General features: G+C 41.0%; 2 protein-coding genes, 3 non-coding genes and 1 pseudogene across 5 annotated transcripts; 4 read left to right on the top strand and 2 right to left on the bottom strand.

Moving 5' to 3' along the window:
- The first annotated feature begins 8,509 nt into the window (after positions 1-8,509).
- Positions 8,510-8,634, top strand: LOC129403982 (small Cajal body-specific RNA 8). Its single transcript, XR_008629600.1, has one exon. It is a non-coding gene; the product is annotated as a small Cajal body-specific RNA 8 (non-coding RNA).
- Positions 8,635-66,490: 57,856 nt separating this feature from the next.
- MCU (mitochondrial calcium uniporter) lies at positions 66,491-240,603 on the top strand. The gene is made up of 8 exons (XM_055132933.1): positions 66,491-66,661; positions 199,149-199,218; positions 220,563-220,733; positions 223,163-223,267; positions 227,420-227,580; positions 230,011-230,214; positions 237,463-237,579; positions 238,643-240,603. The coding sequence occupies exons 1-8, from the start codon at positions 66,515-66,517 to the stop codon at positions 238,718-238,720; spliced, it is 1,053 nt and encodes a 350-aa protein (XP_054988908.1). The 5' UTR covers positions 66,491-66,514; the 3' UTR covers positions 238,721-240,603.
- Positions 222,119-222,322, bottom strand: LOC129403761 (small nucleolar RNA U3). The gene has a single exon (XR_008629434.1). It is a non-coding gene; the product is annotated as a small nucleolar RNA U3 (small nucleolar RNA).
- An 11,526-nt stretch (positions 240,604-252,129) lies between the features above and the next one.
- Positions 252,130-285,979, top strand: OIT3 (oncoprotein induced transcript 3). The gene is made up of 9 exons (XM_004615471.1): positions 252,130-252,190; positions 257,901-258,275; positions 259,172-259,282; positions 264,671-264,793; positions 272,434-272,556; positions 275,503-275,663; positions 277,748-278,163; positions 284,143-284,242; positions 285,806-285,979. Exons 1-9 carry the CDS (start codon positions 252,130-252,132, stop codon positions 285,977-285,979), a joined length of 1,644 nt encoding a protein of 547 aa, XP_004615528.1.
- LOC129403831 (U6 spliceosomal RNA) lies at positions 266,777-266,882 on the bottom strand. The gene has a single exon (XR_008629491.1). It is a non-coding gene; the product is annotated as a U6 spliceosomal RNA (small nuclear RNA).
- On the top strand, positions 272,924-273,668 carry LOC101537134 (ubiquitin-conjugating enzyme E2 K-like; annotated as a pseudogene).
- Positions 285,980-288,358: the final 2,379 nt, after the last annotated feature.

The raw sequence follows: 288,358 nt of genomic DNA, 5'->3' as shown, positions 1-288,358 counted from the left end.
GAGGAACTTCTGTTGAATACATAGAGTTTCTTCTTTTTCTATGAATCATGATTCTAGCTAGTCAAAGAATACACATCCTTTGCCAATTTCTATGTTCTCTTAAAGTCTACCTTTTACAGAATAAAATTTGCACTCAGGAATGTAATTAAAGTTCAAAAGTTTTGAACATTTTTTTCCCAGATATTTCTAGGTCAGTATGTATGCTCATACTATATATGCTCATCAGCAAAGCAATTTTTTTTTCTATGCTGAGAATTGAACTTAGAGTCTCACACATATAAAACAAGTGCTCTATTGCTAAGTGACATTCATGGCCCAAGAAATCCAAATTTTCCCACCAATTTTAGGAGCAAGGACTAGTTATCCCAGTTAATTAGCTCTCCACGTTATTCTTAAACACTTTAAGGTGTGTAAGAACCAGCTTACTTGCAGTTGCTGGAGCCTTCTGATAAACTACACTCACTCTTGCATAGCACTTAGATTCAATCACCCCACCAGGAGACTCAGCGTCAGTACCAGCTATGGCACATGGGGAGTGGGATGTTGGAGGAAAGCCGTAGATTTTTCTGGCACTAGGGACAAACACAGGGTTTTCATCAAAACTCTCCTATGTTTTCTGAAAATGTTAATATACATACACATTAAGAGGTTATCAAAACAAGTGAAGAAGCATTGCATGCTTATTTTCCCCTCCGTTATCAGAAATCTCTTCATCTTCAGATTAAACAATGTTTTTTTTATCAAATGAAATTTTCTTTCCAGATCAAATGAAATTTTTAGCCATCCATGCAGTTCAATATTATGAAAATATGTTAAAACAAAGGTGATGTTTAGAATACAAGAACATTTAAAAATAATATTTTTAATAGAGGCTTACTTTGGATGTATATAAGCTATTCAAATCATATGACAATGTTTATTTGGCAAAAAAACCCTATCACTAGTCATTCATGAACAACTTCTAATATGTCAGCTCATTCCATTTGGTGCAATATAAAAAGGAGCCGTGATGCCAAAGCATCTCCCCTCCCCCTCATAGTTCCTTGAAAACCAATTGCTTCTTGGGTACAATAGCATCATTTCCCCCAGAAAAGACTGCAGGGGCTACTTCTGCTGAGCATAACCAGCAATGTCTATGATGATCTTTGTAAACACTATGTATGTGAATATTTGTAGTTAGTTACCAAATGTTTGCTTTGTACTTCACAGTTGTTTCCATTCTCTCTCTGTGCAGCACACTCAGCACCTCCAAATTGTTTCACAATTGCAGCTAACTGTTAGCTACTATATTTCCATTAGAGATTTGTCTATTACTGGTGACAGACTCATTGCCAAGGGCCCAGAGTAATTGCAAAAAGTACAAAAATAGGATATTTTGAACCTGTAGCTATAGCTATGTAGTCTCTTTTGTAAATTAGGAAAATGAATTGGGTAATTCTGAAGAGCCTGGGTTTTGGAATAAGACGGGACCAGGTTTCAGATCAATGACTTCGTACTACTTTGAGCAAAAGTGGTGTTACTACTTTTATCAGGACTCTGCTTCTTTCGTCTGGAAGTTGGGAATAATTAGATTCTTGCAAGGTTTACAAGAAATAATGCATATAAGGCACTAATCGTGCTTGGCATGAAATCATGCTCACTAATTGTTATCTGTTCTTACTATTATTAGCGATAACATTATTTCTCATGCCACAGTGACTTATTCATGGAGAGGACTAAATGTTTATTTATCTCAAAATAAAAACCATCTGCTTCCAGATATAGAAATGCTTTATTCATCTTCATTCTCCTTTGGCTGTATTTTCCATTTGCAAGCAACTCGTGCTTCATAATAGTTACAACCATGTAGTAGTATCAACAAAGGATCTTTGGTTTTAGAAATTCCTGGTTTATGCTATAGATAAGGCTTGCCCTCTTCGAAACTGTTAGCTTTGAATTTGTTGTTGGCAGGAATATAGTAAATTTACACTTTTTAAGATATTCTCCTGCTGTTTTCTTCTTGATACTGACTTTAATTCAAAGCAGTTCTTTTTGGTTGAGGAGATAGATTAAAGGCGATATCTTGCAGCACATGCTTTGCACACAGGAATCTTAGGTTTGATCCCTGGTATCACATGATCCTCCATCATTCCAGGACCTCTAGGAAGTAATGCACAATCACCAAACCCAGAGTAGACAAAATAAATAAATAAATAAATAAATAAAACCTGTCTTCCACCCCAAGTTTTTTCTTGGTGTAAGGTTGTTGCACTACAGTATCATCTATGGCATAGTGACTGAGTCTGCTCTATTTCTACACTATAAATATGTGTAACTGCTTCAATAATATGATGTGCCAGAATTTTCAGGAGGAATCCAGCAGCCCCAGTTTGGATTTGGCTGGCACCTAGCCTCAGCCAGAAAAATGTGGCTTTTTAAAAAAAAATTTAACCAGCTGCTGAATTGTGACTTGGAGCTTAAAAGGAGAAAAAAATTCACATGAGTAGTCCAGTGATTAGGCCTGTTTACCTTTAAGTAATGTAATGTTCTGCTTCATCTACAGAGTAACTTGATTTAGAAAGTGTTTAGGAGGAACAGGAGAGATGGTACACGGGGTTAAGTTGCTTGCTCTAACCATAGCTGACTCCAATTCAATTCTAGGCAATGCATATGGTCCCCCAAACTTCATCAGGAAAATAGAATATGAATGGTCCTTAGCCCAGAATAAGTCTGGACCCTACCAGGAATGACCCAAACCAAACTCCCACCCCCCAAAAATTGCATAAGAGCTAAAGATCAAGCCACAATACTAACCCAATGGGTGGGATTTGGGGTATATTAGAAAACAGAATTTCACCCCAGGAATCCCAAAGACAGCTGAAATAATTCATAATTTCAGTGATAATATTTATTACTGTTTTCTTATCTGGGACCTAATGAAATATTGTCATTACCTCCTTTCATTCAGCACAGGGAAGATGGAAAATCACTCTGTGGCAGATGGGTAGCTTACTATGATTCATGGAGAGCACAATAGGTCAGGAATGTTGATGTTTGCCTCACAAAATTCAAGCTTCAACACATTTTTTTACAATATAAATCAAATGAGGGGAAAGATTGGTGTGTATTTCTGTAGCTATTTTTAAATATTGAACTTTACTTGAGAAGCTCAGTATGACTAATTTATATGCACTATCTTATTAATACTACAGTACTTGAATGAAAAAAGAAAAACAGAAATTAGATAAAGGAAGACAGGTGAAATTATATAGAATTCTTTCTTTCTTTGGTGTATGGGTTTGTTTGGTCACATACTGTTGTGCTCAGGAACTATTCCCAACTCTGTTCTCAGGGGTCACTCCTGGTGGTGCTCAGGGGATTATAAGTGGTGCTGGGCATCAAATTTAGGTGGGTTTACTTGCAAGGCAAACTCCTTAATCCATATACTCATATCTCTGGCCCTCTCTCTCCCTTTATAAAAGGTGGATATGGGTTCAATGATAAGAACTAAAGTGTGTGGATAGTAAAGTGTGGGGTGTGGTTTGGTGCTTGCTGTGTATGTGTGAGGTCTGGTGTTCAATATCCAGTACCCAACCCATCACCATGTACAACCCCTGGCACCTCAACAAGTGTGACCCCTGATACTAAAACAACAAAAGTTAATTGATTCACTGATGACAGACTGTCAATAAAATAAATGTACACACCCAAATGTTCTCAATTAAAAATATATGATTTTTTTCTCTCTAGATATCTTAGTATTTTATGATTATCAAATGTGGTAATACACAAAATAATCTACAATTCTTTTTATAGAATATCAATGCCCAGTCCTATCTCTTTGTGTTTTTTTTCCTTTGTTTTCTTTTTGGTTTGGGATCACACCTGGTGATACTCAGGAGCTATTTTTGGCTTTATCTTCAGAGGTCACTCTTAAAGATGCATAGGGAGACCATACACTGCTGAGGATTGACCTTGGACCTCTTTTTTTCTTTTATTTTGGCTTTTTGGGTCACACCCAGCGATGCTCAGAGATTACTCCTGGCTCTGCACTCAGGAATCACTCCAGGCGGTGGTAGGGGACCATATGGGATCCCAAGGATGGAACCTGGGTTGGCCGCGTGCAAAGCAAACGCCCTACCCGCTGTACTATCACTCTGGCTCCGACCTTGAGCCTTTTTTATGCAAAATGTGCACTTCGTCCATTTAACTATCTCTCCGGCCCTTCTCCCAACATTTTAAAAAAGGTATTTCTACAGTTTACCTCAAGTAGAGAATCATTGCATTAGGGAATGAGTGATATGTACTATACAGTTAAAAAAAACCCTAACGATATGCCAAAACTTGCTTGTGTTTGCCTTTCAAAAATTCCTTTAATGATTTGCTAGTGTAATTCCTGAGTGCAGAGCCAGGAGTAACCTGAGCATTGCTGGGTGTGACCAAAAAAAGCAAAACAAAACAAAAATGAGCCTACTAAATGCATTGCTAGTTTTGTGCTCTTCTCAGGAGTATGTCTTCAGGCAAGTGAGATAGTACAGGACTCAGGCACTGACCCAGATTCAATCCAGGCACCACATGGGCTCCTGAGCATCATGAGGGTGACCCTGGAGGCCTCAAACATACCAGGGTGGCTTTCGTGGTTCCCAGTATTACGGAGCCTGAGTCGCACTAAGTCTTAGGGCCCTAGCACTGAGGTTGGCCAAGAATTGCTGGGAGTGCTCTCAGGCCTCCTGAGCACTGTTTGGGAGGCCTCTCCTGATACTCCCCAAATATCATGTCTTACTTCTTTGGGGATGTTCTAACAGAGTATCATGGGTGGTTTAAACAGCAGAATTTATTTCTCATAATTCTGGAGGATTGAATGCACAAGGTGAAGACACTAGTAGATTTATTGTCTACAGAGAGCTACTGCCTGATCGTTGGCAGTCACATTTTTGCTGTGTTCCTACATGGCTGAAGGAGCAAGGAAGCACTATGGGGTCTCTTTTTTATATTTCTGGACCAATCCTGGTGGTGCTCAGATCTTACTCCTGGCTCTGCAGTTAGGAATCACTTCCGGCAGGCTCAGGGGACCATATGTGATGCTGGTGATCGAACCTGGGTTGGTCACAGGCAAGGCAAGCTGTGCTGTCGCTTTGGCCATCGAGGGGTCTCTTTTATAAGGACATTAATCTCATTAATGGGAGCTTCGTTTTTATACCTAATCACCTCTCAAAGGCCACACATTGATATACGACACATTGGGAATTAGATTTCATTATGAGAATTGATAGGAATGGGGTGTGTCTGGTGTGTGGGGTAATGGTACAAACATTCAGACTACAGCAGATAATGGCAACATGACACAAAATTGTTGTAATCCTTCTCTTGTTGACTTTCAAAAGGAATTTTTCTCATTGCTTTCTGAGTCAACTATAAAAACAGTTTTTCTTGGGGCTGGAGAGATAGTACAGGAGAAAGCTGGTTTACCTTGCACATCCAGGTTTGATCCTTAGCACCTCATATGGTTTCCTGAGCATAAAGCCAGGAGTAACTCCTGTGTACTGTCAGGTGTGGCCCAGAAACAAAAATATAACCATTTTTTCTTGATTAAATATGCACAGCATTGTTTTATTCAGAAATTAAAGCTCAAGGATGCTGCATAATATATTTGGGTGTGTCTAGATGATTCCAGTTTCCACCAATACCAAAGCATAAAAGCCAGTAACTGTCTTACTTGCTGGTCAGTCACATGAATCAGCTCCTTTCCCTTCAAGGATGGATCTTGTTTGTATCTTGAAAACACAGAGGTGTTTTCAACAAGGGGAAAAACAGTAAAATGAAAGCCAGATTGCATTTTCTATTAGCTCAATAACTGTAATAAAATTTCTAGCCAGAGACCAATTTCAGACTAATTAAATAAAAATTTAACTTTTTAGAGTTATTGATGAGAATGTAAGCCCCATATTTTGTTTTCGCAGGGATCATGCACATCAATGTTGGGGAGTCCCAAGGTCACTTCTGACTGTGCTGGTTGGGGTACATGCATTGCTGGGCATCAAACTCATGATAATTATCTGATCTGCCACTTGAACCATTTCACCAGACCCTATTTTTTTGTTTTTCAGTGTTGAGCATCAAACCTGGGCATTGCAAGTTCTCTACCACGAAGCTAGAGTCTCAGTCCTGTTTTGTTTTGTTTTACTACTGAGCCCACAGGATACAGTCTACAGTGTACATAACAGATATTTGATGATTATTTATCGAATGAATAGGAATTGTGGTTTAAGTATTGAATGGTGATTTCCATTTCTCAAACTATGGGAACTCCTTTAAGAACTCCATTATTATGATGAGATCTTTAAATGAATATTGTAATGGATGTCATTCTTTTAGTCTCTTCAGTAACCCTCCCTTGATTATTCTGATAATAAAACTCTTTATGGGCTAGAGCAATAATCTAGCAGGTAGAGCACTTGCTTTGCATGCAGCTAACTTGGGTTTGATCCTCGGCACCCCACATGGTCCTTAAGCATGGCTGGGAGCAATACCTGAGCATCACTGGGTGTGGCCACCAAACAAAAACAAAAACCAAAAATACTCGTTCCAACTAGGAACCGATTCAATGTAGAGTCCCCTTCCTTTTTGGACAAAGCAGATGCTGTGGGACCAAAACCTATTCCATGAGAAAATTATATCATCTACTCACCCCCACTTATTCCTGTACACATTTTGGTTCAGAGTCCAAAGAATTCAGTCGACCCTGTGCTGGAGGAAAAAAGATATATTGTCTATTTTTTAAATTTAATTTTATTTTTGTGAAGTTGTTCACATTAGTTCATTACAGATAATATTCAAATACCAATTCCACCATAGTGCACCTTCCCACTACCATCATGGAAAGTGTGTGAAGATTGTTGTATTTCATCCTGGAGCCATTTAAGACCTTGTATAAGAGATTAGAAACATATATGTTAAACCCAAACAAATGTGTGCTTCTTTTGGTACATCAGTGCGTAAGAATTTGTGTGGCCACAAATGTGGACACATGCCCCAGGATGTTTTGTGTCTCTCTCTTCTGGAAGCTTTATTTCATAATCTCTGGGTCTTGGCCTTTGATGAGATTACATGGCGCTAGAGGCAATTTGTGGGTGTGACTGCCAAGCTACTGGAAAACTGGGGAGCTGGGTGGAGCAGTCCCAGTTCCATTCCAAGGGAGCTGGGAGATCTCAGTCATGGGTCCCGCATACCAGGGTTTTTCTGCAGATTCCCTCATAGGTGAGGGTCATCTGAGCCTGTGGAGAGCGGCCTTGATCATGGCTGTGTGGTTGAATTCTGGAGGTTTTTGGCTGCTGGGGATCTGCTGAGGTGGGAAGGGAAACTCAACTCTTCCCCCTCTGAGTTCCCCGCTGAAGACAGCCTTCCGAAGACAGAAGGCACAGGGTTAAGACCTTCTGTGTCGCTCTCTTGTGGGAGCTTTAGGAAATACTGTCTTTTTCTGCTGGAGTTAATGTGAATGCTTTTGATGCTTGAAGCCAGCAGCAACCAAATTTCTCACTATTACCCATTGTAAGCTAATCAGAAGCAAGAAAAAGCTGAAATGAGAGAGAGATAGGAGGGGGGAGGAAAGGAGGGAGGGAGATTAGGTATTGAAAGAGAGGAAGGTTTAGAGGTTTGGGCATGTCCAAAATGAAGTACTCCAAGTAACTTTGGGAGGCTAAATGTACACAGGGTCTTTTTCACACTGCTGCAGCCTGTCCATTTTGTGCAGTCTTCACTACGACTCCAGCACTGGTGCCCTCCTAATTCTCAGCCATACTGCACGTTGCCCCTTCCTGTCAATTATCTGCGGGTGGTGGTGAGGGCATGGGATCTTGCGTTGGGTGGCAGGATGGCTCTTTATCAGATTATTCGTTTGTTTGTCTTGGGACCACATCTAGCAGTGCTTAGGGCTGACTCCTGGCTCCCCTAAGTCCCAAAGCTGGTCCCGAGGACCACTGTTCAGCTCCAGCCCCTCCTCCCGCCCCCTCACGTGCACGATCAGAGCCGGGTAATCACCCCTGTTCTTGCAGATAATTCTTAAAGAGCACTTGTTTGGGGGGAGGGGACATGAAATCTTAACACAGACTCTATTCTCAGAACCCCCTCTCCTAACTTTTCTGGCAAAGTTAAAAAGCTATAATTGTAATAAAGGACAAAACCATGCAGTTTGTTGCCAACATAGATGGAACGGGAGGGTATTATGCTGAGTGAAGTCTGTTGGCAGGAAAGGGGTAGACACAGAATGATCTCACTCTCATGGCCTGTACGACTTAAGGCACACAGTAGGGGTTGGAGTGATAGCATAGCAGTAGGGCATTTGCCTTGCACGCGGCTGACCCGGGTTCGATTTCCAGCATCCCGTATAGTCTCCCCAGCACTCACCACCTGAGTGCATGAGCCAGGAGTGCATCGCTGAGTGTGACCCCAAAACAAAATAAAACAAAACAAAATAAAAAGATACACAGTAGAAGAGCAGCAAATGGCTAAATGATCAAAAGGCAACAGAACTTGGGAGGCTGATACACAAACTGGGCTGAAGCAGTGCTCTGATTGTCATCACTCTACCTCTCTAGAACACTGACTTTCAGTGACTGGCATGAATTGAGTAAAATCTTAATGGATGGGCAGGTTTTTTTAAAAAATTGCAACAGAAGTGAGAGTTGGTCTACAGAATTTAGCTGAGGGCGGGGGATGGGAGGTAGAACAGGAAGGAAGTGGGTACCCTAAAGATACAAATGATGTGCCATGAAACTAACATTAACAGTATTGTAAGTCACAAATGCATCATTCATAAAAAAAAAGCTGCAGGTTATTGACTGGGGTGAAGGAAAAAGCAGCAGACATTTTTGAGGTGTTGGAAGCATAGGAAGTAGTGCTTTTTGAAAGCATGACGTCTTTTTTTTTTTTTGAGACCAAATTTCAGGTTTATTGATTTCATAGAGCAGGCTCCATCTAGCTTTGAGTAAATCTCTTGACTAGTTTCCATATTCATTCAAAAATAGGACGTTAGTGCCGCTGGCATAATATTTCCATGCTGACTGTACCACTCTCTGAGGACAACCAAATCTCTAATTACAAGGGTGTGGTTATTCAAAGACATGAGTCAACCAAATTCTACAGAAAACACAACCTATGTTTTATTAAGATAACAAATCAGAACTTAGCAACCGGAAACCAAGTAACTATAGAGATCTAGAAAATGGAAAAAATTCAATTTAAAGAAATATGACCAATTAAAAAAAATGAGACCAGAAAGATATTATGGAAGTTAAAGTGTTTGACTTGCACGTGGCCTACCCTGGTTCAAATCCCAATACCATATATGGTCTCCTGAGCACTGCCAGGAGAGATTCTTGAGCACAGAGCCAGGAATAATCCCTGAACACAGTAGAATGTGTCTCTAAAACCAAAACAAAACAAAAGAAAGGTAAACTATGTTTCATAAGAAAGAATTTTAAAAAACAAAATAAGAAAAAAATATCTCATGACTTGAATTTTCTTGACTTCATTTCCAACATGACTGACTTCTTTTGAAATGGGAGCCAATTATGATAAAAAAAAAACCCCAACATTATAATAAAATATCTTTGGTACAAAAATTTGATAATGAGATGTAGGGCATATGAATCTGCTTTTCGTGAGTCTACATGACACCTTGTGTTCCCTGTAGCACTGTGGCACTGTCATCTCATGGTTCATCGATTTGCTTGAGCAGGCACCAGTAACGTCTTCATTGTGAGACTTGTTACTGTTTGTTTGTTTGTTTGTTTGCTTTTTGGGTCACACCCGGTGATGCACAGGGGTTACTCCTGGGTCTGCACTCAGGAATTACCCCTGGCCGTGCTCAGGGGACCATATGGGATGCTGGGATTAGAACCCGGGTAGGCCGCATGCAAGGCAAACGCCTACCTGCTGTGCTATCCCTCCAGCTTCCTTGTTACTGTTTTTGTCATATCAAATACACCATAGGTAGCTTGCCAGGCTCTGCTGTGCCAGCGGGATACTCTCGGTAGCTTGCGGGGCTCTCCCAGAGGTACGGAGGAATTGAACCCAGGTCAGCTACGTGCAAGGCAAACACCCTACCTGCTGTGCTGTCGCTCCAGTCCCCAAGCTCAAGATTTAAAAAAAAATTGGGGGGGGGCCATACACAGGGTTCCTCCTGGCTCTGCACCCACTACTCCTGGAAGGGCTCAGGGGACCATATGGTATGCCAGGGATCAATCTTGGATGAACCACGTGTAAGGCACACACTTTTCCTGTTGTACTATTGCTCCAGCCCCCAGGCTCAAGATTTGGTAGCTATCAGTAGAGATATTTGCTGTTGCCTTGTGCTCCCTATCTACAAAAAATGACTTTTTTCTATTGGACAAGTTCAGTTTCCTGGTTGTTTTAATAGAGTTACTGTCTTTTTCACATACCAATAAATTTAAGCAATTTTAGAAACTGTGGATAAGACTCTAAAGTGTTGCCATAGACTCAAGAGATTTGAATGCTTTTATAGCTGCTTTCATCTGAGTTATCCTTCAGTGGTATTCAAGAGAAGAGGACAGTGGAGTCCTATAGAAGTCTATCCAAAAGCATAAAAGTTAATTAGTTCAGGCCAAGTGATATTACAGCAGATAGGGCTCTTCTCTTGTACGTGGCTGGCCCATGTTTGATCATTTGATCTCTGGTACCTCATATGGCCCTGGTAGGAATGATCCCTGAGAGCAGAACCAGGAGTGAACCTTGAGCATTTTGGGTGTGGCCCAAACAAAATAAACAAAACAAAAAGTTTACCAGTTCAAGTTAGGACAATGGAATTTAAGTTTTACTCTCCACTCCCCCTGTCTTTATTCAGGACAATTGACAATACTGGGAGAGAGATTCACACCTGGCTGCGCTCAAGGCTTAGTCCTTGCTCTGTGCTCAGGGATCTTTCCCTGAAGTGCTTGGGAAACCTATGTGGTGACAGGGATCAAACTAGGGTTGTCTAATGCAAGGCAAGCTCCTTAACACCTGCACTATATCTCCAGCCCCATTATTGATCTTCTAAAGGTTGTATATAATTAAGATATTTCATTTGATAATTTGATGTATTAATACTTAGTGAAATCACCAACATAACCAACATAATTAACATATGCATTACCTCACCTTTGTGTGTGGTGACAACATTTAAAATTTATAGTCTTAGCAAATTCAAAATATAAAATACAATATTATAAACTATGTTACATTGTTGTACATCAGCTCCTCATAAGTTACTCATCTTGCAGAAGTGAAAGGAAGTAGCCATTGTCTGATATCTTTCAGATTTTTCTCCTGCTGTTTTTAGTAGCAGCTACAGGGCCCTCAATTTATATAATTTTATTATTTTTAAATAATAAATTTGAGAAAGAAAAAACTTTTCTTAACTTTCAGGCATCTCTCTAAGTGATACATAAACCAGCAAATTTGTGTGAAAAAAAACCTCTTGAATTAGAATAAAGAGTAGCTTTGACTTAAATTGTTCAGAAAGCTTTGACTTAAGTTTTAGAAACATTATGAAAGATTTATTTCAGAATATAAAAAATATACTTGAAGGTATATAAATTTATATTCATATACATTCTTCTTTCAACTCATAATAATGCTTTCCAGGGAAAACTCTGCATTGATATTTTTGTCATATTGAAGTCTTTTTTTTTATTTCTAAGATACGTCTCTAGAACAGTGGTCTTTAATCACTGTCCATTCACAAACCGATGCTGGTTAGCAGGTGTAGAAAGGTTGAAAACCACTGGTAACTGCTTAGGTTATAACTACTAGACTATGACCAGTGTGCAGACAGAGTGCTGGTTCATGGTGTGCAAAGGCTGAAGACCATCACTCTGTAGAATCAGTTAGCTTTATATACCTTTTCCCTTATTGTTAACCTTAGTAGAAATTTTTAATAGAATCACATCATTGGTGGAATAGCTATTCCACTATTAAATAATGAAGAACTTTTGTTACTTTGATAGTCATTACTATTTTTTAAGAGAGATTGGGGTGTTGGGGCCACATCTTGTGGTGCTCAGCAGTTATTCCTGACTCTGTGCTCAGGAGTGAGCCCTAGAGGTGCTCAGGAGGCATATGCAATGCAGGGGATTTGAACCAGGATCCAGTGGATGCAAGGCTAGTGCCTTAACCCCTGCACTATCTCTTTGGCCCACTGCCAACATATTTTTTATTTTGCTTTTTGGGTCACACCTGTCAATGCACAGGGGCTACTCCTGTATTATGCACTCAGGAATTACTCCTGGAGGTGCTTGGGGAACCATATGGGATGCTGGGACTCGAACCTGGGTCGGCCACGTGCAAGGCAAACACCCTACCTGCTGTGCTATTGCTCCAGCCCCTGCCAACATATTTGCAACAGGCACAATGATGATAATACTGGACTTGGAGAATAAAAATGTAAATAATGAAATAAAGATTATGGAAATGCATAATTCTTCTGGCATGAAACCCTGCCATTATCAATATTGTAAATAATAATGCCTAAATTAAAAGTTAAAAAGTATTAAAAATTATAAATAAACAGTGAGATAATGATGGAGGGTGTGGACCTGGAATGCCTCATGTATGGAATCCTATTAAAAATGATTTGTAAACCATGGAATCCAAAATGAGAAAAAAATTAATGAGGAAAAATAGTGAAAATGAATAAATCAATTAAACAATGTTTTTAATTCACTATTTTTTAATTGGGAGGTTGAAAAATAGCTTGATAGAGAAATAGACCCATTCTATGCTTGCATTTAATGTTTGATACAGGGGAGTTAATAAATCAGTGGAAAGAAGAAACCATTAGTGGTAACCATGGCAATGGTTACCAATTTAGAAAAAATGGGTTAGGCAACCTCTCATACTATGTTTCAAAATAAATTCCAGATGAATTAAAGAGTAGGTATAAAATATTTAATGGAAAATCAGAACAGAGCAAATTATGTTAAAAGACTGCAATATGACTACTTCTTATACTTAGAAAATAATTTAAAAAAGAAACCATGGGGTATGGGAAGTGGCCAAATGGTTGAGAGTGTGTCGTGGATGATTGAGGCCCTAGCTTCTATCCCTAGAACTGCACCTCCACTCCCAGCACATCCAATTATGAACCTGGAGAGCCATAAATACCACTGCAGTGGCTCTAAGCCCTGTGGGCGTGGTACACAGCAATCAAAATAAGTGTAAAGTAGAAAACTGAAAGGAAAATTTGAAGAGATTTTAAGTAGTCAAAATGAATAGGTAGCAACAGAATGAGAAGTATCTACAAAGCTACTAAGCACATTGTCTTTATTTTGTAAAAGGCCTAGATAGGGACTGGAGTGATAGCATAGCAGGTAGGGCATTTGCCTTACACACAGCAGACCGGGTTCAAATCTCAGCATCCGATATTATCCACTGAGCACTGCCAAGAGTAATTCCTGAGTGCAGAGCCAGGAGTAACTCCTGTACATGGCCGGTGTGACCCAAAAAGAAGAAAATAAAAGCCCAGATAGATTGATGAAAGTACATCAAATAAATAAGAAATAAATAATTAATTAGAGCTACATTATTTTATATGCATAACGTATTATTATACTAGTAATCAAAGAAAAAAATTAAAATTAAATTCATTTTTATTAGAAAGAGTAGCTATTTTAAGCAATCATGTTGAAATTCATGGAGTTATGAACCGGTAATTTCATACATCACAAAAATCTTCTATTGTTATTATTTTTTTAAATTTTTTTACAGACTTACAACTTTTCGTGTTTGTGTTTCAATCATACAATGCTTGAGTATCCATCCCTCCACCAGTGCCCATTCTCCACCACTGATGATCCCAGTATCCTTCCCACCCCCCCACCCCATCCCATCCCACCCAACCTCTGTGGCAAGGCATTCCCTTTTGTTCTCTCTATCCTTTTGGATGCTGTGGTTTGCAATTGAGGCACTGAGTGGCATTGTGTTTGGTCTATAGTCTATTTTCAGCATGCATCTCCCATCCCCAGCAGGTCCTCAAACCACACATTACCTGGTGTTCCCTTCTCTATCTGAGCTGCCCCTTCCTCCAGCATGTGAGGCCAGCTTCCAAGCTGTGGAGCCAACCTCCTGGTACTTTTCTCTACTATTCTTGGGTGCCAGTCTCCCATCTTGTTACTTTATATTCCACAGATGAGTGCAATCTTTCTATGTCTGTCTCTCTCTTTCTGACTCATTTCACTTAGCATGATACTTTCCATGTTGAACAACTTATATGCAAAGGTCATGAGTTCATCTTTTATAACTGCAGCATAGTATTCCATTGCATCACAGAAATCTTGATAAACTTTTATCTATCAAATATTCTTGTTCTTTGAGCTAGTAATTACGCAACCCTGTGTTCATAAATATTGCAGAGGGAATAAGCCTCCGCTCAAACCAAGTGGTTCTGCTTTATAAGAAGGTCTTATGAAAACAACTTTGTAAAACTTTGTAAAACATAATAAAAAGGCTATAAAAAGACTAGAGAAGAGGATAAGAGATGGAGAATGAAAATATTTATGGAAGAGGAAATAGAACCAGTTGGAGACATTTAGAAGCAATGAATTTTAAAGAGTTGGAGGAAATTGAGTATTGAAGATGTATTTTTTCAGTCTTTGTTATTTTCAAGTATTGATCTCTTTGCTGCTATACTTTTAATTCAAATATGGTTCTTAATTCCTGTTTTCCCTGAAAAATGAACCAGTAGGTGCTATTTTTATTATTTTTCATCATAGTTTCTTTATATATTTCTTACTCCCAATTGTCTCATTCACGATGAGACAATCCTTAATAGCTCATTTATGTTCCCTTGATTCCAGCTTTCATTTCTGTAAATGAAACAAAAACAATCTTATTTAACTGTGCTGTTTTCTAGCTAATTTAGGAATAGACAGTGTCTTTACATCCTCATTCTTTCTTTTATATTTTTAAAAAATATTATTTATTTATTTATTTATTTATTTATTGGTGTTCGAGCTACACCCGGTGCTGTTCAAGGGGTTGCTCCTGGCTCTGTGCTCAGGGATCACTGCTGGCAGGCTCAGGGGACCTTATGAGCTGCAGGTGATCAAACCTCTGCAGGCTTCGAGCAAGGCAAACGACCTTCCCACTGTACTATCACTCCAGCACCATCTTTCTTTTTTTTTACAAGGCTTTACAACACAGTATAAAATTCTTGGTACAGGAAAGTCTCACAAAAATTGCAGCCATTCCTCATGGCATTGACCAGTCCCCAATTTCTCCTCATTCCTACAATTAATTTTCCCTGCAAAAGAGTAACCCCAAACTGTTCATTTTTCTCTGTAACAGTTAGTAATTTGTTCCAGGTTTAATTCTATTAAGGAATTGATTGAATGTAGACATCAATCTTTTTAAGCAATTTGTAAGATTGGTCAATAATTAAGTCCTTTATTTCTCTGTGTAGAACCTCTGTGTCTGTTCGCTACTATAATTTCCTTTCTCCAAATTTCTCTTGCCTAAACAGGGAAGCCCTCCCACATAATTGCACTAGAATACTCTGCTTACAGTACTTGTGCATATTTATAAAAAACAGAACAGTTTATTCACCATTATTCTTGTAGAAATGGCACCATTCAATTCCCACTTAAAGATTTAACTACTTGTAAGAGTTAATGCCTTGCATGTATGAGGCTCACCAGCCCCTCCACATCTCAGATAAAAAATGTAAGCATTCTGAGAAGGGCAGGGACAGAGAAAAGAAGATGGAGGGTAGGAAGAGGAACACTTAATTAGAGCCCTTTCAATGTTTGTAATTGTAATTATTCTCACCTTTAAGGCAGCCAATAGACCACCACTGAACACAGAGATCCAAGGGGCTGGAGAGCTTTATGATGTACTTCTCTCATAGGGCTACAATAAACACCAATAGCCTTGAGCATAGAGAGGAAATAAAACATTAAGGAAGTTAGGAGTTTTAAGTATTTTTAAAATACTATTTAGTAACTAAGTGTATCACTTGTATCACTTGTAGTCCCGTTGATCTTCGATTTGCTCGAGCAGGTGCCAGTAACATCTCCATTTGTCCCTGTCTCGAGATAGTGTAGCCCAATGATACCTGCTCATTCCAGGAACAAAAAGAGCCTCAAATCATTCACTCAGAGATTTGACGAAGAAATCTGACCATCTAGTTGGTGGGTGGCCACGAGGTCTTCTGACGTCCCATGGAATCCAGTCTGTAACAGCTCTAGTCCAACGGTCATCTTTGAATCGCATTACATGACCGGCCCATCTGATTTTTGATGCCTTGGCAAACAAGACAGCATCCCTGATTTTTGACTGTCAATGGAGGTCAGAACTCCGGATTCCTTCTCTCACTTGAGTGAGACATGATATTCCCAGCATAGCTCTTTGGATTCCTCTTTGGCATTTCCCCTAATAGCATTCTCATCCTGCTTGCGTAGGGCCCAGGTCTCTGAGGCATATGTTAGTGCAGGAAGAACGGTGGAATCGAAAAGATGTGCCTGGAGTCAGAGGTTCTTCGTTCTCTTAACCACCTCTTCGACGCTCTTGAAGGCATTCCACTCTGCTCTCTTCCTTCTGCGCAGTTCTGGCACCAAGTCATTACTCATGTTGATTTCTCGACCCAGGTACACATAGCTGCTGCATTCGGAGATGTTCGTTCCATTGAGAGCAAATGGAGCTTCAGGGACCAGTTCGTTTTTCATGAACATCGTCTTGTTGAGATTCAACTGCAATCTGACCTTTCCACACTCGTGGTCGAAGTCGGCCAGCATTTGTGCCGCTTGACTAATGTTTGGCATTATGAGAACGATGTCATCAGTGAAGAGGAAGTGGTGTAATTGCCGACCGTCTATCTTCACTCCCATTCCTTCCCATTCCAGTCGTCACATGATGTTCTCAAGGGCGGCACTGAAGAGTTTCGGTGAAATGGAATACCAGCAAAACTATAAATGTACCACACCACTACAAAGATATACCACACCCTCTCCTGCAGTGTCTCTCCACTGCAGTCCATTGAACATCCTCCCACCCTCTCAGCCCAGTCTATTCTGTTATCAGAGAGGGAGTGACTGAAGAAGACCTACAAATTCACCCTCAGTGTTCTTCTAAATGGAGGGAATGGAGGGAAAGGGGCTGGCTCTACAGAGAAGGTAGAATTTCAGCTGTTACAACCTGAAGTGGACTGGAGTGATAGCACAATGGGTAGGGTGTTTGCTTTGCATGTGGTTGATCTGGGTTCAATTCCTCCATCCCTCTCAGAGAGCCTGGAAAGTTATCAATAGTATCCCGCCCACACGGCAGAGCCTGGGAAGCTACCCATGGCATATTCGATATGCCAAAAACAGTAATAAGATTTGCCCACTCGAGCAAATTGATGAACAACTGGATGACCTGAAGTGTCCACTGAGATAGAACCTGCCACATGAAGAAGGCGGGTACTTTGACTTGGAGTCAATAATTTTTTTTTAACTTACTTTTTAACTGAGACACCACTGGTTAACAAGAGCCTAAGTGTTCATGTGCTTTAGGCTCACAGTGCTTCTATGCCCCACCCGCAAAGGGCCACTATCTTCCCCACACAGTCCACTAGACCTTTCCAATCCACCACTCCCTTCTTGGTCACCAATGTTCCAGGTCAGAGTCTAAGGGTGTTCCTTGAACATTGCTTCTTGCCTTGCTTTGTGTCTTCACAGACCACACATGAATGAGTGTATTAAGCATCTAATCTCATTCTTATTTAAGAACCACACCCCTCAATCCCACACGGCCCAACCAGGTCCATTCATGTTGTAGCAAAAGGCAAGAATTGATTTCTTCTAATAATTGAGTAGTAGTCCATTATATGTATATATCACAATTTCTTATTTTTGGAGGGGGACATACTAGGTGGTGCTTGGATATTACTTCCAGCAATGCCCAAGAAACCATGTGGTAACAGAGATCAAACCCAGGTCCTCTGCATCAAAGCATGTGTAAAGCCCTTGAGCTGTCACTCCAGTCCTTACCATAATTCCTTTATCCTAACTCAACAGGCCGTGTGGGCTGTTTTAAGATCTTGGTAATTGTTAGTAGTGCTACAGAGATCATAGGTATTCACATATCTTTTTGAATTAGGGTGCTCATTGAAAGAAGTCAAAGAGTAGAATTCCTAGATAATACAGTAGCTCTGGTTTTAATTTTTTGAGGTCCTGGGAATTGAATCCAGGGTGTTATATAGACAAAGCATGAACCCTACCTCTGTCACAATCCCAGCCTCTTTTCTTTTTTTTCCTTTTCTTTCCTTTCCCTTCCTTTCTCTTCCTTCCTTCCTTCCTTCCTTCCTTCCTTCCTTCCTTCCTTCCTTCCTTCCTTCCTTCCTTCCTTCCTTCCTTCCTTCCTTCCTTCCTTCCTTCCTTCCTTCCTTCCTCCCTCCTTTCTTTCTTTTCAGAAGCTGTCCATTTAGATTCCTGACAATGATAAATGAGGGTTCTGTTTTCTCTACAGTCCCACCTGCACTTGTTTTGTTTTGACTTTGGGGTCACATCTGACTGAGGTCAGGGCTTACTCCTGGCACTTAGGAAGGACTCCTGGTGCTTCCCATTTGTGGTGCTGGGAATTGAACCTGTGTCGGCTGTATGTAATGCAAGTGCTCTAACCTCTGCACTATGTCTTCAACCTAGCACTTGGGTTTGTGTGTGTGTGTGTGTGTGTGTGTGTGTGTTGGTCTTTTGAAAATATAGAGATCATTGCAGAACTACTTATTGTCGTTTTAATTTTCATTTCACTGATAACCAGGATAATGAAGGATTAAAAAAAAATTGGAGGAATCTCCTAAACAGTGCTTAGGCTAGGGAAGAGGGACACTGGAGCATTTCTTTGCCAATAGCATTTCTTTGCAAGGGCCAGAGTATGTAATGCTGCTTGAACCCTGGAGTTCCAGAGATGACCTGGGCTACCATGAAGTGCTTGGGGCCTCCAGGGCCACAGTCAGTGGTGCTTGGAGCACTGCATGGTGCCTCAGATAGAGCTGAGGTTGACCACATGCAAGGCATGTTCCTTTAACCCCTGAACTTCATCTTAATCCAATGAGTGTTTGGGGGAGTGAATAGATAGTACAGCAGGTAGTGGGCTTGACTTGAGTGCAGCTGACTTGCATGCAGGTTCAATCCCTAGCACCCAACATGGACCCCTGAGTCCACTAGGAGTAACTCCTGAGTGCAGAGCCAGAAGTAACACCTGTGCACTGCTGGATATGGTCCCAAAGCAAAAACAAATGGGTGTTTTTCTTGTGTAAAATGTTGGTGATTGTGTATCTTCCTTGGTAAAGTTTTGCCTTCACTTTGGATGAGATTGCTTGTTTTCTTGATATTGTTGAGATATTTAGTTTTCAGTTTTTTATTGTTTTGCCACACCCAGTAGTGCTCAGGGACTCCTAACTTTGTATGCCAGAAGCATTCCTAGCAGTTCCTGGGGTTCTGGCCTGCAAACCATGAGCTCCAGGCTGTTAGTATATCTCGTGTGTAAAAACACAAAAAAGAAAAAAAAAGGGCGAGGAAGGGAGCACACGGAGCACCTCACCGCACTGGGCACAGGGCAGCGGTGCTGTCTCTCCTGCCACCCGAATTCGGTAGTCTCCAGCCGCTTCCCCACCCCGGGGAGGTTGATGGCGATGGAAGGAAAGGAGCCAAGCTGGTTGGTCTCAATTGCAGTTTATTCCAATCTCCTCTCTATACACTCCAGTCTCTCTCTCTACTTCTTCCTCCCCCATCCTACTTCATTCTCCTTCTGGATCTGGATCTCAATCTAGCTTCTCTACATCTGGCCTTGGGACTCGCACTGGAACTGGCCCCCACCCAACTCTTACAGCCTAATTAAATCCCTAAGAATGAGGGGTTGGGGCTTACACATAGGTGTGGTCACCATCAATAGGGGTAAAGTTCTTTCCCTCAGGGGATGCTTCTTCTAGGACAGATTCTCTTTCAGCAGGACACCCGCCGAAGAGTGGAATCCCAAAGGTGTGTTTCTCCTCTCCTCGTCCAACTAACATATAAGCATTCATATTATTAATCATTTTGTATGGACATAGCAAGAGATGCATTAAGCTTATAGAATTGCTCTCCTGGGGTCATCTCAATTTCAGACTACAGTGCTCAGGCCAGATTAGTCTTTCCTATCCCTAGCAGGGTCCTAGTCTTGTCGTTGCTTTTGGATCATGACATGACATGTCCATGACCAAGCTCTTAACATATAGTTAAGCATTAGGCGCTTTGGCCAGGCCCATCTCGATGCCAGGGTAGCACATAACTCACCGCTTGCCCTGGGTCCGTCCCATCCCTTGTCGGGACCCTGCTTTTGGGGGTGCTAGGAAGTATGGGCAGCTGAGGCTTAAGTCGAGAAAGCAGATGCCTGGGAGTGAATAATATTCGAAGCCAATTAAATCCCATGTTACCAAAGCATATTAACAACTGTCTTTCTTTTTTTTTTTTTTTTTTTTTTTTTTTTTGCTTTTTGGGTCACACCCAGCAATGCACAGGGGTTACTCCTGGTTCTACACTCAGGAATTACCCCTGGCGGTGCTCAGGGGACCATATGGGATGCTGGGATTCGAACCTGGGTCAGCCTGGGTTGGCCGCGTGCAAGGCAAGCGCCCTACCCGCTGTGCTATTGCTCCAGCCCCAACAACTGTCTTTCTTTGTCCATACAAAAAGGACATTGCTTTAAAGTAAACAATTCAAAAGACATAAGGAGAGGAGAAAGGCAATAATAACTTATAATACAAGTTCACTGTCCTAGCAAGGTCTGACCTTACAAATTAACAGAGTCTGATTAGGGGAAGAGCTGATTGACTAGTTGGGGAAGGGAGCATAGAAGTGATTACATATAGACAAAGGAGTGGGAGTGACTCGGGAGCACCTTGATGAGCGTGACTGATATAACTAAGCTCCTAGTGGCAAGGGGAGCAGGACATACCAATGTAGTCTAGAATTGTTTAGAGATTATTACCAGATAAGCCCAAACTCTGTGGCAAGGGAGAAAGGACAAACCAATGATATCCTACAATCTCGCAAACCCTTTTGTTGAATTCCGTGAATTCCTGTATTTCTTGGATTTATCTCTCTTGCCCTTTATCAATCATCTTCTCCTCTGACCCTTTTTCACTCTGAAACAAATATGCTGCCACCTTATTTTTTTCTCAAACAACCAAAAAAATAAAAAGGGGGGGTGGGAAGGGGCTTGTTTCTGCCTCCAGGGTGTTGCATTTCATGTTCTCTACCTCCTCTTTCTTGGCTTTCAGCAGAACTCCTGCTTTCTTATTTACTGAACTCTGTGCTGACATGCTGTCTCCTCAGGGAAGCCTTCATCTTTCACCTGTTAGAATTGCAACCCCACAGTCCACTCCCAGAATTCCCCTCTTTAATTTTCTTCATAGATGTAATTCTATTGACATACTTTCACTTACATGTTTACTTGCTTCTTTATTGTCTTCTTCCCAGCACCCCCACCACAATACAATCTACACAACTCCGTCTGTTTTATTTACTGTTGACACCCCAAAGTGATAGCACAGCGGGTAGGGCGTTTGCCTTGCACTCGGCTGACCCAGGTTCGATTCCTCTGTCCCTCTCGGAGAGGCCAGCAAGCTACCTGTGGCATATTCTATATGCCAAAGACAGTAACAACAAGTCTTACAATGGAGACGTTACTGCTCGAGCAAATTGATGAACAATGGGACAATAATATGACTACAGTGCTAGCCCGAAGTTAAAAAGTGTCCGGCAAAGGGACTGCTTAATATTTACTTATTGAATACATGAATATTGTTTTCAAGGAACTTGTAAGTTTTATATGTGTCTCTTGTAATCATTAAATTTTCTGCCTAGGACTTCAGTTTCCTGTGACTAATCCCCAGTTCTTACTGATAGGCATCTACAGTTCAGACTTGCTTACAAGGATCTCCATCACTTGTCAGCTCAAACCTGGGTCCTCATAGACTGGGATTGTTTTTCTTTTTTTTTTTCTTCCGCTTTTTGGGTCACACCCGGCAATGCACAGGGCTTACTCCTGGCTCTGCACTCAGGAATTACTCCTGGCGGTGCTCGGGAGACCATACAGGATGCTGGGAATCGAACCCGGGTTGGCCGAGTGGGAGGCAAACATCCTACCCGCTGTGCTATCGCTCCAGCCCCAGACTGGGATTTTTATGTTGGATTATTTTATCCCTTTATCCCATTAATTGATTTTTAAAAAACATCCACCTTTGAATTAAAACCATTTAGTATATTGTTTTGAGAGCTTTCCCCTTTATTATCTTTTCCCTTTGGGATCTGGTAATATTCTGACATGACAGCTTGCATAACAAAGTCCACAGTCACAAGCACAATTTTCAAGTTAAAATGAACATGGTAAGAATAATAACTCTTTGAGCAATTAGAATATTATTTATTTTCTACCAGTCTTCCTATTACCCACAGGAAATAGGTGATTATCTTTGTAAAATTCTTAGGTTTGACATTTAGAAAAACCAAAACATATTAGATGCTGTCAACTATTGTTAGATTTTTAAGATCTTTCACAACCTACACACTTTTCTCAGGAACTTCACAAAAATTTCTGAAATAATTAGGATCAACTGAGTAAGTGATACAGCTTCATTTTTAAACTGGCATTTTCTACTTAGGCAATATAGATATAGACAGCTCTGAATTAGTAAACTGCCTCTCTCATGATAAGAAGATTGGAAGCTGGAGGGGCCCAGGGATGTGGTAGAGAAATATCAGTGGTAGAGCATATTGCATGTGGGAGGCCGTGGCTTCAACTCCTGACCCTACTCCCTCAAAATAAATAAATAAATAAAAAGATGATTAAGGGTATTAGTGTGAATCAAAATAATATTTGTTAACAATAAAAAATGTGAATTTTTTTTTTTGCCACATATGGTCATACTCTGGGCTTTACTCCTAGCTCTCCTCAGGAATCACTCCTGGCATATGGGGTGCTGGGGATTGAGTGCTGGGTTGGTTGCATGCAAAGCAAGCACCCTTCTCACTGTTCTATCACTTGGGCCCCATGATTTTGTTTTCTCAAAAGCCAATTCTCTGTAGACGATTTTATTTTCAAAGGTACTGCAAAGAATATCATAATAAATTGTAATCTTTTACTGATATAGCTCAAACCCAGGGAGCCCTAAGTACCTAAATATGTGAGCAGAATTAATTAAAAAAAAGGGCATTTACTTATATTTAGCAACAGTTTGCACTGTACTGCACTTTACTGCACTGTCATCCCGTTGTTCATCGATTTGCTCCAGCAGGCAGCAGTAACGTCTCCATTGTGAGACTTGTTGTTATTGTTTTTGACATATCCAATACGCCATGGTATCTTGCCAGGCTCTGCCCTGCAGGCGGGATACTCTCTGTAGCTTGCCGGGCTCTCAGAGAGGGGCAGAAGAATTGAACCCAGGTCGGCCGCATGCAACACCCTACCCGCTGTTCTATCACTCCGGCCCAAGGATCAAAAGTCTTTTTATGGCACAAATACTATCTTCATAACTGCATTCTGTGAAAAAACTGGTAAGAAAGAGAAGGTAATTTGTCACGTTTTCACAGATAAAAAACTGAGGCATTATTAGACTGGTTCCTGCCTGAGAACACAGTGGTACATCAGGGCCAGCAACTGGAGAAAAAAGACTGCCACGTCCACTTGATTATTAACTTACTGGATGATTTTTCAGATTATTCTGCATTGCCAACATAATTGAGATTATATTACTCAATTATTAAGTAATAATGGAATATGGTCAGGGCAAAGTGATGATAATGAGCCAGAGTGGAATTGAAAATAGAATCTAAATCTTCTAACTCTCTGTCCATTGATCCCGCCATTAAGTTATATGACTAAATTGGTGAAACTCATTAAAAAAAAGTAGCAGTCTAGTGCTATTAAAGATGAGCCAGCATTAGTTAAATTACCTTTCATTATATATGAAAGACAGTTTACAGTTTGACTTATCTAAAAGAGACAAATCTTAGAAATTCTCTATGGATATTGTCATTTCTTCCATCATTTAAGTACTTGTTTGTGTGATATAAAAAGGATCTTGGTCAATTAAAGCTTATTAGCAGTCAGGGAAAAAAGGTCATCACAAGTAAAAAACAATCATCTTCATCATTTTAACCAATTATTTATAACAAGTAATATAAAATAAGTTATTGAGAACCTGTTATGGGGACAGGTTTAAGGGGTGGCTGGGAAAATTGGAGATAATGGCGGTGGGAAGATGCATTGGTGGTGGGATTGGTGTTGAAATATTTAATGTCTGTAACTAAACTTATGGCAGAGAGTCTCTTGCCCCCACGCCTGGCTGTCTTCCCCGGGGCCCCTCAGAGGGGATGGGCTCCAGCTTCCCTCCCCGTCCCGAGCAGAGCTCCCAGCGGCCAAAGACCACCGGAACCTAGCCATAGCCATGCTTGAGGCCCCTCTCCACACGTTCGGACAGGCCTCACACATGAAGGTACCAGCAGAGGAACCCAGGTGTGTGTAATCCCATCAACGGCCAACATCCAGAGACTTAAAAGCAAGCTCGCCAAAAGTAGGTTATATCTTATAATCTACTTTTCCTTCTGGGAGAAAGCTACTGAGAGCTTCTTGCCCACATGGGACAGCCTTGCAAGCTTCCCATGGTGTTATCTATATGCCAAAGCCAGTAGCCAGCTGAATCTCATTCCCCTAACCCTGAAAGAACCTCCAAAGTGGCATCGTTGGGAAGGCTGAGAAGAGAGAGGCTTCTAAAATCTCAGGGATAGGACGAATGTAGAGGTTACTGAGACCGCTGGAGCAACTGACGAACAACGGGATTTCGTGATCGTGATTGTGAACTAAATTTATGACTTAATAAAGTTTAAAATCAAAATAAGATAAAAATAATCATCTTTTGTCCAGAGAAATAGTACAGGGGTTAAGATGCTTGCTGTGCATCCTGTTCACCCTTGTTTGAACTCCTGGCACCACATAAGGTCTCCTGAACATAGGCAGGGATCACTTCTGGGCCAGTACCAAGAATAGTCTCTGAACACTACTGGGTACATCCCAAACACCAACATAATAATCATTGTGCTGAAAGAAAGTGTGAACCAGGAGCTGGGTAACTCAGTTTCTCAGTGGGTGGCTATTCCATTGTATCAGCCTCAGGAACGATGGAATCTATTCCATACTCAGAGAATAGGTCATACAGGAAAGGAGAAAATTAAAGAAAAGGAGTGGAACCAATTTTTTGCTAAACATTTAAGACATCTTTTTGCATAACCTTGTAAATTCAGGTGCATGAGACTAATTATAACTGAGAACTTAGAACGCATTTTACCCAATGGAAAAGATTTTGAGAGATGAGAATGTATAAGCTGACAGAGGATACTCGTCTGTATATTTCAAGGGCATCCACATTTTGCCTTGCTGGAGGGGATATAAATCTCACAACAGAGAACTCTTGTAAGTCAGAACTTCAGAAAATAGGGACCAAATGAACAAAGATTTTACTTCTTCATAATTCTTTTCTTAGTTTTTTTTTAAAAAACAACTTGCAGATGAATAAGCAACTTTCATATAATGTTTCTGTTTCAATTAACCTGACTTTCTCTGATATCACAAAATTTTAATAAATTATTAAAGAGTCATAATTACAAAGTTACTGATAGCTGCATTTTAGACACACAAAAATACCGCTTCCTCCACCAGTGTCAACTTCCTCCTCCAGTAGTATTCCCAGATTCCCTCCCCATCCCAACCCCCACTCCACCCCACTTGATATCACAAAACTTTACATGTAGTGTATTGTCTTTTTTAGCCTTTACAACAAGCCAGAGGGAAGAATATTATTTTGCAGATGAAAATCTGGGGTTAAGTGTTTTCCTCAAGGTCACTCAGATGGTACGATAATTAGACCAGGGTTTAGAATCTAAATATACATTCTCCAAAACAAAAATAATACTGTTTTCATTTTGTTACAGAAAATTAATGCAATATTTCAATTTTAATCTTTGGGGAAATTTCCCTATAAACTGTAGACTATTTGACTGCTTTTTTTTTTTTTTTTTTTTTTGCTTTTTGGGTCACACCCGGTGATGCACAGGGGTTACTCCTGGCTCTGCACTCAGGAATTACTCCTAGAAGTGCTTGGGGGACCATATGGGATGCAGGGAACGAACCCAGGTTGGCTGCGTGCAAGGCAAACGCCCTACCCGCTGTACTATCTCTCCAGCCCCCGATTTGACTGCATTTTGAGAAATAAAAGTAAGGATATTTATTTAGTATCTGTTTTTCCTGGTATATTTCCTTAGGAAAGTATAAGCATTCAACATCAGTATGAGTGTTTTTGTTGCAATAAAGTAGAAATGTATTTCCTCAAAAGTGCACATACTTTGGGCACCATATGCCTGTTTGTTTTGCATTCACCAAGGGTACTGTAAGTCAAACTGTGGTTGCAGACAGAGTCCTGCAGTGAGCACTGTGAACTGACTTACTATAAATAAAGTAATTCCCCAACGTTCCTCAACTAGTGAGTAAGTTGAGCTACAAACTTTGGATATTAGTCTTAGGCTTGAATAGACACTAAAGAGTCTTTAAAATGTTGAAGCAAAAAAAGCACTAGTTTCAATTTACTTGCTGTGTAGACAAGGTATAATTACTGAGTATTTGCTCACTATCATTTTGCAAGTTGTTAAACTGAACATAGATCCTAATTCAACCTTTTTTTTTTTGAAGTAAAATAGATTTTATTTGGAGGTTTTTAGGGAGGGGAAGAGTGAGAGAGAATGGGAGAGAGTGGAGAGTAACGCACTCAAGAGAGAACCTGGGCTTCTCCAAGGGCAAAGAGAGCCTCTACACCACACCCCAGCATTAGATACAGAAACATGAAAGTACACATTTCAAGAGAAGAGATGCAGGCTGACACATGTGTCGGCCACGTGGGCACAAGCAGCACATGGACTCGCGTAGCATATGTGCCTCAACCTTTATCCCATGGAATATTGTCTTTGTAATTTGATAAAATTATCACTTTATTTTCATTCCTATGGGATCATACTTAGACATCTTTAGGTAAATGTACTCTTTTCTAACCAATCTTTCAATAACTGAGTGTTCTCCATTATGCACCAGCCCAGTGTTAGATACCATAGAAAAGCTCAAAATTGTACAGTAATGATCTAGGAGTGAAGGAAAAAGCAGAAGTTACAGGTATGGCATTTATCTAAATAGTGCTGACTCTTTAATACACTAAAATGTACTGAATAAATTAATGACTCAGAAAATAGTTACAAACACAAAATTGGGGCCATGAGATAGCGCAAAGGGCTGGTCCACATGATTTGCATAAAGAAGCCTGGCACTACTGAGAGTGACCCTACATCACCATACTGGGAGTAACCCCAAGTACTACCAGATGTGTCACCACAAGCTCCCCCAAAAACCTATTCCAGATGCTGGAACTATAGCACAGCACGTAGGGCGTTTGCGTTGTACGTGGCCTACCCGGGTTCGATTCTCAGCATCCCATATGGTCCTCTGAGCACCGCCAGGAGTAATTCCTGAGTGCATGAGCCAGGAGTAACCCCTGAGCATCGCCGGGTGTGACCCCCCCCAAAATAAACTATTCCAAATATGTATTTTATTTATTTATTTATTTATTTTGCTTTTTGGGTCACACCCAGCTATGCTCAGGGGTTACTCCTAGCTCTGCACTCAGGAATTACTCCTGGTGGTGCTTGGGGGACCATGTGGGATGCCGCAGGTTGAATATGGGTCAGCAGAATGCAAGGCAAACACCCTACCCCTGTACTATCTCTCTAGCTCTTTATTTATTTATTTTTGTGGTGAGGTGCTAGGAATCAAACCTACCCTTTGTGAATCCAAAACAAACAGACATATGGTGCCCAGAGAGCAAGGCCGAGTCTCTTGCCCTTGCGCCTGGCTGTCTTCACCGGACCCGGGGCTGAAATGTCGAAGCCTGCTCGGATCGGGACTGGGCTTCCTCCACCCAGATCCCCCATTTTCCAGTAGCTTGTTGGCAGCCAAACCCACAAACTGTCCCCAAAGCTTGTGTAATCCCATCAACGGCCAAGATTTAGAGACTGTAAAACAAAGCTCCCAGATACATAGCCTAGTTCTCCCTCTCGGAGAACATGGCAAGGTACCGAGAGCATCCTGCCCTCATGGCAGAGCCTGGCAAGCTCTCCATGGTGTATTCGATATGCCAAATACAGTAACAATGATGGGTCTCATTCCCCTGACCTGAAAGAGCCTCTTATGTGGCACCGCTGAAAAGAACGAGTAAAGAGAGGATGCTAAAATCTCAGGGCTAGGATGAATGGAGCCGTTACTGGTGTCCGCTTGAGCAAATCAATGACCAACAGGATGACAGTGATACAGTGATACAGGGATCAAACCCAAGACTTCACATATGCAGGGCATATGCTTTACTGCTAAACCACAATCCTGTCCCCAAATATCCTTCCTACCTGCTATGTCTCAGAGTGATTATTTCTTGTTTCTTTGCTTGCTTTGGGGGTTAACACCAGGAGGTACTCATGGGCCGCTACAGGCGTGTTGCTCACGGGTCACTCTTGGCAGTGCTTGGGAGACCATGTAGTATGGCAGTTGAACCCAGGCCTCCAACATGCAAAGCATATACTCAGCCTTTTGAACTCTCTTCCTGTGCCTCAGAGTGATTACTATGAGTTTAAGGTTCTATAGAACTTAATTTGATATCTGGTTCATGTCCTAAAGTGTTTCACCCTGAGAAGTAATCTGGTTTCAGATTATCTTGGATTCGTAAAATGAAGCCATGATTTACCAGCCAGGGAACCTTTAGTAATTTACTTCTCGATGTCATATTTTTCTTACCTAAAAGATGGGACCAGACTAGTATCTCCTTCATAGGGATATTGTGAGGATTAAGCAAGCTGTTGTGTAATTTTAATACTGCACATAGCACAGCACCTTGCTCACAGTTCTCGACATTATCACAAATAGCATTTCTTTTAGAGTTTAGAAACATACATTGAAATCTAGGCTTCATTAACCTTCCTTTGACCTTGTTTAAGGGTCTGCTTCCATATGCTGCTGCCATATGGCTCCTTTACAAGTGCCTGTGTGCTTACCTATGATAAATTAGGCCACTGAAGGTCAGTGCAATGTAGTAATGAACAGGATAGGCCTAACTGTGAATGTCCAATGTCTAAAGGCCTCGGAAGCAGTAGATTGTGAAAGGGTGTGGTAGAGTACAGCAGATGAGCATGAGTCAGTCAGACCTCAGTCCTGCATACAGTACTTAGCCTCTTTGAAAGAGATCTTAATTATGTGCCTTGAGGAAATTACACAAGCTCTTGGGCCATTCTTTTTCTGATCTGAAAAGTTGAGAAAATAATATATAATTCACTGAGTGGTTTTTGTTGTTTTCTTTTTCTTTTTTTTTTTATGAATACAGTTAAGGCCCAGAGAAGGGGCCCAGGGAATTCTCTGAGAGCTATCTATGGTCAGGCACTGAGATGCTAATTCTCTTTTTCTGTGACTGTCTTGTGCAGATTAGCTACAGCAGCACTGATGAGCAGTGTAGCCATTAGCAACATGATATGACGTCCACAAGACTATCACAAAAAGCATGGACAAATAGCCAGATGGGATTAGATCTGACCAATGCTCTAAGATATGCAGATATAGCCAGATGGGATTAGATCTGATCAACGCTCTAAGATATGTAGAAAGGGGCCTAACCATTTCCTGATTCTCAGTTCCTTCCACTTTCCCTAGGGCTAATGACTTCCGAGAGGCCTGAGCTCTTGCTGCAGTTCAACTATAACCTCCCTCACACCTTTAGGTTAGCAAATTCAATCCTGTCATGACCGTCTAACTCTCTGGAAGAGTATGTAGCTCAGTGGTGGAAAATATGCTTTGCATGCAGGAGGACCTGGGTTCTATCCCTGGAACTAAAAGAGGAAGAAAAAAAAATATTCCATCAAGACTTTCCTAAGAGATGAATGTACAATTGCATGAACTAAGTCCAACTAAGGAATGGATAAGACGTCCTTTGATCTTACTGTCCATTAGCATTTTAACAAAGAGTTCCAATGTCTCAATCCAAAGAAGCAAACCAATATGAGGACCTGAAATATCAAGACAAAACTGATTTAGAGGAGCTGTTTAAAAAGGAGAGTTTCAGCATGTTACTGAGTAGCCGCCTACTATGGCAAGATACAGAACTGGAGACAACATTGAATACAGACCAGAAGGTAGACACTGTGTACATTTGATGACCAATCCTTCCTGCCTCATATCAACCAGTTCATTGAATGAGTCAACAAGAACTTTGGAGCCTATGCCCATCTCTGAAGGAAGAGGTGTGGGAAGGACGGGTTTTGTGGTAGAGAGAATAGAGTAACCTTGGGAGTTAGGCAACTTGTGTTATAGTCCTCCTCCACCACTAAATAGCTTTGTGGCTTTGAGAAAGGCAGTTTCATGCTGAGACTTCAGTGTCTTTGTTGTGGATTGAAAGACTGAATTGGCTTCTCCTGCTTCCACCACTCCCCACTCCACCGCCCCCCGCAGGTTTAGCCTGTTTCTCCCCCCCCTCCCCGTTGGAAACTGAATGAATGGCTTGTAGAGAATGAAGTCAGGCTCAACTGCATTTAGACATTACCAGATGAGACTGGAGAGAATGCTTAAGTAGTAGAGCCCATACCTGACATGTTTGAAGCCAAATTCAACCTCTGAGTACCACCAACACCCCAGCACTGCCTGGTATAGCCCCAATAGCACTCATCGATGGGCACCACTGGGCAAGCCTGAGAACTGAACTGTCAGGCTCACACTGGGAGTGACCCCAGAGTTGTGTGGTGCAAATCCTATTTTAAAAAGCAAAAGGAGGCCTGGAGAGATAGTAGAGTATGGAGGACATCTGCCTTGCACTTGGCCACCCCAGGTTCATCCTGGGCATCCCATATGATCCCCAAGCCCACCAAAAGTGATCCTTGAGTGCAGAACCAGGAGTAAGCCCTGAACACAGTCAGATATGCCCCCAAATTAAAAACAAACAACAAAAAGCAAAGGAATGCTATACTGAAATGCATATGAGTGGTGTCTGAGTGCTGGCTTTGGAGAGGCAGATTGTGTTAGCACTTGAAAGTGTAGGTACTGGAGTTATTGATTCTTGGGCTGCAGTACTGAATCTGCACGAATTAAACCTCAGTTTCCTCACCTGTAGAAGAGGACTGCTCATCCCAAAGTCATTTGTTAGAGGATTACATGAGTTAATACCTGTAAATGCTCTCAGTGTCTGATACCTCAAAAGTCTTCAGTTCTTTTAATGATGTTATTTTTCCTATTTTAATTAGTTTTGTAGTTAAATTGCTCGACTAAGCCATCCACCTATCTGAATCTGCTTTTTAAAAAGGTTGTTTGGTTTTTTTTTTTTTTGGTCCCATCACATTTGATTATTTTCAAACATGTGTGTGTGTGTGTGTGTGTGTGTGTGTGTGTGTGTGTGTGGTGTGCTGGGGATGGAACCCAATATATTATATATTTTTTTCTTTCTCTTTCTAAATGTTTAATAGATCATTGTGAATTACCAAGTTACAAAGTTACTCGTGACTGAATTTCAGGTGTACGATATTCCAAAACCAATCAGTGTTCCCAGTTTCTCTCCCACCCCCCGAAGCCACCTCTATGGCAGACACTTTCCCCTTTTTCCTTTTTCCTTTAGGGCACTGTGATTTGCAGTACAGTTGTTGAAGGTATATCAGACATTTGAGTCATGTGCTATAATACTGAGCTACATCCTTAGTCCCCCAAGGTTGTAAATACAGATGTACAGGAGGAAGACTTGCACAGATAGTTTGATGGTTTGATCCCCGACACCTCATTTGGTTCACTGAACACCACAAAGAGTCACTCCTGAGCACAGAACCAGGAGTAAGCCCAGAGTATTTCTGGGTGTGGCAAAACAAAACACCTCTTTTATTTATTTCTTTTTAAGATTTGTTTGGGGGTGTGGGGTTGGCCCACACACCGCTGAGCTCAGGGCTTACTCCGGGCTCTATATTTATGGATCACTCCCGGCAGGGCTTGGATTCCAAACAGGGTGCCAGGGTCCCAAACACAGACCCAGGCTAATCCAGAATCAACCATGTGCAAGACAAGTGCCCTACTACCTATACTCTCTCCCCAGGTCCCCTTTTTATGTTTTTCTTTTTATCTCTATATTTCTATTTTTGTAATAGAAACACTTGTTTAAGAAATTTGGCCAGTTTTGAATTTAGTAGCTCAAACTAATCCTCTCCTATGCCCAGAGCAGTTTTCTAAGAACATCTCCAAATTTGACCTACCCCCACAGTGTATAGGAAAATGTTGCTGGCTAAAAGAATATGAAAGTTGTATAATTTTTATTTGTTTAGGGGCCACACCTGATGATGCTCAGAGCTTACTCCTGGCTCTGCACCCAGGGGTCACTCATGGCAGGTTTGGGGCACCATATCACTCCTGCACGCAGGGCTTACTCCTGGTTCTGTGCTCAGGGACAGGGACCAAACCCAGATTGGTCACATGCAAGGCAAGTCCCTCCCCACTGTACTATTGCTTCAGCACCTGGGTATGAAAGTTGTATAATTTTAATAAAAAAAAACCCAACCCTGAAACCCTGGTGCTGCATCTCTGCTGCCAGCCTACATTTTCAGAATAGTCCTACAAGAATCTACATTTTCAGAACAGTCCTTGAAGTCATCACTATCGATGACATCACCACATGATCAAGGGTTGTACTGGTTGGGGTCCTTGTCTTTTTTTTTTTCTTTTTGGGTCACACCTGGAAATGCACAGGTGCATTTTCTGGCTCTGCACTCAGGAATTACCCCTGGCGGTGCTCAGGGGACCATATAGGATGCTGGGAATTGAACCCGGGTTGGCCACGTGCAAGGCAAACACCCTACCCACTGTGCTATCGCTCCAGTCCCTGAGTTCCTTGTCTTAGTGGGCGTGACCTATTTTGGAGGCCAGTCTCTGGCAGGTGTGTGTGTGCTGAGAAAGCCCTGCTCAGACCATGCAGGGTGCTGATTCCGTAGAGGAAAGGCTTAGTCTGATGGCTACAAACCCTAATATGCCATAGATGAGAGACCAGCTTCTTATTTTTTTTAATTTTTATTAGTGAATCACTGTGAGGTACAGTTACAAACTTATGAACTTTCATGTTTGCATTTGGTTTACATCCCTCCACCAGTACCCATTCTTCTCCATCAATGTTCCCAGTATCCCTCCCACCACCCCCACCCCATCCTCCACCACCCCACCCTGCCTCTGCGGCAGGGCATTCCCTTTTGTTCTCTCTCCTGTTGGATGTTGTAGTTTGCAATAGAGGTATTGAGTGGCCATCATGTTCGGTCTATAGTCTATTTTCAGCATGCAGCTTTCAACCCAGTGGGTCCTCCCAACATTCTCTACTAGGTGTTCCCTTCTCTATCTCAGCTGCCTTTCCCCCAGCATGTGAGGCCAATTTCCAAACTGTAGGGCAGACCTCCTGGTTCTTATCTCTACTACTCTTGGGTGTTAGTCACCCATTCTGCTACTTTATATTCCACAGATGAGTGCGATCTTTCTATGTCTGTGAGAGACCAGCTTCTTAAACTGTGCATTAATATGTTGGTCTTTAAAAATAATTGGCAATGGTAAAAGATTTCTAAATGCACTATGACCAAAAATTAATTAAAAATCAAATATGTAACGAGTGCAAGCTGTTTCTGGCAGCACTTGCCCATGCTGCATTTCACCAGCAAAACAGGATTGCACTGGAAAACTTTTCAGTAGCCCTGGACTAGAAGTCCCTACGACCTTCTCAGATCTCAGGCACCCAATGTAAAGTCAGATTACTATCTGTCCCTGTGACTGACTGGCTTCCCAGATAGCCTCAGGTGTGATTAATTTGCTTTAACAGCCCACAGTTCAGGAAACCCTTTTACTCACTAGGTCATGAATTTATTGCAAAGGATAGTAAAGGATATGAATCACCAGCCAGATGAAAGAGATGCATTGGGCAAGGGAAGGGACAGGCAGGGAACTTCCATTCCTGCTCTAGGGCCCCCGCTCTCCACATCTCCATGAGTTCACCAACCAGGAAGCTCTGGAGACCTCAGTCCTTTGGACTTTTATGGAGACTATTATGTAGGCATGAATCATTCATCTATAGGTCACTGGCACTTGAACTCAACCTCCAGCTACCCTGGGGATCAGAGGTGGAGCTAGACATCCCTTTTTTTAAACTAATTTTTTCTGTGTTTGGTCTATACACAGAAATACATATTCTGTGTTTGGCTCTGCACTCGTAAATTACTCCTGGCGGGCTCACACCATGTTTGTCAGAAGTCACACACACAGGCTGTGGTTCTGAAACCATGCTCTTGCAATTCTGTGGCTCCCAGATAACAGTTGCTAGAACCCAGTTCAGCACATGTGCACAGCACATGAGATTAAAGTCCTGGCCTCCCAAATGGAAGGCAGGCACTTGTAGCCCCTGTCCTTTCTCTCTCTCTCTCTCTCTCTCTCTCTCTCTCTCTCTCACTTTATTTAAACACTGTGACTTACAGACTTGTTCATAATACAGTTGTTTTTGGTCTCCAGTGTTCCAACACCAATGTCATCACCCGTGTGAACTTCCCTCCACTATTGTCCCCCATTTCCCACCCACACTCCAAGCCTGCCCCCTTGGCATAAATAATTTATTTTATATTGCTTGTTACAACAAAATGGCAAATGAAATTATCAAAAACTAGTTCAGTAAAAGAAAAATCTTGTGAACATTTGTTATATCTCAAAATGGTGCTGTTAAAGTCATTATTTGAGGATTGACTGAGCTGTTTGCTGCTAGTTGAGCCTTCTATGAACTATCTGCTCACATCTTTTGCCTGTTTTTCTATCCTTTAACCATTTAAAAAATATTTTTATTAATTCACTGTGAGATACAGTAACAAAAATTTCATGTTTGAACTTTGATCATATAGTCATCCAACACCCATCCCTTCACCAGCACACATTTTCCACCACCCAAATCCCCAGAATTTCCACCCTCCTCTTTTCATACCTCCCCCTACTTGTGTGGCAGACAATTTTCAAGGTATCCTTTCTCTACTTTAGTTACCTTCGATATTTCGAGACCAGTCCTACCTCTCCTTAAACCTGCTGAAAATACAATTGCTAGACAATGTGTTTTCTATTCCTTGTTATGGATATAATATAAAGTTGTTTGGCTGTGAAAGCAGCCGTGCACTTTAGGAATTCTAAGATTTTAATAATTAGGGTCTGAAGAAATTGCTGCTGTAGGTTGCTCATATCCGAGATTCCTGTGTGTGTCTCTGGATCGTGACCATGTGGGAGCTGGTGCTTCTTGTTGTCTTCTAAAAAATGGTGCCCACTGGAGCTCTTAGAGAGCAGGCGGGGGGACAGCACCTGCCCCCGTCTGGAGCGGCCCAGCAAAGAAGACCTATTGCAAAGTCCCAGCCATCTCTGCCTCAAGTTGCTCGGGTCCGAGATTTCTGTGTGTGTCCTTATGACCAATTTTTTGGTATCAATTGTAAGACTTCTCTTTGTTATATTTTTTGGGGGTCATTTTTTGGGCATGTGTTCTTCATTAACTATACCACCCAACTCTGCCAATATGCTCAGGCAGCCTTACTAGTTAGGATGCTTCGTTTGATTAAAATACCCACAAGGATTGAATTATTATGTTTTTCTTATTGTAGTAGGCCCACAATCATAGGAGTATGCTTGCACTATAACATTCACTGTGTAAGAAAGACAGGGAGAGGTATTTAATTCATGCATTTTTTCATTCACTCCACAAATCTCTTTGAATACATGATTACCAAGCATGAATTATTTGCAAGGGCAATGTCAGGTATGTAAAGTTGCTTTTTTCTAAAATATTAGAACTCATTTCAGAATGTTATACTTATTGTCTCTGTGATAAAGTAAGACTTTACAGTAAATTAAAAACATTATTCATGAACTCAGAACACTTTTGAAAATTGAACAACTCATAGACACCAACTATCTGAGGCCAGTGAATTTTAAATACTTGAAAAGTCCTGGGAGATGTTTCAAATGCCTTCTACATGTTAATGACTAATGTTTTTACTTATTTATTTGCTTATTTAAATCAAATATTTAAATACATATTATGGGTAAAGTGCAGGGCCTCACACAGCAAGACAAATGCTACTACTGAGCTTCTGAGCTTACTCCCTCCTTACTGAAATCTTCCACATCTGTTTCTAGCCCAGATGATCTTCCCAGGTTTCAGTCTCGAGTAATCAACTGTCTGATGAATAATGTCCTTGGATATCCCAAAGAACCTGAAACACAACATTTTCAAAAACAACTCATCATCTTTCCATCACAAATTTCTTCTTGCATTTACTCCTTTAGTGCATGATGCCAGCATCTACTCACCTGGCCAAACAAGACTCCTAGAAATCTCTCTTGATAACTAATCCTCATTCATTTAACCCCCTCATGTGCTATCAATCACCGTTATCTTTTGATCTAGCTTCTTCTGTGCCATTTCACTCACTTTCTCCCCCATGACCAATACTATAACCCATACCATTGGTGTCCTGCCCTGTTCTCCAAATTAGTTTCCCTTACTTCAGTGAAGAAACTCATCAAATTTTCTCTCTAATTCTTCTCTCTGACTTTTCCAATTTCTAAAATATTTCATTACTTCCTTTCAGGGCAGATAGATAGTACATAGACTGAGGCACTTGTCTTGAATACACTTGACCCTAGTTCAGTCCCTGATTGAGGCACTTGTCTTGAATGCACTTGACCCTGGTTCTGTCCCTGATTATCACCTGATGTGATCCCTGAGAACAGAGCCAGATCCAGCCCCTGAGGACCAATGAGTGTTGTCTAACCCCAAAGACTTCCTTTTGCTCTTTGGGTAAAGTCCAATTGTGTTTGCTGGGCCACACCAGCATGTTTGTAGGCTGCTCAGGGGTCACCCCTGGTGGTGCTCAGGAGTCCAAGAAGTACTAGAAATGGTGGCAAGCTATCTCTCTGGCTCAAGTCCAAGTTTCTGTTTCTTTGGTGGGTGCTCTCAAGCAGTTCTCAGGAGATCTGGAGACCCTTCAGGCCCATTTGGGTCAGTGCTTATATGTGAGGTTTGAGGACATGGTACTGGTTGGACTTTGTGGTGCCACGGGTTACCTAGGACAACATTCATGGTGAGAACCTCCTGTGAATGCCCAGTGATTCACTATGCAGTGATGGATTATGCAGCGTTGGGAATGAAAGAGGGTTGGACACCTACAAGGCAAGTGCACCTTAGCCCCTGTACGATCTCTCCAGCCTCCAAGTCCAAATTTCTTAATATGATTTTTAGATTCTGTGTCATTGGCTCCTGTTGCTTTTCTGGGTGTCATCTTACTCTTTTCTCTTTGTCACTTATTTCTATAAATCTTTATAGTCTCGTCAAATATGACTCCCCACCCTGATAAGTCTACTCAGATCATTAAAATTGTGTAAGGGTACTCTCCAATAAAACTCTTATGATTCTCTTTGTCATACCATCATATGGAAGCATTCCTGGGGCCAAAGGCTAAACCATAGAATTCAAAACACTTTATTGAAATTGACAAAATATTGAAATAGGATTCAGGACTAGCCATGCTAGAGTTAGAGAAGAGGCTCTTCTCTTAAACCCAAGCAATATATGGTGCTGAATGGGATTCAGTGGGAGAGCACATGCCTAGCATGGGTGAGGCCCTGGATTCTATACCAGCACTGAAAAAAATGGTTAAAAGAAATATTTCAGATTCTTTAATACCTGGATATTTGGAAACAATGTATTTGGAAGTTTGTATAAACCAGTCTTTCTTACTTATTCAAATGTTTGTTTGTTTGTTTGGGGACCATACTAGGCATTGCTCAGGGCTTACTCTTGGCTCTGCATTCAGGGATCACTCCTAGTGAGGCTCAGGGAACCATATGATATGCCAGGGATTGAATCCAGGTCTGCTGTGTGCAAGGTAAGCACCCTACATGCTGTACTGTCATTCCAGTGCCTTAGATGCTTATTGTGAGTTATTATTGATAATGAGCACATGCCCCGTGCCAAGCTGTCTTCACTGGGGCTCCTCAGAGGAGGCAGGTTGAGTTTCCTTCCCTGCCCCAAGCAGAACCCCAGCAGCTGAAAACCTCCAGAACCCAGTCATAGCCACGCTCAAGGCCACTCTTCATATACTCAGATGAGCCTCACCCATGAAGGAACTGACAGGTAGGCTGGACCCGTGGCTGAGATCTCCAAGCCTGATTGGATTGGGACTGGGCCTCCTCCACCCAGATCCCCCATTATCCAGTAGTTTGGCAGTCACACCCACAAACTGCCCCCAGCGCCATGTAATCTCATCAATGGCCAAGATCCAGAGACTATAAAACAAGGGTCTTGGAAGAGAGTGGCGCAGTATTTTCTCTGTTCCTCGTGGAGAGCCCAGCACGCTACCGAGAGTATCCTGTCCGCACGGCTGAGCCTGGCAAGCTACCCGTGGCATACTGGATATGCCAAAAACAGTAACAAATGAGATCCTCATTCCCCTGACCCTGAAAGAGCCCCCAATACTCCATTGGGCTACCCTAGCATGCGACAGGGATGAATGGAGACATTACCGGTGCCCTTTGAGCAAATTGATGAACAACAGGATGACAGTGATACAGTGATACAGTGAATCAACACATGATAAACTTATATCTGCCAAAATTAAGCAAAATTTGAGAATTACTCTTCTAAGGGTTGCATTTCAGAAATGGAGCAAGATTTTACTTTTTCAAATTGTCCTGTGTTATATTAATCTATTTGTGAAAATTGACTTAAGATTTATTTTTTTCCCCAGGACACTTTCTGGGAGAAATATTCATGTTGGCACACAAAAAGTTATATTATGTGTCTGTTTTCACCTTCCAAAACACATATTTAAAAGCAATGGATGAGAAAGCAGCAAGAAGCTAATTTTAAAAGAACCATCAAATTTTACAACCTTTCTCAATCATCTTATGTAAATTTTTATATTATGGAAGGTAATGATAGAATTTTCAAATTAAAGATCCTGAGTTAGGAGCTTTTCACATGCTATACTGACCTTATGATCTACTAGTATGTGAAATTTCCTTTTTGATAATAAACAATGTTTTGATTGAATACTTAATCAGCTTACTTGCTTTGGGGCCTTCAAGTAATAACATCTATACTGTAAACCTTGCTTAAATTTTAACAAGTATATTAAATGAGTTGTTTTCTTTGATGCCAAAGAAACCAAAGGGCCTTGTTTTAACCTAATCTATACATCTTGACAAAGAAAGGAATGGAAAAAGAAATACAATATCTTTGTGTACTTATCTGTGACAGAAATGTTCTTTACATAAAAGAGTAAGAAGCTACATCATAAAGTAACAAAAAACTACAATTTTTTCATATGTCATCTTGTATGTTTGCCGGGTTAAGTGATGACTATATTGATAGTATGCTTTAGGCATATATTCAGCAATTCTTTTTCATTTGGGGGGCTCTTTTTGTCTTGTTTTGGTTTGGGGGGGTCACCCCTTGGTAGTATTTGGGGCACAATGTAGTGTCAGGGATTGAATCTAGGCCTCTTTCATGTAAAACATGCACACTGGCCCTTTGAGCTATTTTCCTTGCCCCTCAGCAATTTTTTTGGCCACACTCAGTGGTACTCAAGGTTTATTCCTGACCCTGTGCTTAGAATTCACTCCTGACATAGTTCAGTGAACCATATGAAGCCTCAGGGACCAAACCTAGGTCGACCACATGCAAGACAAGTGCCCTCCCTGCTATACTATTGTTCTAGCCTCTAGGCAATTCTCTCTTCTTTTTTTTTCTTTTTGGGTCACACCCAGCAATGCATAGGGGTTACTCCTGGCTTTGCACTCAGGAATTACTCCTGGCGGTGCTCAGGGGACCATATGGGATGCTGGGAATCAAACCCGGGTTGGCCACGTGCAAGGCAAACACCCTACTCGCTGTGCTATTGCTCCAGCCCCTAGGCAATTCTCTAGAGTGAAAAGTAAGTACAGGACTTCAAAGTTAAGAAAAGAATTAATTATTCCTTTTTCAAGGTCATGGTTAGGATATGATTTTCAGCAGGAAAAGTGCATGAGAGAAAATATATAAAGTTTGGAAAACTTCTGGCATAGATTTTCTGGCATATTGTAGGCATTACATATAAATATCTTGACTGGCTGAATGTAAAAAGAAAAGGGAAATGGAAAAAATAATTGCTTGTTTAAGAGCAATTTGTTAATGAGTATAATTTTGAATAAATTTTCCCCCTTTACTCTTTTAACTTGTTTATACATTGCAGGTTTCGTGGTGCTGTTTTACCCTTTAAGCTAGTTTTTACTAAATAAAAGAGACTAAAACTCTCTTTCTCTTTGGCCATTAATAAATGTTATTCTTTCTGTCATCCTTCTAAATAAGCAGCAATTACCATAAGTGATGGCTGAGAGACAGAGTAACAAGTGCAATGGCTAAAATTAAAGAGTAACATTCCCACCTGTTGTCAGCTGACGTTGACCAGTCCTCCACCCACGCTTTCCACCACCCTCTGCTCCCTCTAAGACAGGAGAATGACGGTATAGGTGTGGTTTACAACTGACCTAGCTGGTAGAGATCAGAAAACTTGGCCTCTCGTGGAAAAACTGGGAAGCTTAACAACTACAACATTCAGTTATTGCCGTAAGCAAACACCCATGTGTTTATGTAAAAGCTAGTAACTATTGTGCCTTGTCTTGTAACATGTCAACATCACCTCCCCTTCCCATCTTTGATCAGGTTTTTCTTGTAAGACTGCATACAAGACCCGGGAGCTCAATATCTTTTTGCCAAAAAAATTAATGTGTCACAGATACTGGATACGTCAGTGAGAGGTAAGGTCCTAGTGAGACGGCTAAGTTCAACACCACCTAGAGCCTAAGAACATTTGGAACTAAGTCATTCATGATGTAGGATCCATTGACCATTGGACAACTTCTAGCTTTATAGCTTTATTATATTTTTATTATAGTAAATTTCCTTTTCTTTTTTGCTTTTTGGGTCACACCTGGCAATGCTCAGGGGTTACTCCTGGCTCTGCACTCAGAAATCACTCCTGGCCATGCTGGGGGACCATATGGGATGCCAGGGATCGAACCCGAGTCAGTGCCCTACCCACTGTACTATCACTCCAGTTCCTATAATACTTTTCTATTTTTTTAAAAAGCGAATCCACTCATGCCATGCAATTTTACAATTGCCATAGCAATTTCAGAAAGTGACCAGATACAGTTAGAATCTAGGTGATACCTTGACTCTGGAAAATTGTCACCCCACAATTCTCCTTCTTCTCTAAATTTCCATGCATTTTCAATTTACTCTGTTTCAATACTGTATAACCTAGAAAGAAATCTAGGTAGAAATGTTGCTGCTACTCTCTGTGGAGTATGCTCGCTCTCTGAGAGTTCACTCTTGCTTTTAAATAAACGATTGGACTTAGGAACAGTGCCATGCTATTATGCCTGTACTCCGATTCAAAATATATGCTTTGTTTTAATACTACTCTCTGTATTTTATTTCTTGGACTCTCTCTTGAGCTTTTTCCTAGTGTGAAGCCTGAGGAAGGGCTAACAGCTTTAGTCCTGACTGGGCCTTCCCCACAATATCTTTCCTGGAGAGCCAGCCAGGAGTCTGTCTTGTACCTGACGTAGCCAGCTTCTCTCTGCTGCAGCAGCGCACTGGGGTAACCCAGCTAAGCTCCCGGGGACAGCATTGGTTGCTGTTCCAGCTGCTCTAGTCCAACCCTGTCTCATTCCCTGCAAGTGACCAGTGACAGGCTGAAACCACACTCATTCTCTTGTCTCTCAGTTTTGTGCTCTTGGAGACCTTGTGTGGGACACAGCCTCATTCTTGCTTGTAGAAGGATGGTGCTAGCATCCAGGTGGGTGGATTCAAGCAAAAGCAGGTGCTGTTTGAAAACAGTATCTGAAGGACAAGCTGGAGGCAATTCCCTGAGTTTTTCAGGGATCCCCAACGTGGTCCTTCTTTCTTTCCTATCAACTCTGTTCATAGCCTCTCCCTATATATTCTCGCTAGACTTGACAAAAGCAAAGTGCAGTGCACCGCTCAGAGGGCCTGTGTTTGAGGAGTTATGTCAGGAATTTCCCCCACCCTCTTTCCCGTCAGGGAATCCATATCTGTGCACTTTGATCACATGACTCAGCCAGGGAATTCCCATGTGCTGGAACAGCCTCAGGAGTGCCTGTGCCCGATGGTAAATATTAGGAACCTTTCTGGCTAATTGGGTCCTGTACTTGGCCTCCCATCCAGGGAGGAGATCAAGACTAGTAACCTCAGTGGGTTTGATGTAGGCAGGTAGACAGGGAAAGGCCCTTGGCAATAAAACTTAGGTCAACAGAACTTCTGGGAGGAAAATCCTAAGTCTGATCCACCCTGTGGATACAGAAAATAGACCTGATAAGACCTTCAGCCGACCTGAGGAGGTTGGACCCCTCCCCATGAAGTTCCTCAAACTCTCAAACCTCTCCCTTAATCTAATTAAAACATGATCCAGCCCTGAGAAGACTCCACAACTTCCTGATCAAGACAACCCAAGAAGAGCCTATAGAAGCCACCTTGAACAAAGGAAGGGCGCACATATGCTGCCCAAGCCCGTGTGCTGCTTGCGCCTGCGTAGCTGAGCACATGCAGTGCCTGAGCATATGTGTCGCACACATCTCCCCTCTTGAGATGTGGACTTTTATGCTTTCCAATAGAATGCTAGGATGTGTATAGGCACTCTCTTGCAGAAGGCCATATTCTCTCTCTCTCTCTCTCTCTCTCTCTCTCTCTCTCTCTCTCTCTCTCTCTCTCTCTCCCCCCCCCTCAAAAAAACCCTCCAAATAAAATCTATTTGCTTCACTCCTTGTCTACTCCTGAAATTCCTTTCTGCGAGGGGACACAAGAACCCAGTAACCCTGGTCCCAGATAGCAGAGGCGGATGGGGAGAAAGTGACCGTCTTTCTCCTCCCCACTTCACATAAGTCACCCGTGAGGCCCACCAACAATTAGCAATATTCATTGCCCATTCAGAATAATCAAAATTCTTCCTGATATGAGCTTTCATTTTGCTTTTGGTGAAAATGGTCTGTTTATGACTTTTCCTCACTTTTGAAATCATTATCTCTACTGTCATGCTGCTTTTCCTAAGAAAATTCTTAGTGGCTTTCATATTCGGTTTCAACATTGGAGTCTATTGGGCTTTACAATTTTTGCTCCTGTCCTCTGCACTTAGGACTCAAGACCTCCTCAATGAACCTCTGACTTCCTTTATCCCTGCATTCAAGAGACAATTAAGACCACCACTTGGATTCTTCTTTACCATGTCAAGTCTCTAGCACCAACTAAATCCAGACATGTTATTCTTTATGTCCCCTTTTACCTTCTTCTTCCTCTTCCTCTTCTGTGTAAACACACAAAAAGGGAAGGGGCACCACACCAGGCACAGGGCAGTGGCACTCTATCTCTCCTGCAGCCCGAATCCGGTAGTCTCCAGCTGCTTCCCCCACTCCGGGGAAGTTGATGGCGATGACAAGGCAGGCATGAGTGCCAGGCTGGTAAGTATCAGTTGCAGTTTATTCCAATTTCCGTTCCAATTCCCGTTCTGCTTCTCTCTCTCTCTCTCTCTCTCTCTCTCTCTCTCTCTCCTGTGTGTTCCCCCTCTTCTGTCTCTTCCCTCTACTTCTGTGTCATCCCATTTCTCTCATGTCCTCTTGTGTGTCTCCTTCTCTGTCTCTTCTGTCTTCTTCTGTCTTCCCTGTCTTCTTTTTCTTCTGTCTCTTCCTCTGTCTCCTCTGGCTTCTTCCTCTGTCTCCCTCAGTGCCCCTGTCTTCTCCTTCATTCTCAGTTTATATAGCAAATTATATAGGGCAGTAACACAAAGGTGTGTTGAACATTAACAAATCAACAAAGAAGGGTAAGACCATTTCTTGAGGAGACTAACAAAATCTCATCTAAGGAAATCTCATTTAAGGAGATCCACTCAAGGGTGGGGGTCCAAACAAGGGTGTGTCAGGGTGTGAGCTAATAATCTGCTTAAATAGTTATAGTGAATCTATTTCTAATATTTCTAGCAATGTCATTCTGTATAAGCACAGTAAGAGATATAAAGTTTGGTTCTTCCTGAGGACATCTCACTATACATTCCAGACCACAGTCCTCAAGCCAGGTTAATCTTCCTAACCCTAGCAGGGTCCTAATCTCATCGTTACCTTTGGATCATGACAGCGCCAACTTCAACTTATAGTTGAGTATTGTGGCGCTTTGGCCTGGCCCATTTCGATGCCAGGGTAGCTCACAGCTTGCCCTGGGTCCGTTCCATCCCTCATCGGGACCCTGCTTTTGGGGTGCTAGGAACTAAGGGCAACTGAGTTGAGGAAGCAGATGCCCAGGAATAAATGTTATTGGAGTCAGTCAGCTCCCAAGTTACAAAGCATATTATTAACTGTCTTCCTATGTCCATACAGAAAGGCCATTTCTCTAAGGTAAACTAAGTTCTCTGCAGCAAAGCTAAAAGGACAAACCCCATGTTATCCTACTCTTCTTCCTCTTCCTCTTCCTCTTCCTCTTCCTCTTCCTCTCCTCCTCCTCCTCCTCCTCCTCCTCCTTGTCCTCCTAGTCCTCCTTGTCCTCGTCCTCCTCCTTCTCCTCCTCCTTCTCCTCCTCCTCCTCCTCCTCCTTCTCTTCCTCCTCCTCCTCCTCCTCTTCCTCCTCCTCCTCCTCTTCCTCCTCCTCCTCCTCTTCCTCCTCCTCTTCTTCTTCTTCTTCTTCTTCTTCTTCTTCTTCTTCTTCTTCTTCTTCTTCTTCTTCTTCTTCTTCTTCTTCTTCTTCTTCTTCTTCTTCTTCTTCTTCTTCTTCTCCTTCTCCTTCTCCTTCTCCTTCTCCTTCTCCTTCTTCTTCGCCTTCTTCTTCTTCTTCTTCTTCTTCTTCTTCTTCTTCTTCTTCTTCTTCTTCTTCTTCTTCTTCTTCTTCTTCTTCTTCTTCTCCTTCTCCTTCTCCTTCTCCTTCTCCTTCTCCTTCTCCTTCTCCTTCTCCTTCTCCTTCTCCTTCTCCTTCTCCTTCTCCTTCTCCTTCTTCTTCTTCTTCTTCTTCTTCTTCTTCTTCTTCTTCTTCTTCTTCTTCTTCTTCTTCTTCTTTTCTGCTTCTCTGTCTTTCTTCTTCTTCTTTCTTCTTCTCCTTCTCCTCCTTCTCCTCTTTCTCCTTCTCCTTCTTTCGTCACTATCTTCACAAGGAGGACATAGCTTCTTTTAAATTTTATTATTTTTACTTTGTATTGACTATCTGGATAGTATATAAGACTGAATATTTAAAATTTTTTTTACAAAAAATTAAATTTGGGGGCTGGAGCAATAGTACAGTGGGTAGGGTGTTTGCCCTGCACGCAGCTAACCCGGGTTCAATTCCCTGCATTCCATATGGTCCTCTGAGCACTGCCAGGAGTAATTTCTGAGTGCAAAGCCAGGAGTAACCCCTGTGCATTGCTGAGTGTGATCTGAAAGGAAAAAAAAACCAAACAAACAAGAAAAAATATAACATTAAATTTTGTTAGAAAATAATATAAAAACTGCTTACTTAGAGAAGCTACGCAAGACAAAGCCCATAAATTTCCCTGACTGACTGCCTCCAAGGCATGACCTTAATTGTGGGCAATTTGACAGACCATGAATTCCCAGTTAGAGATGGAAGGAGAAAAAAATGAGAAGAGTCATTTTAAAATAAATTGCTAGAAAATCTGCCTTGACTCTTAATGCTTATTGGAAGCTAAGGATTCAAAAGAAAACTTCCTATACAGAAAATACATGAAAAAGGCTGGAGGTTGCAGCCAATCAGAGTCTATCCCTGGCACCCCATATGATCTCCTGAAACGGCCTAGAGTGATCCCTGAGTCCAGAGTCAAAAGTAAGCCCTGATTGCCACTGGGTATGGCCCCACCCAAAAAATAAAAAACAACAGCAACAACAATACAAGAAGAAAATATGAGAGGGTGGGGGGTGGGCAGGGATGAATGCTATCTGAATGAGGAAAAGAAAGGGGAAATTAAAACTGTTTTAAGGGGGGAAAAAGTCTATGAACCCAGTAAATAGAAAATTTGCTAGTAAAATTACCTAGTAATAGTCCAATCTGTGGCAAGAAAATCTGGGGGATGGGACCAGGGAGACCACTAAGGGGCTAGGGGGTACCCACTTTACATGCACAAGGCCTTGAGTTTGACCCCAGTACTGCTTGGTGCTCCTAGCTAGGACCACCAGACATAACCCTGGTAACCCTCAACACTTCTGGGCCCGAGCAATGCTACCTTCTGGGTCCTGGCCTTGAATACTGCAACCTTGTGAACTATCTTCTTTTTACTTCTTATTTTTCTTTTTGACTTTTGCATCACAGCCATGGTACTCATGATTTACTTCAGATTCTGCACTCAGGGATAAGTCCTGGCAAGGACCCACGGGACCATATGGGTTGTCAAGGATTGAACTGGTTTGGCTGCATGCAAGCAAACACCCTAGCCACTGTCCTATCACTCTGGCCCAGTTGGTTGAGCATCTTTAACAACCCTAGACTTCCTTGATCACTACATGAGAAGACCATGACACTCACCTCCCCCCCGAAAAAAAAAATTAAAATGAGGGCCCAGGACATTACTGTTGACCTTGGTAGAGGAGACCTTCAAAGTCTTTGGTAACTATAACAAAGTAGAGTAAAATGAGAAGAATAAAGGAGTAAGTGATGAGAAATGATTCCTAAGTACAGAACCAGAAGTAACTCCTGAACACTTGGTGTGGCCCCCAAACAAACCAATAAAAAAATGGAAATGAAGTATTGAATGTCCAAACTGGGCCCCGACCTCTGGGTAAAACCCACAATTTAGCATTAAAAAACCTTTAGGTCTAAAGCTGGAGCAGTGGAGTCTCTTCCAGGGCCAATGTGCACATTGCCAGAATGAGGGGCACTGGAAAAGGGATTGTGACAACCATCCCAAAGGGTGGCGAGCAGCCCCTTCACCTAGGCTGCCTCTTGGAGGAGAGCATTCAACTCTGTCGCAGAGCTGCCACCACCATTTGGACCCATTGTCATTAAGCTAGCAGTGTCTCAGGTGATCCTTTTCAGGGCAGGTAGGAAAACTAAATGTTTACTTGCTCCAGGAGCATCCTGCTCTGCTCTGAATCAGTCTGTGAATCTGTCTCCAATTTCAGTATTTACTAATGGGATTTGATGGCCAACCTAAAGTCTGGTGCTTTACCTTTCCCCTAATCTCTGAGGTAGACTAAAATAGCCCTATCTACTCCCTTTAAAATACACCAGAATTCCCGGTTTCTCTTCTGGGAAGAGATCTAAGAAGCTAGGAACAACCATCTCCTTAGAAAAGGATCAAGTCTTTGTAGAGACACACTCAGTACTGGGAATCCATCTGTTTGAAATCATCTGAATCTAAGAGCATTAGTATTTTGGCCCAAACTACAGAAGGGAAAAGCAGTTGGAGCTCGCAGAGTCCAGAATTTTCTGCCAGAATTGTGATGGATAACTGTACAGTACTTGACTATGTGGCTGGAACAGCTGGAGTATGGTGCTGCAGCCAACTCAGTGGATCAGGTTAATACTTTTGATGAGGCCGAAAAACCCCACAGGTAATGTAACTGGTCCTTTCTTACCAGTGCCACCTTTTCCAAGAGACTCTTTAATTGGTTTAGGTCTTCTATTCTTTACCAGGCTCCTCCTTGATATTTATTCCTTTGTGGCGAGTCTAAAACCATATTTCATGAGCAAGTAATTCACAACCACCTTCTATATCCCCTAGCCTTAGTATACCCCTGCATGAATAATGTTCAGTTCTGAAGGAAATGGACCCTTGGGAAACTAGGGCCCTAATAGAATGGATATAACTATCCATAATAGAACTAAGTCCAAATAGCAAAACAAAAAGGGCAATTGTATTAATCCTGGCAGGTGTAGGGAAAGCCCTTGGCCTGCCTAACCCCTGTGAAGGTTTGCTATTATGAAGCCATGATTAGAAATATCACCTTGGCAACAGAGGCCTAACACATTCATTCAATGTATCTAATAGTTGGCCAAAAGGAAAGAAAATTCCCACTGCATAAAATCGTTCCCTTTTCTAATACAATAGACTCCCAAGAAACGGAAAGAAGAAATATAGGCACTCACTGGCCCTACCCCACCACCTGCTGGGAATTATATAATCTATGGATTTTTTTTGGTGGGTGAACTTAAGAAAATAAATGATTAATTATTATAGCAATCATCATGGGACTTTCTTTTACTTATGCTGTTTATTGATGTTTTAAATTTTGTTTCCCTATTCTTTCTTTATTCTCTTTATTTCTCTCCTTCCTTCCTTCCTTCCTTCCTTCCTTCCTTCCTTCCTTCCTTCCTTCCTTCCTCTCTTTCTCTCTCTCTCTTTCTCTCTTCTTTCTCTCTTTCTTTCTTTCTTTCTTTCTTTCTTTCTTTCTTTCTTTCTTTCTTTCTTTCTCTCTCTTTCTTTCTCTCTCTTTCTTTCTCTCTTTCTTTCTTTCTTTCTTTCTTTCTTTCTTTCTTGCTTTCTTTCTTTCTCTCTCTCTCTCTCTTTCTTTCTTTCTTTCTTTCTTTCTTTCTTTCTTTCTTTCTTTCTTCCTTCCTTCCTTCCTTCCTTCCTTCCTTCCTTCCTTCCTTCCTTCCTTCCTTCCTTCCTTCCTTCCTTTCTTTCTTTCTTTCTTTCTTTCTTTCTTTCTTTCTTTCTTTCTTTCTTTCTTTCTTTCTTTCTTTCTTCCTTCCTATTCTTTTTTGGGGTGAGATGTGTTTGGGCTACATTAGTGGTGCTTAAAGCTTATTCCTGACTTTGTGCTCAGGGATTACTCTCAGTAGTTCCCTGGGAACCATATATATAAGGCACTAGGGATCAAACCAGGGTTGTCCACATGCAAGGCAAGTACCTTCACCCTGCACTATCTCTCTGGCCTGTTTTGCTCTTCCTGAAAAAAAAAATTATTCTCTAGAAAACATGGATCCTCTTACATTCAATTAGCCCAGACCATTTTCCCTATTCTTGTCAAATAAAAATATCTTTGTTCTTGGGGTCACAGAGATAGTACTTTGATTAAGGCTCTTGCTTTGCACGCAGCCAACAGGGCCTTGATCCCTGGTATCCTACGTGATCCCTCAGCACCACCAGGAATGATTTCTGAGTAAACAGCCAGGAGTAACCCTTGAGCACCTCTGGGAGTGATACAAAAATCAAAATAAGATAAACATTTTAAAAACAATTTTTATTCTTCTGAGATTAAAATTTGTATGACTTATCTTTTCCATAATCATAAATTTCCTACTATCTCCTCTATGTAATGTGCACTTATTTACTTATAAATTTCTATTTCTAGGTAACTATTACTCAATGATTCCATCAATTCTTGCATGTATGTCACAACTCTGCTCTTGGGATCCTTAAGTCATATATTCAGAAAAAATTTATCTCACAATAGGCAGGACCTAAACCCCTAAATTAGCAGGAAGTAGTCATGAAAGATTGACCTCCATCTTTCTTAACAACTACACCATTCTGTCACTCCATAAAATGAGCATCTCTATGCTTCTATAAGGATTGCTATTGTATCTTGTCCTTTAACCACCCACCTTCTCCTTTCCATCTTTGATTAGATTTTTATTTTTCCTTGAAAATCTGCACACAAAGCATGGAAGCTTGGTAGTTTCTTCCAAAAAGTTAGTGAGGTGCAAATGCTGGCCAACCAATAAAGTGAAAATGTAAACTTTTTTGGATAATTTTTAGCGGATTGTTCATAACAGGCAATACAAAATAAATTATTTCGGTTCTGCTTTGGGGCAGAATTTGGGGTTCGGGATGAAACATCCAAAACATGGTGGTGGGAAGGTGTTATGGTGGTGAGATTGGTGTTCAAATATTAAATGTAATCAAATATTGTGAGCAACTTCGCAAAAATAAAATTAATTTTTTTAAAAAAGAAGTAAAGGGGCTGGAGCAATAGCACAGCAGGTAGAGTGTTTGCCTTGCATGCGGCCAAACTGGCTTCAATTCCCAGCATCCTATGTCGTCTTCCAAGCACCACCAGGAGTAATTCCTGAGTGCAGAGCCAGCAAGAACCCCTGTGCATCACTGGGTGTGACCTAAAAGCAAAAAAAAAAAAAAAGAGGAAGTTAAAAGGAGGCTGGAGAGATAGTACGAGGGTTGAAGCATGAAGCTAACTCTAATTCAGTCTCCAGCATCACCACTACCTCAGGTTTCTGGGTGTAGCCCTGGAGGTGCCTGAGAACCACAAACTGTGGCTCTGGAGGCCTCCTCTGACTGTTCTTGGGTAGCCTGGGTAATTCCTGGTACCCCAGAGCCTAAGTAGCACCGCATTCTTGGCCCTTGCATTGAAACATCTTTTGGGTTAATAGATTGTAGGAGACCCCTCTGCATTTGTTTAAAAAATGAAAACAGGAGGTATGGTGCTTCCAGAAGGTCAACCTGTACCTGTGGGGCGAGTGCATCAGCATCTTGATGGTGGCTTCAGGCTTCCTGACACCCCAAAATTGCTGCTGTGACTTTGACCTTATCCCAACAACTTGGGGCCAAGTTTACCAAGAAATTAAATGGCCAAAAGTTAGGTGTGTGGGAGACATACCCACAAATCGTCTCTGGCTCTGCTATATAATTTCATTTATTGGCCTTATTTCAGAGACCCATAAATCTCAAAAGAGATCAAAAGACGCAGTTAGGTCCTGTAGCGTGGAGGTAAGCAGGGAAACCCGTGACTGAGATCTCCAGGCCCACTCGGATTGGGACTGGGCTTTCTCCCCCAGGTCCTCAGTTTTCTAGTAGCTTGACAGTCACACCCACAAACTGCCCCTGGCGCCATATAATCTCATCAATGGCCAAGACCCAGAGACTATAAACTAAAGCTCCTGGAAGAGAGCGCTGCAGAATGTCCTAACCCCGCACCAGGATGTCTTCACCGGGGCACCTTGGAGGGGGGTGGGTTGAGTTTCCCTCTCTGCCCCAAGCAGAACCCTGGCAGCTGAAAACCTCCAGAACCCAACCGCTGCCATGCCCAAGGTCACTCTCCACACACTCGGACGAGCCTCACCCAAAAGAGGACAAGCCTCACCCAAGACGGGATGAACCTCGCCAGAGAGTGGACCAGCAGGAAAACCCAGGTATGCGGGAACCCGTGACTGAGATCTCTAAGTCCGCTTGGACGAGGAATGGGCCTCCTCCCCCCAGGTCCCCAGTTTTCCAGAAACTTGGCAGTCACATCCACAAACTGCCCCCAGCACCCTGTAATCTCATCAATAGCCAAGACCCAGAGACTATAAACTAAAGTTCCTAGAAGAGAATGGCACAGAATTTCCTGGACATTATATTCTATCCATAACAAGCAATAAAAAACAAATTGTCTAGCGCTGCCTTTTTGGCAGGTTTGAATGGTCGAAATTTCAAATATAAGCAAATTAGAGAGAGAGTATGGGGGAAATTGTCACACAGGCAGGGGAAGGGCTGGAAGGGGGTTGGGTTGGGGGGATACTGAGGATTTTAGTGGTGGAAAATGTGCACTGGTGAAGGGATGGGTGTTTGATGATTGTATGACTGAAGCTCAAACAAGAAAGCTTTGTAACTATCTCACAGTGAATCAAAAAAAAGGGGGGAATAATGATAAAATAATAAAATAAAATGAACATTCTGAATAAAAAAAGGTAATGTGGAGTTCATGCCCAATTCAATCAGCTTATTAATGGCTGAATGAACAGCAGTACTCCTGGAGCAATAGCACAGCAGGTAGGGCATTTGCTTTGCATTAGGCCGACCCAGGTTTGATTCCTCCGTCCCTCTTGAAGAGCCAGGAAAAATACTGAGAGTATTTCGCCCGCATGGCAGAGCCTGGCAAGCTGCCCGTGGTGTATTCAATATGCCAAAAACAGTAAAAACAAGTCTCTTAATGGAGATGTTACTGGTGCCCGCTTGAGCAAATCGATTAACAACGGGACGACAGTGCTACAGTGCTACTCCTACATTATTACAATAAATAAATAAAAATAAAAATGAAAACATTTACCCAATTAAAACCACACCTCTTTGCACCATGACAATTTTGTAAATCGTCATGACACCCCTTAGAAGTGATCAACTAAGCTTGTAATCTGAGTGTTTGGGGTTTTTTTTCTCTTTAAGGACTGGGAGTTGAAGTCAGAACCTTACACATGCAAGGCAAGTGCCCAGCATCTGAGCTATGTTCCAGTGACTCTGAGAAGTCACCACTTCACAAACTTCTTCCTTCTCTAAAACCCATGCGTATGCTACCCCTTATATATTTCATCCAGTTCTATACCTATAGAACCTAGAAATTCATGCGGAAATAGGGACTCTATCTCTGGAGTATGTTTTCACCTCAACTCTTTTTTTTTAAATTTTTATTGAATCACCATGTGGAAAGTTGCAAAGTTCTCAGGTTTATGTCTCAGTTATACAATATTCAAACACCCATCCCTTCACCAGTGCCCATATTCCACCACCAAAAACTCCAGTATACCCCCCGCCCCCGCGCCCCGCCCCCAACTGTATAACTGATGAATTTCACTTCATTTTCTCTTTACCTTGATTACGTTCCATATTTCAACACAGAACTCACTATTGTTGTTGGAGTTTCCCCCCAAGAAAGACAGCCCTACTGCCAAGGAAGCATTTGATAATTAGTTTTCCATTGCTGAGAATGAAGAGATATGTAGCCCCACTGCTCCAAGTACATAACTCTTTTTTTTCCTTTTTCCTTTTCCTTTTTTTTCCCTCTCATCCCCCTTCCCGCGCCTCATAGTATGGTGGACGCCACGCCGCATTTCTCCCTGAAAATGGGAAACAACTGGGAAAGAGGGATATTTCCTCTTCTCGGCCGGCATGGGGCTGTTGCTTAGTTCACAGTCCAGAGAAGTGGCTGCTACTTTAATAACCTTCAATATTCCAACAAAAACTCATTGTTATTATTTGGAGATTCCCCCCAAGTCAGACCTGTTAAAAAGGAACCGTTTCACATTGCTGACAATTATAGATGTTAAGTTTTGGATTTCTGTATAAAGTCCAGGGAAAATTTTGCCAGAAATTGCATAGCCCAGCTCACAGTCCCAGTGCATTGCTGTAAGAAGTCTCTGGAATCAAAGTCTTTAGGCGCAGAGGGTCCATTTCACTCTCAGAAGCTCCAAATTTATCTGGGCCAAGGCCATGCCGGTTACACCCACTTCCCATGATTCCTTAGGAGCCCCAAGTGTAAAAATCGAATACCTCTGGGTTAGGAGTCTTAGAAGATGGCTCCTGCCATGTGGATGCTGCTGCCGCTGCCATTTTCCATGCAGGAAGACAGGATGGGGAGGAAAGATCCACCCCCAGGCAGTACGGAGTTGTAGCCCAGTTCACAGTCCCAGTGCATTGCTATTAGAAGCTGCGCTGGATGCCTGAATGTGTTAGGTCTCTGGAATCAAAGTCTTTAGGCACAGAGGCATCACCTCAACTCTTGGCATGCTCCTGCTTTTGTTAAACGACTTGTCTTTCTCAGAAATAAGGCTACAGTCTCTGGAGCAGTCTTTTCCAAAGTGTGTAATATTATGCTCAGCCTGGTGCTCTGGACAGATCCTTGGGTGCACTTGGGAAACACTGCCTCTTTGCTTCTGAAGGTAGATCTCTGGAGGCATGAAGTAATTTTTCCTCTGAAAAGGGAGTGGTAGGCCAAATAACTGTGTTCTGTTCTGGAGTATCTTTTTGAATGTGTCTTCTTGGACCACACCTGGTGATGCTTAGAGGCAACGCCTGGTTTTGTGCTTGAAGGTTCCTCCTGGAAGTGTTCAGGGGACCATACACAGGATGGGGCTTTAACTGGGGTGGGCCACATGTAAGGCAAGTGACTTAATCTCTATACTTCTGGTCATGAGTGAGTATGTACTCTTCATTTTAGTAAGCTCCTGTCTTAGCAGCAATGCTCATCTCTTACACCTGCATTCTGATTCTAAGTGTGTACTTTAATAAGCTGCTTCTTTACTTATTTCTCTGACTCACTCCGGAATTCTTTTCTTTTCTTCTTTTATTTCTTTTTTTTCCCTCTCTTTTTGGGTCCCACCCAGCAACGCTCAGGGGCCACTCTTTTTTTTTTTTAAATTTTTTATTGAGTCACCATGTGGAAAGTTACAAAGTTTTCAGGTTTAAATCTCAGTTATACAATGCTCGAATACCCATCCCTTCACCAGTGCTCATATTCCACCACTAAGAATCCCAGTATAGCTCCACCCCACCCCCTCACACCCCAAACCCCCCCACGCCCCTAGCCCCCCACCCTAAGCCCCCCCCGCCTGTGTAACTAATAAATTTCACTTTACTTTCATTTTGATTGCATACAATATTTCAACAAAACTCACTATTATTGTTTGGAGAGTCTCTCCCCTAAAGTCAGACCTGCTGAAAAGGAAGCATTAGATAATTTGTTTTCCATTGCTGAGGATGAAGAGGTATGAGGTCGAGTGACCACACTTAGCGGCCTCTCAGTTTTGGGTTTCTGTAATTTAGTATTTTAGTAACTAAGTCCAGAGAGATATCTGCCAGAAGTTGCATCGTTGCCAACTTGTACTTCTCAGTTACATTATATTCCACATATGAGTGCAATCTTTCTATGTCTGTCTCTTTCTTTCTGACTCATTTCACTCAACATGATGCTTTCCATGTTGATCCACTTATATGCAAATTTCATGACTTCATGTTTCCTGACAGCTACATAGTATTCCATTGTGTAAATATACCAGAGTTTCTTTAGCCAATCATCTGTTTTTGGGCACTCTGTTTTTTTCCATATTGTGGCTATTGAGAACAGAGCGGCAATGAACATGGAAATGCAGATGTCATCTCTACTATACCTTTTTGCCTCTCCGGGATATATTCCCAGGAGTGGTATTGCTGGGTCAAATGGGAGCTCAATTTCTAACTTTTTGAGAATCGTCCATATTGTTTTCCAAAAGGGCTGAACCAGTCGGCATTCCCACCAGCAGTGAAGGAGAGTCCCTTTCTCCCCACATCCACTCCAACACCGGTTGCTTTTATTTTTGGGGATGTGGGCCAGTCTCTGTGGTGTGAGATGATATCTCATTGTTGTTTTGATCTGCATCTCCCTGATGATTAGTGATGAACATTTTCTCATGTGCCTCTTAGCCATTCGGATTTCTTCTTTGGAAAAGTTTCTGTTCATTTCATCAGCCCATTTTTTGATCGGGTTGGCAGTTTTCTTCTTGTGGAGTTCAACCAGTGCATTGTATATCCTTGTTATCAACCCTTTATCGGATGGGTACTGCATAAATATCCTTTCCCATTCTGTAGATTGTCTTTGTATTTTGGTCACTGTTTCTTTTGAGTTGCAGAAGCTTCTTAGTTTGAGATAGTCCCATTTATTTATCTTTGTTTTCACTAGCTTAGCCAGTGGCGTGTCAGCTTTGAAGATACCTTTGGCTTCAATGTCGTGGAGGGTTTTGCCGACCTTATCTTCAATGTACCTTAGGGATTCTGGTCTGATGTTGAGGTCTTTAATCCATTTTGATCTGATTTTTGTACATGGTGATAGATGGAGGTCTAAGCCCATTTTTTTGCATGTAGCCGTCCAGTTTTGCCAGCACAATTTGTTAAACATGCTTTCTTTGCTCCACTTCACATTTCTTGCTCCCTTATCAAAGATTAGATGATCATATATTTGGGGGTGTATGTCAGAGTATTCAACCCTGTTCCATTGGTCTGCCGCTCTGCCTTTGTTCCAGTACCATGCTGTTTTAATGACTACCGCTTTGTAGTAGAGTTGGAAGTTGGGGAGGTTGATTCCTCCCATTTTCTTTTTCCCAAGGATTGCTTTAGCTATTCGTGGGGGCTTATTGTTCCATATGAATTTCAGGAGCGCTTGCTCCATTTCTTTGAAGAATGTCAAGGGTATCCCTATAGGGATCGCATTGAATTTGTACAATGCTTTGGGGAGAATTGCCATTTTGACAATATTAATTCTTCCAATCCATGAGCAGGGGATGTCTTTTCATTTCCTCGTGTCCTCTTTTATTTCCTGAAGTAGTGTTTTATAGTTTTCATTATACAAGTCCTTTACCTCCTTTGTTAAGCTGATTCCGAGGTATTTGATTTTTTGAGGCGCAATTGTGAACGGGATTGCTTTTCTCAGGTCACTTTCTTCTCTCTCATTATTTGCATATAGGAAAGCCATGGACTTTTGGGTATTGATTCTATAGCCTGCAACTTTGCTGTACGAGTCTATTATTTCTAGGAGTTTCTTGGTAGAGGTTTTAGGTTTCTCTAAGTATAGTATCATATCATCTGCAAATAGTGAGAGCTTGATTTCTTCCTTTCCTACCTGAATGCCCTTAATGTCTTTTTCTTGCCTAATCGCTATTGCAAGTACTTCCAGTACTATATTGAACAGAAGTGGAGAGAGTGGGCATCCTTGTCTCGTCCCTGTTCTCAGAGGGAAGGCTCTTAGTTTTTCCCCATTGAGGACAATGCTTGCCGTAGGCTTGTGATAAATGGCTTTGACTATATTGAGGAAGGTCCCTTCTATACCCATTTTGGCTAATGTTTTCATCATAAATGGATGCTGGATCTTGTCAAATGCTTTCTCTGCATCTATTGATATGATTATATGATTTTTATCTTTTCTTTTGTTGATATGGTGGATTATGTTGATTGATTTCCGGATGTTAAACCATCCTTGCATCCCCGGGATGAATCCCACTTGGTCGTGGTGTATGATCTTTTTGATGAGTTGTTGAATTCTATTTGCTAATATTTTGTTGAGAATTTTTGAATCTGTGTTCATCAGGGATATTGGCCTGTAGTTTTCTTTTTTTGTGGTGTCTTTGTTTGCTTTTGGTATTAGGGAGATATGAGCCTCATAGAAACTGTTTGGGAGCGTTTCTGTTTCTTCAGTTTCCTGGAAAAGCTTGAGAAGGACTGGCAAAAGGTCCTCTTTAAATGTTTGGAAGAACTCGCTAGTGAATCCGTCTGGACCAGGGCTTTTGTTTTTGGGAAGACTTTTGATTACCATTTCAATTTCCTTGATGTTAATTGGACTATTCAGGTACTCCAGGTCTTCTTGGTTCAGCCTTGGGAGATTATAGGAGTCGAGGAATTTATCCATTTCTTCTAGGTTCTCTTGTTTCATGGCATAGAGATTTTCAAAGTAGTCTCTGATGATCTTTTGAATTTCATTGGTTTCTGTTGTGATGTCCTCAGGGGCCACTCTTGGCTCTGCACTCAGGCATTACTCTTGGCGGTGCTGGGGGGGGAGAGGGGACCATACAGGATGCCAGGGATCGAACCCAGGTCGGTAGAGTCAAGGGAAATGCCTTCCTTGCTGTAATATCATTGTGGCCCCAGAATTATTTTCTGTGGCAGTTAAAAGCTGACACCCCAGGGCATGGCTAATAGCTTTAGTCCTGTCCTGGCTTTTCTACAATACTGCCCCGTGCAATCCTTAGCCCTGATTCTTTGTGTGTTCATGTATTGCAGAAGATGAATACATTATTTCAAAATTGAGATGAGATAGTACACTTGACTTTAAATTACTTCCCTTTCAGAGCAGCCAAATTTTGAACAATGCCTCGCATAGTATAAATATATATCTGATCCTGCAGTAGACACGTTATCATGGTTCGGTCCATGATGAATTTTTGGAGACTAGGAAGGGGATATCTTCCCCCAAATACTTTTTTAAAACCTGTCATACTTTGAAAAATTCCTTTGGCTTATCGTCAGAGGGAGGTGCCTGCAAATGTTCCATATGAGAGGCAATTTTAGAAGTACTGTTCTCATCTAAAAACAAATTAATTTGGCCGAATGGCAGTTCTAATCTGAAGGACCTCTGTAGGAAAACGATAATAACAAATTATTTTGAGATATAATTCACTTAGAATGGTGAGAGAAGAGGGAAACTCTCAACCTGAGAGGCAGAGTAGTATAATCAAATAGGCCTGATAATCAAGGGGTGTGACAGACGTCACATCAAGCACTAAAGTACTATATGATTGACAGTTCAACTGCAGCTTATAAAGATTTATTTTCACCTGTACATTTAATTCCAGCAGAAGATGAGCTGGCCATCAGAGGAGCAAAGAATGGAGTGAAAGGTCAAGGCATGGTTGGTGTATGAGTGGCAGACAGCTGTAGAGAGTTGGGGAGGGCTCCTTACCTGTCTGGAACTGGGCTGTGTAGCCTTGTCAGAGAATGCTCTTGAGATTTCTGGACCTCTGGAATGGGTGGCATTGGGTCATAGGAATGTGTACTGAATTTCTATGTACTTTTAGAAGGTGTGGTTTGTTTGAGCACAAATTTAGTATCCTGCCCTGTGAATCACTCCAGATAGAGATAAGATTCCTGATTCCAAAGGTTCATTAAAGAGCAAAGGCTGTAGGAGGCTACAGGCAATTCAACACACAGAAAAGGGACCATAGTCAAGTTTTTGGTTAACATCTCAGACCCTGAAAAGTGAACAAGCATCACACTTAGAGCTCAGGATGGTCCTAGTGTCTGGCTCTAGTCATAAAAAAAAAAAACCCAAAAACCTGCAAATAGAATTTTCTTGAATGGAAAGAATGCTGATATAGGATCACTACATACTAAAATAAGGTCAGGGCCTGAGACTCCAGACAGTTAATTTTTAAGAGGGTGAGAAGTTTGAAGGCTCATGGTCCATGTTTTCAGCCAGCTACTGTGTGGGCCCAAGGACAGGTCAGATCTGGGGAGTGGTAGGGACGCTAGGTCCTGTCCGTTACTGGGAAAGTTTCTTTCTTTCTTTTTTTGTTTTTGCTTTTTGGATCATACCCAGCGATGCACAGGGGTTACTCCTGGCTCTGCACTCAGGAATTAGTCCTGGTGGTGCTCAGGGACCATATGGGATGCTGGGAATCAAACCTGGGTTGGCCGCATGCAAGGCAAAAGCCCTACCTGCTGTGCTATCACTCCAGTCCCTACTGGAAAAATTTTTTTACTGAAAAAAAAAAAGCTTTCGGGGACCATATGTAAGTGTATCTATTAAAACAATGTATACATAGTATACCATGATCCAACACAAAGTATGCAAATGATCCAGTGTGATGTTGAAGGAGATGGGAATGTTTGGGGAAGGAAAGGAGAGAAATAAGAATAAGAAAGGAAAAAAAGGGGTGTGTGTGTGTGTGTGTGTGTGTGTGTGTATGTATGAGAGAGCAAGAGTGAGAGCGAGCGAGCGAGAGAGAGAGAGAGAGAGAGAGGAAGGGAGGGATGGAGGGAGAGAGATGAAGTAAGATTTTACAGATATGTAGTAGACTTTAGGAATATGTAGTTGAGGGCTGGGGATGTGGCTAAGCAGTAGAGCATGTGCCTCACATTTCTGAGAGCTTGGGTTCCCTGCACAGCAGAAAGAAAGAAAGAAAGAAAGAAAGAAAGAAAGAAAGAAAAGAAAGAAAGAAAGAAAGAAAGAAAGAAAGAAAGAAAAGAAAGAAAGAAAGAAAGAAAGAAAGAAAGAAAGGAAAGGAAGGAAGGAAGGAAGGAAAGAAGAAAGGAAGGAAGGAAGGAAGGAAGGAAGGGAGAAAGGAAGGAAGGAAGGAAGGAAGGAAGGAAGGAAGGAAGGAAGGAAGGAAGGAAGGAAGGAAGGAAGGAAGGAAGAATGAAAGATAAAACATCCCAAATGCAGTTTAATCCTTCTTAGCGACATTCACCAAAAATATTTGTGACTCTAAGAAGCTGACAGGAAAAGGACAAAAACGATCACAGAGATCAGCAGCCCGGGAAACAGGGGTAGAGATGAGAAGATGACTGCAAGTGGTTTGTTGCAGAGACATGAGAACTCTGCCATCCGGTAAATGAATGAAGGCTAAGGGTCAGAAAACAGACCTAGGCTGTGGTTGGTGATGAGCATCTGAAAGCTAAACCCATTTCCTCTTCTTCTCCTTCTTCATATACTTCTTTTGGATCTTTAGGAATTCCTCATCTCACCTGAGTAATAATAATTCACATCAGAGAACCAGGTAATGCAGCTCCAGATCTCCAGGCCGACCCTTTTTGTGTTTTCCTGCTCTTGTATGTGAATTGTAGGCATCACCTACTCATTCTATTCTGGAATGCTTAGGCAAATATTTCATTGAGTTGAGTCATATTTAGGAGCTGGCTTCATGCTACAATTTACTAGGGAAACTTGTTCAAGTTTTAGCCTTCGGGAAATGTTCTCCTTAGTTATAGTTAGAGGAAAAATGAACCTGTTTTAGGGGTTAGTATCTAAACAATTTTGTAGTGACCATGTTTTTATAACTATCTGAAGTTATAAAAACGACAGTTTAGAAGGGTAGTTGTCCGGGGCCAAAGCGATAGTACAGTGGGTAGGGCCACCTGGCTTGGGTTTGATTTTTGGCATCCCATATGGTCCCCTAAGCACTGCCAGGAGTAATTTCTGAGTGCAGAGCTAGGACTAAGCCCTGAACACACCAGGTATGTCCCCAAAACTCCTCCTGCCCCCCCACCCCTATCAAAAAACTACCCAGAGGCAACATATTTTCTTATTTTTTTCAAAATTCACCATTGTATGTAAACACGTCTATGTTTTCTGTTGCACTGTTGCACTGTTGTCCCATTGCTCGTCGATTTGCTCGAGTGGGCACCAGTAACTTCTCCATTGTGAGACTCGTTACTGTTTTTGGCATATCGAATATGCCACGGGTAGCTTGCCAGGCTCTGCCATACGGGTGGGACACTGTGAATAGTTTGCTGGGCTCTCAGAGAGGGACGGAGGAATTGGACCTGGGTCGGCCGCGTGCAAGGCAAAAGTCCTACCCGCTGTGCTATCACTCCAGTCCTATGTTTTCTATGACATATATATCTATAAATTTATATATCTTATATCTATAACTTTTATTTTTTTTCCTATAACTTTTAAAGGAACAATTTATATTGCAGTACCACTATTTTCAGTTTTAAACTGTGCTTTATTTTCTGCACATGTTTCTTTCATTATTACTGCTATTTAGAGAGATCTATGATCATTTTTTGACAAACAGAGGATTTAACATAGGGCCACACATTTGCAAAGCAAATGCTCTACTGCTGAGATAAATCCCCAGTTCTGTATTATTCTTTTGTTTTCAAAAAAAGTGTAGATGGGATCATTAATTTTTAGTAGTTGAATAATATTGTGGGCTGGAGCGATAGCACAGCGGTTGGGCGTTCGCCTTTTACGGGGCCGACCCAAGTTCGATTCCTCCGCCCCTCTCAGAGAGTCCGGCAATCTACCAAGAGTATGGAGCCTGCACGGCAGAGCCTGGCAAGCTACCCGTGGAGTATTGGATATGCCAAAAATGGTAACAATAAGTCTCTCAATGAGAGATGTTACTGGTGCCCGCGCTGGAACAAATCGATGAGCAACGGGATGACAGTGACGGTGAATAATATTGTTATGGGATTAATCTCTAATTAGTCAACTCCCTAAGGAAGCATTTAGTTTAGTTTTTTTTCTCTTTTTGGGTTACACCCAGCAATGCTCAGGGGTTACTCCTGGTTCTGCACTCAGGAATTAGTCCTGGTGGTGTTCGGGGATGCTGGGAATCGAACCAGGATAGGCCACGTGCAAGGCAAACACCCTACCCAATGTATTATCACTCCAGCCCCCACTTAGGTTTTTTCCCAACATTTTTCTCTCAAAAGTGACAAGTTCTTACTTAATTCTAATTTATTTTTGCCTCCCAAGCAGTTTTCAGAGGTCCTTGGGCCACTGTCTGGGATTCTCCCCTAACAAGGACAGTGGTTGAGTGGGAAGGCCAGAGGGCGTGGTGCCAGCTTCCTAGACTTGCAGGGGGACCTGGAGGCCTCCAGGATCGCACCCAGTGGTGCTGTACAGGGCCTTCTAGGGCTGTAACAATGATGCTCCGGGGACCATGTGGTACTGGGGGCTGAAATGAGGTTGGTCATGTGCATTAACACCCTGCATTAATGCCTCTCTGCTCCTTACACGTTACAATATAAAATTTTTTTTCTACTGTAGTTACTTTGCCATGCTTTAAAATGTGATATCTGTAGAGTGATTAGCACAGTCTGGGATAGCAGGTATTCAATGAATAATTATTTCAAATATATATATATATATATTTGAAATAATTATATATATATCCCAGATGTGCGGGACCTAGAGCCGAGATCTCCATGGCTGCTTGGATCAGGACTGGGCCTCTTCCACTAAGATTTCCCATTTTCCAGTATCTAGGCAGTCACACCCAGAGACTGCCCCTGGCACCGTGTAATCCCATCAATAGCCAACATCCAGAGACTATAAAACCAAGCTCCTGAAGCACGTGGCTGCAATGCCGCCGAGAGACATCTAATAGCCTAGCTCTCCCTCTTGGAGAACCTGACAAGTTACCAAGAGTCTATTGCCAACTTGGGGAGAGCCTGGCAAGCTCCCCCTGGCATATTCATATCCAAAATACAGTAACAGATATATACATACCTCTCGGACAGCCCGGCAAGCTACAGAGAGTATCCCGACCCCGCCTGCGCGCAGAGTCTGGCAAGCTACTCATGGCGTATTCGATATGCCAAAAACAGTAATGATAGGTCTCATTCCCCTGACCTTGAAAGAGCCTCCAATCATTGGGAAAGACTAGTAAGGAGAGGCTGCTAAAATCTCAGGGATGAGTGTAATAGAGATGTTACTGGTGCCTGCTTGAGTAAATTGACGAACAATAGGATGACAGTGATACAGTGATATATATGTATATATAATGGTTTGAAGATGATTTTCATTTCTTCTCCTTCTAGTTTTTGGGCCATACTCAGCAGAGCTGAGGGCTTGCTCCTGACTGCTCAAGGGGCACTCCTTGGGGACACCATAGGCAAATACCCTTCCCACTGTACTATTGCTTCAAGCCCCAAAGATGATTTTTATTGTTCTAGCTGCACTTTCTTCTTGGGCACTAAGAACCAACTGATTTAAGATATGTCCTTTATCTAGGGAAAAGTCTTTTTTTCTGTGAAGGGATAAATGACATTGGTATAAATTAATTGAATTAGAACTCAGTTTTGTCGATGGAGTCTCAAATCACATAGCCTATGCACCAATGTTTTACCAATCTTGGTAAAGAATTTGACAGACTTTGGTTAAAAAATGTACAAGATGAAAACCTTTGGTAATCTCCCCAATTACATGCTTATATACTTAAATGATTAGGGCTAGAGGCCCTGAGGATGCAGCTCAGCAGTAGATGCGCTTGCCTTGCATGTGTGAAGCCCTGTGCTACTGCTTGTGTGGCCCCAGGGCTGGAGCAGCACCAGTGATCAGGCTCAAGGACAGGAATATCAGATCCCCAAAGCTAAGCTGAGTGTCTTCACCCCGCTGAGCCCCTCTGAGCACTGCTTGGAGGTAACAAAAGGAACAAACAAACAAAAAATCCCAACCAAAGATTTTATTGTATTTTTGTGCAAATGGACAAAATGAAATCTTATAACTTCAGGATGCACAGCTAATTTTCATAATTTGGAAAATATGGGAAAGGTGATTCAAGTGAAACTCAAAGTGTAAGATGGGGATGAAGGACACTATTGTGATTCTTAGCAAGACTTGGTGAGGACACAGAAAATAAAAACAAAACTGAAATCCACTGTAATCTAGTAAGAAGCTGTGAAGGGACAAAGGAGAAAAGGAGATAGGCTGGGGAAATACATGAAATGCTATGGGATAAACATAGATGGTTGGAACATGATTGTGAGGGAGGTTGCTCCAAGAATGTTCGTGGCAGAGTGGGGTGGTGGGGGTTGGGGTGGGAGTGGTGGGAGGGATACTGGGAACATTGGTGGAGGAGACTGAGTACTGGTAGAGGGATGTAAACCAAATGCAAACATGAAAGTTCATAAATTTGTAACTGTACCTCATGGAGATTCACTAATAAATTTTTTTAAAAAAGTTAAAAAAATGTTCATGGTTTGGGGCTGGAGTGATAGCACAGCAGGTAGAGCGTTTGCCTTGCACCCGGCCAACTCAACATCACATATGGTCCTCCGAGCACCGTCAGAAGTAATTCCTAAGTGTATGAGCCAGGAATAACCTCTGTGCATTGACGGGTGTGACCCAAAAAGAGAAAAAAAAAGAATGTTCATGGGTTTTTGACTAGAGATCAGTGTGTGCAGCTGTTGAATGGGGGACTCTTCATTCTTGAGGTTTCAGGTTCCACTTCTGGGAAATGTGTGTCTTTGGTGACCAGAATCAATGATATCTCACCCAGGGATGCCAGCCCTCTTCTTGTTCTGGGGTGGAGTGGAAAGATTAAATAACCCCGAAGCTCCACTTCATTATTTAGTTATTCTGGGCCAAGAAGAGATTCACCAAACTAAAGAACATTATTAGGGCCAGGAAATTGGTTTAGTGGAAGAACACTGGCGTGAGGATCTGAGTTCAATTTCCTGGGAATCTGCCACATCTCAGAGTGAGATCCCCGGTGGCTCCACTGCTGTGATCCCCAACAAATGTGTGTGGGCACTAGGTGAGAACCCTGTGCTTGGCAGTCTCCTATAGGAACACAGGAGAGAAAATTAAAGCAATATTGTAACAAGTGATGCAGTGACATTGTTTTTGTTTTTAACTTAAAAAAGATTGAGGCTTTTGGAGATACTTCTGGTACCTGTCTCAGCACTGTGGTGCTGATGCCAGGTGGCCCGATGGCCATCAAGTCTACACTGCAGTGGGGGATGGCAGCTGGTGCCAGCGATCAAACTCAACCTTACACATGCTAGGCCTGTGTTCTACTGTTTAATCTATTTTCCTTTAAGTTTTGCTAAACTATACTACAAAGATATGTTACAAAGTTTAGCATAATAGGAGCTGGAGCTATCTTACAGCCATTTGGGTATTTGCCTTGAATGTGGCCCACCCAAATTCTATTCCTGGTATCCTATACTGTCCCGTGAGCACTGCCAGGAGAAATTTCTGAGTGCAGAGCCAGGAATAACCCATGAACATCACTGGATGTGGCTCCCCTAGCATAAAATTATCATTTTCCCCCACCAAGTTAAAATTAGAAAAAAAAATTCTCTCCCTTCCTTCTCTCTGTTGTGATGAGCTAGGCCCATGCACGTGGTTGTGATGCTCCCACTCTTGGGGTTTCTGAATCAAAGACCCCATCCTTGTGGCGGGGGGGTGGGGTGGGGAGGGGGGTCGGCTCCCAAGGACAGTGCTGCTGTCAGAATTGCACTCAGCCTTTTAGGCAGTGCTGGTTAAAATTTGCAGATTGACATGTACATAATTGACTTTATTTTATTTTTTTTGCCTTTGAATTCATATCCAGTGGTGCTCAGGGCTTACTCCTGGCTCTATGCTCAGGGATCACTCCTGGCGGGGCTTGGGGGAACCATCATCGGCTGCATGCAAGGCAAGTGCCCTGCCCAAGGTACTAGCTCTGGCCAGGAATGGTGACTTTAATAAACTGATAGCAAGGAAATCCTCTTCTTGGGAAATTTAGAGATTTCAACTGCTCTTTGTCAATAGTCTCTACTAAGCTCTACAAAAAAATTTTTTGGAAAGAATTTTTTTCCAAGAGAAAATGGTTAAGAGTTATTTCAAAATATACTCTTGGCTCACTTCGCTGAATTGTGAAAATTCATTAAAGTAATGACCTCTACATTATTTTTATTACACTGCAAACTGTTCTGTTTTTATAGCTTAAAAAGTGCATACAAGAGCAAAGATGGAAAATAGTATTGCTTCTGGAAAGTATAAAAATATCAATGTAAGGAAGCTCTAAACATGAACTGAGCATGTGGAATGTATGTAGGTTTATTATTTGCTCTGATGGCATGTTCTGGGGCTTCGATATCATAATCATCACACCTGTCCTATATCATACCACATAGCATAATCATTAGAGCACCCCAAGATATAGGAATAATTTTAGTATATACGAATACCATTAGCGGTGAATGACAACGCTGGGCATTTCGTTGGGAGTTCCAGGAGACCTAGTTAACGATTTATTAATTTGGTGCCAATCTTGTTAACTTAGAACACTCCCGAAGTACGAGGCTCTGCACGGAACCCATTTCCCCTGACTTATCGTAGCTTCTCCGAGCACTACCCATGGTGAAGATGAGCAGAACTGAACATGCCATCTCGACTGCTGCTATTCCGGGGGGCTTTCTGTGCCAATTACCGGCTGCCTAGAATTTGCCCGTAATTGACTAGGTCCCACAATAGGTAACTCTGGAAGTGACAGGCGGTCTCCAGTGGGGTCCTCCCGCCCGCCCATTGGGCCTTCGGCGAAGCCCCGCCTCGGCAGCTCGGCCGCGGGCCGCCGTTGGCCAGGCGCCGCTGAGTGGCGGGCCTCGGCCCCGCCCCCGCCGTCCGCCGCGCCGCCGGGCCGGGCGCCGTTTCCAGTTGAGAGATGGCGGCCGCCGCAGGTAGATCGCTCCTGCTGCTGCTCTGCTCCCGGGGCGGCGGCGGGGCGGCCAGCGGCTGCGGGGCGCTCGCCGCCGGCTGCTTCCCCGGGCTGGGCGTCGGCCGCCCCCGGCAGCAGCAGCACCACCGGACGGTGAGCGAGCGCGCCGGGCGGCGCGGGGAGGGCGGGGCGGCGCGGGCGTGCGAGCCGCGGGCGGGCAGGCCGGGCAGCGGCCACTTCCCCCAACTCCCGGCCGCGGACCGCGCTGCCCGGCCCCGGAGCCGCCGTGCCCTTCAGGCGCCTGCGGCGGCGGCGGGCGGGCGGGCGGGCGGAGGCAGCGGCGGGGAGGGGCGGAGGAGGAGGGGCGACGGCGGGGATGTTCCCGCAGGACCGGGGACACCGGGGCGGGGAAGGGACGGGACTGGAACCCTCGCTGACCCGCCCCCGCCCGCGGCTCCCTCCCTCCGCCTTTCCCCTCGGCGCTGCCCGGTGCCCCGGGACGGAGCCCTCGCCGTGCGGGTCGCGCCCCTGCCTCCGCCCTCGGGCCGCTGGACCTGCGGCGGCTGCCCGGCAGCGGGGTCGGGAGAGTGGCAGAGCCACGCGCCGGGACCTGGCCCCGAGTGCGGCCCGGACCCCCGCGTCCCGCCGGAGCCGGCTGGACGGACAGCCAAACTTTCTCCTCTGTCCGGCTCCTTCCGGCGCCGGTGGCCCGGTCCCCCCCCCCCCCCCCCCCGCCCCCGGGCTCGGGATGCTGCATTGCTCGGGGAGAGCAGCCCCGTGCTCCCTCGGGTCCCGCTTCGGAAGGCACGTTCCTGGGCTTGTGCTCGCGTCCCCGGTGGAAGGAGGGTGGGCAGCGGGCACAGAGGAAACGAATATGACAAGTTCGCAGAGGCTGGGATGTGGTGTTTGGATAAACCAGTTATTACTGGACCCCATTGGCTGGCAATGAAAGAGAGTTTTCAGTGTGGACGCGCGCGCGCGCGCGCGTGTGTGTGTGTGTGTGTGTGTGTGTGTGTGTGTGTGTGTGTGTGCCTGTGCGTGTGTGCGTATGTGTGTGTAGATTTTCTCTTTTCCAGTTGCAAGAGGTTGATTTGGCACGGAGTTCTTGACCTAACAAGACAGCGGGTTCTCTTCCCTTAGCTTTTCTAGATCCGTATGTGTGGTCTGGCCAACTCTTTCTTTCGCACGGCCAAGTTGTGTAGTGTGGTCATGAGAATCACTGCAGAGCCTGATTGGAGAGACCAGTCCCTCCAGCCACCAGCAAATCCACCTGTCTTGATCTGATCACATAGCTCACTAGAGGAAACTGAACTGGAAGCTTTTCAGACAGGATGACCCTATGCCCATAATAGCATGAAATTAAATATCGGAAGGAACTGTGAAAAGAATGAACAGATCTACAAAGGCGAAATGGCCCGGTGGACCATTTCTCCTCATTCCCAGGAGAAAATTGTACTGCTCATGTCTGGCATACTGACATATTGCTTTGCTGAAGCTTCTGGGTGAGAGCCGAGCTTTCCCATAGTTCAGTTTAGATTTGAATGTTTCATAGCCTCCACTTATGTGTTTCGTTCTCTTTAAAAATGTAAGACCACCTCCAAATCTGACTGCGTTCCAGGGTCCTGCTAACTATTTACAGGGTTCCCAGGTTGTCTTTATCTCTGTATTTTGAAGACGGTCTTGGTGTGGTGTTCATTTAAAATGTGTGCCTTGTATATTTTCCACTACACGGCTCTGTCAGACTGTGTCCTCCTTGTGTGGGTACTTCATGGAAGTGCTTTTCTGTGCTATTCTGGGGTGGGCACAGGAGAAGTGCTGAATTTGTAGCTGAAAGCACAATTCAAATGAAGTGTTATTTCAGAAGGGCAGAAGTGTTATCATGGGAACAGGAACTTGTAAACGAACTTAGAATTGTAAGATTTTGAAAAAAAAATGGAACCTGATTATTTAAAATATGTAAGCAGATTTCTCTCTTCCCCCACCCCCATTGCTCTGAAGCCAAAATGTATACAGCTGTTTCCATCTGTTATTCCATGATTTTTCTCAAGACTCCATTTGCAGAGTATCTCTTAGAGATTTGTTTAGCTTGAATTTTTTTTTTTTATATTTGAAAGTGAGAGGCCTAGAAAGGCAAAGAGATTGGCCCAAGATTACACAGCTAATGTGCAAATGTTTTAGGATGTCTGTTTCCAATTATCCTCACTCCTTTCCTGTGTTCTTTTTATTTTCAGATACAATTGTTCCTTCACCACCCCTTCAGCCCCCTGACAAAATCTATTGTCTGTTAGGAAAGAGTTGGTGTCCTAAAACCCCATGGATTTCAGGAATCATTCTATAAGTAAATATTGATTCAAGGCATATGCATCAGGCAAGCACGGGCGCCAATTAGCTCACACTAAGGTTTCTGAGAGACCCTGAGGTTGAATCCTGCGTGGGAGACATCCTTGGTCTATGCAGCAGATGGCACTCTGCGCTGGACACCATCACAAGTCAGCCTGTGCCACTTTTGTTTGGCTACAGTAGGTATGGTAAATTATAGTCAGAGAAGCAGAACTGATTGCAGCACTGGTTAGTTTTCGCTTGAGACATGTTTTTGAAATGTATTTCCGTACGCTCCCACCCCCAGTTTGGAAGATGAGTCTAAGGCAATATAGTAATCCAGCTAACTGGTCAGTATGTTTTTTTTTTTTAACTGGTTAGTATGGTTTTGGAGTTATAATATAGCTCTTTCCCAAAGCTTCCACCCAGTTAAAATACTATTTAACTCAGTAAATAGAAATAAAGGGGGACTTATTTTTAGCATCATCAAATGAAATTTTCTCTTTTTGTGGGACAAGCCTGGGATTGCTTCCTACTTTGTGACTATAACCAAAGCCAATGTAAAATGTAAAATGTGTGTCTGTCAGTGTGGCTAGTGAGGGTGTCTGCTACTTCCTAGGTGATCCTTGGAGAGGGACCTACCCTCTACTGTGTCCTGTATTATTCTTTTGCTAAATCAAACTGTCATCTCTGATGATAGCCGCACTGTGGGCAATTTCTAGCAGTTACTGGCTATGCCTAATTACTGAGTCTCTTAAGTTTGTCAGTGTATTATTTTTAAAAAGTTTGTGGCTGTCTCTTTTATATATTGTGGGTTTGGTTTTCATTATTCATTTTTTTGGCATTGTTTTGGTTTTTGGTTTGTTTTTGGGCTATGCCTGATGGTGTTCATTGCTTACTCCTGGCTCTGCACTCAGGGATAATTCCTGGAGGGGCTTGGGGAATCATATGAGGTGTAGGGGATTGAACCTGCGCTGTCCGCTTGCAAGGCAACCCCAGCCCATATATTATAGTTCTTTAGCAGAGATATAATTTCACCTTAAATTGAAAAACACTTAAAAAAATTTATTAGATATCAAGGCATCGGGCTGGAGCGATAGCACAGCGGTAGGGCATTTGCCTTTCACGTGGCCGACCCGTGTTCGATTCCTCCGCCCCTCTCGGAGAGCCCAGCAAGCTACCGAGAGTATCGCACCCGCACGGCAGAACCTGGCAAGCTACCCGTGGCGTATAGGATATGCCCAAAACAGTAACAAATAAGTCTCATAATGAGAGATGTTACTGGTGCCCACTCGAGCAAATCAATGAGCAATGGGATGACATTGTGACAGTGACAGTGATCAAGGCACCATTATTTACATAGCTATTTTTTTTTTTTTTGCTTTTTGGGTCACACCTGGTGATGCACAGGGGTTATTCCTGGCTCTGCACTCAGGAATTAACTCCTGGTGGGTGGTGCTCGGGACCATATGGGATGCTGGGAATTGAACCTGGGTCGGCCGCGTGCAAGGTGAACGCCCTACCCGCTGTGCAATTGCTCCAGCCCTACATAGCTATTCTTAACTAAATTTCAGGCATGTCATGTTCCAACACCAATCCCATCACCAATGTCAACTTCCCTCCACTGCATCTCCAGTGTCCTCCCATCCCTCGTACTCCTTGGCAAGGACATTTTTAAGTTTGACCATTTCAGTTTGGTCAAACTTTTTGGATTTTGTACTTAGAATATTGTTAGGTCTGTAGTTTAGATATGTACATATAGCTTGAAATTTTTTAACGGGATATACTGACTGACACAGAGGCAAGTTCTATTCTTTCGTTGGGTTCCTTATAATCTGGCCCAGAATTACTTTGCCAGATCTACTCCAACAGAAACATTCTACTGTTTTTATACCAATGTCCCATATATCCATTCTGAGTGTTTATGCAGTTCTTGTAGCTGATTTTCTGAATTAATCACTGTTCTAGCCTCTAAAGTCCATTTTGGTCTTTAGACTGTGATCGACAATTCTTCTTTGAATCCATCACTTTATAGATGAGGAAACAGACTTAATGGTAACAGAGAGAAGTGACTCTTAGGTTATGATTGTAGTTATTTCATCTGGAATTGAAATTCCTTTAAATGGAGATAAATTCAAGAAGTGCTAATCTGAATCTGTTTATATGATTGCTGCCTCTTATTTTCTTTCATTGTTCTTTCCTGTTCTCTCTGAGTTCTTACAGGATTTATTTCAGGTCACAGGTAGACACCTGTCTTGTTCTCTAAATGCTTCATTTGTGGATGCCTTATCTTATTGGGGAGATAAAGAATTGATATATGTATCCTATTACCTATGTGGTCTCTTCTAGACTAGGGCAGTGCAAAGTACAAAGTGATACTCAAAGGTTAATTGAAAATTAATCCTTTGGTCTACGTTCCAGTGAAAATCTGTGCTCTTTCTGCCATGTCCCCCTGCCCTGGTACTCCTCATTTGACTTTCTTAATTGGTGCTTTGAGTAGTCTCATTTGGGTGATTGATGTAAGCCTGATATTGCTAGTACTGTCTTTGGCTGTATGTATACTTATTTATGGTGAATTGATGGACTTGGTACCATTGAGTTTGCTCTGCAGTGGTACCAGCTTCCTGTTCAAAGACAGAAGAATTAAAAATACCTAGTTTATTAGAAATAAAGGCATGACTTTGATATTAAAGTTGTTTGTGTTTCATTCTACTAATATACTGATGGGGGGGGTGAGCAAGATAGCTCGAAAGGCTGAAGCCATCACCCTCTACACACTCAACACTGCTGGGTGTAGCCCTTATGGCCCTCTGGCATTGCAAGGGTGGTGTGAGTGCCCCTTAGCACTGCTGGGTTCCGGAAGTACCCCTTGCCTGGACCAGGCAGTGAAGTGTCAGGATGCTGACGCGCTCCAGGAGTGACCCCTGGGCCTCTGAGCACAGCTCAGGAACTCCTTCAAATAAGAAGTGATGAAGATTGTGGATTAATGTTTCAAGTAGTCTTGTTTTTAAGAAAGAAACTGTCTTTTAATTTTTTTAATTTAAATATTTTATTTTGACACCCCCCCAAATACGTGAATGCGTACATTTGGGTTTTATTCTTTAAATTCTGATTGTTCAAACTTCTCGAAGTCTCAGGGGACTTTATGTTACTATTTTCTGCTTTATGGAATTCTCCAAGAGGAAATATTTGTTTTATATTCTACCTTTGTGCCTTTGGGAGTTTTCTTTAAAATCACTATTTTTCTGAAGTTAAGGACAAGATTAAAGAGTAGGCTTTCAGATGTAGTAGCCACACAGTGTTGGGCATCCCTCTATTCTTTGTTTGACTGATTAATACCATACCATGGTACACGAATATATTAGAATTACTGGAATAACGTGTTATTTGGAAGATAAAGATGTTGCCATGAAAGACGTTGTGTACTTAACAGAATACAAGAATTTAGAGATCAAAACGACCTTAGAGTAAGGAACTTAGAGTACAAGAGTCATAAAATGGGTTTTCCTTAGCTGTCTCATGGGCTACTACAGAGTCACAAATGGTTTGTACATTTGTTGATTTCCCTGCTCATTTCTTGTCCTACAAAATTACACAGATATATGTACCTTTTCTTTCCCAGGCAGTGGTCAGAATGCCTTGGCCTGCTGAGCCACTGACCCACCTTCTGGACCCCTCTTGTAGGTACCACAAAAGGCAGATCATTTCCTGATCATCCTAGTGCATGAGACATTACTGGGGTTTGAACTCATGATCTTGTGCTGTGAGGTGAATGCTTTAAGAGACATTTTCTGAGCCCCCTGGTGGTTCATTTTGTAGGATTAAGCTGAGATGGATGTTTAAAAGTGAGTTGAGGGCTGAAGAGATAGCTCAGTTGGGGCTGGAGCAGGTCCTTGAGCACTGAACTGGGAGAGGCCCTTTAGCACTGCGCTGTGACCTAAGAACAAAGCAAAAAGCAAGTTAGGATCGAATTCTTCCAGTAAGCCCTTCAGCTCAAACTTAGTCTTGAATAATTGCTCCCTGATTGAAACACCAGCCAAATAAACCTGTCCTTGTAGGTTGAACGAAGAGAAACAGTCATTTTTCTGTTTCACTATGGTCCGTTAAATGCTTGCAGTGAGACATCCTGTGTAAAAATGAAAGTTGACTTCATACAAAGTAGTAATTTTAATAAGCTTAGTGAATTGTTGACCCATAAACTGCGTAGGCTTGAATTTTTTTATATTGATTAAAATAAAACTTGGTAAATTACATCAAGAATTAGGTTGTTATCACTAAAATAGAACTCTAAGACAGTTCTGAAAAGGTTGGCTAATATGGCATTGCAGTTTGACATTTCATAAAATTAAGAGTTTGGTGACTGGGGATCACCTCAAGTGGTAAAGCACTTGCCTGGCCTTTGTGGGGTCCTGGATTCTATTCCTGGCACCTCAAAGAAGAAAAAGGAAAACAAAGGAAAAGGGAAAAAAAGGAAGGCTTGGAGTGAGTGCATTGTGTCAATGGGGTCAATTACATGGTGATGGATGGATACTAGACTTTTGGTGATGGATGGAGTGTATATGGATGTTGATATATTTCTGTATACCCGAAACCTATATTATGTTGCAAATCAGCATTACTTCAGTTACAAAATGTAAGCCTTTCCCAAACTTCAAATGGCAATATAAGTTATTAATCCAAAAGATGGCGTGTTTACCTTTTATGTATTGGAATGCAAGTTTCCAGTCTTTACGTATTTTTTCTTAGTAGTTATTTTTCACCTTATTGTTCAGAGAACAAATTAATAATCATCAGAAAATTGCTGAATTGCCAGTGTATAAGGCTGCCCAGAGGCTGTCTCAAAGTTATAGCCTGACCCTTGTGTGTTACACAGTCCTTTAAACTTCTCTTTTGCCTTCTAAGATAGGTCTGTGTTTTTTTCCTATTTAAAACAAATGAATAAAAAGATGAGTGAAAATGAACCATCATGTTCCAGTGATAATATTCACGTATTACATTATATGAAAATCTTTTCTGTTTAACCTCCATACTGAAATTGAATCATGGTTAAGTTTCAAGTTTACAGTTAAACTTTAGATAGATCTATTTTATACTTCCTACTTCTCTAGGACAAGATGTGTAAGAGTATTAATGTCTGTTTTAACTTTAGAAAATGTTAATTTATTGACTGTTTTGTCAAAGAATAGGAGAGCAGAGAGATTGGTTTGAACTCCCTGACTTTTATAGGTAGAGGGATATGTATTGAGAAAAGTTCCTAAGATCTGAGGGCATTGTGTTTCCTTGTTGAAATCTTACCATAAACCTTTGAGAACTATTATCATTCCATTGGTATAGATTATAGGAAATTGACGAGGAGGCAGGTTAATTTTTCTCTTAAGTGTCTTAAATTGTTTTAATGTTAGGGATGCAGAGATGAAGAAGACACATGGTAAGAAGAACCAGATACAAGATGCATGGAGCAGGGGTACAAGTGGAGGTCTGGCTAGAATGGAAACTTCTAGGGATCTTTATGATTTTTTTTAGTTCAGAAGGTTCTGCCTTGTAAACTTGATCATTATTGTTATCAGACACTCTCCTAACATTGTGTAGTGCTGGCCACGCAAGTCCTCTGGGCAAAATACTACCCCTATTGTATGTATGAGGAAGCCTAGATTTAGAAAGTGTGGGTAAGCTGCAGTCATTCAGATAGCATCTGTTGAACTCTTACCTTGGTGAGGCAGTGTACCGGGAAAGAAGGAAATGCCCCTGTGGGATTCTGGAGCTCGAGAGACCCGGACAGACAAGATCTTAAAGGGTTGTGCTTTTCTCCTTTTCTCCTGGATGTTCGTAGGGAGCATTAGACTGGCCCTGGAGAGTTAAGGGAGTGGGCTGTGGAGGACTGGGGAGGAGTGGGATTTGCCATGCAGGTGAGGGTGTATGTGGTGTTTGAGAAACAGCTTGCCTTTCCTTACAGCCTGAACTCTAGGGGTAGCCAGAGATTAGGTTGGAGACCAGCTGTGATGACAATGATATTTAACCAAGGGCACCATGTGCCAAGCTCTTGGAGAATCTCATTTAGTTCTGGCAGCATATGCGTGGGGACTGTTATTAACCTGTTTTACAGACAGGGAGACTGATTGACGCTATTTTCCCAGGAGCTTAGCTGGTCAGTACCTTACCACTAGATAGTGATTTGTCCAGGATCAGACACACAGCTAGTGAGGGGCTTAACTGCATGTGCAGTCTGAGTCCAGAGCCTGCCCCTTCTGTGCTTGGTGAGATAGCAGATTGGGGAGGGACTTATGAGGGAGTTGAAATTTTTTATGTAGGTCAGTGATTGCCTTTGAATTCAATGTAGAGTAGAAATATGTTTGTATCAGCATCTAGCTTGTGTCTGCATGTGTGTGAAAAACTAAGTTTCATGAAATGATAAGGCACACATCCAGCATGCATATATACATCAATTCTGTGCCATTCAAGAAATGTTTAGAGCCCACTTCAGGTGATTTCCCAGTTCAAGTCACAACTTAGAAAATGACTGCTCATTTGTAGGTGAGCGTGGGAAGAATTTCAATAGGGGAGCAACATGGTCAGCTGTATAGGTCACGTTGGCAGTGGTGTGGACACTGGATGGAGAGATCAGACTGGAGAAAGAGCTGTAAGATCGTCTAAGTGGACCTAGCAAATATCAGCCCTGGGGCTAGATTTAGGAAGTAGAATGGATAAGGTTAGGTGATAGAATGTAGAGTAGAATTAGATGGAAGGCAATGGAAAGTGAAAGGCTGCTGGTAGTGGTTGTTTTTTTTTTTTTTTACCCCCCTGTAGTCACAGGTTTTTTTTTTTTAATTATTTATTTTTTTATTGAATCATTGTGAGCTACAGTTAACAAAGCTTCCATGTTTGAGTTTCAGTCATACAACTACCGAACACCCATCTCTCCACCAGTGTACGTTTTCCACCACCTATGTCCCCATTATTCCTCCCCCACCCCCCCTCCCCCTGCCTCTCTCTACTTTGGGGCATTATGGTTTGCAGTACAGATACTGAGAGGCCATCATGTTTGGTCCTTTATCTACTTTCAGCACACTTCTTCCATCCCAAGTGATCCCTCCAACCATCATTGACTTGGTGATCCCTTCTTTATCCCAGCTGCCTTCTCCCCTAGCTCATAACGCAGGCTTCCAGCCATGGAGCAATATTCCTGACCACTGTCTCTATGTCAATGGGTGTTAATTACATATTATTTTATATTCCACAGAGGGGTGCAGTTACTCTATCTATATCCCTCTATTTCTGACTAATTTCATTTAGCATCATACTCTCCATGTCCATCCACTCATAAGCAGATTTCATGACTTCATCTTTCCTAACAGCTACATAGTATTCCATTGTGTAGATGTACCGAAGTTGTTTTAACCCTGCTTTTCTTTTTTGTTACACTGAAGTTTGATAGGCTTCTTTGTTGGCTTTTCTTTGTCAGCTTTTCTCTTGACAATTATACTGAGCCTTGGTTGTTATTTAGAAAATGATTTTAAAATTCGATGTCCACTTTAATAACCCAGTATTCCTACCTCTCTTTCCTGTCCCCACACTACCAGAACCTGGGAGGTTTTGCTCAGTGGTGTGGAAAATTTTGCATAACTTCACAAGTCCACAGCAATTCTTTGTTGAGAAGTATATTGTGATTATATACTTCCAGAGGAGAAACTCTTAATTTCATGTTCCCTAATTACATGTTTAAGTAATTCTCTTTGACTTCATTCTTTTTAATGTTTTTGTAATATTTGATTCCTCTTAGTATGATGGTTTTGTTTAAACTAGTTTTCTTAAGCCTTTGTTTAAGTTGTTCTTAAACCTAAAACCTTTCTTAGTGAGACATTTGCAACCTTTTTCCACATTAGAAATCTAAAGAGATAGGTACCCACTGCATTTGCCAATCTTGTTTTTCACAAGAGGTATGCAAAAATAAAAATACATAATGGAGACGTTCTTAGCATGTTAACTAATTCCAGCTAACTGGGTTCTGTCCTTTCTCCAATAACTTGCTCTTTGATCTTGGGCCCATGACATTTCTGATTTCTTTGGTGTGAATATTTATGTTAAATAAGGGTACTGGATAAGGTGGGCCTCATGGTCTTAGTTCTAAGATGTGTGATTTTTAGATAACACATTGCAAGTTATTTTTTCCCCAAGTTTTATTTAGGCACCATGATTTATAGCACTGTTAATAAGCCCAGATATACAGTGTTCCAGCACCATGCCCACCTGCAGTGTCTCAGGGCCCCTCCCCCACCCCATAGAAAACTTCCTGCTGTGGGACAATTCTTTGAGTCTGCACTAGATAATTTTGGGCGTGGCATCTTGTATGAAATCATAAGAGACTTGCCTCTTCTCACAAGGGCCAAGGGCTTGCAGTGAGGAAAAGTAGCCCTCTTGTACCTTTTCAAGACAGTGGCATAATTCGGACATCCTTTTTCCCCTTCCATTTTTATTGAGGTGCTATGATATACAGTGCTATATACTGAGAGCTTCCTGCGTGCCTCATTCCAATACACTCCCCCCCCCCACACACACACACAGGTGCCTGCTTTGCTCTCTGGTGCCTTGTTGGACAGTGTCCCACACCTTCCCCTTAAACCGTTCGTCATGCCCTTGGTGCCACCTTCCTCCTGTGTCTATTTTTCTCCAACTTAAACTGAAGGAGTTGGGGAAGAGCCGGGGATGTGGGGCGTGGGGGTGGGGGTGGGGAGGGTTGAAAAGATCGGGACAGAGAAAACACAGTTCATTCTGGAGTTTCGGAGGTAAGTTGGGAACATTCTAATTTGTTCATTATAAATTGTGGCCTGCCAGCCTGAAACTCAGAGTGTTCTGTGTTCCTTTCTAACGGCATGTCGGAACGCTGAGGGTTAGCCCCTAGCCGCGATGACCTATGCCCAGAGAGTCTGTCCTCCCACATTCTCCGACTCGGACCTGCAGACAGTTAAGAACATTCAGCCAGTGCTGGATAAATGGAGTTGCAAGGTCTCAGAGACCACTGTGGAAGTCCTGCAGGGTTGTAGAGAATGCAGCCACCTTGTCCTCTGTGCCTGCGTCGTGTAGTGATGGGAGAAGGGCTGGGCACTGCAGGAGAGAGAGAGGCGGGACTGTGTGAGAGGCCACCAGTGCCTGCACAGGTATTTCCACAGAGGAAAGGTCTGAGGGTGTTTCTATTGGAACTTGTCTGTCGTGAATGAGGGTTGGGGCATGTCACCAAGTGTGATTAGAACCAGAGCCCCGTGTGGCCTTGATGGTCCCCAGCCCTACAGCTGTCTCCCTGGCCTTACAGTTTTTTATTTTCAGTTTAATTTTTTGTGGTGCCCAGGACTGAATTGAGGATCTAAACTCTCCCCCTGAGCTATGTCTCCTGCTTCTTTATTTATTTGAGGGTGGGGGCATCAAAGTGGTGCCAGCTGATTCTTGGGCGGCTGGCCTGCTAGTTCAATGTGAGGACTGAAAATAGGGTGCTGCTACAACCAGGGCCACCCTGGATCATACCCAGGGGTGCTGGGCATTGAATTGGGGTTGGGAGCATGCAAGCTTGCACACTAATCTTGGTGCTACCTCCCACGCCCTGGGTTCTTTTTAAATTTTATTTTTTGATTTCTGGGTCACTCAGTTTTCTTTCTTTTTTTTTTTTGATGCTCCTAGGTCTGTGTTTAGGGGTCACTCCCAGCATTACTCAAGGGACCATATGGTGCTGCACACGTTGTTTCGACACCACACCTGTCACCAGAGCATCTGCGTCCCTCTCTGAGATCTTCATGAACAGTTTACCCTGCCTTCCCTGAGTGGTTCATAAGCCTTTGCTGAGACTCAAGCCCAGGCTGTCAGCATGTCCGTATAGCTTTTTTTTAAAAGGCACTGTGATTTACAATATTGATAATGGTGGAGCTTCATGCACAAAACGTTCCAGTACCACACCCTCACCAGGCTCTCAGTTTCCCTTCCTTCTGCATCCAGTTTGCTTCTTTCCCCACTTACAGTGATAATGCTTCTTCCTTAAGACTTTCTCAGTTTCTGTTGCCTTTGGGCATTTATGTTTTTTATACCCTACATATGAGAGGGCTCATTTTGTATCTGTCCCTCTTCTCCTAACTTCATTCATCATGATATTCTCCAGATCCATCCATGTAGCAGCAAAATGCATGGTTTCATCTTTACTTATAGTTAAGTTGTATTACACTGTGTATATGAGCCATGGTTTCTTCATGCAGTCATCTATTTTTGGATATTTGGGTTATTTCCAGATTTTGGTTACTGTGAATACTGCTGTAATGAATGTAGGATCTCATCACTGCTGGTGAAAATGTTGACTGGCTCAACCTTTTGAAAAAACAATATGGACGCGTCTAAAAAATCTAGAAATTGGTCTTCCATATGATCTAGCAGCTCCACTAATTGGCATTTCCCCAAGGGCCCCAAAACTATTCAGAAAAGACATTTGCACTCTGTTGAGGTGGTTTTGTTTGTTTGTTTTTAAATAGAAGAGTAGGGCTGGGAGATAGGACAGCAAGGAGTTTGTTTAATTGAGTCACCGTGAGATACACAGTTACAAAGTTCATGATTGGATTTCAGTCATACAGTGTTCCGATACCGGTTCATTACCAGTTAGTATAGGAGTTTTAAGACACATGCTCGTCTACACCCAGCTCAGGTTCAATCCCAGGAACCACATGGCATCCTGTGCTTGCGGGATATGGCTCTTTAGCCTCCAAGCTTTGTCAGAGTGGCCCTGGTGGTCACTGACTCTGCAGGGCCTGAGCAGCACCACATCCTCTGGCCCTAGTATTGAACTTCTGCTGAGAACCCTGGGAGGAGCCCCTGGGACCCTGAGCACTACTTTGTGCGGCCTCAAGAGCAGTGACCTCCCCACCCTTTCCCAGTATATCTGTCTCTTTCTTGCCCCACTTCCCATGGTCCCTTGAGTACTTATGCTAGACTAAGCTGCTGAATCTCATAGGAAAAATGGATTTTCTGGTCTCATAGATGTGAGACTGAGATTTTTTTTTTAATTTTTGAAATCCCAGGGATATAGTTTATGTCTCATTATATGTCTCTATGTTAAAATTGTGTTTTATTTCTTTATTTTGTTCTTGTTTTAATCCCAAAAAGAATTTTTAACCTCAAGGAAAATGGATTTATTTTGTTTCAATTTTCATCTTTGACTTAAGCTTCAAAATAAAATGTTGCCTAGGCCCAGTTGTACAGTTCTGCCACGGAACTGTGGTATTTCTTATTGCAGAACTTGGGGGTATTAATTTATTAAGTATTAGAATAATTCAATTCTAATCAATTCTTTAAAATTAATACTTGATTCTGCCTTGGCATTTGATTCAGGATGGAGTCAAGTTCATAAGTGCCACAAATCAGGTGAATTTTAAATATGTATAGTGGCTTTCTTTTTATGATTGTGAGAACTCTTGGCAGTGAAAGAGGTAAAATAAAAGGTAACTATAATAGATTTCTTACCTAAAACAAGTATTCTCGGTAAAACTCAAAGGACAAGGCAGGACTCCATGTCCTGGAGCTGAAGGACCTGTCACAGCACCAGAAAGTAGGAGCCCAAGGGGCGGCGGAGACGAAGGACGTGGAACAGGTTCTCAGATGCTCCCTTGGAAAAGCCATCCCTTCATCACTGTGGCAGGTGGGTGAGGGATGGCCTTCACACGGAAATTGCTTTGTGTTCAGTCAAAAATCCAAAGGGGAAAAATCACTTCTTTAAAAATTATGAAGCATGTCATCAAAACAAGTAGGGTAATATATTTCTTCTGACTGGAGACATTGCAGCTCTAGCGACTGTTGTCCCCACATCCTTCCCGGCCGGGTAGCCAGCCTTCTTTCCCCAAAGAATCTCTCAGTTCCGTGTTTACCATCCCCAGACACATGTTTATGTTTCAGCTAGACTCACAGATTGATTTCTAAACGTTGCATACTATGATAAATACATTTAAAATCTGCCTTTAGGTCTTCTGTATACTGTATACTCTTAAGCAATTTGTTCCCTTTGCTTAATACTTTAAACATTACCTACCTAGTTGATACATGTGGTTTTAGTTCATTTGTTTTTAAGGGCTTTGTTGTATTTCATTCTCTATTATAAATGTTTAACCAGACTTTTGTTGACTCAAAGTCTTCTTATCTGCATTTGGGTGTGGGATGCCATGGTAGGGAAGAGGAATATACGGTATCATCTTTTAGTGGGACTAGGAATGCTGTTTTGACTTTCAAATAAAGTCAGTTTCCTATTTTGGTGTGGTATGCCCTTGTTCATTACATTCCTGGGAAAATCCTTTGTACTGCCTGAGAGCAGACGGAGAAGAGTAACGTTTCCTTACACAGATGCATGCATCTTGTACAAACTGCAGAGCAGCATCTGCTGGAATATGACCAGCCTCTGAGAGGTTGGGATGCTAACGCTTGGTTTGAGAGATTTTTCAAGTGCAGGACAAACTGTGGCTGGGAACTTGTTGGCATTAATTTATTGTTTCTTTGTATTTGGAATTATTTGCAATGTGGGGCTGTTCATTTTATTTTACTAGTCTTACATAGCTATTTACCAATGTATATTCTTTGTTGTCATTGTTTTAAAAAGGTAATCTTTATTAAATATTTTTCTTTTCAGTTTCATGCATGTCTTTCATTTGTAGTATATTTAATAAAGGTTTGGACTTTATTGCCAGGGGGTGGGCACACTGGTGGTGCAGGGCTTACTCCTGACTCTGTGCTCTGGGGTTACTACTCATGGTGCTCTGGGAACATATGCAGTGTCTGGGATTGAACAAAAGTAGGTCACATGCGAAGCAAGCACCTTAAATGCTGTACTATCTCTTTGGACCAAAGTTTGAACATTTTTGCAGGATACATATTATGGAGCTTCATTTAATTTGCACCTCTGTATGATTTGTTGCAGTGCGTTAGCCAGAAATGCTGAGGCAGCAAGGGGAACACTAATAAATAAAATGCATTCAAGGGACTTTAGCTAAGGCAAGCCGTACACGAGCCAAAATTAAGAAGAAAATGTTAGTTAGGTACCCAAGAAAGCCAGATATGCTATTAACTTAATTTTCCCTTCTAATTAAGTTAATGAAGACCTCGGCAATTTGAACCGGACTGTTAAAGTAGAAAACTTTAAGTTTTTATTATAAATAGGTTTTGGTTAAAAAACTATTGATTTATTATTTGGCCATCTCCAAATTTTATTATCTTTATTAGCTTACATTATCTATGGTTTTTCTTATTGAATAGATTTTTGTGTCTCAAGGATGGTACAACTGGACTGCCTGTTTACTTCTTCCATTGGGAATGTACCTGCAGGTCAGTAGAGAGAGAGATGTGGGGGTTGGGGGTCATAGGTGAGATGAGCAATTAGTGGAAGGAGGAGAAATTTTGCTAGGTAAGAAATATTTTTTTCACTATTTATGCTTTTCTTGAAGACTGCACTTTAAAAAAATAAGAACAAGTTATTTTATCCTCAAAAAGTGTAGATATGGAGAGAAGAGTGTTACAGGAACAAGAACACATTTTTAAATGTTATTCCTGGCTTTGAATGCCCTTGAATTTGTTAAGTCAAGCATTTTGATTTGTTTCGGTTGGTGTTTTGGGCCTCTCAAGTAATGCTCAGGGGGCCCAGAGGCTTCTTCTGGGACTTTGTGGCCATCTAGGGTGGAGGTGTGGTTTGACATGAGGGCCACAAAGAGGACGTGGCTCAGGCCATGTAGAGCTGAGATTATCTGGGTCACCTTGCAGAGCTGGGGTCTCTGGGGCTGCATCTGGAGATACTTGTGAAGTGCCAGGAATCAAACAGGCCAGGATGTGTGCCTTCACCCCTGCCCTCTCTCTCCTACCCTGAGTCAAGTATTTTGAGTCAATTCCTAGAGAGTTGTGTGGCTAGGCAAATGAATTTGTTGTGTTTTTCTAGTGCATCAAGATTTCTAAGCTTTATAAACTTGTTTCTGAAATGAACATGTTTCAGAATGAACTGGAGCCTGACACATCTTTTGCCACATCTTAAATTTAAATTAAATAAAAAATTTTAAATTAAAAAAGATATATTTGCTGATGTGCCTGTTTACTTCTTCTCCCCATTTTTTTTAAATGTTTGCTTGTTGTTGATGAGTTTTATGAGTTCCTAGGTAGCTTGAATGTTATTTGTGCAAACTGTGTGAATTTCATTGCTTTGTGTGAATATTCTCTCCTATTTAGTAGGCTGCCCTTTTTGTTTTAATGCAGCACTGTAGCATTGTTCATCGATTTGCTCGAATGGGCACCAGTAATGTCTCCATTGTGAGACTTGTTGCTGTTTTTGGCATATCGAATATGACACTGGTAGCATGCCAGGCTCTGCTGTATTTAATGGTAGTTTCTTTTTTTTTCAATGTGTGGATGTAATTGCATAAATTTATTTTTGTTTTACTTCCCTATTGAGCCAAATTTCCAAATACATCATGGTCACCAATAGTGTTAATGTTTGCCTGTTGTTCTCTTTGGTCATTTTATGCATCGTCTTTTTTTTTTTTTTTTCCATTTATTTTATTTTATTTTTTTTTAATTTTATCACCATGTGGAAAGTTACAGAGTTCTCAGGTTTATGTCTCATTTATACCGTATTCAAACACCATCCCTTCACCAGTGCCCATATTCCACCACCAAAATCCCCGGTATACCCCCCGCCCTCCACCCCAACTGTATAACTGATGAACCTCACTTTATTTTCTCTTCACCTTGATTAAGTTCCATATTTCAACACAAAACTCACTATTGTTGTGGAAGTTATATCCCCAAAAAAGATAACCCTAATAAGGAGGCATTTGATAATTAGTTTTCCATTCAAAGATTGTATGTTTTCAGGTTTTAGAAAAGGTCGCGCGGCTCGGATCTGTCCCAGTCCCGAATCCTGGAGCCGTGTTAGTTGCTGCTCAGTGGCGCCAGGGTTCCATCTGGAGAAGGTGTGCTGGCGGCACCTCCTCCTTCCGGCCCCCCGGTGTTGCTGGCCCCGACTCGGGTCCGGAGCATTTTCCAGGCCGCGTTGCTCACCAGAATGCCTGCCGCTTCTCTGTGGATTGTGGCATGAAGATGGCGCCGAGGGTGGGTCGAGGGCGTGACTTCCAGCGGCCGGGACCACTTGGAGTTTTGGGCTGGCGCTGCCCCACTCCAGTGGCCCCCGCGGCTCGGATCTGTCCCAGTCCCGAATCCTGGAGCCGTGTTAGTTGCTGCCCAGTGTCGCCGGGGTTCCATCTGGAGAAGGTGTGCTGGCGGCACCTCCTCCTTCCGGCCCCCCGGTGTTGCTGGCCCCGACTCGGGTCCGGAGCATTTTCCAGGCCGAGTTGCTCACCAGAATGCCTGCCGCTTCTCTGTGGATTGTGGCATGAAGATGGCGCCGAGGGTGGGTCGAGGGCGTGACTTCCAGCGGCCGGGACCACTTGGAGTTTTGGGCTTGCATCGTCTTTAATATCCGATTCTTAATCTATTTTGAGATAACTTTTGTGCTAGGTGTGATGTAGTGATTCACTGTGATTCATTTGCATGCACCATTTATAAGGAGACTTTCCTTTACCCATTTTTGCTCTTGACTCCTCTATTATAAATTAACTGTTTATGCTCATGAGGATTAATTCTGGGCTCTCAATTCTTTTCCATTGATTTTCATTCCAGTACCACAGTGTCAGTGATTACTATGACTTTGTAGTATAGTGTGATTCTTTTGACTTATTGCATTGACTCTTGGGATAATCTGTGGTTCTCCATGGATTTTAGTGACGTCCAACTGCCTTAAATAATATCATGATGTTTATTATTATTTTCTAAAACTTCCACTCGCCTCCTCTTCCCTTCATTGCTTTTGTGATATTGGAGTGATTGGGGCTGCACACTCCTCTTTGTGGTACTTGCACATTTTTAGCTCAGATGCGGGCTGGGGGTTGTGGTGCTTGTAAAATTGGCTATGATGCTCACTCAGCTTTGCCCTCTTTGACTCGTAGTGCTTGCACATCTGCTAGCCAGGGCAAGTCCTTGTAGTTGAGGTTCACAAGTTATAGTTGTGCTCGCTGGAGGTTGCTTTGTGATCACCCAAGTGCTTGCCTGATGTGACACATGCAGTGCTCATGGGGGAATTGCACCCTTTTTGTGTGCTCAAACACACCTGGCTCTAGTGTGGCCCCAAATCACATGTGAAGCTGAGACTCTCAGACTGCAGAGCTTCGTGAACTGTGCTCACATATGCAGGACTGGGGATTTGAATTTGTGGCTATACTCTTGCAAGGCTGGTACAGTTAAGCCCTGAGCTTTATATTCCTCTGGGCTCACCATTAGAATTTTGATAGTGATTGCTTCTCCTGTGTCTTCTGTCTGTTTTAACAATGATTTACATTTTTGACATGTGAATCTTTTACCTCTTTTGTTAAATTTGTTCCTAGGCATTTAATTCTTTTTTTTTTTTTTTTTTTTTTTTTTTTTTGCTTTTTGGGTCACACCCAGCGATGCTCAGGGTTTACTCCTGGCTTTGCACTCAGGAATTACTCCTGGCGGTGCTTGGGGGACCATATGGGATGCCGGGGATCGAACCCGGGTCGGCCGTGTGCAAGGCAAACGCCCTACCCGCTGTGCTATCGCTCCGGCCCCTAGGCATTTAATTCTTTTTGATGTGACTGTAAATGGGATTGATTTTAATTGATTTTTTTTCTAGTTTTGTTCCTTGTTTGTGTATCCAAATGCAACATATTTCTGTAGTGATTTATTGCCTCTAATATTTTTTTAATGGAGTCTTTAGTGTTTGTTATATATATTGTCACGTTGTCTACAAATAGTTCTAGTTTTATTTCTTCATTTCCAAACTGGACTTCTTTCTTTGCCTAACTACTGTGGCTAGAGTTTCCACGATTTGAATAATGGTGACAGTGCACAGCTTGGTCTTGTGCCTGATCTTTTTTTTTCTTCTTCTTCTTTTGGGTCACACCCAGCGATGCTCAGGGGTTTACTCCTGGCTCTGCACTCAGGAATTACTCCTGGCCATGCTTGGGTAACCATATGAGATGCTGGGGATTGAACCTGGGTCAGCTGTGTGCAAGGCAAATGCCCTACCTGTTGTATTATCGCTCTGGCTCCTTGTACCTGATCTTAAGGGAAGGGAATTCTCTTCTTTACCTTTAGGTGTATTAGCTGCTGGTTTTCTTATGGGCTTTACTCTATTGAAATATTTCCCTTTTATCATTATTTTTGTTGAAAGTTTTTTTTAATGGAATCACTGTGGAATACACAGTTACAAAGCTGTTCAGGTCAGGTTTCAGTTAAGCAATGTTCCAACACCCATCCTCCCACCAGGGTACATTTCCCACCACCAGTGTCCACAGTTTCCCTCCTGCCACTCTTCCTGCACCCAGCCTGCCTCTAGGGCAGGCACTGTATTTGTTACAAAATGTTCAATCCTTGTTATCCAGAATAAACCCCATTTAGTCATGGTATATGATCCTTTTAACATCATGAACTTACTTCACTAAGATTTTATTGAAGAGTTTCACATTTAAGCTCATCAGGGATATTGGTCCGGAGTTTTCTTTTTGTAATGTCCCTGCTTGCTTGGAATAAGACAATATTAACTTTGTAGACGAGGAAAAGACTCCCCTTTCTTTCTTTGATGTATTTTTGTTGGTGGTGTGGGAGGGAGGGTAAGAGCTTGAGAAGGATAGCACCTGCAACTCTTCCTGTGGTTGGAAAGATACTGTTGCTACCTCGCTCTCCTGGATGGGTCAGTAACATCTTAGTTGCTAGAGTGTGGAGCTGGCCAGTGGGAGCCAAGTAAGTGCTTTCATGGTCATTTTTGACGGGTTTGGTGGAATTCACTAATGGAGCCGTCTGATTCTGGGCTTTCATTTGGTCAGAGATATTAAAAAAAATTTTCTTTCTTGTCCCTTTTCTGTTCTGTTGTTGTCTTGATGACTAGGGGTCCACACACTTGGTTGTGGTATTTGCACATTTTCTGATCAAGCGCTAACTGGGGGCAACATGCTTGGCTGTGGACTCACACTTAGGCATGTAGTTTGCCCGGGGTCACACACTCTAGCTGTGGTGCTTGCACACACCTGCTTGTGGTGCACTGGGGATCGATTTCTGCTGTGGCACCAGCTAGCTTGGATGGCAGAGCTGCCAGAACCTGGCTCCCTACTGGGTCCAGACTTACGGCCCCACAGCTTGGGGTGGAGCTCCTCTCGTCTGGTGGTCGGGGGCCAGGTGGTTTTGCGCCTCAAACTGTGTGCAAAACGCATCCCTCTGAGCATGTCCCAGCCCTTACCGCCCTATGCTCGAAAGGCAGGTGTGTGCCATTGAGCCCTTACTGGTCGGCTTTGGGGAGACTTGTTGTAATTGGTGTGTTTAGCTTTCCTATTTCTTCTTGATTTAGTCCTGGGAGGTTGTAGGAATCTAAGAATTTGTTTATTTCTTTAGGTTCTCTAATGTGGCATAAAGTGTTTTTTTTTTTTTTAAATAATCTCATACGATCCTTTGTATTTTGGTAGTATCTGTTGTAACTTCCCCCATTATTTTCTGATTCAATATTTTAGGGCTCTTTTTTCTTAGCCTAGTTAGTTTTTTTTTTTTTTTTTTTTTTTGCTTTTCGGGTCACACCCAGCGATGCTCAGGGGTTACTCCTGGCTCTACACTCAGGAATTACTCCTGGCAGTGCTGGGGACCATATGGGATGCTGGGAATCGAACCCGGGTCAGCTGCGTGCAAGGCAAACGCCCTACCCGCTGTGCTATCACTCCAGCCCCTTAGTCTAGCTATTTTTCTTAAATTTGTTATATATTTGAAGAACCAGTTCTTGGTTTCATTGATATTTGGGTTGTGCTTTTTAGTTCCATTTCACTTATTTCTGCACAATTTTGATCATTTTCTTCCTTCTGTGACATTAGGTTTTATTTATTATTTTTCTTTGTCCCTTAGATGTGAGGTTAGATTGCTTAGCATAGTTTTCTCCTTTTTTGATGTAAGCCTGTGTTGCTATGGATATCTCTCTTTTTGCTATGCCTGCTCTGTTTTTGCTGTGTCTCATATGTTCTGATAGCTATGGAAATTATACCCCAAAAATGGGTATAGCTTTGTAAATCAACATTGTCAAATGAAACATATGCATTTATTTTTCAGTTTATTAGGGTTCTACTTTTTTTTTAAAATAAATGCTGAAAGCATAGAGATGGGAATGAATATTTTTCCTTTCTTTGAAACTATTTGTAAAAGTATTGGTGTATGAGGGATTCTTTTTTGCTATCTATATTGCTATTGGTCCACGCTTTCTTTCTCAGAGAAAAATCTCTGTTTCAATTTTTTTCATAATCAACCTGGACTTATTCTGGGTTATAATTCACATTCTCTATGGGGTTTTTCACTTGTGTTCTGAGAGCCACTCTAGCAGTAGCAGCCGAAGAATGGCCTAAACAGGATCCTTCAAGGACCTTCTTTCCTTTTCTTTTTCTTTCTTTTCTTTTGGCAGGAGATGCTGAGCTCCCCACTGCAGTAGGCACAGGGAGGCTCAACTTTGACATTGACTTTACTTTTTTCTATTCTTTTAGGTCTTTCTGTACCATTCCTACAGTGGTTGGCAAGATATCGTTTCCTCCTCACCCTCCATGTACCATGCCAGTGACATCTTAGCTGCTAGAGTGTGGAGCTGGCCTGTGGGAGTCAAGTAAGTGCCTTTTTTACTATTTGGCATGGTTTTTGCTTACTTCGCAAAGCCATGTAGAGGAACTTCTTAAGATTAGTTTTAAAAAGGCACTTGCTTGATCCTTGTGGGCTGGCTCTTTGCTCCAGCCTGCTACTGAGCACCTGGTAGCCAACATGAGACTGAAGCCAGCTGGGTGACGGACTCTCAGAGCAGGGATACTTTTGCCGAGGCTCTAGGCTAAGGGATATTACACCCCAGACTGACTTGATTAGACCACTTGTATTGGTATACAACCTGTGTTCTAGCCCATAATGGACCAGAAAGAACTCCTCTTAACTCAAGTAGTTAATTACTTGGCCTCTTAGAGATTTGGCAGGTTGCGAATGATTGGTTGTAGATAACGAGGTTGCATGGAAAAGAACAGCTCTCATAGGAAGTTCAACCAACTTGACATTTTTCTGAATTAGTTTAATGTGATATATGTGAAGTGTGACGCTAATGAGGTTTGGTTTTCTCTATCGCTAAAGTTGCTAAAACATGGTATTTTACTTTTGCAGGTCATCTTGTAAATTTTGCCCATGTAGATTAACACATCCCCTGTTATGTCATAACAACCATGTAAGGGAGAGTGTTTTCCTGCTCTGTCTTAGGTATTGGTGATGTGACCTGTTCATGCCAGGGAAATGGACATTCTCAGGTATGTGAAGATCATGATTCATAAGAATTTTCTTCCTGTAAACAAAGCACAGTTTCAGGGAAAGCTTGTGATACAGCTTTGCAAACTCTTGTCTTGCCAGTCGGTTTTACTTCCCCCTGATAGAGGACAGGAATTTGCAAATCATACCAGAGGCCACTGCTGCTTGGTTTTTGTTTTATCTATCTATCTATCTATCTATCTATCTATCTATCTATCTATCTATCTATCTATCTATCTATCTATCTATCACTAAAGAAAGAGAGCAAGATTGCTCCACTCATTCACATATTTATTTTTATAGTTTTATCGAGACTCTGCCCTGTTCATTTACGTATTGTCAATGGCTGCTTTTTCACTTCAGCAGCAGCTGAGTTGTGACAGAGGACACTGCCTCCAGGATTTAATAGTAGTGCAGATTCCTTCTTCCGATGCTCCGGGCCATCCCTAATTATGCTCCAGTCCATCTAATTAAACTCCCATTATATACAGTGGCTGCTTATTAGCTTCTTAGCTTTGTGAAGCACCATATACATATGGTTTTATTGTATTTAGTCCTATAAAATAGGTATTGTAATTGCCATGACTGAGGAAATAGAGGCTGGAAGGGTCTATATATCTTGTCCACACTAGTGAATGTTGGAATTGGGTACTCAAATGTGTGTCCATTTGTTACAGTTCTAACTTTATCTCCTCCTGAATTGTTCTCCTGAGTGACTTGGGTAGGCGAATCCCTGTCTTCCCCTGGTGCCTTCTGACCTTTATTCTTTACACTTGGCACTTTCCAGATCTTGTCCCTTTCTTCCCTCTCTCACAACTTCATTCTGTTCATCCTTCCAAGCCTGATTCAGATGTCCCCTCTTCAGTGGTCACTTCCTTGCTGCACCCATTGCCCCCAGCTTACAGAATATCATTAGCCCTACAACTACTTTCGAGTTTTTCTGCCTTGACTCTGTGTCTTTTTATATATGTGAAGTGTAACAGGGGCTGCTGCCTAGTGCCTAAAAAAGCCAGACTGCCCACAATTAGCTTTCGATGTAGAGGAGGCTCTGGTTGCTGCCCAGAGCACAGTGGAGGCAGGAGCAATGCCCAACTGCCTCCCTGCCCTGTGGCTCAGGGAATACTTATACAGGCAGAAGGAAGGGCTTGAAACTTCTGTCTTATCTATTTACTGAAAAAAAAAAAGGTGGTAAGTTTTGTATCGAACAGGATGGAGTTGTTGAGAAAAAACAGGGGTAAACAGGATGATAATGCGTTTTCTTTTCTGTGCATTTCATTCTAAGACATACATTTTTCATGTATTTTAGATGCTTCTGGCTGATTTGAGGGTTAAAGGGAAGCAGGAACAAGGGTGTGTGTTTCTGAGTTTTGCTTATTCCTTGCAAAACTTATTTACTGCTTCTGCAAGGTAGGCACTGCAAAATAGGTATAAAAGGGTTATGATGTTTCATCTTAGCAGCTTTTCAATGTCAGGTAACCCTGTCTCCAGGACTTTGGTTTCAGGTGGATGAATCAGCTTAGAGGGTATGTAACTTTTTGAAGTTGAAGACTTGAATTATACTGTGTGTGTGTATCCATATCTATATCCCTTCCAGTGCTGCTTATACATATCTATATATATGTATATATCTATATATATAGATATATGTAGCATGGTAACACTATCGTCCTGTTGTTCATTGATTTGCTTGAGTGGGCACCAGTAATGTCTCCATTATGAAACTTGTTACTGTTTTTGGCATATCGAATATGCCACAGGGAGCTTGCCAGGCTCTGCCGTGTGGGCGGGATACTTTCAGTAGCTTGGTGGGCTCTCTGAGAGGGACAGAGGAATCGAACTTGGGTTGGCTGAGTGCAAGGCAAAGGCCCTATCTGCTGTGCTATCGCTCCAGCCCATATATATATGTATATATATCAGAATTTCAATAAGTATATGTTGATTATTTTAAATGATAAATGAAACAGTTACTAGTTGAAGATATATAATGTATGTGTAGGATTCTTTTTCTTTGCTATTTGCAACTCTTTATAAGTCCAACCTGTGGTCTTCATTTGGATGTAGAAATGACATATTTAGATTAAAGCTAGATATTGTTACTCGCAGGTAGGAATCTTGGTAACTCTTGTCCATACTGATTCAAATCAGAGTAGCCCTTCATGTCCTTTTGTCCTTTGTTTTCTATTGTCAGAACTCAGTCAGGGAGAGCAGTGTCAGGCGGAAGATGAAGTATTTATATGACCTACAAGTAGAACTGTGCAGAGAAACCAGCTCTGCTGAGAGTGAAAGGCCCTGAGTTGTAGTGTTTGCCTGTCACAGTGTTATTACATGCACTATGGGATTGAAAGTTCTAGAATGTATGACTTTCTACATCTCGCTAGTAGTCAGTTCCAGCTCGTGCTGTTGAGCATTCTGCTACATCCCTGACACAACTTTTTTCTCTCCTTTCTCTCGTTCTTGTCATACTTCCCACCTTGCTGTTCTTCAGACGTGACAGACATTCACCCACCTCATAACTCATCTGCATATTTGACTTTCTTAATTAGGATAGTTCTTCTGAAGAAATGCGGTTTGCTTATTTCTCATCTCTCTTGTCTTCTTGAGGATCTTTCCCCGTCTTTCTCCCCAGTATAAATTCCCCTTCCTCCTGTGCTCATTGCTCCCTGTCTTCATTTCTCTTATTTATTTTTCTAAGCACTTCTAACATTTTTGTTTGTGTGTAATTAATTGTCCTCCTCTCATATCTCCTCCTTTAGATCAGGAACTTTTTCTTCATGACTATTCTCTGCACCTGACTAATTTGCTGTATAAAAGCAGTATTGTGATTTCAGATTTTTTGTTGGTGGACATAAAGGTTCTATGGACATAATGCTTTCGAGCCTATATAAGAACCATTTTTTGGTTGAAATGAAAATATCTGCAGTACATATAAACAAATCACTTTGGACCTGGTTTTGGAGATTCTAACTTGACATCACTGTTCACCAAAGTTCCTTAGGAAGAATTCAGTGATACTCAGGGGTTAAGTAAATATATGTTTTCTTGTGTTTTATTTTCACAATATATTATTGTGTCATTAAAGATCTATAACAACTAGTGAGAAAATGGAATTTGTATATTTGAAGATCGTAATGGGTTTATTAGATATTCCTTGATTATTCAAATTTATAGACCAAGTTAACATACTGACCTAATGTATTTAAAGGCATATATATATCTCACAAGCTAGGGATTTTTTTTCCCCCCCCTTGTGGTCTTACTGACTTCCCCTCCCCACTTTTCTATGTATTTAGGGAATTTACTCCTCCATTACATTAAATCAAATTTGAATTGTTATTATTGCCAGTTTTAATTTTTAACATTCAAATTTTGGGGGTCAAAAACAGAAAAAGAAAAAAGAAAGCAAGTATTTTCTTTGCAGGTAAAGTCCTATATTGAAAGCACATAGTTAATTTTTTCCTTTTTTGGGAGTAGTTAATAATCCTTTTTGTTTGTTTTAGGATTTGATTAATAAATATCAGAAATAAGAATAGCTTGAACAGAAAGCTCTCACTTCTTTCTTGCATACAATTAAGAAATGCAGAATAAGTATATTTTTCTTTCTTGAGTGGCATTTTAACTAAAATTGTGTTACTTCTTTTTTTAAGATTTTGGACATTGGAGAAAAAATCCTACTTATACAAAAAGCTTAATTTCTTTCACTTCGTTGCCAGAAAATCCTTATCGTCTATAGTTTTTTTTACTAAGACTTTCTTTTTCAGAGAAATTTATGATTCATAGTAAATTTTAAGGGAAGGTGTAGGGATTTAGTTAAAATTAAGATAAACTTAATTTTCTGATCATGTCATGCTTTTTTATTTAGAAAATTTCATTATGACTTTTATACACTTTTAAAAGCTTTCGTCTTTGTTTTTAAAAATTATTGAATTACCGTGAGATATATACAGTGACAAAGTTGGTCATCAATAAAAGTTTTCTTCTATTGCAAAAATAGAAAATTAAGGTATACAGAAAAATGGAAAAACAAAAGAAAACACGGGGAACAGAAAGCTAGTGCGATAGGCTGGAGCATATGCTGTACATGCAGGAGGCCCAGGTTTGGTTTGGTCCCTGAGCATCTCCAGGAGTCGCCCTTAACTTTGAGATGGTAGTAGCCACTAAACATAGCTGGGCGTGGCCCCAAAACTAATATTTTTAGAAAGGGAAGTAGAAAATGATGCCCAGAGAAACCTATTAAACAGTTTTATGTCTTTCAGACTTTTTTTATTTAAATTTTTTAAAATTCTTTTTTAAATTGAATCACTGTGAGATACACAGTTACAATATTGTTTATGACTGGGTTTCAGTCATAGATGTTCCAACACCCATCCCTTCACCATTCCAGACAGTTTTTAATGGAATTTATCTTACTATTGATAAAAGAATAGTTTGTCTTTACATGCAAAATAAAACTACAGTTTGTTTCTGTTTAGAACTAAACCAACTATTTAATAAAGTTGTTATGAACAACTAATGACAATACAATATTCCAAAGAATGGTGCCATTTATTTGTTTGCATTTATAATACAATTTTCAAAGTAGCACAGTGATTGCACACTTGCCCTGCACGCGTGAGGTCCTGGGATCAATTGCCGTTCTACAAAAGCAAAACAAAACAAGAACTAAACATTCTTTTTCCCTTGAAATACATTTCAGGAAAATAGGAGAAAGTCCAATAGTCACCTGAAGATCTTTCTGTACTTTGTGAACAGAATCAGTTATTACCTCAGCAGTATTCAGATGAATTCACAGGTAACAGCACAATTGGGGAAGGGATTCTAGCCATTGAACCTGGGTTGGCTGCATGCAAGACAACACCTCTAGCTCCATTTGAGATGCCTTCTGTAGAGCTTTTGCCACTTTAGTGAAAATGCTTAGATCCTTCTAAAGCATTTTCAAAAATCACATTATTCCATCTGTAGACTTAGTGGTGGAAAATACTTAAAAAAACTCTTGCCTTCTTATAGTTGTTATCTGCTGTTTACATAGTTTGTACTGTTTGGATATATGTGTTTAGATGTTCAATACTTCTCAAAAAAATCAGTTCTCTCTGTTACACATTTATTTCAAGTTTTGCTGTTGTTTTCACGGCTACAGTGAATATCCTCTGCGTTCACTCACTGTTGCTCCAGTATGATTTTAATGGATAAATTCCTGAACACAGAAGGTTTGAGAATTAGTTTCTCTTACATCTTTGCCAACACATTGTGTTGCTAAACGTTTGAATCATCTATGTCTGGTGAAAAATTGTTATAGCAGTGTAACTTTAATTTGCATTGAGTAAAGTTGAACATCTTAAAAAAAACTCATTTCTTTTTGCTGTACATTAAAACTCCTATACCTTAACTCTTCTATGATGTTGGTGTTTCTTTGTGATTTGTTAGGAGTTTTATGTATTAGGAAAATGAAGTGTTTGTATCTGAGTTTCAGTATTTTTCAGTTTGTCTTTTTTATTTTTCTTTGGGGCCACACCAGTTAGAACTCAGAGGCTATTTCTGATTCTGTGACCAGGAGTGTCCCCTGGCACTGTTTGGTGGGGCATATTTGGTGTCAGGAATTAGAACTGGGGAGCAGCATGCAAGACAAGGCATTGACCCCTGTACTATCTCTCTGGCCTTTCAGCTTGTCATTTTTAACAATGAAATCCCTTAAGTCTGCTTCTCTGCTTTCAAATTAGGGATATTTTAACGACTGTGTATTGTGTATACAATATAGGGAGTTATATGTAAATATTGCTAAAATTAGCCCTGAAAATAACCTGAACACAATTACATAAATGAAGGTTAGATTAGATTCACTACTTTTCCCTATAGAAAAGGACATTTCAGCCAAATCTATGGAAGAATTTTCTCTTATTAGATCAGCATTAGAAATGGGCATCCTTGGCATTAGATGGATTTTTTTATTCCTAGATCTTTTATTGGAAAAGCGATACCTACCCTGGTTCATGTTTATTGCACAATATAGGTACTCAGTGTCTTAAATAAATGAATCTTTGGAAAAGAAATACCAACCCTTGTCCATTTTTATTATACAATATAGGTATTGGTGTACAAAAATGAGTCTGGATGATCTGGAAGGGTAGCTAAGCTGTTTCTAATTGCCTTTTAAATTTGCATAGTTTTTATTTTTAAATACTAATTTCTTAGATAATTAGTATTTTACTAACTCTGAATATATAGTTTTTCCTGTCTTAGTGCCTAATTCCATATCTCTCATTTCCCATTTGCTCTGAAGTAACTGTGTAGCATAGTTCTCCCATAATTTCCCCGTCTGTAATCATCCTATCTTGTTTTTGCCTCCCTTTCAACATACTATCTCCTCTGTATGTTCACCCATCTTTTCTTTTCATATTCTGTTTTACAAAATTGGATCATTTTCTGTATTCTTTCCATCATCTTGTGATTTCTCAGTCAGTAATAATTATCAGAATGCCAATTAGATGATCACCAAGTCATTTAATGGCTGAACAAAATATACCATTATATAATAAATCATTCCTTGCTATAGCTGTACCTTTGTTTCTGATATCTTGTTGATTAACATTTACTTTGTTTCCCATTTCTGTCGCTGTAAGCATTTTAGAAATTATTATTATTTTTAAGCAATAATCTTGTGCTGGCACATTTATTTTGTGATATAAATAGCTTTAGGGGTTGGGGGCTGGGGAGGTGGCTCAACATGAGGCTGGAGTGTATGCCTGTGACACTTGAGATCCTGAGTTCAATTCTTGGTATAGATCATCCTCTGCCCCTGTCACTGCCCTGTCCTTACCTCATGTTTCCCAGCACTGCTGGTCTTAGGGGTACTGCATGGGACTCATGTGCCAGAACATCAGGCCACACAGCCAGCAACTGGCCTCATCAGCATTTCTGGGTGCCCCTACAAAGATGGAGGATTTCTATTGCAAAAGATGTGCACATATGATAAATTTAATCATAATAATTACTCTTAAATTCCTTTCCAAAACCAATGGCATGCAGAGATCCCTTTTGAAATTGTATAAAAATGTTAAAAATATAATTATGTACCGCCTTTCATAGTTGTTATAAGATTGTTTGTGTGTGTCTTTGGGTTTTGGGCCACATTCACTGATGCTCAGTGGCAACTACTGGCTCTGCACTCAAGAATTACTCTGGCCATACTCTGGGGGCCACATGGGATTCCGGGATCAAATGCAAGCACTGCTGTACTATCACTCTGGCCCTCCTGAAAAAAACTTTTTTCTGAAGAATTAGCTTATAAAATTACCTTTCTGTGTCCTGAGTAACTCTCTTTTTTATTACAAGATAAAATAAAATTCATTAAAGTTCTAATACCTGGTGCCAGTGTAATATTCTAGTAGACCAGAGGGCAAATGGAATTGAGAAAAATAAAAAACTTGACTTTGGGGCTGAAGTTGGGAAATAAAAAAACCTTTCGGTAATGGATTTTTATCTTTAAATTGGGTATTCCCTTGGTTCTGGAAGGATTAATGATAAGAGTCTCTTTGAATAGTAGTCTCAGCTTGAGAAGATAAATATAGAGCTTCAGTATTCCAAGAGGGAGTGCTGTAGAAAATGTGTGGGTAGCTGTTATAGTTTGTGACAGCAGATAATATGTAGAATAAAGAGTACATGAAAATGATCATTGAGATTAGTGTTCTTGAAGCACCATCAAGTACAGCACCCCCCGACCCTGCATTTGAAGCCATTCATAATCTTGCCTATTTTACAGATCTAAGGTATCTCCCAGCAAGTCAGCACAGGTTTTTCTCAGTCCCAGTTTTCTGGGCCTGCCACATTCTTTCCCAGTACCATTCATTTCCTCCATCCTTTAGGAGCTGTGTATTTTCCCTTCTGCTTCCTGTGAAGAGATGGATCACAGCCCGGTGTTCCAATATCCAAGTGCTCTCGCCCTCACCAATCCTCACTGACTTATTCACCTCACTTTGATCTCTTGTAGTGATTAACCATGGTAGTACTGATATTTTAAATTTCTTCCAATTGTTTCTTCAGTGTACTTATAGGACTATTTTTAAAAGTTCTTATTGAGCGTCTCTTGTGTACAACCCTATTCTAAATGTTGGGTGTGCAGGAGTGAACGAGATTGACAGTGTCCTTGGGTACAGGGTTTAAATTGTGGAGAGAGATGACCTAATAAATAAATGACCTAATAAATAAATAACAAGGAAATATCAGATAGTAAAGTTCTAAAAGATATTTATGAAGAATGAATCTTAGTTGCAAATGGCAAAACCCACTTTGGTAAGTTTAAATAGCAAAACAAACAATTTGAAAAAACAGTTTTGAAGGATTTTAGGTAGCTCAGAAACTTTCGGGAGAAGTCAGAGGAAAAATTTTGTAGTCTACTCAGTCAAGAGCAATACCAACACTACACTACTAGGCCTTAGAGATTCATCTACTTTTGTAATTGAGAACAGGTATTAGAATTTGCATGGTCTTTTTCTGAGTCTTCTTTCAGAATGCATTTCTGCTTCTGAAAAAATTTATTGCTCGGATGAAATTCATATGGTGCCTCTACTTGCTTTCTAGTTGAAGTAGCATGGGAACTTGTTTGATTGATTGGGCATAGGTCACATACCTGCTTCCTGTTTGCAAGAGAGACTGGGAAAAAATGAATTTCTGACTAATCTTCAGGTGGCAGGAATTATGAGATGGAAAATTATCTAAACAATGGAAGCTGTTTAAAAGGAGCAGAATAGATAAAAATAATAGGAAATTTGCTGCGGTAGAGAATGAATACAGAGTATATTTAGTTTTGAGTTGTCAGAAAAACCCTCTCTAAGGTCAAGATACTTAGGATCAGACCTAAATGAAAAGGAGAAATCATGTAATGATATAGGTGAAAAATATTTCAGCAGAGGGAATAAGTGTAAAGATGCTGGTTCTCAGAGTGGGGCTGTGGCCCATACGCTGGTGAAGGAACTTGACCTGTTGGAGGAGCGGCCTGCTGGCTGCTGCTGCCGGGGTGGGGTGTGGACGGTAGAGCAGATGAGAAGGCTTTGTTTTGTCTTATTCGGGGAAAAGTTGGAGGAGACTCCTCTTACTCCCTTTTCCCTACCCTTGAGATACTGTTAAGAGTAGGAATGTAATTACAGATGTGGCAAAAGGGAGAGATTCCTATGCTATGAGCTGTTAGTTTGGAGTAATTGAAATGATTTCGATCCTCTTTAGATGGAAAAATACGTTTTTAGATGAGGTTTCTAAAAAATAAAGCAAAAATACTACAGATACTACATGGACAATGACCAGAAGGAAGAAACCTGCCTTATTCCAGTATCCTGACCTGGAGAGCCTTGAAAGAAATCCCTTCTCTGGGGTCGGAGAGACAGTGCAGGGCTTACGGCACTTGCCTTGCATGCTGCTCACTCCAGTTCAGTCCCTGGCGTGGCCTGTGCTCTGTTGAGCACTACCAGGAGTGAGCTGATTGAAGCCCCGGCTTTACCCCACTCCCAAAATAAACAAAAAAGTTCTTTAGTCCTCTTGCCTTGACATAGAAACAATGTTTTATGGTTTCAGCTACTCAGTTCTTCAGTTGCTTTCATTGCACCAGCTCCAGCCAATGCTTCAAGCCCTAGATGTGCACTGATCCTTTAATTAAATAATTGTCTTATATAGAGAAGTGGTAGCAAGCTGACTTTTAGACATTTGTGTGTGTGTGTGTGTGTGTGTGTGTGTGTGTGTGTGTGTGTGTGGGATAAAATTAGGGCCTCATACAAATGAAACTTGTGCTCTGCTTCCAAGCTACACCCCAGGCCTAGACTTCTTTTTAAAAAGAATCCCACAAGGGCTGGTGAGAGGCTGAGCACACGCTTTGCATGCAGAGGGTGTGGAGTCAACCCCTGGCACTGCATGTGGTTCCCCAGGCACCATCAGGAATGATCTTGAGCATGGAGTCCGGAATGGCCTCGATGCATCTGGTGTATCTACCAAACAAAAAGCAAACAACAGCAGAAACTTTTTAAAAGTCAATTTGCCTTTGGAATGAGAATGGCTGCCACCCTGAATAAAGTATGTTCTTACTCACACTCTTTCTGTTTTCTCACTCAGACTGGGGTAGACTATTCTACTGTTGAGTAGCATTTGTACTTTAGATGGATCTACAGGACCAGTGGTGGTGATACTCTTTACAAAGTTTCTTGGTGGAGGTACTTGTGGGTGCTTGAGCCAGGGAATTCTTTGTAGATTGAAGAACTCCCTGTGCATTGTAAGATGTTTGGCAGCACCTCTGGCCTCAGATTACTAGATATCAGTGCCACCCTGCCCCATTTGTGATCAGAGAAGCTTGTCTTTCGCCATTGCCAAGTCTCCAATGGTATCTTTCCTACATACTTTTCTTTTTGCCCATTTTTTTTTACAGTGCGTTGGATAAGAATTTTATTTTATTTTTTTTTTAATTTATTTATTTTTAATTAGTGAATCACCGTGAGGGTACAATTACAGATTTATACACTTTTGTGCTCATGCTTCCCTCATACAAAGTTCGGGAACCCATTCCTTCACCAGTACCCATTCTCCACCACCCGTAAACCCAGCGTCCCTCCCATCCTCCCCAATCCCATCTCCCCCCACCCGACCCTGCCACTGTGGCAGGGCATTCCCTTCTGTTCTCTCTCTCTAGTTAGCTGTTGTGGTTTGCAATAAAGGTGTTGAGTGGCCACTGTGCTCAGTCTCTAGCCCTCATTCAGCCCTCAACACCCTTCCCCCGCATGGCCTTCGACTACATTATAGTTGGTGATCCCTTCTCTGAGTTGCCCTTTCCCCAGAATGTGAGGCCAGCCTCCAAACCATGGAGTCAACCTCCTAGTACTTATTTCTACAATTCTTGGGTGTTAGTCTCCCACTCTGTTATTCTATATACCACAGATGAGTGCAATCTTCCTATGTCTGTCTCTCTCTTTCTGACTCATTTCACTCAGCATGAAACTTTCCATGCTGATCCACTGCCCATTTTAAATATATCTGATGATTTTATTCTGTTGGTATTTTGTAGACAATCCATATCTCTGAACAGTGCCTGAATGTGACTTTATATTGAAAACTTATTTCAAAATGAGAAGACAGAAATCTGTTTTCTCTGTCTATCCTGTGGATTGTCCAATACTGCCTTTATAACACCATGTCATGTACTGTGGTGCAAAGCTGTGGCAGTTGAATCCTCCATAGCCCTTTCATCTATGCTTCATTGTACAACTATGGGATTGTTTTAAGAATTTGACTGGAGCCAAACCTGTTGATCTCCAACTAGCCCAAGCCAGTGGTTCTTAAACTGCTAGATGTGACCAATTAAAGGGTTATAAAAATCTGTAGCGGAGTGGCAGTCAGTTTTTTAAAATAATAAGTGTTGGCCAAGATTGTAGTTCAGTGGTAGAGTGCATACTTTACATGAAGACCTGGGTTTGGTCCCTGATAGAAATAAATAAATAACACAGAAAATTTAGTACAGGTGTTAAGACACATGCCTTATATGCGGCTAACTCTGATTCCATCTTTGGCATCATATGGACCCCAAGAATTTCTGGGATGGCTCTGGAGGCCCTCAAGTGTTGCTGGGGTGTTTGGATTATCCCTGGCACAACAGGCCCCTTATATCGAACTATTTATAGTTGGTTGAGAATTGCTGGGATGGGCCTCTGGGTTTCCTGAAGACCACTTAGGAGCACCCCTGCATCCCTGAAACTGTGAAAGGCAGACATTAAAATTCAACTTCCTAACTAGGCTCCTAGTAGTTCTTTGCCAGTCTGTCCATGGAATTCTTTGGTCACAGGAATTAATTCTGGGATGGGTATATGGTCTCTCTTGGCCCAATCAACTGGAAGGGATTTGGGGTAAGGAAACTTTCATTTTTATATTTCATGAAACGAGAGAGCCCGCTGCCATCTTCAGACCACCAGGGGAAAACAAGCCACTGGGGTTAAAGATGTTTTTGGAAAGATGGAACTGCTGGATTTAGTAAGAGGTAAAAGCCAGCTCTTACCTCTGGGCTGTGATTTTTGGCCAATTCATTTCCATAATGAATTTGTTTTGCTCTGTGTGTAACTGAATGAACACAGACATTGTGAGTGTAGATGATGGTAGAGGTGCGTTGGAATAATTTTTTTGGAACATAATTTCTCTTTTTCAGAAAATGGATGAAAAACATACTAACCCCATTTCTCCTCCGGAGAGTAGAGTTGGTACTGAGTTACTTCACAGATAGTTTTGTTTGAGTGTAAAAATTAATATTTGTAGAGCATGCCTCCTTATGTCTTTTGTGATTCCAGGGGTTGAACTCTGAATTTAGTGCATGCTAGGCAATCATGCACCGCTTTATGAATAGGCAGATGTTATCTGTATGTAGTTTTATTGTGTGTGCATGATTTGGAGATGCACCCAGCAATACTCAGAGGTTGCTCCTTACTTGGTTCTTGGGACTCATTTCTGGGGGTGCTCAGGAGACTAGACTGTGTTAGGTTAGATATTGAAACTGGGCCTCTGGCATGCAAAAGTCTGTGACACCCAGTAGAGCATCTCTTAGCCCTGTGTCCTCTGTTTAAAATGGCAAATAAATTTAAGGATGTGAGAACAAGCCTGTGATGACATTAAAAATTAGAAACTTGTTCAGGCTTAAGCTTTTCCTGTCGGTATTCTTGTCAGTGAGTGCCCATGGAATGGAGTCATGGAACCCTGGCTCTCATTAACTCCAGTGTCATGGGATAGCAGTTTCTTTTATTCAGATGAATTTATATACCACAGCATTCACCCTTTGTGATGTACCATTCAGTGGTTTGACTATGTTTGCAGAGTATTGCACTATCCTAGAACATTTTCATCATGACAGAAAGGAGCTTTTGTGCCCTTAGCAATCACTCGCCACCCCTCCACCCCCCATACCCATCCACTGGAAATCACTAATTTCTTATTTTTATGGATTTTCCCCCTAATACTTTCATTTTCCATTAAATGGAATTGTGATTGATTTGTTTTCACTTATCAGTGTTTTTATGTTTTGTTTTATTTGTGTGTGTGTTTGTGTGTGTGTGTGTGAGAGAGAGAGAGAGGTGGGGGTGGGGGTCGGGGGAACACACCTCATGCCCAGCAGTGCTCAGGAGCTATTATTCTTGGCTCATGCTCAGGCCATGTGTGGTACTGTGGATTCAAGCTGTGGTTGGCCACATGAGAAGCCAGTGTCTTAGTTACTGAACTGTTTCCTTGGCCCATTTCACATATATTTTTTAAAATTTATTTATTAGTGAGTCACAGTGAGGGTACAGTTACAGATTTATACATTTTTGTGCTCATGTTTCCCTCATACAAAGTTTGAAAACCCATCCCTTCACCAGTGCCCATTCTTCACCACAAATAAACCCAACATCCCTCCCACCTCCCCAATCCCATCTCCTCCCCCCCACACACACTGTGGCAGGGTATTCCCTCTTGTTCTCTCTCTCTAATTAGGTGTTGTGGTTTGCAATAAAGGTGTTGAGTGGCCATTATGTTCAGTCTCTAGTCTACATTCAGCCCGCATCACCCTTCCCCCGCATGGCCTCCAACCGTATTTTGCTTGGTGTTCCCTTCTCTATCTGAGCTGTCCTTTTCCCAGAATGTGAGGCCAGCTTCCAAGCCATGGAGTCAACCTCCTGGTACTTATTTCTACTATTCTTGGGTGTTCGTCTCCTACTCTGTTATTCTATATTCCACAGATGAGTGCAATCTTTCTATATCTGTCTCTCTCTTTCTGACTCATTTCACTTAGCATGATACTTTCCATGCCGATCCACTTATATGCAAAGTTCATGACCTCCTTTTTTCTAACAGCTGCATAGTATTCCATTGTATAGATGTACAAAAGTTTCTTCAACCAGTCATCTGTTCTAGGGCACTCGGGTTTTTTCCAGATTCTGGCTATTGTAAATAACACTGCGATGAACATATGAGTGCAGATGTCATTTCGACTATACTTTTTTGCTTCTCTGGGATATATTCCCAGCAGTGGTATTGCTGGGTCAAATGAGAGCTCAATTTCTAATTTTTTGAGGATCGTCCATATTGTTTTCCAAAAGGGCTGAACCAGTTGGCATTACCACCAGCAGTGTAGAAGGGTCCCTTTCTCCCCACATCCTCTCCAACAGCGGTTGCTTTTGTTCTTTTGGATGTGTGCCATTCTCTGTGGTGTGAGGTGGTATCTCATGGTTTTGATCTGCATCTCCCTGATGATTAGTGATGTAGAGCACTTTTTCATGTGCCTTTTGGCCATTTGTATCTCTTCTTTGGGAAAGTTTCTGTTCCTTTCTTCACCCCATTTTCTGATGGGGTTGGATGTTTTCTTCGGTTTGTCTATGTTGTAGAAGGTTTTATTATTTCCTTTTAATTGTATTAATCCATAATTTTTCATTGTAATGATAGTCATATTTATTCACTAGTTGATGGATGTTTGGTTTGTTTCCATTTTAACTAGTATGGATAATACTGTTCCAAAGATTATTGTACAGTTCTGTTTTGGTAGACATGTATGTTCTTGTTTTTTTTTTTTGTACATGCCTTGGAGGAGAACTGCATGATCATAGGGCAGTACTATTGACATTTTTGAGAAACTACCAAACTATTTTTTTTGAGGCCTTCATACGATTTTACAATTCTTTCAGCAATAAATGAGGGTTTTAATCTCCTTGCATTCTCAGTAATACATGTTATTCTCTTTTTTATTTTAGCCATCCTAGTAGATGATAGGTAGTATTTAATTGTGGTTTTGATTTGTATTTCCCTAATGACTATTTATGTTGAGCATAGTGGAAAATGTTTATTAGCTATTTGTGTATATTCTTTGGAGAAATACCTAATCAAATACCAAACCTGTTTTCAAATTGGGTTGTTTGTTTTTCTATTCTGAGTTTTAAAGAGTAGGCATTTTTTTTTCAAACTTCTCTTTGCTTCATTGTGAATTTGTCATCTATTCTTTCTTTAGACTGATAGCTAGAGTTTCTCCCAAAGTCAGTGGCCACGTGTTCTTTTTAGCATGTGTTCTTTTTGATTAGTTTGGGTCATTAAGAGAGTTTGTCATTTTGAAAAATGGAGAGTGTTGCTGTACAAAGACAGTAAGATGAAGAAATTGTGAAACACCACTAATATAGATAGATCAAACATGATAGGTCCTGATGAACTGAATTAATTCCCACAGAAATCTGACAGCACGGAAGCCCAGACTGCTGAATATGTCAACCAAATGCTGTTGGTTGCTGGTACACTCCTTAAATGTACACTCCTTCATCAGAAACACAAGAAGCATTTGTGCCTTGCAAGGTTTTGCACATAACATTTTGGTTATATATATTTTATACTCCTACATCAGGAATTTGGGTGTTCAGATAATTCAAAACTGGTTTAACTGGATTATATCAGTGATTTAAGTAGCTGTCACATTTGCTTTCCATGTATTTGTCATTTCAGTTATCACCTTTTCCTGTAGTGGCTATGTCTGTCCTGTCCTTTCCCATTCTCTCGAGCACTCTGTTTCCCTTTCCTCTCTCTCTCTCCCTTCGGGGACCTCAGTTGTCTTGTCATCGTCCAAGGGTTTCTTTTCAGTTCCCATTTCCCATTTCTTATTTTGGTTTGTTTTGAACCACTCCTAGTGAGGCTTAGGGGCTATTCCTGGCTCTGCACTCCTGGTAGTGCTCGGAGATTGTATGAAATTCGGTCCAGGGTTCAAACTGGGTTTGACTGCATGCAAGACAAGGGCCCTACCAGCTCTACTAACTCTCAACCTCCCTCCCTCCCTCCCTCCCTCCCTCCCTCCCTCCCTCCCTCCCTCCCTCCCTCCCTTCCTTCCTTCCTTCCTTCCTTCCTTCCTTCCTTCCTTCCTTCCTTCCTTCCTTCCTTCCTTCCTTCCTTCATCCCTCCCTCCCTCCTCCTTCCCTCCCTCCCTCATTCCTTTCTTTTTCTCTGTCCGTCCATCCGTCCATCTGTCCGTCCCTCCCTCCCTTCCTCCCTCCTCCTTCCTTCCTCCCTCCCTCCCTCCCTCCCTCCCTCCCTCCCTCCCTCCCTCCCTCCCTCCCTCCCTCCGTCCCTCATTCCTTCCTTTTTCTCTGTCCTTCCCTCCCTCCCTCCCTCCCTCCCTCCCTCCCTCCCTCCTTCCCTCCCTCATTCCTTCCTTCCCCCTCCCTCCTTCCCTCCCTCCCTCATTCCTTTCTTTTTCTCTGTCCCTCCCTCCCTCCCTCCCTCCCTCCCCCTTCCTTCCTCCTTCCCTCCCTCCCTCATTCCTTCCTTTTTCTCTGTCCCTCCCTCCCTCCCTCTCTCCCTCCCTCCCTCTCTCCCTCCCTCCCTCCTTCCCTCCCTCCTTCCTTCCTTTCTCTCTGTCCCTCCCTCCCTCTCTCCCTCCCTCCCTCCCTCCCTCCCTCCTTCCCTCCCTCATTCCTTCCTTTCTCTCTGTCCCTCCCTCCCTCCCTCCCTCCCTCCCTCCCTCCCTCCCTCCCTCCATCCATCCCTCCCTTCCTTTATATATCACAATATGAATGTGATCATCCAGATTTGTTCTCCTTCTGATTTATTTTGTTTCACATCGCACCCTCTGGTTCCACCTAAGTGGTAGCAAAAGTTTGTATTTCTTCTAACAAGTGAGCAGTAGCTCTGTAGCACTGTCATCCCATTGTTCATCAATTTGCTGGAGTGGGCACGTCTTCATTGTGAGACTTGTTACTGTTTTTGGCATATTGAATACACCACGAGTAGCTTGTCAGGCTCTGCCATGTGGGCAGGATACTCTTGGTAGCTTGCCGGGCTCTCTGAGAGGGACGGAGGAATCAAACCTGGGCTGGACATATGCAGGGCAAATGCCCTATCCGCTGTGCTGTCGCTCCAGTCCAAGTGAGAGGTAGTATTCCATTATGTTTATGAATATATAATTGTATATGTATTATATATATACACACACAAGTTTTTTTACTGCTCATCTGGTGCTGGGCATTTTGGTTGTTTCCTTATCTTGGCTACTATAAACAGTGCTGCAATGAACATAGGTGTGCAAAGATTCTTACTAATGTTTTTATGTTCTTGTTAGATTCCAAGGAGCTTTACCTTTTTTTTTTTATAAAGTAGCAGTAGCAGGAAATAATAAAGTCTGTTAAATGTATTCTTAATTTTATTCAGTGTCAGAATGTATTCATCTGATCAAAATTGTCTTTCTGATTTTTCCCCCTTTTGTAAGAACTTACTTTCAATTAAGGGAAAATAAATTATTAATAATTTGAAATAGGTTTCAAATTATTCTTTGGGTGATCTTGTACAAGCTGCCTTAATTTCTGTAATAATATTCTTCATCTGTGAGATGGACTGAGTAAAATTTACTTTGTATGTTGTGAGGATAAAAATCAGGCAATGTGTGAGAAAACATCTAGGCTAGAGATAATTGATGGTAACTGATGCGTGTTAGGTTTCAAATATATGGAAATTTAGATAGCATTACTTATAGTTTAAATTGAAAATCTCCTCAGTCTTGACAGGCTTTCCTAGTGCTTAAGCAAAAAGTTGCTAAATTTAACATGGGTCTCCTTTTTGTTATTTTTGGGGATCAAACCTGTTTTGATTCAGTGTGGTCCAATGTGTGATTGTGCTTTTTAACAGAGCATCCTGTCCAGAATTAGGACTATAATTGTTCAGAGTATTGTGTTCATTTCTAGGCACCTTGTTTTGTGGATGTACATTATAGGCACATTCAGCCAGAGTGATCAGATAAGAAGGAAATGGCTTTTCAGCCTTAGAATCAAAGTTTCGTAAGATGGACAGTACTGCCATGGGAGGTACTCAGGTCCTTGTTGAGGGGTGCGTGAAACTAGAGGACAGCTGAACCCTTGGCAGGACATTAGAAAGGTTATTTAACATCTCTGTTGGCAGTGTGAGGAGGCCTTCGTCAGATATATGCCTTGTGGAGTCTCGCCTTGCAGTTAATTTTTCATTTTAGAGCATTATAGAATCTGGGGTAAAACTAACAAAGTTGGTAATAATGCTTCTATTTAAGGGACAGATTGCAGAGAACCGGTACTTTCCATGTAGAATAGTTCAGTATTTTAATTTTCACAAGTATGAATTTTAAAAAGCGAATTAAAAAAGTTATAAACAAGTATGCATTTTCCAAAGTAATACAATGCTATAGTGTTTTTTTTTTAAAAAAAAAGCAGTGGAGCCAGAGAGATTGTACGGTGGAGAAGGTGCTTGTCTCATGACCCAAGTTCGATCCCCAGCACCACATACTGACTCCCGAACCCAGCCAAATAAAAAGTGATTCCTGAGCAGCAGTGGGTGTCGACCACAAAACAAAACAAAACAGAAGTGAAAAACAGCATTAAGTTTATACCAACGACTTAGTGTTTTGAGATGCATCACAGAGAGATGTATGTATGCAAGGAAGTTGTCAATATGAAATTTTTCTGCCTTTGCTTAAAGTTTGTTTTCATTACTTCTGTAGTTCTCTGGAGAATGACAGTAGAAGTTGGTTGACTTTGGCATATTAGATTTGTCTTTATCCCTTAAATTTGGCTTATGAAATAATTAAATAGCAGGATCCTGACTCATGTGTGTGAATCATTTTCTCCCTTGGCTGCTGCTTTGTACATTGTACGAAGGGTCCAACTAAAGGCGATTAGTTCTAAAAGGAAGTGAGAGTAGAGGAAAATAGTTGCGTACTTAAGGAAAATACTTCTTTCTAACTCAGACATCTCAGATGGTTCTATTCCATAGAGACCAAGAGTTGGCCCTTTATGCTTGTTGGGACAGGATTATGACCAGTTCTTGCCTTGTGGGGAAATTTAGAATTGTTGCTAAGATGCCTTAGTAAATAAGGTTGTAAACAAAAACTAAACCACACCTCCCTCCAGTCTTGTTATCTTAATAAATGTTAGCCTGGGATTTTAATGACTCAAATGATGCAGTTTTCTTATATTCTTAAGAAAAAAATCTGTAACATTTGAAAAGAAGAGGTTTGTTACAATGCTTCCTTCGCGTTAGATTAACCAGTGTTCCTTTGATGATTTGTAAACTAGGTGTTTAGCAATCTAAATGAGGGACAGTCTTGGGCATCGGATGTGTGATGCAGTGTGGAACTGCTCTGTGAGACAACGGAGGGAAAGTGGGTCTCTTAACATTTGGTCAAAAAAGATTTTGTTGGCTGGATGCTTTCCATGCTTATATATATAAAACCTCTGCTAGAAATTTATGATTGGCTGCAGTGTTTCCCAAGGGTTTTTCCTCTTATTAGTGAAACAGTTAGGACACATGGTCTGTGGCTTTTCAACCACTGTGACTGGGATAGTACTAGGGTTAGACATGATTTAGGCACCAGGTTCCACCCTAGCACATGGTCTCCTGGATATTGCTGGGGTAACCCTGGGGGACCTCAAACAGACTCCATGGCCACAGACTCCCCCTTTTGGAAAATAACTCTTAACTTGCTTTCTCCACACCTCAGGAATTCTTCAGTTAGTGTCTAGCAGTATAGTTCAGCTCTGCAGTCCTGAGAGATGCTAAGGTGTGTCTTTGAGGCAAGAGAATAAATGAAGAGGCTGATTACTCATAGCAGAACTCTGTGTTCCAGCAGTGTAGGAAGGAGAGTGGTCATCAGAGGAACAGAAACGTCAAAAAAACCTAAAGCAGTTTCTGTATAGGGGAGAGAGCAGCACATGCGGGCACGGCGGAGTGCCAGTGTCTGCCAGAGCCCTGCCAGCCCTGCCGGGTCCCCCAGAGCATCGCCCCTCACACCAAGCCAGAAGTGGGCCCCTGCACTGTGAGGTGTGGACACCCAAAACAAAAGCAATTATTATTTTTTTAAAAAAAAAAAAACAAAGCAACTGGGGCTGGAGCGATAGCACAGCGGGTAGGGTGTTTGCCTTGCACGCGGCTGACGCAGGTTCGATTCCCAGCATTCCATATGGTCCCCTGAGCACCGCCAGGAGTAATTCCTGAGTGCAGAGCCAGGAGTAACCCCTGTGCAATGCCGGGTGTGACCCAAAAAAGCAAAACAAAAAACAAAAAACAAAGCAGCTATTTTGTGCCTTCCACCTAGAAAGCCCCATTGCTTGTCCTTGGCCTGAGATCCGAAACAACAAATAACCTAATTGTAAGAAATTTATAATGTAAAACTTAAAGGAATGAGGTGAAGGCAGCCACACTAAATGAGTTTATTAGGAAGAAAGTTAAGAGTGTCCCCACCCAGCCCTGGTCAGCCTCCTGACCTTTGACCTGAGGTGTAAGAGTGGACTGTTCCCCTGGCTATATATAAGCTGCAGGCGAGGCTTGCACTTGTTCCGAGAGCCCATCATCCTGCTGCAAGTTGGCAGGGACTAGGGATAAAGGGTGGCATCTTGAGGGTAGCTTCAGGTACAGTTGCTGCTTCTTTGGGCCTGAGCACTTGCAAGCTCCTGGGAGTTATTAAAGCCGCTGGAATTCTGTAGTGCTTTTTGAAAAAAAAAAAAAAAGAAGTGAGTTTTATCATTTCTTCTAGACCGGGGACAATTAGAGTCATACATTAAAATCCTCTGGAAATTACCAGTGTCTCTTTCTATCATCATATTAAAGAGATCTTTCTATGCTTGTATGGAATACTCTCTGTAGTTATATTAATACAAGGAGTTATTGAAGAAGAAAGAAGGGGAATTGAAGTCAAGTTGTATGAATTAGCACACTGGGGCTCTGAGAAAGTTCTTCCACTTACTGCTCCTTAGTTATATGCCCAGCAACGAAAACCACAAAGCTTTGTGAAGTAAGAAAAAGCCAATCGTAACATGCAATGATGTGTACTCTATGGGTTAGGTTTAGCTTTTGGATTGAGTAAGCATCAAAAAGACTTTTTCCTTCAGTTTGTGCTATTTGTCTTAGATAAGATGGGGCCAAAAGGAAAAGCCTTTTAGAAAGTTTCTATTAAGAAAGGGCATGTGCATACTTAATGCACCCGATAAAAGGAAATATTTAGGCCTGATAGCACCAAGGCTGACATCCTAGACTCCTTTCTTAATTGTTAAGGGCTATAAATACCTAACCACCAGGAAATGCTGTGTGAAACTTAAAATTTCTCATCTGTGGGACTTTTCTGTATTTGGCACAGTTTATAATGGTCATCCCCCTTTCTTAGAATGAAGCTTAAAATCTCTAGTACTGATATTTAAAGTTCTTCATGGACTCTGTCTCTCTGTCTCTCTGTCTCTGTCTCTGTCTCTCTCCCCCTCCCTCCCTCTCTTCTTCCCTCCCTCCCCCGATGTGTTCTTTTGCTATGTGTGATGCCTGAGACATCCTTTGTGACCCATCCCAGCTTCTTTTTTGAGAGAGCTTTCTAGCGGGTCTACTCTGAACAGCCACAGTGTCATTCTTCGAGATCCCTGCTCTTCTGTTAATACTATGATTAGAACATTCGTCTCACCATTACATTCAGCTACAGCCAAGAATATGTTTGGCTGTACTTTACAAGCCAGGGACTGCATGCATATACTATAAATACTTAGGTTACATGTGTACACAGTGAGGTACTGTCTGTGGATGTGCAGGAAATTGCAACTGAGTCACTTACATAGGAAATATAAATTGGAGTGTCTAGGAATAATTTGCCTTGAATAGTTCTTGACTACTAAGTGACTAATAGACTAATTGCCATGAAAGAAAAGGCTGGAATATCTAGTACACATAGAAGTAAAGTTCCTATGACAATTAGAGGCAGATCATTCACTTTCATATTTTTTTAAATTGCACTGAGTCTACGTTGGTATGCACTATATACTTTGAATACTATTAGACTGTATGGTATCAAATAGAATTTTGTTTAAGAAGTGTTTGGAGTTAGAAAATTAATTAAACCAGATTGGATATATGCTTTTTTCTTCGACTTTGAATTCCGGCTCTAAAGTGTTAATTCCAATTCAAGGCAGTTGTAGCGTTTCAATAGCCGCTCTTGCAGTGGCCTCCCAGCTTTCTCTAAGAACCAGAGCAAAAATTTCCCACTTTAAAGAAGGCCAATTTCTTATGCTCCTGTAGTCTGATTTTATTTTTTCAGGAGTAGGGTTTTGGGGCATGTAGTTATTCAGATGCTTTCCTCTTCAATGTAGGGTTAATATATGAAGTTAGCCAGTGAAGAGAATTAAGGGTTTTGTTATTCTCCTTTGAACCTGTCATTCAGTGACATTTTCCTCTGCTGTGTATTGATTAATACCAGCTCTCCTGCTAAGTGTTTTGTGGGCAGCTGAAAAAGAATGTTCTTTTCATGATCATTTTCCTTCTCATGTGAAACTTTATTTTCAGAAACTTTATTTTCACCTCAAAATAGGAAGCTCCATTGTTCATGTCTAATCTTGACAATAAAATGACAGAGTAATATTTTAGAAATATCTTTCCCCCAAATTGGTCATTTTTTGGGGGGGAATTTTCTGAATAATCAAGCTCCATACTTGTGATTTTTGGTTGTTTTTCTTTCTGACTTTTGACTTTTCTCCCAGTGTGTATTTATTTTGTGTGTAATTTGTTTTTTTTAAATTTCAAACCAGTTCCAGAGAGATCATAAAGGCTAGTGTAGTACAAGGGTTAGTTTAAACCAACAGATACCATGAGTCATTTGCTCCTTTGCAGCTCTGCCAGTGTACTGCTGGTAGGTGTGGTTGTGTACTTATGAACTGTCAGCACAGAGTCTTTAATCCATCTGGCAGTGGGGAGATGAGAACAGGGTTTGGAGGGAGAAGGATTTCTAGATCTCAGCAAAAACTTGTTGGATGTGTAAAAGGATGTTGGCATATATATACCATTCCCGCATATTTCAGTAGTTACTAATATTAATACATCTGTTCAGTTGTGTGTAAGCACAATTAACAGTCTTTCCCCCTTACATATAGTAGTTAAATAAATGTAATAATTGAGTCTAAAAAGAACAGCACTTAGTTGACCCCAATTGAATATAGATTCCAATGGTGTAATAAGCATATTATGTCAAAACGATGCCCCTGTGATTTAGATACACCTGAAGAGCCCGTGTACTTTGAAAGTGGGAGGTGTTTTCAGACCAAGTGGAATGAAAGAGGTTACTGTGAGGAGAACATCTCTGTTCCTCCTGGTCTGTGGCGACCACTGTTTACTTTCCCTGTGCAGTATTTTCAAATTGGCTAGTGCGTGGATTACTTGGATCTAAAACTTTTATATAACTAGTCACCTTGTTTCAACTTGTTTCTATTTTTTTCTATGTACTTTTTCTTCATCATAGGGATTTCTTCAGATGTGGAATTCTATTTGATTTATATTTTGTTGCATTACTGCTGTCCCAACTCCAAAGGTTCTCAACATTAAAAGAAAAAACCTTGGGCAGGAGGGATACTGGGATCATCGGTGGTGGAGAATGGGCACTGGTGGATGGATGGGTACTTGAGCATTGTATGACTGAAACACAAGCATGAAAAGTTGTAAGTCTGTAAAAAAATAAAAAAGTAAAAAAATAAATTAAAAAAATAAATAAAATTAGCAAATATGTTTAAAAATTTTTTAAAAAAGAAGGAAAAAAAACCAAACCAAAACAAAACAACATTCCAGCCATGTTTTGGACATCTGCAATTAAAGCAAATAAGCTCAAAAGAAAAGAATGATTATTCAAGTTGCAATCTACTTGCCAGTGTTTGCATTTATAAAGGAATAACCATGGTTTGTCTGTGTTGTTGAGTGCCTAGACTTGTGTGTGAGCTACTAAGTAAGTTTCATGAAGGATACAGTAGAAAATGTTAGATACAATCTTGCTCAATAGCTCCCACATATACATGTCTCCCTGTAAATGAGGAATCATTAATTTAAAGGAATCTGTTGCTTATAGGCAGGATCTGGATTATTGATAAGTGGTATATATTGAATTTACCCACCGGAGGAAAATTCAGGTTCGGAGAAAAACGTTCTTTATCTTGAAGATGTTGCAGTTTGGAATGGTAGTATGCTCTGTGGACAACTTCTGGGCTGACTTTTAGGTTATACAAGGCTGTAAATATTTCTAAGAATTTTATTTAAGATAGGATATCAGGGAAAGGGAGGAAAGCATATGTTTGTTTTGGGTATCGTATGTGTGTATGTGTGCCTGTGTGCATGCGTGCTCTCAGCATCGGATGTGTGTATGTGTGCATGTGTGCATGCATGCTCTCAGCACCTGATTTCCACATTGTATTATGACAGCACCTGGTCTAGAGAAAGTTAGCTTTAATATAGATATCCTTATATGTGAGACATGGGAAACCACTATAATTAATTTATTTAGTGGGTATTTAAAAACTTTATTATGGTTTAGGAAATTACAATAGTGTTACAATTTATGGCTTTGATATACAAAATTACTATACCCTACTTCAGTGAATTAATATGCTGAATACCTGCCATGTATCAAATTCTGTTTTAATAAGTAAAGCATCTTTTTTTTCTGTACTTGTCCCTTGAAGGTGCTATATAAGTTATGTTTCTACCTCTAAATGCTTGTGATCTAAATGTTAATACCAAGAATTAGAGGTAGACAAAGAAATCTTTAACAAATAAAACTTCATTTAGCATTATTCCCAAGTGGGTTCATGGTTTTACTGGGAGACTGACTTGGAAAAAGTCATAGAAGATTTGGTTTATGCGTAATGGAATGTGGTATTGACAAATTGGACTTGAAAATAACCCTTCTATGGAGGAGCTTACTTTGTACTTTATAAATTTAAAAGGTATATTATGATATTCTCCAGGTCCATCCTATATAGGCAAATTACATGACTTCATCTTTTCTTATGGATGAGTAGTAGGAGAGGGAAGGAAACAAAATGACCTCACTCATATGAGGGATATAAAGAAACATAGTAGAGGAATATTTAACACCCAATTGCAATGCAAAGGAGAGCTGGTCCTTCATGGGAAGCTTCCCACTGTGGTGAGGTATCGGCCAGGGAAGGGATCACTGTTGCAATGATAGCAGCAGTGGTCACTCCGGATAATGTTTGGATGCTGGAAGGAGGTAAAGTGATATTCATGATACCCTGTCAGTAACAGTATTATAAACCACCATGTCTAACAGAAAAAGGAAAAAGTGCCTGCCACAGATGCATAGAGGTAGGCAGGTGGGTGCAACGGGAACTGGAGACACTGGTGGAGGGAAGTGGACACCGATGCCGGGATCTGTGTTGGTACAGTGTGCATCTGCAAATCATGAATAACTGTAACTTTGTGACTCATGGTGAGTCAATAAAATAGTTTTTAAAAATAAAATAAATATATTATGGTATAACTGTATAGTTCATCTGTCAACTTCATTTTTTCTATTCTTGATCTAAAGAATTCTTATTTTTTCAAATTGAGATTTTTTTTAATGGTTAGTGGCAGCAGTAATATCATGTTTCTATCTAGTGACAGATTGAGAGCAGACTTGATCTGCTTAATTTTATTTTTCTTTGTAATTTTAAATTTTTTTTAAATGAGGCACCGTGAAGTACAGTTGCAGACTTAAACTTTTGTGCTTACGTTTCAGTCATACAATGGTCGAGTAGCCATCCCTCTACCAGTGCCCATTCACCACCACCAATGGTTCCAGTATCCCTCCCACCACCTCCACCCCATCCCCCCCACCCTGTTTCTGTGGCAGGACATTCCCTTTTGCTCTCTCTCTTTTTGGGTGTTGTGATTTGCAATAGAAGTATTGAGTGGCCATTGTGTTCAGTCTATAGTCTACTTTCAGTATACATCTCCCATCCCGAGCGGGCCCTCCAAGCACCCTTTACTTGGTGACAGGCTTAATTTTGCCAGCTAGTTCTTTAATTGCAGAAGAATTAATAAGGAGAACACATTAGAATTTTTGGCTGACTGGTTCTAGCTTTGGTACAGAACATTAAACAGCAAATCTGGTGTCTTTTCAAAGAGAGAGGCTCACTCTCCTGTCTATAAAGCATCTGGTTCATATCAAGTTTTTTTGAGCCATAGTATAGACTTCTTTCTGCGAGACCTTTTTCTGAATTATTGTTGGAAAGTATTGTGGAAATGCTCAGATTTACCTCTGGTCAATAGAGGCAAATTGCCCTTTTTTTAGCATATTTTTAACCCTCCCTCCCTCCCTCCCTCCCTCCCTCCCTCCCTCCCTCCCTCCCTCCCTCCCTCCCTCCCTCCCTTCCTTCCTTCCTTCCTTCCTTCCTTCCTTCCTTCCTTCCTTCCTTCCTTCCTTCCTTCCTTATTTCCCTCCATCTCTTCTTTCCTCCCTCCCAGCATTGCTTGGGCCTTATTACTGACTCTGCTCAGGAATCATTCCTGGCTGTGCTTGGGGGCACAGTGGAATGCCAGGGATTGAACCCAGGCCGCATATGTGCAAGGCAAGTGCCCTTCCTGTTGTACTATCTCTCCAGCACACATTTTTCTTTCTTAAAAGTAATCTGACACTCCCTTTAAAAAAATTTGTGTAACAAGGTCTGCAAATGAGTATTTTGTGCTAATGTTACAAAATTATTTTATCTTTATCAGCGTTTCTAGAGTGGGTGATACTGGTGTGGGGTAGAGGAGCACTAGAGTGACGACGGCAGGGGGAGGAGGGGGGTAGCCTCTGGTGCAGCTAGTGGGGGCCACTTTCTATTTGTTCACTTAAAGAAAGCAAGTTCTCAGGGGACATTGAGTAATTTTTTCTGAAAAGTGAGTAATAGGCCAAGTAAACTTGTGGACCTCTTGCCAATATGAATTAAGAAACCTATTTGTAAAATTGAAAGACTTATGAATAGTTCATATTAGATTCTTCTTTTTTTAAAAAATCAAGCAAGTTTAATTTGTTTTGTTTGTATATTTTTTGGAGGGGGCAGGTGCACACCTAGTGGTGCCCTGGGTTTACTCCTTGAGGACTTGGGGAACTGTATGTCATGTCAGGGATCAAACCTGGGTCAGCCATTTGCATACACCTTACCCACTGTATTGTTGCTCCAGTTCGAAACAAGTTTATTCTGAAAGTCTTCTTAAAGACTCAAATTCTGTCTTTACTTTAGTTTATTTTCCTTCCCAGAGACATACATGCTATTTTGATTATTCTAAAAGATTTTTTGGGGGGGCTGGAACGATAGCACGATGGGTAGGGCGTTTGCCTTGCACGCGGCCGACCTGGGTTTGATCCCCAGCATCCCATATTGGTCCCCTGAGCACTGCCAGGAGTAATTCCAGAGTGCAGAGCCAGGTAACCCCTGTGCATTGCCGGGTGTGACCCAAAAAGCAAAAAAAAATATTTTTATACTATTTTTTTTTAATTTAAATTTTATTGAATCACCATGTGGAGGGTTACAAAGTTCTCAGGATTATGTCAGTTATACAGTACTCAAACACCCTTCCCTTCACCCGTGCCCATATTCCATCACCAACCACCCCATTATACCTCCCGCCCCCTCCCGCCCCCCCAGTCCCCGCCCTTGTAAGTGATAAGTTTCACTTCGTTTACGCTTTATCTTGGTTACAGTCCATGTTTCAACACATAATTCACTATTGTTGCTAGGGTTTCCCCCAAAAAAAGAGAAGACAGTCCCACTGTCAAGGAAGCATTTGATGGCTCTCCATTGCTGAGAATGTAGAGATACTAAGTCCCCGCTGTTTGTTACATAACTTTTCTATTTTTTTCCCCCCTCGTCCCACGCCACCGAGATCACGCCTGTTTAGTAATCACCACGCTGCCTGACAAAGGGAAAACAAACCAAAAGAGATGGTTATTTCTCGTCATCAGCCGGCGTGGGGCTCTGGCTTAGTTGATAGTCTGGTAGAATGTCTGCAAGCAGTTTCTGGAACCAAAAGTAATACGCTGGTATCGGCCCCGGCTCAAGATTCCACCAGCGTCCCGCTGTTCCAAGTACATAATAATTTATTCCCTTGTATCCGATTCCCACGCCACCAGGTCCGTGTCAGCTTAATGGACATCATACTATGGTTAATGCCACGCCGCGTTTCTTCCCGAGAAAGAAGGATATTTCTTCTCAGCCGGCGTGGGGATATGGCTTAGTTCAGTCTATAGAGATGGCTACCACTTTGGTGGCCTTCAATATTTCAGCAAAAGACTTACTATTCTTGTTAGGATTTCCCACCAAAGTCCGACCCGTTAAAAGGAACCATTTCATATTGGTGATGATTAAATGACAATAGGTTGTGCGGCCATGGCAGCAGCCTCGCGGCTTTGAATTTCTGTATAAAGTCCAGGGAAAGTACAGCCAGAAATTACACGTCGCTACAAACTTTAACCCTATTATGGTCCCCCCAAAGTCCAACCCATTACAAAGGAACCATTTCATATTGCTGATGATTAGATGACATTAGGCTGCCGCGGCCGCGCAGTTTTGGGTTTCTATATAAAGTCCAGGGAAAATTCTGCCTAAAATTCTATCGCTACAATCTTTTACCCTTTAACAAAAACTTAGTACTATTGTTTGGAGTTTCCCCCCACGTTAAGCCCTGCCAAAAAGGAACATTTGCACGTTGCTGACAATCAAGAGATATTAGGTCGCGCGGCTGCAATAGCAGCCACTCGGTTTTGGATTTCTATATGAAGTCCAAGGAAAATTCTTTTGGTAATTGCATCACTCGCTGGCAGCGCCTGGGCCAGAAGCTCCCAGCACACAGTTTGGAGGCATTTTGGGGGTGCCGCTCGTGTCCAAAGTGGTTCAGTTGCCTCCGGAGTCAATCTCTCGCGGGGCCGCAAAGGAGCGTCCCCACATGGCTCTGTGCTTAAATGTCGGCCCTTTTTTATACTATTTTACATGACCAGAATTTCTCACACAAACAACTTCAGAGGAATGGGAGCACTGTGATGGGAGTAACCTAATAAACCTAATATCTCCATGGCAAGGCAGAAAGGACAAACCAATGTTATCCTACAGTAGCTCACCCAAATTATTTGCCAAATTTGTTAAAAATTTTAGCCATTATTTCTTCAAGAACAGTTTTTCTTACTCCATATATTCTTTATTCTCTAATGATGTGATCTTATACCTTTTGATTTTATACTATAGATTCTGAAGTCTTTGAGCTTTTTGACTAAGCGGATATTCATCCTTTAGTGCCATTGATTCAACAGATACTTGGCGTCTTGTCTATTCTCTTGATAGCAATGCGGTGATTCCCATTTCTTTTTTACAGTAAAAATACTGCTGCGAATACTCTTGTGCAGCTCTCCTCAGGTGCAGTGCTATCCTTTCTGTATGGTATTTTGCCAGAGTATAAGGTTTGCATACCAGTTTACTTTTCACCAACAATAGGAGAGTTTACCCCTCTCAATGTCCTTTTCAAAGATCTTTGATGTTGTCAGGCTTCTTACTTTTTGTCTTTACTGAGTTGTGTGAAGTGGCACTTGATGGTCATTTCCCCTAATTCTCAGTTAAGGACGAACTTTTAAAAACAGTTATTAGCATTTTATGTTTTTTTTTAAATTTTATTGAATCACCGTGAGATAGTTACAAGCTTTCATGTTTGAGTTACAATCACACAATGATCAAACAGCCATCCCTCCAGTGCACATTCCTACCACTGATATCCCCAATACCCCCCCACCCATTTCCCACCCTCCCCCTGTGTCTATGGCAGCAATATTCCCCATACTATTTCTACTTTTGGACATTATGGCTTGCAACACAGACACTGAGAGGTCATCATGTTTGGTCCATTATCTACTTTTGACACACATCTCCCATCCTGACTGATTCCTCCAGCCATCATTTTCTTAGTGATCCCTTCTCTATACCATCTGCCTTTTCCCCTCTGCTCATAAAGCAGGCTTCCAGCTATGGGGCAACCCTCCTGGCCTTTGTATCTATCTACTGTCCTTGGGTGTCAGCCTCATGTGATGTCATTCTATACTCCACAAATGAGTGCAGTCCTTCTATGTCTGTCCCTCTCTTTCTGACTCATTTCACTTAGCATGATACTCTCCATGTCTATCCATTTATAAGCAAATTTCATGACTTCATCTCTCCTAACAGCTGCATAGTATTGCATTGTGTGGATGTACCAAAGTTTCTTTAACCAGTCATCTGTTTTAGGACACTTGGGTTGTTTCCAGATTTTGGCTGTTGTGAACAGTGCTGCAATGAACATATAGGCACAGATGTCATTTCTACTGTGCTTTTTTGCATCCTTGGGATATATTCCCAGAAATGGACACTAGTAGAATTGTACAAGAAAAAAACCTGCAACCCCATCAAAAAATGGGGGGAAGAAATGAACAGAAGTTTCCCAAAAAAAGAAATACCAATGGGCAAAAGGCACATGAATAAATGCTCCACATCACTAGTCGTCAGGGAGATGCAAATCAAAAAAATGAGATATCATCTCACACCACAGAGACTGCCACACATTCAAAAGAACAATAGCAACCAGTGCTGGCGTGGATGTGGGGAAAAAGGGACACTCTTTCACTGTTGGTGGGAATACCGACTGGTCCAGCCTTTCTGGAAAACAATATGGACAGTCCTTCAAAAACTAGAAATTGAACTTCCATATGACCCTGCAATACCATTTTTATGTTTCTTTTACTGAGTTGCACATTTCTAATTAACCCATATCTTTAATATAATGAAAAGAATTATATCATTAATTTGTTTAAATGTAGCATTTCTATTTCTGTTTAATTGGAAGCTAGAGATATAATATAGAGGCTAGGGCACTTGCCTTGCCATGCCCAACCCAGTTTCAATCCCTGGCATCTCATATGGCATCCCAGGTACCACCAGAAGTAATTTCTGAGTGCAGAGCCAGAAGTAATCACTGAGCATTGCCAGGTATGGCTAAGCTTCCCCCGTCCCCCACATCCCAAGTATTTGAAACCAACTTTTAGAACCAATTTTAAATATTTCTGGACCAATGTATTCTTTTAAAAATTTGTCCTTGCATCAAAAATGTGAGTTCTTGTATGAAATAAGAGATCCTAAATTTGTCTTTTCAGATCTTCTGCTTCAGAAAGTAATGTTCATTTTCTGCATGTGGAAGTTTTCCCACGTTTGATGTGTCTTATGGGCTGAATTTGTGCTCTGTATAAATTTGAGTTGGTGGTGCATTTCAGCAGCAGAAAGCTATTTGGTGTTCTAAAATCAAAGAATCACTTATTTCACCTTTAGTTCTCATGTTTAAATAGCCATTTTTAACTTGTGTTGTACCATATTAACATTGCCCATATATTGTTAGCAACATGCTATCAATAATAATATAAAAACACAGTGACTATGTGTTATTATATTATATAACCGCAGGTGGTTTGATTTTGGGAATATAATAGTCTATCCTTTTCCCCTCGCTATCTGTTAGTCATATATTTTTAAAATATGTGTATTTCTCTCCTTTCCCTTGTCCTTTTGTTGTTGCCGTAGTCAGAGGTTGTTTGTGTACTGATATGCGTGGTTGTGGTACTCACTGGGGGCTGTATGCTTGGCTGTGGTGCTTATTGGTTATTGAGCACTTAGTTCTAGTGCCAGTGATGCCAATGGCAGTGCCATCAGGTTCTCCTTTGATACGTGTGTGGCAGAGTCAGAGATGGAGCTCAAGGCGTCGCACTTGCAAATCAGGTTCCTTGCCACGCAGTTCTTCCTTGCCACTCCCCCAGTTGCTTTTTAAAACCAGTTGAGGTGATGGATGTCTTTTCAGTGGCATGCCTTATATGTGAGGTGTGTACTGGATGTGAATGCTGTGCTTTAGTAATGATGCACATAAATAAATAAACAATCCCTCTGTCAGCACATTAGCGATAGTCATTCAGTATTTATTATACTTGACGTTAGGCAGCCCTGTTTATATATCTGATCATGGTATAGCGAGATCTTTTTGCCAGCTACTCAATGTTTCCTTCCTGGTGGAGCAGCTAAAGTCACATGAGTCTGGCCCTGATCTTAATGGAGGTCAGTTTATATATAGTTTATAGAGCTGCCAAGTAGAAACCAAAGATTTCTTGAAGCTAATCCCTTGCAATGGGGTAACATTTTGCTTCTGTGTTCTGTTGTTCAAGTGTCTCAGGTTTAATTCTTTAATAAAAACCTGAGAGAAAGGGCAGGAAAGACCCCCTTCCTTCTCCCCTGCCCCCGTTTGCATTTTCTCTTTTCCTAACCTAAGTAAGGCAGTACCTTCTATGGGAAAGAATAGTGTATTAGCTTTTTATTCCTCTAGTTCTGGTTTCGTTTTCTCAGTCCATATATTTTAGGTGATTGCCTAGACTCCTGTCTTTATTAAATGAGGGTCTTTATTAAATATGAGGTATGCACTAGATAAGAGTGCTGTGCTTCAATGGAATACTATGTAGCTGTCAGAAAACATGAAGTCATGATATTTGCATATAAATGGATCAACATGGTAAGTATCATGTTGAGTGAAATGAGTCAGAAAGAAAGAGACAGACATAGAAAGATTGCACTCATATGTGGAATATAATGTAACTGAGAAGTACAAGTTGGCAACGATGCAACTTCTGGCAGATATCTCTCTGGACTTAGTTACTAAAATACTAAATTACAGAAACCCAAAACTGAGAGGCCGCTAAGTATGGTCACTCGACCTCATACCTCTTCATCCTCAGCAATGGAAAACAAATTATCTAATGCTTCCTTTTCAGCAGGTCTGACTTTAGGGGAGAGACTCTCCAAACAATAATAGTGAGTTTTGTTGAAGTATTGTATGCAATCAAAGTGAAAGTAAAGTGAAATTTATTAGTTACACAGGCGGGGGGGGGGGCTTAGGCTGGGGGGGGCTGGGGCGTGGGGGGTTAGGGGTGTGAGGGGGCGGGGTGGAGCTATACTGGGATTCTTGGTGGTGGAATATGAGCACTGGTGAAGGGATGGGTATTCGAGCATTGTATAACTGAGATTTAAACCTGAAAACTTTGTAACTTTCCATATGGTGACTCAATAAAAAATTAAAAAAAAATTTATCTTACCACAGAACCCGGAAACCAATAAAGAACAATAAAGCACTACAATATCAACAACAACAAAAAAAGAGTGCTGTGCTTAATCATAATGCTCAAAAAGAAAAGAAGAGAGAGCGCAAGAAGGAAAATGCCTCCCATAGAGGAGGCTGGAGGTGGGGGGGAGTGTTGGGGGATGGTGGTAGGGAAACAGGGGATATTGGTAGTAGGAAATATACACTGGTGGAGGGATGGGTGCTGGATCTTTATATGGCTGAAACCCAATTATGAACAACTTTGTAATGGTCTGTCTCATGGATATTCAATTAAAAGTATATTTTTTTAAAGTTTTGTGGAGTTCATGCCCAATTCAATCAGCTTAACCAATGGCTGAATAAATAGTAGTACTCCTACATTAAAAAGAAAAAAAGAATGCTGTGCTTTAGTAATGATGCACATAAATAATCCTTCTGTCAAGAGCACACTAGCAATAGTCATAAAGTAAATATACTATATAGTATCTAAGGGAAATTTTGGTGTCCATTGTATGAAAATATATCTTAGTGGAGATGATTACTCCACAGTAAATAGAGAAGTCCTTTAGGTTTGAATTCTAAGACTATGTAGTAAATTTCCCTTACAGAATGGTGGATAGGCAAATAGTGGCTATATAATGCATTGGTAGAGTTCTTTTGTAGTTCTTTTATGGTTCATTGATAGAATTAAAGCAGGGATTTTAAAAATGTATTGTGGAAGTGGTAAAATTTACACACATAAAAATAAATAGAAAAAAATCTGAAATTCCACAAAATTATAAATCAGTGATAAATTGATAAGGTAATATTTTTCAAAAATCTTTGGTTTTTGCAGCTGTCAGAAAAAATGAGGTCATGACGTTTGCATATAAGTGGATCTACATGGAAAGTATCATGCTAAGTGAAATGAGTCAGAAAGAGAGAGACAGACATAGAAAGATTGCACTCGTCTGTGGAATATAGAATAATAGACTATAAGACGAACACCCAAGAATAGTAGAAATAAGTACCAGGAGGTTGTCACCATGGCTTGGAGGCTGTTCTCTCATTCTGGGCAACTCAGAGAAGGGAACAGCAAGTAAAATGTGGTTGTTGGTCATGTGGGGAAAAGATGATGCGGGCCAAATATAGACTAGAGACTGAACGCAATGGCCACTCAACACCTTTATTGCAAACCACAACACCTAACCAGAGAGAGAGAACAAAAGGGAATTCCCTGCCATAGTGGCAGGGTGGGGTGGGGGGAGACGGGACTGGGAAGGGGGGGTGGGATGTTGGGTTTACTGGTGGTGGAGAATGGGCACTGGTGAAGGGATGGGTTATCAAACTTTGTAAGGGAGAAACATGAGCACAAAAATGTATAAATCTGTAACTGTACCCTCACGTTGACTCACTAATTAAAAATAAACTATTAATTAAAAAAAAAAAAAAAAAAATCTTTGGTTTTTTACAGTATATAAATTTAAAAATATTATGCATATTTCTATACCAAGACATTTTGAAATTTACATGCAATAGATAAAGCCCACAAATTAAAAATTTAGTGATAGTGAAGAGAATAAGACAATTTTAAGGGGAAAATATGAGTAGGCCTATAAAAGTATAAAAGTGTTTTATCCTAAGAAAGGGAATGTTGACTTTATATTATATTTAAAGCATTTATATTTTATTTGTTTTATTTTGTCAACAGTGTTGACAAAATATTATTCTATTTATATATAAAATTCTATAAAACATTTTTTTCGCATATCTTTTTAAGACTACCCAGAGAGGCTAAATGGTTTGCCTGGACGTGACTCTACTTAATGTGACTCTATTTAACCCTCATATTTGAACCCAGAGCTTTTTGGTGTTCATTATATATACTGTGGGGAGATTACTCCACAGTAAGTAGAGAATGTCCTTTAGACTTGAGTACTAGTACTATATAGACATTAATAAAGTTAAGGAAACCTTTTTTCTTCCCTCGGTACTTTATTAATGAAACTGTAGTTATAGCATTCTTATGGTGGAAAGAATTACTAATAGCAACAGAATAACAAGTCTTTTACACACATCTGGAAGCGAGATTTCAAGGCCGTCTAAGGACCAGAGTGGTACCAGGTCTTTCTATCTGACTGCCTGCTCTATGGTTTACTGTAAGCATTCGTTTGAGAACTAGCGATCTGTTCAGTCTCTGGTTTGCTGTCGGGTGTAAATGAATGTTCCCTGGGGCTGGATTATTGCAAGAGTGAGCTACAAGCTCGGGATTTATGGTAGGAATTAAATAGCACAAACACTATAATGGGGATGGAAGAAGCCCTCTCCCTCTTCCTCTTTCTTTTCCTCTTTCTCTCTTTTGGTTTTTGGGCTGCACCCGACAGTACTGGCTCTCCAGGATCATTTCTAGCGTTGCTCAGTGAACCCATATGGGATGCTGGCGATGGAACCTGGGTCTGCTGATGCCCAGGGAAATGCCCTACCACTATCGCTCTGGCCCTCCCTCCCTCCCTCCCTCTCTTCCTCCCTCCCTCCCCCCTCCCTCCCTCTCTCCCTCCCTCTTTCTAGCTGTGAGTTACAAAGTTATTAATAGATGAGTCTTAGGCATATAGTATTATAACAGTAGTCTCACTACCAGTGTCAGTTCCCTCCACCAGAGTTCCCACACTCCCCCTGTCTCCCCAAACTTTTTTTTAAAAATTGAATCACTGTGAGATGCAGTTACAAAGCTTTCATGTTTGAGTTTCAGTCATACAATGATTGAACATCCATCCCTCACCAGTGAACATTTTCCATCAATATCCCCAGTATACCCCCCCCCCACCCCATCCCACCCCTCTCCCGCCTCTATGGCAGATAATTTTTCCCATACTTTCTCTCTACTTTGGGGCATTATGGTTTGCAATACAGATACTGAAAGGCCTTATTTTTTTTATTGAATCATTGTGAGCTACAGTTAACAAAGCTTCCATGTTTGAGTTTCAGTCATACAACTACCGAACACCCATCTCTCCACCAGTGTACGTTTTCCACCACCTATGTCCCCATTATTCCTCCCCCATCCCCCCTTCCCCTGCCTCTCTCTACTTTGGGGCATTATGGTTTGCAGTACAGATACTGAGAGGCCATCATGTTTGGTCCCTTATCTACTTTCAGCACACATCTCCCATCCCGAGTCATCCCTCCAACCATCATTGACTTAGTGATCCCTTCTCTATCCCAGCTCTCTTCTCCCCTAGCTTGTGAGGCAACCATACCACCACCACCTTGACAGACACGGTTCAAAGTTCTGTGGTTGTAGTTTAGCTCTGATGTTTTCAGTGTGGTGGAGTCTGTTCTTTGAATACACTCTATACCACTCTCCCCACATCACTGGTATACCCCAGGCCCCAGCCTCTGTTTCCCCATTGCTTCCCTTTCTCTTCTTCTTGCTTTCCCCTCCTCCCCCCATTTTCTTACCTTCTTTCCTTCTTGTCCTTCTTGGAAGGAGCCCTTTTCTAATGGAAGTGGGGTCAAATGCCTGCTCCAGGGTTGAAATAGGCTGTCTGATAGCTTCTGAGTGCTCTTTCCCAGTGGAGAGATGCTTCATTGGTGGTACTCTGTGGTTTCTTTGTGTCATGTGAATATAAAACAGCCTTACTGAGAAGCTCTGACTTCTTTCTGGTTAATGTTCTGTTTTTTTCCAATCAAAATTTTTATTGCTGTTGCATGGTTTACAGTAGCATTTCTAGTAATGTCTGAGTCTTACAGTGCTCCTGTACCACGCCCACCACCAGTGTGCCAACTTCGCTCTGCTACTGTGTCTGGGTCCCCTCTTCCTTCTTTCCACACCTTCGGTCACACACAGAGAGGCTTTGAGTTTAAGTAAGAAGCTTTAATGTCTTTGAGGTAATTGTTTTCTTATTTCCCTTACATTTTTTTTAATTGAGATACTGTGATTTGCATTTTCACTAATGATAGGTTCCATGTATATGTAACATTGCCTGGGTTTAGTAGCATGTTTCTGGGGGCTCTAGGGCCACACCAAGTGAAGCTAGAGAGGGGGTGTGCCTGGGGATGTGTTCTGCTGGGGATTGAACTCAGCCTCACATATACTAGGAATGTGCCCTGCCACTTGAGTTATCCCTTCATCCCTAAAGTAATTTGTTTGTTTGTTTGTTTGTTTTGGGGCCACACCCAACAATGTTCAAGGTTTACTCCTGGCTGCCAGATTCAAGGAAAGCACCCTACTCATTGGACTATCTCTCCAACCCACTAGTGTACATTTTTAAATTTCATTCATTAATTAATATTGTGTTTTGAGCCACACTCATCTGTGCCCAGGATTGACTCCTGTCTTTGTGCTCAGGAATCACTCCTGGCAGGGCTTGGGGTGCTGGGAATTGAACCTATTGAAAGCATGCAAGGCAACTGCTATACCCAATGTGCTATCATCCTGGCCCCTGTAAAAATTTTAAGTAAGTCACCTGTATTGACAATAGAGATACCACTTATTCTATTGTACATTTATGAAATGGTTGTTAATGGCAGAGGTCAACAACTTTTTATCTTTATTAATTCTCTGTTGCGGTAGACTTTGTGCCATACCTAGCAATGCTTGGGGGCTGTGCCCAGTTCTGTGCTTGTGGGTCACTCCTGGTGATGCTCAGTGTTTGGGCAGTTACAGTGCTGGCGATTGAACTGGGGTCAGCTGGTTGCAACACAAGCGCCTTAACCACTGTACTATCTCTTTGGCCCAGTATTTACTAATTCCTTATTAGTTTACTAATTCTTGTAACCACTTTACTTGTGCCATTTTATGAAATCCTCAAACCACATTGTGAGGCAAGTTCTATTTTCAAACAGTTTTCTAAATGAGGAAACTAGGGTTTAGAGTAGGTTAAGTACTTTCCCCAGATGACATAGTAGTAAGTCTAGAGTGTTGACACAGGAAAAGGTCTTCCTGTGGCGAATCAGTACAGTGAGTGCAACTTCCAGGCTGCAGCACTAGCTAAGGCACTGAGGAGCTCAGAGGCCCATTTCAGTGTCCACAGATATCTTGGTAACTGAACACAGACGGAATTGCAGATGCACTTCACTTTCTTGGCCATGTCCCTGTATACTGTGAACAAAGTTTTCTAATCCCACACAATGATCTTAAAGCCAGTGTTTTAACCTAGTTTGATCCTAGGACCTATTCCCTAAATAAAATACTGGCCTGTGACGGCAAAGGTACCTGAGATCAGCAGCAGAAGGCCCCCCACCTTACAGCTGAAGAAACAGAGGGAAGCGTGACAGCATGCAGACCTTTCAGAAGAAACTGACATTCAGTTTGGTTAGGTAAATGTAAAGTATAGCGTGAGCCGTCTTTCTCTATCTCCCTCTCTACCCATAAGAGCACAGAGATCTTTATGAAAGTTGCTATTTTTGAATATAATACTACTTACTTTTCTTGGAGGTGCCAGGCTGCTTGTCAGTGCCATGGAATAAAATTAGTTTCCTTTAAAAAGTCATAAAAACTCTGAGAATGTTCTTTGAATCAACCCTCTGTGCAGTATAGTATCATGTCCACAAATACTGTCTTATTTGGTACCCAGTTAAATGGCGGAGAAAATTTCTACCACCCAGAGAGCTATGTTACAATGAAATCTCTCTCTCTCCTCCCCCTCGCCCTCCCTCCTTCTGCCCCCCCCCCACCCATTAGCATCAGTAGGTGACTTTCAGTAACTAGTCAGTAATGATCTAAGTCCATCTTGTTTGTGGTAAATTAGGCTTACATGAGTTTTGATGAAGAAATCCACTAACTTTGCTGAATGTGCCAGGATACTTTTTTTTTTTTTTTTTTTTGCTTTTCCTAAAAGTAGAAATCATGAAGCCCTGAGTTGAATTCCTTGGGTCTAATTGAAATTTGACTTTATGACTCTGCTTAGCCTATTAAGCCGCATCTCATATCTTTGAGACCTGCATTTTTGAAAATCACCCTTTTCCTTGCAAGGTGGAAAGGAAGACAAAGAGAAAGGAAGTATTGGATGAACAGGGGCCAGGGCTTCAGTGAAACTGAGGATATGAATGAGTGGTAAAGTTAAATATCCAAGCACAGACTCAGCAGCACTGAAAACATGAGAGCTAAGCTGTAGCCACTGGAACTTTGTGATGTGCCTGTCTAGCAGATGGTGGAGGATGAAGCTGGGGTGAGGTAGGGGGACGGAATATGGGAACACTTGGGAGGGAAGTTGACCCTGGTGGTGGGATTGGTGTTGAAATATTATAAGCCTATCAACAACTAAAATTTAATTATCAACAACTTTGTAAATTGCAGTTCCTTAGTTAAATTGAAAATGTTTAAAAATGACCTCTTTAATATTTAATTTTCTACTAAAAACTGTATCTAAGGCTTATTTAAGAAAGATGACAATTATACATCTAGGAATAAAAATTTTTTAAATGTAAAATTATGTAATGGAATAAGCCTCAAAGTTTAAAGTCATTCTGTTTGTAACTCTGCCTCTATTTGTGCCATTTCAACTTGTTTCAACTTGTCATATCTATTCCTTGAGTCTCTGTGTAGGAAAGCAATACTTTTCTTAGAAGCTTAGCATGAGGTTTAAATGAGTCTATAAAATTTACATGAGATTAAAAAAACCTCTCAGGTTTAAACCTGAGAGGTTTAAACATGAGATTAAAAAAACCTCTCAGAGTATAAAGCTATACTCTTTGTTATGGATTGAATGTTTGTTTCCACCCACCCATCAAAATTCATCTGTTGGAGTCCATCATGGGTGGTACCTTCAAAGTGACTGTATTTAAGTGGGAAGGATACAGATTAAAGAAGTTTCAGGTGTAGAGCCCTGATCCAGCTGAACTGCGTCCTTTATAAGAAGAGGAAGGGACCCAGGACTCCGGCAAGGTTGCCTTACAAAACCCAAGGTAGAGCCTCCCAGAGTTCAGCCCTGCTGGCATGCTTCTGGGACTCCTGCTCTCCGTATACCATTATGTTTAGATCGTAGCATTTTGTTACACAGCCCAGGTAGACTAAGACACATTTGACGTTAGATTCATTATCTTTAAGTTATAATAAAAATGTCAAATCTTAATTCAAGAAATGACTCCAAAAGAAATGACTCACTGAAAAGCCCGCTTATAATACTTAAATGTTACATTTTCAGAGAAAGGAATATTTAGTGAGCACTTAGCACCAGACATGATTTTAAATGCATTTAAAAACTATTTAATAATTTAGTCCTTAAAAGTACTGTGGGTAGTTGATATTTTTGTGATTATTTTACAGACACGCCAAGTAAGACTTGCCCAAGTTAATACAGGTAGTAAATGATAGAACTGATACTCAGTATCATTCCTTTGAAGCATTTTAATTATATTTTATTCCTTCTTTATTTCTGCTGGCTTTATGGAGCTTAGTAGAATGCCAGAGTGCAAAGTTCAATGACATTCTAGTATATTAGAATTAAGAAATGATTTTAGACTTCATCTAATACAACTTTCTTACTTTATGGATCAAAGAACCAAGGTCAGACAAGAACTAGTAAAGTGATTTAAAATTGCAGAGATAATTATTAGTAAAGAGTGAAGATCAGTACTGCTAATGTTTTACAGTCCATTTTCAAACCTGTGTTAAGTGTTGGGCATTAATAATGAGAGGTGTCAGAAGATGTTGGAAAAGATATTTGAGTTCCTTATGTAACCAATCTTAAGCCACAAAATGAGCCTAAAAATTAAAGTCTTTCCACTCTGTCTCCCAAAGAATGGAAATAACAGTTGGCAAAAAAGATGCACAGGATGGACGTGATGTACAGGCCTATCCTTACTGTTGAAAATAGCTTCTTTTCACCTGTCACTTGGTATGTTTTGATATTTTATGATAGCCATGGGCATGACTTCATGGGTACTTGTCACTCTGAAAACTGTCAAATGAAAACATTGATTTTCCCTGAATTCCCTTTTTTAAGGTGGGATAGGGCATACCCAGCTATTATCAGAGCTTGCTCTTGGCTCTGTGCTCAAGGATCACACATGCTCAGGGACCATATGCAGCGCTGGGAAGGGAACCTGGCTCGGCCACTTGAAGGCAAGCACCCACCTGCTGTACTTTCACCCCAGTGCCCTCCCTCCCCTACTTCCAAATTCCGTAGAGTAAGCTGTATAACTGTTGCTCTAAACAATTGTATTAATTCACTCTTTAAGTGACTTTCAGTTTGAATCCTTAAGTTTATTGCTTTTAAACTCTGTGATTAATCTTCGGTGAGATGTTTAATCCCTCTGAGCCCTTCACTCATGCTACCTTTTCCCCTCCTATGGGTAGAATGTATAGCACCATCTTAATTGGATGAACATACATATTAAGAATGCTTGCTAAATAATTACTGCAGAGAAGTGCATTTTTTTTGCCCTCAGAAATATTATTTGATATTGTGAGTGTCTGAAGTAAGAAAAATAATCTATCTCTAAAGTAGCACTGTAGTACTGTTATCCCTTTGTTCATTGATTTCCTTGAGTGGGCACCAGTAACATCTCCATTGTGAGACTTGTTGTCACTGTTTTTGGCATATTAATATGCCACAGATAGCTTGCCAAGCTTTGCCATGTTGGCAGGATACTGTTGGTAGCTTGCCAGGTTCTCTGAGAGCGATGGAGGAATTGAACCTGGGCCGGCCTTGTGCAAGGCAAACGCCCTACCGTGGAGGTTTAAGATACAACATTCTGGATACCAGAGAGATAGTACAGGGGATAAGGCACTTACCTGGCTTGTGACTGACCTCAGTTTAATTCCTGGCACCACATACACATATACCACATACACCACATACATCACACCACATCACACCCTGAGCATTGCCAGGAGTGATCCGTGAGCAGAGTGCCAGGCACACAGGAGTAAGCTCCAAGTGTGCCTCAGTGTGTCTCCATTCCTCCCCCCCCAACCCCCCTACACACAAGGAGGGAAAATAGCATTTTGGTACATCCTGAAGATTTCTAAGTCCTTGACTCAAGAGATGAACTCTACTAATTGTTAGATACAAAGAACATCTAAATTAATAGCACTGTGTGAAATTTGTTTGAATTTTAATGGAACTAAGGATTGATAGGACTAAAATATGTTGTCGCTTCAGTCCATGAAAAGATATAGGATTTAAAAATTTGTATCTTATATGAAATTAGTAATGAATGCTTGTTCTATATAAAAACTAGCCCAACATAAGTGAGAACTTAGTCCAGTTAATAAAGAGAAAAGGCAAAAGAAATATACTACTATTAATAGCTTTCTGTGCTAGAGTGACTGATGAAGAATGAAAGCAATTCATGTTGGCATCTTAAATTTTGGATTGAGGAATAATGTTTTCATTAAAGTACTGGGATTGTTGGAATTAAATTTGAGCATATATTAGCTCAACAATACAATTAAGTATCTTTATAGAAAAGAATGCTACCAGGTTGCTTGCCTCTCACACAGTTGACCCAACTTCAGTCCTTGGCACCACGACATATGGTCCCCTCAGACCCACCAAGAGTGACCACCGCTGCATGTGGACCCATCCTACAAGATACCAGGTATCAGGCGTACAAGTTTAAGTCAGTTTTTACTCTTGAATAGACTTTGGTAGTAATATTATACTATCATGAGAATATCCCAAGTATATTCATTTTTTTTAATGCTGTTGTAACAAATTACCATAAACTTAGTGTCTCGAGAGAGCAAATATATTTCATCTTGCTGTTTTGTGGATCACTGAGCTGAAATCAGAATGTCAGTAGGACTGTGTTCCTTTCTGGACATTTTAAAGAGAATCACTTTCCTTGCCATTTCTAATTTGAGAGCCCACCATATGCCTTGGCAACCCTTTGTATCTTCAGTACTGGATAATAATCCTGTACAATGATTTTTTTAAAAAATAGATTTGTTTATTGAATCACCGTGAGAGCAGTTACAAAGCTTTTGGGTTTAAGTCTTGGTCATACAATGATGATGCATGGATTAGTTCAACATGTAGTGTGATGGTGGGATGAAGAAAAACAATAAGGATGGGGAGAAGAGTTTGATTATGTTGGTCTCTGCATACTATGCTTCAGAGTTTAAGTTTAGCATGTAGGACCTGACTTTGAAACAGGAGAGTGGCATGATCAGATTTTACTTTAGATCATTCTCAGCTGTTGGGGGGAGAAGGTGAGAATAAGACTAGAGGCAGGGGATTGAAGGGATAGTCGAGATCGTAGGGCACTTTTTTGCCTTGCATGCAGCCAACCCAGGTTCAGTTCCCAGCATCCTATATGGTATGCTTAGCTCCACCAGGAGTGATTCCTGAGCGCAGAGCCAGGAGTAAGCTCTGAGCACAGTGGGGTGTGGATCCCTCTTCCCCCACTTCGTCCCACCTTCCCCCCCCCAAAAAATAGACTATAGGTAGAGACAGATATTGTTATATATAATTCAGTTGATTTAAGTTTCTGGTCTAGACAACTTGGCAATACCATCTGAGATAGAATTCATAAAGGACTTAAAATATGTAAATTAATAATAAATAGTACCCCCCAACTTTGTAAAGAGTTAACCAAAATTCTTAGTTTACTTCTCTAAAAGAAGCCATTTCTCAGCAGTAAGTAAGTAAAAAACAGTTCAGGTAGAACCGTTAGATTTTCTGTTGTTCCAAGCAAACTTTCTTCCCCTTGGCATCCATTCCACATTTACATAATGTTGACTGGCCACATATTTTGCCTTTCCCTGCCCTACGGCTTTCACTTTCGCTAAATGACTTAAGTAATCAGGGCATTGTAGAAGTCTGTTCCAGTTTACTCTTCCTTATGCTGTGAAGATTGAGTCAGTTTCTAGCTTGCCAAATAGTCCATTATTCAGTTTAATAGATATTGTAATCTTGGCTGCCAAAGGGATTTGTTACATCAGAATACATATGCATGCACACACACACACAATTGGGGATTATATTATTGCTGATTTGGAGTGGACTTTACATGTAGACATGGTACTTTTGCCCTGTGGTGACGTTTAATATCTTAGATAGCTAGAGTTCCATTTCTTTGAAAATTTAGTCTGTGTTTGGTTTGGTAGTTGCAAGGGAGCTGTAGCTCACCATTTTCATCACTCCAGAAGTTCCCTTGAGCCTGACTCTGCACTCAGGAATTACTCTTGGCGGTGGTTGGGGGACCATATGAGATGCTGAGAATGGAACCTGGGTTGGCTGCATGCAGAGCCACTGTACAATTTCTCCAGCACCCTCCCTTGTTCCCCTTTCTTTCTTTTTTTTTTGTACATATATATTAATTTAATTGAATCACGGTGAGATACACAGTTACAAAGTTGTTCATGATTAGGTTTCAGTCATATAATATTCCAACACCTGTCCTTTCACCTGTGTACATTTCCCACAACCAATATCCCCAGTTTCCCTCTTGCCCCCTTCTCCTCCCCACTCCTACATGACAGGCATCATCCTTCTCCTCCTCTTCTTCCTCTTCCCCCTCAACTTTCTCCTTCTCTTCCTTCTCCTCTTCTTTATCCTTCTTCCTTTCCCTTCCCCCTGTCCCTCCCTCTCTTTCCTTTTGGGCATTATGGTTTGCAATGCAGATACTGGAAGGTTATCATGTATATACCTTTGCCTGCTTTCAGCACTCAGTTCTCCAGAGTGATTGTTTCTAATTATTACGGTCATACTGGTCCCTTCTCTGTCCTAACTGCCCCCGTTTCCTTTCTATCAAGACATGTACTGTGGCATACTGTGGAGACCCAGGAATTATATAAGACCCTGTGAATTCTCATTTGCTGAAAAAGTAGCTCAATTGGAAATCTTATGAGTGGAGTGAAAATAACTATTTTGATTTGACTGGGTCTATAGGTTCTAGTGTCAAACTGGTTCATGTCAGCTCTTTGTTTCCTTAATATTAGGTGCTGATGAGTTTTTAAAGTATGAAACTTAAGGTTTTAGGATTCATATTTATTTGATTCCTTCCCCCTCCACTCCTGCCCTTTGCATGACTTTATCAAACCACTAAACATTTCTGAAGTTTGAGTTTCTTATCTGTAAAATGAGAATTAAAAGTCACATTTGTTATATAAATTAAAAGAGAATGTACTAGTGGAGACAAGTCTAATTTGGGTGAGAAATTGTTTCATTTTCATCCTATTAGACTCTTGGTTTAATATAAGCACATTTTAGATAGTGAGATCAATTTTAAAAACAACCTCTAGGGGCAATTAACTCCCAACTTTTTAATACCTATGGATCAGCACCCTTCTGCATTACTTTCCCACAGATTGGCAGTGATCACCAAGACAGTAGACCTTTCTACACCTGTGGATCAGCAGTGGCCTGTGGTCTACCCTTGCCAGCCATTTCTCTAGGGAATTGGGGATGTGAGGGGGGAATAACCCCTAAGGGGATATAGAAAATGCCAAGAATCTTATTTTTTAAGCATGTGTCAACACTATCTTCTTGTTTTAGATTAGTTTTTCAAGTAATTTTAGTTTATCAGAAAATTTGAGTGGAAAGTTCAGAGTTTTCCTATTCCTCAGGACCCTCCTTCTGTCTCTTGAGCTTCCTTCCTACCCACAGCCAACCCTCCTGAGGAACATTTGTTGTTTTCAGTGAATTTACTTTAATATATCATTATCACTGAAAGCTCATAGCTTACATAAAGGCTCACTCTTGATCTCGTACATTCTGTGGATGTCAACAAGTGAATAATGACATTTGTCCACTCTTATAGAATAGTATAGAATAGTTTTGCTGTCCTAAAAATCTGTTGGTACACCTGTTCAGTCCTTTTTCTCTCCCCCCTTCCTTGGCAACCTCTGATCATCAGTGAGTAGAGTATAGGGTTCCTTCCATACACATTGTAATAATAGTTCAGAGTGTCAGTTGAGTTGAAGTCAAAAACCCTGCTGTAGGCAATGTGATCAACAAACTACCCATTTCAACATAATGAGAATAATATTATATTCACAAAACTTTATTATTGAGGAAAATCAAAATAACAAGAGACTTTCCAGGTGTAATAGCGTCATTATCAGAAATACAAAATGTCCGGTAGTCTATCCTTTTACCTAGCCTGGTACTGTTTACAGCCCAGTGTTGGTGAAATAGATACTGACTTTAGGAAACTTTTAAATCTGGTGTGTGTGTGTGTGTGTGTGTGTGTGTGTGTGTGTGTGTGTATGTGGGGAAATGAATGGAAGTATGATGCTATCCAAGTTTTCTTGAAACAAATATGCCTTCTATATATTGGCTGCAGGTTACCTAAGAAAATTAGCATTGGATTTAACCTACAGTTTTTCTCCCATTGGGTTTCTATAGGATAGTCTGTTTAACCCATGAATCCATTAGCCAGCTTTAGCATTTTGCCAATCGGATTTTATCTCCTTCTCCCAGCTGGCTTTCTTTCTAGAATCATTTTTTTTTAAAGAAAGCAAATTGCAGATGTCATTATTCCAGTTACAAATACTTTATAACTTTGTAATTATTTTTATTTCATTTATTTTGGGGTACAAGGGATTGAACCCAGGGCCTTATATATATATATATATATATATATATATATGTGCAAGATATGTTTTATCATGAACTACTTTCTTGGTTGTAAATGTATATTATAATGAAGGTAGAGAAGGTTCTGGGGATAGATTACTGGAGAAATTAAATTGAACAAATCTTGGGCAGAGAGGTTGTGGGGTGAGGGAAAGTCTAGTGCTTTCGATGCAGTAGGAATACTATTAAATATTTATTGAATTGAAATTTCTACTATAAATGTTATATGAATGTTGCAATTCTAGTGTGCCACAAAGGCAGTTTTCTCATTTTTAAAAATAGTTTTAATGCCACCTTTAGTTTTATTATTGGCTTTAATCACGCCTGGGTGTTCTTTTTCTCCCTAGCATTAAAAAAATAAAAATCTGTATCTATTCTTTGTGCCCTTTCCCACTTATACACCTGACTCAGAACTCTGTTACTGCTTTTGTTACTCTCCTTAGGTAATTGGAATTTTAAACATTCTTGAAGCTTATGAAATGGGTTTTAAAGCAAGGGAGTGACTTGGGAAGAAAAGCATTTTAGAAAAATAATGTAGGGGGTGGCTATTGTTGTAGGGCTGCGGGGAGGCTAGTATAGGACAGGAGGACAGGATTGGTACAGCTTCAGGGAACCTGTGGGCTTAGCAGCCACGCAAGAGTTGCAACCCACAGCTTTGAGGGGAACTGAAGGAAGGAAGGAAGGATGGATAAAGGTGTTAAAAATGATGCTCACGTTTATAAGTTGGACAACTAAATGATAGTGCTATTTTCTTAGAGAAGGAATATAAAGAACACAGTATTATTTTGGGGGAAATAAATACACATGGTTAAGAATGCATCTTTAGTAGTGAGAAATCTTTGACATTTAGACATGTAAACACCATTCACTCAATTCTGTGTTACCTTCACAACAGAGCACTTCAATCCTTTTTTCCCCCTGTCCCAAATGATATTTATTTGTTTATCCACAGCAATTGGTAAGAGGTTGTAAGTATATTACCCGTTGTCTTCACCTGTATCAGGTGAGTAATAGGAAACCCTAAGTGAAGCTGAGTGCCTGTTTCCTGTGTGTTTCTATAACCAAAGGACTCTAAGGGAGTCAGAGTGAAGCCCAACTCAGAGTGAAGTCTAGAGCCAGTGTGTCCTAAGAACTTGTGTCTCCATTGTAAGACTGACTGCTTTGTGACCCCAGAGCTCTAAGATTGACATATAAATATCTCCAGATTACATTTCATATTATTATAATAAAAACATAGTAATTCATAGGAGGCAGTTTTTCTAGGTAAAGCCCAGGGACCAAAGTACCAATGTTTCATATAAAGTGTCACTACTTTAAAAATTTTTGGTATTGGGGACAGAGAGATAGTACAGTGGGTAAGATGCTTGCCTGCATGTGGCTATTCCTGCTTTGATTCCTGGCATATCATACGATCCTCCAAGCCCCACCAGGAGAATGTCAGAAGTTAGAGTGAAGGTCATCTATTTGCATAATGCTCCAATCAGCCTGTTAGCACCACCCCACTCATAAATATGAGCAACTTGTCAGAAGTTATGAGACATCCAAATAGTTTTAAATGAATAATAGAACCCAGAAAAGGAGCAAGGTAAAAATTATGCATGAAAGAGAAAAATTTTAATATATTACTAATAATCATCAGCGAGGAAAAGTAACTGTATCTGTGAAACTGGTATACGTTGTCTCATGTAATCAAAGTAAAGTGAAATTTACCAGTTACACATGCGGGGTGGGGGGCTGGGGAGGTGGGGGGAAGGGGGGAGGTATATTATGATTCTTGGTGGTGGAATATGTGCACTGGTGAAGGGACGGGTGTTTGAGCATTGTATAACTGAGACTTAAACCTGAAAGCTTTGTAACTTTCCACATGGTGAACTAATAAAAGAAAGAAAGAAAAAAAAAAGGAACACACAGAAAAACAAAAATGATCTTTCAGAAATTTAAAATATGATTTAAAAGTTTTTCGTAGAAAACTAAAAGTAACCAATATACTAAAATCAAGCAATAAAACTTAATAGAAAAGAATATGAGAATTAGAGAAAAGTCAGTACCCAAAAGAGGTTCAAGCATAGGAGTTCTACAAAGAGAACAGAGAAAAATGAAGATGAAATCATCCTCCAAAAGGAAAAAACAGCAAGCCAACTTGCCATAACTGAGAGGCAAGCTGGAAAGGCAAGAAGTGGGACTGTGCTACTGAGGAATTTGAATAACAGTGCCCAGAGGATCCATTTGGATTAATGACCTCTGTGGATTGGAAAGAGTGACATAGATACATGGTGCTAGTCATTTTTTATAGTAATTTTGCATATAACTTCAAGTTATGTATATATACAATAAAAAAATATCAAAGAATACATTTGTATGTGAACATTTGTAACAAATTTAATGAGGACCACTAACATACCTAGTCTTAAATAAACATTAGTTCAACTGTAACTCTGTGATCAAAATAACTGTAGGATTAGTAAAACAGTGCAAGATTTTCACATCGAAAACCCCAACTGGATCTGCCGACTCAGTATTTTCCTTGGTCTTGTGGAGTCTGGGAGGCTCAGCAGTAGAGCCCCATTGAAGTTACCACCTCAGTAAAATCCCCGCTGCTTGCTGAGTGCCGTCCCTGGTGCCAGAGCATCAGTGTCCCTGCACACCAGAGCCCAGTGTGGCGCCCCTGGGAAACACCTCAACCAGGTATGAGTGACCTCTGGCCATTGTAAAAATAACCGTGTCAAAAGGAAGGGAAGGAGAAAAACAAACACTTCTGTTGCTTTTGTTCCATATACAGATCGATCAGCTGAACCTCAGGTTCATTTGGAAATTCAAGGAACCCAGAATGGGTGAAAGAATCTTCAAAAAGGGAAGCACTGCAAAGCAAGAGTAATGGAAAAAGTGTGGGGCTGGCAGAAGGATAGGCAACTGAACAAATTGGAAAATACAGATTTCGATCTTTGCACTTACAGTTCATTGATTTTTGAGAAGGATTCCAAGATAATTCAATGGAGGAAAGAATAGTCTGTCCCACAGATGGTGCCGGAAAGACTAGATAGAAACTGTTCTCATTCAACAGAGAGGAGTTAATTCAGAATGGATCAAAGAAAGAGAAAAAAAAGAGAGAAAATTGAAGAGAAAAAAAACTTGGAGAAAAATGGATATAAACTTTCATGATCTGTATTAATCAAATTATCTAAGATATAACATCAAAAGTACAAGTAATGAAAGTAAAAGTAAATTTGTCGCCTTCATCAAAATTTAAAACTTTTCTCTTATAAAATATTACCATCACAAAGTAGAAAACATACATTCAGAAAATATTTACAAGCCATGTATCTAATAAAGACATCTAGGCATATTAAAAATAAACTCAAACTCAATTCAAAAAACCTTAACAGAGGCCCACAGATGACTAAGTAGATTATCATTATATGATAAACCCTTGCAGGCCATGGGTTTGATTCTTAGTTAAGGCTGTGGGCTCGATTCCTAGTAAAGCCCTACATTTGACATGTGATTTAAGTGGCACTATTTGAAATTCCTAGCTATACCCAAATACGAGATCTATGGCATAGTAAAACCAAGTGAGTGTAAGCTCCTCAACTTAAGTGTGGGAATACCACGTAAAATCAGTGACTCCTGGTGAGCACCTTAATCCAGAGTGTGGGAGTTTAGCAACCAGATATGTAAGACCTGATCATCACACCACAGTACACCACAACAGGAAAGAAAGGGGAGGGGACATAACTATTCAAAAACCCCATTTAAGATGGGCAGCACACTGTGTAAAATTTTTAAATATTAGTATGTCTTAGCTAAAGAAGTGTGCAATCTCTGATCTCGTCCAAGTCCCTTATCTTGCCAGTAAGATCTTGAGATGGGCTGAGAACACAGTTCGTTCGAAGTGTGGAGCACATGCTTTGCATGCTGGATGCAAGGACTTTACCTTTGGCACCAGCCAGTTGTAGCCCAGCTATCTCCAGCACTGCAAGGTGTGGTCCTCAAATCATAAACTCATAGAATGAAATAAAATGGAAAAGGAATTGAATAGTTGTTTCTCCAAGGGTCACATGGGAATAAATACAAAACAAAGAGTAATTTCACTGGTTATTAAGAAAATTCATATTAAACCCCTATTAGATACCAACACCCACTATAGTGATGATAATAATACTAATAATGATAATAATAACAAAATTTGCTGAGGATGTGGAAAAGTTGGGAATCTATACATTGCTGGTAGAATTGTGAAACTGATGTATTCAATCTAGAACATTGTTTGCCAGTTCCTTAAAATGTTTAACGTAGATTTCCCCCACCCCCAAAGTTTCACTTCTAAGCATATACTTAAGAAATAGAAAAGCATGTCCATGAAAAAGCTTGTTCAAGGTTCATAGCAGAGTTATTTTGAAGAGTAATAATGTTGGAATAATAGCCCCTATGTCTGACAGCCAAAGAGTGACTAACTGAATTATATATCCATACAATGAAATATTATCTGGCAACAAAAAGAAATAAAGTACTGATACTTGTGATTATATGGATGAACCTTGGAAATGTTATGTCAAAGAAAGAAGTCAAAAGAATTGTACGAAAGAGTATGTAGCATTGAATTTTGTTGGTATGAAATGTACAGAGTAGGCAATTCATAAATATAGATCAGTAGCTATTAGGGGCTGGTGGAAGTGGGATACTGCCATAGGATTAATGGGCAGGGGTATATTTTTGGAATTATAAAAATGTATCTGATAATAATTATAGTCACATAGCTCAATGGGTATAAACTATAAGTCAATAAATTATACACTTTAAAATCTATATTTTATGTTACATAAATTATATCTCTAAAGTATTTTAAACATTAACTGTGGAAGAAGGAATTGAAAAATAAAATTTGACAGTTCTTTTAATATATTAAGATACTGCCTGTCTAGTTGGATAAATGGGAAGAAAAATCCTTTTGTAATCATTTGTTTAAAAAAAATTGTCATATTCTTTTACATTAGCGGGAGTATGATGCCTCCTTGATTTTGATGGAAAGATTCATTCCTGAAAGCTCCTGACCCTCCCTTCATCCAAAAAGATCTAGCAGAAAATAACAGCATCAATACAGCTGAAACATTAATGTATGAGTTTTATCATGTCTGCTACATTTCTGGTTTAATCCAGTGAGTAGCTTTTTCATACTCAGGCTTATTGTGATAATAAAATTAAGTAGGCAGTAGGTAGGAAAGGGCTCATAAGAGTTTAAAATGTTCTACAAATGTAATGTAACAGGAACAATGGTTTTAATTTGGTGACATTTGGATTCCCATTTAATTGGCCTGACATTTAGAGACAGTGTTTTAATGAACTGTTTATTCATTTATTTCTGAGGTTTTTTTTTTCGTTTTAATATAATTTAAGAATTAGAAGCCTGGAATGTGTAAGGATGATGGTACTATGGAGGAAATATCCCTATCTACAGGGAAATTTTAAATGTAAAATTTGGTATCTTGTTCTTGATAATCACAGAAGATTTTCGAGAGTTGGGGGAATGAAATTATTGGCTGATGCTGCCTGGAGTCCTTAGGGACATCTTTGTTTAGATGTATAAACCGACTGTGTCCTTAGCCTGGGCTACAGCCACTGAGCATTTCCTCCCTCCCCTGGATTACCTAGCCTTTGACACTTTGCTGAATGACATTCTTCTCTTTGGGGTTTTGCTTCTTTGATTATTAATTTTAAAGGAATCTTCATGAGATCAAATTCAGTGTAAAGTTAGCCAGATACATAAGAATTCCCAATTGCAAAAAATTAGAAAATATACTGTGTTTGAGATATCCTTTCCATTCTTGGTTAAAATAAGACTGGGGGCTTCGGGGCTTTATGTCTGTTTTCAGAAACAAATGATTATGTAATTATACATAAGCAGATGTTTTGCTTTCCTGGGAATCAGTTGAGATTTCAATGTTGAAGCTTAACTGGAGCTATTTCTTAGTGACAAGTGGGAATGACAAGACACTTAGTTCCCAGACACTTCAGAAATAGGTATCTACTTTCATTTCTCTCCCTCTGATATTTTCTTTCTCCCCTTGATTGTGGTGATATATTTAAGATCTTTGTGACTGGGCTAAAGGGGTAATGATCCTGGACTTAATTTTAGTGTCGGGATACCTGTAGGTGATCCAGCTATCTGTACTGGGTATGTAGGTGAGCAGCAGGTATCTGTAGCTGGTCAGTTCTCACAAAATGAGTATACTGATTTGTGGTGACATGCAAGTTGTAAGAAGCTGGTCCTGCTTTTCACTTTCATCTGCTATCTGGGGACACTTCCAGTAGAGAAGCCAGTGATTGCTACCAGATTGCAGACTCCATTCTCCAAACCCTGCCTGATGATTCTCCCGTTTCCATTGCTGATTTCACAGAATGTACCCTAAATCACCACACATGCAGGTGGAAAGAACCCAAGAATTGTCACTATTGAAGACTTCCCCATCACTCTCAGCCCACCCAGCGTCTCCTTTGAGCAGTGTTTGAATTGGCCTGTTTCCTTCACCGCACACCTGGTACATTCTTGCCTTATACTCATGTGCTTCCAAATGCTCACTTCTTTCCCACTGCTTTTAAAAGTCTAACTGAACTTCTGCTGCTTCTGAGGAACCCAATATAAATTTTGTTTTCTTATTTACATTCACAAGGATGAATGTCTAGTTTCTCTCCCTAGTTTGAAAATCTCTTGCATGTAAGCCACCTGTATTTTGTATTCGTGTCTTAGCTGGTAGTTTTTGAGGCCAGAACAGCAGACGCTATTGTGATTCTCATATAGTTCTCTGTGACCCATGAAGTGCCATCCTGCAGTTGCATCCGAGGGACTAACTCTCTACATACAAGTTCAAGAATCCAGGGAATTTAGAAATATTTCTGACTACTAGTATCTCTCACTGGGCTCTTTTTTCACTATGGCAAATCCCAGCAATTTGTACCCATGGTTCAGTAGGAAAGTACACAGAAGTTCCCAACCAAAAAAAAAAAAAAAAAGGAAACAGTAACAAACTTCAGTTGGTTTGAAATTTTTTGCTGAATGCACTTTAAGCATAATCAATATTCACCCAAAGTACATAATTGAATACTTTGAAGGAAACTGCTACATTGCTTGTGCTCTCCCTTGGCTAGAGCGTCAATTTGTAGATTGTTTCCAAATTGGATTTTATTACCTGGCATAGTAACACCCTGTGGGTGCATTCTGTAGAAAGCCTGCAGACAGTTTAAAAGATTAGATTATGTTTTTTCATTCCTTCCCATTCCCGACCCCCAGTCCCCCAAATGTGATGCTCTTCATTTTAGAATATTACTGAAGACAAGATACAGCTCCTCGAAGGATATGTTTTCACTCAGACACAGAATTGCCATATGCCATGGCTGTGGGGCTTTGGCATGTAGGCCTCTCTTCCTACAGGAGCCTGCTTAATGCTGGAGCATGGAAATTTCTAACCAGTTTTCTTCTGGGGGGAAACATGTCAAGCACTGCAAAGTGAAGAGAAGCTAATTGGGAGAGCAGGTTGTTGGTGAAGGGGGGAAGGCAGGTGAGGCAGACTGTTGTATCCAGAGTGTTACTGTTGAGTGAATACTGCTTATTTTCTCAAAGGAAGGGACCACTCCAAGAAAGCTCATTGGGTGGATCACTGTCACTGTCATCCCGTTGCTCATTGATTTGCACGAGTGGACACCAGAAACGTCTCCATTGTGAGACCTGTTTGTTACTGTTTTTGGCATGTTGAATACGCAGCGGGTAGCTTGCCAGGCTCTGCCATGGGGGCGGGATGCTCTCAGTAGCTTGCCAGGCTCTCTAAGAGGGATGGAGGAATCGAACCCGGGTCAGCCGTGTGCAAGGCAAATGCCCGACTGCTAACTGCGACAGGTCCCTAAGAAATCAGATGCACACAAAAAGGATCTTGGTCATGATTAGTTCCACATGCTGTCTTTTCGAAGGTGGGGAGTATTATTGCTTGACGGTAGTTTCTTTCATTTTCATTTTGAGAAATGATCTTTCTCTGTTTCTCAACTTTTTAGTTTCAGAAGCAGAGTAAGGAGAAGCTTATTGCAAAGTCTACAGTCATAGGCATTATGGAAATTCTCCAGCCCCCCGAAGTCAATATCCAATTATTGTGCCTTCTCCGTGGTTTCACCTAATTACCGCTGCTGTTGGCTGCAGGCAGCCGGGGGAAGCCTGGCACGGATGGACTCGGAGCTCCTTGCTCAGTCCTCCATACTGTGCTGCAAGCTTCAAGAGCCCTGTTACCTGTATCTGTCAGGGGCGCAGCTGAGGGGCTGGTGTGTCCTCAGAGATTTCCTTCTAGCCTTTAATTAGAACCAGTTAGAAGCACCTAGTTCAGAGGTTGGGGAGGGGCTGGGGGTCCTGCTCACTCTGCATTTTATTAAAAGGAAAGTTAATAGGATTTTCTTTTTTTTTCTTTCTCCAGTTTCATTTTTCTTTAAAGATTCTATCAGTTGAATACTGTCACCTTTGGGGAAAAAACATTTTCCTAATGGATCTCTTAGAAACCTTTCCTGGAGCCAGTACGGTGGGTAGGGCATCTGCCTTGCACACGGCTGACCTGGGTTCCATTCCCAGCATTCCATATACTCTCCTGAGCCTGCCAGGATTAAATCCCGAGTGCTGAGCATTGCTGGGTGTGCACCCCCCACTCCACCCCCCCAAAAGAGACTGTTCCTAAAGGTCTCATACAGATAATAACTAGGGTTTTTTAATTAATGTGTATAATTTAGTTAAAAATCAAACCACCCTGTCACCATGTGTAATTTCCTTGATCATTTTATTGAAGGTAAATGCGTATTTTAAATTGGGTACATATAGCTGGAGAAGAGATAGAAGAATAGATTTTAAGCAAGCTAACTGCCTGCTGGCATATCTCAAAAGGATAGGAAGTTCTGCAAAGCAATTTTAAGGCAGGGATTAGATCTTTGATGTCCTTGCCTGCCTGGAAAAAGCCCTCAACTAGCTGCTGTAAATTTTAATGTGGCACAGTGCCCAAAGCAAGGGAGCCATCTTCGCATTCTGTGCACCCGGGGAAGCCTGTGCTGAGGTGCTGGTGTGTGGCTTTATGTTGCGGTTGTGGAGCACTTGGCCTCTCCAACCGAGACTGGAGACCAGATTTGCCTTTATGAATGTTTCCCATATGGGGAATCCCTCCTACCCAGGGAGTTTGGGGAAATTCCTAAATGTGGGTGTGGGGAGTCCCTCCTACTCAGCAAAACGGGGGAAGTTCCTAAATGAGGATGCATTTGCAGTGCTGAGCAGAATTCCAGAACTTGAATCGGCTTTGACTTGCTTGGCAGAGCTGTTCAGGCGGAGTCTTGCTGTGGTCAGGGAAGTCGGGATTCCTCCAAGTACAGGGATTGCTCTTCTCTTCCTTCCTCCCAGGACTCTGCAAGCCTCCAAGATGTTTAATATGCAGGTGCAGTTCTATGATCTGGCAGGAGAACCCCCCACAATCTCCGTATTCTGTCACAGAGTCAGAGGAGAAATGGTAGAGATCTGTCAGTGCAACTTCCCGCAGTTCCTCAGTGCCCTTGGCATCTCTGCTGCAAGGTTAGTGGGAGCATCCACACCGAAAGCATAGCTTTGGGGCTCTCTGAATCTCTCTCCGGCTGCCCCTGCCACTGAGAGCAGAGATGTACCTGTGGCCGTAAGACACTGGAAATGCATTCTTTTATTTATTTATTTATTTGTTTATTTACATTTTACTTTAAGCAATGTGGCTTACAAAACTGGTATTGGTGTGCTTTCATACATAAACATTCCAGCACCCCCTCGCCCCCTACCAGAGTGTCCCCCTCCCTTCACCATCATCCCAGCATCCCCTCTGCCACCTCCTGTTCTTCCTGGTGGTGAGCTTCCTACTGGAAACCAGATCTTAAGTTTCTGTTTCCTTTGTGCATCTGTTCCTCCCTACCATGTTTCTGGATATCTCACATAGGAGAGAGATCTTCCTGTGCCTTCCCTCTCCTTCTGGCTCACTGCACCCAGAACCATCTGAGTAGCTGCAAATTGACTTGTCTTTTCTTATAGTTGAGTAGTATTCCATTGTGTATATATTCCATAGTTTCTTTATCCAGTTAACTATTCTTTGATATTTGAGCTGTTTCCAGATTTTGGCTATTGTGAATAGTACTGTGAATTTAGAAGAACATTGGGGTGCATATGTCTTTCCTGAAGAGAGGTTTTTGGCCCTTGGAGGAGATACCAAAAAGTGAAATAACTGAGTCATGTGGGAGTTCAGTTCATAGTTTTTTTTTGAGAAGTTTTTTGAGACCCAATGCTGGGCAGTTGTCATTCCCACCAATAGTAGAGGGTGTCCTTTCCCCTACATCCATCCCAACATTGTTTGTTTTCGTTCTTTGTGATGAGTGCCAGTCTCATTGGTTTGAGATGGTATCTCATTGTTGTTTTGATTTGCATTTCCCTGTTACGTGATGTAGAGCATTTTTTAATTTACCTTTTGGCTATCTGTATGTCTTCTTTGACTAAGTGTTTATCTCTCCCTCACCTCAGTTTTTGATGGGACTGGATGTTATTATTATTATTGTAAAATTTTACTAGTGCTTTATATAATTTGGATATTAAACCTTTATCAAAAAGAATGGTTGTGAAATATCCTTTCCCATTCTTTCATTGTTTCTTTTGAAGTGTAGAAACTCCTTTTTTTGATACAGTCCATTTGTTTAATTTTGCTTCTGTTTGACCAATGGCAGTGAATCATTGAAAATACCTCTAGATTTGATATTGGCACATATTCTACCTATGTTTTCCTCAATGCAATTTATGGATTCAGATTTGATATCGATGTCTTTAATCCGTATTTATTTGATTTTCTGTTCTATTCTGGTATACCTTATGGTTGTCAATGGCCTAAATTCACCAACCATGAGCAATTGTTCTAAGTATTTTCCTGGATCATCATTCGGTGTCTAAGTGTTTGAAGTGTGAGTTATTTGTGATGTGCATTCCCTTGTTCATTAAGAAGTGACATTCCCTGTCCCTTCTCACCTTTAAAATTTGAAGTCTGTATTGTCTAATAGAATTATCAACAGCTCTGATTTTCCGGGGGAAAATACTAATACTAACAGTTACTAATTCACAGATTTGTTGAAAGTAAATTATTTCAAAGTACCTAAGCATTGTTCTCCCAGTTTCTCACAAAATACAGTTCCCCAGAAAACACGCCATCACTGGTAGATTATGAGCTGGAAGATTTTAAGGATTTTTTTGATAGAGGAAAATTATTTTGCTCTTTCATTTTAGTGGGAAAACAATAGATGTCTATTTATGTGTGAAGTGCTAGAACAAAAATGAATATACAGTAGAGGTAATGAATTGCTTCTTGTTTGATCATAATGGTAACAGAAGTGTTTTGTAGAGACTGACTTTGTATGCTACCTAAGACAACTTCCAGTGTTGAAAAAAAGATGTGAACCATCCAGGGAAATGAAATTTAGTAGTTGCAAGCTTCAAAGAAATGCCAGTATGAAAAATTCCATTCAACAAAGAACAGGACCAATTGTCCTGTTTGGATTTGGATTACTTTTATCTGAAAGAGTCTGCATTTCAGTTTGAGCCAGGCAGCATTCCTGCCAATACTTGACCGGGGTGCTGGGCCTGAAGTTGGGTTCTTGGACCTGTTGATTCTGAGAGCCGTCACAGCCAGCCTGGAGGTACACAAGGGTCACTGGGCCAGTAGGACCACACCTGGACTGAGCTTAAGGACCAGCAGGGCTACAAGCCAAGTGCTGAAAGCAAGGGCAGACAGTGCTAGAGGTCCAAGTCAGAGCCCTGTGTGAACCAGGCATGCGCTCCTCCCTTTGAGCTATCTCCATGCCCTGCAGTTTCTTTTTAATTATCTTACAGGCACTTAGGTTAAAATTAAAAAGGTAATGTTGACCTTAGATTTTGTAATTCCCCCCTCCCCAAGTTCCTACTAGATTTCATGTTTTAGAATTCATTGTATTTTTAGTAGAAATATTCCCATTCTCTTTGACAGTATTGATTTTTGGCAGTCTTATTGGGCCTTGAATCCTATAGCTATTATACGTCTGGTATAAGCAGTGTTTGAATTTTAAAGCATGTAAATCATCTCTTTATATTTTTAAAGTGTAATTTTACATGTCTGCGTTCTATAGTCAATTTCTTATAATCTAGACATTTACTTCTTTCTCTGTTGTTTTTTGTTTGTTCGTTTTGGGGTCACACTCGGCAATGCTCAGGGCTATGCATTCAGGAATTACTTCTGGAAGTGCTCAGGGGACCATATGGGATGCTGGGGATTGAAACTAGGTCAGCCCATTTTAAGGCAAATGCCCTGCTTGCTGTACTATCACTCTAGCCACCAGGTACACACTTCTAATGCAAGTACCTGTGCATGGGAACTTTGTGAACAGAACTGTGTATAATCTGTGTTTACCTGTAACTTTCTGATTATGTGCTGCTCATGTCTATGTGTTCTACTTGCCGAAATGAGTGATATTACAAGATAACTAGGCAGATGGGCGTGGGGAGTGCAGATACCCAACCAGGGCTCTCCTCTCCTCTCTCAGAGAAATTGTACATCCTGAACTTCAAATGGCTTTAAAATGACTCTTCACTAGGCTAAACAAAACATAACCTGGAAGACCAGGTATGCCTGTGCTCAGACCTTGTAAAATAGCGTGTTTTGGAGTTGGCTGAGCGCCAGCCTCTTGAAGCCTTCTCTTGAACTTCCTTCCAATAATAATCTTTTGACTCGTTTAAATTTAGTTTCTTTTAGTTATTTAAGTTTTATTGATTCTTCCTTTATTTGACATTTAAGCATTGTTACAAACCATTGTGTATGCATTTTTTATGACTGTATCCTGACTTGCTAATTAGATTGCAACTCTTAGTCATTACAGAGTCTTGTTTTGTGCTCCTTAATTTTCTCCACAGCTCCTTTCTGTTCCTCCCTACATTATAAGGCGCTGAGTTGAGACTTTTTACTTGAGTGAAATGATAACAAGGATAATACAGGAACAATTGTTCAAAAGCAGTCAGGTGCTGCTTTTGTATTCCCAGCTATGGTGTGAAATCTGACCTATTCATTCAGTAGGTCTTCAGCACTACCCAAACAAGAAGCTATTGACTTTGAGGATGTGATTTCAGCTGACTAAACAGCTCAGTGATGGATCTCTACTGTGGTCCTGAAGTGATGGGATGGAGGCAGTTGGCTGAGTGAATGGCTGCTCACATTACCTAAGGATGAGTGAAGTTCATCAGTGCATTTACTTGGAAATATTACAGCACAGACATGTTTTGTGTCATTCCATAGTAGCATGACAACATATGCTCACAGCAGAGTGTTTGCTATAAGCACTATAGCATCCCCTATTTTAGTTATTTTTTGGGGGCCTTCCTAACCATCCCAGCAATTTGTCTGAGCCAGGCCTTATTTCTGCTTCAGTTCTGTGGTAGTGCACAGAGGTCACACCCAACAGTATTTAGAGGAACAATGTGCTGGGAATCAAACTGGGACCAGCTGTGTTCTCGCATGTCCCTTAAGCCCTGACTCTCTTCCCTGGCCCCAACATTCCCTGTTATAAAAGATACTATGGTGATGAAGCTTTGTTAGAGTGAATCTCATATTTTCTAAGTAGGGGCTAAAGAGGGTTAGGCATGTTTAAATAAATTAAAAATTTAAATATTTAAAGAGGGTTATGCCTAAAGGTTAGGCATATTTAAATACCTTATTTTGATCAAGAAGTTGTGGTATGTATATATACCTTATATACATATGTGTGTATATATATGACATATATGTATTACATGTACACTCAGTGAAATGTTGTGCAGTTCTAAGATAAAAAAAAATCATTCAACTTGAACTAAGATGGATGGCTGTAAACTCAATCAATAAAAAATCTCTTGGAAATTAAAAAAAACTTCCTTTGATGGCAGTCTAAAATGATGTGATGTATTAGAGCAAATTTTGCTCTTTTCCAGAACTTTTCTCCAAGAAAATGAGGCTGTGCTTAGAGTCGTTGAGTCCTGCAGCTTGTTTATTTGTGCCTCTTTAGACTCATGACTGTGAGACTTTGCGAGGGGTGAGTTTGGGGTATTAGTGGATGTTACTGCATAATTGCCACAGATTTTATACCAATCTTTTTGGCTTTTGATTAAAAATAAAAATGGGTACAACCATTAAGTGATATTTAAAATTCTTTGCTTTTATTACATAAACATTATTTATTACTAAATTGCTTTTGGTTTAGTATCCAAATCAGGATCTCCTGAGAGTAGGTGCAGGGTGCAATAAATACACTTGAATATATGTTAAGATTGAATAGTCCAAATAGACATTCACCATTTCTTTGGGACAGTTTGGCATTTTTCCAGTTTAAAACTTAGTGTTGCAAGTACATTCTTGCAAAATTTCATCTTCTGCATCTGAAAACTGTACTCTCATTTCACTCTGGAATGCAGTTCTCGGCGCCAGTCAGGTCCAGATGTGTTGATGTCATTGTCCTGCCATAGAACCTCATCTTCAGATCCACCTCGTGCACTTGAAATTCCCGTCTCTGAGGCCTCCGACAGCTGTCTCATGTGGTCAGAAGCCCTAATTCGTAGCCACATGCATAGAAGTTTCAGGACAGGTGCTTGGTATTTGCAGCAATCACAAATCGATGATCACTGCGCCAATTGCACCAAGTGTAGAAATGACGCCCATGGTGTATGAAGGGTTTATTTACACACGCTGAAAACGTTTGTGTGTGTTGAGAATTCTTGCTCACAGTGCTCAGGGTGTGCAGGTAGACAAATGTGTGTCCATGTGCCACTAGTGAGTGCATTGCTGCTCTGTTACCTTGCGAGTCACATGACAAATAGGATATACTATGTGCCAGCTATGTGATTAAAAGATAGAAAACCAATTTTTAGACTGGGGAAAAAAAAAACCAGGATGCTCCAGTTATGCAGTGATGATAATGTGGTGAAATCCAGTAGATGAATGAAAGCAGAAAGGCTAAAATCTTCTTTTCCTTGGACTTTCCCATTCAGTCTCTCTTAGTTTACAAATGCTCTGGGATGCCTCAGGGACCTTTAGCTTATCAGCGTCAAGTGAACAAAGTCATATCAGATGACTTGACCAGATCCAAAAGTGAAATTGAATGGAAAGTTGGAAATTTTAGAAACAGCTCAGGTATTCAAGCAGATATCCTTACACAAGATGTCTTAGATGTTTTCCCCCTACCCTTCTCTTTGTTGTTTCGTTGTTGCCATGTCTGGGAGTCACCAACCTGGTTAAAGTGTCCTGGAGATCCCAAGGCGGATCCACGGGGATTGTACGCAGCTGTGTGGGGACTGTGCTAGGGCTCTAACTCTCTCAGCCTCATGCCATAGTGCAGGCGCTGCCAGAAAGCCATATCCCAGGCACAGATGTGTTCAGTTTGAATGTTGTCATTCAAATTCTGTTGTTAGTGATCTGAGTCCCAGTTAGTATCTCATAGTAACTTACTAAACTTGTGTGACTGCTGTTGATCAAATTTCTCAAATGTTTGTCACTTCACTTCTGTGTTGTGTTTAGACTTATATTAGTTAGATGGTAGAATGTATGTTTTGCCTGTTCGAGGTCCTGGGTTTTATTCCAAGCCCCCCTTAAAAATCAGAATTACATTAGGTTTAACTTAAGGTCAAGTATAGGTGTTTATAATGCTAACTTTATATTATTTTATAAAGTAATTATTTTTGGATTGAGCTCTGTTGAGGTTTGTAAGCCAAAAGGAAACAAAAAAAATCTTCAAATTTGTATTTAAGGAAAAGGTAAGCTGTGAATAAGTTAATTTGTAATTCCCCATTCTTCTGAAATTAGATTCATATTTCTGTTTATTACATAAAAATATTTTTAAATGTTTTAAAATAATATTGATTGATTTGGGCCACAACCAATGGTGCTCAGAGCTTACTCCTGGCTCTGTGCTCAGGACTCACTCCTGGCCAGCTTTGGGACTCTATGGGGTACCAGGGTTGAGACCTGTGTTGTCAAAAACAAGGCAAGTGCCTTACCTGTTGTACTATCTCTCTGGCCCCTAAACACACACACACACACACACACACACACACACACACACACACACAAACCTCTTTAAAAGCGATTTTAGACTTCCCAAGACATCTAAACCAGTAACATAATAATAGGGAGCACTGGAAAGAGATTGGAAAACCACCTGGTATGTCAGAGATCTTGAAAAGGATGCTAGTTCCTTTTCTTTCCACACTGTTTACTGGCTAATTCTGGTTACTCCGTTTTTTGGGGGGTTTTGGGCCATGCTTCATGATGCTCCGGGCTCTGTGCTCAGGGCTGCACTCAGCAGTGCTGGAGGTACTCTGCGGTGGTGGGCATTGGCCCCACCTCCTGCATAGCAAAGCCCACTTTCTCAACCCATTGAATGCTCTCACCACCGAGAGGTCACCTTTATTGGCTTTGGGTTTGGTTGGACAGGGACTAAGTTCAGTAAACTTTGTGGAGACCTGTTTTGTGCCCTCCTCTCTTATGGATTACTGAGACCCTAGACCAGTATTGTAAACTCCCAAGGGGGCCACAGGTTGAAATTGTATAAATAGGGGTCTTCCACATGAGACTAAGAGGGCAGCCAGTAAGATGGAGAGGACACAAAAAGGGAACAGATTGGAAGAATGGGGCCTCGTTTATTAAAAAGAAAAAAAAAAGAAGAAAGAAAAGAACACTATTCTAGACATATGTGTTGGAATTCTAAACTCTGCTGGTCTTTCTTAACTCTACAAAGCATTGCAGCTCGGATATTCTCAATTTTGGGCTTAATAGTTTTTATGCTGCAAAATTCATGAAAGGAGATGGGGATGAGAGATACTCCCTAAATCCAGTGACTGTTAACTTCTTTATTAGAAAAAGAAGGAGATAGGCACGTTCTAGACTTTTCTGTTTGCAGCGCTAATAACTTCCACCCCTGGTAAGTGCAGGGAGGGGCTGCCACAGATGTTTTGTACTTTATGTGCCTTCTAGGAGCCTAAGCGAGCACATAGAGATTTTTGACTAAATGAGACCTAAGGTGGGTCATATGCACTCATCTTAGAAATTGTGAGAACAAACGGAAAGCTGCAAGATTATTCTTACACATTTGACTTTTTATTTTTTATTTGTTTATTTTTTTTTTTTTGCTTTTTGGGTCACACCCAACAATGCTCAGGGGTTACTCCTGGCTTTGCACTCAGGAATTACTCCCGGCGGTGCTTGGGGGACTATATGGGATGCCGGGGATCGAACCCGGGTCGGCCACGTGCAAGGCAAACGCCCTGCCCGCTGTGCTATCGCTCCGGCCCCCTTTTTTTTTTCACATTTGACTTTTTAGATTATATTATTTTGTAGATGAACAGCAATGAAGGCTTAATAGATGCAGAGTTGACAAATCCATCTTTAAAACTGAATCTCTCTTTGCTCGATGAAAAAAGTCCTGGGTATTCCTGGGATTCCCTGCTGCTTATTTATTTATAAGTTTTTGTCTAGGGAAGACTGTGGCTGCATAATAAAAGCTAGTAGGCTTGCTGTATGCCACACTGCTCAGAAAGCTTTGATTGCAGAAGTGCTTTTGTGAATAACAGTACTTCAGTTGAAATATAATCTAGGATCTCAGCTTCAGTATATATTTTAAATCATAATGGTGCTTTTCATTTTGATCTTAGGGAAATAAGAAACAGAAATTTATTGTGGTTTGACAAAAATCAGATATTTTGGAGTCATTTCAAACACCTGAAAGCCTTGGTATCTATGTAGTGGATATTCTTTGGGGTTCACTGAGTCTCTGCAGAGGAAAGAACATTCGAATGATAGATGTCAGATCATCTTTAGAGGTGGGGACAGGGGTTGTAAGAGAATATTAAGATTTCAAGTGAAAGGATCTCTTCCTTGTTGAAGAAATGGGAGCACATATTGTCTTTTTGCTTTACCTTTTCCCCTAACAGTTTCAAATTAGTGGTCGATCTTATGCTGTTTGAGTTTCTTTATATTGTGATCATAATGTCTTAAAATCAAACTTTAGTTCATAGAGCTCAGTTGCAGCTCTTATCTATGGGTTAAAACTTTTTAAAAAAATAAAGGACCAAAATATATATGGTCATGCATGGACTGCCAACCATAATCATTAGTATTCTTTTCATTCCTTTCTGTGTTTTATTACTCTTCTTACCATTTGCATCTGCGGCAGCACAAGGAACAAACTCCGGCCTCAAGCTTGCAGGACAAGTGCGTTTGCCCCTGTGCCCTCTCCTGGCCACTTAGAATATTTTATTACCAGGAAGCCTCTCAATCATGTGCTAATCGTAGGTATTCAGATACTCTGAATCACTATATGCTTCTAACCTGAATAATTTCTCTTTGAATATAGATTTTTTCCCCCTTCTGGTCATGCTTCTTTTGCATAGGAAATTATTTTTAACTTCTAAAACAAAACATTTGTGGGGATCATTTGGCAGTGCTTCGAGGTTATACCTGGCGGTGCTCAGAGGCTATGTAGGACTTTGAACCTGAAACTATATGCTTGAACTGGGCTTGCTCTGGGCCAGCAGTAATAGCTTTTATGTTGCAAAATTCATGAAAGGAGATGAGGATGAGAGATACTTCCTAAATCCAGTGACTGCTAACTTCTTTATTAGGAAAAGAAGGAAATAGGCAAGTTCTAGACTTTTCTGTTTGATAGAATCTTTTACTGATTCTATCCAGAAGAGCTTGTTACTCAGTTTCCTTTATGTTTGGTAAAGAGTAAGACCTTGAGATTGAATTTGAATCCCGATGCCTCCACTACATTAGTGACCTAGAGTGAAGTCACTCAGTATCTTTATATGCATATGAAAATAATGATAAATCCACCTCAGGAATTTCTATTAGGATGCTGGGGCTGGATTCAGGGCCTCACACATGCAGAGCTAGTGCTCTACTGCTGAGCTATGTCCCAGGCCCAGTAGTTTCTTTTGTAGATTAAGTGACAGCAGTGCATGTAAGAATAATGCATTGCATGAGTAGTGCCAGTGGATGTTAGTGGGGACGCTGACTATGCTTCTTTTCCTGGCTTACTGTAAAAATACCTTGTAACTGGGGCTGGAGTGATAGCACAGCGGGTAGGGCGTTTGCATGTGGCCAACCCGGGTTCGATTCCCAGCATCCCATATGGTCCCCCAAGCACAGCTAGGAGTAATTTCTGAGTGCATGAGCCAGAAGTAACCCCTGTGCATCACCAGGTATGACCCAAAAAGAAAAAAAAAATTGTAATTGGGAGCTTAGAAATAAGTAAAGGTGAGATACAGTCAGCCACGGAATCTCCTTTAGGGAAGGAAAAACAAAAAGAGGAAGCCTGATGCTGAAGCCATTCAGAGAGAGAAACCGGGAAAAAGAACAATTTGGGAAATACTTGCTAGAGATTAGTAACATGAGAATTCCTTATTAGGTGGGCAAATTTTAAACCTATATAACTTTGTACCCATGAGGGCTTAATTTATTAGGGAGAGAGATGCTGAGTTCTAGTGATTGAAATTAACAATAATTGCCTTATCTCATTTGGGGGTGTTGTTTGGGTTCAGGGATGGGGAGGGGCAATTTGCCCCCACCTCTCTAGGTTCTTCTTGGACCGGTAGAGCAATCAGATTAACAGGTAAGTGGGAGGGAGTAAAACGAATGTTACATAACAGAAGGACTCCGTGTTCTGATGAGGGTCCGGGTCGTAAGGAGAAAGCAGGATAAGGGATTCCTGCACCGAGGCGTGGGGTAGGGCCCTGAGGCGGCAAGGAGAGGAGGGAGCTGGCGTGGCGGAGACCAGCCGCTCTGGAACCGGGTATATGTCCTGCTGTATAGGAAGGTTTTCTGATACAAAGATCAAGGTCATTTCTAGTAAAAATCATGCTTTTGAACATACCACCCCCCCTCACTTCTCATCATTTTGGTGAGTTGGTACAAGACTGAGCCTGCAGGGGTTCGACTGAATCTTGCCAGAGTGACGCATTGTGGGGAGCCCTTTCTGGACATCTTGCAGAAGCCTCTTCAGAACATTTTATATAGGCCTTTGGCTGGACCCTTCTTGCTTGTGGAAGTCTTGGGTGGCTGCAAAGAGATGATGATCGAGTTTTCCTCACACATGTTTGAGGCTGACCATTCTCTGGCACCTCAGCTGGGCCTGTAGGCTGGGACGCCTCTCTGTGTCTTCTCTAACCTTGTGTGGTGGCCAAGTTCTAGGAACGAACATCATCTCCAGAGGATGTCACCTTTATGACTTAGCTTCACCCTTACCATAAACCTACCCAAATTCAAGCAACCCTCGGTTCCCCTCTTGATATGTTGTAGAGACCTCTCGCGGTTTCCCACATTCTCATCTGGCCCTCAGAATTCACATCCTTCACACAAGTGCAATACTTTCAGCCCCAGTGTCATTACAGCAGCAGCGCCAAGGCGCGGCTCTTGGCTCATGTATCACACCCAGTTGTGGCTGAAGCTCCCCAGGCACAGTTCCTAGCAGCTCCTGCAGAGCCATTTCTCTTTATTTGAAGACTGGCTAAAAAAGAATGAGCTTTCTGTCCCACATGCTCGTTGCATAGAAGGGTGGGATGGACACTATAGACTTTCCCAGGGAAAGGGGAAAATAAACCATACATGTAAGTCAATGATTGACAGCTATTCTGGGGTCCAGCCCAAATCATGTTGCCAATTCCTCATTATGGCCAGCATTCTTTCTGTCTCTGTTGGTGCTGTTTACTAAAACGCTTGGCTCTACTCACTGGTGTCTTGATTCTGCTGAGTCATCCTTACTTTTTCCTTAAAAACTAGTGTGTTTAGCAGCTAAATAGCCTGTAGACATTTAGGAGACCAGAAAACTCCCCTCAGTTTTTTTCTGTTGCTGTCCTTCTAGCTCCAAGTTATTACAATTTCTTACTGAATCATTGGTCTTATTGAATCAATTTGTGTATTTTGTTTTGTTTTGTGGCCTTACCCAGCAGTGCTCAGGGCTTACTCCTGGCTCTGCACTCAGAGATCACTTGTGACCGGCTCAATGGACATACCGGGTGCTGGGATTTAACCCAGACTGGCCATGTGCAAGGCAGGTGCCCTGCCCACTGTACTGTCTCTCTGCTTCAATCAGTGTATGGATTTATGCTCTGAGACAAACGCACACCTAAAAGTCTCTTGACTTCTGCCTTGAGCTTCCTCTGAATCTATGATGAGACAATGAAATGCTCTTAGGAACCTTATTTAATGGAGAGGAGCTAGGAGGCATGCACTTGTTATCTTAAGCAGCTATTTCCTCCCTCTACTTGAAAGGATCTAGAGCGGCATGCTTCAGTGGTTTGGTTTGTTTTTTTTCTCCTGTGGACCAGCGTCTGTCCTGCATCCTTATCCACAGGATGTTCAAAGTAAGACCCTCGACCCTCAGCCTGTGCACAGCTTTGGACCAGAGTTCTCCAACCATTGGTCTCTAGGTCTCCACTTCAGATCTTAACTGGGGTAGTAATACAAGATCTTAAAGGGTCGTTTTGGGTTGTACAGAACTTCTTTCATGCCTTCTGTTGAGACAGGGAATGAGAAAACGTTTTATTTTCAAACCCAGCAAATCTGAAGTTACTTCTGTTGCCTCTGTTTCTTAGAAAAGATGACAGGGTTTTAAGAACTAGAAAAGTGTACCTTTTGTGTTTTATGAGCAGCAGCTGGAAGAAGACCGATAGAACCTTCCAGCTCTGCTCCCAGTATCTGGAGGCAGAACACTGTGTCTGGCAGCACAGTCCTATTTCCCACACTGCTGTCTGTGACCCTGCGACCAGGATCCCTGTTGCAAACACACGTCCCCTCTCATTTATGCCTCACTGACCCCCGTTGGCCTCTCAGCTCTCACACGCTGCCGATTCAAGATCTGCCCTACTCCTGTCAAGGATTTTGACTGGAAGCATCCACTTCCAAGAATATGGATTCTGGACAGGCACATCAAAGAATTCTTTCATATTTAATGGCTTTAAATTCATTGTAGAAAATGTTCTGTTAAGAAATCTAAAACTGAAAGGTGTATATGATAATTGTCATTGTTTTGAAGGCAATTTTATCTGTTAGAAGTTGTGTTACCTGACATTATTTGGGGTGTTGCTCTTGAAAATAATTTGGTACCGAGGGGCACAAGATAAAATGGGACAGATAAAATGGGTCTTTGGTGAGTATGGGTAATGGATCGTTGGGATTCATTTTTCAGCCTATTTGTGTGTATTTAAATGTTTCTACTTTGAAAACTTAAAGTAAAAATACTTGGGAGTTCATCAGAGGAAGGAAAATGGAAACTTAAAAAAAGTTCATAATTAAAAGGGTACGTATGGGGCTGGAGCGATAGCACAGCGGGTAGGGCGTTTGCCTTGCACGCGGCCGACCCGGGTTCGATCCCCAGCATCCCATATGGTCCCCCAAGCACTGCCAGGAGTAATTCCTGAGTGCAAAGCCAGGAGTAACCCCTGAGCATCGCTGGGTGTGACCCAAAAAGCAAAAAAAAAAAAAACAAAATAAAAGGGTAGGTATTAGGTTTCATGAAAAACTTAATAATATGAACATCATGTTTTCTGCTAGAGATGAGCACTTTCAGTCAGAGTTGCTGTACACTAACTTAACGTTTTTGTGCTCAAGTCTTAGAATTTTTTTTTTTAAGTAAACAGATTTTATTTGTAGGTTTTTTGGAGGGAAGGAGGAAGAGAAAGTGGGAGAGTGGAGAGTAAGAGAGACAGAGTAACGTGCTCAAGAGAGAACGCAGGCTTCTCCAAGGGCGGAGAGAGCCCTTACACACATCCCAGCATTAGACATGAAAGCATAAAAATACACATCTCAAGAGGGAGATGTGAGCCACACATGTGCTCAGGTACCACATGTGTGTGGCCACGTGGGTGTAATTAGCACACAAGCTCAGGCAGCATATGCGCCAAAATTTTTTTGGTTAATTTGCTTTTTGACAGGAGCTACGACATTGGGTACTTCCCTGGGTCTCATCTCTCCTGGTTATAAAACAGTTGCATACTAGGTGATTTTCCAGTTGCTCTCCTACAGCACCAGGACTGCAGAGAGTGAGAAACATCGCCTGCCAGGATCCGAGGGCTGTCCTTGGCAAATGGAGAGTTCCTCTGAAATCTTGTATTTTACTTCAGGAGCTTGCATATATTTGTAATTCTGTTATGTACTAAATGTACCCTGTTTACTATCCAAAATGTTTTTTGCCTTAACCCCCCCAAAAAAGTATATTCCAGTGAATTAATTTCTTTTTCTTCTACACCAAGGAGCACCTGGGGGCTGTTCTTTGTTATTTGTTATACCCTTACTCATCTCCAAGTTCGGCCACAGCTTCTGTTGATTGGAAGTACTAGCTCCTGGTGAGGCATCAATGTCGTTGTGTCTATTTCTTGGCACAAATCATTGGTAACTTCTACAGCTCTTTTTCTTAACTCACCAGGTGCTTCTCACAAAGCATCCAGGTTCATACTCTCGGAACCACGTCCCTAAGCTACCTGCATTTCTCAATAGAAACATTTAATATACTTATAGAGCTATCCAGGGGCTGGAGCAATAGCACAGTGGGTAGGGTGTTTGCCTTGCACGCGGCCGCCCCGGGTTCGATTCCCAGCATCCCATATGGTTCCCGAGCACAGCCAGGGGTAATTCCTGAGTGCGTGAACCAGGAGTAACCCCTGTGCATCGCCTGGTGTGACCCAAAAAGTATAGAGCTATCCAGACAGAGCAGGCCTAAGAAGTCAATCTCTGCTTCTCTTTGTACTGTTTTCCTTTCTAGTAAATATATGAGACAGATTTCTTTTGTACCTGCTGTACCATTGTTATAAGTCTTTTTTAATGGGCTGAGGTGCCAGGGATTGATCTCAGGGCCTGGTGCATGTGGAGTGTTTTGCTTTGCCACTGAGCAGCACCCTAGCCTCTGTTAGTTCCCACTGGGAACTGCCTTAGATAACTCTTGCTAATGGCTTGACCTTACACATATTATCTCACCTCTCTGAGCTCCAGTGTGACAATAAAGCAGTGTGAACATAATTGGATGTATTGATATTTAAATGGTTTTATTGTTATTTCCCCCTAATTACAAGAATAATTCCTATTTGTGATGCATACAATTTGAACAGTACAGAAATGCATAATGGAGAAAGAAATGTAGAGTGAGTTTTCTTTTTTAAGTAAATACATAAAGGTGAAAAACCATAATTTTAGCACCTAAAGGTAATCATTGTATTTTTATATCCTCCCAGAACTTATTTCTGAAGTGCACTTAAAATTGTTTTAATTTTTTGGTAGTCTTTTCTTATAAAAGTAATAAGTGCTATTTGTATATCGTAGTTCAGAAGTATTAAATAGTGAAAGTCGTCTCTCTTTAAAAATATATCCATTACCAGATTGATAGATTATTTTCCAGACTTTTCTCTATACATAGATAAATGTGTGATATATTTTAAATACAATTACAGAATCATACTATGTATCTTAATAGTACTGTAAAATTACAATATTTGATTTTATAACTTAATTTTTTGTAAACATGATACATTCTTTTTATAGTTACATATGTGGGTTGAACCTATTCTTATTCTTTCTTTATTTGGGGGTTTGGAGTCACACTTGGCGGTTGTTTTTGTACTTGGCGTGGCCTTCATTGGTGCTTGGGGAAGTACATGGTACAGGGATCGAACCAGGGTTGACTGCCATAACCCCTGAAATCTCTCTTCTGCCCCAACCTCATTCTTTTTGACAGCCAGTGGTACTTCATTGTATTTGTATATCTTATTTAGTTTGTTTCTATATGTCAACTGTCAGAGGCAGTGCTGCATGAATATTCATTTGGTATTTAATAAGTATCTTCTGTGTGGTGAGCACTCTTTTTAAAAAGAAAAAACCAAAGTAGTAAACAACACCACATTTTAGCTTGTATGAATTTGGTCTCCAGTGAACACTGGCGTCTTTACCAGTGCTTGCTCCTGATCATTCAGTGCCAGCTCCTGGCAATGCAGTACTGGCTGGCCTAGCCATGCAAGGGGCCACCAGGACCACACCTCATGGTGACTGGGAGATCACCAGACCACACTCATCAGTTCTCAGGGGCCCTCAGTGTCACACCCAGCATTGCCAGGGCATTGGGGCCTGCAAAGCTGAGGATCAAACTCGGGGTCTTACCTGATATATTCTTTTTATAGTTATGTATGTGGGTTGGCCCTATTCTTATTATTTCTTTATTTTGGGGTTTGGGGTCATACTCGAAAGTTTTTTTAGTGCTTGGCGTAGCATGCATTCCAGCCATTTAAAATCTCTTCATCACCCTATTTGTAATAATTTAAGTACAGAAAAATCAGAAAGCAGCTTTGTTGGAGAGCAGAGCATACGCAATCCTGCTAACTCTCTAGGCTGAGAGAGACCTGACTTCATTCATTCTTTCCCATAGTTGTCATTCTTACTAGCATTGAACAGTCTTTCTGGTTTTAACCATTTATATTCTTTTCTAAATTAAATTGCTATTTATAGCAGGAATTATTAAATGATATGTGATGGTACATAATAAATTGCTTCTGAAGTATTTTGGGCATCTAAGATTTGGTTGGACCATTATAGCAGTAAAAAAAATCTGATAAATGCCAAATAAAGCCCTGTGTTAATGTATTAGCAAATCAAGATTCATTTACTGGATGACTTAGTCCATGTATCTACACTGTCTTAGATGACATTTTTTTTTTTTTTTGCTTTTTGGGTCACACCCAGCGATGCTCAGGGGTTACTCCTGGCTTTGCACTCAGGAATTACTCCTGGCGGTGCTTGGGGGACCATATGGGATGCTGGGGATCGAACCCGGGTCGGCCGCGTGCAAGGCAAACGCCCTCCCCGCTGTGCTCCGGCCCCCCTTTTTTTTTTTTTTCTTTTTGGGAGATGACATTTTTTGAGTGAATCTTTTTACTAGAATGTTTGCAAATCACTGATGGCAAGGGCAGACACCTAACAGTGCTGAATAAGTAAGAAAGTTTACATTTCTGAAGAAATCTTCTAATTGATTTGTGTTTAGATGGCTTTTTAACCTTACCAGCCTGCATTTAGATACTTTTAAATTAAAATGTGTTTTGCATGCATTCCAGCCATTAAAAATCTCTTAGATCTTAGGTGTTGTGTTCTTACTGAAATTATTTCACTGAAAGGCAAAGCAAAGTTTAGCAAAACAAAGTAATGAAGTTTATTGGGAAATGGGTCTTAATAGAGACCATGTTAAGAGTATTTTGAACTAAAAATTTTCTAGAAAATTTATAGTACTTTTTAGCACCGTTATTCAATATACCTCTTAAACTAGGTAACTATTATTTAGATCAAATTTATATGCTTTTAAAAATGGAAGTAATGAAGACTTCTGATGATAAAATATTTTCTAAGTAGTTGATTTTGACTCTTAACATTTTTCGTCCTTTTGCTGAAAGTATTTCTTAAAAAAAAAATCTATTCTGTTCTGTTGATTTTATAGGTCCCCCCACACCTATCCAGGAATAATACCTGAGCATTATTGGTGCTCAAAACCCAGTCCCCCAAAAAAAGATAAACTCATTGCTCCAATTTATTTAGAAATAGTTATAGCTCCTGACCAACTGTGTTGAGTTGTTTTCCCTACAGCTTAATTGGCACTGTTTTCATCTCTGCAAAACCTTCAGTCATGTTTCAAGAGTTACATGTTTTTATTAGTGATGACTCATTTGTTTCAGTATTTCTCTTATAACAGTAATATTGTCCCCACCCCTTCTTTTGTGTCCTAATATCAGAGAAAATAGATTAAAAATGATAATTAAAAAATAATTAGGCAACATGATTTATAATACTGTTAATTATAGTTGTAGGCATACAATGTACCAGCTCCTCACCCACCACTAGTGTGTCAGCATCCCTCCGCCAATGATTCAAGATCCCTCCCACCCCTTCAAAGCATTTTGGCATATTCATTTTTTTATTTTGAATTTTTATAGTTTAGATTATATGCTTACACTAGCATTGACACTTAGGACTTTGTTATACACCATACTTCCTCTCCAACATCAGAGTGTCTAATACCCTCAACCCATCTCCTAATGTTAACTCTATCCAACCTCATCATTCTCTCTCTTTCCCCCTTCTTCCCCCCCCCCAACTGCCTGCATCAACTCCCCTCCTAGTTTCCTAATTTTCAGTTCTATAATTCAGGGCCAAAGGTTTACCATCATTTGGTTCCTTTCATTCCCCATTTTGTTTCTCTATATACCACCAATGAGTGAGATAATCCTTATTTATTTGACATATTTTGCTCAGCATGATACCTACAGATACCAGCAAGTTGTGAGGTTTCATTTTTTCTCTCAGCTGCATCATTTTCCATTGTGTTTATCTACCATGAATTCTCTGCTCATTTGTCTGTCATTAAACATTTGTCTTCATGCCCTGGCTATTGTGCTCAGTGCTGCAATGAATAAGGGTGTGTATATATCTTTGAAATAATGTTTTTATGTTTTGAGGGTAGGTGCCAAGAAGTGGAACCACTGGGTCATATGAAAATTCTGTAATTACATTTTTTAGAAATGTTTTGTTTTCCATAAAGATTGAGCCATTTAACATTCCTACCAACAGTTAATGAGGGTTTCCTTCACCACAACCCTCCAACACTGATTTTTCTAGTCTTATCAATATGTACCATTTTCACTGGCATAAGATAGCTCATTGTTGTTTTGATTTGTGTTTCCCGAATAAGTGATGATGAATATCTTTTATATATGCCCATTGACTGTCTGTTTATCCTCTTTCTGGAAGGATTTTTTCATTTTTGTTCCCCCTTTATTGATCACATTAATAGTTTTTTTTGTTGCTGAGGTTTGTGCATGTTTTATGTATTTTGGATATTAGCCATTTATTGCTTCTATTGTGTGCAAATATTTTCTTTTTGGTAGAAAATAAAATAAAATCTTTTATTTTGGCTAAAGTTCCTTGTGAAATGTGAAACCTTATCTTGTTGTAGTCAATATCATTTTTTTTTTTTTTGCTTTTTGGGTCACACCCAGCGATGCACAGGGGTTACTCCTGGCTTTGCACTCAGGAATCACCCCTGTTAGTGCTCAGGGAACCATATGGGATGCTGGGAATCGAACCCAGGTCGACCGCGTGCAAGGCAGACACCCTACCCTCTGTGCTATTGCTCCAGCCCCAATATCATTTGTTTTTGGTTTTGTTATCTTTGCCAATAGAATCAAATCATTGAAAACACCTTTGAAAATCATTGAAAAGCAGATCATATCATGTAAACTTCTGCTTCTGTTTTCCTTGATATATTTTGTGGGTTCTTGTCTAATCTCCAAGTCTTCAGCCCACTGTGAACTTACTTTAGTCTATGGTGTGAGATACGGGTCCAGTTTCATTTTCTTGCTTATGGTTATCCAATTTTTCTATCACCATTTTTTGAAGAGGCTTTTCTTACTCCATTCCCCCAACTCCTTGTCATAGATGAATTGTCCATTAAATCTGAAGATCTGTCTCTACTCTTTTTCTTTTGTTCCATTTCACTAGAGTTTGTCTTCCAGTGCCACGTATAAAGTAATTGCTATTACTTTATAATATAATTTATTTTGGGGTGGTCACACCTGCCCGATGCACAGGGGAATCGAACCCGAGTCAGCTGCGTGCAAGGCAAATGCCCTACCCGCTGTGCTACTGCTCCAGCCCCTATAATGTAATTTAAACTTAAAAAATGCTTCATTTTTCACAGAATCACTTCAGGCTATCTAAGGGAGTTGTGTCATTCTATTCAAATTTTAGTAGAGTTGTTTGAAGTCCTTGAAGAATCTCATCAGAATTTTGATGGGAATTATATTGAATCTGTGTAATGGTTGGGGTAGGATGTCATTTGACAGTGTCAGTGATTCTAGTCCATGGACATAGCATATTTGTCCATTTCCTGGTGCCCTCTTTTATTTCCTTCAATAGTGGTTTGTTATTTTCAGTGTATAAGTCTTTTGCATATTTTGTTAAAATGATTCCTAGGTATTAGGTGTTTGGGGGACACTTTTAAATAGGGTTGTCTTTTTTGGATTTATTTTTTATTTGGAAAGGGTTTGGGGTCATACCTGGTCATGCTCAGGGCTTACTCCTGATTCTGTGCTCAGGAATAATTTCTGGCGAGCTTGGGGGACCATATTGGGATGCTGGGAATTGAACCCAGATAGTCTGTATGTAAGGCAAGGTCCCTACCTGCTACACTATTTCTCTGGTTTCACTTCACTAAGATTTTGTTGAGAATTTTTGCATCATTGTTCATCAGGGATATCAGTCTGTAATATTCCTTTTTAGTAATACCCCTGCCTACTTTTGGTATTATTGTAATGTTTACTTCATAGCAGCTGTTTGGAAGGATTCCTGTGAAACAATAAATTTTTAAAAATCTTTATTACAGCTTAGGGCACATAGTAACAGGAGAGTTGATTTCTATGGCACTGATGTACGAAGTTACTGTCCAAGTGCCAAATATCCTTCATCAATACCCTTAAGTAAAACATATGGTTGGGGGCAGTTTGGGCCACACCCTAATAAGCTGCTTAGGGCTTATTCACGGCTCTGTCCTCAGGGGTCACTCACCCATTTCCTGCAAAACACAGATATTTTGTAGTTTCATGCTCATCATGTCATTTTAAAAAAAATATTTCCAAATACCTCCTTTTTTGATATATCATTATAACTACCTTATCATTATTGCATCTAAAAATATTGACCATTTTTTTTAACATTTTCAACAGTTAAAATGTTTGAATTTTCCTGATTGTAGTTGGTTTCTGTATCCTTCTGTTTTTATTTTGTGGTCTTTTTAGCAGTGCCTTGGGGTCCCTGGGCCACTGCTGAGATCCTCACCCAGCAGTGTGGTCCTGATGAATTCTGAGTCACTGCTAGGATGCAGGGATACTATTCGACCCAGGTGCAGCAGTGTGGGGGCAGGGGGCATCAGGGTCTGCATCTTCCTGACAGTGCTCAGAGTTGAGCATGCCACACATACACTCCGGCCCTTCAAGCTCTCTCCTCACTCCTACATTTGGTTCATTTGAAGCATAACTGTAGGATAACATTGGTTTGTCCTTTCTGCCTTGTCACAGGGAGCTTAGGTTTATTGGGTTACTTCCATCACAGTGCTCCCATTCCTCTGTTTATTTGTAACCTCTATCTTTGTGCTCTGCTTCTTCAACCTTTATCTCCTTTGTCTCCTTTATCTCCTAACCAGACTCTGTTAATTTATAAATATTGCTTTTCTCTTGCCCTTATGTCCTTTGCACAGTTAATTCAGAGCAAAGTCCTTTTTGTATAGACACAGGAAGACAGTTAATGCTATGCTTTTGTAACTTGGGAGTTAATTGACTCCAAATAATATTCACTCCTGAGCATCTGTTTTCTCAACTTAAGCCTCAGTTTCCCTTGCTTCCTCGCACCCCAAAAGCAGGGTCCTGAGGAGAGACTGGATGGCCCAAGGGCAAGCTGTGAGCTACCCTGGAATAGAAACGGGCGAGGCCAAAGTGCCATAATACTTAACCATAAGTTAAGAGCATGGTCATGGACAAATTCTGTCATGATCCAAAAAGTAACAACTAGATTAGGACCCTGCTAGGATTAGGAAAGATTAATCTGGCCTGAGCACTGTAGTCTGAGATCTATAGCAAGATTTCCCCCGGAGAGCCACACTACCCACACTACAAGCTTAACGTATCCCTTACTGTGTCCAAACAAAATAAATATTTAGAAGTAGAATTAAGATGTTAACTAAGATGTTAACCAAGTTATTGGACTGAGGAAAGGAGAAAAACCCCTAAGTGGCATTTCCGCCCTTGAGCTGCAGCAGGCAATCAGCAAGGACTTTGAAACATTTATTGTGCTACCTGGCCTGGGTGTGGTTGCAACCCCCAATGCTGAGTGCTATTGAGAGACTAGAGAGAGACCAAGATGGCTGAGGAGAGACTAGCAAGGGGGCAAGAGGAGACGGGAATGGAGGGCTTAGTGAGTCTGGAACAGGCGCTTGGGGAGAATGGAATAAACGGCAGCTGATCACCAACCAGCCTGGCCCTCATTTTCTTCTTCATCTGCCCTTGGCATCCGCCGTCCCAGGTGGAGAAGCAGCTGAAACCACCAAAAGCAGGCGGCGAGAGAGCCGCAGGATTCCTAGTCGTCTGGTGATCACACACAGAACCATTTTTACTGAGGTATACAGACTTACAATGCTGTTAATCACCCTTTTTATGCATATGTCATTCCAGTACCACACCCACATCACCAGAGGCCCTCCCCCCAGCTTCCTTTCATCAGTGTCCCAGTGGCGGTGCTCGGGGAGCACACAGGGTACCAGGGATCTCACCTGGGTCAGCCACATGCAAGACAAGCACCTTACTCACTGTACTCTCTCTTTCTCTGACCCTATTTGATTTTTTAATTAAGGTACCATTGCAATTTATATTGTGATGATATAGGTAGAGGGAAGGGGATGAAAGTAAACAAACCATTAAGAATCATATAAGAAGTTCCAATAATAAAATGATGCCATGTTGTGTTCACAGTAACTGTTGTACTACTTTATTTATGTTAAGGTAAAAAGAGAAGCCCAGGGATGAGTGTTTGAGCATTGTATAATTGAGACTTTAACCTGAAAGCTTTGTAACTTTCCACATGGTGAATTAATAAAAGAATTTAAAAAAATTAAAAATAAATAAAAAATAAATAAAAAAAGAGAAGCCCCCTCCCTCTTGGTTTTTTTTTGTTTGTTTGTGGGGGGTTTTGGGTAGTTTTTTGTTTTTAAGTGGGTGGGAAGGGGTTAAACCATTTGCCATGGCAAGGCAAGCACCAGAACCCATGTATTCTTTCTCCAGCCTGGAGAGAAGTCCTTTTGAGGAAGAGATGCTTAGTGAAACCCCAAATGACAAGATGGAGCCATCATGGGCAGATCTTTGAAGGGATATTGGTGGTTGAGAAAAAAAATTTTAGCGAGGCCATAGGACAGGATGAAGTGATTCATTTAAAGGAACTGTAACAAAGACATTTAGATCGGATGTAAGAAATGAGGATGACAGGGATGGAAAATTAGGTCAGAGAGGCAGATGACTTCCTTATAGACATAAAGTCACTTCACAGTACTAGTAGAATTCATTTAATTTGATATGATAAAGTTTTGCTAATGATATTCTTGATCAAGTTGATATATGATTATAGCACTGATTGTTACTGCTTGAATTTTTTTTTTAGTTCAACATAGTTATAATATTCTGTGTGGTGTAGTGACTTAATTCTCTCACCGTTTCCTCCCTTTCTGGCCCGCTTTTGGATGCTAGGATCAAATCCAGGACCTTCCGTATGCAAGACATGTGCTTCCCTGTTAGCCACACTCCTGAGATCTTCTCATTGGGCCAGTGTGCCTCTTTGGAAATCTTTTCACCACCAGCTGCCAAATCACTATTCTGATTGCCAGTCACATTTATTATGGTCTAAAAAAAGGAAAACTAATGAAATTTGTTTAAGCTCAGTGAGTTTTTAATTTTTCTTATTTTTATTTCTAAACAAATGTCTAATTTTAGCTTCTAAGTAATCAGCTTTTAAACCATTCATTGCAACAGTAAATTGAATACTTTCATTGCCCTTCCTCCCTTTATTTCTCTCAATTATCATACCCTCTTTTTCTTCCCCTTCTTCCCTTAATATATTACCACTTTGCTCAGAAAATATACCCAATATTGAACTTTTTACTTAAGTTCATCACCTGTTCTTAGGGGTAAGCCAACAGAAGATAAGCACCAAGAATTTTTACCTTTTTCTCACCCAGGAACATGTACTGTTCATAAATTACTACACTTTATTAATGTATATTTATAAGCATTAGCAGGATAAACTGGTGAAATAGAAAAAAAATCCTTTTAAAGAGAAGCATTGGTCTTTGTCCATATTCTGTTTACTTACCTAAACATCTAATTACTATCCTAATAGAGCAATCTAGTCAATAAGTAACTTGAGAAAGGAAACTTTATAATAATATAAAAAACACACTTGTTATACTTGTTTGTAGATAGGTGATTTCTGTAAGAAACCCTTAGGAAAGAACAACTTGAATTTCAATAATTGTCATGTTTCTGTTATGCCATATTATCAACCCTGAAAGTTAGGTTTCTCCTGCCATTATATCCAGTAGTTGGTTTATCTTTTATTACACCTACTATCTTTGAAAATCAGCCAGATTCTCTTGTTTTTGGCTTCTTATGCAGAACTAACTCCAGCCAAATGAGACAAGAGTCATAATTGCTTGCTCTGAAGTTAAAGAAGGCTACTGTAGAAATTTGTTTTGAAGCAGGAATAGTCATGAGCTTCTGAAACATTAACTTCAAGAAGCTTACAAAATACCAAGAGGGTGCTATACATTGTAATAAGTTTAATTCTAAAAATATTAGAATTCTAGATTATCTCTTCATATTCATGGATAAGGGAAATAAGACTATTAATATATACATTTTAAAATTTTTTAATTTTATAAAGTAGTTCACAATATTTCATTACATTTAATATTAAAAAACCAGTCCCACCACCATTACACCTTTCCACTACCATTTTTCGGGTGTTTTCATCCTGAACCACAATCCTTGCCCCAAAGCAGATCGAAATAATATATTTTGTATTGTTTGTTATGAGAAAAACCGCTGAAAATGCTACATAAAAAGTAACCTTAGAGGAAAGAAGGTGAGGATTGTTGTATTTCACCCAGGGGCCATTAAGCCCTTCTATAAGAGATCACTAACATATTGTTAGAAGTTGAGCCTTGTGGGCTTATATATGTGTGTGTGTGTGTATACACATATATATACACACATATATGTATCTGTAAAAAAAATATATTCCCTCTAAGATTGGCTGCCTTCTACTTTGAACTCCATGAAATGTGATGCGATACTCTTGGAGTATGGGTATGGTGTGTGGTGTGAAGGGTTGTGCGGCACCAAAAGCAGCTGCACGATCCAGGAATAGGTTCACTTGTGGATGAGGCTCGTCCTGAGCGTGTGGGGAGCAGCCATGAGTGTGGCGGTGGTGGTTGAATTCTGGAGGTCTTCAGCTGCTGGGGGTGGGTGCCTTGGGGCAGGGACGGCTCTCACCCGCCCCCCTCTGGGATACCCCGAGTGAAACAGCCTGGTACGGGGTCTGGCGGCATGGTTATGGCAAGTATCATATTATGCTTCCTTCTGGGAGAGAAGGACATGTGATCTGTAATATACACATTTAAAGTAATGTTTTAGAAGAATTTAGTCTTTCATTGCCTTGAGAGAGAGTTGGGATTGGCTTGTTTTGAAGAAAGCATTGAATATCATAAGAAGTTCTTTTCTTTATCCTAAAGGCAAAGGGAATCTAGTGGAAGTGTTTTTGAACGGAGGGTGGGTTCAGTCTGTAGGAGGGAGATTGTGGTACACTGATATTTTAGAATAAAAGATTGGAGACTACCATGGGAATAACTGATACTAGTAATTTTTGTGTTTCAAATATGTTTTGTATATATTGGCCTTTTGGTACCTCATAGCATCTGGATTTATAAGGCTAGAATAGTTAAAAAGTTACTTAAGACCACAAAGCTAATAAGTGGAGAAATTGGGATTCAAGTCCATTTGTGACTTCAGGGTCTGTGTTATTAATTATATACAGTTGAATTATATACAGTTGGCAGAACAATTTTTAAAGGAGCAAGAGAGAAGCTAAATGGATGCTCAGAGGGCTCTGGAGGACTTGCTAATGTGTGGGATTGACTGGAAGTAGTAAGTGAAGACCCGAAGGCACACAAGGCTTGAAGCGCAAACACTGAAATCAGAATTAATCAAAGTAGGAAGCAGTGGACTGGGAAAGGTTTGGGAACATATTTAGTTCAAGAAACCCTAGGTATATGATAAAGATATCTAGCAGCTAGGAATTGGGATCTGAAAATCAATACTGAACGGACTCGGTGTATTATTTTCATTGTGATAATAAAAGTTCTAAAAAAAAAAAAGCTTGGGCAATCTTAAGTAGAATGAAGTCAAAAAGACAAAAAAAGACGGGCAAGGAACACACCTTGTTTGGAGGTTTGAGGTACAGCTAAGAGCAAGAGTCAAGGAAAGAAACAGGGATAGACACAGGAGAGAGAGAGAGAGAGAGAGAGAGAGAGAGAGAGAGAGAGAGAGAGGATATATATTCAAAATTATTAGTTATAAAAAGCAAGGAAAAAATTGAAGAGGATTATTTCTGAGGCCAGAAGTAGTAGAGCGGGTAAAAGCACTTACTTTGCATGTGGCTGATCGGAGTTCAATCCCTGGCACCACATGAAGTACCCTGAGCACTGCCAAGAATGATCTCAGAATGCAGAGCCAGGAGTAAGCCCTGAGTACCACTGGGCATAACCCCACCCCCTTAAAAAATGAAGATGATGTTCCTGATTAGGAATTTCAAGCAATCAAGCATTTCCATGGGTAATAATAATAATAATAATTTTTTAAAAGGCAGTTGGAAAATTGTGAAAACCAGTTTTGTCAAATGTAGCATCAGGAAAGATAGAGTTTGTATGGGGTGACTATAAATGTATTAGTAGTACAGAAAGGAGCATGTTCAAGATGAAGCTATTAAAGACATTAAAGATTCAAGTAAAAAAGTGATCAAGGAATTAGCCTTGCACAGGAGTTAGGAAATAGAAGAGAAAATTGCAAGTTGAAAGAAGCTTTTCAGTGGAAAAGCGAGAAGTTGAGGGAGAGATTTTCAGAAGACCTTGAACTGAAGTTGGCTCCTGACAGGCAGGAAACCCATTCCGTAATATTTCTGTGGGGAAAAGCCTGGAGGCCTATTAGAAATGTTTGAAATCTTTTAGTCATCCACTGGCTAAGATTGTATAACATGAATTTGTGGCATCAGATAAGATCAGAGAAAACAGATATGGCATCGAAGAAGATATTGCACTTTTTCACAAACCTTGCCTCATCCTGTGACAGGAGTTTGATGTAACGGATTTACTAGAAGTGAGGATTGGCAAAGTGCATCTGAAAGCCGAGACACTAAAGAACAGAGTTAAAATAAAGCTTGGGGTGGCAGAGATTGCAAGGCGCGCTGCTGACCCAGGTTAGAGTCCTCACTCTATGGTCCCCAAATACTGCTGGATGAGCCCCAGATATCCCCCTCAAATACCACCAGGTGTGGTTCTAGACTCCCCTGAGCACAGCTGAGGTGCGATGGTTGGTCAGAGGCACCACAGGGCCTGCACAGGCCTCAGGTGCTGCTTGAGAGCCTCCTGCCCCCACCCAGCAAAGAAAAGGAAAGCCTGTACTGAGTAGAGGCATGGTAAAGAAGGCGCTTAGGTTAGCCTGAATTGTCTGCAGAATCCAGTGATTCTTCGAGTTCTTTTAGCTCCATCCAGTAAAATGCTTCAAAGATCTTTCTACATACTTTTCAGTGGCCACTTTATGGGTTGACCTCCTTGGGGAGTCATGCTTTGACCCAAGACAGCTGAAACTCAGATATTTTACTGCTAGTTTTAAAAAACGAAAATGGAGGGACTGTAGAATAAGTCTAGACTGCCTTTCGATTTTATTGTGGTTGTTGCTATTTTGAAAAAAAAAAGTTTTTATGTTCAAGGAGCATGATTCTAGTATCAATAGACCAAAATAACATATCTTGATCTTCTTGGTGTGTGCACGTTTATTTGTTTTCTGAACTGAATCGGCATCTTTTTGAGATAGGATTTCCTTGTGCCTCTTGTTATTTTGGCAGAAAACATGTAACGTGGACAACAGATTTGATTTTTCTGGATTTTCTATTAATCTCTTTAATAACTTTTGTACTATAAGATTAGGTTGGAGTGGTAGCACAGCAAGTAGGGCATTTGCCTTGCACTCGGCCAACCCGGGTTCGATTCCTCCGCCCCTCTTGGAGAGCCCGGCAAGCTACCGAGAGTATCTCGCCCGCATGGCAGAGCCTGGCAAGCTACCCGTGGCATATTCGATATGCCAGAACAGTAACAACAAGTCTCACAATAGAGACGATACTGGTGCCCGCTCGAGCAAATCGATGAGCATTGGAATGGCAGTGACAGTGACAGTGACTATAAGATTGGTAATACCCAGTTTGGTTATTATTTCTTTTGGTGAGAGGAAGTCTCCAAAATGGGTCCCATGTGCTTCTCCCAGAGGCTGGAGGTTCAGTAAAGGACCCAGCAAAATGCTTAGGACCTGCCAGTGTTGCACCCAGCAGTGCTCAAGGAACTGTGTGGCGTCAGGGATTGTCTTAACCTCTGCACTATCTCTCCAGCCCTGGGTTTCCTCTTCTTCACTAGACCGCCACTCAGTCTTTTATTCATTCTTCTTTCAGCCAGTGCAGTAGAATTTTTGAACAGGAGAAAAGGAATCTTTCAAATTCAATCTATTGTGATAGAAAAGGCAGACATTTAATTGAAATGTATAATTTATTTTTCAGCTCATTATTGAATGACTTTCTTCTATTTCTGTACTCAGGGACTGAGTAATGCAAATGTTTTAAATTTTTGAAAAATTTATTTCATATTAATCAGCTTATCTTTGAAAACAAATTATTTCTCAAGATAGCAAGCAAGTGTTTATAGAGAGAAATTTGCCATACAGCCTACTTGTTTTTTTCAGTCTAATTTTGGTACCCATTAAATTATAAGGGATGTCTTTTTGTTCATCAACAGCAAGGACAGTCCCTGGATTTTTTTTTTTTACTTTCTGGGAGAATAATAAGTTTTGTTCAGTCAGGTCTGTGTTCCATATATATTAATGTACTTAATATACTTCAAGGCAATTTTCAATATAGAACATAGGTATGAAATATTATTTTATTCATTTTGGACATATAAATTTTTAATATGAAAAGTACCAAACTTATAATTTCAAAGTTTCTTATACTTAATTATTATGTGAGGAGGAGATAAATAGGCAAAGCAAAAGACAGGAGAAAAATGAAGCAAAGGGAGCGAAGAGAAGAGAATTTCTAAAAAAGATTTAGAGGCTTGTGAATACAGGATGCACAGGGGCAAAGGAATGTCAGGGATGGTCTCTAGTGAGTAGTCTTTTTGCTCACTGCCATTTGTTATAAAGTTGATGAGCTGGAAAATAATCCCTGCCACAGTTTGTGTGTTTTTACACATCTGTGTGGGTTTTCTCCCACACCCCAAACGTGCACATTAGGTTAATTGGTGTACACACACGTACACACACACACACACAATTACAGTTGGAGTGTGTGTGGGAGGGGGAGAGAGAGAGAGAGAGAGAGAGAGAACCCTGTGAAGAAAGATTGCTTCTTCTGTTCTATGTACCATGAGCTGCTAGTCTAGGTTCTAGCCACCTGGGACCTTGAATTGGAATATAAAATAAATGAATGAATGCAAATTATTGTTTAATATTGGAAGATGTTTGGGGTCTTATTTTACATGTTTCATAAATTTGTGTGTGTGACTAAGGAAAAGATGCTGTAGGAACTTGTGCTTGTATCAGTTAATGTATTATAAGAGTGGCTTTCTTACATGTCATTTCAATTTGTACTTTCCAAGAAACTATTACGGATGTTACATGAATGCTTACCTGTGATTGTTATTGAAGATATGCTTTAAAACAGCAGTGATTGAAGGGGTGTTTTCTGACAAAACACAGAACTATGATGTTGCATAGCAGTGTAAAGTAGTAGTAAGCATTCTTCCTGTTATTGCTTCCCTAATGTTTTATCAAATTATCAGGTTTTATGTTGTCTGTGTGTTGTTTCTCTTTGAAAAGACTGGTGGAGAGACACATCTAACAACCCATTTAGTTGGCACAAACTCTGCCACTCAGCAGTTTAGTCTTCTCTGTGCCTGGAGATTGGAGAGGTGCTTTAGCTGTCACATCTGACTCTGAGATCACCCTTGTCAGTGCTGTTTCTCCGCTGTCGTGAGCGTTGAACAGAATGAAGACTCACTCTGCCGGCAGCTGGACACCATGTAGCTCTTTGTCTACTCTCACAGCCCAACATCCTGGAGTTCTTTATATATTGAGCATGACTCATAGCAGGAGTCCAAATAAGTTCCCAATTGAAAACTGAAATGTGAGTTTTTACAAGATGAATAGAACCCATTGGAAAACAAATTCTGATGCTATGGTCAGCTGTAGACAGCTAGTGAGAACTGAGGGACCAACCAACTTGATAATTAATGTTGTGGACAGTTTCTTTTTATTAGACAGGGCATCAGTTTATAAGGTTCAGAGTTGCAAATAATTCTGAAGGCTGCAGAAAACTAAATCTTTTATTATATAAGGTGATTTTTTAAATAAGGTAAATTTGGGGAAAGAAATACATTTAAGTAGGTTTGTTCATTGAATATCATGTCTCTTGGTATCTGCACTAGGGACAGTTTTTATATTTTTCCAATTGTGAAATAATTTATATGCTATATTTTACAGACCTAATCACCTAATCACCACACTGGCTATGCTCAGAGCTTACACCTGGCTCTGCACTCAGACTGGTAGTGTTTGGGGTAGTAAATGGGGTGCCAGAGATCGAGCCCAGTCAGTCACAGGCAGACTAAGTGCCTTATCCACTACCATCTCTCCAGCCCCAATACATAACTTATTTTAAAAAGACTATTCATAGTCATACTGCACAATGTATATTAAATTAAAAACATGCTATTTCTCTATCTCTCTCCCTTTCCTTCTCTCTCTCCCTCTCTCTCACCCTCTCCCTCTGTCTTTCTCTGTCTCTGTCCCTGTCTGTCTGTCTGTCTCTCTCTCTCTCTTCCCCCCTCCCATCCCTTTTGGCATTGTGGTTTACAATATTGATACTGAAAGGTTATCCAGAATATTCCTTTATCTACTTTCAACCCTCAGATCTTGTCCAGCGTGATCATTCCCAGCTATTATTGTCATATTGGTCTCTTCTCTATCTTACCTACCCTCCGCCCCCCACACACTTGTGGTTAGTTCCAACCATTGACCAGTCCTCTGTTTATTATGGCATAATAAACCCCTGTTTATTATGGCCATGGATATTAGTCTACTACAATATATATTATTTTTATATACCACAAATGAATGCAGTTGTTCTATATCTGTCCCTCTCCTTCTGACTCATTTCACTCAGCATGATATTCTCCATGACCATCCATTTGTAGGCAAATTCCATGACCTCATTTTTCCTAACATTAAGTTAGCATCTTAAAATTAAAGGGGATATTTGAACCAGAATGGCAGATGATAGAAAAGGGGAAATGCACTGATGACAAAGGTATGTCCACAAATGAGGGCCTAACCAAATGAAGAGTGCATCCAGGGACTTTAATGATGGTATAGGGAAATATCAGCCCTAACCCAGACCTCATATAAACATGTATAGAAGGATTTTATTACACAGCATTCTGCAAGAACTTTTTAATCCAAGTGATACAAGTAATTTGGTGCAGCTGCTCAAACAGATCTGCTGGCAAACCTCTCAAACATCTCAAGCAAATGTTCCTGGCACAGACTTCTTCTAAGAAATTCTTTCACACTGCTGCTGTTGGCCTTTTATCTTTCAGGTCTGTTCCCTGCTGCATTAAAATCCATCAAGCCTGTAATTTATTACTCTAAAGATTAGCACATCATAAAATGCAACTGAAGAGACTTCAGTTAAAGTTGTAGGATAAAGATGTTTTCATTCTTCTCTTCTTTGAAAGTCACTGAAACAATGAGGAAAAATGAGGGTGAAACGAGGCACAGGGTTGAGTTACTGAAATTACAAATTGGAAGCATAACTTGTTCAGTTCCGTGAAATCTGGTCTGTAAGAGAGAGATGCTGAGTCCTCCTGGGAGTCCCAAGCAATGTACTGACTGACCTAAAAGCTAGGGCTCATGTTCGTTACTTTAAAGGTCTAGCTGGCTATTGGGTATCTGAATGTAGAATTTTATAGATTCCAAGAAATTATAGATATGGTCATTTATAGGAAATACATTTTTAAGCATAAATATTTATTTTATTGTGGTGACCCAGCAGCACTCAGGGCTCATTCCTGCTTTATGCTCAGAATGACCCCCAGCTGTGCTTATGGGACCAAATGTGGTACCAGGAATAAAAAAAAAAACAGGTGGCTACAAGCAAGGCAAGCGCTCGCTATATTTCTGGCTCCTAAGAGGTCTAAAACTTCTTCAGTACAAGTATTGAGAAGAAGTAAAAAGATGCCAGAGAGAAATGGGGAAAAAGTAGTGGACAAACCTTAGGAAAGAAGTATACCATTGGACAAAATTTTAAATCTTTTTAAATAAAAAAAATGAAATATAAAAGTTGATTTCAGAGAGATACTGCCGTGGGTTAGGCACTGGTCTTGCATGCAGTTTACCCAGATCTGATCCCTGGAACCACATATGGACCCCTGAGCCCTGTCAGGAGTGATCCCTAAGCACAGAGCCAGAAGTAAGCCCGCCCTGAGTACTGCCAGGTATGGGCCATATGCCCCAATGCCCAAAAAAGGTACCAAGAAAAAAGAAAAACTTAGCTAAATGAAAGTCACATTAGAAATGTGAGAGAGTAAATATAACCAATGACATGGTTAAGAGGCTTGAGAAAACTATACATTAAATAAGAGAAAAATTATAGAAAAAGAAGGCAAATAAAGAAGTTCCAATATGCAGGATCAGCACAGTTTTTCTATAAAGGAACAAGTAGTAACTATTTCAGGCTTTGTGGTGGTAAAGTTTTTGATGAAGCTGTCCATCTCTGCCTCTTGTAGAACAGAAGCCCTAGATATCATAGATAAGTGTCTTCCAGTAAAGCTCATTTTATTTTGTTTGGGGGGACACACCCAGGTGCTCAGGGCTTACTCCTGGCTCTGCACATGTGGTGCTGGGGACAGAACCGGGGTCAGCCACATGCAAGGCAAGCACCCTATACATCATACCATTGCTCCAGTCCTAACTAAGATTTTATATGTGAAAGCTGGTGGTAGCTTTGCCTGCTTATGTTCTGCTGGCCTCTACTATTGATGATAAAAAAGCCAAAAGAATGAGATGTAAGAGCACTTCAGCCATAATTGAACCAAAATTTTTCCTGAAATTATAAAAATAATCAGATGCCCAAAGGATGTCTTTGAATCAAAATGAGTATCCTATTGGCCTGGAAATAATTGATCTAAAAGAACTGGTTTCGGATTTGGAGAGATAGTACAGTGAATTGGGCACCTGCCTTACATGCCACTGACCCAGGTTTGATCCACTGAGCACTGCCAGTAAGCTCTGAACAAGGCCAGGTATGCCACCACCACCACCCCACCACCCCCGCCCAAGAAAAGGAACTAGTCACATTGCTAACACAAAAAAATAAAGAAGGAATCGTGTGGATATCTAGGTAGCGTGGGCTGAGGGACAGAACTTAGACTTTAGCTTTCTCCTCAACAAGGAAGAGTATTAGAAAACAGAAGGAAAATGTCTACCATGTCCTAAGGTAAACCCAGGATTTTTTTAATCAGCTAAGTACTTTAAGTTGAATTATGACAAATGCATATAACTTTAGTGTGAAAAGATCAACAAATATAACACTCATAAAACCTTTTTTAAAAATGAATCAAAAAATGGATCATGATAAAATATACCTAATCTAAAAAAGAATTGAGAAATAAAACATTATAAAAAGAGTGTGATACTAATTCAATTCATTTCATTAGGATTAATATACCTCAGTGTAAGTTACATCTTCAGAATAGATTGCAAATTTATAAACTTTGAAATTATGAAAATAACAATTTATCATTTAGTTGTACAAGAAAGATAAAATGTAATTGTGCACCTTCATCTTTCATAGCAAAGAATCATAAATAAATTGAACATGACTAAAACATTTTTCCATCTCAGTACATTTCAAAATATATATAAACTCTAAAGAAATATTTTAGGAACCAATATGTTCCTAAATTATTATAATACAATTATTAGCAAGCCTTCCATTTTACATCAGATTATTGTTTCCTCAGATAAACCAATTAAATTTTTTTAAATATTTTGAGAATGACATATAAAAATGTACTGTCATGGACAAAAATTTAAAGCATGTTTGGCAGTACAGAACAATTTTTAGTAGCCATTTAAGTGAAAAACAATTTCTTCTCAGTCCTAAAACTTAAGAACCTGAAAATTGTATCCTTCAAATCAGATGGAAAATGATTTTCTGTAGATAATCTAAGATGGTTAAAATTAAGACATAGTCTAGTGAAGTTATTGAAGTTAATTATCAAAAACTATCAAAGCACTAGCCAAACAGTTTAATTTATCAGAATGAGTTTAACATACTTATTACTGAAATAGTTACACTTAACAATTTGACAAAGAAGTGATGTTGGAAAGCAAATTTGATACTTCTTTCTATTTTTATTGTTTTTGAATTTTAATTATTGTTTCCTTTGTATTTTTCTCCCTTGACACGAACCCTAAATCAGTTTATTCTTAAAGGATCCAGGAAAATAGTCTACTTGTTAGTTTTATCCTTTCAGCTTCTAGACCTCTTGCTCAAACTGCCATGACAGCAGATTTGTAAGACCTCACTCGAGCAAAGCCACTCTCCTGCACATGCAACATTCAAGTAGAGTAATTACTGGGCCTGAACTTTTACATTGGAAGAGAGATTTCCCTTGGATATGTTTATCTTTTGCTCTTCCATCTGATACCATTTGCACAATATTAATAAAAGTTGTATTTATCCTATCTAGTTTCTTATTATCACAGTGACAGTACCAATATTTTTTATAACTTTCCTGATCTCACCACCTTCTTAATAATAATCTTGAGTATGTTAGCTTGTTTGGCAAGCTCCCCATGGCATATTCAATATGCCAAAAACAGTAACAATAAGACGTCTCATTCCCCTGAGCCTGAAAGAGCCTCCAATCGTTGGGAAAGACAAGTAAGGAGAGGCTGCTAAAATCTCAGGGCTGGGACGAATGGAGACGTTACTGGCACCCGCTCGAGTAAACTGATGAACAACGGGATGACAGTGATGGCAGTAAATTCGACCTTGCTGATACCTTGTTAGGTACCTAAAATTTTGAATAAGCATTTAATTTAAATCTATTCTTGGTTGTAGTCTCTGAGCTTGGCCATTTGGACTATTATTATCTTTAACATGACATTAATTGTTACTACACATGAGCATTGGAATGAATACCTATAGGGACAAGGGTGTGGCACAAACGCATCCGCCCTGCGTGTCAAGGGTCTTTGACTTTAAGCCCTGGCATATGTACCCTGCTCCAGAGCCTACTACGTAGCTCCACTGGGTATGGCTCCTGCAATAAAAATAACTAAATAAAAGAAATACACGATACTATTTCTGTTTTTTAAAGACATTGTAGTCTAATTGGAAAAGTATGCTTAATGTCAGCAAACACTGAAAGTATCTTACTTTGCACTCGTAAAGTGATAGTAGGTAGTATACACCTTAATGAACTTGGGTGACCCAGGGATCTCTGAAATTTTTCCACAAAGGAAATGAGCTTTTATTGAGTGCCTTGCATATAATGACTTCTAATTAAGCCAAGTACTAATACTGACCTCCAAATGTCTAAATATGGATAATGTTTTAAGTTGCTTTGTTCTTTTAGCATTTTTTAAAATGAAAAATAACTTATTTGGAGATAAGCAGAATCAACAGTGTTCATCTTCAATTGTGAAAAAAAAATACACGGAAGCAAAATAATAGAGTAGAAAACCCAAATGACTTTAGTAACTAAACAACTGTTCTGACTGTATTTTCTTAGTAATCTAAGAGCAGTGTTTCTCAACCAAGAGCCATAGAGCCCCTCAGAGCCCCCAAGGTATTCCAAGGAGGCTAGAGATAAAAAAAAAAAATCACAGAAAAGGGGCCACAGCAAGACATTGTGGGGTGGGGGAGATGGTACACAGATGAGACCCAGGAGCCAACCAGCAGGAGAGGGAGGCCAAGGAAGGAAAGGTCAGAGTGGGCCACAGTTGGACGAGACAGAAGGGCCCGACACAGCTGTGGACGGTGTGGTTGGAACATTGTATACGTGTCATTAACAGGAGTGTAGATCGTCATGACTAAATTATATTTTGAATTTTAAGTAAAATAAATGAATTGTTTGTGGTCAAAAATAGGTGAAATGTGAGCAAAGTATGATTGCGCTCAACATTTTGGTAATTTTTAGTGCTGGAGCTATAGCATGGTGGGTAGGGCATTTGCCTTGCATGCTAGCCAACTCGGGTTTGATTCCTCCGCCCCTCTCAGAGAGCTGGGCAAACTACCGAGAGTATCCTGCCCACATGGCAGAGCCTGGCAAGCTACCCATGGCGTATTCGATATGCCAAAAACAGTAACAAGAAGTCTCACCATGGAGACGTTACTGGTGCCTGCTCGAGCAAATCCATGAGCAGCGGGATAACAGTGACAGTGATTCTGTGAAAATGAAACAGAAAAAGTACTGTTGTGAGAAGCCGTAAAGATGACATCTTGATTTAGCCTTCTTGATTTCCTTGAAAATTTTTATTTCTGATCCTTAAGGTGCTTTAGTACACCATGATCACTGAGTTGACTAGATTTTATTTATTACAGTTATTACTGATGACCTGCCTGATTATTTAGCAGTGCTAATTCCAGAGGGGAGACTATGAGATTCTGGCTTTCCTTAAAGATCTGGATTTTCAAGACTTGCCATGACAGCATTGTCTCAGAATATTGTCATAACGATGCTGTTCAGTTACATCGAACATACTGGCAGTATTATACACTGAAAATAAAAGTAACTTCTAATAATTTTTTGCATGAACCCTGCCATTGCCAATAATGTAATTCACAGTGCCTAAAATAAAAATCTCTTAAAAATAGATAAAAATAAAGTTTACAAAGAAAAAAAATGTAGCTCATATATTTTAATGCTCTTAATCTTTCTTTTATAGGAACATTACATGTTTCAGCAGGTGCCAGTTTTGACCTAGTTGTGCCCCTGTAACACGTCTGTTTCTGTTTTGCTTTACTGCTGGGCAAGGCAGGAAAAGACTTGAGATATTTTGTTTGCTGTCGTTGGTAAATCTGGTGGGAGAAACTATGGAGAATGTGCTTGGATCCTAACCAGCATTTCCAAAAATCAATGGCAGAGAAGAATTTCAGTCAATCTCAAAATTCAGTCAATTTTGAAGTTGGCATATGCCAGGAAAACCCATACAACTTTTAAGTTATACATAGTTCTACTGAAAAGCTGCTTTGTGGAAGTAGCTTTCACAAGAAGTCTGGCATTTTTAACGAGATGGGAGAGTGGTAGTAGCGAAAGAAAATAAGGAAGGAACGTTTTCCTGAGGGATGCACTTCTCTAACATTTTTGGAACTTGTGGTGAGCACGTTGTGTGTTTGCCTCCCTTTTCCCTTTCCTTGGTTGTTTTGCCAACCAAGAGTAGCTTGCACACGTGCTCGTGGTTCTGACCAGGGCTTGCACTTGAGTTTACAATGGTCGCACAAATGCCCTGGGGGGGACACACCCTTTTAGATTCGGTGTTTGCCCACGTTACAGCTGCAGTGCTTGCTGGGGGTCACGGTGTTCACACACACACACACACACACACACACACACACACACACACACACACGCTTGCTGCTGGTCACACCCTTTTATCGCCGTGCTTGAACAGACCTGACTGAGAGCGAATTCTCTTGAGGGTCCCAGATGGCAGAACTCAGGGACCAGCCCTGGTGCCTGTGGGAAGCAGCAGGAAGCCAGCCGTGCCCGCAAGACAGGCACACTTATCTTTCATGGAGCCACGCCTGGGCCCCTGTGTACTTGATTCATGAAAGATGGGCCTCTGGTTTTACATGCTTTGTCTGGTTCAGTAACTACAGTGACAGGAAGACAGAAAAAAAAAATTTTAAATGAAGCCCCAAAGACAAGAGGCTCACAGCACAGGCTGCTTCCACACTCTCGACAAACAAATAAATAAATAAATAAATAAATAAATAAATAAATAAATAAACTGGTGAAGAGTTAACAGGACAAAGCAGTGTAGACTTGAGGTAGTAAATTAGTGCAGAAAAACAGGATTTGTTTATACAGATTTCTTGGCCCCAAATTCTCCCATCTCTGGTGAATAAGGATGCTTCTTTCTTACTCTGGTACCAGGAGGGTAACTTTCTCATGGGGGATTTTGGAGGAACAAGGAAAACCAGGGCTTCCTTGCTTCAGCTGTTTCCTTGTTTCAGCTCAAAGGAATCAGTATGCCAAATGGGATACCTGGAGGTGACCTATTTGACTTCTCAGGCAGAGAGGAAACTTCATTCAAGGAGTCGGTAATGCGCTCTGGATCTAGCACTTGCCTGCCCTGCTTCTCAGCCTGTTGACTCTAGCATTTGGGGATTTTTAATAAATGGTTTGCTTTTAACTCTTTATGTGGAAAATTTCAAATTGACAGAAAGATGAGAAATAAGGTACAGTGAATATCCAAATACCCTTTTTTGGATTTCACTCATGGTCCTCGCTGTGTGTGTGCCTGTGTGTATCTTTGTGTTCCCCACACTGAGTCCTCTGAGACATCATTAACACTTCACCCATAAAATATTTAAGCATGTGTCATCTAAGAACAATGGCGTTCTTCTACATAACCATTACACAATAAATTTAACAGTGAGTCAGTATTATGGACCAGTAGACAATTCATTGAAATATACCATAATTAATAGTAGGATTTACTCAGGAAAAAATTTGTTTTATCTGTTCCTTCAAAAATAAATATATTTGACCCCTCAAAAGATAAGCCTGAGGTGAACATATTTAAGTTTTATTTATTCTATGAAGTTGAGTATTTTTGTTACAGAGTAAGAATATTTGTGCTTGAAATGAATGTCTTTGAGCAATGAAAATTTATTGAAAGAGATCCATTTATTACCTTACTCTTACTTCAAAGACTATTTCATTTGTGCAGTGCATGTGTATAGTATAGATTTTCACACCTTATGTTTTTATTTTTGCTGACTACTATCTTAAAATAATTTTGCCGGTAATAAATAAGATGTGTGATTTATATAGTTAATTTTTTAGATTTGATTTTTAACTTTTTTCGTTCTCTTCTTATACAAGATTACTTTTGAAATGCCCAGGTAGTTGTCAAAAAAGATTTTTGTTATTTCCGTTTTACTTTTGACTTTATGCTAATATTAACTGGAGGGCAAATGTATAAGTGATTGTTTATCAAAGCTACTCAGGTTTTGTTTTGAAAGGAAGACATAGCAAGGAATTAACTGATACTTTACTGGCAAATGATCAAGTAAGTTTCTAATTCTGGACTTCTCATTCCTCTGGATCTCCAGGATTAGTGAGTAGAATAACAAAGCTTCACGTGTTTTGATCAATAGTTACTTCTTGCAGTGAATACTCCTGTATTCAATCACTTTTTAAATGTCTGGTTTTCTTTTCTTTCAAATAGTGGCTTAATGACATTTCTCTGCAATCATTTGTCTTATAACATCTCAGTACTGAGACCAGAACATGAACTTTATGCACCCAGTTTCATTCTTAGCTTTCATTGCCAGTTCCGCCAACTGAAATTGATTTTTGCTCTAAATCATTGTCCCATCTTTGTTACCTTTCTAGCATTTTCATGATCATTACTCCTGTCTAGGAGAACTGATAGCTTCCTATATTGCAGGAAGTAGAGAAGAAAGAGAACAGGCATCTTTGATAAAGTCAAGAGCCCAAAGATTGGTCTCCACAAAGTGCTTAAAATTCAAAGGTTGATATTTTCTTATGGAAGTGCATTCTTTTCATGCAAAATGCAATGGAGTAGTCATTTCATTTTGAACTTCATTTGATTTGTGAGTTATATGTAATAAGCTTTTCAGGAATGTATATATCTTTAAAAAGCTGACTTAGAAACCAGTTTGGTTCAATAACTTCCTAGAATAAAAACAGTCCAATCCAGCTTTTTCTTCCTGTCTTAATGTGGTTAATATGCATGTCTCCTCATCAGAAGAAACTAACAAACCTGCTTTCCCTGCTACATTTTGACTTTGCAGTGTTTAGGTGCATGAGCAATTTGGGAAGTGTCTCACAACAGTTTCTTGAAGATTGGGCTTGCAGGGGCGAATTAGCTTTCCAATCAAACAAGAAACAAAGATAGATTTTATAATTGTTACTGAGGTTTTTTTAAAAGAAAAATGACATCTTTAAGTCAACTGGCATTAACTTGTTTTTGCAGATACCACATCTAACACCTATAGAGTCCTTTATTATTTTCTAATGCACATAAGACATTTTCAAAATTAACTGCAAGCTAGACATTAAACCTTAATAAATTTTAGAACTTGAAATCATACAGAATAGACTCCCTAATCACTGTGTAATTATAAATCATGTATCTCAAAGACAAAATAATCCAATCAATGTATTAAGCTGACCAGATGCAACTCATATGGCCCAATAAGTTTGCTTTTAATAGCCGTGTGCATATATAAGTATGTAGAAAATATATATATTTAAAATGTTTAATGTTATTAGCCAAACCTGAAAATAGCCTATTTTGGAGTATTATACAATAGATTTATATAATTAATAATACATATGCAGAGGTGGAAAAAAAATCTGCTGCTACACCAAGTAATAGGAAGAATCTTTAAGTTTTAGATTTCACAAATCAAATGGCTCGATTAAAATAAAAACCAGTCCTTGTTAAATAAAACACTTTTAACTTTTTTTCAAGCTCTCATGAAAAGGCTAACTAGAAAAATCTATCACTGTTAAAAGTTTTCTTAGTTGTTCCCCCAACTTTCATAATTTTGAAATTGTTATTGATTTACTTATTTATTTATTTTTGCTTTTTGGTTCACACTCGGCGATGCACAGAGGTTACTCCTGGCTCATGCACTCAGGAATCACTCCTGGCGGTGCTCGGGGGACCATATGGGATGCTGGGAATCGAACTAGGGTTGGCCCCCATTTGCAAGGCAAACAGGCCCTACCTACCCACTGTGCTATCACTCCAGCCCTGCTTCTTTTTTCTTAATGAGAGCCATCACTGGCTGGTTTATTTGTTTTTCTGGGAGACTTGGAGGATGTGATGGTCTCCTATTATTCTGTTTAACAAATTGCCACAAATTTTGTGGTTTGGGGCCAGAGAGACTGGACAGCGGTGAGTTCGCTTGCCTTGCACACAGCTGACCCAGGTTCAATCCCCGGTATCCCTTATGGTCCCCTGAGCACTGTCACGAGTAATTCCTGAGAGCAGAGCCAGAAGTAACCCCTGAGCATCAGCAGATGTGACACAGAAATGAAAACAAAACAAAATTTTGGTTTAAATTGATACACAAATTGTTAGAAGTTTCTTCTGGATCCCACGGGACTAGAGCCCATCCGCAGTGCCCTGCCTTTCTGGAGGCACTAGGGGAAAAGGTTTCCTCACCTTTTTCTGCTTCTGCTCCATTTCCTTTGACCCCCTTACTTTGTCTTTCTCACATTGTCATCTGTTTTCCCCAGCCACCTTTTTCTTCCACTGTTTTGAAGACTCCTTTAATACCATGGGTCTTTTTCTAGAAATTATCACAGACTCATTTTCCTATCTTAGACTCAGTTTATCAGAAACCTTAATTCCATCTGCAACCTTTCTTTCCCTTTGTAAAACTGCCACAAATTCCAAAGATTAGGAGAGACTCTGGGTGAGTGTTATTCTGCTTGCCACAGTGCCAATGTGGAACTTAGTGCCAATTTAGTGCCAGTATAGAACTTAATAAAGCAGTTGTGAAGGTTTTCATTGTTCACATACTCTTCCCTGATTCCCCCCCACACATTATTTTTTTAGCACTTTTCTTTTTCTTAGACCTGTTTTTTTAATTTGTACTTCTGAATTCATGTTTTTTATGATAGTTTTCTGAATCCAATTTTGTCAGAACAGCACTGTGATAAAGAAATTTTAAAAATTGGGTCTAATGCAGCCTTTAAAAAGTGAAGAGGATGATGGTATGAAATGAGGATCTTTTTCTCTAGACAATGCTGTCAGCCCCCCAGACTCTGTAAAGTTGTAACTAAAGTTGATTTTTTTTCCTCATACAATCCCTAAACAATGAAGAGTTTAGAGTGTCGGGCAGCGTGAGGTTGAGGATCATTCTGATTTGAGAGTTTTCAGTTTTGAATTTATATGAAAATTTTAACTGTGTTATTTGATTTGACCCTTTTGTGTTACACAAAGATATTTAATGACTATTACTCTTTGTTTTAGCATTTAAGTAATGTGTTTATTACTCACTATACTTCTTGTTTCACTCAGGAATGGTTTTATTAGAGATCTTTTTTAATCAAGAAAATTAGAATAAAACTGATCTTTGCTAAAGGTAGTTAAAAGAAGGGAAAGTTATAAAAAAAAAAATCTGAGTGTATTTGGGGCCAGAGTCATAGTGCAGTGATTTGATCTCTGGCACCACATCTAATCCCCTGCGTCCTGCCCGGAGTCTGAGTGATCTCTGAGCGTGGAGCCAGCGTGAGCCCTGGGCACCGCCGGGTGTGGCCCAGCGGGCTGGGGCTGGGGGCGGAATCTGTGTGTGTGGATAAGGCCTGTTAAAGACAGAGAACACTTAGGAATGTTCTCAAATCATTAACTAATTGAAGGTATATTTGCTTTTCGGCAGTCCAGTTGGCTAGAGTCTGAATGGACAGAAGCACATTATCATTCAGCCAGTAAACAATTCTATTACTCATATTCTGGATTAGATTTGACAATTAAACAGGATAATCATGTTGAAAATTACAAGCACCATGTTTTCTTTGTTTTTAATCAGGTAAAATAGTAATCCAGTAACTGAGAAAGGGAATTCTGCAACAAAAACAACTCCTTTGCTGTTCGTTCTCTTTTAATGATTTGGCTCCTCCTGGTAGAAGTCTGTTACACATACACAAGGCGTGGGAGGTGAAGAGTGATTTCTGTAGCAGCTGCTGTGTCCCTCTCCTTGCTGCAGAATAAAAATGGCCTGTGGTTATTTATATGTGTGAGTGGTAACTACATTCTTTCTCATTATTAGCTGAAGCTAGAACAAAAAGGAAGACCACATAAGATCTCCTTCAGGTTGAAGTCATTCGTTTCATTAAGATAAAAAAGATGTGAGCTGACTTCTCACCCACCATCTCTTTCCTCTCTTTTATTTTATCAATTTGAAGAAGTTGGGCAAGACCTTAGGGAGGTAAAAGACAAAAGAAGCAAATGGGATTAATAAATTCTAGTAAATTACTATAATCTGCCTTATTCTTAGTTCTTCCCCTTCTATATTTTCTGAAGCTTTTTAAAAGGGTACAAAAAAGTAATTATTTTTTACATTAAAATAAGTCTGTAAAAGGTCATTTTTTGATCAATGAAAAATATACCACTTCTTTTTCTCTCAGCTTTTTATTTGAGAAAAATTCAAACTTACAGAAAAATTGCAGAAAGTGCATGTATAGTCTTGTACCCCTCACCTAGATCCATTGATTGCTAATATATCACTGTATTTAATTTATTCTCTGCACACGTGTTATATGTTCACATGCATATTATTATTCTTTATTTTTTCCTGATTTATTTTGCAGAATGAGACACCATAATGCTATGCCTTTACTTCCTTTAACCACGTGTTTCCTAAGAACAACAACATTTTTCTCTTGATTTTGTGCAAAATACAGAATCTGATTTTACTTTTCTTTAATCCTGTCTTTCACCTGTGCTTTGTCAGCATTCAGAACAAAGAAAGCAGTGAGGGAAATTATTAATAGCAGCCACCCACTTCCTAAGCTCTTCCCCACTATGCATCTTCTAGAAACTGAGTGTGAAAATGAATGACCTTGGTTTGTGAGCCTAAATCAATACAAAATAACCAACAGGTAAGACCCCTCTGACAGTATAAGCTTCTCCGCATCACACATATCATTGAATCAGTTTAGTTCTCCTCTATTACTTGGGTGCCTTAAATGTCAGGAAAGAGTGTATTTGATATTTATTCTTATTATTTGATTTTTCAGGTCTCATGCAGCTATACCCATGGGTTATTTCTGGCGTGCTCAGGGAACCATGTGGTTCCAGGGTTTGAACCCTGAATTTCCGCACACGAAGTATGTCCTTCAGCCCTCCAAGCTATCTTCCCATTCACTGTAGGTTCATAGACTTTCAGGATGGGAAGGCCTTACAGTTTATTTTGTATAATCCTTTCATCTTACAAATGAGGCCAGAGTCATACAACTAGAGATAAAACTAGAATCTAATGTTGTAAGCTATCAGTACTAGATTCCGCCTGCCTAGCTACTAGAAAATGGGGGAATCTGGGTGGAAGAGGCCCAGTCCCGATCCAAGCAGCCTTGGAGACAGGAAAGAGAATTACTGCGCACATCAAAATTTAATGGGTACAACTCAGACCAGAGACTGGGATATTTCAGGTAACCAATCTGTAGGCACCCTTAAAATATAGAGTAAAGGCATGAAAATTTTCTATTTTTGCTTATGTTGCCTTTTATATCTAAAAACCCTACACTTTATTTTTGTTCGATCCTTTCCTGAATGCATGTTTGCTGTCATCTATTCTGTTCTTTCCTGGGTACAAGTTTGCTGTCCCATTTTATTCTAAAAGACTTAAAACCGCTTTGCCCAGGGGACTCCCAGCCACAAGGTGTTTGTTAGAGGGAATGATTTCCCACAGGCCCTGTTCCTCTGAAGCCGACAAAGCAGAGCCAGGGGCTTCTTAAAGTAGTAGTTGCAGGCCAGAGAGATGTGCAGGGGCTAAGGATATTGCCTTGCACGTGGCTGACCTGGGATTGCTCCCCAGCACCTCATAGGGTCCCCAAGCACTGTGAGAAATGCTGAGCATGGCTGTGTGTGACCTAACCGCCACCTCTCTGCCCCCCAAAAGGAGCAGCAGTTACACGCACAGAATGTTCATGTCGCCAGACATCAGCAAAGTAGATAAAGTACTTTTCAAAGAACTTTAAAATGTTTTAGTTACATAAAGTATAAAGGATGACATAACTAACACCTGTTTACCCATCATCAAGCCAAAAATAAAATATTTCTAAGTTATTTTTGTAACTTTTATGCTGCTCAAAGAAGGGAGTTTTATCCCAGCACATTAATTTGTACATGCAGCTACCTATTTTTCCAAACTTGTTATGTCAACATATTGAAATTTCAGATTTTAATGGTACTGTGGAAGGAAATGTTTTTGTTTTTGTTTCTTAATCAGTCCACAACTGATAGCATTTTAAATGTTCCTTTTTGCTTTCATGAAGACAATTAAGGTTTGGCGGCTGGACAGACAGTAATAGTCAATAGGGCGTTTGCCTGCATGCAGCCAATCACGGGCCTCACATATGGTGATCCTGGCGTGCAGATCCAGGCATAAGCCCTGAGAACTGCTGGATGTGGCCAAAAAAACAAAAAATAAAATGATTCAGGTCTTATTTTTTGTTTGTTTGAAAGAAGATGTAAGTCAATCTCTCCCTAGCTTCTCCCCTGCTTCTGAGAGGCCAGACTAACACAGGGCAGGAAAGGAGGAGCTGGGCCATCTAAGAACACTTCCTAGGAGCCAGAGGAACGGCGTTCCTGAATGCCCTGTGTCTGGGAAGGGCAGTACATGTGCCCACCATCAAGGTGGGGTCTGAGAGGTGCTGCCTTTGAGTTGAAACCATCTCTGGCGCCAATGCTGATAAAAAGGACCTTTGCCAAACTAAACAGTCAATTAGAAAGAGCAACCAAGGAGGTGCCAATTTTCCTCTTAATCCTTCACACCAGCTATGCCTGTTCAATGAGCAAATGCTTATTGAGGTGCTGGATTCGGGTTCAGCATCCTTATATTATGGGCTGTTAAGAAAGATGCAAATGAATGTTGAAAGATACACACACACACACACACACACACACACACACACACACACACACACACTAGGTTTTCAAGTAAGGAATTTGCATTTAGGTTTTTGCTGATTATAAAGAATAACAAGCCAGGGCCAGAGGGATGGCCCAGCAGGCAGAGCACATGCTTTGCAGGTGGAAGGCCCAAGTTTGATCCTGAGCACGTATGGTTGCCCCAGCATGGAGCCAGGAATAGCCACCATGAACCACTGGGTGTAGCCCCTCACCCCCATATAGAAACAAACAAAAACTGAGACCAAAAAAAGAAATAAAAATTTTAAAGAGCAGTATATTTCAAAACATCTGAGCACAACATGGAATACCTTCATACTTACAACAACCAGTAATAGAATAGTCTGACTCCTTACGTGTGGGGGTTGCTATATAAAGGGGTTGTCTCTTACACCCTTGGTTTCTACTTTTAGTATCTTAGGTATTTATGTCGGTTAATATCTCCTTGTTTACAGATAATTGTGACTTTCGAAAAGAGTGTCTTTATGACATTCTTGACAATGAGTCAGTTTCTTAAAGAAAGTGAAGGGTTTTTTTCATGTTTATATTTTTGAAGAGTTAACATTTTGGTAGAGCTTGAATTAGTCATTCAAATTTTCTACATGTTCATCACCATGTATCCATAAGTGAATCAGCCTTGTGAAGCAGTCAATTTTGTTGTCATTGCTATTATTTTTTAATTTAACACCTAGAGAATCCGAGACTTGGGGGCTGAGATTCAAGATGGTACGTTGTAAGACAGGAGTTAAGTTAATTACAGGCCCACCCACCCCCATGGTACCTCCTGACCCTGACAGGTCATGAGAGTATGAAGCCACTGTATTCAAATTATATTATATTTAGAGAGTAGAGGAGTGAAAGTTATTGTTAATGTAACTCTTCAACAATTTTATTTTATCAAGGATATGGATAAAATTTATCTCAAGTTAAAGAAACTGTTATGGATGTGTTTTGCATTAGACCCACTAAAATAGCTTTACACTTTTAATCTTAGTAGGCTTATTCTGGAAGATTCTGGTTTGGCAGAGTTGCTTGAAGCATGGGAATTCTGGCTTTTAAAAAGAAAAGAAACTTATGGCACCTATATTGAAAGAATCCAGTTCCATGTGATCTAAAATGTGTCCTGTATATCATATTATACTTAAAGAATTATAACAGTGGGACTTAATTTGACATATCTAAATTTGTGGTATAATGAAATTATTTATAACATGAATTTTAGCTGTGAACAAGTACATATAGTTATTCCACCGAAAGCTGTCTGATACAGTTAACAGATATTTTTTTAATTAATTTCCGTTTTAAGATTTTATTTTTTATTTTATTTTTATAAAGTAGTTCATAATATTTGATTATATTTAATACTCAAACATTCTTCTAACCATCATTATACCTTTTCACAACCATATTTCAGATGTTTCCATCCCGAACCCAAGCCCTTGCCCCAAAGCAGGACCGAAATAATTTATTTTGTATTGTTTGTTATGAATAAACCACTGAAAATGCTCAAAAAAAATTTCCTTGGAGAAAAGTATGTGAAGATCGTTGTATTTCACCCAGAGGCCATTAAGCCCTTCTATAAGAGATCACTAACATGTTGTTCAAGGTTGGGCCTTGTGTGCATATCTATGTGTGTGTCTGTGTGTGTATACATATATATCTTTATAAATATATTTCCCCCTAAGATTGGTTGCCTTCTATTTTAAACCCCATTAAATGTGGTGCACTTCTCTTGGAATATAAGTGGTGTGAGGTATGGGATGTATTGGCCATGGTCTAGGAATAGACCACGGGTGAGTCTTGGCTGGAGCGTGTGGAGAGCAGCCGTGAGAGTGGTGGAGATTGAGTTCTGAAGGTTTTCAGCTGCTGGGGCTGGGTCCCTTGAGGCAGGAGGGATCTCACCCACCTACCTTGCCCCAGATGAAACAGCCTGGCACGGGGTGCTGTTGCATGGCTATGGCAAGTCATTTTATGCTCTCTTCCGAAAGATTTATGTATCTTAAGATTTTCTCTTCAGAAATAGTAACCTAGCTTTTTCTGTCCCCCCCATTCCCATACTTTCCTCTACCTTCTGATTAATGTCTGATAAGTAATAAATATTTGGGGAATATTTACAGGTGGTTTAAACCTTACAGCCTCAAAAAATAATTTCTGAATTTGCTTTTTTAGACAGTTAAAGGTAATTTTAGGGCAGTTGCATAATGTATGTTAATATGAAGATACTTTTTAAGGTTTAACTTAAATTTAAATAATTTAAGGTTAGGGCTGGAGCGATAGTACAGTAGATAGGGATTTTGCCTTGCACTCGACCGACCTGGGTTTAATCCCTGGCATCCCTTATGGTTCCCCAAGCAACTCCAGGAGTGATTCCAGAGTGCAGAGCCAGGAGTAGTAACCCCTGAGCATTGCCAGGTGTGACTCAAAACCAAAAAGCACCTAAAAAATTTATAAATTGTCTCTCTGTGTATAAATGCATGCGTGTGTGTGTGTGTGTGTGTGTTTGTGTGTTTTGCCAAGGATTGACCCCAGATCTACTACATGCAAGGTTTCTGTAATGTTTTGTTTTGTTTACTTTGGGGTCACACCTGGTGGTGTTCAGGCTTACTATTGACTCTGCCCTCAGGGATCACTCTTGTAAGGCAAGACAAGCACCTTCCCACAGAGCTGTCTCTCCTGCCCTTTAAAATATTAAAGTTTGAACTTTCATTATTGTTCAAACTTTATGAGTTAGAAAATTACAGTGTACACAGTCATAAAATTATATTCTGGTGCTAAATTGATGATAGCATCAAACCCTTGAATTATAACATTCCCTTAGGTTTTTTGTTTGTTTGTTTGTTTTTACTTTATATACTACAAATGAGTGAGATTATTAAGTATTTGTCCTTCCTTTGATTTATTTTTCTTAATGTGATACCTTCCAGTTCTATCCAAATTGCAGCAAACGCCAAGATTTCATCTTTCTTATGTCTGCATACTTTTCCAGTGTGTGTGTGTGTGTGTGTGTGTGTGTGTGTGTGTGTGTGTTACAATTTCTTTACCCATTCATCTGTCGTTGAACATTTGGGTTGTTTTCATATCTTGGCTATTGTACTAAGTGCTACAGTGAACATAGTTGTGCTTATACCTTTGTATTAGTGTTTTTATGTTTTAATGGTTGGTTCAAAGAAGTAGAATTACTGGGTCAGATAGAAGCTTCTTTTTACTTTTTTGACAAATATCCACACTATTTTTCCAATGTTTTTATGTTTTCCAACGTTGTCTGAATCAGACATTTCTACTAGTAGTGAAAGAGGGTTCCTTCTTGACCACAGCACTATAAATACTGGTTGTTTCCAATCTTTCTCATATATGCCATTCTCACTTGCATGCATTGTCACTTTGATTTGCATTTCCCTGATAAGTAACAATAAAGACTTTTTCATAAGCCTTTTGGCCACTCCTTACTCTTTTTTGTGGGAGTGTTTGCTCATCTACTTTCCCCATTTTTGGATGGGGTTATTAGTATTTTTGTTGTTGACCTCTTAAGTGCTTATTTTAGATGTTAATCTTTTATCTGATGTATGGTATACAAATATTTTCTTTCATTGGTTAAGTATTTTTATTTTAGTCCAACTTTCTTTACCATGTGAAACATTTTTAATGTGATGTAGTTCCATTTATTTGTCTTATCTTTACCAGTAGAGTTAAGTCTCTACAGATGCCTCTGGGATCCGTCCATGCCCTGCCTAGGTTTTCTTCAATATCTTTAATGTTCTGGTATGATCTTGAGATCTTTAATGCACTTTGAATTTTGTGTGTTGTGTGAGATACAGATTCAGTTTCCTTTTACTTTTTATCTCCCCCCCCCCCCATGGAAGTATCCAGTTTTCCCAGCACCGTTTGTAGAAAAGGCTGTCCTTACTCCACTTTAGACACCCAGCTCCTCTGTCATAAGTAGACTGTCCATAAATCTGAGTAGTTATCTCTGGCCTCTCAATTCCATTTCATTGGTGTGAAAGTTTTAGTAGCACACTGGTTTCTTCTTGTTGTTTTTTTTATGTATATAATGTAGGAGTACTACTATTTATTCAGCCATTGATTAAGCTGATTGAATTGGACATGAACTCCATGTTACTTTTTTTTTTAAATTGAATCACCATGAGATACAGTTACAAAGCTTTCATGTTAGAGATTCAGCCATATGATGATCGACCACCCATCCCTACATCAGTGCACACTTTCCACCACCAGTGTCCCCAGTATATTCCTCCCCGCCCCATCCCAGCCCTCACCCTGCCTCCATGGCAGAAAATTTCCCCAGTACTTTCTCTACTTTTGGGCATTAGGGTTTGTTTGTCTGTTTTTTCATTAGTGAAACACCATGTGGTACAGTTGTAGACTTACAAACTTTCGTACTTGCGTTTCAGTTATACAATGATTGAGTACCCATCCCTCCTCTAGTGCCCATTCTCCCCCATCAATGATCCCAGTATCCCTCTCACCACCCCCACCCTTAACCATCTCTGGCTCAGCTATACAAGCTCTTTTCCATTTCTTTGTATCTTCTCATCTCTTTCAATAGTGACTAGTTTTTGTTGTTGTTTTGTTTTTATCTATAAACCTTTAACACTTGTTAAATTGATTCCCAGTTGACATCTATTGAGCACTTACTCTTTGCCAAACACTGTTCTAGGGGTTTTATTTATAATACTCATTTAGTCCTCTGAAAAGCTACATATGGTGATGCTAGTATTAATTATTTTGTCCATTTTTCATTCACAAAATGAAGACACAAAGAGGCTAATGAGTCTGTCTAAGGTTGTAGTTAGAATAAGTTACTGAACCAGAATCTAAACTTGAGCAAGATGAATACAGATTCTGTGTTTTTGACCACTATGTATATTGCTTTTCAAGTAGGGAGGAAGAAAGGTGTGTGCACGCACACACACATGCAGTCTAGTGTCCTAGCACTGAGCTACATCACTGACCCCCATCATTAGTTTCCAAACTACTTGGGTGCTTCCAGGATTCTTGGGTTCCCTCCCAGAGCTGAAGCAGGTTAGGATTGTGAGATTTCTCAGCATGCCCATTTTCAACCAGGTTATCCCTGGATCTCTGAGTAAGATTGAGTTCAACAAGTTTTTTTTCAAACTTAAAAATAAGCCATAGTCCATGTAAAGTCATTGTATATATTAACTTAAAGATTCTCCAGGGTGGTGACTAAATAGCTTAGTCACAGTTAAATGAAATCTCAAATAATTTTAAATGAAATGTTTTCATTGAGGTAATGGTTTATATCATTGGTTTATATTTTTGGAAGGCTTTTTCACAACTTTTCAGTTGTAAATTCTCACACCTCCACCAGAGTATTGAAATTCCTCTACCACCTCCACTGCCAATTAGGTTTGGATTAGTTTCATCTGTTCCTTTGCATAGTTTCTTTATATACTATACGTGAATGAGCTTATTAGGTATTTGTCTTTCTTTCTGACTTAACTTTGCTTAGCTTAACACTTGCCATTCCATCCATGCTTCAAATGACAAGCTTTCATCTTTCCTTATAAATAAGTAGTATTCCATTTTGTGTATAAATCACCTCTTTATCTGTTAATTTATTATTGGGTAATTGGATTGTTTCCCTGTCTTACCTATGATAAATAGAGTACAGTGAACGTAAGAGTATATATTTTCTCTCAAATTAGTACTTCCCTATTCTTAAAGTAGTTGCATGGGAGTAGGATTACTGTATCATAGGGTAATTCTGTTAACATCTTGAGAATCCTCCATAACTGATTTCCAAAGAGGTTGATTAGTTCACATTTCCATCAGCAATGTATGAGAGTTCTTTTTGCTTCACAGTTGTACCAACATTTGTTTCTGATCTTTTGATAAAGGCCATTCTTATGAATGTGAGGCCCCTTGTAGGTTTATATTGGGAAGTTTTAGTTCTCGTTGAGAGAGTGTCTTTTTGTTTTTCTGAGTTTCTTTCACAGTACAGAAGCTTTTTAGGTGTAGGTCCAGCTATTTGTTCCCCTGACTGAGTAACCAAAGATAACACAGAAGACAGTGTCATGGAATATTTTATCAGTATTTTTTATGTGTTTTATGACTTCTTGTCTTAATTTGCAAGTCTTTTATTCTTTCGAATTAGTTTTTGAGTACAGTGCAAAATAATGGTCTAGTCCCATTCTTCTTCGAGTGGATTTCCAGTTTTTCCAGCACCACTTGTTGAAGACTACTTTCTCCATTGTCCATTACCAGTCCCTTTTGCATACACATATATATATATATATGGTGTATATAAGTATCCACATATATATATGAATTTATTTTGGGTTTTAAAATCTGTATGAGCAATCTGTGCCTAGTTTTTGTTCAAAATACAGTACTCATCTGATTAATTTTGTAGGATAGTGTTAAGTTAAGAACCATGATACCTTCCATCTTCTTTGTTTTGGGTAGGCTGGGCTTTTTGTTTGATTTTTGTTTGATTCCTGTTGTTGCTGTTTAGATAACATCTTACAGTAATGTAACATTTGTGGTTTTGATGTATGCAGTTACAACAGAGCACCTCCAGCAAAGTGTCCACCGCCTCCACCAATGATATTTTACTACTTTTAGTCCTCTTTATCCCCCAGACTAACCACCTCAGCTCCCCTGCCCCAATTTGGTAATCTAGATTTTGTAATTTATCATCTTTAATACTGCCTATTTCATTGTTTTGTTTCTTTGTATAAAATATAAATTTAATTTCTTTTCCCATTTGGATTCCTTTTATTTGTGTTTTTTGCCTAGTTGCTCTGGCTAGGACTATTTTGCATATGGTACAGCGGTAAGAGTGGATAATCTTGTCTTGTACCTAAACTATTTTTAAATTAATATTATTGTTTGTCCTTCTTCTGACTTATCTTAACATGATAACCTCCAGTTTCATCCATGTTTGCATTGTTCTACTCAGATTTAAGTCATGTTTGTTCTGTTTCCCTGAAAGATGCCATTGTAGTTTTAACCGGGATTATGTCGAATCTATGTTTCTTTGGGTAGAATAGTTATTTTAAATGTTAAATATTTCAGTCCACAGCCTGCAATATCTTTGTTTTTTTCCTGTGCCTCTTCTTTAAGCAATGTCTTATAGTCCTTGTTTTATAGGTCTTCCACCTCTTTTCTAAGTGTATTCCTACAGGGCCAGAGAGCTAGTACACCAGGTAAGATGTTTGCCTGCATGCAGCCAACCCTGGTTTAGATCCTTTGGCATCACATATGGTCCCTTAAGCCTTTCCAAAAGTGATTCCTGAGCACAGAGCCAGGAATAAACCCTGAATGCAGCCAGATGTCTTCCTTATTCTTCTTAAATTCTTTTTGAAGAAGTTGTAAATAAAATAGATTTCTTGGTTTCTGTTTCATTGTTTGTATATAGATTTTTTTGCATAAATTTTTGTGTGATGATTTTGTAACCTGCAACTATACTGTAACTGGTTTATTGTTTCTAGTAACTTTCTCAGTGGACTTTCTGGGGTTTTCCATGTGTGTGTTTCGTGTAACATGCAAATAGTGACTACTTCATTTCTTTTTCCATTTGGATTCTTTTTGTTTATTTTTCCTGCCTAGTTGCTCTGGCTAGAACTATGTTGAATACAGTGGTGAGAGTGGATCATCTTGTCTTGTACATAAAAGGAAAGTTTCAGTCCTTTACCATTGAGTATGATGTTAGCTGTACTTATATTTTGAAATTATTATCAGTTACTCTCCCTGATACATGTTCTCTTACATGTTCTCTACATGTTTTCTTAAGTTATAAGGAGGTAGGAATTAGTGACATTGACATGTCACGTGTAAAGTTTGTTATATACTTTGGGTGGGTCAAAGTATGTGTTGTAGGGTCCTAAAAGACTTCTCTCTGGGCTAATGTAGTGGAATATAGTAAATTATCACTTAATTTCTTGATAGCTTTTTGGAAACTATGATGTTACATGAAAAGGAAGTTTAATAAAACCGTGTCCTCAAGTTAGTTCAACATCTGTCGGGATTTTTTATTCTTATCAATACTACCCAATACTTAATACTTATCAGTATTATGCAACAATAGTATATTTGTGTTACTTAGCTGTCTTCTACTTAGTAAAAAATATATAAAGGCCATTTGTTGGCCTCTAAGTTAGGAAGAAGGAAATAGAAACAGCAAGAACTTTTAGTTTTGTTTGATTGAAACTGAAACTAATATTATGTGTTTTTAAACAAAGATGAGGAAACAGTTTGTGTGATGTGTTACATAAATAGATTAGTATAAAATTGTTGAAACAAGCCAGAATATTTGAAACATTATCTTACAATGCTGGGAGTTTGAGAGAGTAGTAGTAGTATTATTGTTTCTGTTTTTGGATTACAACTGATGGTGGGCAGGGCTTACTCCTGGCTCTTGCTCAGGGATCACTCCTTGCAGTACTCAGGGGACCATATGGGATGCCAGGAATCAAACCCAGGTTAGCCACATACAAGGAGCGCCCTACCCTCTATACTATCTCTCTGGCCCCAAGAGATGTATGTTTTTAAAAACTTTTGTATGAAGAATACATATTACTTAAGCAAACAAAGCTATTTCCTATACACACACATATGATATTTATTGTTCTGACAGTGAATGTGTCTTTGTGTTTTCTAGGTGCACCAGAGGCTCTCTTCTTGGCAGAGTTTGAGGGTTGTTTATTGCAGTACTGTTGTGCCCTCTGATGGTGAGTTTTGGCAAAATCCATGAATGACTGCTGTGAATTCCCCACCCCCTTAACTCAGTACATCCCACTTTTTATATTTCAGAGAGATAGTCTTTTATTCAGATGGTCCAGGGATCAGAGAAAGAAGGGAAGAGAAATAAATTTTGAATAAGGATCTAGTGAATTTAGAGAAGAAATCAGGAAGAAAACAGTTTTCTCCATGGAACAATACTGTCTAGTCTTTTTTTGTGTGTTTGAAAATTGAAGACATAGTTGATGTGAAAATCAAAGTACCACCATTTTTGGTATTTCCTAACTATTGAGCCTCCAAGTTATGGATACAAGCCAAACACTCTAGTCTTTTTGTGGCACCCAAACCTTTAGAGAACATTCAGTGTCTCAGAATTCTTGATACCGGCCATCTTTTTCCCTCCTGAGGTTCAGGGTTATAATACTCTTTCTTGATGTAAGAAAGCAGGAACAGTTGCTTGGATACCACATCTATGCCTCTGTAAATGTCCACAATATTACAAACTGGCAACAGGATCTAAGCTGTGACTGTTTTTACAGTAGTGGACATGGCCAGATTTCAGATTCTTCTCATCATTTCTTGTCCCGTACACAGGATTGCACATGTGCATACAACTTACATTGTTTGATTACATTGACTATTAAATATATTTCCTCTGTGTAGTTTATTTTGACAAAACTCTAATTTCAACCTTGTAAACATAAATTTGTGAGTATAGTAGTCTCAAAAGGACAGCCTGAAATTTTACAGAGATTCCTAAAACTCAAAAAGCACTGATAAGTGAAATCAGTTTTACTTCTAGTACTATTTACAGTTATTAGAATAATCTGCTCCCCAAAGTAGTTTAGTACCTGAATATTTATACAGTGTGTTCATGTTTGCTAAATCCTTTCAATTTGGAGGGAATATTCATTTCTGATTACTCATTATAATACTTAGAAGTTGAAAGGAAAAATAGGTCAGATTTGGAAGTTGGAAAACACTAGCTAGTTTTCTTTTTCTTATCTCTGAGAGGCAGAAAGACTGATAAAGTGATATCAATATGTATATTAAAAGGCAGCACTTCATTACATCTGAGGACAGGTAGGTATCCCCCGGATAAAATCTAGAATGTATGCAGATGCCAGTAGTTTGACTTGAGAGAGAGCCAAAAGACCATAATGCCACCTGGCCTCGCCACTTACTTTATTCCCTCCATGCACCCCCTTAAAGCAACACTCTCCTCCCTGAGCCTGTCTCGGCTCATTAAACAACCATATGGAACTGTCCGCATCCTGCCAGCACCCCTCACTGCCCTAATACCTTCCTCCGTTACCACTCCAGGGTGGCATCATTAGGTAATTTCAATAAAGAGAGAAATTTTCTTACTGTTCATGGTGTAAAATCCTCTTAACTTTTACTGAACTAGTAACAGCATGTCATCTAAAAATGTCTAGCATCTGTAATGCTGTCAGAATCGTTATGCATTTCGTGTGAGATCTATCGATATATTGACAAGTTACGCATATTCAGTGTCAGCCAGCTCATACCATGGTAGGACCTTTATGTGCCTGTGCTTGTTATGAGATCTGTGGCAATTTTAAGTAATGAATTCATATTGATATTGATATTGTTAATATTTTCACTGAGTGCATTTACTGCTAACCCTGTACACTGGTCTGCGTGGAAGAATTTAAGGCCCTGGCAGCAGTGGAGGAGTTGAATATTTTCTTAGGACACATATGCTAGTCACTTACATCCTGTGTTGCAGAAGGGATTTCAGGCAATGGTTTAAGAGTTCAGGTAATCAAAAGAGTGACAACTGACTCCTAAAATCCCTGGCAATACGATCAACCTTCTTTTGGGGAGATGGTTTGTTTTGGAACCACCCCTGAGAGGACTAAGTGTATAAAGATTTTCTTTTCCAAGAGGAAAAAGTCTAGAGATTTCATCTTTAAGAATATTTTTGATGGGGGGCTCTCCGCCGAGATGTGACCCAGGTGGCCACTCTGCTGCTGATCAACCATGATCCGGAGGCCAGCTAGACTACTTTTGGTACCAGCAGCTGCTTGCAGAAATGCCTCTAGACTGTGAACTAAGCCATAGTCCCATGCTGACCAAGGAGGGGAAAGATCTTTCTCAGCTTTTTTTCCCTTTTTGGGGAAAGACGGCGTGGCATCCGCCATCTTATAAGGACCATTAAGGAGGTATGAACTTGGAGGCGAGGGAAGAAAAAGAAAGAGAGAGGTATGAACTTGTAACAGCGGGATGCGCAGGTGATCTCAGAACGGGAGTGATACCGGCGTGCTCTCTGCCGAGATGCGACCCAGGTGGCCACACATTTGTGTGGCGGCTCTGCTGCTGATTGACCACGATATGGAGGCCAGCTAGACTACTTTTGGTACCAGCAGCTGCTTGCAGAAATGTCTGTAGACTGTGAACTAAGCCATAGCCCCAAGCTGCCCCACGAAGGGAAATGATGCAATTTCTAACATAAATCTCCCTGGACTTAGTTACTAAAATACAGAAATCCCAAACTTCATATCTCTTGATTCTCAGCAATGGAAAACTAATTATCAGATGCTTCCTTTTCAGCAGGGCTGTTTTTTGGGTTGAAATTCCAACAACAATGGTGAGTTTTGTGTTGAAATATGGAATGTAATCAAGGTAAAGAGAAAGTGAAGTGTAATTTATCAGCTACGCAGGCAGGGGTGGGAGGTATATTGGGTTTTTTGGTGGTGGAATATATGCACTGGTGAAGGGACAGGTGTTCGAGCATTGTATAAGTGAAACATAAGCCTGAAAGTTTTGTAACTTTCCACATGGTGATTCAATAAAATAAATAAATTTTAAAAATAAATAAAATGTAAGATACAGGGAATAGACACTTTTCATAGATTAAATAATGAAATACAGTAATGACATAATTTCCTAAAAAAGTATTTATGATGGGGCTGGAGCAATAACACAGTGGGTAGGGCATTTGCCTTGCACGCAGCCGACCCAGGTTCAATCCCTACGGTCCCCGAGTACTGCCAGGGGTAATTCCTGAGTGCAGAGCCAGGAGTAACCCCTGTGCATTGCCGGGTATGACTCAAAAAGAAAAAAAAATTTATGATACAAGAAAAACTTAAACTCGTTTAGAATGCTTTGCTAGGGAGAGTAAATATTCAAGGCAATCTATATAGTTATGTCATCCATTACCAGTCATAAATTAGAAGATTGAATCCAGGCTTCCTGTAAAGGAATCTTGTGCCCCAACCCTTTGAGCTGCTTCCCCACCTTCCCATAGGACCCTTCTTAAGAAAGCCCAGTTGTGGTAGGAGCAATGTATAAGGCACTTGCCTTGCACATGGAAGACCCATGTTCAATCCCTGGCACCTCATATGGTCCCAAGCCCCTCCAGGAGTGATCCTCAAGCGCAGAGCACTGCTGGGTGGTGGCCCAAAAACAAACAAAAAAAGCAAAGTCATCTTAGTTACCTAGAAATAAAGTACACACTTACTTGTTTTAATGTGATTTAGTGTTCTTACCTATTCCAAAGAAAAATGTATTTTTTGTACTTTGTACTCTAAAATTAATATTGCTGAGGTCAGTATAACATATAGGAAAAGTCTACTTGATACATAGCTACTTCAGTAGAGTTTAGTCAGAGTAAACATCTCTGCCATCACTCATAGCTCTTTATCACAATGGCTTGGTCATATAGTATAACAAATGAGGGTATAACCTTCATTTCTTAAGGTACAGGATTTAAATTACTTCATATACTATAATATTTATATATAAACCTAATATTTTCTGCCTCTCAGTGATTGTATTAGTTGACAAATCTTTAATCTATGGCTGGTAATGGCTGACATAAAATATGTAGATTGTCTTGAATATTTATTCTCCGTACCAAAGCATTCTAAAGTATTGATTTAATGGTGTCATAAATATTTCTAAGGATGTAGTGAAATTTCTAGACTTTTTCTCTTAAAAAAATTTTATACATTTAGAATATTTTACACATGATTTCTTAGTGATAGACTTGTCCAAAGCAATTTATCAAATTCCTACTCTCAGGGCCTCCAATGTGAGAAGTGTTTTGGGTGCACGTGTGCGTACCCAAACCCAGATCCCTCCTCCCTTTCCTGAGTGGCGTTATTCCTAGAGATTAAGAGAGGAGCTTTGGAACTAGCAGGCCTAGGAATGCATCACATTTCCCTCACCGAACCACCTTGTGAAGTTAGACCAGGTTACTAACTTCTCCAAAGCTCTTTCTTCATTATGAAATGGAAATTGTAGTTACCAGTCTCTATGAGAAAAGTGTGTTCATCCTAAACCAGAGTCTCTCACTCTACAGAGGAATTATAGTTTTGCTAAAAACTCCAAATATAATGCTACTTTGGGTCTCTCATTTTAACTTATCTCTATGCCCCAAATCCTCACTGTAAAATGGCTAATCGTATAAAACTTTTATGATTGTTTGGCTTACACATACTTAAGACTTTAAAAGCCGTTAGGAGTTTCTTTCATGTAAATGGAAGTTAAAGATGAGAACAACTCTGCAGTTTACAAGTTGACTGTGTAATTTATTATTCTACCTGGACATGTTTGAGGGCAAAAGGGAGGTCAAAAACATTATCTGACGATTTTTAATAGCATGAGTCAGGAAATAATCTTCATCTTAACTAAAAGACAAGTGACAAGGATAAACAGGAGTATGAGTAAAGAAAATAGCTTGTTCTAACTGCCTTTGTTCAAGTATATGTTACTCAATTTGCCATATACTGAAAATTGCAGTAGAGGCTTATATTTGATTTGTAGTTTAGAAAAGATATAATTTCCAGAGGCTGAGGCAAATGTACAGTTCCAGGTAGGGCAGGGTGTTTGTCTTGCATGCTGCCGACCTGGGTTCAATTGCTGGAATTCCGTATGGTCCCCTGAACACCGCCAGGAGTAATTCCTGAGTGTAGAATCAGGAGCAACCCTTAAGTATCACTGGGTGTGGCCTATAAAAGGAGGTGTCCCTCAAAAAAGGAAGATGTAATTTTCTTACAAAACTGAACACTGTCACCGTCACTGTCATCCCGTTGCTCATCGATTTGTTCGAGCGGGCACCAGTAACGCCTCTCATTCAGAGACTTATTGTTACTGTTTTTGGCATATCCATTATGCACGGATAGCTTGCCAGGCTCTGCCGTGCGGGCTCCATACTCTCAGTAGCTTGCTGGGCTCTCCCAGAGGGGTGGAGGAATCGAACACGGGTTGGCCGAGTGAAAAGCGAAAGCCCAACCGCTGTGCTCTGTAACTAATTTTAGTAATGAAGGGTTATTGAAAAGTCTAACGTTAACAGTCATCTGCTTAATGACCCCAAGTAATATGTAACTTATATGTAACTTTTAAACTTAAGGTCTTGCATAGCTTCGGAAATTGCATATGCGCCCCACTTTTGCCTTTGGGTTTTTATTGTTGCTTTTTTTTATAGCTGTATGAGATACGTTTTGTATACAATAAAATTTACCTGACATTATACAAGCATTATAACAATCCAGTTTTTGACTATTTCATTCACTCCTAAATCTTCCTTGTTCCTACTTTGCTATCAGACCTGCTCCCATCCTAAGTTCCAGGTAACTGTTTTTTCTGCTCTCAGTTTCTATAGTTAAACCTTTTCTTAAAATGTCATATAAATGGATTCACACAATGTGTTGTCTTTGGTATCTCACTTTTTTCATATCATCCTATTTTTGAGGTTTATCCTTATTGTGACATATAATATAGTTCTTTATTTTTATTGCTGAGCAATCTAGTATTTGGAAGTACCATTTATTCTTCCACTAATTGAAACATGTTAGGGTTGTTTTCTTTTTTGAGCTAACAAAATAATGCTGCTATCCTAGAGGTTATTGTGAGGACATACATTTATATCTCTCTTGGGTAGATACTTGAGAGTGGAATGGCTTGGTTAGATTGGTTAAGTGTATACTTAACTTCTTAATCAAGGAAACTCCTTTTCAAAGTGACCTTACCACTTTGCATCCCAACCATTAACGTATCAATGTTTCAGTGTCTTTCCCAGCATTCAGTTAATCTTCCTGGTTATAGACATTCTAGTGGATGATAATTCTATTTACAACTTTTTAAAACTTTGACTATAAGAGAAAAATGAAAGTAATGGCACTACTTGATCACCAAAGATGTTAGAATACAAAGCCTATAATGTGTCAGAGTTCCCAATCATCTAAGTATGAAACCTGGGAAATTAGAAGACCTCAGGGGAGGAATCCTACCCCCACTGTTGCCAAGTGGTGCTCAGGAGATCCAGGGGCCCCATGGGTGATTCTCGGCCAACAGGGGCTGGAGGACATGATGCGACTCAAGCACTCCGGTGTCTGGGATACCCCAGCCTCCCAGTGCTGCCACACAGCAATGATCCTGAGAGCATGTGGTACCTGAACTGAACCTAACCACTGTGCTACCCACTGTGCTATCTCGCAGCCCCTTATTTTCCTTTTTTAAAAAAAATATATCTTGCAAATATTTTTAAAGTGAAAAATCAGTTTGAAACTATCAAAATGTGGCTTGTTCCATTATAAAAACCCTGATTTTGAAGACTTCTATAAAATGGATTTTCATTTTTGCCAAGAAAGCAGCCACATAAAATGGGAAACCCTTCCACCTCTGGTGTTAACATTTAGTTAACATATAGCTTAGCCTGGAGTAGAAGCAGATCCATGTCAGATTTGGCTGATGACATCGATTCTAGGATCACCATCATTTATTCCAAAATCTGAAGTTTTGAGGCAAATGGAAGCGATCCCATTTCCCTCCAGAGTTCAATTTGTTGAAACAACTGCTACCACTCTAAAGAGTTTTAGTTCCTCACCATTCTAGGCACTTGATGCGTGTTGAGCCATTCAGTTCCCAAGGAGGTAGGTTTGTAATTCTGATAACCCATTTTACAGATGAATAAAAAGAGAGAAATCTGGACAAGTTTTGAAGCAGAGAAATATTCAACTACATGCCCAAGGTCACACAGTTAATAAAGGACACCTGAGGAATTCAAAGATCACTGAGCTCTAGACATTAGCCATTAAATCATGAAAAAAAAATTCCTAACTTTCATCTGTAATATACATTTGACATAATCTCAAATAAGTCCTCCAGGTGTGAGTCTTTTTGGGGGGATGGGGAAGAGAATAGGGGCCACATCTGACTGTGTTCAAGACTTACTCCTTGTTCTGTGCTCAGGGATCACTCTTGGCTGTGCTGTGGGGACCACATATATGATGCCAGGGATTGAATAGAGGTTGCAGCCAGTATGTGATTCTCATACAGAAATAGCGACAGAAATAACAAAGGCTCTTAATATTCATGGCTGTCGACAACAACAACAACAACAGAGTGTTACCTTTTTTTCCCAAATACCAGGAAAAAAATGTCTAGTATACAGAAGATCTTGGTACTCTGTGTGCAGATGGGGCTTTGTCTAAACTTAGCAACACTCATCCTTTCATTGCCCTGAGAAGAAGGGAGCTCTGCTCTCTGTGGTGGGCATTCTTTCCCATTGCTCATATTGGAGAGTCCCAATAGCCCGGCATCCACAAAAGCCTTGAAACAACGACTATTAGGAAAACACTGTTTTCATAAGTAAAGGAATTAAAATAGGAGATTTTTCCTTTGCTTGATTAATCTTTGGACAGTTTTAACAGAAGACAAAGACCGATTCAAGGAAGTGTTTAGTTACAGCTTTAGTTACTTGTGCATATTTGGGGCTTTTCAAATGTGGGGCATCAATTCAAGGCCTGAAAATCATTAGTTAAGGGTATGGTTAAAAAATCACGAACCCTTTTAACCAAACTGTAGCTCTGTAGTAGTTAGTTAAAAGTAGACAACCATGTTACTATTTCCAGCAGCTGGAAGATATTTCTCTGAAGGTAATTTTTAAAAACAACTTTGTCATTTTCTCTGCAAGAACTTAGGAAAGCCAGAGAACTCTAAAAGATGACCTCCATTTAGAAACTTTAAAATTGAAACTTGGATTTGTAGTAGCTTCATTTGTTTTAAGTTCATCAAAATAGTGTTACGGATTTAATTCTGTGAGTTGTAGAGAATTTTGGGGGTCCTGGTACATGCCTTGCTAGGCAGCATCTTGCAGAAAGAGCTTAGGCACCATGATCACACCTGTTACCATATTCCTTCCTCAGTTTGAGTTTTCCCAACTTCCTTTCATTAAAACAGAAAGGTGTGACCTTTTAGAAAACAAAGGTATGTTGAAGTTACCACATTCCAAAACTAGATCATTATATGATATTTTATTCAAGTCCAGCAGAAACTACCTTGTTTTTTCGGTTTTTTTGGGTTTTTTTTTGTTTTTTTTGGTTTTTTTTTTTTTGCTTTTTGGGTCACACCCGGCGGTGCTCAGGGGACCATATGGGATGCTGGGATTCGAACCCGGGTCGGCCATGTGCAAGGCAAACACCCTACCCTCTGTGCTATCACTCCAGCCCCACTACCTTGTATTTTAAATGTTCTTTTATATGAAAATTAAAGATTGTACTGTCTGTTTTGTCATTATTGTTTTATTCTGTTCATGCTGCAGAGTGAACCCAGAGTCTTGAACAGAGGAAACATTTGCTCTCCCACTGGGCCACACCCCAGCCTCTGTTTTCATTTTCATTTGTACAGTTTTGTTTTATTTTTTTTTCTGTTTTTGTTTAAGAAGTATCCATTAATTTAGTCTAAAATGAAGACAGTGGGATCAGAGTGATAGTGCAGTGGATAAGGCATGTGCTTTCTGCACAGCTGACCGGGTTCAAGCCCAGCACTGTGTATGGCCCCATGAGCCTTGCCAGGAGTGATCCCTGAGTGCAGAAGCTTAGTAGCCCTGAGCACAGCTGAATGTGGCCCCAAAACCAAGAAAGTAAAAAGGAAGAAAAACACTTCTGTTTTTGTAATGTGTGTTTGTTTACTTGAACCTCCCAAGGGGTATCCAGAAGGCCCGGGGGCCCCTCCCAGGGCTTCTCTGCCAGCCAGCAACCAGCCGCTAGTTCAGTTGGAGGGCCTCAGCACTTGGTGCTACAAGGGCGAGTGTGGGGTGTGTATGGCGGGGTGGAGGGAGCGGAGGAATAGTGTTGGAGATTCCCTGGCCACCTCAGCAGTGCCGGGGATCAAGCAGAGGTCAGCCACAAATGTCAGTGCAAGACAAATGCCGTGACTCCAGTTCTATCTTTCTGGCCCAACGCTTGTTTTTAAGATATGACAATGTAGGCATTTTCTCCGGCTCTCATGGAAAAATATCTTAACTGGCTTAAACCACCACCAAAAAAAAAAAAATGCCTCTCACCCACCATTCTGAAGCCTGGCAGGCCGAGAGCAGGATGGTAGCATGATCAGGGGCTAGTCTGAGCCCTGTTCCTAGCCTGCACACAACCACCTTCTCACACGAGCACACAGGGCTGGGGTGGGGAGTGGAAGACTCTTCTTACAATGTCAGAGGTGTGTGGTATCTGGTCCCTTCTCACATGACACTCTTAGCCTTAATCTCCTCCTTAGCACCCTAACGCCTCAGCATTAAGGCTCTGGCGTACAAATCTAGCAGGGCCACCGTTCATTCCTCAAATGGGCGATATGAAGGAAGCCAGTTTCCTGTTCAATAAGTTTATTTGTTGTATAATAAAATTGTATGTGGGGGAGTTATTCAAAACATTTTTACGAAATAGGAATAGGGGAATCTATTTCTTTATCACATTCTCAGGATTCAGTTGTTCAAAAAATACTCAGAAACACATTATGTTGGTTTGTAAAATTTGTAATCATCCCCCTTATTCCTGGTGAAGTCACTTTTGTTCTCTTGGGGTTGTTTGTTTATTTTTTAGTGAAGCAAATCATTTTTATTAAAAGACGTTTAGAGACATGAGAGAAAAAGAGGAATCCATGTAGATACTGGACCAAACATGATGACCTCTCAGTGTCTGTGTTGCAAGCCATGATGCCCAAAAGTAGAGAGAGAGTATGGGGATGCAGGGGGAGGGGGCGAAATGGGGGGTATTACCCAGGATATTGGTGGTGGGGAATGTGTACTGGTGGAGGGATGGGTGTTTGATTATTGTGTGATTGTAACCCAAACATAAAAGCTTGTAACTATCTCACGGTGATTTAATTAAATTTAAAAAAAAGAGAGCTGACACAGGCTTCTCCAGAATGGAAAGTTCTTGACATTTTTTTTACACCTTCCCCTCCTTGAAATTTTAAAGGCATTATTGGAAATTTTCTCATGATTATATTATATAGTTTTAGATTTTTAATTTTAAGACCTTACGACTGCTAGGTTTCATGGTTTTTTTTGGCTTTTCTTAGAGAAGATTTGCATTGACTGTTTGCAGCAGTCTTGTGAGACACTAGCACCCCTGAATGCCCGGTGAGGAAATGGAGATGCAGTTATATTCAGCAATACACCCTTGGGTGTGAGTTATCTCCTGTTGATAGAACTGAATGCTGCCAAATTTGAGATTCCAAAACCCATCCTTTTTCTACTGCAGTCTGTTGCTTGTACTTTAGGGTTGTATTCTTCTGCTCTTGCCTGTACAAAATTAAAATGGGCTAGGAGTCAAGATTTCATGAAGTTACCTTACAGAAACACCAAACAAAACACTATTATTTCAAAAGGGGGTTAGAATAAACTTCATTCTAACTTCATTCAAAATCAAATCTTAATTTTTCAGTTGAATGAATAGATGATGGAAGGGAGGGAGGGAGGGAGGGAGGGAGGAAGGGGGGAAGGGAGAAGATGAACTTTTTTACTTAGCACAGTTGCCTTGACATGAGAAATGAACAGAACTGATTTTTTTGGTATACAAGTATTTGAGATATACAACTATAACTGTACATTAAAAGGTGGTTTATAACTGTTTTGACAAGTTTTTATGTTCACTTAAATTTAATTTTAAAGTTTTATCTTTTTTTTTACATTTTAAATTTTATTGATTTATTACTGGTTTATAATACTGTGGTTTGCAGTTTTAGTTTCTAGTTTTATTTAGTCCACAATTTTAGTTTATAGCTTATAGCTTTATTGGTTATCATTGGTTTACAATACTGTTGGAATTTCAGGGGCTTCTCTTCATACCTCTGTATGTGTGTAAGATTCACTAACCTCACCACCAAACTGTTATGTCAGCTCACTGTCAAATAACTCCCTCTCCTCCACCCTATTTTTACTTTTCCTCTAATCACCACCATAATTTCCAGCAAGTCATATCAGTTCATTTGCTTTAGTTATTTACACTCTGTGTAGAAATATACCATCAAAATCTTTTACTTATTTATTCACTTAGCACAGTCAACAAACCCATCCATTTGTCTCCAAAAATCACAGTTCATTTAAGTGTCAAAGAAGTATTCCACTGGATATATACTGCATCCCTTTATTCGGTCATCTGTTGCTGGGCGTCTATGTTTGTGCTATTGTGAATAATGTTACCATGAATTTTGGGTGAAAAGATCCTTTTAAACTGGTATTTTCATATCCAGATAAATGCTTAGGAGTGGTATTCCTTGATCATATGGAATTTCCATTTTCTTAGCATTTTTCAAAAAGTACTGTTGAGGGGGCAACCTGGCATTGCTCAAAGCCTGGTCTTGATCCCAGGGCCTCCACATGCCAAACATGTGCTCTGCCACTCAAACCACATCTGGTCCACACCATTTTCAGTTTTTTAAGGAATCTCTATATTGTTTTCCGTAAAAGCTGCACCAAGTTACATTCCCACTGGACTGTACCCGGGTTGCCTTTTCCACGTTCTCATCTATACTGGATATTTCCGATGTTTTTGACAAAGGCCATTCTCAAGAGTATTAGGTAATGTCCCACTGTGGTTTTGATTTGCATTTCCCTATTAATAAGTAATGTTGAGCCTCTTTTTTTCCATGTGTCTGTGAACCATCTGTGTATATTCTTTGGAGAGGTGTCTCTTCAGTTCTTATGCCCATTAGTTTGGATAATAACCCTTTGTCAGGTGTTTGATGCATAAATATCTTCTTTCGATGTGTGATACTTTCTTTTGCTAAAAAAGGTTTTTAACTTAATGTAGTCTACTTCATTTATTCTTTTGTTTTCATTGTCACTGGAATTAGGTCTCCAAATATAACTCTGATTTTGAGGTTCTGGAGTGTAGCACCTATATTTTCATTCATTTATTTTCAGTGTATTTTAAGAACTCCATTTAGCATTTCTTGTAGAGCAAGTCGGGTGGTATAATTCTGTAGCTTTTGTTGACCTGAAAGAGTCTTTATTTCTCTATCACACTTGGCTGTTAATTTTGCAGGGTAAAGTATTCTTGGCTAGCAGTATTTTTCTGGTGGTTGTATGAGTCTGTCATTCTATTCTCTTCTAGCTAGTAGGACTTGGAGCTCAGAAAGCTGAGAGAGGTCTTGTATGTTACTTTCATCTTCTCCTACCAGCTTTAAGTATTTTCCTTGAGCTTTTGATAATTTAATAATGACTTTTCTTAGCTATTTATATTTTGAAATTTATACATCACCTGTTTCTTAGACTTCTCTTAGGTTTGGGAAGTTCTCAGGTCTTTGCTTCTCTCTCTCTCTGTCTCTGTCTGTCTCTGTCTCTGTCTCTCTCTGTGTCTGTCTGTCTGTCTCTCTATCTCTATCTATCTCTCTCTCTCCACCTTCCAGAATTCCCATCATCCTAGTATTTACCCTTCTGATAGAATCAGATATTTCTTACAGATTTTCTTTAGTTTTCTTAACCCGTTTCTCCTCTTTCATTTGGGCCATTGTTGGGCTTGTATCTTCAATTCCAATTTTTCTGTAGGATTCAACCTACTTGTTTTGCTTTCCATATTAGATTGAATTTCATTCAATGGCTTTATATCCACCCTCTCTGTTTGAATTTTATTGGGTTGGAACCATATCCTGTGGTACTTAGGGCTTACTCCTAGTTTTGTGCTCGGGGATCACTTTGGGCAGGACTTGAGGGACCCCTGTTAGCAGCATGGTAGTTAAGCTCCTTACCTGTTGTACTGTCTCTCTGGCTCTTTTTGGATTTAAGAAAATATCCTTGATCTCTTTGGTGAAGAACTCTGTGCTCTAACACTAGGAGGCCGGGGGAATATTGGATTTGCTTCTTTTATTTCGTTAAGACCATGACATTTTTGTTTTGCTATAATGACTTTTCCTCATTCTCTGTTACCACCTTCAATTCTGTGTCCTTAAGTTTGTCTTCCAGAGACTTGGCACTTTTTTTTTTAAGAATTCCATCTTATTTTACAACGGGAGCCTAAAGAATGTTTTGACTTATGCAACAGGGTAGCTTCTTTTGTTTTTCTGAAGATGGAACTCTAGTTTTAGTATCAGGATTGTTTCTGTGGCCCTTGCTATGGAAGGAGAGGGAAATGGCAATGACAAAATAAAAGGCGTGCTCTGTTACGGGGGGACTGTTGTAATAGTGGGGCACTACGGGAGGGGGACCACCAGATGGACAGCTCCATGCTGTTGTCTCGAGAATACCCCTCACCCCCAAGACCACTTCCAACCTCTCCATTCCATGCCCCCCCGCCAAAAAAAAAATCTGTTAGAGTTCTCCACCTGGACCACCAGTCCCATTACTGCACTATTCCCTGGGAAGGGGAGGGCGGCCACTCAGCCTTTTTGGTCGCTCTGCCCCTAAGACACCAACTTGGTTTTATGTTATTTGCTTTTGTCACGGCTCTTGGTTTCTTCTGCAGTCTTTCACCACTGTCTGGAAGGTTAGGTATGAGGACTGTTATTTCTACTGTCTTGTCCTCCCCCATAGGGCCAGGCTGCAGAAAGTAAAGACTGAAAGTAGCAAAAATTCAGATGCATTTCAGGGCATTAGGGTTCTCGTCAGCAGTCAGTCCTACCCCTTGGGTTCCATGCTAGAGTTACCCACTCACACAGTTACTGCGTCTTCAGGTAACCCAGGCTGTGAGATTTTTTTTCCTGTGATATGCAGTATTTTCTGGCTGTGCTTTAATGGTTTATTTTGTCATTATGTCTCCTTTCATTTCATTTTCAAATTTTTCATCACAGTCCTAATAATTAATACCTAAGAAATCATTTTTGCAAGGCTCTACAGGTATTCAGTTTTGCAAGCACTGGCACTGTACTTGCAAAAAAACTGCAAATACACTCAAACAACTGATTTATCAAACTATTATAGTTGTGACTATGTGATGTAACTTTCAAGCATTTATATGGAAATATGTTTTGTATATAAACACATTCTTCAAAATGAGCTTTCCCCAAATGATATTGACATATGACATCTTAGTACTTCTAACATGAATGGTTAAAGAATATAGGTAGGTTTTTCTCAGGTTATTATGAAGCCATTTTCTTAGACCTGTTAATTACAGATTCTGAAGATAGCTTTGCCATAATATACAAGGAAGACTCCTTCTGTTGCCAGATTTTTTTTTAGTTTATTACAATGCTAATTGTATGCCAGGTATGTGGCTTAGTGTTAAGGCAAAATGCCTTACATGTGTGGGGTGCTGGGTTTCATCCCCAGCACTGGATAAGAAAAGAAAAATGATAACCTTTCAGGTGATTTATTCTTTCAGGTGATTTTTTTTAAATAAACTGATCTATTCCAACTAGGGTTTAGATTAGCATAATATTAAGTTTATAAATCCACATATGGGAAAAATTGGCAGTTTTTATAATGCCATCTTTGTATTCATTAATATAATTCTGCATTTATTCCTATTCAGCTTTAGATTCTTTAATAACATTTATTCTCACAAAATTCTTTTTTAAGTTTTGAGGCGACAGCCAATAGTACGCAGGGGTCACTCCTAAAGTGCATAGTGGGCCATATGGTACAAGGGTCGCCTAGGAGACTTGCTGCCATCATGCCATATAGATGATTGAAGCATTGATACATGTGAGTATTTACATGTATGGTGTTTTCCTGTCTGTCTCCCTTTCCGTTGTATGTATGTATGCGCATCTGTTATGGAAATGATGAAACATCAAATAGCAATCATCTTTTGGAGTATGAAAGATTATCCAGCCTTAATGTGAATAATTTTTTAACAGGAGTCAGCCTAGAATAAAGTAGAGCTTAACTGTTATGTAGCTAATCAAGTAGAGACAGTGGTGGCCTGGACCAGGATGGTGGCAGTAGAAAGAATTGGACAGAGCAGAGATATTTGGAAAACAGAATGAAAGGATGTGGTGACTAGTCAGAGAAGAGGGATGCCATATTTTTGCTCTAAGAGTAGTCAAGGATATCAGTTAATATCCAGTTTATCTATTTTCTGGATTGGGCAATAGTTAAATAATGTTGATGCTATTGACTGAGATAAGAAAATGTCAGAGATGAGTAGTTTAGGAAAAATTAATTTTAGAATTTTTGAGTTCGAGGAATGCTTTTGGCAAACTCACCTGTCCAGTGGTTCAAAAGAGGTTTAGGATGTGATCAGCAGTTAGGTGGTGAACTGTGAAGACACGTGATCAGCTATGGTCTATGGGGGTTCAGAAGTATAGAGACCTAGGGCCAAGCACTTAAATACTTTTAGGAATAAAGAACCTATGATGGAAGAAATTAGGATGTATGAACAGGAAGGTACACTACAAAACAAAATGAGTGTGTAAAAAACTTTTTGAGTGAGGCAAAGTAGTTTTTAATTAAATTCTGTTAGAAAGATGTGAGGGGAATGCCAGAGAGATGGTGTTGTAGCAGGGCATTTGTCTTCCATGCAGCTGACCCGAGTTTGATCCCCAGAATCCCATCTGGTCCCCCGAACCAGCTGGAGTGACTCCTGAGTGCAGAGCTAGGAGTAAGTCCCACGCACAGCTGGGTATGACCTGAAAGCTTAAAAACAAAACAAAAAAGGTATGTGGAGACAGTGAAAAATGTGTATAAAGAGACAACACAGTGATTTCAGGGGAAAAAAGTAAAAACAACCAAAACAAAGAAAAAGCATTTTAAAGTGAAGAAGCGGGTAACATCACTAGATACTCTGAAAAAATAAGCAGGGTCAGAACTGAAATCCCCACTCAGTTAAGCCTTCCAGTGCCGTCCGTGCCATTTGACAAGACAGTCAGTGATTTTTTTTTTTTTTTAGTCAAACAGTGACACACACAGTCACTTTGCTTTGGGTTATACTGTGGGACCTGAAGAATATCATCGAACCTTGCCAGACTTAGCTAAAGCCTGTATTGTTTCTCGGATTCTTCCAGCACTAGGATTCTCTGATTAAATTTCACATTCTTGTATGTAGAATATTAGAGGAAGAGGAAAGAAGTCAGTGCTGGCTGGGCCTGGGACATCTGCGTGGCACAAGTGCAGTCCTGTTGGTGCTGAGGTCCAGTGCCACAAGAAGTGTGTGATCTTTTACCACCACAACCCTGGTGAGCAGGGCAACAAGTGCTCAAGCCCCACAACCAAATTGGCACTCCCCAAATATTGCAGCAAACAAAAAAGGGAAGTGTGGAACAAATCTCCTGAAAGATGACAGACCACTAGAACCATTCATCTTACAATGTTGGTTCTAAGCAGCCTTGAGAAAACACTGTATTGGTGCTTCCTTATTGTACCAGCTCCCTTCAGAAGTCTATTATATAGTTAAATGTGTTCATAACATATTTTACAAAATTTGCTCATGATTTTGAACACCAGCCAAACTTCCTACTATGAATTTTCATAAGCATTTTTTTAAAGAATCGAGTAAAAAGCATTAAAATAATAGGCATTTGCATTTTTTATTTTAGACTTTTTTAAAATTTTTTAAATTTTATTAAATCACTGTGAGATAGTTACAAGCTTTCATGTTTGGGTTACAGTCTCACAATAATCAAACACCCATCCCTCCACCAGTGCACATTCCCCACCACCAATATCCCAGGATACCTCCCCTTTTTCACCCTCTCCCTTCCTCCATGGCAGACAAAATTCCCCATACTCTCTCTACTTTGGGGCATTATAGCTTGCAACACAGACACTGAGAGGTCATCATGTTTGGTTCATTATCTACTTTTGGCATGCATCTCCCATCCTGACTGGTTCCTCCAGCCATCATTTTCTTAGTGATCCCTTCTCTATTCCATCTGCCTTCTCCCCTCTGCTCATGAAACAGGCTTCCATCTATGGGGCAATCCCCCTGGCCCTTGTATCTACCGTCCTTGGGTGTCAGCCTCATGTGATGCTACCCTACACTCCACAAATGAGTGCAGTCCCTCTATGTCTGTCCCTCTCTTTCTGACTCATTTCATTTAGCATGATACTCTCCATGTTTATCCATCATGACTTCATCTCTCCTAATAGCTGCATAGTATTCCATTGTGTAGATGTACCAAAGTTTCTTTAACCAGTCATCTGTTTTAGAGCACTCGGGTTGTTCAATTGTGAACAGGGCTGCAATAAATATATAGGTACATTTGTCATTTCTACTGTGCTTTTTTGCATCCTCGGGATATATTCCCAGAAGTGGTATTGCGGGGTCATATGGAAGTTCAATTTCTAGTTTTTGAAGGACTGTCCATATTGTTTTCCAGAAAGGCTGGATGAGTTAGCATTCCCATCAACAGTGAAGGAGCATCCCTTTTTCCCCCACATCCACGCCAGCATTGGTTGCTTTTGTTCTTTTGAATGTGTGCCAGTCTCTGTGGTGTGAGATGATATCTCATTATTGTTTTGATTTGCATCTCATTGATGACTAGTGATGTGGAGCATTTTTTCATGTGCCTTTGGGCCATTTGTATTTTTTTTTTGAGGAAACTTCTGTTCATTTCTTCTCCCCATTTTTTGATGGGGTTGGAGGTTTTTTTCTTATACAATTCTACAAGTATCTTGTATATCCTGGATATTAATCCCTTATCAGATGGGTATTGGGTAAATATTCTTACCCATTCTGTGGGCTCTTTCTGTACTTCGGTCACTGTTTCTTTTGAAGTGCAGAAGCTTCTTTGTTTGATGTAGTCCCATTTGTTTATATTTGCTTCCACTTGCATGGTCAGTGCTGTTTCATCCTTAAAGATGCCTTTAGCTTCAATGTCATGGAGAGTTTTACCTATATTTACTTCTATGAACCTTATAGATTCATGTCTGATATTGAGTTCTTTGATCCACTTTGATATGACTTTTGTGCCTGGCATTAGACAGAGGTCAGAGTTCATTTTTTTGCAGGTAGCTGTCCAGTTTTCCCAGCACCACTTGTTGAAGAGGCTTTCCTGTTTCACTTTGCATTTCTTGCTCCTTTGTCAAAGATTAAGTGGCCATATGTTTGGGGGTCTGTGACAGGATATTCAACTCTGCTCCATTGGTCTGCAGATCTGTTTTTATCTCAATACCATGCTGTTTTAATTACTACTGCTTTGTAGTAGAGTTTGAAGTTGGAGAAGGTGATGCCACCCATCTTCTTTTTCCCAAGGATGGCTTTAGCTATTCGTGGGGGGTTATTGTTCCATATAAATTTCAGGAGTGTTTTGTCTATTTCTTTGAAAAATGTCATGGGTATCCTGATAGGGACTGCATTAAATTTGCATAGTGCTTTGGGCAGTATTGCCATTCTGATAATGTTAATTCTCCCTATCCATGAGCAGGGGATGTGTCTCCATTTTCTAGTGTCCTCCTTTTTTTCTTGAAGTAGTGTTTTGTAATTTTCCTTGTATAGGTCCTTTACCTCTTTGGTTAAGCTGATTCCTAGGCACTTGATTTTATGAGGTACTATTGTGAATGGGATTTTTTTTAATGTCTCTTTCTTCTCTTTCATTATTTGTATATAAGAAAGCCATGGACTTTTGGGTGTTGATTTTGTAGCCTGCTACTTTGCTATATCAACTTATTTCTAGGAGCTTTTCTGTAGAGTCTTTAGGGTTTTCCAAGTATAGTATCATATCATCTGCAAATAGTGATAACTTGATCTCTTCCTTTCCTATCTATAATAGGCATTTGCATTTAGTGACTTTTCCCTAGAACTGATGCCCCAAAGTCATTTAAATTTTTTAATTCATTTTTTTAACCCTAAATATATATTGTTCTTGGATTTTTCTTCTTGGTCTGAAAACTGCCTTTTTGTTTTATCTTAACCTTCTGTCATATTCTGTCTCAGTAGTCATATTGGATATCCTATAATTTGTTGACTTCTTCTAAACTAGGCCATAGATTATTTCTTATTTTATTGAAATGTAAAGTAAAGCAAAAAAGTTTTTAAAAAGTAAAGAAAGTTTTTTTAAGCAAGGCAAGAATTATGTTAGCAATTTACACTTAAAAAGAAGAGTTTTCTTTAGAGAATAGTAGTTGACAATTGTCATTATCTTGGAAATGCCACTGTGACTTCATTACTACCAGCAGCTACTTTATATATTGTCAAATTTGAGGTAATTGCTCTCCTTTGGTTACCAACTGGGAAATGTAACATTTCCATTATAATACAGTGTGTGGGAAAGCTGGAGGCCTGGGGACTTGTTTCAAACGCAATATTAAGAGAGAAGGCTTGTCAGTTCTCAATGTGGTGTTCTATGCAGAGTTTCTGAAAGCGCTCATATTTCTTTAATTTAAATAATTTTTTTCTGTTTAGGGCTCACATTCAGCAGTGCTCAGGACTTACTCCTGGTGGGCCTCTGGGCACCACATTCAGTATTAGGGATCTAATCAAGGTCGACTGTGTGACAGACAAGTGCTTTGCCTGATGTATTACCTCTCAGATAACAAATCATAGCAATTCGGGTTTATGTAAGAGAAATGTTAGGTACAGGGGGAAAAGCTCTTGCCTTACACGCAGCCAACCCTGTTCCATCCCCAGCACCCTATGGCTCCAGTCCCCTGAAGCTTATTTATTTTTTAAAAAATCATCTAAAATCATTTCAAAGAATAAGTTTGAGTTATTCTGAATTCTTTTTCTTCTTCTTCTTCTTCTTCTTCTTCTTCTTCTTCTTCTTATTATTATTATTATTATTATTATTATTATTATTATTGTGGTTGTTGTTGCTGTTTTAGTTACCGTGACTTACAACACTGTTAATGCTAGTGTTTCATGCATGCAGTGTTCAACACCACACCCTGCACCAGTGTCCCCTTCTTTCTGCCATGACCTCAGGGACCTCCCTTAAGCCCTAGCCCCCACCCCATTTCCTGGCCATGGTGGATTCAGTTATATAGACTAGTTCTCAGGTTGTGTTGTTGCTTTGACGGTTTGTTACTCCCTTACTATGCCTCTTTATGTGTGAGAGAGATCACATGTATCTGTCTGCCCCCCTCCAGCTGACTTCTTCCTGACTAACTCTCTCTCAGTCAACACTACTGAGGAAAAAGATGAGGAAATAAAGAATTTTGTGTCATAATGTTGTAAGAAAACCCTTTCAGTTGTGTAACTTATAATGCTTCCCTTAATTGCCAGTTAGAAAATCCCAAGCAGTTGGCTTTAGAAAGGTGTACAACAGGGTATGAAGGAAATTATTTTTTGTAATAAGGTCAGTATTAGTTGAGTGAGTGCTCACTTATCATATGCCTTGGACATAATGTTCTAAAATACTCATTGACTGGTCTAAAGTGTCTCATCATTAGAGCACTAGCACATAATTAAGATGTCATTACAAAAGAATTTTTGTTTTGTTCTGTTTTTGTTTTTGGGGGACCACATTTGGTGATGCTCAGGTGTTACTCTTAGCTCTACACTCAGGAATTACTCCTGGTGATACTTGGTGGACCATGTGGGATGCCAGGGATCAAGCCTGGATTGACCGCATGAAAGGCCAACCCCCTACCTGCTGTACTATCACTCCTGCCCCTACACAGGAGTTTTTGTTGTTGTTTTGCTTTGTTTTATTGGAGTGGGGGGGGGGCTTGGGGGCCACACTTGGTTGTTCTCAAGTGTTACTCCTGGCTCTGCAATCAGGAGTTACTCCTGGTGATGCTTGGGGTACCATATGGGATTCCAGGGATTGAACTCAGGTTTACTGTGTACAAGGCCCTACCCGTTGTACTATTGTTCCAGCCATCCCCAAAACAGGAATTTTTCCATTATAACTGGTCTCCTACCAGTTATGCAGTTTGAGCCAGCCATCTCTGACTATTTAACATAATTGTACTAAATAGAACCAGGGCTTATAGTTAGCAAGAACTTTACCTCTAATTCCTGAGAAAGCCTCTCCCTTGACCCTTGCCATGTTTGCTTTTTTTCTGAAAAGTGAATTGTGTGATCCATGCTGTCTTCCAAGAACCAGTTCCTAGTGTAATTTCAATTAAAGCTTAAGAATATATCCTTAAACCTTTGAAAATATTTTCATAATAATAAGAACAGATTCGATTATAACAGTAGTGGTAATGTGGCTTTAGCTTGTAATGAAGTCTAATATCCTGTGATTGTGGGTCTTTTTCACTCAGATGTGACAGTGGTGTATCAGAATGGGTTACCTGTGATATCTGTGAGACTGCCATCTCGGCGTGAACGCTGCCAGTTCACTCTCAAACCTATCTCAGACTCTGTTGGAGTGTTTTTACGACAACTGCAAGAAGAGGACCGGGGAATTGACAGAGTTGCTATCTACTCACCAGGTACTCACCATTATTAATTTTTATCCATTCAACCACTTTAGACACATGCCTATTCTCTCTCTCTCTCTCTCTCTCTCTCTCTCTCTCTCTCTCTCTCTCTCTCTCTCACACACACACACACAATTACTGTAAAAGAAATTCATATTCTCTCTTTTTTTTTCATATTCTCTTTTTAAAAAACTTTAAAAGCCATGGTTTAGTGATGGCCTCTCACTATCTGTATTGCAAACCTTAATACCCATAAGTAGAGAGAGAGTAAGAGGGAAATTGTCAGCCATAGAGGCAGGGGGAGGGGGGACGGGTAGGGGGAGGGAGGGGTACTGGGGACATTGGTGGTGGAAGATGTACACTGTTGGAGGGACGGGTGTTCAAGCTCGAACATAAAAGTTTTGTAATTATAGCTCACGGAGATTCAATAAACAAAACAAACAAATTCTTTAAAGAACCATGGTTTACAGAGTTGTTCCTTATGCTTTGTTGCAGGCATTCATTATTCCAACACCAATTCCACCACCTGTGCGACCTTCCCTCCACCATTGTTCCTAGTTTCCCAAATACCCACCAAGCCTGCCGCCTTAGCAGGCACAAAATAATTTATTTTATATTGCTTGTGATGACAAAGTGATAAGTGGAATTATCAAAAAAGTTTAAATTTTTCAAATTCTTATCTTTAAAAAGCATTTTACTTTGCAGATGCCAGGAAAGAAAGGGATTTCTCTCTCCGTGGTTCTCAAAATATAGTTGTTCAATTTTAGCAAATGTCTCATTCAAAAGCCCCTCACATAAAATGCCGTGAGCAAAGATGAACAGTAATCATGTGTTATCTTTTGAGATCTTTTATCATTACCTTAGGCACAGAATAAATTTTCTAGTAGTTGAGTCCTCATCTCTGGAGATACGAAACATTAGAACCTCTTTTCAGATCTTCCAATGTCTTTCACATGAAAATTTACAGGACTAAAGGCACAAGATTTGGAAAGAATACAAAATAGGGGCTGGAGCAATAGCACAGTGGTAGGGCGGTACGGTGTTTGCCTGGCATGTGGCAACCAGGTGTTCAGGTTCAATTCCCAGCATCCCATATGGTCCCCTGAGTACCACCAGGAGTAATTCCTGAGTGCAAGGCCAGGAGTAACCCCTGTGCATCACCAGGTGTAACCCCCCCCAAAAAATATACAAAATCATGAACTAAAAATTCCATTTTATATGACATCCATTATTTATTCCTTAAGTGTTTTTCATTTTTATTTTGAAAAATGTTAAGCCTACAGAAAGCTTCATAGATTGGTACAGTAATACCTGTTTACCCTTCACCTAGTTTGTCAGTTTAAAAACTTGCCACATTACTGTTCTTCAATTATTTAAAATGTAATTTTTTTTATGAAACTACTCGGACTATATTCTCTCCCTCTAACTCTTCCAAAGGAAGAGAAGGATGGCCAGTGAGAAGCAGTTACAAAAGCAACACCTAGGACCAGCTTCTTTCTCAGGAAAGATGCTCTGGTTCCTCAAGGTTTCAGGTGCTCTACATGGTCAGAGAAGATTCCCTAGTGACAAACTATAGAAATAATCCCTGAAAGTAAAGTTTTCTAAATGCAATCTTAATTCTCCACTTTTGTAGCAATATAATTAGTAGCTCAAGTTGGTATACTTTGCTAAACCTACCATCGGTCCCTCCTGAATGACTGGCAATCCAGTACTTACACTGAAAAATATATACTAGGTACTTATAATCAGCATGAAAAGTACTTATGCTGAAAAAGTGCTTATTAAAATTACTGTATCTTAGAAGACATTGTCTACAAAACCAGTGTACAGCATAGACAAATAGAAAAAATTCATTCACGTGAACTCTTCAAACTTGGGGCTAGGGGACAAAGCAGACAGGGAGAGTCAGAGCATGAGAAAGAGGTTGAAAAGATAATACAGCACGTGGCCCTTCCTTTGCATGCAACCAACCTGGCTTCAATTCCCAGCACACTATATGGTCCCTGACCATCACCAGGAATGATCCCTGAGTCCACTGCCAGAAGCATGCCCCGAACATTGCTCTCCCCACAAAAATAAATCCATTCAACTTACCTAATCACTCTAAATTTACAACTGATACCGATAAATCTTTCTCTGTTCATAAGGTTGTACCAGAAAGGTGTAATCACCTTCATTGTTAATTTGTATCAACCACTTTCCCCTCACCCACTTTACACATGCATATTAAATATTTACAGACTTGAAGCAATAGAAGCAAAAATGCCTCAGCTAATATCAGCTTTGTTTAGCATAGATTTTGGGAATGAGGCCAAAGCCAACTGAAATGTAGAAGAGAAATGTAATTATTAAAATCTATTTTGAGGATTGCTTTTTCCTGATCATTTTTGAGTGATGCTGTCCGTGTGACTAGCTGACATTTTCACATTTCTGCTTCACAGATGGCGTTCGAGTTGCTTCCTCGACAGGCATAGATCTTCTCCTCCTTGATGACTTCAAGCTGGTTATTAATGACTTTACATATCACGTACGACCACCAAAGAGAGGTAAAAAGAACCTTGACATGATCAGATACATATACAAAGGGCTTTTGGAAATAGCTGGCAATTTCCCTAGATATCCTTGAAAATATATAATGTTCAAAGAAAGCACTAAAATTTTTATATACAAATTATTCAACTTTGGAATATACACAATATATTCCATGTCAGTTGGAAAATTCATTTGGTATCTGTCACTTGACATTGACTAAACTTTAGATTCTGTCTAGATACCAGAAACCTTTACTCTCTGATATTGTTACCACTATTTCACCTAAATGAATTTTTTATATAAATAAATTTTCCTCCCTTCATGCAGCTAAAAGTCATAACTATTTTAATAACATAGGGATAATCCTTTTTATATGACTTATGAACTTCTCTATCCTTTTAAAAAAACATTTGTAGCATGAACTAATTTTCTTTTGTGCCTCAAGGTTAACTATCTGAAAGTCAATTATTGTCCTGTCATTAACCTTAGGAACTTAATTTTATTCTTTTACCATTATTATTCAGGTAGCATGTTGTATAATTTGTATGCTTTACATGTCCAGTGTCACATACTACACCCATCACTACAGTGCCAGTAGCCTTAGCCGCTGCCCTGGTTCCTTCATCAGCTCCTTCCATCCCTAGTCCCCAACCTCTTCCTCTTAGTAACCTGTTCTTTTGTGAGAGACTAAGGGTTTGCTGTATTGGACACTGTCTACTCCTTTCACTTTAAAAAATTTTTAATATACTATATGAGAGAAATTATCTTATATTCGTCTTTTCTCCTGAGTTATTTCCCTTTTCTTGACATCCTCTAGTTCTATCCATATTGTAGATAGATTGTTTTGTTCTTTCTCTTTTTTCAATCATAGTTTCTTTGTCCACTCATCTGTCATTGACCATATGGATTGTTTCCAAATCATGGCTATTTCAAACAGCTCTGCAATGGACATAATTAATGTTCTGTAGTCCAAGTTTTTGTATTTTGGGGGGTAGATGCTGGGAACTACCAGGAGGTGTATGAGTGTATCTATAGAAAAATTACTTAGAAGTGGGAAGAGTAGTGGAATCAAAAACTTAAATTTGGGGAAAGGGAGATTTGGGCTACACCTGTCAATGCTCTGGATTGAACCCGGGCCTCCTGCACACAGAGCATGTGGTCAGCTCTTTGAGCTCTCTCTCTCTCTCCCTCTCTCCCTCTCTCTCTCTTTCCCTCTCTCTCTCTCTCTCTCTCTCTCTCTCTCTCTCTCTCTCTCTATCGCTCGCTCGCTCTTGCTCTCACACTCTCTCTCCATCCTCCCTCAAAAACTTAAATTTTAAAAAATAAAAAAAACATTGAAAGTACAGCAAGAATCAAAAGAGAAAGAGTTTTATGATTTTGGAGTTAGATCTTTACTGACTAAATATAGTTAAGCCCAAGAGTCTTAAAAGAAGATTGATATAAAACCAAATTTCTCTCTACAGCTGAATCGTAATATCAATATCAATTTCTTACTGCAAAGGTTTCAATAAATAATGTTCTAATAGAAATGTATTTAAGGGATATCAAGTCTGATTTCAAATTTTAGAGACTTTCAGCTTATGGTTACCTACACATCTGTTAACATGAACATATTCATATTTCATTAGAAAAGGGGAAAAGATTCCCCTCCTCTCCCTCCCTTATCCTCTGCCTTCTGTCTCCTCTCTCCTTCCTTCCTTGGATTTTTAAGCAAGTACAGTGTAGTTATGTACATTGCACATAGAAATAAATTATCAAATGAAAGTTGAAATAAAAAGAGAGAGCATAGAGAAAAAAAGTCATTAGTCTCTCAGTGAGAGTTTCTTCCCACTCCCTGTTATCCCTGAAGCTTTGTGAATATCGTTATTAGATCTCAGGAGAGACATCACCTTGATTTGATTTTGTTTCTTCAAAACAATAGTAGAAAGGTCTTTATTAATCTCAATTCTCTAGGACTCAAATTCTTCTTTCATGACCACCCTATGCTGTTTTTTGTGAGGATAAAATGGAATAATATTTATTTCGTTGACTATATACCCACATGAATTGATACCCACATCATGAATTGCTTTTGAAAGGGGGCTCAGCTTACAGGGGAAATATTCATGTCGGTTGAGTAGAAGCTTTGTGACTTTGCTCCAGAGCAGGGGCGAGGACGTGTCCTCTAACCAGGGAGGAGCTTTTGTCCGCACTGCGATGTTCAGACAAGTTGCTGCCTTCTAACACAGTTTTCTCTCCAGGCAGCTTTGCGAAGTATAAAGAGGCATTGCAAATAGGAGGGCAGAGAATGCCCAGTGCCATAGATAACTTTTAGAACTCAAAGCGTTTTTCTCTTTTCCTATTTTTCCAGCATATATACTAGAGCAGGCAAGACACTGCTAAAATCACCATTTTATTATATCATTTATTTTCTAATCCAGTTTGATACATTTATTTCAAGTTTTGTATGGATTTCTTTGGTCAGAAATGGTGTACCTAGGAACCCATCCTGGAGAATCTTGGCCAAAAGGGCCTTCACTTTAATGTAAGAGTCAGAGGCTGCGGCCCTGCTCAGCCCTGCAGCGCTGCCCACCTGGAGGTGTAAAAGCCTCCAAGGTTATACTTCGTGTCCAGGGGACCATTTGATGCTGGGAAGGAGCCTTTGTCAGCCCTGTGCAAGGCAGTATGTGCTGTGTAACCCCAATTGTCTCTCCAGTCCCTGCTGATTGAGTTTCTGTACTAAAGAATATGCTAATTCTTCTATGTATATATGACTAATTCTGACAGTATCTTTTTCATTATGCTTTATTTGTTTTTAAAATGTCACATTTGGGGCTGGAGTGATAGCACAGCGGGTAGGGCATTTGCCTTGCACGAGGCCAACCCAGGTTTAATTCCCAGCATCCCAAATGGTCCCCTGAGCATCACCAGGGGTAATTCCTGAGTGCAGAGCCAGGAGTGACCCCTGTGTATCGCCGGGTGTGACCCAAAAAGAAAAAAAAAGTCACATTTAAGACAGTAAGATTCTAAAACAAACGGTTTATTCCTGGCAATCTTTGACAATCACTATCACGGGGTGGTTTTGGGTTTTGGTGGTGGTGGTGGTGGTGGTGGTGATAGAGGAATTCTCAAAACACAATTTTAAGGTCTTGGGAAACATATGGTACCCAGGATATCAAATCAAAGAATTGAATCTTTTATCCTTTAAAACATTTTCATGAGACAATGTCTTTTGAAATGTAGTATTAAGGTCCCTATAGATATGCCATGTCTTTCCCCAGCACACACATAAGAAATTGATATGCTAGAGGAAAGGATATGAAAATTAAGATTATTAGGGAAATGTATTTTTACGTAAATCTTTGTATTTACACAATCAAAACACCCCCACCCCCACCACTACCTCAGTTGTTAAAGAAAAAAAATCACCAATTAAAATAGCAAGACTACAGATAAATTATAGATTAGCATTTTAATAAGCTTGATAATTAGATGGGTTCTACAACTCTTACTAGTTTTCTGCCTCTCTGGGTGGGGGGTGGTTTGCACCCGCGGCTCTGTGCTCAGGGCTCACAGGACGCGCACAGGCTCAGCCACCCAGCCCCTTCCCAGAGCTGCTCACCTAGTTTTTAATATACGCTTTGCTTTAAATCTTTGTCTTTGTAATGAGTGTTGTTAGTCTGTGCGTTGTGACCTCAATTCCAGCATTTAGACTTTTTTTAAAAAAAATTTTATTAGTGAATCACCATGAGGTACAGTTACAGACTTACAAACTTTCGTGCTTACTAACGTTTCAGTTATACAATGCTCAAGTACCCATCCCTCCACCAGTGCCCATCCTTCACCACCAGTGGTCCCAGCATCCCTCCATCACCCCCACCCCATCTCCTCCACCCCATCCCGCCTCTGTGGCAGGGCATTCCCTTTTTCTCTCCCTCTCTCCTTTTGGGTTTTGTGGTACCAGCATTAGACTTTTAAGACTATGATGACAAAAATAAGTTTTTAAATTTTCAAGTTACCCAAATACAACTTTTCTTCTAGGATTTGTAGATAACCCCCTTTAAAGAGGAACTGTTGTTTTCCTTCAGTTTAATTTTTTTGTAGACTTGATGATTCTGCCTTGCTCTCTTCATTGTTCAGATAACCCCGGGAATAGCAGTTTCTGAAATGTCATCCTTTCTTTTCAGAACTCTTAAGCCATGAAAATGCAACAACACTGAATGACGTGAAGACGCTGGTGCAGCAGTTGTACACCACGCTGTGCATCGAGCAGCACCAGCTCAACAAGGAGAGGGAGCTCATCGAGAGGCTTGAGCACCTCAAGGAGCAGCTGGCCCCTCTGGAAAAGGTGCAGGGTCAAAGCTGACTTTTCATTTCACCAGGAATTTTTTTTCCTCCAGAACATGTATTTGCTTTTATTTTCTTCTTTCATTGCTCTACAGTGTCAACCAAATAAGACTTTTCTTCTAGGATTTGTAGATACCCCCTGTCAACCAAACTGACCCATTTGTTTGGGGACTGAGCCATAAAAAAGGTCCAGTCAAAGAAAAGATGTAAAAAGAAATAATCTGGAGAATGGTCATGAATTTAGAGCTTTAAGGTCTAAACATTCTCCCCTTTACTAGCTTTAACCTTTACAACTGATATTGCAATGATGTTTTACCAAAAAGGTTTGGGGTATAGTAGATAAAGATTCTAGCCAAGATAGAAAAATTTTTTTTGACGGAGGGGGGCATACCCAGCAATGCTCAGGGGTTACTCCTGGTTCTGCACTCAGGAATTACTCCTGGAAGTGCTCAGGGAACCTTATGGGATGCCAGGAACTTAACCTGAGTTGGCCACATGCAAGGCAAACACCCTACCAGCTGTACTATCACTCTGGTCCAAGATAGAAATTTCATATGAAATATTCTGCATTTGTTAAAAATAATTGTATAGATCTAACATGCTGTACAAAACCATAACTTATAAGGAACTTATAAGGAGTAAATGTAAAAATATGTGCATATTAGGTTATACTGTGATTGATTTATTTAATTTTTTTGGCAGTCCCGGGGATCAAAGCCTATACTCCACTACTGAGCCAGCCACATAGTTAAATATAAAGAGAGAGAGAGAGAGAGAGAGAGAGAGAAATAAGAAAGAATGTATTCCAAAATGCTAATAGAGTTACCACTCTATTATCGGTATCGGATTGTGATCGATTTTTTCTTCTTTATACTTATTCTGAATGTTTGCCTTTGAATATGTGTCCTCCTTATGGGTTTTTGTTTTGTTTTGTTTTATTTACGGGCCACAGCCAGTGGTGCTTCAGAGTGTCTCCTGGCTCTGCACTCAGGAATTAGTCCTGGTGGTGCTCAGGGACCATAATGGATGCTGGGGATCAGACCCAGTTCAGCCGTGTACAGCCAAATACCTGCTGTACTATTGTTCTGGCCCTGTGTCGTTCTTATGTTGAATAATGGCACACATAGCTCCATTTTAATAATTAGACAATGGAGATTGAGAAAGATCCTAAATATTACGCTTTATCCTTAAATATAAAAAACACACAAGGTTGTGCTCCTAAAACTTAAGACATTAGAAATGAAATAAATTATAGACCAAAATGCGTGGTCCAGCACTTGCCTTACATATGGTCAACTGCAATTGTGGTCAACCCAGCACCATAGTATCCTCAGAGCATCACTGGGTGAAGCCCTGAAGGCCCCTGAGCATCGCCAGGTGTGGCCTTGAGTAACCCCAGGCACCATCAGTGGGGCCAGGTGATCCCTGGCACCAGCACCACAGGATTCAAACAGCTGCACACCTGGGGCTTTTGTGTTGAGCCACAGGCCAGGTTGGCTGGGAATCACTGAGCGGGACCCCCTGAGCACTGTTGGGAAACACCCCACTTCCTTATGTCATACATTTAAGGAATAATTATGAAAGGAGATGGTATTTAAATTTGTGTTTTCAAAATATAAACATTTAACAAAATAACAAAATAATGATCATCCTTTACTGAATAGTTACTATATGCCAGGAATTCATGCTAAATATTCTACCTGTGTCCTGCTTTTGTCCTCACAATAACTCGGTGGTGCTGCTGGAAATTTGAAGATCAGGACCTGGATTCAACTGTTTGTATTATCAGGGTCCATGCACTCACAGAGTGCTATTCTGCTTCATACTCTTTGCAGTATGAGCTGTTACTAGATCAGTGTGTTCGTGCATGGTACAGAGAACACTGGGTTTTTTCATTCTTGTTTTTCCAAGAAAGTAATCTCATGGTTAGTAAAGAACAGTATTTGGTAAAGAAACGATTCATTTCCATAGTTTAATCGTATTTGGTCCACCTCTGAAAATAAATACAAGTATCCTGAAAGAAAAAATAAAAAGTATATCTACAAAATAGCCAGTGAAAATTACAGTTCTTTAGAAGAGGGACTGGGGGTCCGGAGGACAGTTAGAATGAGGGGGACACAGGACTGTCCTGCTGCTCCATTCCAGGGAAGAATGCAGTGCTAGAATGCTGTGCATGAGACCCCACCACTAACCGCACTGTGAACCACCATGCCTACAATTAACAGAAGGGGGGAGAGACAACTAAGGTACTGTGTAAGAGGACAGGCTGTGTTTACTGGAATTCAGACCAGTGTGAATCTTCGTTCTGAGCTCTGTAGTTTTGTTTTGTTTTGTTTTGTTTTAAGTGCATATCAAGCTCTTGTTTAAGTAAGAATTTTGAATTTATCTATGTCTAAATGCATAGTAATTGTAGTTCATGTGTGCCCTGTAGGTACGAATTGAGATTAGCAGGAAAGCCGAGAAGAGGACCACTTTGGTACTATGGGGTGGACTCGCCTATATGGCCACACAGTTCGGCATTTTAGCCCGCCTGACCTGGTGGGAATATTCCTGGGACATCATGGAACCAGTCACCTACTTCATCACTTACGGAAGTGCCATGGCAATGTACGCTTATTTTGTAATGACACGCCAGGTAAGGCTTTTGTGTCAGTTCATTTTATTTGAGAAGTCTTGGTTGTCAAAGTTCTCTCTGATCCCATTTTATCATTCCCCTGTAAGTATTCATTTATCTACACACATGCACATGCGCGCGCGTGCGCGCGCGCGCACACACACACACACACACACACACACACTCATGTATGTCTGTTATGTGCCAGACATTCTTCTCGCTGCTAAAGATAGATACAGCTGTTGTTGCTCTCAGACTATATCAGCTGTTAAATTCAAGGGGAAATATATTACAATAAGTTATAGAATAAGAGGTCAGGGCAAAAGTAGAGCTATCAGCTATAAGGATCCTACTGTAGAACAGTTGGATGGCATAGTTTCAACTTTTTCATTTTTATTCTCTAAATTGAGAGTTGATGATAACTAATGTTTAATAGTTAAACTCTGGGCTACTTCTACACTGCGAGAATAGGGTACTTCTTGTTGTTACTATGTTTACATTATGGAAGAAAGTTGAAAATTAGATATCTGATTATTATATATCTTGGACTATTCTTTATCAACCAAAGTTATTTGTTAAATACCAGAATTTAGAACAACTTTTTGTTGCAGTACTACTTTATAAGTAGCTTGAAAATCCATAGGGTCACTTTAGAAAGTGTGAGGAATTTGGGTTGAGAGCTAGTATGACAGTAGTCCTGGCTCTTGCCTTGTATACAGCCAATCTGGGTTCAATCCCCAGCACCACATACCACAAGGCTTGCCAGGAGTGAACTCTGAGCATACAGAAATAAGAGTAGCCCTGAACACAGCCAGGTGCGGCCCCCCGCCCTGCAAAAAAAAAAAAAAAAAAGCAAAAAGGGTAGAGGGCATTTATGATCACTTGGGCAGGGGCTGGGGGTTTGCGAAACCCAGCGATGCTGAAGCATTACTTCTGGCTCTGTGCTTAGGAACCGCTCTTGATGGTGCTCAGGGGATTGTATTGATGCCTGGGAACAAAACCCAGGGGTTGCCCATGTGCAACGCAAGCTCCCTTCCCACTATACTATCACTTCATCCTTAATCATTCTTTTAAAAACTGTATAGCCACAGATCTATCCTAGCACACCCTTGAACAGAAACCTGAAATAGCTGAGAAGAATGAGTTTGTCTCTGATTTCTTGGGCATCAGAAGAAATCTGTAGGTCTTTGCGTTTGAACAAGAGAATTGGGTTTTTTCTTTTTTTCTCTTGTTATATCAGTGACTGGAGACCAGTCTCTGTGGGAACATGGAAGCCCAAGAATGATGTTTAACCTCCCAAACATGTCTCACAGAAAGAAAGAACAGTTTACCCTCGGAGTCCCCAGCACCTAATCCATGTTTGGTTCCTATGACTCACAAAACCAAACATCTAGATCCTTCATGTTTCATTATCTGTCTCAACATGGCTTGTCTCTGTCCTTTTCATAGGATCTTTTTATCTGTTTATTCCAGACTCTTTAGTTTGATGCTCATTGCTGGTTGCTGGTTGGTTTTTTTTTTTTCCAAATATTCCTCAACCATTCTCTGTCCGTGCTGTGTTTTTTAAAAATCAGTTTACACTCTGCATTGCCCCAAATCCGTTTTCCACCATTTCATTCCTTACTTCATGTCATTCTGTCAACTGCGTAAATCCTCCCTGTTGAGAACTCCCAGCTGTGTTTTTTATTTTTATTTTATTTTTATAAAGTTGTTCAGAATAATTATATTTAATATTCCAACACAAATCCCACCACCATTACACCTTCACACCACCGTTTTTCAGATGTTTCCACCCCAGCCCGCAAACCCTGCCCCAAAGAAGGGCCTAAATAATTTATTTTGTATTGCTTGTTAAAGCTGAACCTTGTGTGCTTGTATATATATTTTTTTTTTCTCCTTGAGATTAGTCGCATTCTACTTTACACACCATCGATGTGGTATGCTACTCTTGGTACATCAGTGGTGTAGACTATAAGACTTGTGACCACACACTCCAGGAATTCTAAAATTTTAAATACGGTTATACAGTGAGGGTAATTCATCTTATCTGTTTTTACCTGGATGGTGACTTTGGGGTCCAGAGATGGCATGTTGCTCTCTTGTTGCTCTCTTCCAAGAGAAATGTTTGTCTCTGAATCCTGGCCATAAATGAGCTTATGACACCAAAGGCAGTTGGTGGGCGTGACTGCCAGGCTACTGGAAGCACAGGGAGATGTAGGGAGGTCGCCCATTCCCAACTCCATGCAGGCCTGGAGATTGCAGTCACAAGTCCCACATACCTGTTTTGTTTTTTTTTTCAGTAGATTCACTCATGGATGAGGCTCATCCTAGCCTGTCCCAGCCATATTTGAAGGTTTTTTAAACCCTTCTCTTTTGTGAACCTGTGACCAGTTCTTAACAGCCCACTTTGATCTCTCTCTTATTTGAGTTCCTGACACGCTGTGCCTCTCATTTCACTCATCCTACTCTATCTTGTTATAGTATTATCATCATCATTATTGTTTAGGCAGTGCATCTTCCTTTCTAGTGTACTGTGATGTCTCTTTGCTTGATTTTAGTGTTTTGTTGGTGGAGGGTAAGCCCAGTGGTTATCAGGGCTTACTCCTGGCTCTGCACTCAAGGCTCATTCCTGGTGGGCTCAAGGACCCTCTGTCTGGGACATGAACCCTGGTCAGCCATGTGAATGGCAAGCACCCTTCCCCCTATACTATCACTCTGGTACCAAGACTGTCATATTCTTTGAGGCTGAATATTCATTGTTAAATTTGGGCTTTTTGTTTATTTGGTGGTTGGTTTGTGGGACCCACACAGTGCTGCAGCGCTGGGGATCAGACCCAGCGCTCCACATGCACAGCCCATGCTACTGAGCCACCTCCCAGCCCTAATAGCCATTTATTTTCCCGGTTTATTTTCCACTACTTCCTGATACAATGCTTTCTGTCTTTAATTGTCTCACTATCCTGCCATTGAAGTGTTCTGATTGCCAGAGCATTCTTGCTGCCCCCAAGTGATACATTGCAAAATCGCAGCAGTAAGCAATTTGTGAATACATCACCCACAAGTAGAAAAACATTGGCTAAAGACATTGTAACGGAGAGTTTCTCCTATGAAATCTTCTTTTCCATACCAGTACCGTAATTAGCATTCATGAAGCAAAAATGTCTGCTCAACAGCATTTAAATTCCACTAGACTGTTATAAGATGCTGCATATCTTAGCAACCCAAGTAAATCCAATAGTATATTAAATTCCAAAGAATCTTTGTAAAATAATGAACTCCTTGACATCTAAAAATCAAATAAAATGAGCCAGAAAGATAGTACGGGGGTTAAGGTGCTTGCCTTGAATGCGACTGACCCAGATTCAATTCTGGTACCACATATGGTACATTTTGCACAGCCAAGCATGTAAGAGTGGCCACTGGAATAGCCCCAGAATGTATGTGGGCCACCCATCTAACACCCCTCCTCAGTGGAAGGGATGAGGTATCCCCCTGAGATGGTGAAAATGCGCAGTAGAGACATCATAGATGCTCTAATGCTAATAAGCAGATACAGCATTTCTGTGGAATTAAGCCTTTTGGGAAAGAGAGGAAACCATTTTAAAATGCAGAAAGGCGCAAAAGAGATAGTACAACGGGGAGGGCATTTGCCTTGCACACGGCTGACCTGAGTTTAATCCCCAGCACCCCAGATGGTCCCCCAAGCTCTGCCAGGAGTGATTCCTGAGTCCACAGCCAGTAGTAAACCCTGAGCACCACTGTGTGTGTCATTTCCAGGTGTGCCCCACCCCCGTCAAAAAAAAGTAAAACAAAATGCATAAATAAAAGCTCGCTTGATGGTATAGAGAAAATAAAAGGCTGCAGAACACATTATAAAAGGGAGCCTAAGGAGATCATGATTTCTGTGAAGAAACTGATCTGCTGTCTTCATTGCCTCATTCCAACAACCAACCCTCACCCCAGCAGGTTACTCACCATCACCATTCCTAGAACTTCTACCTGAAATATATATTAGCAGGCTAAGTTAAGAAATCATTTCTTTTCTTTTCAGACCTTTACTCACTTGTTCTATGCCCTCTTTGCTCTCATCCAGATCTCTTCGACTCTGTCTTCTCTCTCAACTTTTTATTAGCACTTTCCTCATAGCTTCTTTCTTTTGCTATCCTACTCCTGCCCTATTGTCATTCTCCGCATTATACAATCTCTCGCCATCATATGTACCTTGTAAACTCCTCTTAGCTGAGCTCCCCATTTATCTCATAGTCAGGATGTTCAGCATTTTGAGAGAAAAGTCAGGAGAGAAGAGTTGGTGCTGCCTGCATTCCTCAGGCCATTTCTCTCCCTCAGCTTCCACAGTAGTGATGGAAGACTTGACATTAAGATCCCGAGCTCACACAGAACCTTGCCTCCTACTTCTCGGAGTTGAAGTTAAGTTTATGTTGAAATACAAGCTTGCTAATTCCTGAGTTCTGTGTCTTGAACAATTCTGCTTCTAATTTCACACAATTTCCTTCAAGTCATATAGAAGATGACTTTTCTCTACTCTGAATTAGCACCTCCCTTGTTCTAGAAGGGGAAAATTCTGTTTTCCCCTTTCAGCATCTTACCACATTATTTGTTTGTTCCTCATGTTACCTGTCTTTTCATCTCTCATTCTTTCTTTATAACAAACCCTCTGCATCTCATCTTAGTTATTAACAAGTCAGTGAATTCCTAGATCAGAGTCTAGCACATGGTTGCTTAGTAAATACTTGTTTTCAAAAAGGTGGATCAGTATGGAATAGACCTGAGTAAGCTTAGTAAGCATACATTTACATGATAAGTACAGATCGGTAAGCAGCCTCATTATAGCAATTTGGAAGACAGTGGAGGACTTCCAGTGAAGGTACTTGCCTTCAGTGCATCAGACCTTAATCTGGTCCCTGATACCACATGTGTTCCCTCAGACATCATCATCTGTGACCCTTGAGTATAAAGTCAGGAGTAGTCCCTGTGCACTGTGGGATATAGCCCACCTTCTCCCCCCAAAAAATAAAAATAAAAAAGAGAAGAAAATGGAATGTTTTTCCTCAAAAAAAAAAAATTGGTTGGACCACACTGGCAATTCTCAGGACTCTGCATTCAGGAATTATTCTTGGTGCTCTGGGGACCATATGAGATGCCAGGGATTGAACCCAGGCCAGCTGCATATAAGGCAAATGCCCTATCCACTGTACTGTGGCAGTGCATCTTCCTTTCTAGTGCACTGTGATGTCTCTTGGCTTGATTTTAGTGTTTTGTTGGTGGAGGGTAAGCCCAGTGGTTATCAGGGCTTACTCCTGGCTCTGCACTCAAGGCTCATTCCTGGTGGGTTCAAGGACCCTCTTCAAGTTTTAACCCAACATTTATCCCTTTGGCCAGCCTTCAAATCTTCCCCATCTGATGTTCCTTTAGTTGCTATTCATCCATTGTTAATCATTAATAATGATTCAAATTAGGTCTTATATGGCACAATGATGAGCAGGTCATCCCCACTCCGAAAAGTTGGGGTAGTTAAACAAAACATGAAAGACAACTGCCTGTAGAGAGCTAACAAGATAGCGGGATTTGTCAGACAAGGACTTGAAGAAACAGTAGTAAGCCTGGTATGCAGTAGGCTTTGTTTGCTGGGAAGGTTGCTGATTAAAGAGGAAAAGAATGAGAGGTCAGATTGTTAAGCCACACCTGATAACCCAGAAGAGCCAAAGCTGGTGAGATTGTGGTCCAGGGTTCATGAAGTAAGTGAGGCAACTGGGCTGAGGAATGAAACCTCTGATGGCCACACAGTTATAACCTCTGTGGGCTCTCTAGAGTCCCGAGCTCATCTTTTATCTCTGGCTACTGCCATTTTGTTCATTGTTCCTTGGCTATCTCGTAGATTCATTGCTCTTATTTCTTATGCTGCTCTTTTTTTGTACTGGACTGGAACAATAGCACAGCGAGTAGAGCGTTTGGCTTGCATGCAGCTGACCTGGGTTTGATTCTTCCGTCCCTCTCAGAGAACCTGGCAAGCTACCCGTGGTGTATTTGATATGCCAAAAACAGTCACAAGTCTCACAATGGAGACATTACTGGTGCCCACTCAAGCAAATCTATGAACAACGGGACAACAGTGCTACAGTGCTACTCTTTTTTTGTGTGTTTTTCATGTTCCTTTGTGTAACTACTCCAGGGCTTTCCCTCCTAGTTACTATGGGGCTACACAAAAATGTCTCCAAAGTAGAACACTCAAAAAGAGAAAGTGAATGTTTTATCTTAATTGAGTGAATTGTGTCAAATCAAGTGTACCTCAGAAAAGCTGGTGTTTTAACTGGCAATATCTCAGATATCAGATATTGGCAAGGAGTGCTGCCAGTGTGTATATTCAGCCAGTAGGAGTGTAATTGGATGCAGTCATTTTGGGGGCCTATTTTTATGCTCTTGGTCATGTGCATATCATCCTATGATAGGGATTTCCACTCAAAGATATGCAACTAATGTAAGACCAAGAATATTCTTGGCAATATGTTTACAATAAATAACACATTATATCAGTAGTATAATTAATAGTTTTGTAATTCTACAATAACATAATAATCCAAATGGATATAACTGCACACAGAAAAAGACTCTTGCGAACAGAAGAGTTGAATAAAAGTAGCCATGTTTGGTAAAATGCATAATGATATGACTCCACTTTTATACAGTTCAAAAAGCAGGGACACCTGACCAGAACTGAGAAGAATGCATATTTAGTGAGATTATTGTAAAGAAAGAAGACAGTTACATAAAAGTCAAGATAATGGATACTTTCGTGGGAAAGGAGTGGTCATCGAGGACGTGCTGTTGGCAGTGTTCAGTTTCAGTCTGGAGAGCTGGGCATGTTCTTTGGGATGAAGTTTTGATGTACATTTTGATTTTGCTTGCTCTTCTAATATATGTCTCACAATAAAGATTTAAAGAAATACCACTGCATGCCAGTGAATATCTATCCATCTATCTATCTATCTATCTATCTATCTATCTATCGATCGATCTATATATATATATATATGCTAGCACTTTAGCTCTGTCATCCTGTTGTTTATCGGTTTGCTTGAGTGGGCACCAGTAACGTCTCCATTGTGAGACTTGTTACTGTTTTGGCATATCGAATACACCAAGGTAGCTTGCCAGGCTCTGCTAATATATATGCTAATCAACAGTTACTAAATGCTTGTTTTGTAAAGTGTGTTAAGGACTAAGAATTTTATTTCTCCTTTATTTTTGAAGGAATATGTTTATCCAGAAGCCAGAGACAGACAATACTTATTATTTTTCCATAAAGGAGCCAAAAAGTCACGTTTTGACCTAGAGAAATACAATCAACTCAAGGATGCAATTGCTCAGGTAAGTATTAAAAAAATAAAATGAGTCCCAGGCCCATCTTAATGGCATTTTCATGCTTTAACTCTTTCTTGCATAATTGCTATTCTTTTTTTAGTGTGTAAATTGCTCTTCTTTGGACATTCCTTGCACTCCCTGTCCCAATAAGGTGGTTGATTGGTTTGGGCTTTGAAAAGCCATAACAAGACAGGAGCACTGCAGTGTGTGTTAATTAAGCCCGATGCAAGTGTGAGCCACTGCATCTTACCTAGGTTCAGCTTCTTACCTAGGTCTTCTGAAGCCATGTGCGATGGCTTTTAACTAGAGTGACTAGAGTGAGAATCCTCACTGGAGCTATAAATACACAGACTTGTTAGCTCTGCCCAAGCCAGGTCATCCCACTTCTCAGGCCTGAGGTCTGTGCTTGGGTGGGTTTTCAAAGTTGTGCAGTTGACTCTAAAATTCACTGACAGAGTGAAGAGCGCTCACATTAGATAAATAGCTGATACCTTGATCCACTAAATCAATGAAAGTTCTGGCTCGTTCTGGCAAAGGCTTCTCCAGAGCCCAGCTCCTTGGCCTGCAGGTCACGGCCCTGTAGCGGCTGCATCACATTTTTTAAACTGGAGGGCTGAGCCTGTTCTTCAGGATGGTAGTTGTGATGTAATTATCGTTTTGCTATACAACCGCAAAGTGAAGGTTTGATTTGTAAGTCTGGTGAATAGGAAATGTTGAAAAAGTCCTGCTCTTAGGTAAATAGGGTCCCGATGTGCCAGATGCCCCACGTTCTTAAGGATCCCTGCCAGGCCCCCATTGCTACCCTGCTGGTAACACAGTTCCCCCTGGAGTCTCTGTGGACAGTGGAAGCAGCCAAAGACAGACTTCTTTTTGTGTTCACCCTGCATAGTCACTGGTCTTTGAAGCCTTTTGTCTCCGAGGCAATGCAGAGCAAGATTTTGAGAGTAATTGAGATGATTCTCTGTCACAGTGATGGAGAAACGACCATTTACTTTTCTCAGAAGACAGGAGTATCACCAGAGCTTTTGCTTCACCAGCCAGGTTTTCTCACCTTCTGCTTCTATTTTAGGCAGAAATGGACCTTAAGAGACTGAGAGATCCATTACAAGTACATCTGCCCCTCCGTCAGATTGGTGACAAGGATTGATCTCTGCTCGGAGCCTCTGCACCCCAGCAGGAAGAATGCCTGTCTCTAACGATTGCCATAGTGGGGTAGAGGGGTTTTAACCTTTAATTAGAAAATACAAATAAAAGGGATCTTAGGGAAGAAAGAAATGACGAAATCTAAGGATCAGGCTTTGTGGACTAGAAGCTTCAAGGGCTTGGTGAACATTGTCTTAATCAAGCATCTCAGTTTCCGAATGAAAAATGATGCAATTATATAGCTGAGAGATTCAAAAAATGAAAATGATGCCGGGGCGGAGGGGGGGTGTTCATTTCTTGCATCTTCTTTGCAGGGTCAGCAAAACAGTAACACACCAGCACCCCACTCTGCTCTACTTTTTTTTTAATTTAATTTTTCTTATTTTTGACATAGAGTGATTGAATATCAGAAAAGCAAATCCTGAAGATAAGTGGGTGGCAGATTCTGAGTCCAACAGCGTTTATTTTCTGTTGGACCCAAGCCCTGCAGAGTTTGCAGGAGTCTCTCCTGCCTGTGCCCATCTCTGACCACCTCTGTGGGTGACATTGATTTTAGCCATCTGATAATTGGAACCAACTTCTGACTGTTTGATAATTGATACTTTAGATTATCCCTTCATAATTTTTAAAATATCTGTGTGTTCCAGTGCTCTGGATCAGTATCTAGAAATCATTGGCAAGACTGCATGAGGTTTTTTGTTTTGTTTTGTTTTGACGAATTAATTTTTGAAAGGAGGAAGGAGTTCCCTCCTTTATTTATCTATCCATTCCCCTGAGATTCCCCCGTTCCTCCACAACTCAAATCAGAGGGGTGCGTGTTCAGCTGAGTTACCAAATCAGGAAGATATAAGGTTTCACAAAATGGCTAAAAATTATGGCTCTGTAGCCGTTTCAGAACCTGAATCATTTCCTTGCTGTTAACCCGCTCGTCCCCGACACACTCCACGCGCAGCTGCCAATCAAGTGCGCGGCTCCGTGGCTGGGGCCGGGCCTCGAGGGGCTCATGGCTGCCACCTCCCTTGACCAGTGCTCTTCACCCTCTTTTTTCTTGTCTTAAATGGAAAGCATTAATCTTATATTCTGTCAACATGTTTTATTTTTATTATTGTCATCATATTTCCAGATGCCATCGGCACTTAAAGAGTCAAAGGAATCTCTGTCTAATATCCTGTTTTTAATGACTCTGGGGACAGGATGCAAAAGACTGCAGGGGCTTGCCACATCGATGATTGGCTTCTTTCACAGGATTCCCCCTCCTGACCCCACCCCCTCGCCCCCTCTGGGATCATTGTGTATGAAAAGAAAAACTTAAACCCAGACTCCAGGTGCCTTGCAGGGGTTGAAGGCCGGCCAGGATTGCAATGCTGCTGCTCCCCCTCGCCCGCCCGCCCATCACTGGCATGATGAAATGAGAGGTTGCATGTCCCCACTTCCAGCCCTCGGCTGCTTCCTCCCCTCCTCCCCCCACCCTAACCCCTCCCCCACTTCCCTGTTTGTTCAACCCCTTCCCTCATATATTTTTGTTAAGTTGTGTGAATTATTTTTAAACCATTTATCCTGTTTGTGCGCCAGGTTTTTAAGAAGACGGCACAGTGCAATGAGTAAATACTTCCAGGGGGTGTGTGGGAGGCAAGGGAGAGGAAGAAAAGTCCTTTAAACAAATAGCAAACTATTGAATATGTGTAAAATCCTGTATCATTTATGAAATATGTATAAAAAAGTGTACCTTCTGGAACAATAAATACTTATTCAATTTTTGAACTAAAGCATCTCATTCTTTGAAGCAAAAACAAAACCCCAAAGAAATCAGCAATTGAAAAATGTATTTTTCTGTGAATCCAGGTGGGAAGCATTTTCACTTCTAAAAGTTTTATTAAAATACCTTTATGAAATGAATCTCTGTTCCCAGAGGCTGTTTTTTTTTAACCAAGAATGCTTTCAGTTTTCAAACAACATTGCATTATAAAACAATGTAGGTGTCAGGTGTGCACCATTACAAATCTACATCTGTGTCTGCTTCATAAAGTTCACTAAAAGTTCAGTTTTAACCTTCACTAAACAATCAGCCCCTTTTACCCAATCAACCCACTCTCCTTCCTTCACTTCTAGCAACCATTAGTCTAAAAGTTTGTGTTTGTTTTCTTTATGTACCATCACTTGTATCACTTGTCATCACGTTGTTCATTGATTTGTTCGAGCAGGCGCCAATAACATCTCCATTCATCCCTGTCAAATGCACAATGGCATCTGCTCACTCCAGGAACACAAAGAGCCTCAAACCATTCATTCAGGGTCTTGATGAAGAAGTCTGACCATCTCGTAGGTGGGCGGCCACATGGTCTTTTGACGTCCCATGGAATCCAGTCAGTAACAGCTCTAGTCCAGTAGTTGTCTCTAAATCGCATTACGTGTCCGGCCCATCTGATTTTTGACGCCTTGGCAAATGAGACAGCGTCCCTGATTCTTGATCGTCAACGGAGGTCAGAACTCCAGATTCCTTCTCTTACTTGAGTGAAACGTGATACTCCAAGCATAGCTCTTTTGATTCTTCTTTGGGATACCCAAATAGCGTTCTCAATCTGTTTTGAGAGCCCAGATCTCTGAGGTGTATGTTAGTGCAGGAAGAACGGTAGAGTCAAAAAGATATGTCCGGAGCTGGAGGTTCTTCGTCCACTTAACCACTTATTTGATGCTCTTGAAGGCATTCCATGACCCTCTTTTTCTCCTGCGCAGCACAGGTATCAGGTCATTTGTCGTGTTGAGTCCTCAACCCAGCTGCTGCATTGGGAGATGTTTGTTCTGTTGAGGGCAAATGGAACATCAGAAACTAGTCCGTTTCTCATGAACATTGTCCTCGTGAGATTCAGCTGTAGTCCAATGTTTCCACACTCACGGTCAAAGTTGGCCAGTATTCGTGCCACTTGACTGATATTTGGTGTTATTAGAACAATGTCATCAGCAAAGCGGAGGTGGTGTAGTTGCTGATTGTCTATCTTCACTCCTATTCTTTCCCATTCCAGTCGTCGCATGATGTTCTCAAGGGTGACACTGAAGAGTTTCAGTGAAATGGTGTCGCCCTGCCGAACCCTTCTCTTTACGTCAATGATCACTTCCTTGTAGAATGGTGAGATCCTGGTGGTGAATCCGTAATACAGCTCACAGAGGATCCTGATGTAATTTATGTGCCGCTTCTGCGTGCGTGACACATCATAAACACTTTCTACCCATTTTCCATCATTACTGCACCATATTTGATGGGGTTAAAATATGGTGTGGATCATAGGAACACCTATAATGGCGATTAGAGGCTGCCCTATGAGCCTCCATCCCTTTCCGCAAGCCTGGCAAGCTACCGAGAGTATCCCGCCCGCACGGCAGAGCTTGGCAAGCTACCCATGGTGTATTTGATATGCCAAAAACAGTAACAACAGTGAGTCTCATTCCCGTGACCCTGGAAGATCCCCCAATATATCAGTGTTAAGAAGGACAAACAAGGAGAGGCTGATAAAATCTCAGGGCTGAACTAGGCTGCCAAAATGAATAAGGAATAAAATGACTGTTTGCACTTTTAATGCATGTATGCTGGCATCCATTGAGGATCTGATGGTGCAAGCGTGGAAGATAACAACAACATTAGATTGTTGGAGATGAGAAGGCATCCAACACATCACAGTGTTTTCAACACTGGAGAAGAATTGTTCTCGGAACATGCGACAGTAGAGGCGTCAGTGGTATAAGTGTCCTTGTCAACACAAATTTGGCCATGAGCATTGATTCATTTAATGCCTTATGTTTAAGCAAATCAGATGCTTATGTTTCAATAGATGTGGCTCATTGCCGGCAGTTAATATCTTTGTCATCTACACACTAACATCCAACTACAACGAAGAAGAAATTGAGAAGTTCTATATGGAGCTGGAGAAGTTCTATAAAGAAGACCACACCTTCTACAAGGTTATCATTGGTTATTTTAATGCCAAGATAGGACCTACAGGATCACCCAAAGAACTCCACATCAGGACCCACGGCCTAGAATGAAACGAACAGGGTGAGAGACTGAGTTCATCATGTTGACCAAGACCATCCATGGTAGTTCGCAGTTCCAGGGAAAAAGGCCTAATCTAAATGCTGGACATGGGAGTCTCCGGGTAGACAGTTCCACAACAAAATTGATCACATCATGTTCAATCAATGGTTTTGCCTGATGTCACTGTTTGTAGGATGACATTACTTTGACTAGGCTGTAAGAGTGGGTTGGGGGGCCAGATCCACAGATCCAGAGAGAGATCCAGAGCCGGGAGAGAAGCAGAGAGAGAGAACGAAATAAACTGATTGAGCAACCAGTTTGGCCTTCTTCCTTCCGTCGCCTGCCCTTGACCATCAGCCACACACAGTGGTTCCTAGGGCACCGAACGCAGGCGGTGAGACAGAGCTGCCCAGAGAGCTCACGAGTGCACACGCCCTTTGGCGTGTTTTAGTTTTTTACAACTGTTGTCCCAAAATTCCAAACAGGATCCACCCTCTTCTTCGTGTGAAATTCTACTTCACGGAGCAGGGAGAAAGGGCTGCAAAGTTTAAGAAGAGAACTCCCAGAACGACCACCAACTGGGAGCTCTTTGGCACTATTGCAACAATATGGGAAGATGCCATTGTTGACAACATGGACAAAGAATATGATCAACTGGTTCAGCACCTCCATGATTGTGTGGGAAATGCAGAGAGAGATAAAGCCACAAAAAGTCACCTGTCTTCAGAATCTCTTGAGCTCATTCACCAACATGGTCTGGCCCAAGCCTCAGGCAGTCACAAGCTAATGTCCAAGCTCGCAAAGCTGTGCAGAGAAGCAATAAAGGAAGACCTCAAAGAGAGAAGAGCAGCAGTGTTGGCTGATATGGCAGAAGCCGGGAAAAGTATTCACAACACCCACCTATCCTTCACCAACTATAAGACCAAGATGACTGCCCTCCAATAGCCTGATGGATCTATCACATCTTCCAGAAGGGCAATGGAAAAGGTTATCCATGACTTCTACTGGGATCTCTTTGACAGCCACGTCCATCTGCCCACATACCAAATTCCACAGGATGGATATGTTGTTCACAGCATTCCGAAATCTGACATGCCATTTCATTGGTAAAAGAAGCGTACAGCACCCGGTCCAGACAAGGTCAGACCCAAACACCTGAAGAATCTGTCACCAGTACTCTCAATACACTGGCTCGGCTCTTCACATGCCACCTGTCTGACTGCAAGGTTCCATCCAATGGAAGACCAGCAGGACCGTCCTCTTGTACAAGAAGGGAGATAGCCACAACATCAGCAACTACTGCCCAATCTGCCTGTTGTCCATCGTCTACAAATTATTCACTTGAGTCATCCTGAATAGGATTGTTAGAACACTAGACAAAGGACAACCATGCGAGCAAGCTGGGTTCCAAAAAAAGATTCAACATGATCAACCATATCCACAGAGTGACCAAGCTCATGGAGGTTTCTTGAGAGTTCAAGATACCGCTCTGTCTAACATTCATTGACTTAGAGAAGGCCTTTGATTCTGTTGAGGCTGAAGCAGCCATCAAAACCCTAGCCAAACAGGGCATTCAAACTCATTCTTTATGTACCATCACTGTATCACTGTATCACTGTCTTGCCGTTGTTCGTCGATTTACTCAAGCGGGTACAAGTAACGTCTCTATTATACTCAGCCCTGAGATTTTAGCAGCCTCTCCTTATTCATCTTTTCCAATGATTGGAGGCTCTTTCAGGGTCAGGGGAATGAGACCTATTGTTACTGTTTTTGGCATATCGAATACGCCACGGGTAGTTTGCCAGGCTCTGCCATGTGGGCGGGATACTTTCGGTAGCTTGCTGGGCTCTCCGAGAGATATGTATATATCTTTTACTGTATTTGGGATATGAATACGTCATGAGGAGCTTGCAAGGCTCTCCCATGTGGGCAATAGACTCTTGGTAGCTTGTCAGGTTCTCCAAGAGGGAAAACAAGGCTTATTAGATATCGCGCTTCTGAGAGCTTGGTCTTAAAGTCTCTCTGTATGTTGGCCATTGGTTGGATTACATGGCGCTGGGGGCAGTTTGTGGGTGTGGCTGCCAAGCTACTGGAAAATGGGGGGTTTGGGTGGAGAAGGCCCAGTCCCAATCCGAGAAGGCTTGGAGATCTCAGCCCCGGGTCCCGCACACCTGGGTTCCTCTGCCAGTCCCTTCATGCGTGAGGCTCGTCCGAACGTGTGGAGAGTGGCCTTGAGCATGGCTGTGGCTGGGTTCTGGAGGTCAACTGTCAAGGCTCTGCTTGGGGCGGGGAGGGAAAGGTAACCCGTCCCCTCCGAGGGGCCCTCAGTGAAGACAGCCAGGCGTGGGGGGCAAGAGACTCTGCATTGCTCTCTTTCAGGAGCTTGGTCTTATAGTCTCTGGATGTTGGCTGTATTGTGTACCATATGGAGTGAAATCATAAATATGCTGTTTGTCTTTCTTCATCTGACTTATTTCACTAACATATTTCCCTCTGTGTTGTCATGACAGGATTCCATCTTTACAGCTGAGTAGTAGTATTCCGTTGTATGTGTGTACAACACAAATAGTTCACAAGTTACTTATGTGATCATTTGTGGGTGGGCATTTAGGTTGCATCCAACTGTTGACTGTTGTAAATAATGCTCAGTGAACACTGAGGTGCAGATAGCTCTTTGAATTGATGTTCTTCAGGCAGATACCCAGAACTCCAATAGCTGAATCATATGAAATTTTTATTTTAATATTTTGCATAATCTCAGCACTGTTCTACATAATAGTTTACCAATGTATGTTCCCAGCAGTTTACCAGCATTCCTTTCTTTCCATGTCCTTGTTAACACTTATTGCTTATATTTGTGGTAATGGCCATTCTCACAGGCCACAGTGAAATCTCAGTGTTGTTTTACATTTCATGTCTCTGATGAGAGATAATGAACTTGGGCCAAAGCAATAGTACAGCAGGTAGGGCATTTTCCTTGCACATGGCTGATCTGGGTTCGATCCCTGGCATCCTATATGGTCCCCCAAGCACCGCCAGGAGTGATTCCTGAGTGCAGAGCCAGGAGTAACCCCTGAGCATCGCTGGGTGTGATCTCCCCACAAAAAAAAAAAAGATACTGAACGTGTGCTTCTTGGCCATCTGTGTCTTCTATGGAAAAGTGTCCATCCTTTTATCTGGTAGTGATCCCCTACCAGATCACTACACCCCAATCCCATTTATTAATAGCATTGTCTTGCTGTTGTTGAGTTTTATGAGTTCATTATATATTTAAGGTTTTAACCCCTTCTTGTTTGTATAGCATACAAACATATTCTCCCAGGGGCTGGAGAGATAGCACAGCGGGTAGGGCGTTTGCCTTGCACGCGGCCGACCCGGGTTCAAATCCCAGCATCCCATATGGTCCCCTGAGCACGGCCAGGGGTAATTCCTGAGTGCAGAGCCAGGAGTAACCACTGTGCATCGCCAGGTGTGACCCAAAAAGCAAAAAAAAAAAAAAAAAAAAAAAAAAAACCATATTCTCCCAGTATGTTTATTGGTTGGCTCTTTGTCTTTGTTTTGATAATAGTTTCTCTCGCTGAGTAGAAGCTTTTCAGTTTGATTTAACCTTATTGGTTTATTTTTGCTTTTGTTTCCCTTACATAAAGACATCAGGACCCCAAATCTATCTGATATTGGGGCTGGAGCATGAGTACAGTGGGTAGGCCTTATTTTCCATGGATATAATCATTTGCTCCTCTATATCACCCATCATTTATTTCCCAGGAGTTCTCAAATTGTTATTGTTATTCTAGCTCAAATCATTGCTAAGCAGGAGACTGGCTTATCCACTTGCTAACTGATCTATTTTCAGCTTTCTCCACTGGACGTTAAATTCCTTCCATTAAAGTTCCATCAGATTAGTTTTGTTTTTCAATAGCACATACTTTAGAAAGAGAAAAACACATGAACATTTAATATAAAACTATATTTACAATTAAGTGTAATGTTGAGTGAGGTAGAAATGGTGGGCCAGGGGCTGGGGGAGGTTCAGGTGAAGGACCATTATAATTAAAGGTAATTTAGACACAATTAGAGTCGATGAATCCTGTTTGAATCCTGACTCAAACCAACAGTTCAACGAAAAATTTAAGTTATTAGGGAGTTTTAATTATGGAATGGGTAGTAGATGATACTGAAGAATGTACTCGTGTATGCAGTCCTCAGTTAGACTATAAGGCCCTCAGAATTCCTCTGAGGGTGGACCCTGTTTTTAAAATAATATGAATTTTTTTAAAAGTATGTTTTTGTGGAAACACAGGGGTCAGGTTCTTGTCTTGAATATGGCAAGCACTGGCCTTGTTCTGTCACTAGCACTCTATATGGTCCCTCAAGCCCACCAGGAGTAAGCCCTGAGCACCTCTGGGTGTGCCCCCCACAAAAAAAAATAATTAACGTTATGGTTACATAAAAAAAATTAAAAGGGCACAGTGCCTGGAGCAATAGTACAGTGGATAGGGTGTTTGCCTTGTATGCTCCTTTCCCAGGGTGGATCCCTGGCACCCTGTATGATTCTAGCACTGCCAGGAGTGATCCCTGGTCACAAAGCCAAGAGAAACCCTTGAGCATTGCCAAGTGTAGCCCCAAAACAAAGTCTAAGAAATACATACTGTTGAAAAACAAGATTAACTGTTAAATTGTTGCAAAGTTGCATTATTATCTTTTCTACTTTTCTGGGTATTTGACATTTTTCATCCTAAACAGTTAAAATGACAGAACAGGTCAATTCATAGTATCACTGTCATCCTGTTGTTCATCGATTTGCTCGGGCGGGCACCAGTAACGTCTCCATTTGTCCTAGCCCTAAGATTTTTTTTTTTTTTTTGCTTTTTGGGTCACACCCAACGATGCTCAGTATTACTCCTGGCTCATGCACTCAGGAATTACTCCTGGCGATGCTCAGGGGACCAATGCTGAAATTCGAACCCGGGTTGTCCATGTGCAAGGCAAACACTCTACCTGCTGTGCTGTTGTTCCAGCCCCATATCCCTGAGATTTTAGCAGCCTCTCTTTACTCGTCTTTTCCAACAGTGCCACATTGGAGGCTCTTTCAGGGTCAGGGGAATGAGACCCATCATTGTTACTGTTTTTGGCATATCGAATACACCACGGGGAGCTTGCCAGGCTCTGCCATGTGGGCAGAATACTCTTAGTGCTTGCCAGATTCTCTGAGAGGGAGAACTAGATTATAAGAGGTTGCTGCACACTTCCGAGAGCTTTGTTTTATAGTCTCTGGATTTTGGCCGTTGATGGGATTACATGGCATTAGGGGCAGTTTGTGGGTGTGACTGCCAAGCTACTGGAAAATGGGGGATCTGGATGGAGGAGGCCCAGTCCTGATCTGAACAGGCTTGAAGATCTCAGCCCCGGATTCCGCACACCTGGGTTTTCTGGCTCTGCACTCAGGAATTACTCCTTGCAGTGGAGTAAGAAAGCTTGCAACTATCTCATGGTGATTCAATAAAATATTTTTTTTTAAAAAAAAGGAAACTTTGACAGCTTTGGACCACGTTGATCAGAGGGGATGTGTCTTGTGAATTTCGTAGGCAAAGTGTGATCAATCCAGGGTCAATAACCAAAAACCATGCCTTTTAATATCTTTAACACTAGGGACCACTACATATCCCCATCTTGAATAAATGAAACTTTTTAAAGCCTAAAAAAAAAAGGAATCTCGAGCTTTACAAACTCTGGACAGGCTGTCCCTGGTCCCCTTTCTTCCCAGTAACACACATTTAAACTCACCTCTTTCTTTTTGGACATTCCTTTCCCTACCAATATTCAGAAAGGGTACTTGGGGCAGGAAAAACAGGTTCTTGCTATACATATTACCCTTTACATAGTCTGTCTACTGTCAAACCTCAACTTTTGAAATGCAGAGGACACATTACTTTGATTTCTAGATTTTTTTCTCACTCATTTCTTCCTGGAGGCACTGAAAGAAGAATAACTAAATCCTGTGCATGGGTGACTATGCAAGAAACGCTCAAATATCTTCACTTGATGAAAAAGGAGGTGGTCACTGCCCAAGAGAAAAATTGAGTCTGCTGGAGAGTTAGAAAGGTGACTCGGGGCCAGCAAGAGTTTGAGGGGTTGCAGTCAGGTCTTACATGCAGGAGGCCTGGGTTTGGGTCTTGGCACCCCACAGTCCCCCAAGCACTAAACCAGGTGTAGTAGCTCCCAAGTATTATGAGGTGTGACCCCAAAATCCAAACTAAGTAAGTAAATAAAATGAAGGTTGTGCAGATAACCAGCTCCGTGAGGCTCTGAGAAGCAAGTACAACTCCTTGCTTACTTGGGGCTGGAGAGATAGTACAGTGAGTAGGGCACTTGCCTTGCATGCGGCCAATCTGGGTTCGATGCTCAGCATTTCATATGACCCTCTACGGTCACACACTGCCAGGAGTTATTCCTGAGTGAAGAGCCAGGAATAGCCCCTGAGCACTGCCAGGTAGGGCAAAAAAACACACAATAAAATAACCAAAACAACAACAACAAATCCTTGCTTACTGAGATACACTGAGTGAAAGCATTAAAAATGCAAAAACAGGACTGGAGAGAACGTACAAAGGTTAAGGTGCTTGCCTGGCATGCAGCAGCTATAATCCTGGTTGAAACCTAGGTTTGAATTCTAGCACTGCATATGGTCACCCAACCCTGAGCACAAGGCCAGCTGTAGCCCAGAACAAAAATAAGAAATGCAGAAAACAGTTGTCAGTGTGGTTAGCCCAAGGCAACATAGACAACGAGAATGGACATCAAGGCGAATCAAACGATTTTCATAGTCAATCAGAGCGGACTGATGTTAAGAATTTGACTCTCAGAATCAAATCCCATAAGTTGTTCACATTTCCAACTCACAGGTCAATTAAAAAGGGAAAAATAGGAATAATGAAAAAAAAATCCTACCATCCTGGGAAGGCTTGTTTACAGAACCGAAGGGTTATCTGGTGACAGGCCTTGACCCCAACAATGCGTCCTGGCAGCAGAGCTGGGCTTATCTCAGGCCCACGCCGTTTCTCTGTCACCCGCTTGATGTGCTCACATGACTCCACGAGCAGGAAATTACAAAGGATATATGTTCTTTCTGTTAAGAGCAGGGACACTTAGCAGCACTGAGCCACTTCCTCAGTCCCAGGTGTACCTATTGCTGCCAGCAAAGATGCGCCAGAAGTCAAGCGCTTGCGTGGTCAAACTGACTGTGTTACTAGTCCCTGAGCAAACCCCAGCCCAGGGTTAGGTCAGTGGAACCCTTCGCTGCATTGTCAGCTCTCTGCTTTGGGGGACCTCTTTTCCCTTAGCCACTATGAAAATCCAGCCTGGCCCCTAAGCCCTTGCAAGCACTGATGTTTTATCGAATGGAGGCCCTAAGAGGAAAGAAACCACACTCATTTGGTCAGAAAAAAATATTTTTAAGTCTTAAAAGATTGTGAAGACAAGCTTTGAGACTCATCCTAAAGACAGTACAAGTCTTTCCCCGGTCACTATCAAGTTAATTATTAGGAAAAGAAAAGTAGATGAAAGAAAAGGGAAGAGTTATAGAAGTCTCAAAAGCATTAGCTCAAGATAAGATGAGGAGAAAACGTTCAGTTTCATACAGGTACTCAATTAGCATTTAAACTTTAGTGTTAAGTCACTGATGCAGACTTTAATTCAACGTGACATTTAAGAACAAACCCGAACCGTTCCCAACCCATCTTCTTATCCTTCATGTCACCTTCAGAAACCATGATTGCTGGTTCTTCAGTCACCAGACTCTGCAGAATTTGATGAGTTGGCACACTCTGAGCCTGTAATTACTCAGCTTCTGGCTACAGCGTGGCACTTTCTCTCGGTTATAACAGAAACCCTAATAACTGTTGTAAATGAATAGCTCATCCTTTGAAGCACCTCCCCTTAGTGTGAGAATTAGGAAAATTACTAATACAAAACCACTATAAAGTTTTGGGGAAAAAATTTACATAAGTAGACTTTACCTATTTCATGTAAACTCCAAAATATATTAGCATTGAATTTCTCTAAAAGTTGTATTAATGACAGGTAGCACTGTCACGCTGTAGCGCTCTCATCCTGTTATTCATCAATTTGCTCAAGCGGGCACCAATAACATCTCCATTGTGAGACTTGTTGTTACTGTTTTTGGCATATTGAATATGCCACTGGTAGCTTGCCAGGCTCTGCCGTGTGGGTGGGATACTCTTGATAGCTTGCCGGGCTCTCCGAGAGGGACGGAGGAATCGAACCAGGTTGGCCGGCTATGCTATCACTCCAGTCCAATGGCAGGTAAGGCATGATTATTACTGTAATGAGATCCAAATATAAATTAAAATTTAATGCAATATACTTTAGATTCCAGAAAACTTATTTGTGTAAATGAGAAACATATTATTTTTTGCATTAAATGGTTTTGTTTTCTTTATTTACACAGTTTAAAATCATATACTAATCACAAATGGGCCCTTACTGATATATTTTCTAATCATTCTATTTGTCATTTCTTAAAGTATTGTTGGAATTAACTGAAGTAATGTGTTGTGTGTCTAAAAGAGCAGGTTGGGAATAGGAGGGAAAATGGGGACACTGGTAGAGGGAGGGACACACTGGGAGTGTTGGAACACTAAATATCTAAAATGACTATAGTAAACAACTTAGTAAATCACAGTGTTTTTAATAAAACTAAAATTTTAAAAATTAAAATAAAGTGAGGCAAAACACTATAAAAGATTTCCTACTACCTAACTTGGTTTGAACATTTTTTGTTTTCAAAAGCACAACTTAAATGGTAGGAATTTCTTTAGGATATTTCAAGACCAAAGCCCATAGTAAGATAACGTTATACTTTTGCTTCAAGAGAGAATCCCCGTTCACACCTGACCTTCCTGCTCCTTTTCATGCTCTTACGGACCCCAAGATCCTGCCCAATGAGCAGCAGCCATATCTGGCGGTATTCCAAGCCGCCCTGAGTCTGCGGAGCACTGGAGGAAACGTCATGGAATCAGTTCCTAGAAGTCACAAACAAGATTTGACGTAAAGGATGTCCCCGCTAGAGTTAGAGTTCCCTTCTTGATAAGATACTGGAGTCCCATTACAGGGAGCTCTGAGTGAGGACAATGGGAGAATAATGGATGCTGAGGTTTGGGGCCTGAGTGTTATTTGTGAAATAGCCTGTTGACAGGGAGAGGCAACCCTCTCTGGGGTCACGGCCGGAGCAGGGGACAGCTTATCCTACTGCGCCTTTTCCTCTGATAAAGCACAAGAAGTTTTCTCCAGAAGAACCGAGAGGTTTTCTGGAATAAGAAGACAAAGGGAAACGGGGACCAGTCTGGCTCTCGTGGCTGGCCAGAAGGATGCCTCAGTTTCTGCCTCTCACCTGCCTCATCATCATGGTCATACCTTTGTCCCCAATGGGTGAGTCTGGTGCCAAGGACTTGGCACAATGCATTTCTTCTTGAAGGGGTCTGCTATTACATACAGATTGTTAAGCTACATTCCAGTATCTTAAATACTGTTTCTGGACTAGTGTAAGAAAAATGACCTACAAAGATATATTTTTAAAGAATTTCTGCCTCGTGTCCTACTTAGCCTCTTGCCCGGGCAACCAAAATTTCCATGGGTCTGACATTTCTACCAGCTAAAATCTGTTAAGAGTATGTGCGAATGGAATTCTAACCTTTTTGTATTCCAGGCACTTTTATAGTTCCAACTTTAAAGGCGAAAACAATAATAATACATTTTAGAGTTGAGGACTGACAGAGTTGAATTGTGTTTGTTTTAAAATGAATACAAGGAACTGAAATTTCCATCCCCAATGTCAGGCAGGTCTGACTGCACCCAATTTCTTGTCTGAAAATATGACTTTTTGCACAGACTGAATAAAAATTAAACTGTCTCCCTCTTCAGCTTGGCAGAAAAACTGGCCAACAAGGCAAAGGAAAGTTTCCAATTTAGTTCCTAAAATTTTTTTTTCTTTTTCAGTTGAACTTAAGTCCTCAGTGGAAGAAAGGGTGAGAAGTGGAGATGGAGAGAAATATTCTTCTTAGCATTCTGAATTGCTCAGTATCTCATTGATCCAGTACTGCTTCTTTGGGACCTCAGGCCCTACTCTAGCATCTTTACTTAATTATTTTTATAAATAACTGTTTTTATTGGGGTAACACTGACTTTACAAGATTGTAAATTTTTATATACTTTAGTATATTTATATTGCACAGTATTACAATGACAGGCCATTCCAAAGTACCTGAATCCTTCTGTCCCATCCGCAGGAGGCTCGCAGCCCGGTCTTGGAAACCCCACTCTGAATCTAAGCCTCTGTACTGTCACTGTCCACCCCCTGGAGTTGGTTCTTCACATACCGTTTAGGCGTGAGATCATCCAGTGTTTATCTCTCCCTTGTTAACTTCATTTAGTGTAACCTCTACAGATCCATCCATGTTTGTAGCAAGGGCAGGATTTCAACTTTTTTTCATGAATAAGCTGTGTTCAATTATGTCTGTATCCCCCTTTGTCTATTCATCTGGCATTGGACACAGGCTGTTTCCAGGTCGTGCTTATAAAGCTCTAGCACCCATCATCGATACACATTTAAAATAGACTTTAGACCTTTTGAGACATGAAAACTAAGTGAAATGAAATGTCCTGGATAGGATCTTTGAACAGAGAATCACAGAGGTAAAAGCTAAGGGACTCTGAATAAACTATGAGTGTAGGTTAGTAATGTGCTTATTACTAAAATTATTCATTTTTTTAAAAATAGCCTTTTAAAAATAGGCTTTAGTTTAAACAGCTTGTATCTACAGCAAGTTACTAATCAAGAGCTGCTTAAACAAATGTCACCCTCCCCTCAAATTTCCATTTCCCTTTTTTTCCCTCCCTACTGTCTCTACCCTCCCATTCACCTCTCCCTTTCAAAGTAGAAGGGAGGGAGGATGGGAGGGAGGGAAGGAGGGAGGGAGAGAAGGGAGGGAGGGAGAGAAGGAAGGAGAGGAGAGAAGGGGAGGGGAGGGAGGGAGAGATGCCCAGATCCAGTGTGGCTCAGAGATCAGTTGTACCCTGCAAAGGCAGATGGCTGTGCAGGGACACGGGCAGAGGTACTTCTCTGAGCGGGGCAGAGGTACCTGCCAGGGGACCCAGGAGGGGATGAGCACAGTCAGGAGTCCTCATAAAAGCTTAAGAGTTCTCTGGCTGGGACAGAAGCTCAGAATTGAGCTGGACAAGGATTCCCTGGTCCTTGTGAGCTCTCCCATTTGAGTGTCACGGAGAAAAGAAAACTAACCTTTCTCAGCTTTTCTGTCACCGTCACCGTATAAGCCGTGTCAAATGCCAGGTCCAAGGTGACAGTGGAAAAGAGGGATTGACTCCTTTGACTAGAATAGTAAAGGGGTGAATTACTGCCTTGGGGGTGGGGTGGAGTAAAGTGATAGAAATTTTCTCCTGTTCATGCAGAGCAGGAAGTCAGTGTTGACAGATAACCCAAAAAATCTGTGCTAGATTTAAGAGAAGACTTGCTAAATCATAAAACTGTTGTTGAGGGAGGTTTAAAAATTTCTGTAAAAGCCATTAAAGGTTGACGACTTAACCATTTCACTTATAAAATCAGAGCCAAAAGGATAAATCAAATATTTCTACAAATTTATAATCACCTGTAAACTCGCCTTGGAAATCTTGCTTCCTGCAAGAGCTGGAGCTGAGAGAGCAGATGAAGGGCTTTTTCCATCCTGAGGAGCAGAGTCTATATGAGGCCATTTCTGCCCTTGGAGGGACTTCAAACTGGTCGAAGGCTCAGTTATGAAATCTCAAGGACATTTTAAAGGGGAAAGTTGCTCCTGCCACGTGCAACTCTTCAAATACTGGTTTCCAGAAATAATGCAATTGCCTACCTAATCCCTGAGCTGACATATTCTCATTGGTGCCATGAGCAGAAGGATATGCCCACCCCTGTGAGCTGATTGAAGTTTAAACCTGAGTCTGGAATGTAGGATGGAAAAAGATAAGATGTTCTATAGATATAAGAATGTAGACTTTTTTATCTTTGCCCATCCACATTTCATTTTTGTGCAGTAGCACTGTAGCATTGTCTTCCGCTGTTCATCGATTTGCTCGAGCGGGCACCAGTAACGTCTCCATTGGGAGACTTGTTTTGTGCAGTATTTATTAAAATTGAACTTCCTTTCCTTCAGAGCTACAAGTCAATAAGTCAGCCCCAAATATATTAAAAAGGAAAATACTCTCAAAAAAAGAAAATAGAACTGCTATATAATCCAGCAACTCTGCTTTGCAGAATATATTCAAACCACACAAAAATATAAACTCAAAAAGAAAAAAAAAGGAAAATACTCTCTGTCCAGTGCTTCTTTCTATATGGTCTTGGTTTTATAGACTCTATATAAGGACATTTTGCTTATGTAATCTAGTGTTTCACTTAAGTTGAGAGAAGAAATTAAATGTTGGGAACATTTTTTCTTGAGTCACTGTGAGATACAGTTACAGAGTTGTCCATGATTGAGTTTCAGTCATACAGTGTCCAACACCTGTGTACATTAGCCAGTGTACATTTCCCACCATCAATGACCCCAGTTTCCCTCCTGCCAACACCATCACCCACCTGCCAGCTCCTTTCTCTACCAGGCACTTTTCTTATTTCTCTCTCTCTCTCAAAATGGTGGGAACATTGGTATCTTTAATCATGAAGTGTTTTTGATGAGATGTTTAGCCACATAATTAATACACTAAAAAAGAAAGTTAAAGAAACTTTGCCCCTGTTTGAGATAGCAGTGCCATGGCTAGTCATGAATACACAAAGATCATTATGTTTTCAATAAGCTGATGCAATATGTACCACAGTTTACTTTAGAAATAACTTAGATAACCTCTTGTACAATCTATTTTAAAGCTGTTGTCCAAGGCCTCTTTCTTTTCAGTGGAATGAGCTTTCCACATTCATTATCACGTCAAACTTTCCACTAATAAAATTCCACCTGATTTTGCTTACAAATGACCGCACAAATGGTTTTTGAAAGTTTCCGGACATTATAGGATAGCTGAACTGAAATGTATTTCCCCATAACAAGTTCTTGCATTTGAAATGTAATTCTTAATTCCTCTTTCCCAAATCTCTTCCAGAATTTTGAAAACTGATATTCTTTGGTCTTTTTCCCCCCTTGAAACTACAGCTCTCAGCTTCTTGCCCATTGAATAATTCTGAGAGTCCCTTCTAAGTCCAGTCAATGTCCAATAGACCCAATTTGTCTACTACTTTTATCACCTTTAGTTACTCTTTTATTACTCTTATAAAATATAGCCTGCAGGGGCAGAGAGATAATACAGTGGGTGGAGCACTTGTCTTGCATTTGGCTGACCTGGAGTTCAATTCTTGGCACCACAAATGATCTCCCAAGCTTGCCAAGCTTGATTTCTGTTTGCAGAGCCAGGAGTAAGCCTGGAGCACCATCAAGTGTGGCTCCAAAACAAACAAAATCCCAAAACAAAACAAACAAAAACCCCAAACAAAACAAACAAAAACCCATAGCTGCAGAGTCTACCCCGCCCACAAAGTACTTAGTCTAACCAGCACAGGGCTCTGACCAGAACCTTCTGAGCTCCTTACTGCCATGTGTTCATTTTCTCAAATGATTACTATAGCTGGGTCCCTTGCGGCGGGGAGGACTCTCACCCGACCACTCTGGGGCACCCCTGGCGCGGAGTCTGGTGGCATGGTTATGGGGGCCTCATTTTATGCTCCCTCTGGGAGAAGCAGCCATGAGTTCTGGAGGGTGGCTGATGAGATTATCTGGCACTGGCAGGAGGTGGTTTATGGGTGTGACTCCTGGGTCACTGGAGATTGGGGGAAGCAGGCAGAGGATATCTGCTCCAGGTCCAGTTGAGCCCAGAGTCCAAGATCACAAAGTTCCACATTACCTGGGTTTCGTGGGACTTCGCTCATGTGTGAGGCTCTGCCCGAGTGTGTGGAAAGTGGCCTGGAGCGTGGCAGCGGTTGGGTAGTGGAGGTCGGCTGCCGGGGCTGGGTCCCAACTGCCGCCACACTTCAGGCCACTTTCCACACGCTCGGGCCAAACCTCACGCATGAGTGAACATATTCCTGGACCATCACTGTCACTGTCACTGTCATCCCGTTGCTCATCAATTTGTTCGAGCAGGCACCACTAACATCTCTCATTGTGAGACTTATTGTTACTGTTTTTGGCATATCCAATACGCACGGGTAGCTTGCCAGGTTCTGCCGTGCGGGCTCCATACTCTCAGTAGCTTGCCAGGCTCTCCGAGAGGGGCGGAGGAATCGAACACAGGTTGGCCGCGTGAAAGGCGAACACCCAACCGCTGTGCTATCACTCCAGCCCTCCTGGACCATAAAAGGATATATATATATAGATATGTGTGTGTGTGTGTGTGCGTGCATGTGTGTGTGTATTTCAAAGAGCCTGGCAAGCTACCGAGAGTATCCTGCTCACATGGAAGAGCCTGCCAAGCTCCCCGTGATGTATTCGATATGCCAAATACAGTAATAATAACAGTCTCATTCCCCTGACCCTGAAAAGTGCCTCCAATTATTGGGAAAAATGAGTAAGGAGAGGCGCTAAAATCTCAGGGCTGGAATGAATGGATACGTTACTGGCGCCCACTCGAGTAAATCGATGAACAATGGGATGACAGTGATACAGTGACAATGATTACTATAGCTAACAGGTTGAGTGTAATGCCAACACTAAACCTTAACTAGATTTGGAATAATTTTCTAGAACACATTTATGGCATATATTTGTCAACCCAAATTATATTAAGCAGCTCTTTGGAGGGATTTAGATAACTTCTTTATTTTTTAATACATTTTTTTCCATATTGGACACATACAGTGGTGTTTAGCTCTTCTTACTTCTGGCTCTGCACTCAGGGATCACTGCTGGTTATGCTCAGGGGACCGTATGAGATGCTAGGGATTGAACCCAGGTTGGTTGCGTGCAAGGCAAACACCTTACCTGCTATACTATCACTCCAGCTTACCTGTTATACTATCACTCCAGATAACTTCTTTCTTTTGAATCCCCAAATCAAATCTGTGAGCCCAAGAAAGGAAACCATGAGATGTCGCTTTCATTCCCAGCCCTCGATCCTTGCACTGCTTACATCAGTCTGACTGAGCCCTGGAGAAACACTGACCACCAGTTAGATGAATCTCAAGGCCCACCACTGTGTGACAATCATGTGGACGGGGAATGGTACCGCTTCACCGGCATGGCAGGAGATGCCATGCCCACCTTCTGCATACCAGAAAACCACTGTGGAACCCACGCCCCCATGTGGCTCAATGGCAGCCACCCCCGGGAAGGGGAAGGGATCGTGCAGCGCCAGGCGTGTGCGAGCTTCAACGGGAACTGCTGTCTCTGGAACACCACAGTGGAGGTCAAGGCTTGCCTCGGGGGCTACTATGTGTACCGTCTCACCAAGCCCAGTGTCTGCTTTCACGTCTACTGTGGTCGTGAGTACCTCACCTGTGCCCATTTCCCTCAGCCCAAGGTCTCAGCGCAGTCACAGTGGAAAGGACCTGGCCAGATTCAGTTACAGCAGCAGGATCTTGAAATTCTGGGTAACTGATTCCAAACCAACCAGATGCAATTTCTGAGATCTGGTTGTAGAGTTCAGAAAGAGATTTAGTAGGGGGCCAGAGAGATGGTTCAGTGGTTGGGGATTGGAGAGCATACTTTGCAGGCTGGAGGCCTGGGTCCCATCCCTGGGACCACTCAGTCCCCTTTTTCCCCCCAAGGAATGACCCTAATCACAGGGCTATCTTTATGCTACCCAAATAAAATATTAGAAAACTTAATATTGAATTTACTGTATCCAAATGGTATATTTCCAACTTTTGGGGGGGCTGGAAAACCCCCTTCCAAGATATATACAAGGCCTACAGATGTAGCATTGTACTGAGTGTCCAATGATTTTTTTATGGTATGTAAAGGGAAGAAGGTATTTGATATCTGCAATTCTTTGAAATGAATTTCTGATACTTTGCCTTCTCTTCCAATCATATAAATCTTTTGCCTTCCTAAAAATGAGTTTCAGAATGAATAATCTTGTTGGATCCTGTGTCCACAGAAAGGCAGAACATAACACTTATCCAGTGTACAGCTTCTGATCCCCGAGGTTCTAGACTGGCAGAAAATTTCTGATCCTGTAAGGGCCTGTGGGCCTGGGCTTGAGAACGCTCGATCTCATTGAAAGGAGCTGTGCCAAGCAGAATGTGTCCTATAAAATCCCTGCCAACAGAGAATTGTTGGTGTTGGCTCGGATCCCATTCCCCATGATAGAACTGATGAGAATTTCTCTTGCGTGGAAGTGTCCTCTGGCCCTGAGGACGTCTTGGTTCTTCTGCAGACTTTTATGACATCTGTGATGAGGACTGCCCGGGTGGTGGCTGTCTGGAGGCCAGCGAGTGCACATGCGCGCCAGGAACCGTGCTGGGCCCCGACCGGCAGACGTGTCTGGGTAAGCAGCTCACCTTGAAGTACACGTAGTCTGGGAAGGTCACGGGACAAATCAAAATCTCTTCCTGGACTCCAAGCCCCATTGTTTTCCCACTGGTGTCTCGAACCCTTGGAATGGTGTTTGTCCCTGTCATTCATAAGGAAAGCATCAGACCAAATGCTATCAACTGCTTAGGGACAGTCTGGAATCAGGCTGCCCAATGAGTAGCCTCTTGTCTTGTGGGGGGAAGCAGCTCTTGTTTTTTTGTTGTTTGCTTGGCTTTTGGGTCATACCAGCAGTGTGCTCAGGACTTACTCCTGGCTCTGCACTCAGGAACTACTCCTGGCAGTTCTTGGGGACCATATAGGATACTGGGGATCGAACCCAGGTCAGCCATGTGCAAGGCAAATGCCCTACCTGCTGTACTATCACCTGGCCTCCTGCAGTTCTTGGAACAGGGCTAGAAGGACTGAAAAACTGAATTATAGCACAGCGGGTAGGGCATTTGCCTTGCACGCGGCCGACCCAGGTTTGATTCCTCCACCCCTCTCGGAGAGCCCAGCAAGCTACTGAGAGTATCTCGCCCACATGGCAGAGCCTGGCAAGCTACCCGTGACATATTCGATATGCCAAAAACAGTAACATCAAGTCTCACAATGGAGACGTTACTGGTGCCCACTCGAGCAAATCGATGAATAGGACGACAGTGCTACAGTGCTAATGAATCTTCATTTAAACTTGATACATGGGGATGTGGCTCAATGACAATCTACATGCCTCACATGTGTGAGGCCCTTGGATTTTTAATGTTTATTTTTTTTTATTTTAATGAAAACTGAAAGGATTCTGTTATTAAGAAAACTGACAAAGTGTTGGACAATTTGCATTACGAACAGTAAATTTGATGACTGCCTCACTTTCTTTTCCCTGTTTGCTCCTTCTTTCCTACCTATGTCCCAAGAAAACTCTTGCATTATTTTCTTTTTGTGCTTCCAGAGTTTTCTCAGTCAGATATAAAAATGCAAAGCTAAGTATTATTGCCCCCCTTTACCTCAAAGCTTGTTTATTGTTTGCACCGTCCATGTATCTTGCTTAACAGTTTACCTGGGGGGCTGGAGAGGTAGTACAGGAGATAAGTCACTAGCCTTGCATAAGGTTTAAGCTCCTCCCACCCACCCCCAAACTACCCCACCCCACAACCCTCTTACCTGCCACCCCGTGTATGGTCCCCAAGCTCCACCAGGAGTGATTCCTGAGCACAGAGCCAAGAGTAATCCTTGAGCACCACTGGGTTTGTCCCCCAAAACAAACTAAAAAACTTGGATATCTTGCACATCTGTGATACGGAAATCCCTCCTCTCCTACCTGAGGTGTGACTGGTGTTCACAGGGAGATCACTAGTTCTCTGAGATTAGAGGCAAAGTTTGCTCTTAGGTGCCATATGTCAATTTTCCTTTAAGGTTTTTTTTTGGGGGGGGGTTGTTTGTTTGATTGGGTTTGTTTGTTTGTTTGTTTGTCTTAAAAAAAAAAAAGCTATGTTGGGTCCCAAGAGATAGTGCAGGGGTTAAGGGGTTAATTTGCGTACAGCTGATCCCACTTAGAATACCCAACATCCACCACATGTTGTCCCTGAGTACCACCAGGGGGCACTCCTGAGCACAGAGCCAGGACAGTCCCTCAGCATCTGGTGTAGCCCCAAGGCAACAATGAAAGGCTAGTTATCTAATTAGTAACTGTTAATTGTGTACTTTTCAAGCAGAGAGAAGAGTATAGGAAATATTGTAACAGATAAACTCAAGTGCCTAGACTTAAGACTACCACTTTCCCTCTTCAATAAAAATTCACAGATATAAGTAAAGTCATCTCCTTCCACATCAGGCAGTTGCTCACTCTCTAGAGGTAATTACTGTTTTGATTACTGTGTGTTCTCCCCGCCCCTGTTTATGTTTTATTGTCTGGGGATGTACCCATAACAATAGATAGAATTATTTTGTGTGCTCTTAAAATTAACATTAAAATGATAAATTACCCCTTGTGTGATAGTTTCTCTAGTTTTTGCCCATAAAATTGGAATTGCTAGAGCATAACTAGGCTATAAATAACAATAAACACTCAAATAGCAATGGCTTAAATAAGCAAAAGTGGATTTCTCCCACACATGAAAAAAATCAGTGCTGAGGTAAGTGTCAGAGCTTGGAAACTGGGCCCGGCTCTGCTGTGCCCACAGTCTGGAAGGCGCTAACCATTGCTTCCTGGCCGGGGCTCTGATCTTCCTCTGTTTTAAAATCTACAAGTTCTCTCTGTTTGCTTGCTTGTTTTTAGTTCCACTTCTGCTTTTTCACACACATCTTTGATCTTAAGCATTTTTTCTTTTCTCGAGTAACTTTTTTAAATCTTCATTTTATTGATTTTTTCTGCATGATTCTGATATATCCAAGTCAATGCCGCCTGTGAGTTGTCTTGCCAGCTCTCTCTTGAAAGTGAGTCATTTCCTTACAGGGTATTTTATGACAAGTCATCTTCTGTGGTCATTGTTCTTCTGAGGGGCTGCTCTTATAAATGCCTAGTTTGTGAAAGTTTTACTATTGAATACTTTTTTTTTTAATTGAATCATTGGGCTGAGTGTAATAGAGACGATACTGGTGCCCGCTTGAGTAAATTGACGAACAATGGGATGACAGTGATACAGTGAATCACTGTGAGATAGACCTGTTCTAGCTATCTATCAAAGCTGTTCATGATTGGGTTTCAGTCATACAGTGTTCCAACACCCATCCCTCCACCAGTGCACAGTTCCCAGCACCAGTGTCCCCAGGTTCCCTCCCATCATCCTCTACCCTCACCCCCTCCACTATGTCAAGTGTTTTTCCTCTCTCTCTCCCTCTCTCTCTCTCTCTCTCTCTCTATTTCTCTCTCTCTCTCTCTCTCTCTCTCTTTCCTTTTGGCCATTGTGGTTTGCAATGTTGATGCTAAAAGGATAAAAGCATATTCCTTACCTACTTTTTTTTTTTTTTTTGCTTTTTGGGTCACACCCGGCGATGCACAGGGGTTACTCCTGGCTCATGCACTCAGGAATTACTCCTGGCGGTGCTCAGGGGACCATATGGGATGCTGGGAATCAAACCCGGGTCGGCCGAGTGCAAGGCAAACGCCCTACCCGCTGTGCTATTGCTCCAGCCCCTACTTTTAACCCTCAGATCTTGTCCAGTATCGTCATTCCCAGCTATTATTGTCATATACTTTTTAAAGGCCACAGCATCTCTTTCTCCAGTGAGTTCCTAAAGATCTGTTAAAATACAGACTTAAATCAAACTGGACTTTAAATACAGCACAGGAACTTACATTGCAGAAATATCTGATACTTTAATTATTTTTAATTAAAGATGGTCTATGTTCAGGGTTAACTCCTAGCTTTACACTCAGGAATCACTCCTGGCAGTGCTCTGGGACCATATGGGGTGCTGGGACTCAAACCCGGGTCAGCCACATGCAAGGAAAATGCCTTACCCACTGTACTATCGCTCTGGCCCTCTCTGATACTTTCTTATGTGACATACTCTGTCATAACAGAAACAACTGCCCTTAAAAATCTTCCCTCACCCACCCCAGTAATGCCAGGGATTGTACCTAGGACCTCACATAGTGTTCCACCACTGAGTTACATCCCTGACACCCTTAAAAATATGTTTTAAGTACTGTCCTTAAGCAGTGATTGCTAACCTTTTTATTTGTTTATTTATTTATTTTTGGTTTTTGGTTTTTGGGTCAGTGATGCTCAGGGGGTTACTCCTGGCTCTGCACTCAGGAATTACTCCTGGCAGTGCTGGGGGACCATATGGGATGCTGGGAATCGAACCTGGTCTGCAAGGCAAACACCCTACCTGATGGACTACCACTCCAGCCCCAATTGCTAACCTTTTTAGACATGGATTCTTGCCATCCTAATAGCCCAACTGGCATCACATGAAAACCTTTATTTCCATAAACAAAGGGAGACAGAATTCATCATGACCTCCTCACAGCATCTATGTGGGCAACCAGATCACACTCGCATCAGGCTGATCAGAAGCCTGGAGATGAGTAGGAACAGAAAGCTATCCAGGATCCCAGAAAACACACCCCACCATGAGATCACACCCACCATGAGATCACACCTACCATGAGAACACACCCCACCACAAGATCACACCCCACCGTGAGACTACACCCTACCATGAGACCACACCCCACCACGAGAACACACCCTACCATGATACCACACCCCACCACGAGAACACACCCTACCATGAGACCACACCCCACCACGAGAACACACCCTACCATGAGACCACACCCCACCATGAGAACACACCCCACCACAGCTTTCCTCGGGGTCCCAGGATACAGGAAGAGGTCTCTTGGCCAGGCCCTAGGAGAGAGAAAAACCTTAGAAATGAAGGGCTAAGTCCCTCCCTGTCAGCTAAGGTTGAACTTTTCCCACAGTTGAAGCTGAAAAATTGACTTACAATTAGGCCCAGACTGCTGAAGCATTAGCTGAGCCTGACAGGGCCTTTGAAGACCCTACACTGGGTTCCACAAACTCCCACAAGCAGGGTAAGGAGCAGTTCCACAGAAAAAAACAATGTCCATAGAAAACAACTTGGTATAAAATGCTCCACACTCAGAAGTGATTCACGGTTGAGAGAGTTGGCAGGATAACAGGAGTGTCTGAACTGAAGAGAGCAGAATAGTGCGGGGGAAATCAATACTACAAGGAAGTTTTTTAATTTTTTGTTTGTTTGTTTTGCTTTTTGAGTCACACCCTGCACAGGGACTACTCCTGGCTCTGCACTCAGGAATTACTTCTGGTGGTGCTTGGGGGACCATATGCGATGCTGGGAATGGAACCCAGGTTGGCCACATGCAAGGCAAATGCCCTACCTACTGTGCTATTGCTCCAGCCCAGTTTTTCAATTCTTGAGATTAAAAAAAAAAGGATGTCAAGAAAGAGAAAAGAAGTTTGTAAAAAGATAAATCAGACTTGAAAACCAAAAAGTATGCACACAGAACTTGTAGATATGAAAAATAGAGTGAACGAGATTAGTGTCTCTGAGAAGCACAGACTGAAGGCACAGCTGAGAGAGCTAGTACGAATGAGAGCTAATCACAGCCCCGTTCCAGAAGCATGTATAATGACCCCAGAGCAGAGCCCACGGGCCCCAGCACCACAGGTGTGCCCCAGAAACTTCATTTTCCATCTGGTCCCTTCAGTCCTTCCCGCATTGCGCTGCCCGGGAAGTACATAGTTGAGCCGCTCACAGGCTCTGAGCATGACCAGAGAATCTCAAAAGAAGTGGAGATTCCGCTAAGGGGCTTGGGAAAGGGTGTCATCGCCCAGCAGGATTCAAACATCTGGTTTCTCATCGACAGATGAAAATGAGTGTGAACAAAACAACGGTGGTTGCAGTGAGATCTGTGTGAACCTCAAGAACTCATATCGCTGTGCCTGTGGGGTTGGCCGTGTGCTGAGAAGTGACGGCAAGACTTGTGAAGGTGAGAGGATTCCACTCCAGCTGGCGCGGGGCCCTTGGCTTAATCTTTGACCTTCCTAACACTTTTCACCCACCCATAAGAGAGGCTAAGAGGGACCTGTGGTAGTACAGCGGAGAGGTGGACATTTGTCTCGCATGTAGCCAACATGGGTTAGATCCCCGGCATCCCATATGGTCCTGCAAGCACTACCAGGACTGATTCCTGAGAGCAGAGCCAGGAGTAACTCTGAGCATCACCGGGTGTGGTTCAAAAACAAAATGAAAAAAAGAGACGAAGAGTTTAGCTGTATCAGAAACGACAAAAGAGTGATAGTACAGTGGGGAAGGCACTTGCCTTGCAAGCAGCCCATCTGGATTTGATCCCTGGCATCCTGAGCCCCGCCAAGAGCAATCCCTGGGCACAGAGCCAGGAGTAAGGCCTGAACTGCTGTGTGCCCCCCACCAAAAAAATTCACAAAATAAAGTGACAAAAGGGGTTCACCATCATGGAGGATGGATTCATATTGCAGACAGAATTTGTCCATTTTGCCAGCGAGTAAATTTCTGCCTTTTAGGAAATTAAAAGAATGAAGTTATTCTGTGTTTCTCAAACCTAACTGTGCCCACGGATACCCTGGGGTTCTGTTTAAAAGGTGGGTTTTGGCTGAGTGGGCTGAAGTTCCTGCCCAGGTGTGCATTTTTAAGTAACTTCGTGGTGACAACTGTGCAGCAGAGAGCCAGGACCACAGCAGGCAGCTGAACAAAGGCCTTCACATGGTGGTGCTTAACTGCCCTTCCTGGGACTGGCGTGTAGGCATGTGCCAACTTCCAAGTGTAAACGGTTGAATGCCACCATCTCCAGCATTGGGGCTTTCCTTCCAGGGCGGCTCTCCCGCAGGCCCTGGGCCAGAGACTTTGTACTTTGACCAGGTTTCATTAGGTAAGTCTTACCTTCTCCAAAGCTGGAGAATCTCTTTCTTGGATCCAAGCTGTTTCCCTCATCTGCTTTGCATTTGATAGAGCTGTGCTGTATTTCGAGGAGATAAGCAAAATGATTTTGTCGTTGTAGTTGCTGCTTGCAAAACAAGTGCCTTAACCCCTGTAGTGTTGCTCTGACCATGAATGGTGTTAGGGTGGGTTATTTTTTTTCCTGTTGACTAATGTTGTGAGTTTCTTATGTATCTTGGATATGTGTCCTTTGACAGATGTACAGTGAAACTCTTTTCTCCTAGTCGGTAGAATGTCATTTCATTTTAATGCTAATTTCTCCTCACTGTGCAAAAGCTTTTTACATTTAATATAATCCTATTTATCTTATTGTTTTGTTTTTGTTTCCTTGCCATCAGAGTAAAAACCCTGAGTATGTTGTGAGATAAATCATCCCTTCTAACAGGGACTTATGATTTTCTTTTTTATCTTATTTTATTTTATTTTACATTTTTTATTAGAGAATCACTGTGATGTACAGTTACAAACTTATGAACTTTTGTGTTTGCGTTTTACTCATACAGTGATCATTTACCCATCCCTCCACCAGTGCCCATTCTCCTCCACCAATGATCCCAGTATCCCTCTCACCACCCACACCCCATACCCCACCATCCCACCCTGCCTCTGTGGCAGGGCATTCCCCTTTGTTCTCTCTCCTTTTGGGTGTTGTAGTTTGCAATAGAGGTATTGAGTGGCTATTATGTTCGGTCCATAGTCTACTTTCAGCTCGTATCTTCCTACCCGAATGGGTACTACCGACATCCTCTACTTGGTGTTCCCTTCTCTATCTGAGCTGCCTTTTCCCCTAGCATGTGAGGCCAGTTTCCAAACTGTGGAGCAGACCTCCTAATCCTTATCTCTACAACTCTTGGGTGTTAGTCTCCCACTATGTTATTTATATTCCACAGATGAGTGCAATCTTTCTATGTCTGTCCCTCTCTTTCTGACTCATTTCATTTAACATGATACTTTCCATGTAGAACCACTTATATACAAATTTCATGACTTCATCTTTAAAAATATGGAACGCTTCACGAATTTGCATGTCATCCTTGCGCAGGGCCCATACTAATCTTCTCTGTATCATTCCAATTTAGTATATGTGCTGCTGAAGCAAGCACTGATTTTTTTTAAATTTTATTGAATCACCATGTGGAGGGTTACATAGTTCTCAGGATTATGTCAGTTATACAATACTCAAACACCCTTCCCTTCACCAGTGCCCCTATTCCATCACCAACCACCCCAGTATACCTCCCGCCCCCTCCCGCCCCCCAGTCCCCGCCCTTGTAAGTGATAAGTTTCACTTCGTTTACACTTTATCTTGGTTACATTCTATGTTTCAACACATAACTCGCTATTGTTGCTGGGCTTTCCCTCCAAAAAGAAAAAGACAGTCCTACTGTCAAGGAAGCATTTGGTAGTTCTCCATTGCTGAGAATGTAGAGATATTAAGTCCCGCTGTTTGTTACATAACTTTTCTATCTTTTTTCCCCCCTCGTCCCGCGCCACCGAGTTCACGCCTGTTTAGTAATCACCATGCTGCCTGACAAAGGGAAAAAAAACCAAAAAAGATGGTTATTTCCCATCATCAGCTGGCGTGGGGCTCTGGCTTAGTTGATAGTCTGGTAGAAAGTCTGCAAGCAGTTTCTGGAACCAAAAGTAGTGCGCTGGTGTACTGATTTTTAATATATAGGTTTTCCACCGCCTTTAGGCTTATTTCTGGGCAATTAATCATTTTAGATGCATTATAAATGTGATTATTTTTCTCTCCTGTTTCTTTTTCATGGACATAGTTTTCCCAGTACCAGTTATTAGATTTTCATTTCTGCATTTTATGCTCTTGGGCTTCTTTATCATAAGTTAACTATTCACATGTGTGAAGATTTAATGCCAGGCTCTAATTCAATTTCATTAATCTGTGTATTTTCACTCTAATGCCAAACAGTTTAGCCTACAACAGCTTTAGCATTTAAAGTTGCCTCTTCTTTGAACCAGATTACTTTGAGCATTCGGGATCTTTTGTGGTTCTGTAAAAATTTTAATTTCAAGAATTTATTGGGATATGGGGGTGGAGAAATAGTATAGGGTTTAAGACACTTGCCTTGCACATGGCCAAGTTCAAATCCTGGCACTGCATATGGTCCCCAAGCCCCACCAGAAGTGCTCTCTGACTGCTGGTGTGTTCCCCCACCCCAACACACAAAGAATTTACTGGGATTTTAATAGGGATTACATGAATCTACATAATGTTTTGAGCACAATAGTCATTATGATTGTGTTTATCCTCCCAATACACGAGCGTGTGTTATTTTACTCTTTCCTTGTAATATCTTTTTATCCCTTCTAATAAGGATTTATGATTTTCAATAATAGGTCTTTCACCTCTAGGCTTATTTCTGGTTACTTAATCCTTGTAGATGCAATTCTATATGTGATTATTTTTCTCTTCTGGTTCATAACTTGCTTATCTAAGTGGAACAGATTTTTATATTTTATTATAACGTGTCACCTTACCGTTGGTTTATTACTTCTAATAACATTTTAGTGATATCTTTTGAGTTTTTTAAACTTTAAACACCGAGGTTTACATAGTTGTTACAGGCATTAAATGTTCCAATACCAAGCCCACCACAAACGTGACCTTCCCTCCACCATTGTCCCTAGTTTCGCACCTACACACCCCTACCCCCAAGCTGGACTCCTTAGCAGGCATCAAATAGTTTATTTTATATTGCTTATTAAAACTAAATGGATAATGGAATTTTCAAAAAATACTTCAATACAAGAAAATTTCTGAAAACCATCATGTCTCACCCAGGGTTGTTAAGTCCTTGTCTGAGGGTTTACAATGCTGTTTGTTGCTAGTTGAGCCTTCTGTGTTATTATTTATTGAGCTTAGTTGATTTACATGCTGTTTTCCCAGCATTATTGATATGATCCTACTGGTCAGTCAGTATCATGATATATTTGGAGCTGTTGGACAGCCATACACGCTCCAGGCTCTATGGGGGCCTATAGATCTGGGACAACTCTCTGTTCTTCCTCACTCTGACGAGACCCCAGAGTTTCAGCCTTAAATTCATGTACCTGGAATTTTCATTGGTTGGCATCTCTGCAGAGATTAGCCATGAAGCAGTGGAGTTGAACCATTGGCATGGCGTCTTTTGGGTTTTATGTGTATACTGGCATGCATTTGTAAAGAGCTGTGGCTTTATATTTTCTTTTCCAATTTGGATTCCTGTATTTTTTTTTTTTGCTTTTTGGGTCACACCCGGTGATGCACAGGGGTCACTCCTGGCTCATGCACTCAGAAATCACCCCTGGCGGTGCTCAGGGGACCATATGAGATGCTAGGATTCGAACCCTGGTTGGCCTCGTGCAAGGCAAACGCCCTACCCGCTGTGCTATCGCTCCAGCCCTTGGATTCCTGTAATTACTTTTTTTTACCTAAACTATGGCTAGGACTAGGACTTTCAATACTTTGTTGAGTAATAGTAATGAGAGTAAAAATCTGTCTTGTGCCTGATCTTAGAAGAAAGGCTTTCATTTTTTGCCATTAGAATGTTAGGGTTTTGTCATACTTGACTTTGAAATATGTTCCTTCTATACCCATTTTATGTTGTCAAAAAGCATTCTCTGCATGTAGGAATGTAATCCTGTGAGTTTAATTTCTGTATTTGTGCTGATGTTAATGGATTTGCAGTGTTGAGCTATCCTTGCATCCCTGGAATGAACCCCATTTGATCGTCACTTTCATTTAGTAAGTTTGAATCTCATGCCACAGGCAGCTGCAGGTTTTTGTGGATAACATGAAGAAATGAAAGATTTCATTGTTTCTATTTTTTCCTTCGTTGCTGCTGTAGACATGGCTGTGGTGTTTGCGCATTTGGCTGTGGTGCCTTGGTGTTTGCACAATCCCAGGGCTGGTGGGAGGCCTCACATTCTTCGTTGTGGTGCTATCATGAATGCTCACCAAGAGATCATGCACTTTTTTTTTTTTTTTTGCTTTTTGGGTCACACCCAGCGATGCTCAGGGGTTACTTCTGGCTCTGCACTCAGGAATTACTCCTGGCGGTGCTCAAGGGACCAGATGGGATGCTGGGGATTGAACCCAGTTGGCCGCATGCAAGGCAAACGCCCTACCAGCTGTGCTATCACTCTGGCCTGAGGTCATGTTCCCAGGCTCACCAGGGTTACATGCTTATAGTTGTGGTACTTGCAGAGCTGGCTGCAGTGCTCCAGAGATTACCTAATGCCGAAGTACAGAGGGTCCCAACAGTGCAGTGGAGGCCCGTTCTCAATGCATGAGGGCAGCACCAGGGATTAAACTCATGGCCTCATGCTTCAGGGCCACGCCCCTTTCACCAGTGAGTCATCCCGCAGGCCTTCGTCGTTATTATTTATAGAAGACATATGATTTTCCCCCACAGAATAATTGACTACATGGCATAATAGATCTATAAAACTGCTTATGAGATTTTATTTTTTCTAGTTATATCCAAAATAAATACTTCCCCAGAAGGCCAAATTATAGCTAGTCTACACAATTTATGCCACGCTATAAAGTTAACTCGGGTACCACTACCTAGAATATTAAACTACAATCCCTCATGACAAGACTAAATGTTCTTTAAAGTTTATTGAAATGGGCAATGTTCTGAGTCCTCCTTAAATCTTAATTATTTTATGTAGTTATCTTTGCATATTTGAATATTCAAGAAATGTTCCCTATGGAACATTTGTAATTACTCCTGAGCATTTTATTGGAATTTTTACAGTTAATCCTCATATAATTTTAAAACCTAATACTCATAACTAAAAATACATTAGCCAAAGACAAAATTTTCATATGAGATACACATTAGGATTGATATTTGTATTTGCAACCCTTAAGTTTTACTGTGATCCAAAATGTTTCTTTAGTTTTTTGGTGAATTTTACCTTAAATATATTTAAATTTTTAAGTTACTTTTATTAATTTGTTGTTATTAAAATATGTTTTCATAGGCTAAAACATAGCAAAGTAAAAGGGATATCATTAAAATGACCCACAATCCTACTTGTCAATTATGTACATTCTAAATATTTTAATATATCCCTTTAAGAGACTTAAATTCTTTAAGCTAACTTAGTTATTGTATTCACCTGTGTTTCACAGTTATAGATCTGGACATATCTTAAGTAAACATTTAGCCCAATACCTTCACTTTGCAAATGCTGAAATAGATAAATTAACCAGATAAATTAACTCACTAAAAAAGTAATTTATAAGATGTTTACCTGTTATAAAGTCTTTTTACATTTTCTTCTATGCTGCTTCATATCATTTTAAGCATTCAAAACCAAACGAAAGTATTTATCTTTTTCTACATAGGACAAATAGTAGATGTTTTAGGATTTATAAACCAAAAGGAACTATCAAAACTACTCAACTCTGCCCTTGTATTGAGAAAGCACCATTTAGCAATAATGAATGTGTGCCAATAAAACTTTATTAATAACATTTATGTGCAACTTTGCAATATTAGGCCGTAGTTTAAGGACTCCTGACCTAAATGATAATATCCAGAGCTTGCAAAGGTCATTGTTTTCCTCTACTAACTTTAAAACCACCTACTCCCATTTTTCATTGAGTATTTTCCCTTTTGTCCATTTGGTTAAATGTGCTTTGGAAAACTTTTTCGGGGGGGGGGTCACACCCAGTGATGCTCAGGGGTTACTCCTGGATCTGCACACACTCCTGGTGGTGCTTGTGGGACTATTTGGGATGCTGGGAATTGAATCTGGGTCGGCCACAAGCAAGGCAAATACCCTACCTGCTGTACTCCGGCCCCAAAAATGCAAAACTTTAAAAAAAGAAACAGACTGTCTCATAAAAGCCATGTCATAGAGCTCAGTTGAGTGAAGTTGAGTTTATTACCCAGGCCTTATTTATATATTACGGTGAACACACAGATCCCCAGACTCCCTCAGAAATGTGAGAAGAGACGCAGTAAATCCAGCTGGTCAGTAGTGACTCAGCGGCCCATCCATCTTGTCCAGTTGAATATGTACATTTTATATCAGTTATGCTCAGTAGCTTTCGAATTGGATAGATTAAATCTGATAGACAGTAAGAAATAACTTTTTGGATTTTTATCCAAACCACAACCAAACTGCATGAGAAGAAAAAACAAACACCAAAATGATCCAACTTCATGGGTATTCTACAAAATACCTACTCACCTTAAATGGTTATAGCTACGGACATTTTATGATTACACTTTGTAGCTATAATACTTAATAAATGTGTATGTGTCTGGGGTGGTCCCTACCTACCTCAATAAATAGGCCAAGTCCCAATAGCACCAGATTGAGTCGAGTATAATTCCCAGTGTCAAGTGCCATCCAAACAGGATTATTTATAGAAAAAAAATTTTTTTAGTTTTTCTTAATTTATTTTATTGAATCACAGTGAGATTACAAAGTTACAAAGTTGTTCATGATTGGGTTTCAGTCACATACTGTTCCAATACCTGTCCCTTCACCAGTGTATATTTGCCACCACCAGTGTTCCAAGCTTCCTTCCTTCCCACTCGTCCCACCCTGCCTCCATAGCAGCCGCTCTCTCTCTCCCTCTCCCTAAGAAGACAGTCACAGGATTGCTTCCTTTTTTGTATTTTACTGCAGACATCCAAGGGTGCCACAATAACAATGGTGGCTGCAGCCATTCCTGCCTCGCAGCAGAGAAGAGCTATCAGTGTGGGTGTCCTCGGGGCCTGGTGCTGTCTGAAGATAACCACACATGCCAAGGTAGGACGGCAGCACCCCTGCCCGGTCTCTGCTTCTCCCTGCCCGACTCTCCCTGCTGTCTCTACCCCACTGTGTCTGGATTCTTGTCTTTTAGAACACGAGCTCTTAAAGTAGTATTTTCATCCCTAAGAAAAGACTACCAGAAAACGAACTTTCCTTTGCTTTAAAAATAAATTGCAGGCCGGGGGTCGGGGGGCCGGGCTGGGGGCGCCCCCCGCCCTCGGGCAGGGCCGCGCCGCGAATTCCAGACGCCCCCTCTCACGCCCCCAGCCTCCCGCTCCCGTGTGCCCCCGCCCCGGGCCCGGCCCTAGGCGCTGGCCGGGCCGCCTCTTTCCTGCCCTCAAGCTGCTTCCCTCCCTCCCCTCCCCCCGCAGTTCTCCAGACGAGCAAAAATCAAATTAAAGTAGATCTTGTAGATGAGAATTTTACAGAATTAAGAGGAGAAATAGCAGGACCTCCAGACACACCATATGAAGGAGGAAGATATCAACTGGAAATTAAAATTCCAGAAACATATCCATTTAATCCCCCTAAGGTCTGGTTTATCACTAAAATATGGCATCCTAATATTAGTTCCGTCACAGGGGCTATTTGCTTGGATATCCTGAAAGATCAATGGGCAGCAGCGATGACTCTGCGCACGGTATTATTGTCATTGCAAGCACTGTTGGCGGCTGCAGAACCCCATGATCCTCAAGATGCAGTGGTAGCAAATCAATACAAACAAAACCCTGAAATGTTCAAACAGACAGCTCGATTCTGGGCACATGTGTATGCTGGAGCGCCAGTTTCTAGTCCAGAATATACAAAAAAAAATAGAAAATTTATGTGCTATGGGCTTTGATAGGAATGCAGTAATAGTGGCCTTGTCTTCAAAGTCCTGGGACGTAGAGACTGCAACAGAACTGCTTCTCAGTAACTGAGGCAAGGCGCTGCTGGTGGAGTCAGGCTGGCCCCTCTTGAGGCGAATCACCATCTGTTATTTTTAGGATTCTGCATAGATTTCTTTTAAACTGGCATTCTTGCCTAATGATGTTATCTAGGCACCATTGGAGACTGAAAAAAAAAATCCCTGCTATGTAAATAAAGCTAATTAAACATCTGTGTAAATTTAAAAATAATAATAATAATAAAATAAAATAAAAATAAATTGCAGTAAAAAATGAGCAAAGTTAGCATCTTCATCACTTTAAGTGCCCAGCTCATCTGTTACCATATATATATATATATATATATATATATATATATATACACACACACATACACTGTACAACAGAATTCCTGCACTTTGTAAGCTCCTGAGACTGAAGCTAAACAATCACTTGTCTTCCTCTCCCCAGGTCTTATCAACCACCATTCTATTTTTTTTGTTGCTGTGTCCGTTGTTTTCTTTTTTTAAATGAATTTATCATTTGTTTACAGGTGCAGAATTTAAGGCTGTATGTTTATGGGAAATGAATGTATGCTATCCAGTACCTCTCTCCCCCCAAAGGATCCTGCTCTCTTCCCCCACGCCCTTACCTGGGTAATCACGGTGTTTTCACTGAGTGGCAACCACCATTCTATGTTCTGTTTCTATGACGTTGGCTGTTTTAGCCGCACAATTAGAGGGATAATTTCACTTTTGTGTTATTGTGATTGCTTTCATTCACTTTGGATAAAATTGCAAGGTTCATCCATGTTGAAGTACATGCCAAGATTCCCTTGCTTTATAAGGGGGCTCGCGTATGTCTGTTGCACGTTTGTTTACCCATTCCTTTCTAGATTTCCAGTGGCTTCCACTCCTGGGCTCCTGTGAATATACTGCTGTGAACTTGCACGTGCCAATATCTTTGAGATTCTTTTTATTCTTGTGACTATGTATCTAGAAGTGAGACTGTTGGATGTTAGGTTTTTTTCTCCTCTAATTTCTATTATTGTACAATTAACACAGTTTAGACGTCTAGGGCATGAAGTCAGAGTGATAGTACCAGGGTTAAGGAGCTTGCCTGGCACCCAGCCAACACTGGCTCAGCCCCAGGCACCCTGGATGATCTCTTGGACCTTGCAAAGGGGTCACCTCTGAGTAAAGAGACAGGAGTGAGCCCTGAGAATGGCCTGATGTGCCCCCCCCCCCAAACAGGAAAAATATTCTAAGACGTGGATAGAGTTAATTCCATTTTCTCTCAGATAGATTGTGAAAACAAGTTGAATTTCAGTAATCCTCTGAAAATCATCTTCTGAAAATATTATTTTAAAAAATCTGAATTCATTAAGCCAGCACCCACTTTAAAAGCACCTATCTCTGATGTTTTAGTATCATTATTGTTTGTCCTCATGTCTGAATACAGTTCTCAAATATTTGTGAGAATATCCATAAATATTCCTTTCAGGGTATTTGTGCTATGGAGAAATGGACATGGAAAACTAAGGAAATGCCATCTTTCTTATATTAAGTTCAGGAGGAATTTATCTTCAGAGCTTCTGGTTAACTGAGCAATGTAAGGACAAGCTGGAGCTCTTGAGTGTACCAGCTCTGTTTTTATTGCCTTTTTTATGGGACAGTAATTAACAGTAATGTCAAAGCAATACCATTATGTAATTTAAGCCTCTACCACAGAAGTCTTTTTCTCTGGATTGCCAGTGAACTATGTTTGTGCCAAAATGTAATCCTTTAAGTATTTCAGTGCTTAGAGTGATGCTGGCCTCACTTTGAAATAAATGGCCTTGAACTAAAACTTAAACATAATGTTTCCTGACCTCGGTGCCCTCTCTCATCGGAGGAGGTGATCACAAACAGCACTGCAAAGTTACAAGTCCTTGCTTTGTGGTGATGAGCCTTGTAGGTTTCCTTGAGACTAAAACAAAAGCTCAAGTTGTTTGCAGGTGAAATAACTTCTAGAAGCCTTCTTTACCACTCTCCCAGTGCTGGGTTTCTGGTTCTAATTACTGTTCCTCCCTCCCCAGTCCCGGTGTCCTGCAAATCAAACATGATTGAGGTGAACATTCCCAGGGACCTGGTTGGTGGGCTGGAGCTCTTCCTGACCAACACCTCCTGCCGGGGGGTGTCCAATGGCACCCATGTCAACATCCTCTTCTCCCTAAAGACATGTGGCACCATGGTCGATGTAAGTACTTCTGAAGGAACACTTGGCCAGTTATTTAGGAGGTTGTTTCAGAGGCTTGCACTATGGCCTGTGCAATAGATGAAATATTTCTGCTTGAAAAAGTGTATACAGTTCACAAAAGTGTACACTGGTACACACACAAGCTGTTCTTGGATCTGGGAGGGTCAGGAGTTAGAAGAATTCTGCTATTGCTGGTCACAGATGACCCCCATTTCTCTAAGCAGTAGAAACTTTTTTGTTTGTTTTTTAACCCGTACACATTAGCTAACGGCAGGAGGAAGCTGGACACTCCCCTGCTAGGCAATTCTTTGATTTTAAGAAGTTAGCAAATGTATGAATGCCGATGACATTTCATTTATGAGGTAGCAAATGAGCTCAGGTCTGAAATCTGGTGAAGGTTGGAAGGTTTATACTTTCAGTCAAGAATCTGTGCCTATGTCTGTGCAAGGGAGACAGAAGGTTGCATGGAATAAGACTTTTTTAGGAACACACACACACTGGTACTAAGAAGAGAACAGCCCCCAAACAAGGGGTACAGATGGCAGATGCCATAGCAGTTTAACAATTTAAAAGGGGCTTTGGAGCAGTCAAACCCAGTGAGACTGGAAATGGATGGAAGCTTGTATGTGATGTATAAAGGCAGAAAAAATAGGAGGCCTGGGAGCATGAGCTGTTGCAGAGATGGGCGTATGTCGCCTTATGCTGAGATGATGAGACAGCACAACCTAACTAGCAAAGCATTCGTGCTGGAAAAGAAACTCAAAAAGTAAATGGGAGTGGCTTGTGGATTCCAAAGATCAGCCTTACATGCTCGGCTGTGATGTGTCTGGGCTTGACACCACAGAAACAGGGTGAAGCAGATGCTGTGGTGGTCAAATCACAAGCCTACCAGATTGGTAGAAGAAAGTACAGGGATGGAGGTGGTGTGTGCAGGGCACTTGCAACCTCTGACTTTCCTGAATCCAAACTAAGAGAAAAGCAAAGAGCAAGTGAACCTGGGGTGAGAAATCAGGGACATTATCAAAGGGGAAGGCAAGGCTCCTTTCTGTTGTGGTCTTTCAGCCAGTGACCAAATGGAAATGCCGATAATGGGCTGGAGTGTGTGACATCTCCGCTTCCAAATATGACAAGAGCTAAAGAACCAGAGTTCACCTGTACCAGTGGAGTCACCCAAGTTCTCTAAGGGCTGAGTCCCACACAGGCATGCTCTATGCAGCATGATTAACAGGTCTGGACTTCCAGAAGGAAAAATAAAAGAGACCAGAGCAACAGCACAGCGGGGAGGGTGCTTGCCTTGCATACGATTGACTGGGGCTCCATCCCTGGCACACCAGATAGTTCCTAAGGCCCATCAGGAGTAATTCCTGAATGCAGAGCCTGGAGTATTCCCTGAAGATTGCTGGGTGTGGCCAAAAAAGAAAAGAAAAAGGCCACAAGTGGAGAGAGAGCAGTAAGGGTAGAGAAAGGACCACTGTGACAATGATATTTGGAAGTGATCACTCTGGACAAGAACTGAGTGCTGAAAGGAGGTAGAGGGATAGACACGATAAACTTTCAGCACCAAAATGAGAGAAGGAGAGAAGAGGGATGCCTGCCATAGAGGCAGGCTGGGGTGGGGGTGGAAGGAGGGAAACTGGGGACATTGGTGGTGGAAATGTACACCAGTGAAAGAGCCAGTGTTGGAACATTGTATGACTGAAACCCAATCATGAACAACTTTGTAACTGTGTATCTCAGGGTGATTTAATAAAAATAAATAAAATTAGTAAAGTTATATTATTTTGAACTAAAAACAACTCCATGGGGCCAGAGTGCTGGTACCTCAGGGAGGACACTTGTTTGCATCCAGCATCCCTGGGTTTAATCCCCAGCACCCCAGGTGTTCCCCTGAGCCCTGCCAGAAGTAACCCAAATATTGCCTGGTGTGCCCCCCCCCAACAACAAAGCAGCCTTGGGTTTAATCAATCAAGGCTCCCCTGCGTGTTGATGTCAGTGGAAGTTTGAAGATGGTTCAGGTTAAGAAGGACAGATATCTGTCCACAGAAATGTGAGACCTTTTTCCTCCTCCCCCTGGTGGGGCCCAGGTGGTGAACGACAAGATCGTGGCCAGCAACCTGGTGACGGGCCTCCCCAAGCAGACCCCCGGGAGCAGCGGGGACATCATCATCCGCACCAGCAAGCTGCTCATCCCCGTCACCTGCGAGTTCCCGCGCCTCTACACCATCTCTGAGGGCTACGTGCCCCGCCTACGAAACGCCCCGCTGGAGATCCTCAGCCGCAGCCACGGGGTCTTCCCCTTCACGCTGGAGATCTTCAAGGATAACGAGTTCGAAGAGCCCTACCGCGAGGCTCTGCCCGCGCTCAAGCTCCGCGACTCCCTCTACTTCGGCATTGAGCCCCTGGTGCACGTGACGGGCTTGGAGAGCCTGGTGGAGAGCTGCTTTGCCACCCCCACTGCCAAGATCGACGAGATCCTGAAGTACTACCTCATCCGGGATGGGTAACTATGCCATGACCATGGTTTTCTATTCCCGGTGCATGCCTGGCCCCTCTGTCTGACAGGCCCGCTGAGGGTTTCCTAAAATCCATGACAAGCTTGCAAGCCTCATTTCAGAAACTGTTTACTGACAGTTTGGAGGCCAAAACTGGTGAGGGAGAGGCCGAAGAGATAGTCCGGGGAGGGGGGGGTCACTTCTCATGGGTGCCACTGACCTCTCTTTGATGCCGCCACAGTACCTGGCTTCCTGAGCACTGCCAAAGATGAATCCTGAATACAGAGCCAGGAGTTGCCCCTGAGCATGTAGAGTGTGATACAAAAAAAAAAAAAATAGAAACTGGTGAAGGAAAGGGAGGTAAAAAAATTCTCCAAGAGGCCTACCAGACTTACTAGGTAACTTGGGTGACTTACTAGATGCCATTAGCCAAGACCACAAGTCATACATAGGCAGAAAAGCGGACAAGAATGTTGATCATTTCACACAATACTGAACTCTGAGCGCCTGTAGGACACAGCTTCTCTGTGTAAGGACACAGGAGCATGATATCACTGAGCAGGTGGGACAGTGGAGCAGCCCCAGGTCAGGAGTGGAGATGCTCCCTCGATTTTCAGCAGGTTTTGACAGCTGGTCCATATACAGTGACAGTCTGCAGGTGGATGAGGGTTGACGAGCACTGAGACAGTGGCCAGCGTGACAGTACAGCAGGTAGCTCCCTTGCCTTGCACGTAGCTGGCCCAGGTTTGATCCCGGGCACCCTATATGGTCCCTGATTGCAGAGCCAGGAATAAACCCTGAGCAGCCCTGCATGTGATCCAAAAGCGAACAAAAAGAGAAGCGCAGAGACTCTCCCTGTTTCCAGCAGGAACTCAGGTGGGTGAAGCAGCTCAGAGAAAGGCTGGGACAGGGTGGCCGCCAAGCGTGAGGGTGGAGCAGGTGGGTGCTTCAGCGAGAGGCCCCTCTTCCAGGGCCTGGCTAGGAGAGCGAGGTGTCCTTGGCGCATTTAGGAGAGGAAAGTTCAAGTGGAGGCTGCTGCAAAGATGATGGATCCCCACATTTTTCAAGAATTGCTGGGTTGAGACCTACAGGTGGCACTAGGTATCTGGGACATCCTGGCAGCTGTCCAGACACCACTGCTTACTGCCCCAGGAAGAACCCTCTCCCAGCGTGGCAGCTGAGGCTAATGAGAGGGAAATGGGCTTGTCAGCCCGCAGCTGTGCCTGGGCTCAGGCCCTTAGCTAATTGGCTGCATCCATTGTTCCAAGCTTCGACTTTGCTTTCATCTCTTTGGATCCCTCGCCACAGGCAACCTTCACCTGCTGCTCTCAATCCCTGAGCAGGACTTTCCACTCTGGATGCATACTAGGATCAGCGAAGAAACTGTTTTAACAGCTGCAATAGCCCAATCCCACTCACTTTTCTACTTTCTGCCTTAACTCCGGCATTTATTTTTGTCCAGACTGCTAAAAGAATTTCCTAACAGCAGGTAGGGTGTTTGCCTTGCATGTGGCCAACTGGGGGTTGCAGCATCCCATGCGGCCCTCCAAGCACCACCAGGAGTAACCTTGAGTACTACTGGGGGTGACTCAAAAACTTAATAAAAAAACAAAACTTTTTAATTGTCTCCTAAATTCCAACTTTCGAATCTCAGTTCCATAGAGCCCTAGGTAGCCAACCAATATGAAAATATTATATATATTGTAACAGAAACATTTTATTTATAATATACTTATACTATTTATATTATATCCTATATGACATAATATTTATATTATATCCTATATGGCATAAAAGTATTAGATATTTATAACAGAAATATGGGGGTGTGTGTGAGAGACAGCCCTGGTGAAAAGTTTTTAGTGGCTCTTGATTTCCTTTGGTTAGTAAACCTAGCCACAGATTCTTATTGTTGCCTTAGTTTATTTTCAAAATATGGGCAATGTATCATTGAGTTGCTTTGGATGATAATTATATGCCTTATCGGGCTTTGTTGCACTTTGGATTTATTTTTTGCCATCTTGAAAGTGACCTCCAAGAAGTTTTAATATTAAAAAATATTGCATTGTTTTTCTTTTTTTGTTTCACTTTTTAGGCACATATTTAGTGCTGAATGGATTAGGGAATGTACCTACTTTTGAGGAAAATTGATTTTGCTTTCTTTTAATTCTGTAATTAATTCTGTAACAGCTTTGAATACTGTTTGCATGCCATAGATAAACATATTGAAAGTATAATAATGTTGGGGGCTTGGTGACAGTGCCCACATTTCATGTTTGTGAGGCCCGGGTTCCAATCCCCAAGAATTAATCAATCATGCAGTTTAGTAAATTGAGTTGCAGATGCTTATGAAGTCATTGTAATAATCAAAATAGTGACCATTTTCTCACCCCAAGAATTTTCTTCTGCCCCTCACATTTACTAGCCACAAAAATATACAATCATAACTCGCCCACTGGGGAAACACGTATTTCCCATCTCAATGCAGCTTGTAAAGCTGACTCATTTGTTATGCAGATACTCAGTTAAGGAGTAGCTATGTTTTGATTTAGAAAGTCTGAGAAGCTTAATTTTCTAGTCCATAGCACATATATAATAGCCACTACATAAAAGGAGCAATAGCACAGCGGGTAGGGCGTTTGCCTTACACATGGCCGACCTGCGTTCGACTCCTCCACCCATCTTGGAGAGTCCGGCAAGCTACTGAGAGTATTTCGCCCACATGGCAGAGCCTGGCAAGCTACCCGTGGCGTATTCGATATACCAAAAACAGTAACAACAAATTTCACAATGGAGATATTACTGGTGCCCGCTCGAGCAAATTGATGGGCAATGGGATGACAGTGATACAGACAGTGATATGTGTGTGTATCAGTAATGGTGTGTATATACGTATGTACATATGTATGTATGTATGTATGTATGAAGTATTGGTGTACATGAGCTAATCCCAGGAGATAAAATCCAGTTCTCAGTGGGTTCACTGGGCCTCACCCTCTGATCTCTGCCTTCTCCTCCTGATCCTGCCCACCAGACTGTGGGAAATTCCTGACCTCCACTCTTCACCCTGCTGGCTCTGCACCTGCTGTTTCCTCTGCCTGAGGTCCTCCTCTTTCCTTCTGATTCTTACTTATCCTTCTAGTTTCCTGGAGTTTGTCTGATTCTTACTTATCCTTCTAGTTTCCTGGAGTTTGTTGCTGCCATGAAGCCTCTCCTGATTCCTTTAAACCTGAACAGAAGGGAAGGGGATGCACAGAGGCTGAGAGGCTCATCAGTCACTCGTCTGGGGTTGTCTGAGGCCTTGGATTTGATTCCAGGAATGGCCAAAAAATGAAACTAAAGCCTTCTTCCTCAATGCCCAGTCTATACTTTGGGTCATTAAATACTAGCCAAAGAATTATTGTTAAATGACTATCTTGACAGGAATGTAGGGCTAATCCAGAACCCCCCAAATAAATAAAAAATAGTTGGACTTATATTAAGAAATAGTTTGATTATTTATTGTCCTGTTTTAGCTTAAGACAGCCTAGCTTTCTCTGGCATTTAACAGATCAAATTCACCTCCCTCTAGTTGGTGTTTGCTCTGAGAATGCAAAATAGTTTAAACAAGACTAAGAAAACAATTGAAAAGTTAAACTCCAGGAAATGAAACATATTGAATTCTAAAATCAAATGTTGAGGGACTTTTGGATATTTGGGACTATATTATTTTGGAATATGTTATACCACCATTACTTTTCAGTACACAAACTTATACTTAACAGAACTCACATTTTCTCATCACAGCAAACAGTCCAGAATTAGAGTTTATCCTACACTGATTCTATAAAGTGTTACCTAAAACAACTCTGTGCCTTATTTTTTAAAGAAAAATGTCAATATTTTTAGATAACAAGTTAAAAATGCTGAGGCACTTAGACAAAAAGTGCCATTTAATATTTTATTAATGGCATATATTATTATCATAGATCCTGAATTATAAAATTGGGGGGTTGTTTGTTTTGGGGTTAAAGCTGCCTACACTCAAGGATTACTCCTGGAAGGACTTGTGGGACCATATATAGTTCAAGAAATCAAACCTTGGTTGGCTACATGCAAGGCAAGTGCCCTCCCTACTATACTATCTCTCTGGCCCATGAACTATAAACTCCTTGATATCATAAAGCATATTATTTGTCTTTCTATCCTCTGAGGCACCCAACAGAATATGTTTCACAAATAAGATATGCAATAGGTATTAATTGTAGAACATAATTGTAAAATAGTATGAATTCATTTTATTTCAGGAAAAATTGAGTATATAAGTAGAAGAAACAACAGAAGTTGCATTATAATTTTAAACCCTAATTAGAAAATAAAGTTCTAATAGTTATACAAGATAAAATATTTTTTTGTCCATTAGGGGTCACACTTAGCAGTGCTCAGGGCTCACTCCTGTCTCTGTATTCAGGGATCACTCCTGGAAAGCTTGGGAGAACATATGTAGGACTAGGGATTGAATTTGAGTTGGCCACATATAAGGCAAGCACTCTATCCACTGTACTATCTGTCCAGCCCAATATTGTCTTTTAAAAATAATTTTATTGGGTTCTTTAATTGTACTGAAAGAGCAACTAGCAAGGGGCCAAGGAGATAGTACAGGGTCTAAGGTGTTTGCTTTGCATGCAGTTGGCCCAATTTGAACCCCTGACACAGTATATTCCCTTCTCCCCCAGCACCTCCAGGGGCAACTTGTGAGCACAGAGCCAGAAATAACCACTGAGCACTGCCAGATGTGACCCCTAACAGCACACCCCATCCTGCCTCCCCAAAGGGAAAGAATCTAGCACTGAACCACAGAGTGAACTAGAAAGTGACCCAAATTTCCAGTTTCATAAGCTTTCGTATCTGATCACTGCTTTTTACCTATCTTTTTCTTTTCATTTAAGGGTTTAATGTAATAAATCAAAATTTTATTTATGCCAATTCAAGGGATTTATCTAGAGTATTAACTGTGGCTCTGCAATTTATTCATGAACAATTCAATGCCATCTATAATCTCTAGCCCGGTTTATCTATAATTTACCACCATAGTAGCTTCATGTTAAACAAGTCTTGGCTTTTAGAGTCAGTAAAGTTGACTGGATTTATCTCAACTATGATAGAACTTTTTACCTACTTGGTAGCCAGGAACTCTTCAGTATCCTTCTAAAGGAAACTATATCCAGGAAATAAAGTTCCTTCCAAATGGAAAAGATAACACAAGTGTGGCCCTTAGCTTCCAAGGTGAAGCGGTTCGTGCATATTAAACCTTGGCCTTGAACTAGAGAACCACTGACGTGCCTTCTCCCCCAGTTCATGCAGGGGGGGCGAGCAGGACTTTCACTCTGAACAGTAGACTTGAAACTGTCATCCAAAACCCAGTGCAAGTTATCGCTTCATTTGTGGAAGGGCTTGTTAAAAAAAATGCAGAGGGAAATGGCTTTTCCTCAATCCTCAAAGAAACTTGAGTTGTGGTGGAACTCTTCAGTTACACAAATTGGGGTCTGCTCACCTTTGAATGTCCCTCAAGGATTCGTGTCTACTCAGTATCCAAAAAAAAAAAAATCATGAAATTGAAGTAAAGACCTCCTCAAACCAAGCCTATATTCAGAATTCCTGCAATAGATATGAAAATAGTGAATGAAAATATAAACTTCCCAGCAAACGGTTTCTTTAAAATAAGTTTTATTTCTGTAGCTACTATTTCAGGAACGGAAGATCCTGGTGCCCAGTTTGGGGTGGTGGTGGGGGCAGCAAATGAGAGGACAGGCAGCTTCATGAGGGTACTGCCCGAAGGTGCCCTGTCAGGAGGAAATTACCATTTTCCTCCATTCTCCAGATGCTCGAGCCCAGCCCAGAGTCGCGCCCCGCTCGCCTCTCCTTGGCCTGGAGATCCTTGGCCTGCTTGGTTTTTCCACCTCTGTTTAAACAATCAGGTCTGAAGTGCTCCCTTGTCCTACTTTCAGCTGTGTTTCTGATGACTCAGTGAAGCAGTACACATCTCGAGATCACCTAGCCAAGCACTTTCAGGTCCCCGTGTTCAAGTTCGTGGGCAAAGACCACAAGGTGAGCTGAGTGTCTCTTAACTCACCCCTTCTCCTGAAGCTGCCTTCTTCCCAGAGACTCAGTTTGTTGATGTTCTACCAGCCCCAGACTGGAATCTATGTCTCTTCTAGGAAAAATACTGTGAAACTGGTCCCCTAGAAACTTAACACCTTCTTGAATGTCACAATGATCTGCCCTGCTTCTAATAGAAGAACTGTGCTAATTTAGAGAAAACACCAATAGATCATGAAATAGTACATGATGGTCACAAAGCAAGGGGAAAAGATGGACAATCCACAGAAGAGACAAACAGTAACATATTCAGGGAAAATTAATCAACTTAAAATGTTGATTAAAACAGTGATATTACTTTATACATATTAAACTTATTATGAACAAAACTTGCCAGGTCACAGAAGTGGGTTCTATCTATGAAGTCTTATAGCTATGCAATAATAATAAAATCTAGATATTCTTTGATCTACACATACCAATTTTAATAGCTTCTAAATAGCAAAAAAAGAAAGGCAAAGTTTGTAGAATTTTTTTTGTTTTGTTTTTTGTTTTTTGTTTTTTTTTTGCTCTTTGGGTCATACCTGGCGATGCACAGGGGTTACTCCTGGCTCTGCACTCAGGAATTATCCCTGGTGGTGCTCAGGGGACCATATGGGATGCTGGGAATCGAACCCGGGTCAGCCGAGTGCAAGGCAAACGCCCTACCCGCTGTGCTATTGCTCCAGCCCCTGTAGGATGTTTTTTAGAGCATTGCTGTAAGTCAGGTGAAAAAGCCTGTAACAGTATATATTATTAAGACAACATTAAACACATAATATTTTAAAATGTTACCGAGAAAACTATTGTCATATGATTTACATACATCTTGATTATGCTACATTAAAAGAAAATATATGTGTATATATGTAATTATATATATACATAATGCATAGTATTTATCAGAATCTCTGTAGAAAAAGAGACTGTATAGATTACATTAAGGTGAAAATGATTTTGGCTCTTGCTTTGGTTGAGTCATTGAAACTTTTAAACCAAAGGAAGGTAGAGAGACCATCTTTTCCACACCTGTTCCTTTCCCAGTGAGGTCACTATTCCAAAGCAGTCGCTGGAGGGCCCTAGAAACAACTTAGAAGCCTCCTGGTGACAGGCACAGGACCCCGGGATCCATCCCTGGCACACCACGGCCTCCCTCAGGTCACCAGGTGCCATCCTCGGGTGCCCCAAACAAAACAACAGTTGTTGCTGAGTTTGCTGGCCAATCTGATCTCCCACCTCAGGAGGTAGCTTGGAGCAGTTTCCTGGAGGGAAAACTCCCCAACTGACCCAGCAACAGGGCGTCAGGGAGCGGTCAGTCCTGGCTTGGCCTGCCCAAAGCAGGGGGCTGTGTTGTCTGATGTCCTCTCAAAGGCCCCAAAGTGATGCATGCCGACTCCCAAGTCGTCCCCGGGACTAGTTTGCCCCTCAGCATTCCAAGCCTGCGTTGGACTGGAAATGTTGGAGCCTCTTCTTGGGCTTCGGGGACAGCAACTGGTGGGTGGCGTCCCTCTGACTGTCCTCTGCTCTCTGCAGGAGGTGTTTCTGCACTGCCGAGTCCTGGTGTGCGGAGTGCTGGACCAGCGGTCCCGCTGTGCCCAGGGCTGCCACCGACGAGTGCGCCGCCAGGCAGGAAAGGGAGAGGATGCCGCTGGTGCCCGGAGCCAGATGCTCACAGGCGGCCCCATCAGCATCGACTGGGAGGACTGAGCCCGCCCAGCGCCCGGGCCTGGCTCCCACCGCCCACCTCTTTGGAACTTCACCTCGCACCTTCAAAGGACATCAGTGGACTCCCTAGAATGCAGAACATCTTCAGACCTCACCTGGGGGTTGGAACTGGCTTCCAGAACCGACTCAGTCTGACTCCACCCACCGGAAAGGCCACTGTATGGCTCCCTCCGTGCCAGTCCAGCAAAACTCCACCTACACAAGACACCTCGCACTTCCCCACTGCAGAGACTGGACTCATGCCTCACATAAAGGACTTAAAAACAACATCAAAGACTTGCTTGGAATTAAAAATACCCAAATGAATTCTTTAAATAGCGATTACAACCCAAAAATTCTTAGTCAAATACAGAACAGTTATAGGGGACTTGAAATACGTGTGTACTTAAAAAAAAAAAAAAAAGACGATCGGGCCCAAGAGATAGTATAGTGGGTAGGATCATTGCCTTGCACACAGCTGACCCCAGCACCCCAATGCCCCCATCTAGCCCCACCAGGAGTGAGCACAGAGCCAGGAGTCAGCCCTGAACATGATCAGAGGTGGCCCTCAAACAAAACCAAAACACTGTTTGCATTTTTCTCTTACACAATATTTTGGTGTTTTAATATCTTGTTCCAAGTAAAATATTTTTAATTAATAAATGTTGATAATTGTCTAACAACCGTTTAACTGGTTCCATGACTAAACTGTAGACAGCAATTAAAATTTGGTATCACTTGCCCTATTGCTCTCTGGCCTTTATACCCTCAGGATAAGAGAGGTAGCACTGCAGCACTGTAGCATTGCCGTCTGGTTGTTCATCGATTTGCTCGAGTGGGCACCAGTAATGTCTCCATTACAAGACTTGTTACTGTTTTTGGCATATCAAATATGCCACGGGTAGCTTGTCAAGCTTTGCCGTGAGGATACTCTCGGTAGCTTGCCGGGCTCTCCGAGAGGGACAGAGGAATCGAACCCAAGTGGGCCACGTGCAAGGCAAATGCCCTACCCGCTATGCTATCGCTTTAGTCCAAGAGATATTAATGGTATAAAATTATCCCATAGTCCTTTTGGTAGGCCCTTAGTAAACTTTACTGAAGTATCTTAAATCACAAAGATAAATTTTATCTATAACCCAATTTCTTAATTGGAGGTGCCTTACCTAGAGGTGCTCAGGGCTTACTTCAGGCTCTGTACTCAGGGGTCACTCCTGGCAGTTCTGGACGGACCATATTTGATGCAGGAGATCAAACTAGGGTTAGCCAGGTGCAAGGTTAGCACCTTCCCTGCTGCACTATCTCTCTGGCTACAATTTCTTAGTATTTAAATATATTATCTGACGTTGCATAAGATCATAAAACTTTATCTTTTCCTTTATAGAAATGCCTACAATCAACAATTTTTGTTGGTTGGCTTTTGGTGCTGGGAATCAAACCTGGGACCTTACGCGTGCCAGTCTACAGCTATAGCCCTGGTCCAAAAAAGTTCTAAAAGAACGGGTGAAATTAAAAAGAGATAAAAACAGTATCTGCATCGTGGGTAACCAGCACTTCCTGTCAGGTGTCAAATGTCATCTACTTTGGACTTTCTGGGCCACACAATCATCTAAACTACTCAGCTCTTCGGTATGGCACAGGCTGGGCTGTGGATGGGCTCGTTCGTGAGCAGGGCTGAGCTCTGGTGAACGTTTGGATATTGGGCCACATGTCATCCCTGACCTAATTGGTCCTCTGCTCTTGGTGGCATTAGAATCACTCAGCTTTTATAAATTACCAGGTATAGATAGGGAACACTCCCTCGAATTGTTTTTGGTTTTATATTTGTTTTCATTTTGTTATTTTGTGAAGCAAAGTAATTTTAGTGAGAGAGAGAGGGAAAAGAAAGAAGGAGAGGTATGTTCTAGGGAGAACATGGGCGTTTCCATGTGGAACAAAGCCCTGTGTGATTCTAATCCACAGTCAGGGCTGAGAAGCACAATTCAGGGACTGAATTTGTCTCTCACTCCTCTGATATTTAAGGGATTTCCTAGTATCTCAGTGGCACTATTTACAAAGACTTTCTCAGACTTTAACATGATGCTGATACAATGTAGTAATTAAATATCAACAGGAGGGGCTGGAGAAATAGTACAGCGAGTAGGGTCTTAGCTTGCATGTGGCAAACTTGGGTTTATTCCCTGGCATCCCATATGGTCCCCAAGCCTACCAGGAGTTATCCTTGAGCTCAGAACCTAGAATAAGCCCTAAGCACACTGGATGTGTCCCTAACCCCCCAACATCAATAGGAATAGTTCATGGAAAAAAATTAGAAACTCAGATCTAACTTCACTTGACCTTTAGTTCCATTGGCCTGAATCAACTCAGCCTCTAACTTTGCCCACC

The sequence above is a fragment of the Sorex araneus genome, chromosome 3 (genome assembly GCF_027595985.1).
Source record: "Sorex araneus isolate mSorAra2 chromosome 3, mSorAra2.pri, whole genome shotgun sequence".
NCBI lineage: Eukaryota > Metazoa > Chordata > Mammalia > Eulipotyphla > Soricidae > Sorex > Sorex araneus.
The sequence above is the reverse complement of the archived record's forward strand: the minus strand, read 5'-3'. Positions and strand labels throughout refer to the sequence as shown.

Excerpts from the sequence above, each read along its gene's own strand:
- MCU (XM_055132933.1), top strand. The coding sequence starts at position 66,515 with ATGGCGGCCGCCGCAGGTAGATCGCTCCTGCTGCTGCTCTGCTCCCGG. Across the intron at positions 220,734-223,162 it reads AGTTGCTATCTACTCACCAG|ATGGCGTTCGAGTTGCTTCC; the intron begins GTACTCACCATT and ends TCTGCTTCACAG. Across the intron at positions 237,580-238,642 it reads TCAAGGATGCAATTGCTCAG|GCAGAAATGGACCTTAAGAG; the intron begins GTAAGTATTAAA and ends CTTCTATTTTAG.
- OIT3 (XM_004615471.1), top strand. The coding sequence starts at position 252,130 with ATGCCTCAGTTTCTGCCTCTCACCTGCCTCATCATCATGGTCATACCT. Across the intron at positions 264,794-272,433 it reads TGACGGCAAGACTTGTGAAG|ACATCCAAGGGTGCCACAAT; the intron begins GTGAGAGGATTC and ends ATTTTACTGCAG. Across the intron at positions 284,243-285,805 it reads TCGTGGGCAAAGACCACAAG|GAGGTGTTTCTGCACTGCCG; the intron begins GTGAGCTGAGTG and ends TGCTCTCTGCAG.